Source organism: Microcebus murinus, chromosome 24 (genome assembly GCF_040939455.1).
Source record: "Microcebus murinus isolate Inina chromosome 24, M.murinus_Inina_mat1.0, whole genome shotgun sequence".
Lineage (NCBI taxonomy): Eukaryota > Metazoa > Chordata > Mammalia > Primates > Cheirogaleidae > Microcebus > Microcebus murinus.
Window position 1 is genome coordinate 26563428 of NC_134127.1, and position 288358 is coordinate 26851785.

The 288358-nt window shown below is 40.8% G+C and overlaps 3 protein-coding genes across 4 annotated transcripts; 2 read left to right on the forward strand and 1 right to left on the reverse strand.

The window, feature by feature from the left end:
* Positions 1 to 2054: 2054 nt before the first annotated feature.
* Positions 2055 to 2936, forward strand: LOC105881509 (coatomer subunit zeta-1). The gene has a single exon (XM_012783223.3). It carries the CDS (start codon positions 2108 to 2110, stop codon positions 2639 to 2641), a length of 534 nt encoding a protein of 177 aa, XP_012638677.1. The 5' UTR covers positions 2055 to 2107; the 3' UTR covers positions 2642 to 2936.
* A 17511-nt stretch (positions 2937 to 20447) lies between these two features.
* On the reverse strand, positions 20448 to 210465 carry MCPH1 (microcephalin 1). The gene is made up of 14 exons (XM_012783214.3): positions 210354 to 210465; positions 208762 to 208853; positions 203434 to 203552; positions 195752 to 195839; positions 191497 to 191611; positions 189166 to 189309; positions 186975 to 187067; positions 183217 to 184386; positions 172324 to 172433; positions 153068 to 153105; positions 150233 to 150395; positions 134111 to 134188; positions 33126 to 33363; positions 20448 to 21167 (listed from the first exon to the last, which is right to left on the reverse strand). The coding sequence occupies exons 1-14, from the start codon at positions 210391 to 210393 to the stop codon at positions 21112 to 21114; spliced, it is 2544 nt and encodes an 847-aa protein (XP_012638668.1). The 5' UTR covers positions 210394 to 210465; the 3' UTR covers positions 20448 to 21111.
* Positions 78578 to 133592, forward strand: ANGPT2 (angiopoietin 2). Of its 2 annotated transcripts, none has more exons than XM_012783220.3 (9): positions 78578 to 79326; positions 107114 to 107269; positions 109992 to 110113; positions 114330 to 114562; positions 116443 to 116573; positions 122505 to 122606; positions 123153 to 123319; positions 127533 to 127663; positions 131089 to 133592. In XM_012783220.3, the coding sequence occupies exons 1-9, from the start codon at positions 79039 to 79041 to the stop codon at positions 131247 to 131249; spliced, it is 1491 nt and encodes a 496-aa protein (XP_012638674.1). In that variant the 5' UTR covers positions 78578 to 79038; the 3' UTR covers positions 131250 to 133592. The 2 variants fall into 2 exon arrangements, with proteins under 2 accessions (XP_012638674.1, XP_012638675.1); XM_012783221.3 differs by having other exon boundaries at positions 116446 to 116573.
* Positions 210466 to 288358: the final 77893 nt, after the last annotated feature.

Sequence of the window (288358 nt, forward strand, 5' to 3'; positions counted from 1 at the left end):
GGTGAAGGGGTGTAAGAGAACTGTCTGTACAGTACATGCAGTATTTTCTATAAACCTAAAACTGCTTTAAAAAATCTAATGTTTAAAAATCACTAATATTTTAAAAACCATTTATAGCCATTCCATTGCCTTTTTTACATTAAAATATAAAACAGGGACATGAGTTTCACGAATATGACCTGTTTTTGTTGCTGTTCTTTCTTTGCCCAATTTCCCTGCCATTGGGAAGACTGGCTAATTCTACTTTCTTCCCAGTTAGAAACCACCACCAGCAGAGGCTGCTAGAACGCAGGCATTTGGGTATGCTCTGCTCCAGAGAGACGGGCGGGCAATTCTACATTGCGCTGGCTGGGCTCTGACGGCCACAGGAAAGCTTTGCAGGCAGGGGTTTTACAAAGAATGAATAATCTTTGTGTCTGTTTTCCAGGGTGTCTTATGAATATTCTTTAAGAAAGGAGACAGTCTGGACACCTGACAACTGAGGTGAATTCATCTTCTTCTTCTGGATGTTCATGTGTAAGGAAAGTAGAAAGAAATATATTTCTTTCAAATTGTAGCCACCAAAGTGCCCAATCTAAGTTCTGAAGAAAATTGGAATAAATGTCACTTAAATTACATAAGAAAGTTAAGGGAATGGTCGGGTTTGGTTTAATTTTGTTTTTTAGAAGAAAATTTCCAGAAACAAGAGAAAATGGATGAAAATATTATTAACAGCTTACTTTTAAAATGCATTTCTCAAAAAAGAAATCTATTTAAATTTAAATATCCATTTACATTAACAAATTTGTTAAATCATTTTGTTTTCCATTTTTTCAATATCTGAGGAATGTTTACAGTTGCTAAAAGGTTCATTAAAAGTGTTTTGTTAAACTTCCTCCATAAAATTCTGAATGCAATCTCCCTTTATTCCCAGAGGTTATCCAAGAAAGGAAGTGGAGAATGTTCTTTTAGAGAGCATGAAGTGGGAAAATGTTTAAAACTATTTATAGCAGCACTTAGCTGTGGAAATCCCAGACTTTACCATCTATTTATAGTTTTTCTTTGGGTTAAAAGGGTGAAACCAGAAATCTTGAAAATGCTACATGCTTTTATCCAGCAGTTAAAACTAATAAGCTGTCTCTCTGTGGTTATGATAACCAGAAACTTATAAGAGTAAATGTAGAAATGACAATAAATACATCTTGGCTAAGAAGAAAAACCTGTTTGTTTAAATTGAGAAGAGCAATGTTTTCTCTGATTAAGTGATTCCTATTTGAGTTTCTTATGTTTTCAAGTTTACCCACAAATTGGATTCTATCTGTAGCACATGGGATTTCTAATAAGTGGGAAGCATAGTGGCTTCATAAAAATTTGCACACAAGGTAGTGAATTTCCAATACTGGTTGATCATAAGAATAAAAAGAAGGCCAGATAAAATTATAGAGCTTCAAACAGCAGAGTTTAAACATTGCTCAGAGGAATATCAGTTTATAAAAGTTCTGCCAGACTGTAACATCAAACTCTTCCCTGGCCTTGAATATATGGCACAGAATTTGCAATCATGCAATGGAATATATAATCTATTGACACTTAGGAATTTGATTGTGTTACTTTCTTAATATGTATTCTCTAGAGGCAAAAAGAACAAACAGAATGTTATTGCTGCAGAATGTTCAGAGCTTAAGAGGGCTTGGGCTAGGGCAGTGGCCAATGAGGAAGAAGAGGAAGGGACATATCTGGGCTTTTTTTTTTTTTTTTTTTTTTGAGACAGAGTCTCACTCTGTTGCCCGGGCTAGAGTGCCGTGGTGTCAGCCTAGCTCACAGCAACCTCAAACTCCTGGGCTCAAGCAATCCTCCTGCTTCAGCCTCCCAAGTAGCTGGGACTACAGGCATGCACCACCATGCCTGGCTATATTTTCTATATATTTTTAGTCGGCCAATTAATTTCTTTCTATTTTTAATAGATGGGGTCTTGCTCTTGTTCAGGCTGGTTTTGAACTCCTGACCTTGAGGGATCCTCCCACCTCAGCCTCCTAGAGTGCTAGGATTACAGGCATGAGCCACCACACTCAGCTCTGGGCATCTTTTAAGAAGTAGACTCAGACGTCGGCACCAGCTGCGGGGCAAGATGGAGGCGCTGATTTTGGAACCCTCCCTGTATACTGTCAAAGCCATCCTGATTCTGGACAATGATGGAGATCGACTTTTTGCCAAGTACTATGATGACACCTACCCCAGTGTCAAGGAGCAAAAAGCATTTGAGAAGAACATTTTCAACAAGACCCATCGGACTGACAGTGAAATTGCTCTCTTGGAAGGCCTGACAGTGGTATACAAAAGCAGTATTGATCTCTATTTCTATGTGATTGGCAGCTCCTATGAAAATGAGCTGATGCTTATGGCTGTTCTGAACTGCCTCTTCGATTCACTGAGCCAGATGCTGAGGAAAAATGTAGAAAAGCGAGCTCTGCTGGAGAACATGGAAGGTCTCTTCTTGGCTGTGGATGAAATCGTAGATGGAGGAGTGATCTTAGAGAGCGATCCCCAGCAAGTGGTACACCGGGTGGCATTAAGGGGTGAAGATGTCCCCCTCACGGAGCAGACTGTGTCTCAGGTGCTGCAGTCAGCCAAAGAACAGATCAAGTGGTCACTCCTTCGGTGAAGACCTCACTGTTCCTGGCTCTTCACTTGCCTAAAAAAAAAATCCACGTCTGCTGTGAATTCTCATCCAGTCCCCCAACTGATACTCTCAGGGCCATCTTAGGGATCGTAGGGATCCTTAAATCTCCATCCTGTCTGTGGTGGTCTCCCCACCCCAAACCCTAAACCCCCCTACACATTTCCCATTCTTTCTCACTCTTTGCAGTGCTGGGAGTAAAGCCCCCAGCAGGCTTGGATACAGGGCAGGGGAAGCACCCCCTTCCTATCTAGGCTGTGTTATGCTCCCATGCTCTCCTACCCCCTTATTTTCTCCTCAGATCAAAGCAGGAGAAAGAATGTGCTGAGTGTTTTCCTACCTTTGCCTTTGCCCAGCCATCATCCCAAGAGCCCATATGTCCAGCAAAGGGGAGGAGGAGATAATTCTTTGTTATAGAATGAGTGGGGGTGGGGATGGGTAGGGATATTACAGCCCCATTTATGGGCCTCAGCATTTTCTTCTATTCCTTCTTACTGTCCTGTCTTCTACCTTGGAAAAGAGATTGGGAATAGCTCATAGGGAGGGGACAGAGAGGAAGAAACTGATTTAAATTTTATTGGATAGACTTTATAAAATTCATTCGTCTACCTTGATCCTGGCATATAGCTTCAAAATTGCTGTGGTGAGCGTCCATCTTGTGGTCAGCTACCTGCCTTAACTCTCTACCTAAATATCCATGGGGTATTTGCATGGTTTGTCTTCTGTGTGTCCCACAGCAAAGCCAGTCCCTGGGACTAAAACTCCATTCTAATCTTGGGAAGAAGGGTTTCTAGTCAGAACCGGAGAAAGTGGAATTTATGACTTAGCCTCTAGGCTCTCTTGGTCCCCTCAGCTCCCCCACATGGCTTTACTCCTTTGCCTTGGGTCTGCAATCTGCTGCTTAACCCTGTTCTCTCTCTGCCTCTACCTTATATCCAAGTAGTAGTTCTGAGCTGTTCCCCCTACGTTACTGAGAGTGGCACCTTTCTTCATAAAACCTTTGGGATTTGGATTTCCCCGGGAAGATGGAGAATGGAATACCCACTCTTGTGTCTAATTTTTCCCCTCCACCCAGAACTTCCTCCCCACACAAATGTCTTAACCTTCCTGAGATGTAAGCGTTCTGCCACATCCACTAACTGCCAGTTCTTCAACACTGAAGTGGGGCAGACAACTGGGCATACTTAAGGGGCATCTTCGTGTGAGAGATGTATGGAGCCAGGAGATAGCCACCTTCATATACTGCTCTGTGCAAAGAGGAATAAAACAGATTTCTTTTTCCAAAAAAAAAAAAAAAAAGAAGTAGACTCAGTTGGCCTTATTGGGGAGTTAACATGTTAAAAATGAAATTCTTCCAATCAAGGGAAAAATTTGCCTCAATTAACAATGGGAACTTTGGCTGTGTCTAAAAATTTAGGGATGATTAAGAATAGATAAATACAGTAGTGGGAAAACACAACAAAATCTTGTTGCTGCTTCAACAACTGGTTCTTGGCATACACTGCACACAAAATTGCACTGAACTACTAGACATTATTAACCATCATGAGTGCACATCTGTAAGTAGAACTTGCAAAACCCAACATGATTTTGTGCCAATCACGTTAGAGAGAAATATCAAAGCCTCTAAAATGCAATGGTAAATGCAAAACACACTGAAACCTTTTCAACTACAGTTCCCATTTTTTTTTTTTTTTTATTAAATTCGATTCTGCTGCCTGGGTGATATCATAGAAGAACACAATATAAACCTCCTAGTGAGCCTCACCCTTTAGGCTGGAGGATAAAATTTACCCAATGACTTGTTTTCCATCCACTTGTGCCAGTGGTTGCTTTTTTTTTTCACCTACCAAAGCACTCGCTGTGTACGCCACCCATTTGCCTCTTAAACTGCATGCTGACTTACGCCACCTCTGACGCCAGTCTTCTCTATTTGTTCCTGCGGCAGCCCCATTTGAAGCGCCCGTTTCCTGTGCTGTGTCTGCGTGCACCCTTGCGACCTCTCCTCAGCAACCTCGTCTTCTCTCGCAGACGAGTTTTCTGATTTCCCTGGAAGCCACGTGGGCTGCATTAACCAGAAGGAACCTGGGGTGGAAAGTCGGGGCCCTGAAGTTCTCACCCTATTTCTGCCATTACCAGTTCGAGTGATTCAGGACAATCACTTGACCTCTCTAAGTCTCTGTTTCCTCTGCTCTGAAATGAAAGATCAGGCCAGATCCTCTGCACGGCCCCTCTAGCTCCAGTGGCTTCTTCATCCCCTTTCCTTCCACTCCTGCTGTGGACTGGACCGAGCTCTGAGGACCACATCATCCTGCTTACAGTCCATCTCCCAAAGCTGTAGATAGTATCCGCAATTCTACTGCCCCAGCCCCACCAAAAACAAGTCTAAGAGTAGTTTTAAGGAAATCCACGCTGGTTAATGAAGAGATGGCTGCTCTCACTCAGAAGCTGTGAGCTCCCTTGAAGGAAACACCTGAGGCCTTTGCTGGGGCAGCAGCTAGCCCTGTGCACTTGGCCTTCGCACAGGTGAACCCACGTGGGGCTTCACACCCTCGGCTGAGATCAGGATCCAAAGCGCTTGGCCCAGAGGCTCAGGGTGTTCAAGTGTTGGCTAAATGAATGCAAGTTTACAGTTATTTTCAGTTTCTTCTGAAAGGTCGTTAGTTTTTCGTGTGTCACGAATAAGAGGCACCAGAATGAGGACTATGCCGAAAGTGTGTGCCGGGGGTGGGGTCCCACCGGATCTCTGGGACTGGGAGCCCAGGCACAGCATGTCTTTGGAGAAAAAGGGAAGCTCCTTAGGTGACTCTGACCCACAGTCAAGGTTGAGATCCACTGAATTGTAGTCGTGACAAGAAAGTAAGTGATCCAACCAGCCACCTCTGTCCTTGGCCTCACTATACTCACTCTCCCAACACATCTCCTTTTACACTGGATTGATCTTCCCACGTGCTGTGTGCCCTGGCAGCTGCTTTGGCAGAATCCTTGAAGGAATCGCTTGCTTACCGTACCTTAGATCAAAGTGATTTAACAGTACAACCAAAGCAATAATGAAGTTATCCTCCTGATTTTATATGGAAAAATTGATTGTGTGTGGTGCTTAAATCCTTGTGATAAAATTGTTTTGTGTGCTCAGATAATAAAGCTATTATTATTAATTTTTTATGGAATAAGCAATCTGATATATCTCCTCAACCGTCATTGGTAGTGATGGCCGAGTCCTGGCATGGAGCTGAGACTGAACTTTTAGCTCACATGGGGGAGGACTTGCATGGCACATGGCATCTAACATGACTGAAAACAGAAGCCGCCAATGGGAGGGACAGGGTAGGATACTGTGCATCTGGTGGCCTCGAAGAATTGACTGGGGAACGCACTTGGTCAGCACATGAGCATAGACAACGAGAGGAAGATGACCTCGACTAAACAGAATACATAATTATTCACTGCATTTTCCAAGAAAAATAGAGAGAAAGAGAAAGAATTCTTTGTTAAGGAATCACCAAATTTGAGTGTAAACTGGGAGAGAGAATGGGGATCAAAGATAATTGTTTCATGAGGTTCTGCCTGGGCAAGCTTAGATAGGAGTTCAGAGGAGCCTTGAGATACTGGGGAAACTGAGGCCTGAGCACAGCACACAGTTAGGAGTGGCAAATGAGTTTTGTGGGTTTTCAGGGTTTATTTGCAGATTACATATTTAATGTTGAACATTTGTGTTATTTAGTATTATGTAGTCATTAAACTTGTCTTAGTCATTAACGTGGCAGTAAGATTTTTGGGGGGGATTCAGTCATGCAGTGATCCATCCAACTGCCTCTTAGAGGTCTTCATTTGGACCTGGTGTAAATTCAAATTCATGATCTTTCCTTCTAAGCCTTTTTTTTTCTTCTAAGGCTTTTTTGATTAAGTACTGGATAGAATTTCATTGAGTTGTGAGTAAACTCTTCCAAGTAAAAATGTGGGAAGTAAAGTCAAGGCATCTATTTGAAGTTCCGGTGAATTCCATCTTGATAAATAAATGCCCCCTGTTTAATTAAATACACAGTTGCTAAGCAGCTCTTTGACAGGGAAGTTTCATAAAATAGATATGACTCTTGCACCAGACCAGCTCATAGACGAGGATAGATATTAATAAATAGTTGTACTTGTGTCTGTCACCTTAGATAAGGGTATATCTAAGTACAGTAGGGACAGGAATTAAGAGGGAATAATAAGGGTTAGCAGTAGAGAAGACGCCACTTGAATGGGTCTCAAAAATGTGTAAGAAATTTCTGGACAGAGGGAAAAGGGTGGGAAGGCCATTCTGGAAGCAGGAAACAGCGCTGATAAAGGTGTCTAGATACACGCACACGGCACTTACAGAAGCAGTAATTTATCCATCCATGTGGACCATGGGGCATGGCGTGAGACACAGACGACATGGTCACGATGCCAGAGATGGGGATGGGGATGAGTCAGTGAGAGGCTGGATATTTCATGCAAATGTGGTTTGAATTTAGTGAGCGCCGGAGAGAGCTGTCAGAAGATTTTAAGCAGGAGAGCGGTGGGTCAAATTTGTGTTTGGGAAGGTCTTTCTGATAGGAGTGTGGCGGATGGTGTGGTCAGGCAAGACTGGAGGCAAAACGACCTGTTAGGTTATTGCAAGACGCTGTTTAGAGAAGACGAGCCAGCGTTTGGGCTGGGGCTGTGACAGCAAAGACGGAATGGAAGGGAGAGATGCGTGAGTCTTTTTGAAGTGAGATCAATGGGACTTATTGATTGCTTGAGTTAGATAGACATAGGGAGTTTAGGCGGATAGAGGGAAAGTTTTACTTCCATAAAACAGAGAAGACAGAGTATGTCAGCTATTTATTTATCCTAGTGTACGAGCTCCTCTGGTGCAAGGATCGTATCTATTTTATGAAACCTCCCCGTCAAAGAGCTGCTTAGCAACTGTGTATTTAATTGAACTGGGAAACTCAAGGGGCTTTTATTTATCAAGATGGAATTCACCGGAACTTCAAATAGATGCCTTCGCTTTACTTCCCACATTTTTACTTGGAAGAGTTTACTCACAACTCAGTGAATTCCTATCAGGCACTTATCAAAAAAAGCAACAGGCTGTTTTCCACAGTTGTTATAAATTCAGCCCAATCTCTCAGGCTTTCCACAAACATAGCATGATATGGTAATTTTGAGGTTCTGGAATAGACTGTCTGGTGGGTACATTGTATTTACTAGGACAAGAAAACAAAGAAAAATTTTTGAAAGATTTTCAAAACAAAGGGTTTTGAACTCAACAAGGGTTTCTGGTAAACCATACGAACCAGGGAATTCAGAGAACTATGACATTCCTGTCTCTGAACATCATGGTTAGCTGGAGATTTATTAAATTTGAAAACAGTAAATAATGTGACATATTTCTTGGTTGGTTGTAGGGTTCCAACTGTGAACCTAAGTGAGATTCTAAACTCCATTTCCCTCACTAAAGCCCCACAGCTTAGTTTTATTGCATTAACATAATTCAATTTAGATGGAATATTTAATTCTTTGTATCATTTTATCTTTTCTCAAGTCTCTCCATGATTATTATTATTTTTTTTGCCTGTACTCATGACTTGGAGAATCTCATCCTTTTCATGAAAAGCATGCAGCCATTATACTTAATTTCTATATTATTATATCCCCGAGGGATAGCTTATCTTGTTTGGCAGAGGTAGCATTATATTATTAGTTCATTCTAAGTCATCTCCAAGTTGGCATTTGGGTTTGAGAACATTCACATGGTAACAACTCAATGTACTATATTGATTTAAACTCCCCCATCTTCCCTCAGAAGCTGTTACTAGTTACTGCGGCTTAATCGGTACCTGCTGGCAAGCCGTGTCAAGCGGGTTCTCTAAAAGGGAAACGGCGGGCCAGCCAAGATGCAGCAACTGCGCAGGGCTGGCGCATTCGAGATGTGCGATTGTGCCTTCTTGGGCCAACCCATGCTCCCTCCTCCAAGGAATTACTCTGCTGCAGAGATTTCCCCCACCGGGGTGCCCCAGAGCATATGTGGCTGCAATGCTAACCCCACGCGTGGATTTCAGGGGGACGAGGGGGATGGAAGGCAAAACACCAGAGCCCAAAGTAACGGATACCCAGAGAGCCTTTCCGTCCTGCAGGAGACAGTCCTCTTGCACATTCTGTCTCCTGGAAATGTGTTAATATTTGGAAAGAACACAGGTTTTGCAATCAGAGAGATGGAACCGGAATCCCCCCTCTGCCACGTAGAAGTGGGTGACCTTGGGCAAGTTACTTAACCCTTAACAGCAGACACTTCTTCCTTTGTGGCAGCGCTTCTGCTGGGTCAGTGAGATAATGAAGCAAAACCCCTATGCCGAAAGGGGCCAGTTAGTCTCTTTCATCTGTGTTACTAGTCTCTTAAAAAAGCAAGTGACTTTTTAACCTCACTATGAATTGCTTTACTCAGATCATTGAGGAAGATGGGCAAGAAATGCAAGTTCAATTTGGGACCAGAAATCTGGGTGTCACAGGCTGGTCTGGGCAGGTGGTCATGTCAGACAACAGAGAGCCTTACTGGACGCACAGGGAGGTGGGAGGAGGAGGCTGCCCACCAAGGGACAGGGAAGGTGGCAGGAGACCATGCTGGCTGTGCAGTTTTGAGCCCACACGGGTGGGTGGCCACCACACTGGCTCAGTCCCTTTCTCCTTCTCCTATGTCCCAGTCGTCTCAGTCCAGACCTTGCCTTTCTTCCAGGGAAGGGAGGGGAGGGAAGGAGGAGAAGTTAACCTCCCTCCACCCTGTATGTATCTCTTTCATATGATCTGTAATGGCCAAGGGTAAGAAAAAACATTTAATGAAAATATAACCTCTAAATTAGACACAGTGCAAGAGAGAATTTGTAAACTGGAAAATATACCCAAAGAAATATGGTGCTGCTTATTTGGTATGGTGGCTCTGGGAGCTCCAGGTGTGGGGGACGTTCCTGGATCACTGACAAATGTGGCTATAAGGCTGAGGATGCAGGACCTTAGACCCTGTCCCAACCCTGCCATTCTAGGATGAACAGAATTTCACTACTTTTCTGGGCCTCACTGGAGGTGGGGGACTCATTTTTTCCGCCTTTACCATCTACCTGGGTGCATCCTGGAAGACCGGGAGCTCTTTCCCAGGCACGGCTCAGTCACTGGGAGGGCTGAGTAGGGTTGCACGTCCAGAGCCGAGTTGGTTGGTGGTTCCTTGTGCCCCGTCGTCGCCCTGATGCTGGGGGCTCCGGAGGCTCTGGGCCACCGTCCCCCCACACTTCTCTTCCCAGGTGCATCACCAGTACCCCCCAGGGACCCTTCTGTCAGCCTGCAGACGCCTAGCTGTGGGAGAGGTTGTCCTGGCAGTCCCTGCTCCCGTGGAGGGGGTCATGCCTTTGCCAGCCACCTCCCCTGCCAGGTCACAGCTGCATGCATGGCTCGTTGGAGCCCTCGGCCCAGGTGCAATTCAAAGGCAACACGAGTCTCACTGGACCTCTTCGAGGGCATGGAGGGAACAGAAAGAGGTTCCAGACACCCATGTGCCAGGCTGAGAAACACTGCGACAATGTCCTGGCAGCTGCACAGCCCCAGCCTGTGCCTGTCCCGAGCTGACTGCAGCCTCATTATCCACGGCCCTGACCCTGGAGCACTTTCCTATTGGTTGGGCTGCAGAGGGCCTGATATGCCCCCACATCCACTTGCTCCACTCCCTCCCCTCCCCCAGCCACTGTGGCCTCCCTCCGTTTCTTAAGCCCTTCAAGTCTTAATCCTCCCAGCTGTGCCATCTCAGTGTCCCCAGTATAGGAGAGGCCTTGACATTGGAAGTGTTTGAGCTGAAACTGCATACTGCACCAAGAGTTTGAACCTACCCTGGCTCTACCATTAAATTCTAAGACTTGAAATGGACCTATGTTGGAGTTTCCTATTTTATTTTCCATTTTCTTCTCTTTCATGTTTTCTATTTTTCCTTCTATTATGCATTCCAAGAAATTTCTTTGGATATGTTTTTCCAGTTTACAAATTCTCTCTTGCACTGTGTCTAATTTGCAGGTTACATTTTCATTAAATGTTTTTTTCCTTACCCTTGGCCATTTACAAATTTTTGAAATATACTTTGTCTTTTTAAAATCTAGGTATTCTTCCTCCATCCCCTTCGCTCCCTTACAGTTGTCCAACTTATCTTTTGAAGGACATAGTCATCTGGTCTGTACAGTTTCTCACCATGTGGATTTTGGTGGTTGCATACTCCTTGCATAAATTCAGCATGTTTTTCTGTCCTCTGCATTTCCTGGAAATTAGTGTCTGGATCCACTGACTGGATCACACTCAGACTCAGTCATTTTGTCAAGAAACTATTAGGGAAAAAAAAGAAGAAACTATTAGAAACGTATGATGTCTGATTATCTTTTTGTGATCTTAGCAGTCACTGATATTGATGCTTAACATGTGGTTCCATTTATGGTGTTGCAAAGGGAAATCTTCTAGGTCTGTCATTTATTTTTCATTTATTAGTTGGAATACTTTTATAAAGATACGTTTTCCTTCATCTACCATTTGTTCACCTGGTGATAAGTTCATAAAGGAAAGGCAATATAGATACTCAGTTGCTTCCCTTTGGTTGGCAGTTTTCAAGGTCAGGTGTTCATTCCCTTTGATCCCTGATGTTTTCAATACACTAAGAACTCACGGATAAAGCATTTTTGAGGGGCTTTAATCCACTGCATTTATTGGTATTAAAGCTCAAAGTGTCTGACTTTGTTTAGTGGGAGCCTCTTCCAGTTGGACCCTGGGTCCTTTTGACATTACCGTAGTCGTCTTTGATGGCCTCCTTGCTGTTTGGTATGATAAGATATTCCAGACTCATCTCATACTTTTCTTTTGAAGGTGTGAAACCAGCCATTTATCCCAGAAGCCTTGATTTTTGTTTTTTAGTGAGAAATGGTATTTCAATACTACAATTTTGGCACTAAGGGATGTACAGTAGACAGAGCTATTTTATTTGTATAGTAAAATACCTCATGAATTCAGTTCAAATTAGAGTCTATGGAGCCAACCTCTTTTTGATGACATTAATATCTCCTTTCATCCATATGTGAGAACCTAATTCCCAAAGACACAGGATCTGATAGAACATCTCACAAAAACCCATTTGTTTTATGCCAAATTACACTCATACTATGCTTAGTTGTCATTGTGTTCCTTCTAGTTTAGTCTTTGCTTCTGAAATTCATTTTTAAAATTTCCAATTCTTTCCTGAATGCTGTTTCTTCATCAATGACTTTTTCTAATCTGATTTACATGTTCTTTCATGTCTTATATAATTTTATTACAGTCTGTTAGCTTGTTCTGAAATAGGTTTTGCTCTGTTTTGTGGCTATAGGGACAGAGAGAGGGTGATCACTTTCCTCCCCACCATAAAGGATTATGCCAACACCCCTATAACCAAAGATGCGTTAACGAGAGAAAAAGCATAAGAATTTTATTTGATCATGCTTTTATGTGACATGGTGGCTTTCAGAATGAAGACTGAAGCACACAGGGTGAACTATCCCATTTTATGCTCGGGTTTGACGGACAGGGATAGCCGTGCAGAGACGTGACTGGACAAAGCAGGTGTGAGTGGCAAGCACAGCAAGGCCTGTCTGCTCATGCTCTTCTTGGCTTCCTGTGCAGCTTTCCTTCCTCTCAGCTATAGGGTAGGACCCCCTATAATGAGGTAGAATGAGGGTTTTAACTTCCTTATGGCCAGCTATTACACAGAAAGGCGGGGAAGTTCTGAGTAATAGTGTTAGAATTTATGACTGGCTTTTGGTAAAAGGTGTTCTGGTTTTTATGATCCACCTTGAGGAAAAGGAATTCTAGTTTCTATGGCTTGCCCTGGGGGAGAATGGAGGGTTCAAGACAGAAGGGTGGAAGGTCAGGGAGAAACCTTGCTTCTAAGGCTTTCATGTTGGAATATTATTTTCAGAGCCTCAGCACGGCCATGGGCCATGTCTTTGTGTTATGCTTTTATTGTCTGTAGGGAGGTTATTCAGATCATTACTCCCTTTTTCTTATAATAACCTGGGATTTGGCCTTGATATTTTCTGTTACTTATTTTTATGTGAAATTAGCTTGCCTGAACTTTTAGGATGTGGCATGTTTCAGGAGGGCTCTTCCAACTTCTCAGAGCTCCCTCCTCTGCTGTTGTTGGTAATGGTTCAAATGCAAGGGCACTTCCTTTCTGAGTTTTCTTGCATCTTTCTCTCTAACCTGGAGTTAGAAAAACCCAGTCTGTCTTGCCACCCACTGGTTTTCGTGTGGCCTGGCCTGTGAACTAAGAGTGGTTTTTACATTTTTAAATAGTTCTAACAAAGAGGACAAAAATACCATTTGTAACACATGAAAGTTATATAAAATTCAAACCTCAGTGTTCATAAATAAGGTTTTATTGGCCCATTGTCAAGGTCATTCTTTTAGGTATCGTCTGTGGCTGCTTTTGCATCATAACTTCAGAGCTGGTAGTGACAAGAGACTGGCCTTCAAAGCCTGAAATGTGTCCTTTGCAGAAGAGATTTGCTGACCTGGTCATGCCCATCCTGATTGATGTGATTCCACTCCCAGGGCTTTCTCCTTGGGGTAGGGCCGGCCCCGGCCTCACCCAGTACTCAGATGGGTTGGTTTCAAGATTTCATGGTTGCCGATGGTTCCAGTGCTCTTCAGTCCTCCCCACCGCGGGCCTCTGTGCTCACATGCTGTTGGATTGGTCAAGACCCAGGCACCTTTCTCAAACTGGTCTGCTGCTCTTCCGAGTAGTGACTGTCAGCGATTTGGAGACCCTACCATTCTCAAGCCCGTGTTGCTGTCCGTAGTTCCTTTCTTCTCCCTCCTGTGCAGATGTTAGTACCACGTTGGCTGATGGCGACCTGTCCCTACCTGATCGTGTGGCAGAGCTCATGAGAAGACCCGGGGTTGGTTTGCTATCCTATTTTTATGTGAGGATTCAGAAAGAATTAAGCACTATTGAACTTTTAAGTTTAAAAACATTTCTATAAGGGCTAGTTGGTTCTTTCTAAACTCGATCTTATCATTTTGGAGATTTCTTGCTCCTTTCTCATGTTTTTATGTTCTCTTTATTTCTTTTAACATGCTGAGCACTTTATCATTGACACCTGATGATGCCAACATCTAAAGTCTTGGTCAGTCTGGTCCTATTGCTTATTTTTCCTAATGAGCGCCTGGATGATTTATTTGGAAGTGTGTGTGTGTGTGTGTGTGTGTGGGGGGGTGATGGTACCTGTGAGAACAGTCAGAAGTCCAGGGTGGGGACATTCTTCTGGGAAGGTGTGTGCTTGCCTCTTTCAGGTGCCTCAGGCTGTTGCTAGGCACAGTCTAGGCTTTTTGTCTTTGTGAAGAAGTTACCTTCCCTCTTTTTAACTAAACTTCTTCCTAGTAGTAGAACTGCTCCGAGTGCCAGCTTTATCAAAGTGGTCTCCATTCTAACTCCGCCGTCCCTGCACACCCCCCATACACACACATGTGCACAAACAGGTGTGCACATACACACACAGAGTTCTTGGTCACTAGGATCTTCCCTGGCTTCCATGTTGACCCATGTCTGTCATTTTATTTCCAGCCCTACAGTATTTCTCCAACTTTCTTACGGGTTTATCCATTATCCAAAGGTAAATTCTCTATATTTCATTCTGCGTATTTAGGTGTCTATTGTAATGTTCATTATTTGTTGGAAACACAAGTCACTGGTTTACCTTCTTGCACAACACAAATGGCTCCGTTTAGAAACTTAAACATTACTTTCTGGAATGTCTAACACGCCTAAAATATACTTACAAAATATAAAGTTTTGCACTTCATTTCCCCCCCTTTTCTGATGCTTGCCTGTAGCAACAAGAACCGTGCTTCTTCATGCTCTGTGCTGGCTCAAGCCCCGACACACTGTTTCCCTTAAGCTCAGGGAGTGGTTCCCATGGAGACATGGATCCACTGGGAGAGCTGACACCCTGAGCCTGAGCCCAGACCCACCCAGCTAAACTCTGCCTTCGTGCTCCCCTGTGTAGCTATGCCACCAACACGTCCTGTTAATTCCATTTCCAGTAGCTCTCCCATCCATCTCCTCCTTTCCATCTCCAGGAGCAGTTGGTCCAGACCTCAGCACTTCTCCCTGGAAAATGAGGAGCCTCTCTTACCTAGCTAACGCCACATCCGACCTGGGTCCCCTGCTCACCCCTCCTGCTGGAAGCTGCAGCGGTCCCGAAGCCCACAGGCCTCCCACACCTCTGGGACTGTGCCCGGCTGCTTCCTGGGTCTCTTTTCCACTCTGTGAACACTTGTGCTTCCTTAAAAACCTAACTCAGGTGTCAGTTTCTTCAGCATTCCCTAAGTCCTTCCCCTTTCTGTATAGAACAAATCGCCCTTTCTGAAAGCTGTCTCTTTACCTGGTCTGTAATGAACTTATCACACCACATCGCAATTTGTTTGCTCACCTTATGCCCTTCAAGACTGTCAGCTCTCTGAGGGCAGGTGCTCTGTCTGGGTTATTTCTGGCCCTTGCAGGTGGGTATGGTAATCGATGCAGAACAGGTGCTCAACAAGTGTCTCAGGAACCTCGGCTATTTCTGTTCCGTGAGAATGAATCCCAGGTGTTTGCTAGAAGCTGAGTGTTGGCAGAGAGAGAGCAGAGCCAGCCACAGGAATCCCAGGTGGGGAAGGCCAGGTGTCGACGGGGCCTTTGAGAAGACGAAGCCCCCAGACTCTTGCTTCTAACAAAAATATGGAAAGATTCCCACGTCTTAAAAACAGTATCCCTTTGCCTCTGGTGACAGGTTAACTTCGCTTGAGTCCATCAATGGCAAAGACCACAGGGATCGTTTTTCCAAATCTCTTTGCTCCTTTAGTGCAGAAAGCAAGCTCCTAACACCCCCAGCACAGAAAAGTTATGTGCTAAAGTCTAATTTGGGCTCCAAGGATATTATGAAGTGGCTCCTAAATCTAATAAATCTTTCAAAAGGGTAGGGTGAAAATTGCTCAAGAACAGCAGAATGCCAAACAGTTCATAATAACTGAATTCCTCTGCCAGCCTCTAGCTGCCGTGGTGATCTGCCTCCGCAATCTCTTCTGGGCTCTGTGGCAAGAGGCGGCGGCAGACTTTCCGTCACCCCTCCACTGATGTCAGCCTCCAGCCCTCTCTCTCCTACTGTGCCTGTCGGCCGTCCCCACACAGCGTCCCCAGTTCTGTTTCAGGAACAAACCTTGTGGCATTGTGAGTCACAGCCCTCCTGGCCACGCCATCGCAGCTACACACACACACACACACACACGCGCGCGCGCGCGCGCGGGGACAGAGTCCTTTTCTTCTCTCCGACCAGTTCCCGATAACTTAATGATGGGGTTTCACATCCCTGATTGAGTACAGTATCTGGCTGATAACTGGCTTCTGGTGCCAAGTGTTGCGGTCTGGCAGTCCTCCTCTCCTGCTCCCTTGCCTTGCTGCTGACATGGACAGAGGGACGGCCGGCAAGCCCTGGAGACGGATGGCTTTCCCCCTCATGAGTCCTCTCTCTTCAGCTTTGGCTAAGATCTCACTTGCTGGCTTGTGGACGGAGGATGCTAAATGAACTCTTTCAGCAAATCTCCTCTCTGGAATACTAAAGATGGAACAATTATGTGTTCCCAGAGATAAGCTGTAAGTCCAAACATTAAAAAAAATCGAAACCAGATTAATAAAGTGACAGCCATTGCCAGTATTGGACAGTTCTAGGTGGAGCTTAGTCCCCGGAAGTTCCCGAGGCTTTCGGAAAATGTAAGTGCCTAACCCGGGAACGCGTACCAAATAAAATAATGGCTTAGCCTGGAGAGTATTTGTGTGCTCTTGTTTGGTTTCAGGTCAATAATTTTAATTATTGTCTCAGTTAACAGTTCAGATATTGAAGGGGTAAAAGTAGATGTTGTCTTCCTGGCACAAAAGATACACTTCATAGTTTTAAATAAAGTAGTAGAAGAATTAAAGTCAAGAACAGGGAACATAACTCTTCAGTTACAACCAGTTTTCATGCCTAATATTGTTTTGGTCCCTTCTCTGTTTTTTAACCTTCATCAAACTTTCAGAAATTGGCTTATTTTATCAGTCTTTGAAAATAATTATCTTTGATTAATGGATTACTTTTTCTTATTTTTATTTTGCTAATTTCTATCAACTTTATTTTTTTCTGCTTGCCACTTTCTTTGACTTACTATGTAGTTCTTTCCCGAATTTTTTCATTCAATATTTAGCTAATGAAATTTGAGGTATTTTTTCCTTTATTAATATAAGCAATTGTGGCTATATATTTCCCTCAAAATATTGCTTTAGCTATATCCCAGAGGTTTTTTTTCAGTTCTACATATTTTTTTCATTTCCACTGTGATTTCTTTTGACATATCAATTATTTATAAGTATGTTTTCAACCTAAAAATATAGTTTTTGGACTTCATCATATCATTGATTTTCTAAGTTGTTTTTAGTTCAGAAAACATGACCTCCATGAAAGCAATCACCCTAAACGAGTTTCTTTTTTCTTAGTTTCCCTGGTTGGAGCTCTGGGCCGGACAGTCTGGCTTCTTTGGCAACCTGTGTAGTTTTTCCCTAGTCTCCTCCTTGTCTGGGTGTGTATCCTTCTAGAATTTTGGTTTTATTTAGTGGGTCTGAGCTCCAATCCCACTTACTTCTCTCAGGCCACAGCCTCATTTGCTGACCCCATTTGCCATTCAAAGCCAGGTCCCTGCTTCCCCAGGGCTCGCTCTCCTCTCCCTGGGTGGCAGTGCTGGGCCCCTAACCCAGGCTCAGTTCAGACTGGCTCCCTCCTGGCTCTGCACCCTGGGGATTTCCCTTTTATGTTAGGTGCTTGGCAATACATTTAAAAGAAGCTTGTGCCCAGTGTGGTAGCCTCCCAGCTCTTTGGGAGGCAAAGGCAAGAGGCTTGCTTGAGGCCAGGAGTTTGAAACCAGGCTGGGCAACATGTCAAGACCTCATGTCTACAAAAACTAAAAGTATTAGCCAGATGTGGTGGGGCATGCCTGTAGTCCCAGCTACTCGGGAGACTAAGGCAGGAGGATTGTTTGAGCCCTGGAGTTCGAGGCTGCAATGAGCTATGATTGCTCCACTGCACTCCAGCTTGGGCAACAGAGTGAGATTATCTTTCTAAAAAAATAACAATAAAAATAAATAAAAAGAAGCTTGTATATTTTCTTCAGTATTTGTAGGCATGTTGTAGCAGAAGGGTTTTTAGGTCATTACAGCTACTCTACCATTTCCCCAATATTTGGAAAGCAAAAACTTACCATTGTGTTTCTTTTTTTTCTTTACATTCTCTCTAAACAAAACCTATACTTCTTGATATGATTCCTTCTAACTAATTAGAGGAAATGTCACATAAGGAAGTAATGGCAAGACCAAAACTGAATGTTTGTGATTGTTATTTCACTCTGCAATTAAGTCACCCCTTGTTAATGTGAAACAAAATAAACTATTAATGGCTTTACACATAAACAGAGAAAGGAAAACGAACTTGCTGTTTATGTTCACCTGCAGTGATTAACTTGCCTTGATATATATATATATATATATATATATATATTACACAGTACTGAATGTATGCTCTATAAAATAGGGCTATTTCATGGTGTGGCAGAGTTTCACACATTTTGCTTTTGTTTTATGTGTTGAATCTCATTATCTTAATTATTTGCAATAAGTACCTTTGTTGTCCTTTTCTCCTCAAAAGACCAGCTGTAGAATGTTGATTTCACCCTCACGGGACTGGGTGTGATGGTACTCAGGAGCCGAGGTTGCTAGAGCTTCCCCAGGAAGGAGCAGGGCTGGAAGATCACAGACTCGGGGTGCGTGAGTCACCGGGGGTGGTGTGTAAACCAGTAGCTCCTTCCAGAGGTCCTGACTTCGTCCATCCTAGTTGGCTCAGGAATGGGCATGTATGGCTGGCACTGCTGGTGACTCTGAGCTGGGAGAGCCCCAGACTAAATAAAATCATTAATTCCAGTTCAGAAGTAAATGGAACGTCAATGCAAATCTCCCTCTGAGTTGCTCTAAGTCAGGCGTCCTCAAACTATGGCCTGCGGGCCACATGTGGGTATTTTTGCCCGTTTGTTTTTTTACTTCAAAATAAGATATGTGCAGTGTGCATAGGAATTTGTTCATAGTTTTTTTTTTAACTATAGTCTGGCCCTCCAATGGTCTGAGGGACAGTGAACTGGCCCCCTGTTTAAAAAGTTTGAGGACCCTTGTTCTAAGTCCTTGATACTCGAAGAGCATCGGCAGCAGTCTGGCCAGAGGCTTGTTCTCAGCCACCTCACCGTTCTGTGCTGAGTTTTAATTTCCCAATTGATTAATGTAAACCTGGGACAACAGGCATGTGCCCTGCTAGAATTGTATTTTTAATTTCATTTTGAATTGCTTATTGATAGCATATAGAAATTTAATACAACAATTCAGTTAGTTTTATATACTGATTTTTTGGTATCCTATAATCTTACTAAATTTATTATAAGTTCTAGTAGGTTTTTTTTTTGCATTTCTTATAATTGCTATAGATAGTATCACATAATGTGAGAATAAAGAGTTTTGTTTCTTCACTTCCAATCCGTATGCCTTTCATTTATTTTTCTTGCCTTCTCTGGGTAGAATCTTTAGTACAATGTTGAATAGAAGCAGTGAGAGCCATACACCTTTCAAAACTAAAAAGAAAAAAAAGTCAGAATTCTGAGACCTTTTAGCCCTACAAGTTTAGGGTAAGAGAATGCAGAAGAGACCTGCAGTAATCCAATTCATAGGATTGTTAGGAGGATACATGAGGCACCACATATAAAATGCTCAGTGTGCTGCCCGGCACAAAAGAGAATCTGGACTGGCCGCTGGCCAGCATCGGGGAGCAGGCCCGGGTGGGCAGAGGGTGAAGGGGGCACCAGTGGGAGACGGAGGTTCTCTGCGGCTTGTCCCCAGCACGAGTCAGCACAATTTTTGTTGGCTCCTTGGGAGTGTTAGGTGCTGTGGGAACCCTGCCAGAGAGCCCGAGCTGAGAGGCGGCCAAGCCCGGGATGCTCTCGGACAGCGGGAACCACACACACTGTGAGGAGAACGGATGTCAGAGTGTGAACCGTATCGGAGTTCAGCTGCTTCAGAGGACGAGTACCGGGAGCGGATGATCTGGGCGCAAATATTATCTCAAAACCAGCCAAAACCCTTTATTACACTCAGGTGCAAGACTACCGCCTTTCTCAAAGGTTTGTTCTAGAAGCTGATCCATTGCATTCGCGGAGGAATGTGAAGGTTATTTGAGGTAGAAACAACAGCTGAGATGAGCAACAGATAACACGGAGAGGGGCCAGGACCACGAGGAGGTCTTACTGGCACCTTAAGCCTCATTGGGAAGTAGCATATCTCTTTTTTAGAAGGTGATTCATCAATCAGCATTTCTACACATCCTTCCTGGCTGCCAAGTTCGTCTACGGGACATGAAGTGGCCAGTGGAGGCGGTGGTCTCTTGTCGGTGATGCTCTGCTCACCATAAACTCAGCTTGCAGAAGTAGGGCTGCTCAGATCATCACTGCAACACGCTCCACCCGTCTTCACTGATTAATTTGAGAGGAATCTCAGATACATAGAAGTAACTTTAATACCTGATGAATGTCCTTAATCTCTAGTATGTGACGTGTTCATAAAGATCTTAGGGTCTAAGCCAAGAAGCTTCGGGGGTTCTTTGATTGTTCTCAGTAATAAAAACAGTTTAAATGAATTTCCACTCTTTATTTGACAGTACAGTGCTTTAATAACAAAGGTTTGGTGACCTTTTAATTTATGAGCATTACTAAGATACAGGCCGGGCATGCACGGTGGCTTGCACCTGTAATCCTAGCATTTTGGGAGGCTGAGGTAGGAAGATTGCATGAGGCTAGGAGTTCTAGACCAGCCTGAGCAAGAGCGAGACCCCATCTCTACAAAAAATACAAAAATAAGCTGGGTGTGGTGGTGTGTGCCTGTAGTCCCAGCTACTCGGGAGGTTGAGGCAGGAGGATCGCTTGAGCTCAGGAGTTTAAGGTTGCTGTGAGCTAGGCTGACGACACTGAACTCTAAGCCAGGGTGGCAGAGTGAAACCCTGTCTCAAAACACAAAACAAAACAAAACAACAGAAAACTAAGATACAAAGATTGTCATTATATAGAAAAATCCCAGAAAGGACCAGCTAATGCTTCTCTGAAACATAAATTTAGTCTTCAGAAAGTCACACAAAGGAATTCTAAGATAAAAACCACAACACTCACAAGGCAAAGGTGATGATATCTACAGTCATCTTTAATAAGTCAGCTCCTTCCCTTCACAGTGCTGTTTTTCATTTGAAAGTCCAAAGGCAGCTTGGCGAGCTGCCTGCAGTCGCCACGGTCCGATGATGTCTCCGTCACTGCAGCAATAGGTAGTCTTCAAGGGAGCAGACCTTGTGCTGAGTGATGGAATCTGGGGAGAGAGGGGAAAGCAGTTTGGCATGCATAACAGCCAGCTGCACGGCAAAGCAACACACTTTTTATACATGCACGGAACCGTATTTAAAAACTCTTAAATGGTCATGAGCTGTGGTGTTCACAGGCCCGCCTGTCCACACAGTACACGTGGCTTCTGAAATTAAAATTAAATGACATTAAAAATTCATTTCCTCAGTCACACTGGCTGGAGGTCAAGTGCTCAGTAGCTCCACATCCCGTGAGACACAGGACACAGAGGTCGTTCCCATCGGGAAGAACATTCTTCTGGGCAGGGTGGGAAACCTGCCAGTCTACAGCATGGGAGACCTGAAGTCTAATCTCAGCTACTTCAAATCCTCTTGATACGAGGCAGAGCACAAATAAATGTATAAACCAGTTTTAATTATGACACTAACAACAATACTAGGCTGTGTTATTCTATCTACCTGGGATAGACATTTTATGTGGAGCACGAAGTTAATAAGCACACTTTCTAAAACTCAATTCTTCATAGTTCAATTGGAGAAGCTGGACAATGAGCTGTAAAATCCTGTCAGTTTGGAAGTTGATTATTTTACGAAAATTATGAGCTATAACCGGCTTTAGATAGAGCTGCAGGTGCAGCTGAATAAATCAGCACAGGTGTAACTACCAGCTGGCTGGAAACGATCCCTAGCTCTAAATACCGGAGAGTGTATTGCTCACAATTCTAGTCTCTAGGCCATGCGCGGTGGCTCACGCCTGTAATCCTAGCACTCTGGGAGGCCAAGGCGGGCGGATTGCTCGAGGTCAGGAGTTTGAAACCAACATGAGCAAGAGTGAGACCCCGTCTCTACTATAAATAGAAATAAATTAATTGGCCAACTAATATATAGAAAAAATTAGCCGGGCATGGTGGCACATGCCTGTAGTCCCAGCTACTCGGGAGGCTGAGGCAGCAGGATCCCTTGTGCCCAGGAGTTTGAGGTTGCTGTGAAGTAGGCTGACGCCACGCACTCACTCTAGCCTGGGCAACAAAGTGAGACTCTGTCTCAAAAAAAAAACAAAAAGAAACCCCCAAAACCCCACAATTCTAGTCTGGCTATTGGAATGAAAAAGGAATGAAACCCATTGTCAGCGCCAACTGGATTATAAAGTGGATTAAATTAATTAATTGCAATTATTGTCCAGTTATACAATTGTAATTATACAGTCACATAACTATACAATCATATGTGAAGGACCTTAAGGAGTCATACTGATGACAGATGGAAGATGGAAAGCTGTGCCGATTGTGTGGTACCAACAAGGAAAAATGCGTTTATTCTACAAATATTAAAAAAAATGAGAGAAAAATGATTACTCTTAGTTACAGTTCAAGATAGTGTCCCAGAATTTAATTGTTGGTTTCTACAAACAAATGTGCTTCCACCTGGGAGGTCTGAGCTGGTGAGGGATTCTTTGATGAATTTCAGGAGGGAGAAACACTAACATTTATTTTATATATATGTTAATATATATAATATATATACACACATAATTGTATAATTAATAATATCATATATAATTATAACAATTATTATTAGTACTAGGCATACTATTAATACTTAAATCTCTCCATGACAGTGATCCAGATATTACTATGATTTACATTTTAAATGTCTCTTATTTGTGATATGTTGTATGTATTTTCTCTGAGTCTGACATTTGCCTTTTCCTATGCAAACTTTTGCCATGGAAAAGTTTTAATTTTTTTATATATTCAAATAATATCAATATTTTGTTTTATTGCATCTAGATTTTGATCACAGGTAGGTAGAGAGCTTTTCCCTATACCCAGGTTATAAACTACTTCAAACATATTTTCTCCCAGGTTTTAAAAACCCTGCGAATTCAATTTTTACATCTAGGGTTCTGACCAGATGTCATTTTTGGAAGTCAGAAAAAAATTGCAAAAAGGATGATGCTCTTTCCTAATGAATCTAAACATTCAACAAAATCTAAAAATTTCTTCTTGGCTGGAAAACCTGCAGCCTCATGGCCCAATGTGGCCCTCCAGATCCCCACGTGTGGTTCCTCAAATGAACCCAAACTCCATAGGACAAATCCTTTTTTAAAATGATTTGTTCTATAAAATTTGGATTCAGTGAAAGGGCCTTGCTCAAGGAACCAGGAGGCCACATGGGGCCGCAAGGCCACAGGTTCCCCACCGGATAGGTCAATGCAAGAGAATAACCAGAAACATACTCACACATACATGGGAATTTAAGAGGTGACTCCAAGGAGGCATTATAAATCAGCAAAAAATAAATAAGTTACTTAGGAAATCACATGGTTCCCTCTTATTACACAATAAATAAAATGCACATGGATTAAACTCTAAACATTTTTAAAAAACACGAGATACAGCAGACTATTTTTAAAGCTCAGGGCATGGAAAAGACTTTTCTAAGAGAAAGTACTAAAATTTTGATGGCATGGAGGAAAAGAGGTATTTAATTTTATAAAAAATAGTAATTAAAAACTAAAACCTTGGTAATACTTAAGACACCACAAACAAGTTAAAGACAAGAGTCAGAGAGATTTTTTTTTCTTTTTTTTTTGAGACAGAGTCTTGCTTGGTCGCCCCCGGTAGAATGCAGTGGCGTCACCATGGCGGGTTCTGTGACCCAGTGTGTGGTCGGCACCCCAGGGTCAGAACAGAAGAGCATCTGAGCAACGGCCACAGCCCGGCAGCCACGTCTAGGGAGCCCCGCATAGCTCCGAGTTCAGAACGTAAGCATGCACAGGAAAATGATTTCTATCCAAGCTCGTTTGGCATCTGAAGATAGGCACGTCCCCAAATTCCAATGTCACCTCCTACAGACAATCCCCAAACACCCAGTAAAACGTGACCACGGGACAGATGTTAGGGTGATGCCAGTTCTAGCTGGTGGAAAGAGATTCGGATAACAAACTGAACTGCACTTGAGCGGCTCCATGAAATTTAATTTGAAAATAAAAGTTTTTGTTTTTTTTAAAGTTGCTATTTGACAAGTCTTTGGCACACATTCATGCACAAGCTGAAGTTTACTGGCCATGCCGCTGTGTGGTCTCAGGGTTAGGATATGGAATCAACAAGCTGCCAAGATTAACCTTTTACAGTATAGTGGGCCAGTCACTTTACTGAAGGAAAACTGCAGTTGCCAACAGCTGAGTGTGGCTAGCGGCACAGAGTTCAAGGACACCTGGATTCCCCTGGGAACTTTGTCTTCCTTTATCAAAATAAGTGAAGAATTTTAGGGCTGGGAGAAACACCTGTGGCCACTTAGCCAGATCTCCCCTCTGTGAAGGAATCCTCTACACTTCATATGACATGACGGTCACCCAGTCTCTGGGGCCTCATGACTTCAGGCAGCCCTTAGCGGTAGAGTCCAGCAGCTTCAAGTGCTCATGAAGTCCTTTCTACCTGTGTAAATTTCACCCACAGATCTCCTATCCTTTGCACAGTAGGCTCCTCTTCTGAAGACTGAATAAACCACAGTTCCTTCAGCACTTCTCCCTGAGTCCAGGTTTCTAGACACCTTACCCACCATTCTTCTGGATTCTTGGAATGCAGGTCTTCTATTCATCTCTCTCTCTCTCTCGCTCTCTCACTCTCACTCTCTCCCTTTTTAAAGAGACAGAGTCTTGCTCTGTTGCCCAGGCTGGAGTGCAGTGGGGTGATCTTAGCTCACTGCTGCCTCAAACTCCTGGGCTCAAGCAAATCTCCCGCCTTAGCCTCCCCAGTAGTTGGGACTACAGGTGTGCACCACCACACCCAGCTAGTTTTTAAATTTTTCTGTAGAGATGGGGTCTTGCTCTATTTTGAGGCTGGTCTTAAACTCTTGGCCTCAAGGGATCCTCCTGCCTCAGCCTCCCAAATTGCTGGGATTACAGGCTGAGCCATCGCACCCGGCCTCCTTCTGACTTTTAAATATCCTTACTGTATCTGCGGCTATAGCTCCAATTTCACCCTTAGCATTTCTCACTGGACCCTATCTCTTTCTTCTTCCTCAAGATTGCTAGGATTTTTACTATTTGTAACTTTTTCTGCCAAAGAACTCAGCTTTCATTGCTGCTGAGCCTGTTTTTTGCATTGCTTCACTTTTGTCAAATATTTGGCTGTGTCATTATTTTCTCTTTCCTCCTACATTTTTCAGGTTGACTCTGTTGCTATATATTCATTCCTCTTTAAGCACCAAAGTCTAAGAAAAATTTATGTAACAATAAAATGAGATGATTTTATCAAACTACTTTTTTCTCTTGCTGCAAATTGGGAAAAGTTTATTGTTATTTTGCCTCAAGGTGGGGCCCTCAGTCCCAGGCCCGCTCATGGCCGCACAGCTTGGGAACCACAACAGTTAGTTCCCTTTTTGTGGGAACCACAAAAGACACTCCCCTTGTTGAGCCTGGCATAAGCTCTTACTTCTCACAGAGGAGGAGTCTGGACTGACACTCAGGTGACTAGGTTGGACTTCTGGGTCTTTCAGTAGTAACTCACTGTGTGATTCTGGCCAGGAAATTTAGATGCCCTGGTTTCTCTGGTATAAAAGTGAATTTCCTTTTTTTTTTTTTTTTTTTTTTGAGACAGAGTCTTACTCTGTTGCCTGGGCTAGAGTACCGTGGCGTCAGCCTAGCTCACAGCAACCTCAAACTCCTGGGCTCAAGCCATCCTCCTGCCTCAGCCTCCCGAGTAGCTGGGACTACAGGCATGCACCACCATGCCCGGCTAATTTTTTTCTATATATTTTAGTTGGCCAATTAATTTCTTCTATTTTTAGTAGAGATGGGGTCTTGCTCTTGCTCAGGCTGGTTTCGAACTCCTGACCTTGAGCGATCTGCCTGCCTCGGCCTCCCAGAGTGCTGGGATTACAGGCATGAGCCACCACTTCTGGCCAAATGTGAATTTCTTCAGGTGACCTCAGATTTCATCTTGAGCTGTATGAGTTTGCTCCGACTGCCATAACAAAATGCCACAGGCTGGGCAGCTTAAACAACAAAAGAGTACTTCCTCTCAGTTCTGGTGGCTGGAAGTCCAAGATGAAGGTGTTGCAGTGCTGGTTTCTCTGAAGGCGTCTCTCCTTGCTGTGCAGATGGTCATCTTCTCACTGTGGCCTCACGCGGTCTTTTCTTTGTGCAGGCACATCTTTGGTGTTTCTTCTCATGACACCAGTCATATTGCATCAGGGCCCCACCCTTATGACCTCATTTTTACCTCAGCCACCTCTTTAAAGGTTCTATCTCCAAATGCAGTCACATTCTAAGGCAGGCGTCCTCAAACTATGGCCCGAGGGCCACATGCTGCCCACCTAGAACATTTATCCAGCCCGCTGGGTGTTTTTGCCGCCGCTGCCTGTCCTGCTTAGCAGCCAACTCGTCTTGGGCCTACAGTGCGCACTCTCCAACGGTCTGAGAGACAATGAACTGGCACCCTCTTTAAAAAGTCTGAGGACCCCTGTTCTAAGGACTGGTATGGCTTCAATGTATGAATTCTGGGGGACCCAATTCAGCCCTAACACGAGCTCTATCACTTTAGGTTCTATGGTGCTTAACATTCACCACCTAATATGCAACAACAAAAAGGAACTAGGGTTCAACATACTCCAAACGCACAAGAAAACCTCTCTTACAGGCGTAACCCCAAGCATTAACTAACTAGATCAATGAACAAAGGTAGCCTAAAACTAGTGACAAGTCCCATTAGGAGGTTGAGCTTTGAAGTTTCTTTGTGTCCATTAACCTTTCTGATACTTAGAGATGCAGGGGTTGTTAAACACTTAAGCCTTCACACCTAAACAAGAGAATGTTTGCAGAGGGCTCTGTGAGTTTGTATAGCAAAATAATCTGGAAAAAGTTAACCTGTCACAACCAAAGTGCTTAGCACTTTGACTTCCCAAACCAGTGACTGACTACATTTCTAATCGATATGAAATGTTGCCATGTTTACAATATTTCCTATTCTGAGCTGAATATACAGCTGACTGTTGTGGTCTAAGTTTTTTTTTTTTTCTTTAAAGTGAGGTTTGAGGAATGTGCCTTTGGCTGGTAAGGTACAGAGAAACTTCTATTTTAGGTTTGCTTGCCTGCCTGCTGTTAATATGCTTTTTAACTTTTACATCTCTGATAAAATTTACATCCAGTGAATTTAGTTCTGTTGGTATAAATTTAACAGAGGGGACCCAACAAGTTAGGAAATTTCAAAGATAACCATCTAGGACCATTAGTTGACCAACGAATGCAATTAAAGGGAAAGCTTAGAAATTCACTTTCGGAGCATGCTCTTCCCATCTTTTTCCCAAGCTAATGCTAAAATGCTGTCTTAGGCACTAACCGTTAATTTAAAAACATTACTACTGACGGACCTATTAGATGTCAAAATTATAAAATTCTACTAGTTTTCGTTCTCATTCACTTCTATCTTGGTAGATTGCATCTGTTTTCAGAATAACTCAGAGCAAAAATAATTCTTCATACTGTCTGAAGTCGTATCTTAAAATTCCACAGTCACTTTCTGAGTGGTTGCTGAGCTTGTGGGTCTGGACACCATGGTGAAGACAGACCGAGGCTGTCCTGTGTAGAGGGGTGCTGGCTGGGGCGGACCTGCCTCCCTCTCCCTCTCCCCTGCCGTGCTCCCCCGCAGCAGCAGATGGCCTCCCCTCTCTGCGACTCACCGACTGACGGGTTCCTCATCTATGCAATGGACAACCTCACAATCTATCTCGCCACGGAGTCCCCAGGCCTCCTGAGCGGCCACCCGTGAGAGTGGCAGTTTTCTGCTCAGCTGTCAGGGAAGCAACGAGAGATGGGTGCTGGCATGAGAAAGGCCCACGTGCTCCCAGGGATCTTGTTGCTGAGAACACCCACACGGGGAGGCACTCGAATCTAACACTCTTCATAAGTTATAGGGAGGAAGTCGTGCCAAGGCTACACTTTTTTTTCTTGGCAACACTGTTGAGAACATTACATTACGTTCCCACAACAGCATGAATGTGTATGTCTTATCGCTTGAACACGACCCAGACAATAAAAGGGCGTCTGAAATGTGCCTTATGAGAAAGGCCAAGCCAGCCTTAGTAATAACACCAAGTGGGGATGAAAGAGTGGACAGAACTGAGCAGGGCACAGACGTCGCAGCCCCGCCAGGACTGCGCTGGGGGCTCAGAGCTCCGCCTCGGGCTCCCCCTCTCACCCCAGCTGAGTTCCTTCAGGCCCCTCAGGATCTTCTTTTCTTTTTCTTTCTTTTTTTTTTTTTTGAGGCAGAGTCTCACTGTGTTGCCCACACTAGAGTGAGTGCCGTGGCATCAGCCTAGCTCACAGCAACCTCAAACTCCTGGGCTCAAGCAATCCTGCTGCCTCAGCCTCCCGAGTAGCAGGGACTACAGACAGGCATGCGCCACCATGCCCGGCTAATTTTTGTATATATATATTTTAGTTGGTCAGTTAATTTCTTTCTATTTATAGTAGAGACGGGGTCTCGCTCAGGCTGGTTTTGAACTCCTGATCTCGAGCAATCTGCTCGCCTTGGCCTCCCAGAGTGCTTGGAGTACAGCCGTGAGCCACTGAGCCCGGCCATTTCTTGACATGTAAAAATGGGAATTATATTTCATGGGAGTTTTGGAGGGAAATCCAATAATTAGAAAATGCTTTCAAATACAATAGGTACCATCAGTACCAGGTAAGAGCAACATTTTGCTTCCTAGTGCTGGGAATTTGATTTCTGTTTTCCTGTTTATTTCCATACATATTCCAGTGCCCGAAAGTGTGTTCTCTCTCAAAAATCCCCATTTCTCCATTCAGTTGAATGATTCATCAAGAATCTTGGCCCAAGTACAGTGCTGTTTCAGGGAAAGCAGACCTTAGGGAGTGAATTGGAAACACAGTCATGACTGTTCTAATCACCTTGTTATAAGGCAACACAGCACATATGAAATTCTCCACAGAGCGAACGAGGAGGGTGTGGCTTAACTTTTGTACGCTGAGTCCTATCTGGTGACTTCGCACATCCACTCCCTGTCCTATGCCAGCAACATGTGGCAGTTGGGGGCAGGCTGGGTGAATGCTGAGGGGTCACCTCAGAGCGAGGTTAGAAGAAATTCTCACAAATAGGATAACCATTAACAATTTTTTTACGTTCATAAACATTGGGTTGTCGTTTTTGAGATATAGACAGTGCAGGGATGAAAGGCTCATCTGATGAATTCTGGTGCTAAGATGTCGGGGGCCAAGAGAAAGATACTCGGTTTTGGTGTCCACCTCTTCTGGTCAAAACAAAACAAAACAAAACAAAACAGAAACTTCCCAGAGAGGTTTCTTGTTTCTTGTGGCTAAACAATCTCCTGCTTGTTTATCCCCATGACTTTATTACTATCTGAAAAACAAGACCATAAAATGTAGGAATAATATGAAGGTACAAAAAAATAAACAAACCTTGGAGCTTTCATTTTGGATGGTGAGTTACAAATCTGAAGTGAACACAATAAGCTACTTTTAACTATTTTTCCAAACTGCTCTTAAAATTCCCAGGGACCCTACTTTACACAACAGCTGATGTTTCGGTTGGAGCAAATTTAATTTATATATTTTGAGTATTGATTTTATAATTTATCACAAAATAACTTTCTTTTGAACTGGCACCTTAAAACACTTTGAAAGATTCCTAGTCTTAATCTTGCAACATTTTGAGAATAAAATATTCTCTAGGGAAGTGTTCATTATAATGCAAGTTAATGAGAGGAAAAAGGTTTTCAAAAGACACAATGTTGCCTTATATCAAAGGGTCAGGAAGGAGCATGACTGCTGGACACATCCACGGTACTGTCACTCAGAGTTCTTGATGAGTGTTGCCAGCACATGGCATTTTGCACTCTCTTGTGATATCTCCTTTGACCATGAAGTGAGGTGAGCAGGGTGGAGGTTATGCTCTGTTTTATGGATGAAGCAAGTGGGGTCCAGAGAGGATAGGCGATTTGCCTTCAGGACAGAGAAGCAGCTAGTGGCAAAACCTGGGTGAGACAGGAAATGCAATGCTCTGGGCCGTATGCTCTGTAGCTTTATGCATATATGTATAAGACATAAAAATTAAATCTCCTTTATTTGTAAACAGCCAAAGCTATTAGACTGTAATTCAATTCACAAAGAGAAAAATATAAACTAATAAATACTTGGAAAAGACAAGGTCTTACAATGAAGAGACTGGGCAGGGGAGGACACACAGTGCTCAGGGCTGGTGGCCCTTGAGTTAGGGAGACCGGTCTCTTGTGCAGGTGAGAACTGCGGCACACATAATACCCGGATGTTGCCAAGGGCACACACGGGTGGCATAATCAATGACAAATCAGAAACAGGACATGAGTTATGGGAGAGGAAAGAGAAAGAAGCTGGGGTCCATAGCCCAGCCCTGAAACTCAGAGAATCCTGAATGACCTTGCAAAAATTAGACATCGGGGTTAAGTGGGTAGACATTCGCCTCCTAAAATCCCACCCGCAGGAGTGCTGAGTGGCAAAACAACTGGAGGAACTAAGCAGGCAGCTGAATGGAGTGTAACTCGTGCACAAGAACTCGCACAGCAACAGGAAGCGGACGCCGGGGTGACCCAACCTGGAAACGATGCGAGTGCAGACCCAGACTTTGGGCCTCTGCACAGTGCAGAGTTTCCAGACTTTGAAAAGATTAGCTGTTGATACCGGCTGTTGATCTCAATCATGTGCACAGTTCCGTTAGCTGAACGGGACATTTTGTTAAAGCACAATTCTGGTTTGCAGTCAGTATGATTTGGATAATACACTTTTCTAAAAAAAAAAAAAAAAAAACAAAAAAGAAAATAAGAACCTCTGCTTCAAAACATAGGATGTTTTGAAGGTTATAGTCTTGGCATTTAGAAAAGAGTAAACCGCCTCTTGGCTTTTGGAATGTGGCTTATATTACAGTTTTTTTTTTTTTGGAGTTAGCTTCCAGGCAGAAGATAAATTACTCTGTACCATATAGTAAAAAATTACTTCTGATTACCATACTTTTAATATGTCAAAGGATGGCCACCAGTCATTTCAAAGATATTCATAAAATGTATGTGGTTCTATATTATATAAATGTTACTTGGACAAACATGGTATCTACTTATCTACTAAAGGATAATGTCTAACAAGGGGTGAAAAAAGCCAGAAGTTTGGGATTTAGAGACAAGTGAAAGCACAAAGAAGGGAGACTGAATAAGAAGCACAGAAAAAGAGGGAAGGAAAGAGGGAGCGAGAAAGAGAGAAGGAGAGAGAGAGAAACTGTTTCTGGAGAAGCTACGTAAGGATCTCGGCCAAAGGTACTGAAACCAGAGCGATTCACTGTTAAGGGCTGAATTGCGTCCCACCTAGATTCACCTATGGAAGCCTTAACCAACCCCCGTACCTCAGAATGTGACTGCATTTGAGGATAGGACCTTTAAAAATGCAACTCAGTTAAAATGATGTCATTATAGTAGGCCTTAATCCAATCTGGCTGGTTCCTTATAGAAGAGAAAATTCAGACACACAGATCCCAGGACGTGTGCGCACAGAGGAAAGACCACCTGAGGACACGGAGAAGGTGGCCGTCCACAAGCCAAGGACAGAAGCCTCGGGAGAAACCAACATGCCCGCACCCTGATCTTGGACTTCCAGCCTCCAGAACTGTGAGAAAGCAAACGTCTGTTGTTGAAGCTGCCCAGTCCGTGTATCTTGTCGTGGCGGGCCAGGCAGACTAGTGCCTTTATTAAAGCCCTCTGGAGGAGGCAGTGGAGACCACTCCACAGTGGGGCCTGAGCTCCTCCTGCCACATGCAGCCCCATCACGGGGAGAAAAGTTCCCACACAAGCGTGGCCGCCCCGCCCCGCTGCACCTGCTCCCTGCGATGGTGTCCTTGCTTCAGGAGCTTCCTTACCTGTCCTCCGGGCAGCTGCCACCAGTATCCCAGAGGTGGCATGACAGACCAAGCCTACCTGTAACCACACGTGGGCTGCAGCTTCCCCCAGTCAGGGCTGAGCTCCCACCACCTTTTCCCCTCCAGAATCCCACGTGGTCCCTGGCATGACTGCATGCTGAGTCAACGCCACACCTGTACCTTGTAGCGATATTGTGCTTACCTTTTTTTTTTAGAGTCAGAGTCTCACTCTGTTGCCTGGGCTAGAGTGAGTGCCTTGGCATCAGCCTAGCTCACAGCAACCTCAAACTCCTGGGCTCAAGCGATTCTCCTGCCTCAGCCTCCCGGGTAGCTTTGACTACAGGCATGCGCCACCATGCCCGGCTAATTTTTTCCATATATTTTTAGTTGGCCAATTAATTTCTTTCTATTTTTAGTAGAGACGGGGTCTCGCTCTTGCTCAGGTTGGTTTTGAACTCCTGATCTTGAGAGATCCTCCCACCTTGGCCTCCCAGAGTGCTAGGATTATAGGCGTGAGCCACCGTGCCTGGTCTGTGCTTGCTTTTTGAATAAGAGAAGTATCTCCTTTTATGTCTTTAACACCACTTTGAGCACATGAGCAAAAGGAGGTATCACAAGTGTGCCCAGGAGGGGGATGTGACAGGGACGGGGGCTTGGGCCAGAACAGCTGGCACTGTCCTGAGTCCCACTGCCCTGAGCAGAGTGGGAAGGCCATCGGAGAGACACGGTCTCGGGGTGACACACGCAGAGCACGTGCTCGGGGCTCATGGTTGGGGTAGCTTTGGGTAGACTGGGTTTTCACATGTGCTAGGGAAGTGGAACGGGTGAAGTCTAATCGGACTTTCAGTGTCCTTGTGGACTCTACTTCAGCTGACAAGAGCAGGAATGTATGGGGAAAATTCCACGACCCTGTCAAGCCGGACCTCAACCTGATAGTCCCCAAGCCCCATGGAAAGGAGTGTGAACATGACACCAAGTTCCCCTTTCTTGAAACCTGTCCATGTGGCTGGGGCCACAAAACAGTGGTTTCTGCACCTAGATTCCTACCTAAGATCCACTTTTCTGACAAATACTTGAGAGTTGCTTTCTTCTTTCCGCAGTGGGGCCCAATGAAGATGCTGGCCTGGCGGGCGGCCCCGCTGATCCGGCCTCCGCACAGGTGGACCAGCTCATGCAGCTTGGCCCTGGGTGGGCTGCTGGCCGGCGAGATGAACAGCATTGGCTGGTCGGCGAAGAGGGTTCCCTGGTACTGCCCTGCACACAAAAGGCGCTCACGTCGGCACACCTGTGGGGCAGACGGAAGGGAGAATCACAAATCGGAAGCATTTCCTACTTTATTTAGAGCAGGTTAACTGTGAAGCTCACTTCCTTTCTTGGGAAGAGAATAGACTGCATGTAAAGTTGCACGTTTTTGGGTAGATTTTGAATTCTGAGAACCCGGTGAAGATAATGATGTCAATGATGTAAAACTGACATTTTCTCAAGCAGTCATCAGGGAAACAAATTTATAGGCAAAAAAAAAAAAAATTGTGTAGGCATTTGAACCGTTACAAACTCTAAAACAAAATTTTGAACAGTAATCAACTGTTCAACCGAGTGAGGAGAACTGCACCTACATCCTGTAAATTCTGTTTCAGGAACGTGCATGGCATGTGCAAGTGAAAGCAAGATCCTAATGTTCTATAAATATGGTCACACTGGCAGAGCATCATTCAATCCAAGGTGCTCCAGGGCTCTTGGCAGCAAATGACTTTTACAGGACCTATTAATAAGAAATGCTGTAATCCAGCACCACGGTTTAGACCGGTGAATGAGGTGATATAAAAGTAGAGTTCCTACAGACATTCCCAAAACATATTATGCTAGACTGGGAGGAAAGAGTGTCTAGAGGTTGCTTTAATGAGCTAATATGGAAATAAATGGTCACAAAGAGTGTCACAGGCAGTGGAAAACATTCGAGAACCAGGATGTGAAAATTGTGGTCCTTCTTATTGATAAGGTATGGTCACCTGGTCACAAGGGAGAGTGGGAGGGCTGTTATTCTAAACACACATTTTACTAACTACAGATCGTTAAAGACGTCTTTGTATGCACAAATACCTTCGGAGAGATGATGAGGGTTATCTGTGTTGTTTGGAGAATTTTAACCTGCTTATTTCTCCTATCTCTGAAATCAAGGGCTCAGAGAAATTGGGGGTTTTGATAGAGGTATGTTGGAAAAGAGATGAAGGGGTCCTTCTCAGGGGACTGTAACCTGGGCTGGGGCGGAGGAGCCCTCTCAGTCAGGGCAGCAGATGGGGCTGACCTGGAGGTGGGAGGGCAGCAAAGAATACGTCCCCCCAGACAACATCCCTCATAAAATTGGAGAGTGAATTGTTCTTCTGCTAGGTTTTCATCTTACTGTTGTTTTTAATGAAAGAGGTTCCTACTATGAAAAAAATAACTCCAACATTAATGGAATCGACCCAATACACTTAAATACGGCCATGGAATTCTTCTTCTCTTCCTGTGCCTGGAATTTTATAACAAAGAGCTGGGCATTTAACAGCTTGACTTGTGTAAGTGGTGACAGGATCTTAATAATGCGAATGATGGGCTGGGCGCGGTGGCTCACGCCTGTAATCCTAGCACTCTGGGAGGCCGAGGCGGGCGGATTGCTCGAGGTCAGGAGTTCGAAACCAGCCTGAGCAAGAGCGAGACCCCGTCTCTACTATAAATAGAAAGAAATTAATTGGCCAACTAATATATATAGAAAAAATTAGCCGGGCATGGTGGCGCATGCCTGTAGTCCCAGCTACTTGGGAGGCTGAGGCAGCAGGATTGCTTGAGCCCAGGAGTCTGAGGTTGCTGTGAGCTAGGCTGACGCCATGGCACTCACTCTAGCCTGAGCAACAAAGCGAGACTCTGTCTCAAAAAAAAAAAAAAAAAAATAATGCGAATGATGATTCTACTTGGATGGTGGTGATGTTAGTATTTTCAGCAATACTCCCTGTGAGATGGGTGGTGGAATGGGTTACTAATTTAACTTTGCAGACAGAGACCCTGAGCTGACGCATGCCAAGAGATCTGCTTTAGCTCAATGATGGCTCAAGCTGCAAGAAACAACTCACGATCACTAGCATCCACTAGCTTGGTGAATCACTGGACCAAGGTGCACCAAAAGAGGAGATCAAGAAAGAGTATCTTTCCTGTGAAAGTAGGACAGAAACACGCATTTAAAAAATTAATTATAAAAGTAATTGATAATTGAAATAAGACAGAAGGGAGTGAAGTAAAAAGGGAATTTTCCTATGTTAGATGCTGCTGTCTGTTACTCAGATCCACTCCTGTCTTTTCTTCCTCAGTGGCAGAATGTGGACTCCGTCCAGGGGCACTCATCTCTGCATGGCCACGTGCTCAAGACAGTGGCCATCCCAGCCCAAGGGGAAGACTCAGGATTGGTCCAAGCTAATCACTGTGATCTCATTTCCTAAGCATGGGCTGGTCCCAATCCTGGCCACATGGATCTGAGATGTGGGGGAGTTTTTCTGACCATTATAAACTGATGCATAAGCAGAAACATCTCTCTTCTTTGCAGGACACAGCAAAGTCTACAAGCGATGCCTGGATGACTGAGGCCAGGGACAAGCTGAAATGGCCCTGCGGGAAGATGGGAAGTCTTGGCTCCTCAATAACATTTCTAAGTCACTGGATTGACCAAACCGGAATCATCCTTTCTTTGTCAGGTAAAAATCCTAAATTCCTTAAGCTACTTTTTTTTGTTGAGTACTTTGTTTCCAGAAGCCCAAAGTATCCAAGTGATAAAGTTCTCATGCCCCTTGCCGCTTACCAGAGGTAGGCCTCTATTAAGAGTTGCTGTGTATTTTTCAAAATTCTGTATAATGCACACACCACGCACACACACATACACATCGATATAGTTTTTCTTAACAGCAAAAAGATGAGATCAAGTCTATAACTTACTGTGTGGATAAGCAGCAAAATCAAACCTATTTTTAATCCAGTAGAAAAAAAAGTAAAACTTTCAAATGTTGAGAATGTGACTTCAGTACCTACTTTCTCTGATTCTTCATTCTTCTCTCTGCCACACGCATTTAGCGAATGCTCACTGTCTGCCAGGCACGTGCAAGGTGCCGGGGGAGTACTGGTGATTGAGACGGGGCCCTAAGCTCAGTTTAAAGCATGTAATAAATACAAAAGCCAATGAATTAAATGCTTCCTTCTCTTAATCTAATTACTCAGCTTGAAATCTGACGAGACAGAAGTATTGCAGAGATCTGATTCTTTGCTCAAAACAATTGAGACTGCATGTGCTCTGTCTTTCCAAACCTAAGTAAAATGGTTTCTGGGTAAGTTTAGTCAAGGTCTGGGCTACTTAAAATTAAAAATTAATTTGGGAATTTACCTATGAATACACTCCCTGATGTATATAAGGATGTGCATGTACAAGGTGCTCACTGCCATAGAAACTATGAGGATTGGCATGTTTTATATTTATATTATAGATATAAATAATATGATATAATTGTAAGTGGAATCTATGCCAGGCATGTGATTCTGCCTACTACTGATCTCAGTTAAGCTCACTCCAGTAAGGGAAGGTCTTAAGAATGGGACTCGGCCCTGGTGCTCCCCAGGGATAGAGCCCTTAATTTTTCATCTCAGCCCCCTGGAACTGTCACATCACAGATACTCGGTGGTTGATGAAATCATCTAAAAACACAATTATCAACACACAGCCTTACACCTGGAGACCACTCCATGGCTTTGAAGGCACAGATCATAAAATTGCTTTGCTACAATGTCAGGTGACATTGCCTTAAGAATTCTGACCTTGGCTGGTTCACTTTCTTATCCAGCAAAGCACCATTTTCTTCCTATTGGTACATTTTTAAAAGTTAGCCGAGAATTATAAGGCCACAAACAGCACCAGAGGTTAACAGAGAGTGCTGGGCGCACCACACCGTGTTCTCTTACCATGCCCCCATTGGGCCTGCGTGTTACTCAAGAGCGAGGTAAAAAGCCTCAAATGCCCAAAGTCTGAAGTCAACTTGCGGTTGATTATTTTCACTGCCTTCTCAGACCCCTCTGCGATATCAATTCATGGCAATTTGCTCTAAATGCTAATTTCATTTCAAACTTTTACATGCATACACACCTCCCCCCTGAAACGGGAGTGTGCAGTGTGTGCGGGACACGAAGACATTACAGGACAGCAGAGGGAACAGGTGTGAGTCAGGCTGGGTGGCCGTTGTGGTGTGTTATTTCTGTCGTTACCTCAGTAGGGACCTCGGAGATAACCAGCCTCATCCATATTGATCTAAGGGCTTCTAGCTGAAGACGTTTAAAAGATAATTAAACAAAATAAAATTCAAACTTTCATACAGATATAAAATGAACACTGAAGGTTGTTCACTTTAACCAGGCATGGTGGTGCACACCTGTAGTTTTAGCTACTCAGGAGGCCAAGGCAGGAGTATCGCTTGAGCCCAGGAATTGGAGGTTGCTGCAGTGAGCTATGATTGCACCACTGCACTCCAGCCTGGGCAACAGAGCAAGACCCTGTCTCTAAAAAAAAAAAAAAAAAAAAGTGTGTTCATTTCATTTAACTTAGATGTCATAACTGGTTCAAATGAGAATCTGGAGAACAAACACCATTTATAGATTAGAAATATTGAAATGAACTTGCAAATGGACACCAAAAATTGGCTTTTCCATGGGGAAGGGTGTATTCCTTCCACCAGACAGAACTCATTTTCTGCCCATTGACAAGAGTGTTTGCATCGCCAGCAGTTCTTTACAACTTAGGGTTGTAAAATAGCTCCAAGGCAATGAAAGCTGCAATCATACAACCTGGCAGGGTGTGCAGTCTAAAAAGTATAGTTTTTCAATGAGGCACAAATTTTTTCCTACAGCACCCAAGGTGTCTCTTTAAAAGGAATCATGAAAGAAAAGGGGATTTGGTGGAGTTTACTGACTGCTCCAGGGTTAAGTGGCCTGTAAGGTAAACAGCACAGGGCAGTAGTCAGGGTGACTTTGGGTGGAGTTCAGAAAAGTTCCACTTTTCTCTGCTAATGGTGACCTAAAGTGATCATTCATACCTACACATGTATACTTCTGTGTATATATAAGTCAGCAGACAGCCCGTGGAAGGCAGAAATCTATACCTGCCATGAGCTCTTCCTCTGAGCCCCCGGCTGCAGAGGATGAGAACCTCTGTGGACCATCTGCTAGGCAAGGCGGAAGAGACATTAGCTTTGCTTTAAAACACGTTGCCTGTGTTTGCTTTTGTGCCTTCACCAGAAAAGCTACTGATCGAACAGGTTTTAGCTCAGACTCTTTAAATCTATTTACCTAGAAGTTAGCCAAGGCAGACCACATTATTGACAAAGCTAAGCAGAACAGAATTCCCACCACCCCCCTCCTCCACCCTGCTTCTAGTTTCAAGGAATCTCAGCTGTTTATCCATGACCAAAAAGTAAAACCCCACGGAGGGCTGATGGCTCATTACTCTAGCCCCGGGGGTTGGATTTCAATTAATGCACCTGCTTTTCCCTCTAGGCAGAGCTCACCTTTCAAATCACTCCTTAGTGCCCTGACAGCTCTAAGACGCACTCTCTCATCTCAACAAGAACGAAATAAAGATGTGTCTCACAGGCATGCAGAATCGTAATTTTCAGTGATAGCATCTTTCACTGAGTAGTCTAGGAAACACTGGCCGGCCTTACAGTCAACGCATCTCAGAGTTAAAATAGGCAATACTTAAACCTTCCTAATTGTCAAAGAGCTAAGTAATGCAAGCTTCAAGTGCAGCGCAACGGTTTTCAGTATAGTCAAAGAGTGTGCAAACTTCAGCACAATCTAATTGGATCCTCCTCTAGGGTAAATATTTCTGAATCCACAATGTGGTTAATCTCATTTCCAAGTTTGAATTTTGTAATTTGAAAACTGTTAGTGAAACACTTTATGAAAGAACTAGACAGGGTTTTTTTTTTTTTTTTTTTTTAAATCAACAGCCCATGTTCTTAGTTTGGGGAAAATGGGCTGAAACATGCATAAAATAATCTCATGAGCGTGTGAAGACAGTTCTGTGCCTTCTGGCCCGGGAGATCCCTGGCCTGTGTGGGAAATGGGGAGACAACAGGCTCTAAATCCTTCCTCCTGCTGGAAGTGGCTCTGGGGCCCCCCATCTCTCAGCAGAATGATGCTGGCATTTTTCATCACGGGGAAGAAGAAAGCCTTAAGCCAGGAGCTAAAAAGGATGCAGACAGATGTTCTTTTCCCCCTTTCCCTGGGCTATTTTGCCATCGCTGAGCGGAAAAAGATGTGAGGAAGACCATGGCTTTGGCTCAGAGCTGAACTAGAAAGTCAGGAAAGAGCAAGCGCACGGTGAGAGCTGATCCCAAACCCAGTGAGGGGGGAAAAATAAGTGAGGTTTAAGGTATCAAAGGATATTCTAACCAGAAGCCAAGTACATGGTTCAAAAAGCTTCAGAAAAAGTTAAATGTCATGAATGAAGACACCTGACTGTACTTAGAGTTTCTTTGTTAGCTATTGCTGTGGCTAGCATCCCCCAAACTGTGCACCTGGCGTCCCCCCAGGGATTCTGATGTCAGAGCCCAAGGCAGCCCTTGTATACTCCCTTTATGGGTGTGTGTTTTGTCATTCTACACTGTGATGTGTCTGTTTGTTTTACTACTAACCTGTTTTAAGTCACTTATCAATAAGTAAACGTAACACACAAGAAAGATCAAGGTATACACAGCTCAGTTTAAGAAGCAGTTCAAGCCAGGTGCCGTGGCTTACGCCTATGATCCCAGCACTCTGGGAGGCCGGGGTGGGAGGATTGCTTGAGCTCAGGAGTTCTAGACCAGCCTGAGCAAGAGCAAGACCCTGTCTCTACTAAAAATAGAAAAATGAGCCAGGCGTGGTGGTGAGTGCCTGTCGTCCCAGCTACTTGGGAAGCTGAGGCAAGAGGATTGCCTGAGCCCAGGAGTGTGAGGTTACAGTGAGCTACGATAACACCATTGCACTCCAGCCTGCGTGACAGAGCAAGACCCTGTCTCAAAAAAAAAAGCAGTTCAAATGATACATTTTTAAAAGCTGCTCACATTTAGAATGAAATACTTTGGCATTAACAGGGATTTATACTGTTCCAACTTTTTCATCTGACTGATAAGCGCACTGAGGCCTAGAGAAGTTGGGGGCACAAGGCCACATGGTGAGTAAAAAGAAGTGCCTGGGACACAGGGATCCAGAGCTTCTCTGAAGAGTCCTGGCCCCGCATCCCCATGTACCTGGGGGTGTGGGGCAGCATGACCACGTGTACAAATCGTGGGTCTCCCTCCAGTCAAATCCTGTCTCTGCTCCTGGGCTCCCGGCCCCAGTTTGCTGGTGTGCAACGTGACCTAACACAGAGGCTGCCCGGCACAGCACGGGAGCGACTGACGACGAATTGAGCAGTCTCTGGGGTGCTTGCAGCAGCACTGGCGCCAGGTGTCTTCATCATGGTGACTTCATTGCTGACACCGCCCCTAAGACATCTTCCCATGTTGCTGCTGCACCAGGATGGCTGATTTCGTCCTCCGCCCTCCCCTCTGCCTGGCCCCTCTTCTCCACCTGCCACCAGACCCTGAGAACTCACGGGGCCCCTTTCCTCTGTGCTTAAGCCCATTCCCAGTCCCACCCATGCCCACTCCATCCCTCCCACCGAGGGGACCCACACGTTCTCCGTCTCTACCTTGGGGCCTTCCTGAGCTCTCGGTGGGCGTGGGCGGCGTATAGCCAGCTGCCCGCTCACCCTCCTCCGGGCTGCCGCCGGGCACTCCAGACTCAGCGTGGCTCAAGCTCAGCTCGTGCTCTCAGTCTCGGCCTGGCCCCACTGGATAACAGCTGACAGTCATTACAGCCTACGGTGAGCTGGCGCTTCCTATGAGTTAGTTCATTAAATCCTCGAGATAAGCCTACTACAGACAGATTGTTGTTATTTCCAGTTTACCGATGACTGCCTCCTGGAGCTGCCGTGGAGCGTCTTTCACCTCGCTACTCCTGCCATCACCCGGCACTGCTGGATTCATGAGGGCCAGGTATGGGGCTGCACCAGGTGCCGTGGAGGCGGCAGTGAAGAAGCCCCCTGGCAGCTCGCTTTCAAGGAAAATCCACTGTGCCTCTGGGGAGTTAACAATATGTACACTCACCTAAAGAATTCCTCTACCATGCCCAAGTGACAAGCTGATAAAGAGGAGAGTGGAGTCTAGATTGCAGACAACTGACCCCCCATCTCTACTGCGCTCTCAGGATTCGTGAAGAGGGGTCTTTGATCCCCATCCCAGCTCTTACGGAGGAGGAGGGAGCCCTGTGGCGGGCCACTCGACCCTGCACATCTGTGTCTATTTAGGAGAGCTGGAAGCACGGAGCAGTTAACAGTCTGACATGGAGACGAGACATGTCAGTGCAAGGAGACTCCGAAGACCAGTAAAAACGGTGCAAATGACTTAGAGAATCCTCATGGCTCTTGGCAGCAAAGGCCTTGGGCAAAAACATGTGTTGTCAAGCTTGGGAGTATGGTTTGTGTAACTGGCCTTGGTTTTAACACTACATGTTTTAGAATGTTTCAGAAATAAAAGTTGAGAGAGATGCCAAAGAACCAATCCAGAAAACAAAAAAACAAAAATAAAAAAAACCCAAAGCAAATGCAGCGAGGGCAGAAGAGGGCTGTGCTAAGGCAGCCCCTTACTGCCTGTCACTGTGCTGGTTTCCTTGGTGATGTGTGGGTGACACCGCTTTGGCGATGGGACTTCCAGCAGAAATAAAGTCCGAGATATTATCAGAGGGGATGGCAGGAAAGGCCTGGGAAGTGAGAAGGGGTTCACTCTGCTGGGACGTCTTCCTCAAATTCTCACTTTAAGTGAAATAAAGTGTGTAAGGGGAATCGCTCCCAGTTTAACTTTTCCAGCAGTTTCATACAAATGGGACTTTCTCTTCTCCATGACAAACCATAAGTTAAGCAAAGGCAGAATGCATTTTTCCCTTGCTTTTGCTGCTGAGTGCTATTCAACCAACATTGCAACTCAGTGTGTGCCAAACTTGGATTTTTTTTAAAGCGTCAACTGAGTTTTGTTTTTTTCCAAAGGCTACATAAGTGATGGGAACATAATCATCTTGGGAATCCACAAATAACTTTTTAAAAAGTCATAAATCTGGACTTCATGCCTCATAGTTTTCAACAACTGCAAGAAACATGTCAAAAGTTGCACAGGACAGGTTCTTTTTCTCTTCAGTGCCTCAAAGGCCGACCGCTCCAGGTACTTTCCACATGCTTTAGTGACAACAGAACCGTTCAACAACATTTGGTTCTGAGCCGTCTTTGATGGCTTTTAACTCCCATTTTTCAAAAATCATGATGACATACATAGGGAAATAACTCCTTGGTTTTATAGAGACTTTTATTTGATCCTTTAAAAATTGTCTGGTAGGTGGCAAGAAATTTGTAGACCTTGTAAAAATACTAGAGCAGGTCCACAGTGTAAATCAAAGTTGGAGGTTCTAAGCAAAATTTTGGAAAGGGCCCCACCCAACACTCCTACAGTGTTCTGGGGGTCTTCAATCTCCAGAGGACTAGCTCTTGTTCTATCAGCACCTTAGACTCATGGGGGAAGGTGCTAAAATATTGTTTTAGGGGCTTTACCCCTCACCAATTAAGTCAGAACACCTGGAGGGGACGAGCCTGGGTATTAGTGATTTTTAAAGCTCCCCGGGTGAATTTAATAGGCTGCCCAGGCTGAGAAGGAATGAGAAGTGTTCTCAAATGTGACTGCTAGTGTAATCACCTGGGGAGTTTTTAAAAAATACCAGTAACTTGGGCCCCAACTCCAAACATTCTGATTCAATTAAACAAGGTGTGGCCGCAGTAGCAGGAGCTACAGAAATCTCCCCTGGTGGTTTTAATGACAGTGAAGCCCTGAATTAGACTCAAAGATGCTCAGAACAGCAAGCAGGTTTGGCAGAGCAAGTTTGTGGTTGTGAGGACGGTTTACAGTTCTGACAACGTTGAACTTAGAAGACACCTGTGACTAAGCACTGACCAAATGCCCTACACTGACCCATCTACCAAAGAAGATGGGTCTTAAAAAGGCTGAAGAGCCAGAAAGGAATTATGAAAACAAATCAGTTCAGTTAATGCAATTTCAATTCTAAAACAAATTAGCCATGCCAGTAAATATGAGCTTCTTTTGTTTATGAATACAATTCTACAATTCTCACTGCATTACTCTTTTGGGACTGTTTTAGGCCACCATCTTCCTTTCCTCTCCTACTCATCTACAGGTGAGACTTGGCTCAGCTAGGCTGCCACCAGCTGGTGTGGTCTGGCAGATGAGGTGTAGCAGGTGTGGTCTGGCAGGTGAAGTGTGACAGGTGAGGTGTGGCAGGTGTGGTCTGGCAGATGAGGTGTAGCAGGTGAGGTGTGGCAGGTGTGGTCTGGCAGGTGAGGTATAGCAGGTGAGATCTGGCAAGTGAGGTGTGGCAGGTGTGGTCTGGCAGGTGAGGTGTAGCAGGCTGAGATCTGGCAGGTGAGGTATAGCAGGTGAGGTGTGGCAGGTGTGGTCTGGCAGGTGAGGTACAGCAGGTGAGATCTGCCAAGTGAGGTTGGCAGGTGAGGTGTGGCAGGTGTGGTCTGACAGGTGAGGTGTGAGATCTGGCAGGTGTGGTCTGGAGGGTCTGACTGTGCTGGGCCCCAGTTTGCTGCTCCACCCTGGCATGAGGTCAGCTTCTGCCTGTCCTTCCTGGCCTGCCCCCCGGTTCTTCTGCTGAGGCTGGAGTCTTGCTCTGGGCTCCAGCTCACCTTGCTGGAGGTGTGCGCTGCCCTCAGCCTTGCCAATCAGCACTTCCTGGGGCTGAGTGAGGCTGGTATTCAAACAGTTGGCCTGGCCTTCCCCACTCCACCGGGTCAACATGCTGCTTTCTTGCCAAGCATATCCTGGGCCTTGTAGGGAGGAAAGATTTCTTTCCTCACCCATTGCCAGGCTCATGGCCAAGGCACCTCCCTACAAGAAAAGACAGATTGACAAGAGAAAAACACACAAGTGTTTTTAATATAAGTTTCATGTGACACAGGAGCCTTCGTAAGGAACGGAAGACCAGAAGAAACAGGCAACGTATGTGTTTCTATGCTCGCCTGATGACGAGATGGATAGTGGTGGGGACGTATGCTGGACAAAAGGTGTGTGACCTAATGGTCGTGAACACAGCAGGGCCTGTTTGTTCAGACTCTTCTCTGTGCTCCTGTGTCTTCAGAGACAAGGACGTTCCTTTGCTCTGAGCAGAGACAGGGAATCTCCCAGATGACCTGCTTCAGGGGGGAAGGGAGAGGGGAAGGTGAGAGTGGCCTTCCTGTTTCTGCAGTTTTCTCGGATGCCATGGGGCTATATTTGAGGGTGGTGAGCCCTGAACCCATCAACCTCTTGGCTGGGCTGCTGATTCTTTTCAGCTGTGGCCGCCAGTCTTTCTCACAAGCATCTTCCTCCCTTCTAGAAGGCTCCATCCAGCGGGTGCTGCTGGGGTGGAGGGCGGGGCAGGAAGCAGCAGCACTTCCTCCTCTCTCTTCTGTCTGGTGACAGTCCCTGGCTTGGGCTGCAGGACCTAGGGAAGTTGCCTCCAACTAGGCCAGGGATCTTGTTTTAATAGAAAATGACCACACACCTAATGTAGGTCAGGTTTCTCAATGAAGTTTTTATTTAAGGCTGTATTTTGGTTCAAGATGTATAAAATGTGACTTGTGAATTTTTAAGTTTGAATTGGGACAAATTATATTTGATTTCTTAAAAGCTCCCCCCCCTTTTTTTTGTGAGTTGCTAGATGTTTTAGATATATTATTCTAAGTACAAGTAAATGGAAACAACGTTATCATTTCAAGGTTTTAAGCATTTGTTTTTCCTTCTACTTATAATTGGGCATAGCATATTCTTTAAAGTATGAGAAAAGCACTCTTTGGAATCTTGTGATACTTTTGGACTTAGCACTTTACTGTCTGCCTATAGGAGCCACTGACTTATCAAAAGTTTAAAAACTTGTTTACAATTTATTTTTTATTAAAACAAAACTTACCAATCTGGATTTATGTTTTTTAAAAAACAAATTACCTTAATTTTTTTTTTTTTTGCAAAAATAATGTCTTTAAATGCCTATATTTCCTAAAGCTTAAAAAAGCAAACTTGATCTCTCAACCTCCTTCCAATGAAGACACTGGCCAGAGGCCACCAACCCTCGCCCCTGCCTAGAGTCTAGCATACATAGTACGGCCACTCAAAGCATTGCATTATTATTTTATAAGGTAATAGAGGTTTATAGTGTTATATCCTAGTTTAAGGATAGATTGTTTATTTCCATTATTTATTTGCTGCTGAGTCTGGTCAGAAACACAACCCTCTGGTCCCCTCAGAGAGCTTTTGGGGAAAGGCAGGGGCTCCCTGCTTTACTGCTCTGGTTTCAACACTTACTCCTGGTGCACCAAGTTCTTTTGCAATAATTGTGAAATCTCAGGGCAGCAACATTTGGAGAGGTTCAAATGTCAACATTTGGAAAAAGGGACACGAAGTGCACCCCAGGTGAGTGACTATCCCAGACTCGGGGCTCGGAACAAGCAGGGCTGGGCACCAGGAGGCCTGAGTTCCTTCCGGGTCTCCGGACTCCACCTGGTGCAGGGCCATGGCACTGAGGCTTGCAGGGGTGACGTCAGGCTGACAAGGAGTAACTGATTCTTCATGAGGTGACATGAGGTACTGTCACTATGACAACTTCTCTAAACCTTAGTGCTTTCCCAATGAAGGGGCAGCACTGGACAATTTCCTAATTTTCTTTCCACTTGAACAGTTTTGATGCTGTGGTTCTTCCTGATCTCTATTTTTCTATTACTCCTTCGTACTTAGCAACTCGATTTCCCCCCAGCTAATTTCAAAAGGTTCTATTACACTTAACTTGATAATTCTAAGAAACTTTGTTCGTATTATAAAAGTATGGTGGAGAACTCAGACATGCACTCTCACATTCCATCGTATTTTAACCCACTCACACGTGGTTTGGGAGGTTTATTAGGGATGTTTTTTATCTTTTAACTCATCATTAGGGTAGTGGAGTCTAAAGCAGAGACCTGATCTGAGCGATCCAGTTTCTACTTCTCTTCCAAAAGCTCTTCTACTGGCTGAAACATGGCAGGCCAGTGGGTGACACACATCTGCTGGGTTCCCTGGGCTGAGACCAGGGCTGTCCAGAGGAGCAACACACACTGGAAAGCCACTCTGCTGCACTAGGACAGCATTGGGGGCTGAGACAGGGAAACTCTGAGATCAGGCACCAGCCCCATCCCCCAGCTTGCCAGCAGACAGCGCAGTGACCTTTCAGAGCCTGTTTCCTACTGGCCAGAGTGGGCGTGAAGATCAAAGGAGACAATGTCACATACAGGTAAAAGAAAAAAAAATCATGTCAGCTGGGGGTGGTGGCTCATGCCTGTAATCCCACTTCATTGGGAGGTCAATGCAGGAGGATCACTTGAGGCCAGGAGTTGAGAGCAGCCTGGGCAACAGAGCAAGATCCCGTCCCTACAAAAAATTTTAAAAATTAGCTGGGCGTGGTGGTGCACAACTTTAGTCCTAGCTTCTCAGGAGGCTGAGGCAGGAGGATTGCCTGCACCCAGGAGTTCAAGGCTGCAGTGAGTTATGATCATGCCACTGCACTCCAGCCTGGGTGACAGAGTAAGACCCTGACTCTAAAAATCAAAAATAAAAAAACATGTCAAAGTGAATAAAATGACGTAGTTGAATACTGACTTTTAATTTTGTAAATGTCCCTGATATTTTTGACACATTAGTTTTAAAACTGACATGCAAATCAAGCATTGTAAAAAGCACATTATTTTCATGGAAATCGGATCTTTTAGTAGACCTACTTTTCAATGTAACATAGAATTACAGCAAACAGAATGCTGGGTTGATCTGAAGTCAGCATATGCAAGTGACCAGCGATGGTTTCAGAGTTAGTTATTGACTAAGTCCCAGTTTGGATTTCTTCTTAAAACCTCATATAACCTACTTTATTTGAAACCAAACTTAGCCCTATAGATAAGTAGTGCCTATGTAATTTACCGAAGGTGGGGAAGCTACTTCCATCCCTAAATCCCCATTGCCTACCTCCTTCAACATTAGTTATAGCTTAAGATGCAGGTATTTCTGGGGGGAGGCAATGCATTAGTAAAATTCACATAAATGCATAAACACCCTCATTTCCTAGCGATGTGTACATGTTTAGCTTTTAATATCAACTTTACTGAGGTATAATTTACAAACAACGGAACGTACAAAGTCTGATGATTTTGATGAACTCAGGTAGTGACATCTCAACCAAAATATAGAATGTTTTCATCATCCCAAAAGGTTCACTCATGTCCCTTTGCATTTAATTATCACCCCATCCCTAGACAACCATCCATGAGAAAACTGAAGACAAAGTAGAGCTGGCTCTTTTGAAAACTATACAAATTAAAGGGACCGTGAAAATAAGCACGTTCCCATGGATAGGCCTTGAGACTGCACAGAAATGGATGTTTACTAAAGTGGAGTCAGACAGTAGGCATTTATCACTTTCTGATCTTCACCCTTTTTTCTTTTTTGTAACGTAGCAAGGATTCATTCTTGGGGATACTGAGAGAATACAGGCTGCAGACTAATGTATGGGGAGAAGAGCAGTAAGTGCAAGCAGTGATGCCAGGGGATTGATGCCCTGGGTTTATAGCACGCTGCCCCCCCCCCACGTGCACACATGTACACATACACGTACACACATGAGCACATGTACACATAAACACACATACAAACACACTTTAATTTTATTTCTTTCTTTTTCAAGCCCATACTTGCCAGGCTATATTTAGTCTATTGCACCTCTTAAAATAGTCAACATGGAATAAAACCTGAAAACAAAAAGCAGATCTGCTTCAGAGAGTGGGCAGAGGTCAGACCCAGGAGCAGAGTTAAAAAGAGTAAACTATGCAGAGTTGGGCCAAGAGGTGACTCAGAGGGAAGGAGATAAGATCTGCCCACAAATACCTAGAGGTGTAAACAACAAGGAAAGCACAAACCAAACCAGCCAACAACAAAGGCTGACCAGGAATTCACTGTGTATTAAGGAAAGGAAATGAATCGTGAGGCAGGAGCCTTCCCCACTCTGGGGCTCTCTGAGTGGGAGCACAGCCCTGCCGCCTCTGTGCCGCCGGCCCTCCCCTCTGCCTGCCTCCCCCTCCTCCTCCTACCCAGTCCTGGGTTCTCCCTCCCACCTTCAGAGCCACTAGTGTGGCTCTGGTGTTACCTGGACCACCTCTCATCAGGACGCCTAGTTCTACCTCTCTCTGCTTTTGCTTCATTGCCATGGAAGTGCATGCAAAACACATGGACATGTCCCTCTCTGGCTCCAAACCCTGCCAGATACAGTATACATCACCTTTGTTTTGGTCCTTGAGGCCTTCGACAACTGGGCCCCTAACTCCCTAACTCCCTTCCGTCCTTACCAACAGCCTCAGTCTCGAATCCTTCTGCTCAAGGACACTGGTCTTTCTAAACTCTGCCCACACGGCATTTTGTTCCTTGCTACCTCCTTCCAATCAGATCCAATTTTAGCTCAGGAATTTATGGAGAGTCTTCAGTTTATAATGCAGGGGATTAAAACATTTTTTAAAGTGTAGACTGTGCCTTCAGGAAGCTCATAACCCAGCAGAGGAGACATTCCTAAACAGTTAAACTGTGGTACATTAATTATCTTTTTTATACTATAATATTTAGAACACTGGTGAAATGAAAACATTACTATGAAATGTAAAGAGGGCGAAATTAATTTTTCTAGAAGGTCTGGGGAATGCTTCCCAGAAAAGCTTATTCCTTAGATAATTAGGAAAGAGGTGTGTGTATACTTGTAGTGTGTGTTGAGTGTGACTACGTGTGTTTGATATGTGTGTTGTGTGTCTGTGGTATGTATGTGCGGTATGTGTTGAGTGTATATATAAGTGTGTGTTGTGTTTGTGTGTATTGTGTGTATATGTGTGGCGTGCATGTATGTGTTGAGCACATGTACATGTATGGTGTGTTTGTGTGCTGAGTGTATGTGTATGTATGGTGTGTGCAGTGAGTGTTTTGTGTATATGTGTGCTTGTGTGGTGTGTGTGGTATGTATATGTTCTGTATATGGTGTGTACTGAGTGCATGTCTGGGGTGTGTGTGTTGGATGTATGTGTGTGGCGTGTGCTGAGTGTATGTGTGGTGTGTGTGTTCAATGTGATGCAGGACAGGCAGGGGACACCGTGCTCAGGATGGCGGGCCTGGCAGCAGGGAGATGGGCATGGAGGCAAGCGGTCCTGCGCAGGCAGCTGGCATTGGGCGGGAAGAGGAAGGAGGTGGAGGCAGCTGGGGGAAAAGGTGAGGAAAGCAAGTCTAGGGAGGGGTCTTGAATGCCTTGCCCAGGAATTTGAACTTGAACTTGCAGACAAGGGAAAATCACTAGAAATTTAGAAACAAAGTATAACCGGATGAGATCTGTTTTCCAAAGATACTTTACAAAGATAGGGGGAGCTGGGAGGGTGGAAGTGGCAAGAAGAAGCCTCTGCAAAGTGCAGCTGCCGGGTGCTCTGCAGCGCCCAGGCCTACAGACGGATGTCAGACAACGGTCTCCAGTCTGGTGGCTGCACACTTGGCTCTCATGCCCTGGGCTCCTGGGCCTCCCTCCTTCAGGGGTTACCTTCTGCTCTGTCTCTGCATGGTGCATTTATTACACAACTACAAACTATGTGTCACACTGTGCCAAGCACCGAGCTCTCCTTTCCCAGGTGAGATGTCTGTCTGGTGGTTTTGGGCAAAGTCTCATCAATGCACTCACACCTGGGAGGAGCCTGCAGCTGTCAAAGGAGCTGCAGGTGTCTGGAGGCACAGCTTCCACCTGCAGCCTGCAGCATTTCTTGAATTGTCTCTGTATCTCTTGCATTGCTTGCTTATCTAAACAATGTTAAAAAAAAAACAAAAACAAAAACAACCCTTACAGAGGTTCAATCCTTTCATTTCATAGTAATATCAATTTTGTTCAGCATAATTTAGTCAATGAATAATAATAATAAAAAAAACTAACTAAAAGAAAACTTCTACTGTGGAGCCATAAGGTTTATTTAGTCTCTGGCCAGTCTAGAAAGAGAAGACATGGGGAGGGCAGACTGCACTGTCCCAGCTCTAGGAGCCAGCTGCACCCTGTCCACAGAGCGAGCTGTCACAAATGCACCTAAAGTTCTTAAAAGACCAAAAGAGGCACCGCTCTTTTGGGTGGGAATACCAGCTACACCTGGAGCCTGCTGATCAGAGGGCTACAGATGGCCAGGCTAGCACCCCACGGCCAACTAGAGAAGGCCTGAGCATCCCTGGCAGGGACCCTAGAAACTCTGGGTGGGCCCCTCACTGAGTTCCACTGGAAGCAGCATACGAGCCAGTTTTCAAAACACTATGCTCTTGCCACCGTGGCTGCAATTTTTGCATATTTGACAGCAGCACCCTGGCCTGGTCTTTCAGAAGAGCACAGGAAATTCCAACCTAAAGTTTTCTGTGTCTGTACCAACTCCTCAGTGCGAGACATTTCTCTAACTTTTTAATACCATGACTATTATAGAGCTCCTTCGACCACTTAACAGCAAATTGAACATAAAAGGAGTAAAACCACACTACTTTCCATCTTTATTAATCTCCAATACAATCCCGTGGACTAACGGTCACCTTTGAATTAGTAATTGCACTGAGATAAATTATTGTTGTCCTTTGGCTTCCCTCAGTTTTTACACAGGTAATTACAGACACACGTATATTAATATAGGCACAAGGCGAGAGTTTCTGCACCTGCTCTATTTATTTAATCTTGATTGCTGGCTTTTTTCAATGTACACAATCACTGATTGAATCTCTATGTAATTTCCTACCCCCACTACTTTCAGAAAAACAAAATGAAGATAAAAAGTAAATCAGGGGAAAACTACCAGGCGACTATTTCCAACAACAGATGACTCAACTAGCACCTGAGAATTTGTTGTACTTGTGTGTACTAAGGTTCTGAACTTCCTGTTTCAATAAAATACCAAACAAGTTGTGTTTCCTTTATAAATAAGCTATTACATCAAGCCCTGTTCCTATAATTTCAGCTTTTTGTCTCCATTCCAACATTTTCTTTGGCAAATGTAGAAACATTCTAATTAAAGTGGAGAGGAAAACAAGCATCATTCATCACGACGAGAATAATGCACAAAAGAACATCCTCGTTTTTTTCATTCTTTCACTAAGTTATGCTCTACTTTAAACAGTTTGGGGACTGGCGTCATGCCGTCCCTGACTAATTCCTAGGTAATGGCTTAAAGTAAGCCTGAGTCACTTGAAGAAAAATTCCACAGGTATCAATAATTCCTGTCACAAGCTTAACATTCTCTTAAAAATATCCTTCCGGTCCCGAGAGGAAGGCATTCCTTTTAGGTAATCACGTAACAACATCAAGGTTTCTTTTTAAGATTCTGAGATTAGGAGGAGGCCAGTTCTATTCATGACCATGGAAACCTGAGTTGAAAGGAATATTCTCAATTCCCAGGCCTGCTTTACAGTTTCACTTTTATCAAGACTTTTAGAAGCCGCAAATTCGCTCTAAGAAGTGCCATCTAAATAGGTTTAACGCTTTTTAAAATACATGGCTTAACTAATCAGAAATCATCATGATCTTTTCACTGCTTTACCTGTCTCCCTGGTTAAGGAGGGGTTGTGTGTGTGTCTGTGTGTGCACGCATGCAACTTAGTACTGAGTACAGAGGACAGCAAAAGCTCCCTTTCTTTTAACTGAAAAGCAATGTATTTTGGAAAGTCACATTCTGCAGCGTGTCAAACTGGAAGCTGAGGCAACCAGACGCCATCAGTTCTCTGAAGTGCAGGCTTCCCAGACCTCTGCAGGGGGGGTCTCAGCTCTTTTCATCACCACCCCCTGGAGGGACAGCCCCTAGGCTGGTCCTTCTCTGAGTGAGAAGCCAGGCGGCACTGACAGTGCCCCCATGTCTGTTCTGCAGCCGCCTGCAGACCCAGGGCACACACAAGGGCAGGTGCTTGCTTGAGCAGGGGGTGTGTTGGGGAAACAATGATTGCCTTTTCAAAAAGTTTCTGAATGTTCAGGGAGAAAGGCTGCTACACACCTGTCAAGAAGGGTTTTTTGGGGCACACGTCTCCCAGCCTACTCCTTGCCTTGCGGAGCTGTCCTCTCAGCTGCTGGCATGGTGGGCCTGGCCACCTGCATGTCTCCCCCACCCATGGCACCCCTTTCTTCTCTCCCCCTGTGTGAGGCTGAGAACCGAGCTCGGCCCTCTTACAGGCTCTATCTCTGGTTTCAGGGGCTTCTGCTTCCCGACCTCTCCATTCCCTGCACGAATTCTGCTCCTGACTGTGGGATTCTGAAAGCTGCCCCGCATCCTGTCGTGTTGCTTGCTGCACCTGCTCTACAGAGCTCCTTGCCCAGCCTGGATCCATTTTCCCTGCTGCGAGTCCCTCTTAGTCACCCCGTTGAGCCTTTGCATCCCAGAACCATTCCCTCCTCTCCTCCCTCCTGCCCCATGGCCAGTTTCTGTGTCTGGGAATAGTCTCATCCCACTGTGAGGCACTCAAGTGTAATTAAGCACATGCAGATATGCTTACCTCATGTCAACTGGAAAAGGACAACAGCATCTGGAAACGTAGCCATTTATTCAGCAAACACTGACCCGCACTTACTCACTGGAAGGCTCTAGTCAAGTGCTGGGGCAGAAAGACCATCAAGCAGGGGTATGTCCTTGCCTTCAGGAGCCAGAAGATGTGAGCACCCACCGCACACCAGGAATGGACAGAGTAGGATAGAGACATGGACTCCTCCTCACTCCCTTCCCAGCCACGATGAGCGCTCAGTTAGCTCGGTTCTCTCATCCAGCAGAACTCTGGGCAGGGCTGGGTGAATGTTCTAGACCAGGAGTGAGCTGTTTTTCACCGTCTTTTATTTTTGCACCATCTCCGGGGTTTCCAGTGCACTTGGCACAAGCACATAAAGCCCATCTTATGAGGCAGGTTGGCCACCTGAGGCCAAAGTAACTGATCTGCATTAGAGTCTATGTTCCAGCCTTGTTGTTAAGGAATCTCCTTCCCGATGTCTGACGCCTTCCTGAGGCATAACAGGACAACGGGAGCAAGCTCTGTGTCTTGCCTGTTTCCTTTCTTTCATTACTGCCACAGGTGGGAGCTAGTCAGCTGAGACCCACAGCCCAAGAAAACCATCAGAATACCTTCCAATATCCTTTTCACGTAGATGAAAAATGTGTTACTTGCGGCTTGTTCTTTTCAGCGTGGATAAGCACAGGTAAAAGTGGGACTCCAGGAAGGTGTGCTCAATGCACGTGAAAACTGTTTTGAAGGATGCAGAAACATATTTTTTTTGTATAAATAAATAAATAAATAAAGAGGAACTTTTCCATGGGACCATTATTAATTTATTTCTTAAATTCTTCATCTTTCACAGACTCCTTTTCCTCCATCTCTTCACACTCACTCATGGCTCCAACGGGACAGTCTGGCGCAGTGCACCCTGACCTTGCTGCAGACCCCTCTTCCACGGCTGCATCTCATTTTCCTCCACAGCACGCGCCCTGCGCATTCTCCCCACTCATTCGTTCTTGCCCGTCTCCTCCCTAGCACGCAGTCTCCTGGTGGGCAGGGTCCTTGCCGCTTTGCGTGCCCGACTACCCTAAGTGCCTCTCATAGAGCGGGTGTTTGGTACAAGCTCTTGACTCCACGAATCCTTCTCCTTCACTGATGGGGGACACGGATCCGAAAGATAAAGCAACTTGTGTAAAGTCAGTAAGTTAGTTAGCAACAGACTCGATCTGAAGTCAGGAAGGTAGTTATCAGCAAAAGACTCGACCACAACTCCTGTTCTTGACAATTGTATTGTCTTAAGGATTTACAAAAGTTTCTTTTGTTAACATATAAGTCAAAAGTAGTCGAGAAAAACTTCAATCTTAAAGAAAGTTTAAAACCTCTGTATAGCCCTGGAGGAGAGGGAGCTAAAATAATCTCTCTTCTACCCTTTAAACCAGGTCCTTCTGGAGCCTGATTCTCTGACACCCAGAGAGGGGCTGTCACCATCGTAGACATGAGAGATGGCGGTGCCCAACATCCTCTTCCCCTGCAAGATAAGACAATACTGAGGTTCCTCTAGTGTCACTACTGTCTTCTACAGAAAAAAGGCCAGTCGGTGACCTACGGACGAGAGCAGGCTTTGAGTCCGGACTCCCCCAGCAACACGGATGGAGGAGATCTCGGTAGTGGCCTAGGACTTCCATGCAGGGCCCATGAGTGAGTCTTTTGGAAAGATTAACATGGTCCAAGGGAGTGGAAGCCCTTTGCGTCCTATCCCTGTGCTAGACTGCGAAGAAAACACTGGTAAAATTCCACAGCGGCGACTGCCATGGTCACAAGGTGCTCTGGGTCAAACACTCGTCCCACTCTGTGACCCGGCTCACGTGCACTGCTGAATGTTCTTAAAACAGAGAACTTTTTACCATAGATACTCTCCAGGATCCTGCACGAGGAACACGCCTGGTCAGGGCCGACATGGGCATGTGGGGAGAGTCTGCGGGAGGCCAGGGCCGCACCCCAGCTCCTCAGCACCCTCCTGCTCAAATGCAGCCTGGCCTGGACAGCCACCTGTCAAAGCACCGACGTTGAGAAAACGTGGGCCTGGGAAAACCCAGGGGGGACACGGAAGGAAGGAGATGGCAGGGAAGACATCTGCAGGTCATCACCTATCTTCCCTCCAGGCTTCTGTCTGCCTGAAAGTTGACTGCAGTGACCAGCTGGGGCCCTTGTGACTGAAGAGATGGCCACTTTTGCATAAGAAGGAAGAAAGGAACAGAGGTCTGCTTTCGAAGGGCTGTCTCCCTGGGAGAAGTCCTGTGCAAGAATCTCATAGCACCACCTCAGTGGAGACACATCGACAGCACCCCTCCAAAGCTGGATTCACAGAGGTGCCTGAAACCTCTTCATAACCTGAGCAGAGACATCCCTCCATAAAAAATAGTATCTGAACCACAGCCTTGAGACAGCAATTTGTCTGAGGCAAGAATACAGTTCTTTGTTTATTTTGGGGGGAAACAGAGGAAAACAAGGGCCTGGATTACTTTTAAAATAAACAAATATAGCCTAAATATTACAGTGAATTTCATTTTAAAAAAAGAGAAACTGACCCTTGCAGGAAAACCATTATATGTTTGAATTATAACCCAATGAAATTTATAGCAAGTCTTTATGCCCAATATAGGGGAGTCCAGTGTAAACTAGAAGCAGAAGCTGGGTTTTCTCAGCAGATGTCTTCTTAAATGGCTGGTGGGCTGGTGTGGGGTGGGGGGTGCGGTGCTGGGGAAAGAGCCCTGAGGTACGGCTCAGGCCAGCGTCCTGTTCTGCCACCAACAAAGACCTGAGTGAGACCAGCCGCTTCACCTCTTCCCTCTGCCGGGACTCAGTCTCCTTAGCTGCCAAGGGGAGGCAAGGGATATCTTCTAGGGGCACTGAGGTTGCTCACTGCTCAAGGACTCTGTTACTAAGCGGTTCCCTTTGAGACTGAGAAGGGGTCAAGGGTCACACTCCCATGTGATCTCTTCTGAAATGGCTTTCCCCCTACCGCTTCCCAGACGCTCACCACCTGCCAGGAGCTGTGCAATGTCTCACTTAATTCTCACGGCAACCCTGTCAGGTGGGAATTATCCCCATCGAACAGATGAAGAAATCAAGGCTTGGAAGAACCCTCCACTTTCTAGAAGTGCCAAAGTCTGCAATGTTGCCCACGGCATCTGACTCCAGAACCAGTGCTCTCAACCCCTACGGATGTGAGCTGTTTGAAAAATCGCATAAAAATTATGTGGTATGTTTATGTGTTAATAGGCAAATTCAGGACCACAGTTACTTTTAGGGAGGGAGGAAGAAGAGTGGAGTTGGGTAGGGAGAGATGTAAAGAGAGCTCTAACTTCAAATTAACAATATTCTGTAAAATTTGTAATATTTTCTTATCTCTCTCTCTCTTTCTTTCTTTTGAGACAGGGTCTTGCTGTGTCACCCAGGCTAGAGTGCAGTGGCACAATCATAGCTCACTGTAGCCTCAAACTCCTGGGCTCAAGCCATCTTCCTGCCTCAGCCTCCTGAGCAGCTGGGACTAGAGGTGCACACCACCACCACCACGTCCAGCTAATTTTTAAAACAATTTTTATAGAAACAGGGTCTTACTATGTTGCCTAGGCTGGTCTTGAACTCCTGGGCTCAAGCAGTCCTCCTGCCTCGGCCTCCCCAAAGTGATGGGATTATAGGTGTGACCCACCACACCTAGTCAAAATTTGTGATATTTATGATATTTTATTTATGAAAACAAATAAAAATGGAAACAACTATAATGAAATATGAAGATTTGACAAAGCTGACTGGTGGGTGCATCGCCATTACACTATTTTTAATTGTTCTGTATATACTTGCATAACATTCAGGTTTTTTAAAACCTAGAGGAAAGGAGAGAAAAATATCCATGTTCTTCTCACCATTCCCAATGTGGGGTGATTTCACTGGGAAAATTTCAGTGACTTATGTGTATACTGACTTCATGGAACAGCAGTGAGGAATCACGTTACCAGGGTTTATCACTCAACATTTACAATCTGCAAATACCACGTGAGATCAAGACCTTAATAAACAATAGCCCTGGAGTTCAGCTATGATGTAGCCAAAACCACAGTAAGTACAGTCACGGTAAAAGGTAGGCATGTAGCCAACGAGAACGATTTTAACAAGTTGTCACGCTGGGTGAAGTATCTCAGTGTGGGAGAAAGACTAGGGCCTTGGGGTGGGAAGGCCTGAGACCGGGGCTGGTCCCCACTGGCCTATGAGGAGGCCACATGGCCTCATGCAAACTCCATTCCCTCATCTCTGAGGCAGAGGTCACCATCATGCCCACCCCAGCATTACGGAAAGAGTAGAAAACGCTGATATATGGAAATAAACTCAAAAAGTCTAAACTGCTTTTCAAGGATTGTTTTTCTAAAGTTACTATTATTTTTTGTTTATTTTTATGTTTTTAATCTATTGTTTGTGACAATATCTTAACATAGATGGACACCCAACATCCCTGCGAGAAAAATTGGTTTTAGAGAGCCTGATTCCAGATCAGGCCCCTGGTCAATCTAAACCCAGGAACCCACAGATTCTTCTCTGGTGGCCAAGAGGCAACTTGACAGGAGTTTGGGAAGTGCCAACCTCTTTAGCTTCCCACCTAGGAACTGTCTCACTTTTTGTTCATGGCTTAGTTTTTGGCTACACTGGCTTGCGACACATTCCAGAACACATAAACAGAATGTTTTTCACTCTTCGTGCACAAAGTGATTATAGGCTGATGTGTATTTAAGACAGTGTTACTCCCCTGTACTCCTTCCTCAATTGCCATTCTGGCTTTATGTTCACTCTTATTTCTACATATAATTATTATGTAGTTCAATCTGCAATTTTTTCTACTTAGCATTATAACACTTTCCCATGCTATTGGAAACTCTCTGCAAAAATAATTTTCACCTCTGCATGATTTGCTCATTCTTCTAGTGAATGTGTGTCCATCACTCCCCCACTTTTTGCAATTACGAAGAACTTTCTGATGTATAGGGTTTAAAATGAAGGTAGCACTTGAAGTGCAATAGAGCGAGATAATTTCTGGGGATAATACATATCTTTTAGATATATTAAAGTAAAAAATAGTCTTTTACAAATTCAAACTTCTCTTGAATTATTTTCATCTCAATAAGCATAGATATAGAATTACCTAGCACACAGTGCTGTATCTTCACATCTCATCCATTTTATCACGAGGTATAAAAGCATTTAAATATTTAGTGGCAACAAATGCCACAGCAACTTCTGAAACCACTGAGGAAAACGGGGAAGGTTCTGACTGACAAGGTATTTATTTGTTCTTATTGCACAGCTTAGTAAAACATCACAAAGAGATGAAACATGGAAAAGCCCCGGCACACAGTAGGCGCTCAGCGAAGTTTAGCATCCTTTCCCTTCCCCACTAACCTGTCTTCCTGAAAACAAAAACTTTGTTGTCCAGGATTTCATCATTTCCAGATGCCGGCTCTTCAAATGACACCCAGAGCGACACACATTGATGTCACAAAGCCTGGAATTTCTGGTGGGAAATCGGCAGTAGATGAACTCATTGGATACAAAGATCCTGTTTTCATGTCAATGTCCTTAGTCATAAAATATGAGGAAAGGGAGGAAGTATAACATAAATATTCCTCACTTACTATCGTGGTCCCACTTTGTACCAAAAAAAGATTCCTGTAAATTCAGGTATCAGCTGTTCTTCAAGAAGAGGCAAAAAAAAAAAAAAAAAAAAAAAGAAAATCCTTAAGTGAAAAAGCCATCGTGAAGATCTGAGCTCTATAAAACAACTTTACCTATATGTTACTACATTTCTCTACTATCTGTCACTATGGAACAAGCCTACCTTCCCTGAGACTATGGGAGGAAGGTTTTCTAGCAAAATTCTTGCTGTCAATTTGTCATCTAGGAATTTTGATCATTTCATACTCTAATTTTCATACAGTGATTATTTAGGAAAAATCTATTTGTAAAAGCAAAGGAATGCTTTCAATGATCACCCTTCCATTCTTTCGATGCTGCAATTTCTGCCTTTCTACCCTACTGAGCACTTATTTTTTGATGGTCTATAAGTAACAGCTAGGTTATATATGGTGGGAAGTCCCAGCCAAGTGGCAGACACTGCAGCGCACCCCCTGCCCCTGCCCGAGGGCAGTGGTGAGATATGGACACATAGAGGAAAGGGGTACGTGAGGCGTGGCCACGAAGTACCGTGGACAGGCTGACAGTTTAGTAATTCAGAACCGATGCTGACGAGTGAGTGTGTGTGTTCCATGTCTATAGGGAGGACAGGTGAGCGCTGGAAGGGATGGACAGAGAAGGCGACCACCAGAGACGTGGCTCAGCGCATTCCTATATCCTTCTGAGCAGTCCAGTGCAGGTGCAAACAAACTTACCCCTCTGAGAAACCAGGTGGACCCAGCCTCCCAGGAAGCTCTCTCTCTCACAATTCTAGCCAGCCCCTGGGAGGGGGATGGGCTCATGCTTCCCACAAAGAGCTTATCAAATGATTCCTTCCAACCACAGATTCCTTCTCTGAAGAATGTTCTCAATTTTCTTTTTGTTGCCATCCTGTTTTATACTTTTTTTTTTTTTAACATTTTAAGAGAATGTATAGTTCTTGCTCCAGCAATGGTTACTTACTGAATAGACTGAGAGCTGCCTGGTCGGCTTGGCTCTCAAAATAGAGAGTCCAGCTGAGAGTGGCAGTTGGTCTCCTCTCCCTGAGAGGTACAGGTGGAGTGCGGCGTGGTTGCCGCGCCTTTCCAGGTGGGTGTCAGCCTGCCTGGAGCCCTACCCTGAGGATACGGTCAGCACCATACTCCACCACACCATGATCACTCCACACCCTCAGTCCTCCTGCATACCCTCACTTTGCAAAGCGACAATTCTTCAATTCTTTCACCTGTTTTCCCAAGACGGCCAGACTTTGAATAGCTTAAGACAAAATGGTTCAGAGATGTGTCCGACTGGAGTAAGCCTGCCCTCCATGACCTCTGTTTTGGAAGGGCTTTTTCAGGTGGGGCTGTCTCCTAGCACGTTCGTCTGAGGACACTAGCGTGCTTGGAGTGCTCAGACTTAGCACAAATTACATCACCAGGAGAGTCAAGGGGGAGAATTGACTCTGCCACATGCTTCTGGGTATTGCCAACTCACTGCCCTTTGGCTTAGTCTAGGTCTAGGCTCTCTGGACAGGGTCTCCATGTGGACTTGCCTTTTTTCTTATTACCAGAGCACTCTTGCAAGTAGTAACACATCTTATAAAGAAACACTGGGGTCGGGCACGGTGGCTCACGCCTGTAATCCCAGCACTCTGAGAGGCCGAGGCAGGATGATTGTTTGACGCCAGGAGTTTGAGACCAGCCTGGGCAACAGCGAGACCCTGTCTCTACAAAAAATAGAAAAATTAGCAGGCATGATGGCATGTGCATGCAGTCCCAGCTATACCCAGGAGGCTGAGGCAGGAGGATTGCTTGAGCCCAAGAGTTCAAGGCTGCAGTGAGCTATGATGATGCCACTGAACTCCAGCCTGGGTGACAGAGCAAGACCCTGTCTCAGGAGAAAAAAAAAGCAGTACTAGGCTGCAAACTTATTATTGGGAACTTCTGAGACCACAATAAATCATCCAGGCCCCAAGACTGCTATTCCTCTGAAAAATTACCAAGTGATGTACAGTTATATACAAATTTATGCCAAAAATCATAATCAGATTCATAACAGTTAAAAAACTGGAAACAATTCAAATGTCTAGCAAGCACCAGATGAGGATTTAATAGTGTTCTATGATATCATTGGTGCAGTGATTGATCACATAACCTCACACAGTTGCCAAAAGCCATCGAACCACACGCCAAGGATGAATTCTATTGAATGGAAATTATAACCCAATAAAGCTGGGGAACAAGAATCTCGAGCTGAAATAACACAAGACAAAACAAATTCTGAGCCAGAAGCATATCTTGTGATAGTAAAGTCTGAGGACATCCAGTTGGAATTCAACATGGCCAGGTTAGAAGTCAATCATAAGGGCTCTATATATGCCAGACTCCAGTGAGTCATTTTTCTTTTCCAAAAAACTTTTTTTTTCCATAAAAGAGGCATCATACAGACTTCTGGTCTATATAATTCAGACCACCAGAGATGTTCAAAGCACACTCACGCCAAACCAGTACACGTCATCCACAACACAATAAATGGCCATTTCCAACACCGAGAGACAGAAGTGCAGGTCCCTACTCTGGGTGAGTGACAAGTGTGGGGTGTCCGGGCTGCGGGCAGAGGAGTCCCCAGGCCACTGCCAGGCTCTGCTAGCAGGAGCGTTTCCCTCAGACAGGAATCATCACGGGGAACGCTAAGTCAGGACATCTGCATGGTGGGAGGATGAGACCAAAGCCAGTGACAGGATTCAGAAGGTGTGTCCAAATCCCTTATCCCTTTAGCCCATCCTGGACAGTACCGTCAGGTCAATCTTACTGAAACCTGCTCACAGGCTGTCAGAGCTCCTGTTGCTTGCAGAAACCAACAGCTCTCAGCCCAGCACTCAGTCTTCCATTCCTGGCTTTATCCATGTCCCCTGGTCCTTCCAGAAGTGTTCATGGTGTATTCTCTACACCAGGAGTGTTTCTCCCCATGTGCCTTTATTTTGTGTTCTCTTGGCCGGAAATACCCTCACACGTGCATTTCTAGGCCCCGTGACTGGCACCAAGCATGTGCTCAGTAACCCTTTGCTGAAAGAACAGTTGTGTCTTTCCATACAAACTTAGACGCTACAGGACTGTGTCAGTAGGCCCCTGTGACCGCGGAGGTTAGTTATTACACAAGGAAGCACATGAAGGTGGCAGGAGGACAGGGTGGGGCCTGGACCCACCCTTAAAGAAGGGGCAGGTAGCAGAGAGTATATTTTGTTTATGCAAAACTATCCCCTTAGAGTGGCCTGAGAAAGTTAGCTGGTCCCAGCTGTATTGCTGCCCAGCTGTCTTTTAAAGGAAAGACAGCTTTGTTTGCTGTGAGAACAACCTTTGCAGCTACATCTACGAGTGAACTTGGGTTGACATGAGGACGTGCAGTTGAAAAGTGCACACGGTTACTGAGCTGTGGGCCAGCTTCTGCGTTAGAGAAACTAAACTCCTGTGTTTAAAAACCTGCCCTGCAACCCCGTGGCGTGATTGGTCAGGAAGCACAGAGTGCAGGCCAGGTTGTTTAGCCAACGGACCTAACTTTATAAAGAGGAGGAAGGGTACTGTGTGTGGGAATCGGCAGCGATGACGGAGGTGAAAGCGATGCCTTGACGTCACAAATACGTTTTCATAAAAGAAAAAAATTATTTACTATTTGCTTACAAAAACTATTTACAGAGCTTCTTGTTTTTGAAATTCAGAAAGGCAAACCTTGGGAGGAGTACAGAAAGCTTCCAGAGCATACTGGTTGTGTGTCTTAAGAGCTGAAAGTGAAACTGAGGCAGCAGGGGTGGGCGGAGACACGGGCTCCAGACGCCATGGGCACCCGGACGAGCCTGTGCTCCCGGGAAGAGGCTCCCGGGCAGCTGTGAGGGCTGGGTGCACTTCCAGCTGTGGTGACACACGCAGTCTCCTTCCCTGGGGCGCCCACCCAAACCGTCCCATTGAAACAGGAAGCTCCTGGGACCACAGCTGTGGTGGCCGCAGCTCTCGCCCCACGTGGAACTCAGTGTCTCACCTGGCTGTGCATTAGTCAGACACCCCCAACCCACTCCCTGTGGAGCCCCGACTAGGAGAAGAACTTTCTTTGCATTATTGAATAAGTCCTTTGTTTGCCACAGAAAAATTCAGGAAACCGAGGCATTGTGGACGAGACTGAAAATATTAGAAAAACATAGTTTTGCCACCAACATGCAAATGGACTTGCTGGAGAATAGCTTATATTTATAAAACATGAGTCCTATTGTGCCCCCACACTGCTGATCCATTGAGTCATGCTGGTCAAAACCGCCAGTAAGACTCTGCAGGAAGTATCCTCTATTGTATTTGGGCCTTTAAAGGCTCTTGGGCACTTCAGAGATTGCTTCTGTTTTGTTATTTGTTAATCAAGTATGGGGTATGCATGTAACTAGGGGACATAGTTGGACCCAACCAGTTTATTAGAACTGTGTTAGCAAGTAAGGACTTCCCAAAATAGCTAAATCTTGTCAGAATATGACTGTATTTGGAAAACGCAAGCAGGACAGGACCATTGTATTATAAAGCCATTGCACAAAAAAAATCACTACAAACTGCTTTATATAGTGTTAAATTCTAGAAAAGGTTAAGTGAATTGTAGCCAACACTGAGAAATGCTTTATAAGGCAACCCTTTTTCATTTTTTTTCCTCCCTCAGTTATAATGGTCTAAAAGAGGGCTGGAATGAATTGTGCTCTGGTTACAAGTTTATCATAGATTTGGAGTGTATTGAATACACAACTAAAAGGATTGGGATAAGCAGAGATTAAAATAAAAAAGGATTATCCCAGTAAGAGTTCTTTTCACAATAATCTCCATCTGCTATGTCTCCTTTTAAATCAGTTGAAATATGTTTTGTGGGTGACTTTTGTTTGCATTAACTTCTGACTTTTTATGGTTCGCTAAACCCTAGATTGTGATATGAATATAAACATTTCACAAGGAAGAGGAATTCACATCTCGGACGGGTGGCTGCACCACATGAACTTGAGAGTCCTTCTCCCTCCGGAGCTTCTAATTCTGTAGTATTATTTTACGTATATATATTTTAGAGACAGGGTTGGCCAGGCTAGAGTGCAGTGGCACGATCATGGCTCACAGCAACCTCAAACTCCTGGGCTCAGGTGATTCTCCTCCTACAGACTCCTGAGAAGCTGGGACCACAGGCATGTACCACCACCACGCCAAGCTAATTTTCTTTTTTTTCAGAGATGGGGTCTCTCTAGGTTGCCCAGGCTGATCTTGAACTCCTGGGCTCAAGGGATCCTCCTGCCTTGGCCTCCCAAAGTGTGGGATTACAGGTGTGAGCCACTGCACCTGGCTATGGTATTATTTTTTTTTTTTTTTTTTTTTGAGACAGAGTCTCGCTTTCTTGCCTAGGCTAGAGTGAGTGCCATGGCGTCAGCCTAGCTCACAGCAACCTCAAACTCCTGGGCTCAAGCAATCCTACTGCCTCAGCCTCCCAAGTTGCTGGGACTACAGGCACGAGCCACCATGCCCGGCTAATTTATATATATATATATATATTAGTTGGCCAATTAATTTCTTTCTATTTTTTTTTATAGTAGAGACGGGGTCTCGCTCAGGCTGGTTTTGAACTCCTGACCTTGAGCAATCCGCCCGCCTCGGCCTCCCAGAGTGCTAGGATTACAAGCGTGAGCCACCGCGCCCGGCCGCTATGGTATTATTTTTAAAGTGTGTATTGATTTTGAAATCAATACGTGACTTTTAATTACAAATTCAATGTACCAATCTGAGGATTTCAATTACAGACAAGCCTGGGGTTTAGTGTTGAGAAGTGGTACGTTTGCTCAGACCCTGCACGAGCCTGTATTTGCCACTGAGAAGCTTTCAGGAGGCCCTGCTTAGCCGTAACTCTCCTCTCTGTGGATCACGGTACGTTCGAAATTGTAGATGGCTTCCCTGGGTTACTCTTGGTTGACAGGTGTCCAAGGTATACATCTTCCATGCTGATTTTTGTACTGCTGACTTACTACTGACTATTCTATTTTCTCCACATTGCTGGCATTTTGGTGGTAATGAAATAGTTTATTCTGAAAAAGGGGGAAAAATCAATTACATAGTTTGTGATCTAGATTATATTATAAAATGATCAAGTATTTTTCCCTTTTAAGTATGAAGACATAGAAATGTATTCTGAAAACAGGCAGAGAAAAGTTGAATATTAGTTATTATGTTCTGAAAACAAGCATATTTTTAAGGCCCAAATAAGCACATTATGGACAGGGGTTTCCCAAAGTTTTAGGCTTCAAGCCTTGTTTTCTCACTTTTCTTTTGCCAACTAAAATGTTGTTTAGAATTGATATTGGATAGCGAACATCTGCAGGTTCTGGCTGAATGTTTTCCTAGAAATACCAGTTTGGGAAAGAATTTCCACTCGTTTCCCTCTCCCATGAGCCATCACAGTGGTTCAGGCTCATTCTTCTCACAGATCATGGTCCAAATGTTTATCAGGACGGTCAAGTGTCTGGGAAACAGTGCCAGTATGGTATTTTTAGCTGTTGGTGAAAGGAGAGATCACTTCTGATCTACTCAGTAGGGGAGTGAGGCTCTCCCTAAACATGGCAGGGAAACCCCTCATTTCAAATTCAGAGATGCAGGAGGTATTCTGCTGTCTCATGGGAGAGTCTGCAGGCAAAGCAGACCTGTTTCCCATGACACTCAGTCTCAGAAGGGTTTGACTTTTCTTATAGCTACTTTGGAGGTAGGTGGAAGACACAGATTTTGGATTAATTAGGCTCTGGGTTGCTTAAATCGGTGGTGACATCAATGAGAATCACCTAAAGATCTTTCTAGACTATAAGGTCATTGAAGATGCCCTAATTTGCATCTCCTGTACAATCAGCAAAACATCTTTTACATTTGTCAAACTGAAATTAAGGAATCAACACAGAAAACCAGTAGGATCATAATATTACAGCATTGCACTTAGCCACCTGCTAAACCTGAGCACTGCAGTTTTGAGGCATGTTAAAAATTATCCTGCCTTTAATGAGCAAAGATTTATCACCATGGAAGACATTCAAATGCAAGCCCCTCAGCTTATGGCAGCTGTCCAAGAGCATTTCTAAATACGTTTTGAATAGGGGCAGCCAAGTAAGTGTACACAATCTCGAAAAATTATCTTAGAGGACAACACTTTCTTCTAATTATTTAAGTCCTAGTATATTTATTAGACAGTCATCTGAATCATCTACACATTTGGAATAGGTGAATGTGGTTGCCAGGGACAATCTATTCTGCATCAAGTGCTGTGCATTTGATAATTTACTTGTTTGGAGCTGCTGGGCTACACGTTCAGTGGCTTCGCCCAAACGCACCAGGCCCTGGAGCACATGTGGTGATCGGAAGACAGAAGCCCATTTAAAACATTCCAGCAACATCACAGTGTGGAGAACAGAAGCCCTGAGCAAGGAGGCCGTGGCACGGGCACTGCAGATATTCCAAGTAAGCAGCGTCCAGCTCCCAGGATTAATTCAGCTCATTAGGCCAGGGCTTAGGACAGCGTCACAGCACCCTGGCCATGGCTACTATTTAACATAAGGGGAACCCAAGACGGCTGGGGCTGAGGGAGTGTCTTGCGACCCCTCCAGAGCATGCATGATTCCAGGGGCAGGACTTTCAGGCTCCATGGCCAAGGAAGCCTTGTTGCAGCAGGCAGCTCAGATAAACAGTTTTGCAGAACAGGAGGGGCCTACACTGGCGTCCCTCAGATTTCATCATAGACGCCGTTGCGTTTGTGTGAGCAGGTGCAGCTGAGATGAATGCACAGCGGTCCTTCCACGACAGGAGGGGCAGTCCAACAAGGGATGACCCCAGACTTCAATGCATCTGCAGGTTAGTGAGGATACCAAGCCATCACCAACTAACCTCACAGCAATACCACAGCAGAGGACAAGCTCAGGGGGCCTGAGGTTGGCCCAGCCCCTGTGGGGGCTCCATCCTTCCCGCAGAGAGACAGGGAGTGGTGTTTGGGCGGGGCCTGCATGAAGGACAGTCTTACACAGGTTGAATGCAATTAAAGGAGCCTCAAGACTTTTAGGAAACAGTTTTTCTGCTGCAGCACGAAGTTTTGCACAGTTCGACAGTAAGCTAGCACATTTTAAGCTATCCTGGATTAAGTTTAAGCCCGTAATACAAAGCAAGACGACACAAGATCTGGAAAATGGGCTATGCATCTACTTGCCATCAAATTGGTACTGACTGACTAAAACTATGGTGCTCAAAAAACGGTAGTGTTCAACAGGGACTGGGGGGACACCCACATCTTAAGGAAGTGGCGAGTATTGTTGGGGTGAAGGGATTAACTCTATCCCTTTTTAGGGAGAGGCAAAGATATACATTGCAACCAAAATGTCTAAAAAAAAATCTGTTACTGGGAGGTGGGCAGGTGGAAGGGGGCGGAGGGGGAGGGTATGTACTCACAGGGAGGGTGCGGTGCGCACCACCTGGAGGCTGGACACGCTAGAAACTCTGGCATAGGGGCAAGATATGTAACCCTTACAATATTTGTACCTCCATAATAAGAGGTCATAAAAAACAAACAAACAAAAAAAAACCAAGAGCTGCCTGGACTATTTCCCCACCCCAAGGTTAAACAGGCAGCATAAGAAACACATGGCAGAAGTGTTTGGTGGAGGCTGCATGGTAGTAACATGTTTTAATTCCCTTTCTATTACTAACTATTTTTGGAGGCTGTATTAGTTTGCTCGGGCTGCTGTAACAAAGTAGCACAAACTGACTGGCTTAAGAGACAGAAATTTAGTCTGTCATAGTTTCGGAGGGCAGAAGTCTGAGATCAAGGTGTGGGGCAGGATTGGTTCCTTCCGGAAGTTGCAAGGGAGAATCTGTCTCAGGACTCTCCCCTGGCTTCTGGTGATCACAATCTCTGGCTTGTAGAAGCACCACCCTGATCTCTGCCTTCATTGTCACATGGCATTCTCCCCTCGTCTCTGTCTTCATATGGCATCTTCTTATAAAGACCCTAGTCACATTAGACGAGGGGCCCTCATTATTCCGTCTGACCTCATCTTAACTATTGACACCTGCAGCAACCCTCCTTCCAGACAAGAACATATTCCTAGGTACTGGGGATCAGGACTTCAACACAGGAATTTTGGGGGAACACAGTTCAACCCACAACAAAGGCCCTCAAAGAAATGACAAATCTATGAAAATTCGCCATGCTATAATTGCATCTTATAGATTTTGTTCTATTTTTAATCACTTGCAACATCTTATAGGCACTATGAAGTACCTTTTTACTGCCCAGAGTAGGTCTTCTTTATTTACCCTCATTGTCTGTCTCTTCTGGAGCTGAAGTCTAGATAACAGAACCTGCAGCAGTGAAACTGGCCAAGGGTCACTGATGACAGAGCCACTTTGCTGTTTTACTTTAAATAGAAAAACCCAGATCGCTAAGCTTTATTCAGTTTATAAAGCTGTTCTTATTCTTTTCTTATCCTGTTCAATATTAAAGATCATTTGAGGCTGGTATCGAGATTGATCATGAACATAGGTCTTCCTGCTTCCAGCCCAGATGGCTTTCTTGAGTTCTGACCCACATAATCATAGGAAGGCTCTACTTGGATGTTTCACAACTAATTTAAACTGAACCTGTACGGAGCTGCATCCATCACCTCCCTGGCTGGCTTTCCTCCCCGGAACCTTGAGTGTCACCATCTGTCTGTCCAGCTGCCAGGGCAGAAACTGGAGAATCAGTTATTCTTGACTCTTCCCTCCTGCTGCTTAATCCAATCTTATTTGTCCTGTTTGTCATTCACTGTTGCTTTTTGAATCTGCAGCTTGGTGCCTTTCATGATTTTGGGAAAATCTTCAGCGATTATGTCCTCCAATACTGCCTGCCCTCTTCCCTCTTTCTTCTCCCTCTGGAATTCCGGCTGGACTTTGGCCAGAATCCCGCCTTCCTCCCTGCAAGTCCTTGCCGTTCGAGCCTGGTCTCTGTGCTGCACCCGAGATGACTTCGTCTGACTTACCTTTCAGTGCAGCCAGTCACCTTTCAGGCGTGTCTAATCTTGTTAAACACGATCTTCGAACAGTAAATTTCAATTACTGTATTCTTTACATTTTCATCTCAAACCTGCAAGGTTTTCTCTTCTTTAGTTTTCTACCCCCTTTAAGTGTTTTCAAAATCTTATCTCTTTAAACATGGTAAGTGTTTTGGGGTAGAATGGTGCCCCCTAGAGAAGATATAAGACCTGGCCCCCAGGACCTCAGCGACCTTGTCACTAGGGTTGCTGCACGTGGAACCAGTTCAGATGAGGCCATGCTGGAGCAGGGCGGCTCTTAATCCAATATGACTGTGTCTTTTTAAGAAGACGGCCACGTGAAGACACGAGGACACACGCAGGAGATGCCACGTGGTGGTGAAGGGGAGACTGGAGTCCTGTGGCTGCTGGCTGAAGATCACCAAGAATTTGGAAGGGGGCGAGGAGGGCTCCCTACAGGTTGCAGAGGCCAGAGCCCTGCCAGCACCCTGATCTCAGACATTTAGCTTCCAGAATTGTGAGAAAATAAATTTCTCTTACCCTAAGGTACTTTGTTACGGTGGCCCTAGGAAACTAATACAGTAAGGATGGTTATTTTAATAAAATGTGGCTGATAGCTTCCATATTTGAAGTTTTTGCCAATCTGTTTTTCCTTATTCTTTCTGCTGATTTTTGCTAATGGCACTGTGTTTGCTTGTGTGCTTATTTATTTTTGTGAGTTGTTTGTCTTCCCTGGGAAGTTGTCCGTAAGAATTTTTTGAGGCCTACGAGGAAGGTGCCTTCTTTCAGAGAGGTTCTCATTTGCTTCCACCACAAACCTTTGAGGGTTGGGGGGATTGATATTATCAGTCTGGGACTATTTTAGAACAATTCACTGTGGTTTTTGTATGACCCCTAACTTGTGCTGTAAAACTAAAAACGGTGAGCTTGTAGTCACAATTCTCAGGGATGGGTTCCCCCTTTCTGGTTCTGCTTAATGTCACGGTGCATTTTCTTGTATTCTTCTGGAGGGGTGGGGGTGGGCAGGTTTAATCCTGCTTCACCTAGACACTGCAGATAGAGTCCTCCTGGAAGGCAGTCTCTCAGTGGCCTCTCCTGTCTGTGTGGGCCACTCAGGACTTGAAAAAAAAAAATAGGCTAAGGTTTGCTAGGTTTGGCAAATGACTCAGGGAAAAGCTATTTAATATTTCACTTCACTCTGCCTTCACTTAAATTTGGGCCTGATATTTGCTTTTTTTCTTGTCATTTCATTGATGCTTTAAAAATGATTCTTAAATTATTTTACCCAGCATTTTTAGTTGTTTTAAGTGGAAGAGTCAATTCCAATACTAAACCAACCCCATTACTGGAATCCCCATAGCCCATTAGTCTAGAAGGCCTACGACTGACTGTCCCTCTAAATATTCTCCAGCTCTGTGTTAATATCCCAGCCCAGGCCGACATAGCATCTGACCTGAATTACTGTAGAAGCTTCTGCTCTGGTCTCCCTGCCTCAAATCACATCTCCTCCACCCGTTCCTGTAACTGCAGCCTGTCTTGTCAGACTGTAAACTTGCTGCCAGCAGGACTGGGTCTCTAAATTCACTCCTTATGAAGGCAGACAGTACAGACCTGTACTTTTTCTGCCATCACAATAGTAATAAACTTATCACCAGAGGATACAGAGAAAGCTTGTATCCCTGTGTTTGCTAAATGAATGTTTAAAAATATTTTTTCACGGTGTGCATGTGTGTGTGCATCAATGTTTAATTTCTGTATATAGTTTAATGTTCTTTTTCATTAAAGCTGGAAAGCATTCCAGGTTATATTAGCTGTAGTTAACTTAGGTTTTAAATTACCTATCATTTCTATTAACAACTTTAAACAACATAGATAGTTTTGCCTGTCACTTGTTATGAGACCAGCAGAGGGAGACAGTGAGTATTACAAGTGGGTTTGATATTTGCATTCTCAAATGGGTATCATCTCTTGCAGATTTTTGTTTTATTAATAACTTTCATTGTAGCCATGTAAGATTTTTCGATATATAAATTTAAAAGGTAGTTGAAATGTGCATGAGGATTTTTGGGGAAAGTACTTATTTTTTTTTTCTGTAAATATTCTACTAGAATAGTTTTGCGTTCTCAAAAAACATTGTTGAATTTTTTTTTCTTGAGGGAAACAGATGTCAGGAACTTGGTACCTTAATACTGCTATAAATGTCCTCTTTTTACAGTCTTTGTACAATTTACTTCCTTTTATTTTTTCTTTTGTATCAGTCTTTCTTTGACTTTAGATCCTCTCCTTGAAATGGAACATATTGGGGAAGTACGGTTATTATTAATGGCATACCAAACAAATCACTTGAGATAGCAGTTAAGAGAAAAAGTGAAGAATATACATATTAGATTATTATGGAAGGTTTGAACCATCATCGGACAGCTAAGATTCACAAGGGGACAAGAATGAAATGGAGTATTTTTATACACTTAAAGCAAACATCACTTTCTTTTATGTATAACTATTTATTATAAATCTAATAAAATCCTTCAAAAACTACTTTTTGTACATATAACTCTGTAATCAAGCCTAATTTCCCACAGGAAGATTTTTTCATATTAAGTCAGCCAGATGGACAGGAATACCAAAAGAAGGTCATGTGCTTTTTTTTACTTTTTTGACATAAGCAATTTTATTTATGTTAACCTATAACCAAGAGAGATAATATATCTTAATGTAAATAGTATATACGACATTTTTATCTTTTTAAAAAAAGTTTCTCAATAATTAAGATAAAAATTTTTATAAATTTAGATTAAATGAAGACTAATCTAGTTGGCATTAAGCCACTTTCAAATAAATTCATTCTGTAAGAAATTTAGACAGTTCTTTATTAGAATGGTTCTGACAAAGACTGGGCACATTTTTCAGAGGCAACAGAGTCTGACTTTTCTACAATTATGTTGAAATGGATTTAGGAACATTTGATGTAAAATTATAACTAATCAACCCACCTCAATATCTAATGAAATATTGTGTTAGTTAAAGGAAAGATTTTATTTTACTTAACACAGGTCACGGGTAAAAGAGTAAACATTGACATCAATCCATTGAAAAAAATGTTTAGCATTTCTTTCTTTCTTTTTTTTTGAGACAGAGTCTCATTTTGTTGCCCAAGCTAGAGTGAGTGCCGTGGCTAGCTCACAGCAACCTCAAACTCCTGGGCTCAAGCAATCCTACTGCCTCAGCCTTCCAAGTAGCTGGGACTACAGGCATGAGCCACCATGCCCGGCTAATTTTTTTTTCTATATATATTAGTTGGCCAATTAATTTGTTTCTATTTATAGTAGAGACAGGGTCTCGCTCTTGATCAGGCTGGTTTCGAACTCCTGATCTCGAGCAATCCGCCCGCCTCAGCCTCCCAGAGTGCTAGGATTACAGGTGTGAGCCACCGCGCCCAGCCAGCATTTCTTTCTACAGGGAAGACAACAGGACACAGAATTACTGGCAGAAATATTATCAGACTGATGCATTCATCTATTGTTTTAGAAGTTTATCCATTGCCTTTTAAAAGTTGTGACTTTCATCTTTTTTTGGCATTTTTGTGATGGGAAGATAAAATATTCCATAAAAATATTAAAGAATGAAAACATTTAAAAATCAAACAGCATTTGGAGAAAACTTATATAACTGGAGAATTATATAAAGTAAAATATTCCAAAAAATTCAAAGAATTTATGGCGAAATCTTATCCAAGTTACTAGTAAATAAAAAGCTCTTCCTTTCAAATTCCTTAAAGTTACATATGATATACAACATGGCTTTAAAATATAAAAAGTTGTTTAGCAGATGTTACCCTGGTTCATGGCAGTGTAAACTGTAAAAGATACAGGAATCTTTTAAGTTTCCTTGAAAAAAAAGTCTGTCCTTTCTAAATGTCATTCAGACATAATTTTGTAGTAAACACTCAGATAATTAGAATGAATGAGTACTTGGAACTTGTCACCTAAATAAGAATGCCAAGCACCTGAGAAGTCACATGAACAATAAAAAGATTTTCTCATATTAATAACGCCGATCCTTCCCTCAGTATGAACCCACTAACAGTTTCTGTGGTTCTGTGTCAAACAGAAGTTACGCAGCTGCGAGGAGAAGATAATCGTCAGAGATAAGGCTATCTATCGTTGCATCGGTCCTCTAATTCTCTGCACTTACTCTATCTACTCGGGAATGAAAACACAACTCGTAATGCAGGGGAAGCGGCTGTTTCCCAGGAAAGGAAGTGGCCTGAAAACACATCTGGCAAAGAGCTTTTTCTCCTCCTTTGGCAGTCAGATACTTATTTTAACAAAATATACATTTCTTCACCTTTCACAAAGGTGAATGCTATGGAGCCAACGCCCAATTCCAAGCGGACGGCCTTTAATTTATACTCTAAATATACTGGCCCAGCTATTTTTTTGTCAAATGCTATATTTAATTGGAACTAGAACAGGAAATTGTGCTATACTAGGCATCTTACTTCATCTCAGAAACTTTCTATTCCAAAATGTGCACCACACCGTTCCAGCTATCTCCATGGGATGAAATTAAAGAAGCAAAAAAAAAAAAAAAAAAAAAAAAAAAGCAGAAAAGAATCGTTTGAACCCAAACAATGAAAATGTATATGTAAAGCTTAACTGATGCACTTAGACAATACGTTGGATTTCCGGGGAATCTGTCCTAAGCTATCACAGGATGTGACAATTTGACGTCGATTCTGCATTAAGGAATTGGTTTCTGCACTTGTAATAGGACGGTCCCGGTCCACAGATGCCACAGGTCTGTGATGCGATGCATGGCAGCTTCCACACAAGACCCAGTGGCCCCAGCTCAAGATGACCAAAGGCCACAGAGAGTCTTTGGCAGTAAAATGGATTCTGTCACTAGGGATGTGTGTTTGTACTGCACAGAGGGGACAGCCAGTACTAAGTGGCGATAAGGAGGTTGAGTTTTGCCATGTTAAAATTAAGGTAAAATTGTTGCTTTAAATTCTCCTTAAATCCACCACTTTTAATGTAAAAGAAAGACATACAGATGCACTTGGCTCAGGGAATTTCTGTCCTCTCACCTCGAGGAGCCTTGTTTTCCTTATCTGCTGCATCTACCTTACATGTTTATGCATGTGTGTTTATACTTTTCTTCCTTTTCTTCTATCTTTACAGTAACTTGAAGGGGCTTTCCTTTGGTACTTTTTTTCAAATTCCATGGCTGGGAATTATTTTTTACAGCATTCTAGATTCAGGGTTTAATATTAATTCAAACTGATGAGCAGCTTTGGAGCATGGTAACAGCTGACAAATAAAACGCTTTTGCAAAATGGCTCTGGACAGCAACTGTGGTTCTTCAACTCCAGTTCCACATATATCAAAATGGAGCAAAAACAGAGATCACCTGTGAGGCATCTAAACGAATCACTATTATAATGAGCCTTTCAGAAAGATGAATTTTTTGGCCTGTTGTGGCTGCTTATTTAGTTCTCATTAATTATTACATACGATTTGGGTGGAAAAAGTAGCAAAAATAACTTTTTCTCTAACAACAGTTGTATGTCCAGTGAACTTTCTAATGGTTTCCCTATATAATGACTGACTTTTATTAAGCCAATTTTAAGCTGGGCACAGGGAGAGAGGAGAGATGGCCAAGATGTCTCAAACTTCCCTCCCAACTCTAGCCAGGCGCCCAAGAGTCCCAAGTGTGCCCATCTGCAAATGGCTAAAATCGAAACACAGTGTCCCAGCTTCATTTTTTGCAGTATTAAGGCACTAAAACTTCCTCATCTACCAAAATGTCATTTTCCAAAAATTAAAGCCAGGCTGGCAGAATAAGCCCGCCCCAGTCACCGCCTCCGAAGCCTGCGGCGGCGATGGGATAAGGACAGCAGACTCCAGCAGGTGGGTGGTGGGCTGATGTGCAGGCGGGAGATTGGCTCAGGTGGGGCTGCCCAGGACCGAGTGAAAACAGCCCCAGCACAAACTACCCTATAAAGGCAGGGCACCAACGTGCCTCTAGGTACAACTTGACCACTTTCCGCATGTTTTTCAATTAGGCAGGGCATTTTCAAAACACGCAGTCACGGGTATTGTCGGCATGTTCTAGGCTGGGAAAGCAACGCCATCTCTGGCCCTGGCTCAGGTTGGTGGTCCCACATCCATCCCTTGACCTGGTTAAATACCGACTATTAAACTGGCCCACTGGAGAACAGCAGAGGTCCCGTGGGTCCGCTTGCAAATTCTGTTTGGCAACCCACAGCTGGGGGCTGCCCCACTTTGCGCTGACTTAAGGTCGGCATCCTTTTTTGGTTTCTGGCTTCTGTTACAGCCACACAGATTGCTCTGGAGGACCTGGGGCCTCTGTGAGGCTGTGGGGTCTGATTCCACCACCCAGATAGTAGCAGGTCTGTGCCACCATGGACCTGCTCTTCAGGGCTGGGTGGGCAGAGAGGTCACAGCCCTCAGGACACCCTTGGGTGCCAGGGCCTTTGGTGTAACAGGGCAGAATGAAGCAAAGGGGCCAGTCATGGAAATTCTTTGTAATATCGATCTCTTTCTTTAGGGGTGTCAGCAACTGGTCTTTTTAGTTTTACAGGGAATGAATGGGAGCCTCTGAAATGTTAGGTGACGACATACAATATGGGGGGAGAAAACAAACATTATTAGGAAAATAACACTGTGCACAGGTGTTCAGCAGAACTGTTAGGGGGGAAAAGTGGCTGGGAAAGCAGGGTGCTTTTGGGAAGCCTGCAACAGTATTTCTCATTTTATAGCCTCACCTGCTGTAAGCTATCCTGTCTGAAAGTCACTGAAGAAAACCCAAGATTTTCCTTGGAAATGAGCAGTTCGGGGACCCGCAGTCAAGCCCGAGAGTGGAGCAAGTTCTGAGCTGCCTTTGGCCTCTTCCCCCCAGGCCTGGGTGGGAGGGAGCAGGAAGGCCTGGCCCACGGCAACGCAGGCTCCAGGCTCCTTGGAGGGTCTCCAGCTGGCTCCCCCAGGCTGTGCTGGCCAGTGGCCTTGCGGACCCTGTCTGACCACACCAGTGTCTCTGCTACTCCTGCAATGCAGCCTGTGCCCTCCACTGGGGCCATTTTCCTAGTACTTCTTCCCCACGTTGCATTTCATATCTAGCTTCGAAGAGGCACTTTCTCTTTGGGCAATGTTCCTGCCCCTTTCCCTGGCATGTCTCATGCTTCCCCGTTCTGAACGGAGCCTCACTGAGGGCTGAGGCAGCGGGGAGCTCCCAGTTCATGCTGGCTGTGCATGGTGGATGACCCCTTGCTGGCCACTTCCTATACCCCTGGCAGACCCCCGTTCTAACTTGGAGGTCAGTAAACTGCCACCCACGCCTGGTTTCCAATGGTCTGTGAGCTAGGAATCGTTTCTATATTTTTAAATGGTTGGGGAAAAAAATCCGGAGAAGAATATTTCATGCCATGTGAGAATTACGAGGCATCTAAATGTCAATATCCATGAATAAAGCTTTACTGGAACCCAGCCACGCTCGTTCACGTATGTGATGTCTAACGGCTGCTTTTGCGCTACAACAGCAGAGTTGAGTGGCTGGGACAGGGCTGTAGAGCCCAAAGTATTTACTATCTAACCCTTTATAGAAAAAGCTTGCCGGCTCCAGGTCTAATGAGAGCTTCTCCTGACTCTCGGGTTCTAGTAGTTTCCATTTAGGGATCTACAAAGAGCTGCTCCTTCCATGTTCTGATCTTGAGGGGCCAGATGAGGACAGGGTCCATGCCACCTGCATGCCCGACCAGGGTCCCCCAGGAGCAACATCATCTTCCTTCTGTGTGCACTCACAGATCTTTCTCTTATTGCACCCTATTTGTTTATAGGTCTCTTTCCCTCCCTACACCATCAGCTTCTGTAGGTCAGAAACCCAGCGGTATCAATCTTTAACTCTAGTGCCCAGCAGAGTGTCTGACACAAAACTGGTAGACAAAAAGTACTCGTGGTATGTCCTATTCCTGTTCCTTCCTGTTAAACCATCCTATTTGTCTGGAGCACAGTATGCAACATCAGTACCTTATAATATGCTTTTTCAAACAGGAAATAAATTTTGAAGAAAAAATTTGCACCCTAGGCTACTGCTTCACATTCAGTCAGAGAACAGCACAGCTGCACTATGTGATGTCAGAAGAACTGATTTCTGTTTAATGGAAAGTGCCTATAAAGGGGGAATTAATATTCCTATATAACATTTAGGATTAAATATCATCTTAATCCCAAAATCCCTACAGAGAAAGGATGATCATTGTTCTACAAGTAGGGAAACTGAGGCTTAGAGAAGTTAAGCATGTGCTGGAGGTCACACAGAACCAGGGTTCTAACACAGGCCTAGTCTTCAAGACCTGTTATATGTAATACATGCTTTCCTCTACGCTTCACTGTCTGAATAGGCAGATTTTCTCCAATATGTTTCCTCAGTGGAAACCATGTACCAGGAACTTGGTGGAATCAAACTCTCTCTTATACTAACGTGACCCTTCTAGGGCATGCATTCCAGCTTTCCCATGCCAGAGAACCCTTTCTCAGAAGACGATCTGTGCTGCTTTATTCAAATATTCAATAGCAAGATCTAGGGATGGGTTTAATATTAATGACAATGTAGTGCCAAGTATAACTGATAGAAAATAAAAATATCTATGATTTCGATCGATGAGAAAGTCACAGATATAGACACTTTCGATTGTTCACTATTCGTAGATACAGGAAAGTCTGTATTTCAGTTACAGCTTAGTGAAAAAGATATATATATTTGTTCCATCCAAGCTCATGAGCCCCATGAATTCCGTCTATGGACTTCAGGTTAAGAGCCCCTGTTCTAGAGGTAATTTGGGAGTCAGTCCATTGACGGGATGAATTGTTTAAAAGGTCTAATTAGGTCTCCTGAAAAAAGATCCAAGGAAAACAAAATTAGATGTACTAATTCTACAGTTACCTATGAATTAAAATCATACTTCTTTAATTCTCTGCAAGTTGGTCTTGCATAATACAGACTGATACTTGGCTTTCAAGGGTTGACGTGGTCCATTAAGTTAGTGTACCAGATATTCTACCCTCACTGGGAATAATAAATCTTGTACACTGAGATAAACAGATCACAGCAAAGGCTGGAAGTTTTTTCCCTACATACGCTTGGGCTGGTGAGTTAACATATTGTTAATCTCTGAAGTATTAAGTTTTAGTTGTTAAAGGAAGTAACTTGTAGGACTTACAGAGCCATAGAATTGAAATAGAAATATCTTGGAAGTTAGTGCAACCCGTGAATTTTAAAGGTAAGGGACACTAGAGCTTAATTAAAAAGGAGAAGTGATTTGCCAACACTGCCTGGGACTAATGTAATTGATAATACATTACAAAATGATGCGATCTGAACAAATCCTGATGTTATAAAGTTTGTGTTCCCCTCTCAATATGCATTTAAATTCTGATTTCTCCATAGTAATTTAATGAATTATTAATCAGTCCAGTATATTGTGAGTTTATTTTGAATCCTGAAGTGGCTATTTTGTTTAAAATAAATGTCAGAGCTCAGAAACTGACCTTCCTAACGTGATTTAACAAAGTGAGATCTTCCTGCCAATCTCTTAAAACGAAAATTTTTTGTAACTTAGCTGATAGTTCAAAAATCAAGTAATACTGGTGAAACTAATTTTCCCCATGCAAAGGCATAGAGTTTGCAAGAGCCAAACTTCTTCCTCTTTATTTTCAATAACAAAAATAAACCAAAGTCCTGACATATTTGTAGTATTTTTATTCCTAAAGGAAAAAACAGGAACTTTCATTGTACTTTAAAATTAAAGTTATTACCTCAGATATTTTGCCAGCTTAGCACTGTGAAATCAGTTTCAGACAAAAGAGACCAACCGATCTCTCTAGGAAATACTTAATTAGGGTGGTGCCTAGGAAATGCCCAGGGGTGCTGTAACTGATCAGTTTTTTCCCAGAGGGTTTCTGCAATATACAGTCCTGGCTGGACAGCAGGCATTCTGCGCTGATTTTTCCTGTTGCCTGGCTAGTGACCCCCTACAGGAAGATAACGGGTTAGCCAGGAGGGCGGAGCAGCTCGCTGCACATGTCTGGCTGCTTATCAACTTATCATATAAGGAAAAGAAAGTGATTGATTCGTATACTGACACTGTAGAATCTGGGGGGAGAGAGAGAGAGAGAGACAAAGGAGCAAGAAGGCTGCTCTGTAAAGCGAATGCTGCCCTCCCCAGCGAGCAGGACTGCTCTTCCCACCACAATCTGACAGTTCACTGCATGCCGCGAGGGAAGGCAGCCTTGAAAACCAAGTTTGCCACTGGGGAAGGAGGAAAAAGAAGACTTTCGTCGATGGACCCGGCCATGGCAGCTTAGCCCTGCCTTTCAGACGGCAGCTCAGGACTCTGGACTCGAATGTGCCTTGAGGTTTGCTAAGCTGGTGGTTTATTACCCTGAAGAAAGAAAGAATGTGGCAGATTGTTTTCTTTACTTTGAGCTGTGATCTTGTCTTGGCCGCAGCCTACAATAACTTTCGAAAGAGCATGGATAGCATCGGGAAGAGGCAGTACCAGGTCCAGCACGGCTCCTGCAGCTACACGTTCCTCCTGCCGGAGACGGACAACTGCCGCTCTTCCTCCAGCTCCTATGTGTCCAATGCTGTGCAGAGGGACGCACCCCTGGATTACGATGACTCCGTGCAGCGGCTGCAAGTGCTGGAGAACATCATGGAAAACAACACGCAGTGGCTGATGAAGGTAGGAAAAAAACAGGCTGATTCTGGGCACAGCTGACGCTACTAAGATCAGCTCACAGCTTGGGTTTTAACAACCAAAAAAAAAAAAAAAAAAAAAGGGATTAGAGCTGGGGAGCTGCTTGCTGGTGCTCTGGAATGAATGATCATTTCTTTTATTTTATCCCAGGTGCAAAATAGTCCCAGGGTGAAAAGGGAAAAGGATCGTATGAAAAGAACACCAGAATCAATATAGAAAAATCTCTAAAATTAGAAATCTTTACTGACAAAGTAGAGGAAATGCACTGCTCTGTGAAACTGGTGTGCTGTTCTGTTTGTTTATGTCCTTTAAGCTCAGCAGCATCCATTCCCAGGGGCGCCCTAAGCTGGCCACAGGCAAGCGAGGGAGGCTGTGAACAGCCTGGGAGCCGGGAAGAACGTGACAACCCTGTTAGGACCTATGCACGACGGACAGAGTAAAGTGCTTTACCAATTTCCTGAATTTATTTACTGAAATAGATTGTGACTCTTGGTAAACGAGAGGAAATTAAATAAAGCAGACCTCATGTTTCTCAGAATCTCAGGGCTCTGCCCCGAGGGCTTGCCATCTGGAGACGGGCACGTTCCCCAAGTCCCTGCAGGGACTCGGCACTGTGGCCCCAGTGCTCTGTTCCAGCAGCTGGCTCTGAGCGTGTCCCCACGTGGGATGCCTGTGCTCAAGTTATGCCACGGCGGGGCGGTCTGACAATTTGTTCTCCCGGCTAAGGTGATTCCGCTGTTTCATAGACTTTTTATAGAGATGGTGACCAAAATAGGATATTGAAAGCTCTGTTTTTCTTTCAACAGTGATCATTTTAACATGTAAATATGGGAACTATTCGTACAAAACCCCAATGACTCTGGAATTTTCTTATATAGACTATGTATATATTCTAAAGGATGTTTAAACAAGATGCATAAATAGATTGATCAGTAAATATTGTGACAGGTGACATTGCATTCACAATGCTTGCACGGCAGAGAACGTGATTATTTAAAGCCATACAAAACCTTTTAAAAGTTAGTGAGCCTCATTTAACACTTCCCCCCCCCAAAAGTATAATTATTTTCTCAACCTTTCATTTCCCCGTTAGCTTTTTGTTAGAACACCTTATCTTAATCTCAGAATAGCTCTTGGCCCCTAATCTGTGTTTCTCATTAACTTCCCTACCTTCAGAGAGGAAGCGACTAAGCTATTGCTTGCGCTGGGCGCCTAAATGAATGAATGCTCCCAGCACCACCGTTCATTGTGACAAGGGGTGGGGGGAATCGCTTCAAATCAAAGAACAGAAAACAATAAAAACTTGCCAAAAAGATCTGTCAAATATAGATAATGTAATATGAGTCATTAGCAATGTCTTTATAAGCTCCTGGCTAAATTTCTAGTATGTGTCTCTCCTTTCCTGGGTCACTGTAGCGTGCTTTTGAAAATCTTCCGATAATTCATAGATGTGCAAATACTAACGCTAAGCTTTGAAAGTATGCGGCAACACAGGTTCAGATATGTGGAAGGCAGACTGTATCCCAAACATCTGCTTCACTCAGACTTCCTATTTCTTTGCAAATTGTCATGCTCGGGTTTAATAGCCTCCCCGTATCTACCCTGGCATGGGTAACAGCTAACAGAGTCGCAATGAGGGATGAAAGTCACATCGTAGTAAACATTCTATTCTGCCCCACCGGCAAGTCATCTCCTAAAATAAACACCCACCACACATAAAAGAATGTTTTGCCAAATGCAAGACTGCTAAATTGCATTTGCTTAATTAAGCCCACACTAGGTATACCTGAAATACCCCATAAGCGAAGCTCACATTTCTTTCTTAAACGGCCCCTTTCTCTTGGGTCTTTGAGATAGCATTTAAAGATGGAAAAGGACAAGGAATTCTACACGAGGTTGACCAAAATTTCTTTCTTCCAGGTTCAATTAGTAAATGTTTGAACAGTAGTAGAACAAGGGTATTTTCAAGAGTCCTTCTTTAGCTAAATTCTGTTTCACCAACAGTGACTTAATGTTTATCTTTTCTCGGGCTCAGCACCTGTTCTTCCAGGCCTATCTCAGCGACTGGTGCACCTGAGAAGTGCAATTTGCTCTCTCACCCCCTCGCTTAGGGGTTTCTGGCTTGGGAATGAAAGCAAAAAAGCAAATAGAAAACCCACTTAAAAAAAAAAAAAGAAAACCCACTTAAAGTGACTAAATGTAACCTTTCTGCTTGTTTTCCCTTCTGTGTTTTGGCACCTGTGATAATAAACACTGCTTTTGTATTAAATGAAGAAAATAATAGATAATGGAATCTTAGATAAGCCACATAATAAAAGATCAACATCACAGCTTAACACCTATTGATGGGTTAGCACAGAAAGAAGCAGCACAATTCTGTGTTTTTCATTGTTTGACATATTTTCTTTTGGGCTGTTTTTTTTTCCACCCCCATACTTCCTTTCTCTCCCTGATCAACTAAAAATGAAAGAGGGAAAAACAAAAAACAAAAAAACCCAAACCCAACCAAAACACCTCACCAAAAAAAACATTTAAACTTTAAAGAAATTTAAAAACTTGTCAAGAAGGAAAATAAGACCAAGCTTCTGGTTAATTTTTAGGGCAAATGAGTAGTAGTTCAACTTCTGAGTGGTTAGCATAGCCCAAGGAGCTTAGTCTAAGAAAGCTGTTTTGCACATCATTCAAAAGATCCTACTCTGCTGCTTTAATCTGCCAGGCAAAGGAAGTGTCAGACTTCTGAATGAATGCAGAGGAATATGAATGGAACAGGACTGGGGAAGGCTCACATGCTGTGTAGAGGCTAAACAAGGATGAGATAAATTAATAATAGCACACCAAACACACAGGACCTTCTCTTGCTAATCCTGCAACTGTTCTAAACCTCTGTCCTGGGGGATATTAAACAAATACACTTTATAAAAACTCACAAATAACAAAGCAAAGTGGATTGTATTTTGCTAGAAGACGAAATGGATTTTTTTCCGATAAGAGGAAATATGGAAAGGAAGTAAACAACTATTTCACGATGATGGATGCCTTATTTTTATAAGCAACTGTAAACCCTATAGAAACTTTTTAAAACAGAATGATTTGAAAAATAAAGCTAATGTCTATTAAACTGATGCAAACATTTCCTTTTTTTCAAAAATGACACAAGTACAGGCTGGAAACTGTAAACTTGAATTGCAATCCTTCCTTTAAAAGTGTTAATACATCCTTTTAATAAAGTGTGAGAGCTACCTACCACTCATTGATTTATGTATAGGAAACAATGTAGTTATGCTCGTAGAAACATAATTCTGGTCAGTGGGAAAAACTGATCACAAGTGGCTCACAGACAGCTCAGCTCACCAGCCCCACCCTGCCCTAGCCAGGGACTGTGCGTGCATGTGTGTGTGTGTGTGTGTGTGTGTATGTTTAATCACATGTGGCTGTAAAATGCTAGCTGGCTGTATATAAAAAAAACCAAACCAAAACAAAAAAACAACCCTCCAAGCCCCAGAGACTGATTCATTAAAGGAAAGAAAAAATCCCATCATATCCCTAGTCACTGGTCTCTTGTAGTACTGAGAGAAGAACCACTGCTGTACTCCAGTGACTGTATCTTGCATCATGAAATATGACTGTGTTTAATATTAGGAGCAAATTTTGTGTATCTAGATAAGCTGATTAACTTCTTGAGAATGCAGGAAAATAACTGCTATTATATTAATTACAGATTAATATTGTTATAGTAAGGGAAGAAGAAACAAAGTTTCACTAAGGTAGGGGAAGTGCAAAATATTTGTTTGAAAAGTGCGCCGGCCCATGATGCTTATTTTAATCCATAAAATAACTGAAATTTTGTATATTTGTACCTGAAAACTGTTCAATTCAACCTTACCACCGTGTGGATAACTTAAAAAAAAATCATGAAAGTAAGCTAGGGGCAACGTAAAAAAAAAAAAAAAAGTCAAATGATTAAAATGGCAGAAAATAGGAAATAGATTCTCCTCCCAATTTTCAGTCCTTTTCTCTAAGATTAGCACCTAGAGATTCATACTAGCCCTTTATTGAGACAAATTTAGTATGGAAACATGGCTCTCCTTCCTAAAACATGTACAGTGGTGGTGTACCATGATCAAAATCTTTCTTGGATCACAAATGACAAGTTGGAGAGAACATTTTATTTAGGGAAAAAGAGCAATATTTGAAAGACTGAGGTAGAGGAATTAAAGGGGTATGTGTGTGTCTGACCAGGAGAGACTGGAAACCCACCTGTATGGCATCAGTCAAGGTGAGGGAATGGGGCAGTGCAGGGAATGATTCTAATGACAGGGATGAAGGGAGGTTGTTTACATCCCTCCTTAGTGGCTTTGTGGATTTCCTGCATTGAGATCGAGAGGGTATACGCAATGAATGTATGGAATGTTTCAAGTCAGGTGGTTCAAAATTTGCAGGATATTTTTATTAGTGACAACGAGAACTCAGCAGGCAAACTATCCTTTCTCTCTCTATGTATAAATGTGGTATTTGCTCTATACAATGGAGCTTTTAAAACGGGCTTTGTTTGGCCAACCGATGAGGTCTACCCCAATAAGACTACCCCAATAAGAGCCCACTGAGGGAGCCGACGGCTGTTCTGTTTTCACGACATCCTACCTTGACTTGAAGGGATCTGCCGGTCCTCTGATAGAAAGAGAGCCACTCATAGGAACATCATAATAGGGGTAAGCACTGGATCACTCTAAAGCACTCGCCACACCTCACACCTCATTTGGCCTCAAGAGCATCTCTAGAACGCAGGTATGGCAGAAGCAATCCTGTCTGTTTTGTGAAATCCTTTATAAGCATGGGCCACAATAACACCAATGTGCTCTGCATTTCAGCAGCGGTCTCCTAGGGATCTCCTAGAGGGAAAACAAACACGGGAGAGCATGCGTATCCCCTCCTCTGACGCGCGCAGTTTACCACGGGGCTGGGAGGGCTGCAGAAAACTGTGACGGAAGTGTTGAGAGGAGCGTGAACAAACACGATCCGTGCTGAAGCACGGCGTCATTTCTCAGTTCCTTCATGTGAGAGCATGAACAGCATGCTGCCCCCCACTACCCCTCCTGGGGGGTTTCCAGTTCGGGGCAGGAGCCAGCAGAGTTTATTTATTTGCTCAAAATATATTTGTTGAGGGCTTCCACGTGCCCGGGATAAGTTAGAGGGGGAAGGAAATGCCCAAGAGTCTTGTCCTGGGGGGCAGAGGGAGGACATGCTTTGTTGGGGTGGGGCAGTGTTAAGCCCTTAGGTCCCTGCATGGAAACCCTGGTGTAAAAGGAAAATCAATGAACTGTTTCTAGATGGCCAGTTTTCCTGATTATCCAAGCAATGCATGGCTATTGTAGAAAATAAAGCATACAAAGAACGTACAAAAAATAAATACTATGTATAATTCTACTATTCCAAAATAACCATTTGTAATATTGAATGCACATATGTGCGTGTCTATACATGAATAATTATTTTTAAACATATTGTATATACTGTGATACTTACTATATGGTACTTATTTTAAATTACCTATCCAATAATTTATTTATTTATTTATTTATTTATTTATTTATTTATTTATTTATTTATTTATTTTTGAGACAGAGTCTCGCTTTCTTGCCTAGGCTAGAGTGAGTGCCGTGGCGTAAGCCTAGCTCACAGCAACCTCAAACTCCTGGGCTCAAGCAATCCTCCTGCCTCAGCCTCCCGAGTAGCTGGGACTACAGGCACAAGCCACCATGCCCGGCTGATTTATATATATTAGTTGGCCAATTAATTTCTTTCTATTTTTATGGTAGAGATGGGGTCTCGCTCAGGCTGGTTTTGAACTCCTGACCTTGAGCAATCCACCCGCCTCGGCCTCCCAGAGTGCTAGGATTACAGGCGTGAGCCACCGCGCCCGGCCCAATAATTTATTTTTATTAAAAATAAAGAAGTGAGTCTGAGAGGTTAAGTAACTGGTTGACACCTGGACTCAGTAATGGAAGCACTTCCCACCACCTGTGACTCCAGCCTTCCGACAAGGACAGGGTGCTCCAGGGCCTGCATCAGCACCTGGAACACCAGGTTGCTCCAGCAGGCTTGGCAGGTGCTGGCTCCTGTGTGCACAACTTTATTATCAAGTCCAGTCAGGTGTGAGTTATGCCAACCTTTCTGTGTGAGGATGGTGCCAAAAGCCACTAAGAAAACGAAAAAAGCAGCTGGGAATATCTTGGGTGGAAAGTAATGACATGAAATTCTATCTTGTAGATGAGAAGGGTAAAAACAAATCACGTGATAACCAAGAGGAACTATATGTGGGAATTCTTAACAAACCATACATCTAGTTATAGCCCTTTTTCTGGAAGTTGACAGAGAATGAAATCCTGAATTTCACAGTATACCACTTGAAAATTAGGCCAATAAAATTCAGCCTCGGAAAAGTACTGAGTGGCCTGCCCGCTATTAGAGTTTGAAGACTGCTTGAGTGTGCCATCCACCTAGCATGCTATAGACAAGATTGCCAAAAATGCCTGGGCACTGGCATTATGTTAATGTTTAAAATGAGAAGATGATGTAAAGCCAGATGATTTGATGTAAATAAAAACAGTAAAAAAAAATTCATGGATAATGTTTTAGAATAAAATTTTCAACAATTTACTGGAATTTAAGTGACTGTTTTACATGCGGTTTAAAAATAAGGGAAGGAACTCTGCTCTCTGCCATCTGGGCTGCAGGTCAGGCGTGCTAGCCGGCTGTCTTTGAATTAATATTTTAATTAGATATTTCCCCATGAAATCACCTTTCTTTTTTCTCCTACTCCTGGCTTGCACCAGTTGACAAAAGATGTGAAACCTATTAAAAATCTCCTGAGAAGTGGACCTAATCCTTTTACCAGCATCACTCCTTCTACCAGCTAAAACCATTATCTTTGCAATTCAACTAGAACCTAATTAAAACCTCAGTTGACCCTCCCCTTCCATAGGGCTGCTCTGGTGGTAATTACTTTGCTCAAAAATCAGCCTCAGTTCCCCCTTTGAACAATTTTTCACATGTCTGGGAATTACTTTTGAAATCTTTACATTATCCTGACAACTTAACACTATAAAGTCTTCATAGTCAAAATTTAATATTAAAAAATCAACCACATTTAAAAAATATACATTAAAAATATGTGTCATTTTTAATATATAATTTTATAATTTTTATGGACAATGGGTATTTTTTTAAGGGAAGAGATACTAAGATATAGAGGTCTTGGGAAATAGGTGATTTTATCATGTTGACGCAGTCTTATAGAGAATGCATTGCTTTCTGTGCGTTGAATAATTATAATCATTATTGACCTTTTGGGGAGAGAATATGAACAGTTGTAAAAGGAAGCGGGCAGCCAGCCTTTCCTTTCCTCACCTTTGTCATCATACTCTGTCCCATTGGGCATTTGTCAACACTTGCTTACATGTCAACACTCTTGTTGACTTGAGGTGGGCTATCCAGGTGGCTTAATCAGTGATTAGTTTGGTGATAAGACTAATGCTAGTTGACTACTTGATACCATCTATATATCCCTGTCTTAAGATAAGTGCTAGGTATTCCAGGACGTACACTAGCACCCTCATTACGATTGTTCCAGCAAATTCCAGGGATAGAGGTTAAACCTGAACTGTGGGTTTGCTGCTGTACGTCACTAACGATCAGTATCAACTGAACACGCTACACATGGAAGATTTCTGCTTTGGTTATCCACGCATATTTTGCATTCAACAGCAAAAGGGAAAAAAAAAATGCCAGAAACTGTCTTATTTGTGAACCCACAGCCAGGCGGCCATGCTCTCAGTATCACTGGCTGAGTCGTGTGCAATTTTGTGAGGACGGTTAGTCTGATGTTAGCTGTTCTGTTCAGAGATGTGCTAAAAGGGAACTGGGAAGGTGCCCATTCTTCTCTGCCTGAGGGGTCTCTGAGGCCCTCAAAACCACCAACTGAAGGAAAAAAGGAAGAGGTGAAAAAATTGAGACCATTTTGGGGATTTCGTTTCTAGTCCAAGGCAGCCTCAGGAATTTAGCCAAACTAGAGGAAAAGGGGGTGGTATTTGCGTGCTCTCCCAAAGTCTGAATAAAGGCATTCTACACCACACGAAGAGAGGTCTTGGACGTGATCAGATTCAAGCTCATCTAAATATTTTAAAAATGCACATTTACATATGAAGTTGATGCTATGATCATGTGACCAGCATGCCTTTGGAATTGTTTTCCAGGGTGTCAGCATCTGCACTTATAACTATTAATCTACCACTATGGGAAGGCCCAAGTGAGAGCTGGTTAGGGTTACTGGTGCAATCTGAAGCTGCAGAACAACAATTTTGTTGTTTTATTTGCTCCTTTTTGTATGTAGTAAATGACCTTAATAAAGACTATTTTTTTTAAGAGCAGTTTTAGGTTTATAGTAAAATTGAGAGGAAAGGACAGGGATTTCCCATATAGTCCCTGCCCTTACACACACACCACCGCCTTCCCCATTATCAACACCCTGTATCAGAGAGGTACATTTGTTATGACAGATGAACCTACATTGACATCATCATTCCCCCAAATCCATAGTTTACATTTGGGGTCACTCTTGGTGTTGTGCATTCTGTGGGTCTGGACAAATGTATAATGACTTGTACCCACTGTTACAGAATCACACAGAGTAGTTTCACTGCCCTACAAATCCGCTGTGCTCTGCCTGCATCCTCCCTTCCCCCTGACGCCTGGCAGCCCCTGATCCTTTCACTGTCTTCATAATTTTGCCTTTTCCAGAATGTCATATTGTTGTAATCATACAGTATGTAGCCTTTTCATATTGTCTTCTTTCACTTAGTAAATGACATTTTTTAAAGCAGGAATAACTGTACAGCCTTTGTTTAGTGACCCCTTGCATTATTTGACTAAGTTAATGGGTTAAAATCATCATTGCACATCTTCAGAAATGACATAGGCTGTCTGACCTACATCAGTGATCCTATATCTGATACAATTATTGTGCTTCAAATAAGAGGACAGATGCTAAAGTAAGATTCTAAAGTAAGAAATGTAAGATTCTACACAGTCACAGGGACTATGATTATAATTAATTTCAATAATACCAGAAACACACTTATCAAGATCAGTACTATAACTCAACTTAAAGATTATAATTCCACTGACTGTTATTGGGTTAAGTGACCTTACTTCTATACCTTCTGAATTATAGAAGGTATAGAAGTAAGGCCCATCTTAGCTCTGTAAGATAATAAATTCCCTTCCAACACCAAAAAGGACAATCGTAAGTGTGCGTGTAAAATGTGTTTGTTCTGTGTGTCACGTGAGCCTCTCTGTGGAACTTGTGCTCCAGAACCGTCCATCACAGGAGGTCAACTTCCAGCCCGCCCTGCCCGCACTCCTACCGCTCTCACAGGTGACATGCAGTGTCCTGCAGACTACATTAAAATGGTCACACCTTATCACAAAATGTATTTCCATTAGTTTAGGTTTCAGTGACTTGTAAGCAATGCTGCTCTTTGACGTGTTGTTTTTACATAGCAGAAGGCAGGAGCTAAATGAATGTCACAGGGTTAGCCCCAAACTACCTTCTGAGCAACCATGCTGGGGTTAAACCAGTCGAGCTGCATATCTTGGTGCAAAAGATTCAGAATTCCTAAGAGGTTCCATTTCCTCTGATTTTCTCTGGGTTCCTGACAATACTTTTTCTGCCATTAGATTTCTGGAATTAACAGATGAAATCAATTCTTAGATAATTATAAACATTAGTCTGAAGATAGCTGAGGTATTACTTTGAGTTTTATCAGACTATACTTTAGAATCTTCAGAAATTATTTCATACAGATATGGCTTAAAATTCTCTAAACTAACTGGTCTCTTTAATGGGAAATTCTGGTGCAAAAATGCTGCTAGAGAGAATATGTTATTATATTTTACTGAATAACATAAAACCATCAAATTCTGACCACAAGCTAATTATCTATGCTTAACATTTGGAGTGTGTGTATAAAATTCCTTACTATTTTTAAATATTAAGGAAGAGATTCTTAAATTTCCGGGGGAAAAAGAAGACTTATCCAACCTTAACATCATAAAGTGTTAATAACAGGAATTCCTGACTAGAGTCATTTTTAACTGAATCAGCGACATGTTCTGTAAAACGGTGATGGCTGGGCTAAAAAAGGTTACAAGTTAAAAAATCATGACTAATCAGAACATCATCTCTTCAAATAACAACTGGTTATTTTGTGATATACAATTAATTGTCCATATTTTCAAATACGGTATGGTTCCCTTCTGGGTAATAACAAACACAATAAACCCAGACATGCTTTTTCTTTAATCGGACAATCTATAATAGATGTAATTACATAATTCTATAACACATGACCAGCCTGTCCCAGGCTATGAAGGTTTCATAGCCACGCTGTAGGAGTAACTGATGGCATGTCATTCTTCCTTTCTGCTTCTTTACTCCCAAATGCTACTACCATCAAAACAGTCTCAGGTGAGAAAGGAAAAAAGGGGAAAAAAATATTTCATGAATAATCAGCTCTCCCTACTCAATTGAGACCATTTCTCTGACCACCTCACTGGCATTATCAGGTGCACACTTATGGCTGTACTGTCTCATTTAATTTCGCAATGGCCGTTTAAGGTAGATACCCTCTTCTTCCTTTATAGATGAGAAACTCCAGCTCAGAGAGCTGTTAGAAAGTACATAGCAAAACGACAATAAAGTTTCTTCCTTTCAGAGCTTCCTACAGTAAAACAGATTTTCAAAAGATTGAGACAAAAAAATCCATATCTCCTTTTGTGTGGATCAGGAGAGCTCACCAACACCTGCCACTCCACCCTGTTGGCACCTGTTCACCTCTGGCAACACCTGCCACTCCACTCTGCACACAATGCCATATAGGAAGCACCCCCATCACCCTGGGGGAGGACAAATATGGGCATTTTGGGAAGTGCTGAGAAGGCCAACTTTGGTAGATATGAGTGTTCCCATTTCACCCGAGAAAAGGTTAAGAAGTACTTGGGATGCTGAGTGACTTGGTGCTGGAGGCAGTAGCCTGCAGAGCCGGATTCAACCCATTTGTTGGCAGCAGTGCCACCCATCCCCTCAGCTGTGCTTTTTCACTTCCAGAGACAGACCCCAGGTGGAGAAGCAGAACGCAGAAGCCCAAACCTCCATCCACTGCAGCGTGGGTGAAGCGTCAGTGGTAGCTGCCACCCTTTGCCGTCATGAGACACCATGCATCCAGCAGCTGTGGCAGCAGTTACTGTGTTTCCCTGAAAATAAGACCTACCCATAAAATAAGCCCTAGCAGGATTTCTAAGCATTTGTGCAATATAAGTCCTACCCTGAAAATAAGACCTAGTGATGGGCGTATCTGCACAACCCATGCATTTCGTCGCGGAGCGGTAAAGAAGATGAGCAGCCCTTCTCATCTGCCCCATGAGAGCTCTGTTGCTTGACATGAGAGATTGGGGCCAATGGTTCTAAAGGAAATAGAGTCGCAAGAAATTCAGGATGAATTCGGGGTTTGGAGAGTGATGATGATGTTCCAGAAAAAGATGACTTAACTATATTTGAATAAATGTAGATTGTTGTACCGTACTTAAAAAAAAATACCACATCCCTTGAAAATAAGCCCTAGGGTGTGTTCTTGAGGAAAAATAAGTATAAGACCCTGTCTTATTTTCGGGGAAACATGGTATGTGTGGAGACAGGGCGCAGGCCTGGCCAGACCTTCAGGGTTGGGGAGGGATTCATGAATAAGCACACTAGTTGGTATAAAACCGAAATGCAACTCTTTTGAAGATGGCGTTCACTGGAGGAATAAAGGGCAGGCACAACAGGCGTGAAGAGCAGGAACTTGCTCCCCTGCACACACACCCCAGCTCCCCAAACACTCCCCTGGGAAAGGCCCACCCTGGCCTTTGCGTGGGCCCAGCTGCTGGCGTAGCTGTGCCTCCGACTCTGTGCTGTGAGGTCTGTTTTACAGAATCCGAGGTACAACTTACACAGGATAAAATCCACAGATTGTATGTGTACCATCTGACAAACGTTTATATCCGCACACCTCCATGTGATGACCACCCAGCTCGAGACAGAGAAGGCCTTGGCACCGTAGGCAGCTCCCCCAGGCTGACCCTGAGGCTGTCACCCCACAGAGGTTAATGTTGCTAAGTTTTGAACTTCATATAATTGAAGCAGTAAAGCACATATTCTTTTTTGGCCTGTTTTATTATTTCTGTGACTTATCCATGTTGTTGAGCATGTTATAATAAAATTTTCTCTCTCCCATTACTGCGTGGTGTCTGTACAACATGATTTACATATCCACGGCAGACTGACATTCGTGATCTTCTGTGAAGGTCATCACTTGAAAACATAATTGTACAAACCCATGTATAGTTTTTCTTGTATTGCTATCTTTGAAATCTATACAGTTGGATTGATTGAAAGTTGCCTTGCATGAGTTCCAAGACTAACCTACCTTCTAATGAAATCCGCTCTTCAGAAATATATTGAGGGGGCCCGGGCGCGGTGCCTCACACCTGTAATCCTAGCACTCTGGGAGGCTGAGGCGGGCGGATCGCTCAAGGTCAGGAGTTTGAAACTAGCCTGAGCAAGAGCGAGACCCTGTCTTTACTATGAATAGAAAAAAAGTAATTGCCCAACTAAAAATATATATAGAAAAAATTAGCCGGGCATGGTGGCGCATGCCTGTAGTCCCAGCTACTCGGAAGGCTGAGGCAGTAGGATTGCTTGAGCCCAGGAGTTTGAAGTTGCTGTGAGCTAGGCTGATGCCACAGCACTCTAGCCTATGCAACAGAGCAAGACTCTGTCTCAAAAAAAAAAAAAAAAATATACACACACACACACACACACACACACACACACACACACACACACATACACTGAGGGGATCGTCTTGGTGATTATTCCCGAGGTGTCCAGAACAAACTCTTGAGAAATAGATTGTTTCATTAACTTTAAGTACTGGTCAAACACGATTCCCCTCAGGTTACAAGCGGAGGCAGACAAGGAGATGCTGAAGCACAACAGATGGCTAAAGACAGACAGACTTTGTCAACATTCAGTGGGAAAGAAAGGGGACAGACAACAGCTTGCTTCTGTGAGCATCGGGACTTTTCTTTTTCCGAATCTTTCTATACGTAATATTAAGCTTCAACTTGTATGACTTACGGTCACTGTTATGAAAGCCCTCAGCCCCTCTCTCAGTGGCCTGACCTCCCTTCCTGAGCAGTTACTGGCACTGCTGAAGTGCACGGTAAGGGGGCCACGAGCAGCCCAGAGCCCCCTCCAGCTGGCCAAAGCAGAGGTGGGGGCCCCTGGGATGATGATGAAGATGAGGATTCAAATCCCAATTTCGAGTTGGCCACTGCCACTTCTAGGAGGTTTCCTAGGTGAGCGTGGACTTTCCCTGAAAAGCCTGCAAGCTGTGTGTATGTGGGGGGGCTAACGGCTGGGGTCAGGGACACGCACAAGAGTGCCCCAGGTCATCACACATTGCCTGGAAGTGGCTGGGGCGCGGCAAGGCATCAGGACACAGCCTCTGTGCATGTTCTGGCCTTGGCCTCCTGACGCCACTCCAGGAGAGGGCCAAATTCCAGTGGAACCAACGACTCATAATTTGACTCCCCAAGTGCAGCCAAAACACCAGTGTAGGTCCTTCTGCCAGGGGGGTTCAATAAAGACGCTAAACCGCAGAGTTTAGGCTGGCACTTGGACCACTTCAATTTGAAACTAAATTTCTTCAACTGAGGAAAGTGTTCAAGAATGCACTACCACTGATAAAACTACACTGGCTTGCAGGAGTCAAGACCAAATTAGAGAAGTAACCACAGTGAGTTCTGGTTTAAAAAAAACAACAAAAAACGGTGGTAAGATGACTCATATTTTGATTGAAACAAACAAACCAACCCAACAATAGGAAACCCTCTGCCACTGCTGCCTTCTTCCTGTGCTCAGCCCACGGATTCCCACTGGCATGTGAGCTGCTGTTCCCACTGCTGGGGCAGTCAGATGGGACTCTCAAGTGTCACTGGGCTCTGAGAAAGAGGTGCTGCCGGTCGGTCGTCTTGTCACTGACAAGGATGAAGCCAATGGGGCCAGCTATTCTGTGGTGGCCCAAAGTGGTGCTGCTGTCCCTCACCCATTGATAGAGAAATATCTCTTGAAATGAGTTTTTTCCTCTTTCAAGTTGTGAGTAAAAATTCAAGCATGCAGAAGAAAAAGTTAGTTCTTGAATGGCATGCTTTTTATAACTCTTGCAGTGGAGTTAAAGGGGATAGGAATTTTCCACGCGCTTCCATTGCAAAAGACGTGCAATGCAAGGCAAGCGGGTTAGGGAGAGGGGCAGACCTCCAGAACTGAAACTAATTATGGGAAAACGATCCAAGTCCCTTGTACTTTCACCACAAGCATTTGGAGAATCACACTGGACATTTGCTTCCCAAATTGCTGTGGTGTTCAAGTACATTTGGCTTTTCTGTATAACAATGTTATAAAACTAGTTCATCTTAGAACAAGTGAGGATGGCAAGTGTGCAAACCATAAATTACAAGCAGAAACGGGCCACAAAACTTTTGTAAAACTGGCACCATCCTGCCCTGCCACTACACCTCCAAAAATGCACTCGCCTGGAGGCAACCAGGACATCCCACGGGACACACGCATGTGGCCCTCAGAATGTTTCTCCTGAGGTCTGCTGAGCTTATAAAAGCTGTCTGCCTAACAGGAGACACAGTGCCAGCCAACTGGCTTGCAAGGAACATGGCTGTTTTTCTTAATGGTTTTAGAAGTTAGGAAAACGTTGAGGGGTATGTCTTACTGAAGGTCTTATACAATTTGTTCTTTTTAATAATTTTCCAATAAGCATATCAAATCAGACATTAAAATTAAAGACAATATTTGGATGAGGGAAGGGGAGTGGGAATGGGGATGAGGGAAGATTGAGTTTACGTCCTTCCAAATGCAAGGTTGTGGGCAAGATGTTCTCAAACTTTCTCAGCTCACTGCACCCTTAGTGTCTCATTAATTATTTTTTCACAGCACCTCCAGGCCAACAGAAACACTTGACGGTTAACACATACTAAATAGTTAGGCTCAAACAACTTACGTATTTATGTCCTGACAATTTTAGCAGCCAATTTGAAACACAAATACATATAAATTGGGAGAAATAAGTGATACTTTATTTTTTTCTTAAGTAACCCCAGTGACTTGTGAATGGACTATAGCTGCCAGGTAGGCACTACCCAGCTTCTCAAACTTTGGATCGGATTGGACACTGCCACCCCCACATGCTTCAAGCTCCATGCTGATTTTCCTGTAGTACTTGCTTTTTACAACAGTAACTACCAAAAACCCAGTCTTGCACAGGGGCCCAATCTAATAGTGTTGAAACTGCGAGCTACTTCAAGCTCTGATTCCAGTTCCTGACAGATTCTGAGTGTTCTTGGGTTTGCCTTGAATAACCAAACTATTTCCCATTGCTCCTATGAGTTTGCTGTAGGGACCCAGGGTGCCTCAGTACACAGTTTGGGAACCATGCTAGTTTGTTCCATTCAATTTTCACACTAACAAAGCACAGTAGGCATTTATGTACCCATTTTACCAATGAGAAATGTGAAGTTTAAAAGTGTTGAGCCAGTAACTCCTAAGGAGCCAGTTGGGATCCACACCAGGTGCATTTGATTCCCAAACCTTAATGATGACTCAGTAACACCTTCAAAAATCACAAATACAACTTCTTTCCCAACTTAATTCAACACAAATAAAGCTATTTTATTCAGGTTTTTATACTGTGCCTCAAAAGTAAGAAACACTTGCATTGGAGTAATTCCAAGCAGAATTACATTTAATCAGTTCGTTTATTTCACTTGTTTTCAGAACAATTCTGTATTTATTCCAATGGGCAAGATGTAGAGCAATTATCCATAGCAGAAATCATTTTCTTCCTACACTGAAGCCACTGGACTCCAACAAGAGGCAATATATGACTCAGACATTTATTTATTTATTATTTATTTTTAGACTAATGGGAACTGCATAAATTCTTTCTTGGTCTTCCAAGAGCAAATGCCTTTTAAGCTCAATCTGGGAAGAATCTGTTTTGGAATGTTAAATTACCAGTTTACCTAACTGAATACTTTTAACCCTCTTTCAGGCAGCTGGAATGGTTTAATCCACAGTTCTCTGTAGATAGTCACTTTAAAATTACTTTTCCAAAGTCCATTTCTTTAGGCATTATTTAGCTACTTCCAGATGAAAGCTGCAGAGATAAAGTCACCCATAGTAATTAGGGTCATAGTGTCATAGCCGAATTTGTCAAGCATTTCAATTTTAGATATTTTCTCATTTAAAAAATCTTTTTATTAAGATATAAAACACAGGAAATGTATGAAGTGTACTAACCTTAAATTTATAGCTTGACAAACTTTTAAAATACGAATTCACTCATTTAACTGGCACCGAGATCAAGACATATAAAACATTTTCAGCACCCTTGAAGCTCCCTCAGGGCCCGTGTTGGTTAATAACCTCTCTGGCAGCCCCCAAACTCCTCCCACCTGAAAATCATTACTCTGACTTCTACCACCATCATAAATTTGATCTATTCTTAAACTTCATGTACGAGAGATCACACAATAAGTACTCCTGCATGGCTTCTTCAGCTCAATGTGAAGTCTGTGACTGCATTTAATTTGAACAGCAATCTATTATGTCATTTTATAAAGCTGAATTGCTGGGTGTTAGCACATCACCTCAGTCTCCAAAGAGCAACATTTACAAATCAAAATAATGATTCTATTGTGAGAAAAGGACTAGCGAAAAGTACGTTATTTAGCAGGTTCGATTTGGAATCACAGTCCAATTCCTCCCGATTTGGGCAGTTCAACAGATGTTATAGAATACGGCAAGTTAGTATATAAGAAAGATTCTTTCCAACAAAGTGTAACTCTAAATGCCATCTGTATGCCTTTATTTAAGTGAATTCCTTCTCAGGATGCAATCTGATGCAAAAATTACTTTAGGATAAGTAACTAATCTTACACAGATAAATAAAGTGTGTTTTAAATGCCACTGGACATGTTCATTTTACGGCCAAATGCTGCGTGTCTGTTCCTACTCAAACTTCAGAGAGAAAGTGATCCTTCCCTCTTTGATATATGAATGACACACCCCTGAGACAGAAATTTGATAAACTCCCTCTGAAAATGAGTTAGAAACAACACCATCCCTAGAATTGGTATTCTGTAAAAAGAAGTCTGATATAACATATATTTTGTAGTAAACACTCTGTCATTTTGGGTCAGGAGGCCTTGAAAGACATAATTATTTTAGAAGATCAGTGATTTGCCCAGAGTCATAATCACCATTGGCCGTTCCCAGTCTCTTTTCAGTGGAGTCGAACGACAGTCATCACAGAACACAGCACATGTGGTTTTCAGAACATTTTTGCTGGCCAGAGAGCCATAGACAGAAGTAGAACATGCTTACGGGCTTTTTTCTGTGGCCTTCCGAAATGAACGTTGGTCCCAGCTTAACTATCAAAATTTCCAATGGTGAACACTCTCAAATTTCAGATCAAGAAATGAAATAAGAGTTATACATAGAAAACAAAAAATCATACTATTTTATGTCTTGCCACATAATTTGGGTATTGAATATTGCTTTGCCTTTGCTTCTTATTTAAAAAAATTCTACTGCTGATCTGACTTAAAATAAATTTTGTTAAAATGCTTAAAAATATATTACAACTTTAAAGATTAATGTGCACCACATAGCCTTGTTAAACTAAAAATTCGTGATTCTAATGTGAGTTAAAAAAAATTGGTCACTTTTAGCTTCTGCAAAGCACAGGCAGATGTGCAATTCCTTAAAGTATGTGCACAGAAGGGGACTGAAATTATGTAAATAAATATGGAAATGTGAAAAAGCTTGTAGCTTTAAATGCTTAGGAGAATGGGAACTGAACCGGAGGTCAAAGGACAGAAAATCTAATTGAATAGAAGGGGTAAATTTTCCCTCCTAAATAGTTGAGAAAAGCATGAAGTTTAGTGGTTATAAAAATCATTAGATTAAAAAAGCTATACCTACAGCTTTATGCAAATGCAAATCAAAACGAAAAGATTATGTTTCTTGCCTAATAATCTCCCAGCCTTATCCCACCCACAGCAACTCTCACCGAGGGCTTGGCGCAGAGCGTGATGCTTGCAAAACTCGCATGCTCCCACCACCCATGGCGCTGGTCGCGGGAATCTCAAATCACTGGAGAATATGCAGGCCTATGTTTGTGTGCATTCACTCCAACCCTGGGTAATGTAGAGAGAAGGGTGCTCAGGGAGGAGAATACGGACAGTTCAGAGCAGAGCCACACTGAGAAAGGAACTGTTCAAACACATTCGTTGATGGCAGGTCAGGTAGTACACCTTCTTATACAAAACATGGAGTGCGTTCCCACTGAGTTTTGTGTGAATTAAGCCTGTGTATTTTTGAGCATCTTCCAATATTATCTCAAAAATTCTATCCACTGGAATTCTTTCCACTTTTTGGGTGCTAGCGGAAAGAGGAGAAGGGGCAGCAGCAAGTCTCAGCTCCGGGCGGGAGGTCTGTCCCCAGGCAGCAGGACCCAGCAGGCAGGCACGCCCAGTTGAGATTTCTCAAGCATTCCCATCCAGGCTCCCAAGGCCAATCCCCTCCCTGTTTAAACAGAAACAACATAAGCTTCCTGCTGTCCCTATAAAGGACAGCAAAAACTAGCTTGCCTTGAAAGTACCTTCTAGAAAAAAAAAAAAACATTTAAATTTCTTTAGCCTTTTCCCTTTTTTAGCCATCTATAATAGTCATTGTGACTGGCTATATTCAGTTTTGTTAATTGGAAAAAAAATAACCTGCTTCAAAGAGGATCACACTACCTTGTCCACAGAGGTCCATCCAGGATTTTAGCAAACGCTTAATACCGAAAGAGACAGCAGAAATAGGACAGAGAAAAGGTCCAGCCTTTGGGACCTGAATACTTCATCACAGAAGTGAAAAGTAAAAATGTTAACAACACTCAGGTAGCACATTTTTTAAAGGTAAGTATAGGCACATCAGTGTAGTGGTCAGTTTACTAGGGGAAGCATTTGGAGACCAGGTTCTAATTTATACTCTGCTAGCAGCTAACAGGGTCTAGCGTCCTCATTTATACAATGACAGTTCAACAATATCACTGGTTTATAAAGCCTCTCTCAACCTCCACCAAAGCTTCTAATATCTATTATTCCATAGGGAAGTGAAAAAGATACACACACACTCCCCTCACAAGCATAGCTATATGTATGCATACGTATCTGTAGATATACATGTTTCAAAGATTGCACCTGGCATAGAAAGACACTAAGATATTTGCTCACTTTATTTTTTTCCTTTCAGTGTACATTAAATTTGGAAGGGTAAGAACACTTTAGTTTCACTAAAAAAAAGAAACACCTAGTATACTGTAGCCCAAATTCATCAATCTCATTCTGAGAGCTGAATTTCAACTGCTTCTATTTGTAACCATTGATCATTCAGTGCATTTAAAAAGAGAGTAGTTTTATATTTTCTTTCAATCACTTTAGGAAACACTACTCATATCTTCTATGGCAGTGGTCCCCAACCCTTTTGGCACCAGGGACCGGTTTCATGGAAGATGATTTTTCCATGGACCAGGGGTGAGGTAGATGCAGCAGTTTCCTAACAGGGGCTGGGGACCACAGTTCTAAGCTGAGAACTTAAACAAAATATCCCAAGAAATAGACAAATGGCAGAAGTCTGCAGAGTATCTTACACGCAATCAGGTATTTGCTGAGATTAAAGTGAATTTCTTCTCGATGGCTTTGGCTGTGACAGCCTTGCCGGGTTCATGTTCTATCTTCCTCTCAGGGTGCTTTCAGCCTCGGTTTCCTGTCTGCAGCCTTGCTCTTTCCCCAGTCTAGTAGAAATGCTATCTTCTTTAGAACACTGCTTTTGTCACCCTCTCCTCTCCAACTACCTGCTGCAGCGAACTGCTGACTGCAGCCAGAGACACAAGCCCCATTCCACGCGGGTGCCAACATCACTCCTCTCAGCCTGCCCACCACGTCCCACACTCTAGGGTCCATGGGACTTGGGGTGGGTTGTGGAAGCTCTCTGGGCCCCGCTTTTCTCCTTCACAGAAGGGGCCCCATAGGCCTCCCGGTATGCTAGAGAAACCCACTGCTGCTACCTGGAATCCTCCAGGCTGCGGCCCCTCCTCCTGCCATCCCAGGCACCCGCCCTACCTTGGGCCTCCCACAGACCGCAGCTCCTTGCCCGGGGAGCCCTCGACTCCAAGAGGCCTGGGATCCCCATGGGAACCTCCTCAGCACGCCCGTAAGCACAACCCCAAAACATGGAGAGTTAATGCCCACTGAGGGATGGGAGTTCTCTTTCTTGCTCCAGGTGGACGGTTCTGAGACGCAGGGTCCTGCTGGGGCCTCTCGCCAGCCACCATTTTGAGGCTGACCCGAGGCCACACGTGTGAACTGGCCTCCCTCGCCTGTCCCCGGCTGCTGCTCTGGGACCACTTCCTAAATAAACTTCCTGCATGCCTGCCTTTGTCTCTGGCTCTGCTTTTGGGGAAACCCAGGCTAAGGCAGTGTGAGAATCCAGTGAGATGATACACACACACACGCAGTGAAATTGTAACCGGCTTTACCTATTTTTGTTGTACTTAAACACATAAATGACCTTATAGTGTCTACTGCATTTTATTTGCTCCTTGACTTACAGGCAGACATCTGCAAGTGTCAGCATCTGCAAGGTGCTGTGAGCCTGACAGACAGGTGGGTACATAGATATGCACCCGATGGGCCCTCTAAGAGACACTCATGTGTACAATGTGACGCCTTTTGCCATATGAAAATGCCCAAGCAAATTTATATGAGGTTACTATGCCAGTCTTCTTAAACCTACGCATATTTAAAATCGGCTGCCGTTGATGAGCAATAGCCACTTTTTCAGTAGAAAATGACTGAAATGTTTGGAGGGGAAAAACATATTTCCTTCTTAGATTTTAGATTAATGGTATGAGGAGCACACAAAATAGATGTGAGTGTATGTGAAAGACACCTCCCCACAACCAAATCATGAAAGGAATATGTAGTTAGACTCCCAAATAAGAACAAGCTAGACAGGATGTGAGGGGCACAGATGCACTGATAGACTCAAATTATTGTTGGTTGTATCTGTCATGGGAGGAGAGGGGCAGACTAGTAACTTCAGAATGTACTGGCTGAGCCTGCAGCCCTACGCCCCCTACCTCTTTGAGTTTGCAGCAGTCAGCAAGTGAACCCTTAGTCTCTCTACAGCAGGGAGAGGAGGAAAGGACTTGGTTATCTGAACACAGTATCAGAAAGTTGCTCAAAGCAACAGAAAACAAGTAAAAAGGGTAGACCAGAACAAATTAGTCATGGGAAGTGCCTGAAAGGCCCTATGTGAGTGGGGCCCACGTGGTTAGGGTGGATGAAGGCAGGTTTGCTCATGACGAGCAGTCACTGGAACCACCTGGGGAACCGCTGCCAGAGGCCCATTCTACAGGGCCATAAGTGGAATGTGGAAGGAAAGGCCAGCACCGTCAGAAGAATCAATGGAAGGCAGGGAGCTTTTCTAGGTTCTGTAAATTCAAGGCTGGCATCAATACAAAGAGAAAACAGGGAAAAACTTACTCCCAGCTCACAGGGCATTTGAACACCACCTCTCACTTGTGGCTGACGCACCTACCCCGGCTCCTGTGAGTGGGTTGAGAGGACACAGGTGTAAGACACAAGACACACCTCTCCTGTTCCTTTCCCCTGTAATCTCGGCCTCTGTCCCCAAATATGGCTGAATGCTCAACTGCTTAGGCAGCAAATATCCAGATTAAAAGAAAAAAAAAAAAACCCAAAACCAAAAAAGCCCCAACTCTATAAGGTGGGGGAGGAAAGCCCAGTTTTGCCACTTTTCTTGCCTGGAAACCTCAAATGATATTTCAGAGTTTCCTCATGACAGGGAACCAAGAACATTAGGTCAAAAGCCTTCCAAACAGAATATCCCTGGATTTAATAATCTTGCATTCAAGTTTTCAAAACTCATTACAAGAGCAAATGTTTTTGCCTGTTGTTACTAGGGTGTATATGTAGAATGGTTGCAGAATTTCAGTATCCCAAGCAAACAGGAAATTTCACTTATACTATCAGGAGATTTAAAAAGAAAGAAATACAAAACATTTTCAGTATCAGAATGAAATTCAAAATGAGTCAGTGTCTTTGATGAGAGTGCAGTGGGGGAGGGGTGATGCCGGGAAGGGGAGAGGACTCCAGGAGGGAAGCCTAGGGTGGGAGTAGGAGGCTGCCCAGGCAGCAGGCTACAGCTGCGGGCAGCACACCCAGGAGTGAGGCCAGAGATCCTGGGGCGTTGGTCAGAAACGGTGCCTGCTGCCAAGTGAAGGAATCTGGACTCTGTCTTCACGCAAAGGTGCAGGGACGCAGGGGAGATGCATAGCGATTAGATTTGAATTTGGCTTCCCGCCTCTGAAAGTAGGGTAGTGGAAGGGCAGCTGGGGGCTACGTGACCCTCCAAAAGACAGAGGATGGTGGAGGCTGAGTGGGAAGAAGGGAATAACTGAGGTGGCGAAAACATCCTGTGTGTGTGGGAGAGACAGTTGCGATATCTGGTTTCTAGACTGAAATGCCATAAAGCAAAATGTTTCCAGGGAAACCTCAAATTATTGGTTCATTTATTAGGAAAATTAGGTCACTCAGATTGGCAAAAACTGATTAGTGAAGAGGGATGAGGACACTGAACTCTACTTATTAATAATAAATAGAAATTATCGCTCAACCCACATCTACGGTTGGTGAGAGATCAACATCAGAACCTGCAAGTTGGGGATAGTTTTCTTGTACCACCTACATCTCCCTTTACGGAGCCAGTTTCAAGATCACTTTTCTTTTGGTGTAAAGAACAATGATGACAATCTTGGTGAGAAGGAAGATGGCCAGAGAGACATTTTAAGGTGGAATCAGTCTGCAACAGTTGCCTCACAAATGGACTTATTTTTTTTCCTGTCAAATTTGATCATTTAAAATGTTGGGAGAGTAAAAAAAAGATGTCAGAACATATTCTGCATTAAAAATATATAAATGTCACGTTAAAATATTTTATTCTGTTTGCTTGAGTTTCGACATGTTGCCAAGTCTTAAAGGCTGTGTTTGGGGTGCAAACTATTTTTAGCTAATCAAATAACACTGAGGAACCACCCATGCGACTGTGATGACAGCTATGGCCCTCAAATGTTAAGTTAGGGTAATTCGCCTGAGTACTGAGAAAAGCGGAACAGCTCACAGCCCCACACTTTGCAGAATGCGTGAGCCACTAAGAAGCGGATGTGGGGGGCGCTTGCCGTCCTTTCACACGTGCGGAGGGGACCTTTTCGGAGGCCCTTGGGCCCACACGTCCCCATCACGGCGTAAATGTTCCCAGACAAGGCTGTGTCAAACGCCCCTGCACATGGGAATCACTTTCACATGCCACACATGTGAAGCTGGAAGGAACCATGTCCCCTCCCGAGGGAGTTTCGAGTGTCTGCGAGCTGCTGTGATGAGAACAGCGAAATGCAGACGACAAGGATGGGAAACATTTGTCGGAAGGGAGCAAAGTGTGACGCTGCCCGTGGACGACAGCTTATTTACCTCATTTTTTTTTTTCTTGTACCAAGACATCCTTAAGCTGGAATGGAATTTCAACGGGCAAATTTCTATATTTCTGGGTCTCAGTCACAGACAGTAAAAATCAGAGGGATGCTAAACAGAAAGACATCCCAGGGCAATAAACTAGAAAAGACCTAATCCATGGAGGTCTTCCTTTCAGGCTTCCTTTATCTGTGAGGATCAGCCCGATGGGCGTCTCTCCTAGGTCTGGTCTCATGCACCTGGATAGGCAGAGACTTAGGGAAAGGCTGTGTTAAATGGGAGATCCTGACTTGGAAATGTTCATTTTTACGCTATGTCATGAACGTCGTCCATAGTTCTTTCTGTCTCTAAAGGTTACTACTATTCCTTGGAGGAAAAACCATGTTAGTTTGCCAGGATGCGCCCAGAAGATGAAATTGGCATTGGTTGTCTTTGATTATGGGCTTTCCTGTTGGTAACAATGGCCCTTCCCTGAGTGGTAAGGTGGTCTGTTTTGTAAGGCACTGTGGAACTTGCAATTGGACACTCAGGCCAATGCTGAGATATATCACTTTGGGCTGTTGAAAGGCAGGAAACGTGTGAAGTGGCCTCTGGGCTAAACTATTGTTTTGCTGAGGGCATCCCAATCCTCAGCAGGGCCTCTGCACATGATGATGCCAGGCACCTGGAGTCCAAGCAAGAGCATCACCCAGCATCTGAAGCATCACAAGTAGCCTGAGGAACACTAACTATCGCTGTGGTCATTACTGTTGCTATTGTTTCTGGGGCTAAATACACAGTATCCTTCCTTGTTTTTAAAGATTACCCAACGGTCCTGCCACTCATTTATCTTAAAACCTTAATTTAATTTCAATACTTCAAGTGTAAGAACACACATCTTTTTAAGTCAACACAAAACATCTACTACTTGATATTTCTCTTTCTGCTCCATTTTTCTCCCAGACACTTCAGTTAGTTGGCAGTTGGGTGAGTATCATACAGAATTTTCCTTTATTTATATAACATGTGAAGACACTACACACGCATATACTATATACATAACATCTGTATACAAATACAAACATCACATGTATACACATATCTGTAATTTGCTTCCATGTAAGATTAACACACACACACACACACACTCTCTCTCTCTCTCTCTCTGTCTCTCTCTCTCACCCAGCCATGTCATCTTGAAATACTAAAAAGTGGTAATTTAAATAGTATTTTGCATTCTATTGTTTTCAAGCTTAGAAAAAGATATGAGAATAGAGTTAAGAAATGTTATTTTTAGAAATTAGGCCTTTGTGTCTTTTAAAGTTCTTAAGTTTAATTTTAAGTTGAAACTTGACTTATATTTTCAAATTATAAACAATCCTCTCCTGTCTCTTGATGGATGGAACATTTGACCCGGGTGCTCTACATGCAGGGGTGGGGGCCTTAGGGGAGCCATTTTCCCTCTCGAGTTATGTGATGTAGAGTGACAGAAGACAGGATAATTTCTATTCTGCCCTTAAGTACTGAAATCAATAAGGAGATTAAGACTTTTTATTTATACCACTTCGTAAATTATTATTTCTGAGTATGGATTTAAGCTAAACTCCAGCTTGAGTGTATCTTCACAGTTCCAAACTTCCCAGAATAAATCTTTTCAAATATTATCTTTGCTGGGTGTTAAGAGTCACAAAGACAACCCATCTGGATGACATACGGCTTTCACGTCAACCTCAAAGATTCTATTACTCCCATGGTGATGAGGGGTGAGGGGAGAATTGCAAATTGCTATCTACAAATTCTTTTAAATAGTTTATTGAAATCATAGGGGTTTCGATTTTTAAAAGGGTGAAGCAAGGAAGAAGAATGAATTAAGGAAGGACCACAGACACTAAAAGGCCTGATCTTGCTCTGATGAAGGGTTAGCAAGGGTTTTGGGGACTTCAGATTTTATGAAACCCTACTAGAGATGGCCCTTGAACTGCCAAGTAATAGCATTTGATTTTTTTTTTTATAGCGGTCTACTCTATTTTGATCAATATGGAAAAGTAAAGGCTTCAACTACATGATTTTACGAATGTTCAGAGCTCTAGCACAGCCATCCCTAGCTATCTGTGGGAGAGTGGTTCCAAGATCTCTGAGGACACAAAAACCTATGAAGGTCAAGTTCCTTTTGTAGAAGGGGACAGTATTCGCATATAACCTATGCAGTCCTCCTGTATACTTTAAAGCATCTCTAGATTACTTTTAATACCTGGTACAATATAAATGCTGTGTACATAGTTGTTACACTGTATTGTTTTAAAAACCTGCATTATTTGTTGTATTGTTATATTCTATTTCTAAATTTTTTTTAATATTTTGATAATTCAGTTAAATCCTCAGATATGGAACCTGGGGATGCAGGTTGTCTTTGTCATGCTTCCTGCTGACATATGTGCCTAGTAACTAAGGGAGGACAGTCACCAGAGAGTGACCCCTGGCACCAAGACAAGGCACTCAGAGGGAGTATAGTACTGATGACACACAAGCAATGGAAATAGCCTAACCCCCAAATCATAAGATACCAATTGTGAGACACATTCTGTCAAGTACATCAGCAAGGAAGCCCTGGAACTCAAAGAGGGAACTCCACCCCTCCCATTCTACTTTCCCGCACTTAAAGATAGCAATTACAGAATTATTTAGCGGTTAACATTTTGGGAGAAATCATTTCTGATGACTGACTCTATGGGTGCTTTTTCTGCAGAGAATTTCAAGTTTTAAAGAAAGGCACTAGACACAGTTTTATAATCAACTTTCAACTTAATAAAAAATTTTGTTACACTATGTAGGAAAGGAATAAAAATATAGTTTATGTTCTTATGAGCTTACAGTTTGGACCAATGAATGGAATACTGGTTACCATTATATCACTATTTAGAAAAAAAGGAAGAAAGAAAATTAAAAGTTAAGCACCTGGAGTTATGCACACACAATGACTTTAAAGGCATAGCTTAATTTGTTCATAAACACTTTCCTGACCAATCAGAAACACTTTTTTTTTTATGTAGGAAAACTGGGGTCCCAAAGGTAAGTAACTTTAGACCTACAGCCTAAGGCTGTAGGGGGCTGGCTTCCCTGACTCCAAGCCCAAGTGGTTCCCACGTACCAGGCTATCCTGCATTTATACTCAATTCTGTAGTTTTACTGCCATGGATATCTATACTCATGGCAGTGGAATTAGCTTCTTCACTCTCTTGTGTTTAATCTAATGCTAAAATTAGTTGGCATGTCCATCTTCCTTAGTAACTGACAGAAAGAAGAACCAATCTGATGGCACATTTAAGTGGTAAGTGGACCAGTATGGGATTAAAGTTGGCCTGACATATGAAATGATGAAATTGTGAAAAACGCATACAGGTTAGGAAAAGTTCAATATTGAGGGTGAATGAACTCTATAAGAAGGAAGCGCGGGAGGTCATCACGGAGTGTGGGACTGTGAGGTAGTTCTGCCAGGTTGTGGTTAAAATCAAAAGATGCTCCTTTTCTCATACTCTGTCTTAGAGTGTCACCTGAAGTCTGTACTGTGAGAAACTGAGAGCCTAGAATGTGGTAGAAATGGTGATGCTTCTCAGTACCAAATTTCCATGTCTTGTATGATGCAGACAGAGGTGCAGCTTGGCAGAACAGACTCAACAACACAGTAGTGCACTCGTGTACCGTCTGCTGTCCTCCTCCTGACTCCAAGCTGTGGCCTGGCCATCCCCTGGCCTACCATGACCTGGACTTCTGGAGGACACAGGGACAACAAGCAGTTTGTCTCACTCTTGCATGTGATGTAACTAAGTTGCTAGATTTTTATAGTAAAAATGAAACCACACTATATTTTACTGCTAGTGATTAAAAAACCAGCAAGATTTCAAAATGACAACAAGGTACAGGTCTTTAAATAGACTTTTTTTTTAAGGATAGGGAAAAGATGACAAACATTTGAGAAGAAGGTTTCTGAGCGCTTGACTAATGACTGACACTTGTTCCTCCCTAGCTTGAGAACTACATCCAGGACAGCATGAAAAAGGAAATGGTGGAGATGCAGCAGAACGCGGTCCAGAACCAGACGGCTGTGATGATAGAAATAGGAACGAACCTGCTGAATCAAACGGCAGAGCAGACACGGAAACTAACTGATGTGGAAGCCCAAGTAAGTAACAAAACGTAAAATGCAAAACGCACAAGGGTCCCGTCAGATAAAAGACTAGCACTCACTCATGCCATGAGGTTATGCCATGAAATAATGGAATAAAACCCAACAAACAAAAGCCCAGGTACAGGAGAAAAATGGTGAATTTATAAGAAGTTATGGCTAGCTATGAATTTTAAATCAGTGAATATGTTTTTATTTTTAAGATTGAGGTTAAATTACAATTATTCTACTAAGGACATCCAAGTAATTTTCGTGCTATGCACACCTGACTACTACAAAGTCAATGCTACTGTGCCTCAGTGGTATTTTCTGGACTCTAGGTAGATAGCACTTTTCATTGCTAAGCCCTGAACTCTTTGTGCATTTGACAAATGAAAAGCACTTAGGCAGAGAACTAGAAACTGTGTCCTTAAATCTAATGCCTGAGCTAAAGCAAAAGCTAAATCTCAAAGAGCTATTAAAAAGGTCTGTGGAATGAGTTTATGAGAAAGAAACAGGTGGAACAGTGGAAGGCAGCATGCTGCAGTACAGATGGTGCGTGACCGCAAGCAAGAGCTCCAACGTGGTTCCAGTTCCGCCATGAACCGGATGGATGAACAGGAGTGAGGAACTTACATTTTCTGGGCCTTAGTGGTTTGAACTACGAAAATAATGGGCTCAGCCAGACGACTGATTGTTAAGTTCTCTTTCAGCTTTAAAATTCTAGCAGAACAGTTTAGAAAAATATAAATGAGTATTTCATACAATGGATCATAAGTTACTAAAAATTTAATCCCAGGAAGTAAAAGCAGTTATTAGTTGTGTGAAATAGGTTGAAATTCAACTATGAAAATTTCTTTTTTTTTTGAGACAGAGTCTCACTCTGTTGCCCTGACTAGAGTGCTGTGGCATCAGCCTAGCTCACAGCAACCTCAAACTCTTGGGCTCAAGCAATCCTTTTGCCTCAGCCTCCCAAGTAGTTGGGACTAGAGGCATGTGCCACCATGCCTGGCTAATTTTTTCTATATATTTTTAGTTGTCCAATTAATTTCTTCTTATTTTTAGTAGAGATGTGGTCTTGCTCTTGCTCAGGCTGGTTTTGAACTCCTGACCTTGAACGATCCTCCCGCCTCAGCCTCCCAGAGTGCTAGGATTACATGCATGAGCTACCACGCCCAGCTGAAAATTTCTAATTAGAATCAAGGTTCTTCTAGCCTTCCAGAATGACAGGCTATCAAACTGGGCAATGATAGATGGTTGGAGGTCTGAGATCTCAAAGAGACAGTGGATAATATAACAGTCACCCATGTAAGGAGGCCCTGAGGCTTGTCTAGCTGTTTGACATTCCAAAACGTGACATTAAAAAATGCTACGATTACTTCTGGGTCAATCACGACCTGCCCACCATCTTTCCCTGCCTCTCCCCCAAGTTGTACTCATTTAATAATCCTTATGAATTGAACAGGAGGCCCAATTTTCCAGTTCCTTTCAGAAATAACCAACATAGAATGTTTGAGCTGGGCGTGGTGGCACATGCATGTCATCCCAGCTACTTGGGAAGCTGAGGAAGGAGGATGGCTGGAGCCCAGGAATTTGAGGCTGCAGTGAGCTATGATGATGCCACGGCACTCTAGCCTGGACAACAGAGTGAGACCCTGTCTCAAAAAACAAAACAAACAACACAACAAAAACATGGAATGGTTGGACCCAAACAAGATGTAGGCCAAATCAAATCTATATTCCAGATGTTAATATTAAAACCTGAATCCTTATGTTGGCCAAGGACTGGACTCAAATAGCTTTGACTGAGGATGAGACCATCCCTGAAACCCACACTGTGGGGCCAGACCAAAGCTTTTGCAGCAAATGACATAAAGATATCCAGCAAACAATGCTTCCTCCAAGGTCCCTGGTTCCTTGGCAACAATTCTGACTTGCATTTACATGTGATATCACATCCTGAATAACCATGACACAGAGGATGTGAGTAATCGATTCTTCCTGCTAAAGGGCAGCCAAACACTAAAGAATTGTCTTTAAAGTTGCTCGCATACAATGAGAAAGGTGATGCTGCACATGTTATAGTGTGTCAGAAAGGCCCACAAAGCAGAGCTGGGTTTCCACTTTATATTGACATTTTATTGTTTCCTGATTGGTGGAAACGATTTTTAAAATACGAAAAAGAAAAATGGCAAAGAAAAAAATAAAAGGCTAAAACAAGTGGATATAGACTAGAAAATGCCAGACCAAAAACCAGCTATATTTTTACCTAATGGAAGCATGTGACTTATAATCCCTTTGTCTACTGAAAAACAAATAAATATGAGAACAGTATTTTGTTTTGAGATGAGGGAAAGTATTTTCTTTCACTTATCAACAATTTTTGATCTATGAAATATGACTGTTTTATATTCCCACTTGTCTCACTGCGTAAAAAGAAATGAAAAAATATGGCAGAACTAGAAAAATAACATTCTATTATTTGACACAAACACCATTGTCCAGAACTATTAACCACTTTCCAAAATAAAGAGGTGGTGGGAAAAAAAATGTTTAACATACTCGGATGTAATCCAAGACATTCAAGCGTTTTCTGAAAATGAAAAATATGCCAAAATAAGATATTTGATAATGTTTTCATTATGTTTTCCTATAATATGGTTACTTTAATTAAAAGGAAACTTATAAAATTAAACTAATTAAAATGATCAATAGGAATTTCATTTTGCTACAATTTTAGGTATTAAATCAGACAACGAGACTTGAACTTCAGCTTCTAGAACATTCCCTTTCTACAAACAAATTGGAAAAACAGATTTTGGATCAGACCAGTGAAATAAACAAATTGCAAGATAAGAACAGGTAATAACGGCACAAAAATATTTGTAATAAGGAAATATTCTATACTTTCTGATATGAAAGCTTGTCTACAATGATGAAATCTCAAAATGATGGATTTCTTCATGTCCACCTCAAGGATCAGAAACCTGAGGAGGGAGGGGTAGGGGGAGGGTACAGAGAATATTCCTGAGCTGACGTGGACCTTCTAATACAGTCCTTGATTTTGTTTATCATTCCCTGGCTCCTTAAGGATTCTCTTGCAGAAGTCTCCAAACTCTGCCTCAATATTAGGCATGTTAATTTATAAAAAAAAATGATAGTGTTGTGGAGAAAAAGTAACACGAGCCTCATCATTTTAACACTAACTTGACCAAGTTTCTTTGCCTTTGGGGACTTAGCTTCTTCCAATGCAAAATGACCTACAGTAGGGGAAGCTACACTAATGTGTAAGCTAACGCATGTTTCATGATGCAATACTTCCTCTTAAAACACACGATAAGGTAAAAGCAAAAGTTAATATTACACAGGATTGCATTAATATTTAAATAAAATATAGAAACCCCCAAGATAATAAATAGAAAGAAATTTTTAGGTGATAAGTGAGGTTTATTTTCACGGGTTTATTCCAGTTGGGGGACATACGAGGATAATTTTATGTACGTACCTACTGTGCTTATTTCCTTGTTTGTAATCAAGACATGTATATGTGACATGGAGTATGCTCATAACGACATATTCTTGCTATTTCACAATTTAAATAGTTCTTTATTCCTAACCAAAAAATGATGATAAACTTACTGTCTTATAATCATTCTTTACTGTTAATCAAGAACTAAGCTGAAATAATTATTTTCTGTTCTTTGGGTATCAAGTTTAACTAATTATTGATTTAGGGTTTTGAAAAGCAATTAGATTTTTTAATCCAAATATTTTTCTTTCATATTTAAAAATTCTCTTCTGCAAAATAGTAAAGAAAGGTTTGAGAGCAATAATTGAGATATAACAATCTCACTACTTTCATTTAGTTAAAATGGTCTTAATAATGTTCTCTTCAGCACACTGCATTGCAGTAATTCTGGATGTACGTAGGAGGTGGCAATTACTTTTATTTGGTTTGCCATAACAATAATGTTCTTAAGAAACCTAGGATGTGTCCAGTTTGTGAAAAATACCCTAGTACTGAATACTGTTTCCCCTATTAGGTTTTAAATTTCATATGCCATAATGCTAAAATTATCAGTTAAATATGTCAATTATATCACTCACATGTCATCTTTGTTAATACTTATCAAATCATACTGCCTTTCACCGAAAAAAGTATGACTCTTATTGCTTAGTTTGGACACATTGCTTAGGAAAAACAAACTTTGCAATACTAAGCCAGCTATTCAGTGAGCTACTTTGAAATACTGCCAACAACTTGCACTACTTTTTTCGAACCATTTCATGGAAATGTCTTTGTATGTCAAAACTTCACAATGTATAGAACAGTGATTCCAATCATACTGTAACTTGCTGTGCTTTCTGGTCATTCTTGCTTAAAAGATCCTCCACATTTTTTTTTTCAATTTAAATCCTTCACATTCCCCCCTTCCCCCATTAACTGACATGGACTGATAATGTAATTTTCCCATAATTCAAATCTAGTTTTAAATAATATTAAATTTAAATTTCACAACATTTTTTCCATAAAAGTATGTGTGTCAAACAAAACTAAGGAAACTAAAATACTATTGTCACATACTGATTTACAATGACTAGAGGGCTAGAATAAATTTAGGAGCTGTAATTGAATTTCCACTAATGATTACTAATACCGATTGTTATTGTTTATGCACAAGAACTGTAATGAGTAGTCAGTTCCTTCACTGGTTAATGCTGTATGCAGGGTTAAAGATTCAGAAAATTTTACTGTCAAAAAAAGACAAAATCGATTTACAGTGTATTTGAACTAGAAGGAGCTGTGGTCGTTTTGCTAGTGGTGGCAAAATAATTCTGAAACACAAAGATGCCATCACTAATATACTTCATTTTTAAAGGAGATAATTGACTTATTGATGACTTTACTTTAAAAAGGCAATAAGAGGTCATCTTCCTTTAAAACAAAACATAGCAATGGGCAAATTCATTCCCACTAAGCTTTATATTGGGGGAAATGTCAGAGATAGGATTTGACATCTGGTTGACTGTTTCACTATTTTTAAAAGTACCTGCATCTTGAATGCTCTATTTCCTGGCCTGTACCAACAGGGTGAAGATCTTGAAGGGCCTTTGCTGCTGCCTTGCCTGCAGTTATCAGAGAAAACCTTGTATGTACTGAACAATATATTAATAGTTACTGAACAGAGAAAGGAAGACTTACCATCAAGGGTCACACTATCCAATTTTCCTCTTACATCTTTTTTTCCCCCTACAGCCTCTTATATCTTATTAAAAAAAATAAAAACAAAAACAAGCCAGGCACAGTGGCTCATGCCTGTAATCCCAACATTTTGGGACGCTGAGGTGGGAGGATCTTTTGAAGCCAGGAGTTTGAGACTAGCCTGAGCAACATAGCAAGACCCTACCTATACCCCTCCTCCAAAAAAACCTAAGAAATTAGCCAGCCGTGGTAACAGATACCTGTAGTCCCAGCCACTCAGGAGGCTGAGGCAGGAAGATTGCTTGAGGCTGAGTTTGAGGCTGCAGTCAGCTGTGATTGTACCATTGCACTTTAGACTGGGTGACAGAGCAAGACTCTGTCTCCAAAGAAAAAACAAAACAAACAAAACAACTGCCAAGTACCTTTACTGTGTATGTCTTTGAATCTGTTCCTGGGAAACAGTTAATACTCTTAAACATTTGGTATTTACATAGATTCTACACATTTGGAATTGTTTTCTCTAGTTTAATGGACAGGAATTTTCCAGTTTAATGGACAGTAAATTTCCAGTTTAAAACTGATGTGCTCTTAATTTAACATATGCATAGTAACATATTCTTATAAATTGAAATTAGAAAGACAAACTATATAACCATTAATAAAATCTTTTGGGACTTATATAACTTTATCGGCTCTCTAATTTTTTTAAAAGTTGTTTTTTATGGGGCTAGCTCACATTTGAACTGTTAAGTGTTAAGTATATGAGATAGTGCTGGTTAAATTTCTTAGAGAAGAAAGATCTGGGTTTGAATTCTGTCTCTGCCACCTGTTATATGTGACATTAGGCATATGATTTATTGTCTTAGTATCTATTGTCAAAAGTTTCAATTTACTCATTGGAAATGGGGATAATAATGTTGATATTGATATTAATAATAACTATCAGCCTGGCATGGTAGCTCATCCCCAAATTCCCAGCACCTTGGGAGGCTGAGGCAGGAGGATCGCTTGAGGCCTGGAGTTTAAGAACAGTCTGAGTACATAGAGAGACCTCCATCTCTATAAAAAAACAAAAAAACAAACAAAAAACCCCCCTATCATTTACTGAGTTACTGTGTGTCAGGAACCAGTGTAAGCAATGTAAAGTTTACATTTTAACTCATTGATTTGTCAGTCCAACTCCATGAAATAAGTAATATCACCATTTATAGACGAGGAAATTGGTGCACGAGTGATTAAGAAAATTGCTCCAAGTCACAGGGCGAGCCAGCCAGGATTTGAACCTGGGCAGATACTTACCTCCCTCACAGAGGAGTATTTCCCATATAGCAGTAAATGCTATTATCATTAGGATTAATCTTAAAATATAAGTTGTTTAGGAAAAGCTAACATCCCATCCAGAGGTCCAGCCCAATTTACTCTCCCTTCACAAAAAAATTACTTCATAAGCACTACAGCTTGAAATACTATCCCTTTTCTTCTAAACTCCTACAGCATCTGATGCTTGTAACACTTGTGTTCTTCCTACCGTGGCTCAGAAGAGGCTATCTTTTCCAGTGCGTATGTACATGTGTGTGCATATAAGTATATGCACACATACATAGATATATACTTCTATGTATGTGTACATATACCCAAATATCCATATATATAATCTGCTCAGCAAGTTTGAGACATTCTTTGGGGCTATGGCAACATCTTATTACTTTATAACTTTTATAACATCTTAACAGTGCCTTGGAGAAGTAGAAATTCAAATATAAAAGATTTTGTTAGAATTATGAAAATGATTAGATGTTTATAAAGCACTTGGCTTTGAAGGTAATCAGATAATTAGAATATCCTTCACTAACTAACAATTATTTTCCTTACAAGTTTCCTAGAAAAGAAAGTGCTGGATATGGAAGACAAACACATAGTTCAACTACAGTCCATAAAGGAAGAGAAAGATCAGCTGCAGGTGTTAGTATCCAAGCAAAATTCCATAATTGAAGAACTAGAAAAACAATTAGTGACTGCCACAGTGAATAATTCAGTTCTTCAAAAGCAGCAGCACAATCTGATGGAGACAGTTCATAATTTATTGACTATGATATCAACATCAAACTGTAAGTAAAGTTTACATATCATTTTTTCTTCAGTTTTAATAACCTTTAGTCAGTGAAACTCCCAAAATTCTAAAACATTCTCATCTTTTAGAAAAGGCACTATTTTTCATATATTCCATATGAAAGCTCTGCAGGGTCTTGATATAGAACCAGTTAAAAAGGAGAAGGAAGAGAGGGGTGAGGGGAAATACATATTATACTAGTTAATTATTGTGAGGGAAGATACGCCAAACATACTTTTGATTCATGGCAGTAAAGAGCCTCTTTTGAGTTAGTCCCATCATTAGCTGGATGGATGGGGCTGGGCATGTTACCAAACCACAGTAGATGTTAGATTCTTTAGTTTTTAAATGGGAAAAACAATACTGGACTCCCGGGATTGTTGTCAGATAATACTTCCAGTGCTGGCATAAACTGGCATGTAAGAGATGCTACCTCCCTTCTCCTGCCAGGTCCATATTGTTTTACCTTTCAGGTTCTCTGAGATATTAGAGGGAAGAAGGGCTGCGCCTTTGGTCATTAAAGACATGATATATCATCTCTGCGGCATTTTTTTTAGCTTTTTTGCTTAAACAAATTGGGCCTAGTTCGTACTATGGTTTATTTAAGAAAGTCCTTTCAACTTGCACTCTCTTGACACCGACAGCTTCGCACATGAATCATGGAGGCGTATTCTCCACTTCCATAAGACATACGTTCCCACATTTTCCCTGGGTCATGCTGATATCCTAGCTTTAACAGAAACATTTAAAAAAAAAAAGGCTCCTCCTTAAACAAGTAAACAAAGGACAGAAACAGCAGTACAGTCTGACGAGAGGAGGCGGCTGGCCCTGTGGGGCCAGTGCAGTGTGTGTTTTCCAGCTGGAGTTTCACTCTCTTGTATTCTAGAAAAATCATACTTTCATTGCATTCACAGAAAAAGGGAGAGGCAATCATCTGACGCTGTCTGGTGGGACCAAGACAGTGCGAGGTGCCAGCTCTGATGAGGCAAAGTAGAGAGAACTGTGTAGCCCAGACTCTGGCAGGAAGAAAACGAGCATCTGCAACAGAGCTGGTTGCCTCCCCGTGAACCTCCGACGGCCTGTGCCACCCACCCACCATCCAGCCATGGAGGCCTGGGCTTCACAAGGGCCCAGGAATAGAATACATGTAGTTTCAAGAATATAAATGTACACACACACACCACACATGCAATCTCTCTCTTTTTAATGTGGCAAAAAAGGAATGGAAAGTCCAAATATTGAGAGCAGGATAAAAATGTGAAGGAATTCTTCCATAGCCCTAGAATTTTTAGACTTAGAAGAAGAATTCCAAAGACTCAGATGAATTGACATTATGCTCCTCTTTAACGCAAACTGTTATGGTATAGTTGCTAAAAATCCAAAGAAAACTAAATGTCTCTACCCAATACTCTGAAGAAAATTAAGACTTGGCTTCAGCTATGTGAAAGAAAGCAAAACAAAAACAAAAAGAAAAGAAAGAAAGAAAAAAGAGTGAGGGATGCAGTGGAGCCACTGCAGAGGTGACGCTGGTTTGGGTACATTCTTTTTTTGTTCTCCTATAATAACTTTATCCTATTTTACTCAAGATGGAAGATTTTTAAAAAGCAATAATTTATTATAGCTGATTGTGAACTACTTGCATTCCATGTAGTTGATGATAAAAAACAAGGAACTTTGGATTATTTGTAACAATCTCTGAGAATTAATAGGTATACAGGCTGAAGGAATAACTACTTTGGAAAGGCCAAAAAACTGGCATACCCTTTAGCTTATCATAAAAATTCAAATATAATAAAACTCACCAAATGATTGGGTCTTGAAATAACAAATTTTTGTCTTTCCATGAACTCCATTTAAATCTGTGCTATTTTTCAAAAGCAGCTAAGAACCCCTTTGCTGCCAAAGAAGAGCAAATCATTTTAAGAGACTGTGCTGAAGTATTCAAATCAGGACTTACCACGAATGGCATTTACACGCTAACTTTTCCTAATTCTACAGAAGAGACAAAGGTAAGATTAGTCTCCCATTGTTAACTCTGGCTCTAAACAGGTCATTTTAGGCGGTGACAAATGACCAAGGAGAATTCCTACACCAAGATCCTCCTGGCCTCACTCCATGCAGAGCAAGAGACCCTGAGAAGCCACCTCACGCACAGTGCTGGCCACAGGCTCTAAGTTCAAACGTGGCGCATAGATTATTGACATTGCTTATTAATTAGAGAGAAATATCTCTTATCTTCCACAAAAATATATTCTCCTTGCATTTTGCTTGAAAAATGCACACTGTCAGTTGTTTTCCTTGAAGAGCCAGACTCATTTCATTAATTTTAAACAAAATATCTTCTAAAAACAGAAGTTTGAATAAACATAGTTTGTCTTTTGATCATTCTTTCAAGCAATAGTTGTATTCAATGAACAACAAAAAGGCTGATTCAGCTCACAACTAAAACAATCACACAGAAGTAATTTCTTTCAGATACCCATGGTACTTTGATATGCAGAAGTGATTTATACATATTTCCCATTTCATCATTAAAATGGGAATAATAAAAAGACATGTACTCTGCAGTAGAGGTTTAATAACTAATAATTTTTACTGCTTGTCAAAGACATCTTTAAATAATATTGGCTTTTTTTTAAATTGTGTGTGTGACTAAAGAATATAGTGACTTGAACAGTTTTGTACTTGTTTCATGCAAGGATGCTAGCAGTTATACCCACAACATGGTGTTAAAAGAACAATATCAGCTTCATGTTCTGAAAATAGTTCCAACCCTGTGGACTTGCTGACATGGTCTTAGGGGCAGGAGGACTCTGTAGTCCACACTTTAAGAACCTCTGGGGCAGGCTGCTCAAATCTCATCCAATGCAGTCTGAAAGACTTAGAACACATCAACAAAGAGAACAGGCATTTTCTTCTTAAATATGGGGAGATTACTTGAATGTGCTGTTCAATTTCTATGTGTAACATGAATGAACAACCAGCACGTGGCATCAGGAGAAGAAACTACGTAGCTTAATTCAATAACTGTTAGTTATGCCGAATTATCAGTGAGCATGTCTCCTAAAGTTGCTTTGGGAGACACTGAACTTGAGAAAAAAAAAAAAAAGAAAGAAATCACTTTCCCAGGGAATATTTCAATGTGGCTTCTCTTAGAGATTTGATAGGGTAGAATGATATTCCATGAGAATCAGTATGAAGTGTTATATACATGTTGTATGATTTTATATATTAAATGTCTATAAATATGTTTGCAGCTAAATGCAAAAGCAGCTACATATTGAAACAACACAAACTATAGAAAATACACTGGATACTGTATCAAAGCAGATATTTTAGAGGTTCCTGGAAGTATTGACTCTTTGAACTCAGTATTATCCTAAGTATTTAACATGGTATCAAAGAAAAACTCTTTTGTTTTCCCTCCTCCACTCTGAAAGAACAAAGAAAAATACTTAAAAAATACAAGTATTAGGGTTTTAGAGACCTGGAATTTGAAACAGTAACATATACCTTGATTATGAATTTAAAAGATAAATATTGTATTGCTCAAGATAATACTTTCCAAAGAAACCTTCCTAATTCACTCACGCTGCGTTAAATCAACCTTGAAAATCAGTTAATGTCCCTAGTGCCTTGGAAGCCATGCATGGGGGAGGAATACACCACAAAGCAAAACAGCCTGTTGTAGATGAAAAAGAAATTAACAGGCTCTAGACCAATCCTTTTGTTTTTTTTTTCTTTTTTTATTTTAGCGTATTATGGGGGTACAAGTGTTAAGGTTACATATATTGCCTGTGCCCCCTCCCCCCTCGAGTAAGAGCTTCAAGCATGTCCATCCCCTAAATGTTGCACATCTTACTTGTTGTGGTTGTATACCCCCACCCCCTCCTCCCCCCTCCCACCTTCCCAACACCCGATAAATGTTACTCCTATATGTCCACTTAGGTGTTGATCCCTTAATACCAATTTGCTGGTGAGTACATGTGGTTAGACCAATCCTTTTAATTCCCTATGCGATCTGGTTTTTATGACAGTTCTTTGCATGCCATTGTCTGTCACTACATGTTGTCATGGTCTTGTGATAATCTGGTGATAATGGGGACCAGAGTGCCATGTGTGAAAGTTGGATGCTACGGAGGGCAGCTGGTCAGCTGCAGCCGCTCAGCTGCTAAGTAAACGTTTCTCTGCCTTAGTGTGGGGTTCTCACCTGGGTGTACTATTCCACCCCTAAGGATTGCCTGAAATGTTCTGCAAAAAGGCACAAATATATAGTACTCTGGGATTATATATGAGTCTTGGGTCATGTCTAGAAACATTAGGATTTATACTCCCTTTAAACGCTGCAGTAAAAGTAACTCATTTACACAGCAGGGAACAATAATATTTTAAAAACCACAATTTCTTCATTTCTAAAATAAATGGCCTAGATTATTACCTCTAAATTCCCTTCCAGACTTGATTCCATAATTCACAATCTGATCTAGAAGAGATAGTCAGACAGACTTGGGTTTAAATTCTGGCCCTGCCAATCTGTGGCTCTGAGCAAGTCATGTTAACTTTCTGAGCTCTCAGTTTCCTAATCTGTAGCATGATGGAAGTGCCCTCAGCCTTGGAGGTTATGACAACAGAGGTACGGCACCCAGGACAGGACTTGGGATAGTAAATGGGAGCTGCCATCATTTTGACTGTCTCCAGAGACTACCAGACGACTTCTCTGCATGGCAGGGTACCCAGTTTTGCCCTGGCTCATCTCATTCAAGAAAAGAATGTTCAATAGATCTTTGGGCTGATTTTTTTTTCCCCAAAAGACCTAAATACTTCATTTTTTAAAAATTCATTAGGTTTTTGTACAAGAGAGATACTGCAAGATGATATTTATTAGACACACGAGAGTATGCTTTTGCTAGTTAGAGACATAATAATTTCTTTCCCTAATTTTCACAGGACACCTAACTCCTAATGTTTATTTCTGTGTTTGCTCTTTAGTCAGTCACTTAACCATGGCCTCGGAGTCGAAGTGTAGCATTTAATTCAAGCATTATTTGCTGAAAAAGATCAAGCTTTACAGCAAGATATCATGTTTCTGAACCATGCAACGGTGTGCTAATGAAATGTTATTAACTGCCCTCAGGTTTGTTGAAACTGGAGTACTGAGGTTTTAGGCAGTATCTGAGGACTTCGGCTTCTCTGATCTTGATATAATCTATTAAATTTCAGCATTTTTATTCAATATCTTCTGGCTATGTGGATAACTCTATTTGATCACTGTCTTTCTCTGAAAATTTCATGGCCCAACTAACCACAATACCCCAGTTTTTATAAATCCTATTTAAAAAAATCTGGATGAAGTATTAAGAAAATGTTCTAACAACCTTATCATCATCACTAATACAAAGAGAATAGTGATATGGCACAAATCATTTGCACACTGGCAGTGACTCTTAGACATTTGAGAGTCTCACCTCTGACTTCTGTAACAAGATAAACTTGTTCTCTGAGTAAGAGACAGCACACATTTAAATATCAGTAACTTCATAAAAGTGATTTTGAAATTGAAGTATCAAATACTCTTGAAACAAGGATAGGCTCACTCAGAACTAGACCAGTCCCTTCAATACATCAGTATGCCACTTAGGATACCGGAGAACTAACTTCTGTATATGCACATGCATCCTCAAACCAATGTAGCTTACTCAGCTGGTTTGCTAACTGGCTTTTTAAAAAGACATTGACAGAAGTGAGCAGCAATGACCATGTTGTTGACCACAGGCAAACACGAGGCAGTATTATTCATGAACTGATTTCAACTTGGAACTGTGTGGAGGGACTTTTGGCCTACCGACAAAAGGGTCGAGTTTCTCTGCTTTTGGCAGCATGATGCAGTGGAAAAAAATATCCCACAGTTAGGAATTAAAGAGACCTTATTCGAATCCTATATACCACTTAATAGCTGAATGATCAAATTAATCTAACCTTCCTAAATATTTTCCCCTTTCAAAAAATGCAGAACTGTGATATTACAGCAGAGTTGCTGTAGAGATTGCAGATAATATATGCAAAGTATCTGGCATAGTGCTTGGAAGAAAATGGTGGGTAGCAATGCTAATGATGATACTAACATAGATGCTGAGTGATAATATTAAGGGGTGCCCTCAGTAGATCAGTTTTCTGATCTGTTTTCTAGGTGTGATCAGTTTTCTGTGTGTGATTAATTTAAAATTAATAGGGGAAATAGTTTTCTTAATAGATGCAATTTTCTTTAATGGCACATATCTTTCTAAACATGAGGCCCACTGAAGAAGGTAACACAAGCCACATGACCTTCCTGGAGAGATGGGAACAGTGGAGCAGCCAGCTGCTCCGGGGACAGTTCCTCTAGCAAGGAGATATCAGGCAGCTGCTTAATTCCTTGGGTCCCTGTTTCCTAATGTATAACATGAAAGAATAGGACTAGGTGCTCTCCTGGCTCTCTTTTAGCTCTCATGCTTAGGATTCTAACTTGTAAAGATGGAACAGTTGGCATTTAAACTGGTCTTGTCAAGACTGTCTCCATTACACTCAAAAAGACCACGGAGAACAACAAAGGAGGAATATTTATAACTGGTTTTGAACTTTAACTTTAATATTTCCTACCTTGTATGCTGTAGGGAAATTATCTTCCTTTCTGGAAAACTCTTTCGTTCTACTATAATCTCATTATTTAAAACTATTTATGTAATCTTATTTTCAAGGGTTTTTAATTTCATAATAAATCTCCAGCTGAGTTGAAATTGAGCATGCATGCTCTTAGCCCAAGAAAGAATTCTGTGTTCTGGACAAAGTTGAAACCCACTGAGCCTGTTTAAGTGCAGAAATAAAAAGAGTTGGGAAGAGAAATGCCACGGGCGGTGAGCAAAGTGCAGAGGAGCTTGGAGGCCTGACCTGTGGGGCAGAGCTGCCAGGCCAAGCTTGGGGTATGTACCTCGCAGGGTACGCTGGAGCCTCAAGGCCCTTGCACTCAGGGACGAACTGAGAAACCTGATTTTTATCGCACATGCAACGTGACAGCTCCGCAGCATGAGAAGGCAACAGGGGTCTTGAAACTCTGCAATGAAGGAGTATCTGCTCTACACAGCTCTCTGGAGAGCTGACAGGGCTGGCAATTAGTGAAGGGTTTTCAAGGCTGTGAACACGAGTTGATGGTTTTCTATAGGTTGGAGAGGTGGGGTTTGACACTTGTCTGCCAAGATGTCCCATTCACAAGGAACCTCTAAAAAACAGTGATCTCGCCTGGGCGTGGTGGCTCACGCTTGTAATCCTAGCACTCTTGGAGGCAGAGGCGGGTGGATTGCTCGAGGTTAGGAGTTCGAAACCAGCCTGAGCAGGAGCGAGACCCCGTCTATACTATAAATAGAAACAAATTAATTGGACAACTAATATATATATATATATATATATATATATATATATATATATATATATAGAAAAAAATGAGCCAGGCATGGTGGCACATGTCTGTAGTCCCAGCTACTCAGGAGGCTGAGGCAGCAGGATTGCTTGAGCCCAGGAGTTTCAGGTTGCTGTGAGCTAGGCTGACGCCACGGTACTCACTCTAGCCTGGGCAACAAGGTGAGACTCTGACTCAAAAACAAAAACAAAACAGTGATCTCTAGGTCAGCTCTGGGTGTAGGGTCTTTAGTCTAGAACAGAGATGACAAGTCATACTTTTATCAACACTTCATATGATATTACTGCTTATTTTCATCATCATTTTCAAATCCACCATTTTCAATGTATTTAAAACCATCTGTTTCTTAGAAGAACACAGAGATTTACGCTTTGTCTTACCCCAGAGAGCCCTATTGGCATGAGTCCTACGCCAGGTGTCCGCATTCGTCTTGTTTCTGTTACTTACAATGACGGACTCCCTTACCCACCTTCCGCATTCCTCTTGGTAGGCTTACTGTGACATGGAGACCGGCGGTGGCGGATGGACAGTTATTCAGCGACGTGAAGATGGCAGTGTTGATTTTCAGAGGACTTGGAAAGAATATAAAGTGGTATGGATATTCTTTAAACCATGTGAAAAGACGTCACTTCCGTCGTGAAAACTAACTTTCAGGATCTGCAGAACCTTAGCCACAAATCCAAAACTAACCAGTAACATTTGACTTGGTTTTTTACTAAAGGGTTCTTCAAACCGGTGTTTTAGTCTCCACGTTAAAGAATAGTTGGTGTCATGTAAACTATACCTCACAATAAAAGGCATGAGAATGCTCAGCCTATTTTTAAAGGCTGGCTCAGCATTTTTTGTAAGCCAGCTGTTTCACACTTTTATAAATTTAGCTGTCCATACTTATATTTCTACAGGTCATTCCCCAAATAGTTCTAATTATTCTAACGCTAATTTTCTTCAAGGAAAACTTAGTTTCTTAAAAGTGACCTTTTTAAGGTCTATTTTCCTATATGAAAGACCTTGAATTTTCACAGTATCAGATGTAATTTCTGCTATCTAATAGTTATTCTATGTTAAATTGATGGACTACTGATTTGAAATATGTAGACGAAATAAATGAAATAACTGAATTTTACAACTTGGATTCCAGGGATTTGGTAACCCTTCAGGAGAATACTGGCTGGGAAATGAGTTTGTTTCACAGCTGACCAATCAGCAACGCTATGTGCTTAAAATACACCTTAAAGACTGGGAAGGGAATGAGGCTTACTCACTGTATGAACATTTCTATCTCTCAAGTGAAGAGCTCAATTATAGGTAAGTGAATTATTGTAATTGAAACAAATTAAAGGATTTCCTGGATGATTTTTCCAGAAAGTGAGAACCACATTGGTTTAGGCAAGATCTAAACTACTCTTAGACTGTCTTGAATGGAAAAACATCTTCTTAGAGTTATTATTGTCTTTATGTAAGTTTCTCTGGTTTTAACATTCTAACTTTGGTTTCAACAATATAAAGGAAAATTCATGAGGACAGAATGTTTGTTGTCTGTTGTGTTTGCTGTGTACCTTGAAAGCCTAGCAGATAATGGGCATTCATAACTATTTGGAGAATAAATTAATGTTAAATGTCCCTGTTATAAAGTGTCATGTGAATAGTATAATAGATGGGTACTTGTGACTATACTGTTTTCTTCCAAAAGGTTTTAAAAATTAATCTTTCTGAAGTTTAAACTTATTCAATTGTGTTCAGTTCCAAAGTCAGGAGTAGTTGCCAAGTTTTTAAATGGCAGGATTAGGTGGGATGGTTCGTCAACTCTCTCCGACAGTAAGTACATCTGATTCACGGTAGTCTCTTAGTATCTGCCTTGTCTCTACCCATTCCATGGCAATAATCTTGAATAACAGCATGGGCAACCTTGACCAGAAATTTACTTTCTGGCTGTAAAATGCCATCAGAATAGAGACAGAACAGCAAAGGCACTGGATAATCTACAGAGTGAGACAAGCATGGTAAAGCCACATGCAGTTATGCTAGTACGCAGCGCACACGGAGGTGCTCCAGAATGCATGTGCCATGGTGAGGAGAGAGAGAAGTGAGACCGTGTGCTGGGCTGCACCAAAGGAATTGGCCTGAAAATGGATAAGTCACACTGCTCTGGGAGTCTAACGAGCACAGACTGGTGATGTCTGGTGATCCCAGAGCACACATTATGAAATACCTACTCTGAGGTCAGACATTAGCAAAGGAAGTTCAATAGGAACATTGCGGAAAACGGTCATCAGCTGGCCTGGAGTCCCATCTGAGCTAATGCCCAACTCTGGCCCTCCGTTCAACAGAAATCCCAAGGCCTCAACAGTTTGCAAAGTAAACACGATTTTAAAGTCCCTGAGCAGGGTCCCCAGGGGAGGGTCACAATGGGCGGCACGGAGAAGGAGCTGAGAGTCAAGCTGCCTGATCAACCCTTGGAAAACCACACCATGCCCGGTATTCTCCTGCTTTACGGTGGATCAAAATTCAGGAGCATGTTCGGAAAACAGATAAATGTTGATGTGACTTTTAGAAAGTCAGTGAAGCATATTCCATCAGCTCTCATTCTAGAAAGAGCGGGGCCCCTTGGAGAGGCAACAACTGAGATGAATGAAAAGATAGGTGTCTGGGCCACGCAGCGGTTCCAACTTGACTCCAAAGAGATCAAAACTTCAATGAATTCTGAGACATAAGTGGTTGGTCATTGTTTTACTTCCAAATTAAATATTTTTTCAACTGGCAATGGTTAGGGATCCACAACAGAGGAATTAAAAAGAAAATAGAAACACAAAAATTAAGGATTAGACTGTTTGTATAAGAAGATTTTACAAAATGGGTCATTACCCTTGTATGCTGACATTATAAAAATATTCTAAACTGAGATGGTTCTTAACTGATATTTCCTTTAGAAATGCAATCAATTTTTGGATATGCCATTTTAAAAACACACACTGGTTTAAAGCTTAGTTTAATTTACTTGGCAATACAAAATAAATATTATATTAAATGTTATTATCCTAATAAAACATGATGCTAATGTGATAGAACCGTGAGGGGACTAAGCACTTTGGGATGCCAACTGTATGCAGCGGCAAAGGCTTTTCTCTCAAGAAATGTTCCCCGAATGTTGTCAAACTGAGAAGTACATGTTATAAGAAGTAGATAAATACATCAATAGAATTTGATTCTTTCTCATACACACTCTAGCAGTTTTTAAAATAAACACTGAGATGTAATTGTTAAAATGTTGGCATTACCTCTTTACTCCACAGTTATGCAAAATCGATTTGTACCAATGTAAAGTAATTCCAAGAACATGGCTATGCTTAATAACCAAGTTTTAAAGTAACCACTTTAAACCAGTGGGCCACAGAAGGATCTAAGATCATACAACCTTTACAACAGAGACTCGTACCAAATACTATTCTCCCTTATTCTGCTTTGACAACTGCTCTGGTACAAGGAGGCAGGAGAGTGACCAGGAGGACAGGCAGGCTCGGTGGCTCATCTCAACCCCATCTAGGGCCGATGAGGAGAAGCTAAGAAGGAGGAGAGTATTTCAGGATCCCAAACGACAATGAAACTTACCGCATTAACATTTTGCAGCAGGTATTTAGAGACTGAGCTAGGGCCAGTCTCACTTCTGAAGCATTTAAGAAAACACTAAGCTTCAGAAGTCCTAATGATGAAATTTCCAGGACTACTACGTTAAAACATTTTTTTAAATGTAAGTCATGAACACAAAAGTAACCTAGCACCCACCCTTAGGGAACTCCCCTTTCACATGGCCTCACCCCCATCACTTTATGACTTCTTCCTCAATGAGCAAACACCGCGATGGTGTGTGCCAGGGTGGAAACACAGCACAGGAGTCTCTCCACAGCGAAATAAGGTCTGACCTTGGACAATTCCACATCTCTGCACCTCGATGGCTTTCTATGTGACAACAGGGATGCTGCCTGTTTCTGGGGGTGTTATGAGCACCGGATGCACACGCCTGTGTAAGTGCCTGGCCCAGCCCGGTCGGCAGACAGAACCGAGTAAACCTTTCCTCTCTGCACTCTCCAAGGTAGTAGTTGGCAAACGTCAGCAGGTTTTTCAAAGAGGAGCTTCATTTGGGGATTAAAGTACAATTCTCCTGCTGCCACTGCAGGATTTTGCTTTGTAGGAGCCTCCCCTGGGTCTTCGCGTGCCTGTATCTCCATCAGGATGTGGGGACTCAATGCTCCCGACACTCCGTGAGCCAACACGGTGCCAGGGCACACCCGTTACGTGGATGCCTGTTCTGATCTGTCCTGAACTGGCTACCAAGGGGCTTTTTTGCATCGGTGACTCTTCAGCAAAGTTATGAGAAATAGAAAGCCAAAACAAAACATATTTTCTTATCTCCTCCCCTGTATTCTCCTCGCTGGCACGCAAATCACTCATGTAAGCATATTTTTTCCCAACACAGATGGCCCCCAACTTACTATGGCTCAACTTAGGATTCTTCCACTTTGTGATGGTGCAAAAGTGATATGTATTCAATAAAAGGCATGCTTTGAATTTTAAATTTTGATCTTTTCCCAGGCCAGCCACATATTGTATGATACTTTCTCAAGATGTTGGGCAGCGCCAGCAGGCTGAAGCTCGCAGTCAGCCACTTGACCACAGGGGCAACAACAGATACCCTACAGTGCATGGTGTGGTCCAGTGGTTCTGCACAGCTGTGGGCTGACGAGTGTTCTCAGCAGGTTTAAGATAGGTTGCACTTCTTTATGAAGTTTGGTAGGTCAGGCATATTCAGTGCATTTTCAACTTACAATATTTTCAACTGACAGTGGTTTTATCAGGATGTAACCACATTGTAAATCAAGGAGCATGTTTACTCAAAACATATGGGCTATTGGCTATTATTTAGTGTTGAACTTAGTATGATGTTTGTTCCTTTCTCAATGTCTAACAGGCTTATAACACTACCTATATAGATACCAGGCAAAGTAGTCATAAGGATTTATTTTCTATACCATTTTGTAGACTTCTACTCCAGGCTCAATGATCATTCCTTATCGTCTGCTGCCTTTTCCATCATCCCCTCCCTACCCTGTAGTGAAAATGATGATGTTTGAGCTTGTCCAGTCAACTCAGGACTCTCGTTTCAAAATGGATGATGCCTGCAGACCTGGGAAGCCGTCCCCTCATGTTGCATTTCCCTCTCTTCTGTTTATCTGAAAGCAGCAGGAAAATAAATTACAGGGCCCTATGGTCTCTGCTGATGCTTGTGCAAGTGATATGTGTTGAAGGTTTCATGAAAACATCCTTCTTTTCTAAAGGATTTGATGATAAGTTGGTTCCTGTTTATATCAGTGCAAAATATTTTGTTCAGAGTATGCATTCATACACTAACCAGGACAGAACACGCTTCTGTAGAATGGAATTCTTCATTACAAAAAATTTTCCACTATGGTAACCCAACAACCCAAGCCAATTACATTTTTTTTTTTCCTTTGCATGCTTACAGGATTCACCTTAAAGGACTTACAGGGACAGCCGGCAAAATAAGCAGCATAAGCCAACCAGGAAATGATTTTAGCACAAAGGATGCCGACAATGACAAATGTATTTGCAAATGTTCACAAATGCTAACAGGAGGTAGGGATGACTTTCTGTCTTCCTATTTGTATTGGCAAGGGATAGTTTCATAGGGTGAAATGCTGGTAATCTGGACTTCAAACTGTGATTGGTAACAATGTCCAAAACTTCATAAATAGGTATACTAGCTGGATATAGGTCAATTTGTTTTTTGCCTTTGCAGACTGTTAAGTTTTCAGTGAGGATATGATCTGGAGCTAGAACTGTCAGCAGGCCAACTGTCTCTCCTCACGACCTACCACTGGCAAGGACGGGACATCTGATATTCAGCAAGCTCTCAAGTTTATGTCTGATCAGAATTAGATGTCAGAGAGATGGTTTAATTCCTTTTGCTTTACTAAAAAAGTTAAAAGTTCAAAATGACAACCAAAATAATGACCTAGATTCATTACTATAGAAATATTTCCAATTAATAATTTAATGCTCACACAGGACATTTTTAGTTGTCTTTTTTTTTAAAGGATCCCATTAATATATAGCAAACACTTATAAACACAAAGAAACTAACTAACCAGCCTGCTTTTTTAGCACATCAAATTAAAATGAGTGGCTGTCTACTTTAAGGCCTTTCATGTTTTCTACCTTTAGTATCAGCTTGCTTTAAGAATGATAATGAAAACCATATGCAAGACTGTTGTAGCGGTCACTTAAAATGGCTAGACTGGTATTCAGAAACATGTAAGAGTTCAGTCATAGGAACCAACTGCTGGAAAACTTATTCTTCTAATTTTTAAAAGATTAGAAATTGGCTAGTGGGAACCAGTTAGTAGTGACTGAGATAAGAAAAAGTCTGAAAATGCTGTCAAGTTAGTTCTTGAAAACACCGATAAGTTTGAGGCAGCAACAAAAACTCTGCCAATAGCACAAACTGAATGAAAAGGTAAACAAGAAAATTGGCAAGAAGGTTTAATTTGTAGAGAATATAAACTGTATAAAATTAGTGTATTATTCATCCAGGAAGACCAAAGGTAAGACTATGGTCAATACATTTTATAAACACAAGTTACTGCATAAAACAAGGAGACGATCCAAGTTATAGTGTGTTTACACTGTGAGAACCATCATTTACAGTTAAAAGGAGGACTTATTCATGAAAATAAAGTAAAATTCAGTGATTTTCATGTTTTTAAGTTTCATGCCTTTAATACCAAAGGAATTAGGTCCCATTTAAAACATAAATCTTCTGATTCCCGAGATAGCATAATTACAATTTGGTAACACAGGTCTTCCTTTTTAGCCATAATGATGTCATCAAGTGAGAGCAACTATATTGGCTATAAAAAGCTGCTGTCTCCCTCATTCTACCACAATAACCCTTTTCAAAGCTGGAAAAGGGGAAGGCGCTGGTGGAGAGACCACATACGCCTAACGCTGTTTCCCGTCTGCCAGCCCCACACGCGGCGCGCAGCTCTCTCTGTGAAACGGTGGTGGTTTTCAGACCACCGTGTGTGGTGAGCTACTCAAGAGAGCAGGAGAACTGCTTTAATAACCAAGGAAACAATATATTTATTTGCTCAAATCAAGATTGAGGGGCTGCGAATGGAACTGGAAAAGAGACTGGGGAGGAGAAAAGCAGCCAAGAGAGAAAGTAGTGTGGTCTTGAATGTGAGGAGGTCAGACTCCAGCCAGCGTCTGGACAGGGAATGAACCTGCCCAGGGAGCAGCTAGATTGTGCACAGACAGCAAATTCTATAGTTAAGGACAGCAAGCTCCAGAAGGAAATGACCTATGAATCTCTAATTATTTCAGAATATCTGAAGAGTTCTGATGACCCACACAAATGTATCAAACCTACATTGATCTGAATCAACTAAAGTCATCAGCTGTTACCACCAGTAAAGAATTTAGGCATCTGGAGGAAATAAATAACTGGTGCTCATAAACCAACATGTAAATATCACATATGCATATTCTTTTGCATTAGAATTTTTATTTAAGAAATAAGCATTACAAGTAAGGCTAAAGCAGCCCTACCAATGCCATTCCCTATCTACTACTTATATAGGCTGGAGTCAAGGTTCATTCACTTTATTTAAAAATTTAATATAAGTGGTATCATACTGCATGAGTCCTTTTAACACAATGTTTTTGAGATTTATTCAGACTTATACATGTAAATCAATGTTACAGTAGTCTCTCTTTATCTGGGGGGGATACATTCCAAGACCCCCAGTGAATGCCTGAAATTCCTAATAATATTGAATCTTATATAGACTATGTTTTTTCCTATACATACTTGTGATAAAGTTCAATTTATAAATTAGGCACAGTATGGGATTAACAATAACTAAGAATAAAATTGAATAGTTATAACAATATACTGTTCACAATTTCACAGACAGAAGATTCATTCTTATGTAGATCTTAGCACCCTCAGCATAATTTTTTTTTTTTACTTATTAAGTCTAGAACTTTCACCTTTTCACTTTAAGGAAGCACTTTGCAGCTTTTCTTTGGCATACCAAAATCAGCATCACTTCTCTTGTGCTGTGGGGCCATCATCAAGTCAAATTAGGGTGACCGAACACAAACACTGCAACAGCCAACTGGATAACCAAGAAGCTGCCACGTAACTCAGGGCAGGGGGCACAGACAGTGAGGATACACCAGACAAAGGAATGATTCACGTCCTGGGCAGGATGGAGTACATGGTGGGAGATTTCATCACGCTACTCAGAATGGAATGCCATTTTGTGATTGTTTATTTCTGGAATTTTCCATGTAATATTTTTGGACTATGGCTGGCTGCAGGTATCTGAAACTACAGATAAGGGAGGACTACTGTATTCCTTTCTCTCAAAAACTGTGGCACCTGGCACGCTCCTGTTCTTTGGCCAGGCCAGGGATCCAGGTGTAGATGAGGTCCACTCCTGTACCCCACTGTGCTGGGCACCCCTCCTGCCTCTAGCTTACTGAGCACATCACTCTAGCTCTAAATTCTCCTTTTGTCTCTGGAACTTAGAGATTCCTTTATTATCTAGCTCCACTGAGTACCTAACATTTTGAGTATTATTTCAACCAAAAAACCTTTTTATAGTAGAGGGAAGGGAGCCTGCGTGAGTCCAGCCCACCATGCTACTGGACTGAAAAGTAATCCCGGCCCGAAGAGAGTCCTGGACAGTTACTCAGATGCTTACCCTCCATGCTGTAAGTACGTAAGTGCTGTGTGCTCACCAAACCAGGACTGTGGAGGATCCCTGCCTACGGATACGGGGCCTTTCCACGAAGCACAAGAGAAAAGGAGTAAGAAAGCTTGTAAGAGCATTTGCCATAATGGGACCGTGAATTCACTGGTGTAAACAGGCATGTGCCTATTTTAAATGCATGGAATGTGGATTACCAGCTAGGCTGAGTATTTCTCTCACCTTCATGGTGAGAGAGTTGGCATTACCTAGCTCCTAATTCCTTCTGTTTCACTTTTACAGGCTGGTGGTTTGATGCGTGTGGCCCCTCCAACCTGAACGGAATGTACTACCCGCAAAGGCAGAACACAAATAAGTTCAACGGTATTAAGTGGTACTACTGGAAAGGGTCAGGCTACTCGCTCAAGGCCACAACCATGATGATCCGCCCAGCGGATTTCTGATGCCTGTGTGCACCTGAGGAAGACGGTATTGCACTGTGTTCAGAGACTTAATCCTGAAGCACTGAACGTCACTGGCGGCACGCTGTTCCTCCTCCACCACGGAGGGCGTGCTCTTGTGTGCTGATGTGATCCACGTGCTCCAGATCAGAGCCTGTAAGCCCCATTGCATAAACCTGCATCGCACAATGGACCGAAGCGAAACCCCAAACACACCTGGTGCTGCGATCTGGTCAAACACCTACGCGAGGATGAATCCAAGCCTGAGAATCAGACTGACAACTTACAGACGCTGCTGTCACAACCAAGAATGTTATGTGCGAGTTTATCAGTAAATAACTGGAAAACAGAACACTTATGTTATATAGCACAGATAATCTTGGAACTGCATTCCTCTAAGCACTGTTTATAGATTGTGTAAATATCCATATGTCCTGAATTCAGCATCACTATCAGTTAAAAAAAAAAGAAATTCTCTAAGCCATGATATATTTTATATAGTCAGGGATTTTCTGAGATGTGGTTATTAGCAGTTTAATGTTTGGAAAAGCAGTTAGTGCATTTTTACTCCTCTTAGGGGCTTTAAATTTTCTTTTTAAAAATAGAATATTTACATATATGTTGACAGCTTAGTTTTAAGTTAATGCTCAAATACATAGTTCAAGTTTATATGGTGGAAACTTCTAGGATCTCGAAAATTATCTATAGAAATATGTGCCATTTTAGTTTATGTAAAGATTATACTATTTTTCTGCTCAGCTGTTAAATATGAAGGTATTTTTAGTAATTAAATATAACTTATTAGGTGAGATGACTGTTTAACTTTTCTGATAATATTTACAATTTTGTAATTTGGTTCTGAAATAACTGTGCTCCATGACAAGGAAGTTTGATTTTTAATATCAAATTTAATAATGAAGAAAATTATACATTTAATTCCATGACAAAGAGACTTTATATTCTCACTATTCTAAAATAGGAGTCTATTTTCTCTTCTAGTAAGATATATTTTTAGAGAACTAGGTTACAATTTAATTTGTGGTGAGAAAAACCTTTGATTTAAGACATATACAGAGCTATACTTCTCAAGATTCACCCTTACATTTATTTAAGGAAAAAAATATTTTGCACTAGTAAGTTTTTTAATGTCCATCAGCAAACTGAAAAGGAAAAGCACCAGCCTTTTAGAGTGCAAAAACATAATCTGATGTTCATAGTATGTTCAAATGTTTACAGAAAACTTTGAGAACATGGCTTTAGGATCAGGATTGCAAATCCTTAAACTCCTAGAGTTTTAACTCCTTTTGAAGTTTTCATAGTACAATTAATATCAATGAAAATTTGTGTAATGATTTATAATTTAGAAGCAATTTCTCATGTGTTCCTTTTTGAGCCATCTGCTAGGAAGTTTAGAGTCAAATCTGCAATCAGCTTTTACTACATGTCTCTCTTCACCTTCTACCATTGTTTTTCTTTACTTTTTAAGTCTAATTTATTATACCCCTGCATTGCCCCCCACACCCCAACTTAGTTTTAGAACACTTACATGTTGCTACATGTTTTCAGTCAATTATGGATTCTGGAGAAGTTGAGGCACTCTGTTTTATTTCTACCATGGTGCACTTTTCCAACAACTTATTTAACTGAGTAAAGAACTTCCCTGTCTTGGAACTATTTCTATTTTACATTTAAGATGGCTTTATATATTTAAGAGAGGTAACATGGCTTTGTATCAACTTAAAAAACATCTGAGAATAAGAAAATTTCACAGCATCAAATGGCAATGAGTTTCCATGGTATCTCAATGACTACAATGACAGATACTAAGGTAAGAAAATGATAATATATAAAAATTTGGCAACAACACACGTAATTTATATCAATTCCTCATGTAGACAGGTAAAATGAATTTCAAAAGCAAACATCATCATGTTATTCAAAGTTATATATAATCTCTTATGACAGACAATTCGGGAATTTGTGTTTTTACTTTCTACTTCAATTCCTTACACAGTAATTCTAACAGTCTTACTGAGCAGAACTATTTCTCTCCTTAAAAAAACATTTATAAAGTTGAAAGGAAATCAAAACAGTAATCTTAAAAATGAAAACAAAAACAATCCAACAACCTAGATAACTACAGTGGTAAGAGAGCAGAGTTCAACTTCTTGTTATGTTATAGTCATAAGGCCTACTCAAACAATTAAATAACAAGAAGACTCGTTGCAGATAAAAACCACCATTTATCTTTCATATATTAATCCATTGAAAGAATAAACTGTCACAAACCAGTTAACATTTCTGAAAATAAAAGCCAACTTCTGCACAATCTTGCTTTTAACTAAACCTTAAATTACTCAATTATTTCTCAATCTTTAAAAAGTTAGAATCCAGACATTTTCCATTCAGCATTTTGAAATACTTAAAAGTTAGTAAAGTTGAAGTGAAGTTTAGGAAAAACATCAAACTATAAAGATCACATCACAATGCTAGCAAGCCACAATTTTTATACCTATCAATTCTATCTCTATTAACAATATAAGCATTAAGCAACATATATGATGCTACTGTCCCAAGAAGCTATAGTGATTTTTCATTTTTGTTTTTCCCAATTCTTAGGTCTTTCATAATAAAAATTTCTTGGGACTCCATTCCTTGCTACATTTTGCAGAATGTTCTCATGTTCTTACATTTGTTCTCACAAATAGATAAAGGTATTAAGTCCTATGAATGTCTTTTTAGTTATGAGCATATTTGCTCTTGACTTGATAAAAACTTGAGTTTATCCCTATGCTTATTAATAATTTCTTGATAATACTAAATACTAAATTTCATTTATCATCATAAAACAGCATCTGACTTACAGGAGCTGCAGGGAAGTAGGTAGAAAGTTCAAATGGCTCCTCAGATATCCAGTGACCCGATTCCAAAGACCACAGCACCTACAAATGATACAACAAGCAGAATGTTTATTATAGATTTATTAGGTTTAGTGGGCAACAAATCAAGAGTCACTTCAAAGACACAACAAAAACAAAGCAAAATAAACAAAAACTCCAGCAGTGACTGACAGACTCCATAGATCTGAAACAGATGTATTCTCAAATACAAAGTGCCTTCAGAATCTTCATGTTGCATAAATGCTATGAATATTAATAAACATTTGGTTAAGAAAAAGTCTCATGATGACTAGAAATCTGGGTCACTATCCCAGTAAGGCCAAATATTTAAACATTACCTTCACTTGATAGTTGATTATAAGAAAAAATAAAAATATTAAAAAATAAACATCATCTTGTTTTTAAACATATGAAATACTATATTTTTTATTTCTAAGTTTCTAATTTATGGAATCATTTATAAGCAGTCCTTCACAAATATTCCAGAGTTTTGTTAATTTAAAAAATAAATTAGGAGAAGACAGATCACATACCTAAATTCAAAAGCAATCCTTTTGGCTTATGACTTTGTTTCTGGCATTGTCTAATATTTTTAGGAGGCATAACACATTTGAAAATCTTTCCCAGACTTTAGAAGAGTAAAATATCTCATAAATAAGTTTTCATCATCATCACCATTATTTATTATTTGAATCCACACATTTTTAAATAATCAAAACAATGTTTTCCTTTTTAATTCAACAATGTCTGAGATTCTGTGGTCATCTCTACTCCATAATCAAACTCCCTGAAAATCTGTATGTTTCTATGCATTGGCAGAATTTTTCAGCTAAAATAACCAAACTGAATCATATAACTTACATTTATTTTTTATCTGCAATTTCATTTTTATATTCAGTGAATCCATTCTTTTTTTCTAGATTTGCTACCTAAAGCTTAAGCTCTTTTTGCTAAATGACCATGAAGGAGGCCTACATCTTCCCTGTTAGTGGTTTTTAAGGTTCTGCACATCAGTCTTAAATATTTCCTTTGTTATGTGTTAAAGCTAGTACTCATCCAACATGAGACAGTAATATTTTTTCTAAGAAAAATGAGCATGATAGTGTAATAAATAAAGACAAGAACAGCATATAGAATAGGAATAGCAATTTGCAGCACTGGCCTGGTTCTTACTTTAAACACATGCATTTACTTATTCAATGACTGTTTCTCTCTACTCATTGTGCATTCACAACCCATGAGCAATGTATTGAGAGCCCACCATGAACACGAATGCAAGCTGGGTCTTGGAACCACAGCCTCAAACCTAGAGAAGTCCACCCTCTGGTGGGAGGCATGAATGATGCTGTCTTTCTAACAGTGCTAGGGGAAGCCGCAGGAGGACACAAACTCACTCCACCTGGGAGAATCAGGAAAAGGTCCCCAGATGAGCTGACATTTCAAGCTCGGTCTTAAATGATCAGTGAAGTTCTTCAGGCAAAGAGACAGACGTTGGGAAGGGGAGAGGATTTGTTTTTGTTTGTTTTGTTTTTTCCTTTTCTGGCTAGAGTAGAGGGTGCTTTGGAAGAAGTAGTATGAAAACAGGGTTGGTTGGGTCCAGATGGTGAGATATAGGAACACACACCTTGTTTCTATCTCAGTGGGGTGGGTGGCATTGGCACGTTGCTAGAGTGTTGAGCATGAGAGTCAGAAGACAAGCCAGGCAAGATGGGAGAAGCAGCTCTGAGGATGCTGGGCCCAGGACAGTCAAGTGGGAATAAAGTGTCATTTGGGGAAATCTGCTTCCATTAGAGAGAGAGAAAATAGCAAGTTGTGTTTGTGGGAACCCTGCTCAGTATAACTAATCTTCAATTAGATCTTCATGTATAGGATCATTCTGTAACTGAAGTCTCTTTGTTTTCCCCTAGTTTTTTATTGCCTAAACAACATCACTGCCCCCCCCAAAGACTTATCTTAATAAGTTCAATAAAAGAAGGTATTAGGAAATAGGTAACTCCACACCGCAATTATGTTTCTATCTGGCTCTTTATGGGTAGTTGAAAACATTTAGGTGAAATATTTACTTTTATCAGCCTCTGCATGATATTATTTACAGAGATATACTATCAATATGTGATTCCCTACAAACTCAGATAATTAGCCCAGGAGATAAAATGCGAAGAGTTTCAAAACCTGGTTCATTTTAGACATGAGGCCACATAAAAGAATAGTACAGTGAGAAACAGAGTGCACCAGTGAGAGAAGACAAGGAACCAGTCTTACAAATGTGTGTGGCATTTGAGTTCAAATATAATCCACATTAAAATGTGAACTGAATTAAAACAACCTCACGGAGAAAATTTATGTTCTCTGAATTTGTCCCTTTCTAAATGTTAAGAAAATAAAACCTTGTAGTTTTGGTAAGTGAATTAACAAATTTATTTTACACAGGCATCCTAGGAATTAATATTGTGCAGAGATAGCAGAAAAATACTAATTTAATTGTACTAAAATCATCTAATCAGGAATGTAGTGTAAACATTTTGTTTTAGTACTTTCATTAGCTAAACTTATCTTTATCTTAGTAGCATGTTCAAAATAGGGAAAATCTGTTTTGAAAGATCACAGGTAGGTAGCAAGTGCACTTAAAGATTGGCCCAACGTATTTCTCATAAGAAGGACAGAATTATTTCAGCATCTACTGCAACAGAGAGTCAGCATCGTGTATGTAACACATACACAATGAAGATGGTATCTGTGGCATGTTAAAATTATCATTCATAAAATCCAAACCTTGTTGATGGATTTAAAGAGGAACCATTTTCTAGCTTTATTATTAGATTAATAGCTACTGAAAAAGACAACTTTTCATAATGTAGGATTGACTATGTGGTTAATTTCATACCAAGCAAAATACAAACAGTCTTTCCTCATTTTATATACATCTAGTCATTCAACTCGGACAAGGTGAGGCTGGTGTAGCTACGGTGAACCCAAATCAGAAAATGGTACTGTTCTTAAAAGCAGGTGAAGAATGACATCAAACACAATAAAGAAAATGAGGTCAACTTAGGGTTAAACAGCAAAATGAGTTTACATTTATTTCCACTGTCTCTCAATACTCAACTAAAACGATGGAATCAAAAGGCAGGGGAAAAGAGTCCATAGTAGATAACATATGACGCTCTCTTGGAAGCTGCAAAGCAGATGGATAAATAAGAACCGACTTGAAAAGGCTGAAAGTACAGTGTATAGAGAAGGAAGTCGATGGGAAACATCCCATTCCCTCCCAGAAAACTCCCAAACTCCCAGAAAGCCTGAGAAATTGGTAGTACTAGATACCACTGAAAATGGGCATATAGAATGGGTGAAAAAGACCAAATCTTCAACTCCTGGCCCCACCCTCCTCTAGAATAAATGTAAAATCAGAACAGTTTATCTGAGAGCCGTGGTAAGAAGCTGTAGTTAGCGCCCACTCCATTCCAGACTATGACTAAAACACACAGCCAGGCCAGCACCGTTGTCTCTGGAGACACTTGTCGGCACAGGAAAAAAACAAACATGCAAGCACTAACGGTCAGCCCTCCCTCAAGCAAATATCTCATCCACATCAGATCTTCTGCACTCGGCTCAGGCCGTGCCCACTGGCTTTGCAGTGGCTTCTCACGAAATATGTTTTTATACCCATTTGAGAAGAGTCTCCGGCATGAACACACAGACCAAACCAAATGACGAGGGAATCCCTGGGCTTGTGGGAGCCCCTGGAAAACAGCTGTCTGTGGACCTGGGAGAACTCATTTTAGGGCCAGCAGAACAACCAGGGGTTCACAGGTGGTGTCTCCAAGAGAATTCAATGGAATGGAAGGATTCTCTCATCTGCAGACAGATTTGAGAGAAGAATTATAATCCTTTTGGGTATTTTTGCAGTGAATCAGTAATAAGTACATAGAAAACTAAGTGATCAAAATAATTGTCAGTCATTAACTAAAAAAAACAAAAAATCACCAGAAATGCAAGAGCCATGGTACATTAAGTGGCTCAACAGACAGTGCTCACTTAGTACCCAAATACGTGTGCTTATATACGCGTGTGCATGTACAAAATGTCAAATAACGGTGATGGGCTGATGGGGGAGAAGTGTGAACAGTAGTGAAAGACAGCTACAGCCACACTTTACTCTGTCATGGAACGAAGACTACAGATAATACCTAAGAGTGAAAAACCGAAGTGTCAGGAAAAGCATTTTATTAAGAAATATATAGGTAAATATCAGAAGCAACGGCTAAAGTAACTGAGAACAGTTGCTGGGAAACACAGTCGGGGAGTGCTGTTCTTTAGCACAGGAATAAGCCTCAAAAGTTATACTTGATTTTTTAAAAATGTTTTAAACGTCATTTTGGATATTTTTAGATGGACAAAGCAGTTGCAAAAATAGTTCAGAGCGTTCTCAGTTACGCTTCACCGAGATTCCTATAACGTGTGAGTCTCTAACTTTGTCCGTCTCTTTCAAAAGTGAAATTAGGATTTGTCGATTTGAAATTAGTTGGATTTGGAATCAGATGCTTGTCTATATCTACCATGACATCTTTCTGGGCTTGTGAACTGGGACTGAGTTGAATCTATAGATCAAAATAGGGAGAACTAACAACTTTAAAAATATTGTATTGAATTTTCCAATTCATACATGTAATATTACTCTCCTTTTATTTAGGTCATCTTTGATTCATTTAAATGGGTTTTTTGTTGTTGTTTTGTCTTTTAAGTTTTCAGCATAAAGATCCTGCAAATATTTTGTCAGATTTAAACTTAAATATTTCAATGGGGCATGCTAAAAGGCATATTGAAAAATTATAATTCCAGTTGCTCACTGCTAGCACAGAGAAATACAACTGCATTTTACATAATGGCCTTGGATTCTGTAACCTTGCTTAACTCAACTTGCTAGTTGTAAGAGCTTTTTTTGTAGATTTGTTGATGTTTTCTATGTAGACAATCATGTCTGTGAATAGAGACAGTTTTATTTCTTCCTTTCCAATTTGTATGAATATTTTATTTCTTTTCTTATTGCACTAGATAGGACTTCCAGTACAATGCAGGAAAGGAACAGTGAGAACATTAAAGTTCTTGAACTACTTTGGGAGATAATAATTTGGCAATAATTTGGTTTGTTATAGTAACAGGATATCAAAAAAACCCAAAGTGTTCTTGTCTTCAAATTAATGTATCTAAGAAAAGCACAAGTGTTTTTCTTTAAAGACCTTATATTTTTAGATCAGTTTTAGGTTCACAGCAACATTAAGTAGCAGGTATAGAAATTTCCCATAGACCTACTGCCCCTACACATGCATAGCCCTCCCCTTATCAACACCCCCCACCAGAGTAGTATGTTTGTTACAACTGGTGAACCTGCACTGACACATTAGTATCATCCAAAGTCCATAGTTTACAGTTTTTTATAAGTAAGAAAAAGCATATACTATTATATAGTATTGGTGCTAGCTAGTGGTCATGGTGCTTTCCATAGCTGTTTCAACTTCCTATTTCTCAAGGAATACTTAGAAAATTCTGAGCAATCAAAATGATTACAGCTCAAGATCAGCAAATGTCACTATGTCAACAAAGACCAACAAAATTAATTTTCTTCATTCATTCATCTAACTTCTTAATTTTTCTGAACTAAGCAATTTTCTTCAGCTAAGAAAAAAATTAATTTATTTACAAAGTATTTCATAAGCAAAAACACTTAGCAAGGTACCCTTAATTTTTGACTTCTCAAAAAAAAAAAAAAATTCGAAGAGGGAAAACAGGCTGGGCACAGTGGCTCACGGCTATAATCCCAGTGCTTTGGGAGTCTGAGGCAGGAGCATCGCTTGAGACCAGGAGTTCAAGGACATAGTGACTATGACTGGGTGACAGAGTGAGACCCTGTCTCCAGATGAATCAGCCAACATGGGAGCCTGCAGCAGGTGAGGCAGGTTGGGACCCAAATCTACTAATCCTGGAATCTGCATTTTAATAAGATTCCTCTGGCCAATGCACATGTTATTAAGGATTAATAAGAATTGCTCTAGGTGTCTCATAAAGAAAGTGGAAGAAAGCTAAAAATTTAACACAACTTATTTAACCAAGACAGAGAAGATAAGTAATAAAGTGCTAAAACTAAGAAGAACTCTTTTACCCTTTTAAAAGATACTAATTGATAGAGACTAAGTACCAGGTGGTGAGAGGAAAATCAAGATGTACATTCATACGTGCCTGATTATTCTTACAAGGAAGAATAATCAGAGCTCAGCTCTACCAAATACAGGTATTTAAGTTAGATTTATTCTGCTTGTATGTTTGCCCAATCTTTTCCGGTTTCCAGAAGTGAAGATGGATTATTCTTAGAAGTTAAGACTTAACTGCTCAGGGAGATCCACTTTTTAAATATTGCTCAGCAATGACCAGGGTGATCCTGCATTTCACCACTGTACTTAAATGTGAAGCCCAGACATCTTTATAAATAACACAAGCATGTACTTTTCTTATCAAAATGAAAACAAAGCAATAAATATAACAAATTCCGCTGTAACTAAAATAAATACAGAAACATCACTTCGTTGTATGAAAACAAAACAGAAATTATTATTACCAACACAGACAATAAACCAAATATTATGCCTACTAAGAGTAATCACTGTTTTTTTTTCTTTTTTCCATGAATTTGAATCATAAAGATTTTTTTTCTTAAATGAACATCGGGTCATCTTATTATATATTAATAAACTTTAACAAGAAACACATTAAATACATGGATAATTTGTAATTCAGAAGGAGGCATAATGTTTTTATATGACATTTTTAATCCATCAGGAGCAAGAAGAAATTCTGAGGTTTTTAAAAGAAATTACAAGTCATCCACCTACTCTTTTATTCATTCAACAAACAAGCACTGAGTTCCATGTCCAATCCTATGTCCTGGGGCCACCTAAGCAAAGACAGGTGTGACCTCTGCCCCCAAAGGGCAGGCAACTGCTAAGTAACCAGAGTCCACTAAAGAGGTTCTGCTTCCATCTTTGAAATATTCTCCCTTGTGCCAAGGAGAGTATGGCTATCTCTAAGCTAAATACTGTTTATAATGTAACAATTGAAATAAATGTTCTACTATGACAAAGTGTACATAAAATATTAGAAATACATGAGAATAAAAAAAACCTGTAACAATAAGTATTTGTGTACTATTCTTTCTTGTTTTGTTGTTATCCACCAAAACCAAAGTCCAAAAGAACTGCGTAACGTTCAGTGGAGACACATCTGTCTGCCCACTTAAGGATGCTGCCCATGTCGGGTACACAATGTGGCAGATCACAGGCAGCCTGCACAGGAAGGGTAAGACCATGACAAGGACTAAAGTGATTCACTCTGCTGTAGCCTCAACTAGAGCCAACAACCAGTGGTCACACAATGGCATTCACATGCCAAGGCTAAAGTGTGTAGGTCTGTACTACCCAAAATCATTGATGCTTGACAAATTATTAGATTATACAGAACTTTAATATTCAAGCAGAGAAACCTTCTCTTAAAGGAACAAAAATTTATTAAAAAGAACTAAGAAACAGACCTACTGTGAACCTACAGCAATCTGTTATTTCAGTTGACACAATCGCTTTGAGCTATTAATATATATTTCTCAGTCTCTGGTAAAGGAAAACCTAAAGCTTTTCTGTAAAATGAATTTTATGGGAAATGTATTGTGTCTATCACACAGAAAAATCATCAGGTAACAAAATGTACAATGTTGCCAATTAGTCTGGAAAAAGTCCAACAGTTTTCTAAAATCTAGCATTACTTACAACAGCTCTCTTCAAATGTTAACTTGTCACTAAAGCCTAATTCACAGAGGGTATTTATGGAGAGGTTAACAGGATTCAAGTATGATGTTCTTTGGCAATCTCTTTTAACTCAGGGATAGAGTTTAGAAACCTTGAAAGAATACATAGTTAACAATGTCCCCAAAGTCACTGATGGATATCTAACTGATATCTAAATGATGAATAGCTAAAGACAATTTTTAGCTCAAATCAAATCATGGTTGAATTTTCTGATGAGTACCAAAGTTAAGACATTCTGTGCTATTATTTAAAGCAAGACCTGCTTGATTGAGACGTCAGCAAGAGAAGCGAGAATTCAGGGACCTGACAGAAAGCTGTGAAGGTTAGGCAAAGACACACCTTTAGGTGCAGCTAAAATGAATTTTGACCCGGGTTACAATTCAGCACAGACTAAGTGGAGGTCCTACAGTTCTCAATCTGGAGGCAATGAAGGGACAACTGAGATCTGAATAAGTTACAACCTGACGTTACTACTCAGTTGCCTCGAGTTAAAAGAAAACTGAAAAACAGTGGGACCCCTGAAGGCCATGGTTTTAGAAAGGACAGGCAGAAACTGGTACCCACAGGACGTGTTGATTCTCAGCTGTATCCACTCACACTATTTGCCAAATGCAGCAACTTTTGTTTTAATATGTGTAACCTTAATCTGGGTTTTTGGGTTTTTTTTTCCTGCTCACTAGCCAACAGATTCGGGGGCTTCCCACGACCACTCCCAATTCATCATAATACGACCCAGTCATCGGGCACCAGGAACGCTGTGTTTCATGGCTACATCAGAAGGCGAGAGCTACACCTGACACTGCCCCATCAGCTGCCAACCACCGTTTCCGCTCTGGTGGCAGCAACGCATCAGCCTCACACTTGCTGCTTCCGGGGCTTCACGTCCCGCTAACTGTTCAACCCTCTTAGTCTTTTGATTAAGCGCGCTTTTATAAAGGTCTCTGCCAACATTCATCTGGTCAAATACAACAGCCACTTCTCTGTCTCCCCCCTAATTCACCTTCCGCCAGCGTTCAGCAGAGCGGAGCATCCCTCCTTCCCGAAGCAGTTCCTCTCCTGACCGCACGCCACGTTCTCCTGCTGTTTCACCCATGTCACCCTCTGACCCTTTGTGGTTCCCCCTGCACGCTCCTCTTCCTTCTCCCCACTTCTAAATGTTGGCACAGCCCAGAGACTAGGCCTAAACTCACTTCTTTCCTCATTCTACACCCACTTCCTATGTACCATGGCAGTATTAAATATTTATAGCCCTAACCTTTCCCCTAAACACATACAAATACCTAATTTGATCTGTGATATCTCTACTGGAATGTCTAATAGGAATCTCAAATTCAATATGCCTAAATCAGAATTTTTTATTGTACTCCAAACCCTACACACATTTTTCTCTCCCAGAATTCCTTATCTCAGTAAATGGCACCACTATCTACCCTCAGTTGCTCCAGTAAAAAATTTAGATGGGAGACATTCTGACTTCTCTGTTCCCACAGACCTCACATTATCAAATCCTACTGAATCTTCCTAATTAGGACGCCAACCTGTTCTCACCTCCTCGCCTGTGGAACACTGTTGTAGTCATGACCACAATAGTCTCGCCTCTACGACCCTAGCACCTCCTGCTGGTCGCTCTGCTCTGCTTGTGCCCCCCTGCAATCCATTCTTTACAGAAAGGCGAGGGGGACAAATGCAGCCACTCCATAGTTAAAATACTCCAGGGGGTGGCTCCCACATTCCTGGTTATGACCTGCGTGCCACGCTGGGTCCCCGATGCCTTCTCCAAACGCCACCTGTCCTTCTCCTCACTCTGAGACCCTCAGGTATTTCTTTTCCTTGCAAAGTTGCAGTGTTAGGACCTGTGCACTTGCTTTTCTGTGCCAGGTGTATTAAGTAGATTCTGCCTAGCACCTTTCCACAATTGAAAAATATTAATATAAATACATGAAAATAATGATTGAACTTCATTCCCAACAAAGTCCATGGTTGTATTCCAGGGTGACTTCACAGTCTTCTCACTCTTAAAAAATCACCTTGACACCTTCAAACTCCACCATTTGTTGTTCCTGGGTGACACTTGGAGTCCTGCCCACACACTCATTCAAACGTCCCCCTGGAGGGAAACTCCAAAGCCCTCAGTTTTCCGGGTAAATCACTCATATCTGTCCTCAATCACGAGATTATGTTACTGGGAAAGCCAGCACCTCCAATAAGGGAAAGTGCACCCCGGGGTCTTGCCAGGATGAACAAAAGGGTGAAGGGGGAGGGGAGGACCCAAGCAGAGCCACCAGCTTTCCAGGGCCTCCTGGCTACTCTCGGCAGCCTGCCTGAGCTTCCCCAGAGCAGGAGCCTGGGCCTTGTGCAGTGACCACCTCAAGTGAAAGAAGCTCTACAGGTTATATGTCTGTCCAAAACCAGAATCCATTATTCTAACAATCAAAATTTATAAATTAGGAGTACTTTGAGATACTGTTCACAGTCACTGCCTTGGGACAACGCCTGGACAGACACTGTTTCAAAGATCCACATTCAATTGGACGAGCCATTTGCCTTGCATCTCCAACACTAAATGTAATGTTTATTACCAAATAGCACCCTTCTCTACCGCAAACCTGTTCTGTGAGGATCCAGCAAGACAGTGGAGGTGAAAACGCCCTGTAAAGTATCCAGTCCTTTACCACAGTTCAATCTGGGGCAGGATAAATGAAGCCTGTAAAAGTTCGGAGAACCTAGCCTGAGGTTGGAGTCAGCTTGGAAACACCAGCACTCGCTCGTGGTCGTCACCAGCACTCGCTCGTGGTCGTGGCTGACAAATGTCTCCAGGAGAGAACCGAAGGAAATTACGCTCCAAAAATCTGGTGGCAATAGCACACACCAAGTACGATCTGCCTAGAATTCATTCTCAGAATGAGTTAAGAGGCTAATCTGCCAATTTAAGGCAAAAAAAAAAAAGACTAGTTTTCAAGATGATCCCTTTTGAATAGTTATCAGAAGTCAGGGTGATGATTCCAGTTCTGGTTCTATCATACCACAGGCTATAGTTTTAGGAGAGTGACTTAGTTTTCTGTGAAAAAGAGTGAGAGGCCTGGACTGCATGAACGAGGCATCTTATTTTAATTCTCACAATTGATTGAGACCGTGCTCATTGCCAATAATTTATGTCTTACCTCACTCACTGCTTACTGAACTCAATGAGAGAAAACCCAAATTGGGTCACATTATGTCAAGAAAATCAACTCATTCTGACATCATTTCTGATTAATGAAATACCAGATTATTTGTTAATAGTTAACAGCCTGACATCTGGCTGTAAAACCGATTAGCTGTAAGCCCTACATCTGCATTTACAGCTGAGTTGGCTTTAAAACCCTGTTATCAAGCCTTATTCATAAGTTGTTCAGAATCAACATTTTTTTTTCAACCTGAATATAGGCTGAATTATTCCCTGATACTCCATGTCTTTGAGAGGGGGACAGAGGGATATGGGATGGTAGCTGGAAAAGGAAGACTGGGTCACAGAACATTCCGCTTGTCCTAGCAACCACACAAGGGCTGAAAGGCGGAGCAGAACTGTAGATAAGTCACAGCGGGTATAAGAAATGCCACATGAGTGAGAGTGATAAACAGCCACTCTAGAGATTCAAATAGCGCTGTGCTTGAACAACACATGACAAAACAACTCAAATCTATTGGGACACTTTGGTCAAATCAATTTCTTAATTTTTCTGTTGTGTTACTTCCTGTCTCCCATGAATAGGAAATTGAGTGACTCTTGACATGATTTTCTATTTCTAAGTCTGTGCCAGGCAATTCAGTCATGAAGCAGGAAGAACACAAATTATTCTCTTTCCTGAAAACGGTAGAGTTAATGCTGGAAGGATGAACTGATGTAAACAGGTAGAAACTGCCAACAAACTTCTCACAAACACACAAAAAAGATTTTAAGTAAAAATTCAAACTGAATTGTGTTATAAAAATCACCACTATTTTTCCGATAGGAATATCTGGGCCATATAGAATCATCTAATTTTGAAGGACTGCTACAACTCTCCTTTATAAGAAATTTCCAGAGAATACCACACAAACTCTGATATAAAAACATTCTCAGTAATGTTTTTCTTGGAGGGAAGTTTATACTGCTAGCCAAAGGGAATATTTTAAGAATCCCCCAATTGCATTGGAGACAGGGTTAGAAGGAGGACCAGAGAGAGAGAGAGAGAGACTCTGATTCCTTTTATACAAGTCAATATGATCCTTCAAGAATATACTATGCACACTTTAAACCTTGACCCTAAAAGAAATTACAACCTGGGAAGTTTGTATCTAAAGTTATATGTAAGTTGCAGTGGAACATTTTAAATTGGGTATTAAGCTTTAGAAATTATGTGGAGTGGCTTTATTAATGGTGGTGGCAACTATCCTCTTTCAAATAAATTTGTTATGTTTGTAGTATCAATTAATTTTGTTAAAAAAATAAAGTAGGGAGGCCATGCAAGAAGTAGCAGTTATCTTTGTCTAATTGAAAGACAAATAGAGAAAGAGATTCAGCTTGTTTCTAAACTCTTTTTTGAGAGTGCAAGTCAGCAGCAACCTGTTACCATCAATGCATACACCACGCCAGCTGGAAGGAACATCTGACAACCGTCACAATTATGTTCATAACTACACGAACAGATATTTTGCTTTAAGCCATAGTATATCCAGGCCTTTTTAGTTTCCCAGGAGTTGGTATTTTTCACAAGTAGTGAAGTGTTTGGGTGTCACTGGTAAGGCAAGGACAAGTATAAGCATGTATTTGTGATGTTTTGTCATGAAAGATGGGGGAAAAGTAGCATAGAAAGCAGAGAGCAATCCGGGGAAAGTCATTTTTAAAATTGTTTTCATTTTTTGAAGATGGAAGAGATGAGACTGAGCTTAAACGCTGACGGAAAGTACCTAGAACAGAGGCAGAAGCTAAAGATACAGGAGAACTATAAATGTGTTCAGCATGCAGAAGGGAATCTGGTTCTGAAACCACGGCGCTAAACTAGCAGACCGTGCATGCACAAACATCTTCACCTGGAAAGCCACATTAAGTAATACTTTTTAATTTAAATTTGCAAACAGTAAAAGTCACTTGTGTGTGCACGTGTGTGAACAGTCTTCTGTGTTTCAACACATGCATAAATTCTTGTAAGTACCACCTCTAACAGAACACAGAGCAGCTGCATGCCCCAAAGATGTCTTGAGTGCTGCCACTTTGCCGTCAGATCCTACGCCCACCTTAACTCCTGGCAACCACTCATCTCTTCTCATTCCCCACTGTTTTGCCTTTTCCATAAAAACATATAAATGGTATCACGTAGCATATGACCTTCTGAGACGAGCCTGCTCAACCTGGCACAATGCACGAGAGTCATCCAGGTTGTTGCCTGTATCATCATTCCTTCTTATCACTGAGTCATTTCTGCTGCATGGTTGGACCAGCCTGTTTGTCCACTCACCCGCTGATGGACATCTGTGCTGTTTCCAGGTTTGAGTGATTGTAAATAAAGCTGCTACAAATATTCCTGTACAGATTGTTATGTGAACATAAGCTCTCATTTCTCTAGGGCAAACATCTGGGAGTGGGACTGCTGAGTGAGATGATAGGTGAATGTTTAACTTTGTGTGAAATTGCCAAACTGTTCTCCAGGGTGGCTGTATCACTTCCCACTCCCGCCAGCAGCCTTTAAGAGTTCCAGCTGTCCTGTCTCCTTGGTACAGTATCATTGATGCTTTTCATTGTAGCTATTCTATTAATAATAAATATTAGTGGTATCTCACTGTGTTTTTAAACTGCATTTCTTTAATGGCTGTTGAGCATCTTTTCATGTGCTTATTTACCACGTGTATATCTTTAGTAAAAGTCTATTCAAATATATACATATTTTTTGCCAACTTTTTGGGGGTTCTTGTTTTCTTCTTGTTGAACTTTGAGAGTTCTTTACATATTCTGGACATAGCCCTCTGCCAGATATGAGATTTGCAAATTGTTTTTTCTGGTCTCTTTATAATGTCCTTGACAAACTAAAAGTTTTCAATTTTGATGAAGTCTAATTTGTTAACTTTTCCCTTTATATTTAGGTCATTAAATATGACATGTCTGATTTCAAATCAAAAGGATAGTTTATTATATCTCAAACAAGAAGAAGTACAATTAATCAAAGTATGAGCTTGAACTATTGACACAGTTTTGCCATCTTAATAGTAGATTGTGCCAGCAGCAAAGAAGCCTGGAGAGCAAGTGGCGGTCTATCCAGCTTCTTTGCCTTGATGATTTGTTTCAAGTCCAATATTGTTGGAATAATAACGTCAAACCTTGCTGCTAATGCATGTGTAGGCTGAGATGGCTTGAGATGGATTCATTTTCACTATAGCTTTCAGCTCATAATTTTCCACTTTGGTTTTAGGTTGCCCATGTGGCTCAAGTTCAAGATTAAATCACCAGAACAGAACTTCTCAAACTAGCGCTGTACTGTGCGTTCATTAGCCACATCCTTCCCAAACACTTCGTTGATATTTCAAGCTGTCTACATGGCACTGGTTCTACAATGGAACTCATATTTGAAAATAACATGAATTTTTGACTTTCTTATGAAACCTGAGGGAAGGAAGGGCTGACTGATGAAGAAATGTTTTGAATTGGAGAGAAAGAAAACAGGGAACTCATTCATGGAAGCTGGAGTTATGCATTATATAGTAGTTCACCCTTATCCAAGGGGGGTAAATTCCAAGATTCCCAGTTAATTCCTGAAATTGTAGATAGTACTGAACCCTATATATAGTATGCACAAATTTCTTTTTCCTTCTTCACAACTTCACATATGGAAGAGTCATTCTTACCATAAATCCTAGATGCCTCAGCATACCATTTTTCTCTCCTTAAGTCGAGAACTTTCACTTAAAGGAAGCACTTTACAGCTTCTCTTTGGCATATCAGAATTGCCTGCATCACTATTCTTGAATTTGGGGGCCATGATGAGGTAAAATGAAGGTGACTTGAATACAAGGGCTGTAATACCATGACAGCCAATGGGACGGCCGAGAGGACTACTGAGTGACTCTTGGAGGAAGCGTTCACAGTGCAGACACACTGGGTCAAGGGAGGAGCCACGTCCTGGGCAGGATGGACAGGACCGGAGATTTCACCATACTACTCAGGCATGCAATTTAAAACATATACATTGTTTCTGGAATTTTCCATTTAATATTTTCAGACTATGGTAACTGAAACTGCAGAAAGCAAAACTGAGGATAAGGGGGGGATTACTGTATGTCACACGAATAAACATAAAGCAGTACTAGTATATAATCAGGTGAAGTAATCCCCAATTGCCACCAATGCAAGTAGTACTTATGTTTGGAATGTCAACTGTTTCCAGTTTACAGCTTTAAGTAGCAATCTCTTAAATCTCTTGTAACAGGGAGCTGCAGTGTTAAGTTTATAACATGGAAAAAAGACCACAGCCATTCTTAAAAATACACCTGCAGTTTCTGCATATTATAATTCTACTGGCTTAAATTAACACAGTATTAATATAATATGTTCTTGGGGGAGGAGGTGGGAGGATGGATACTTAACAGATGAAAAATGGTAACTCAAGTAACAAACGATGCTACTGCCATCAGAAAGCAATGCTTCTGAGTGACCTTTGCTTGATGATCAAAGTAAAAATAGAACCAATAATGGATTTCAATTTTTGTGAATAATGAACACGGTGATATATTTTTTTAAATTACCTTTAATGCACAGAAATAAGGGCAAAGAATGTTACAGCTAGATATGTGTAAGATAAAACATATCCAAATGGGATTAAATGTTTCATCCTAAGTAAATCCATCTGTGAAAACAAGCCCTGAATTCTTTTGGCTTTTCAAACCACCACTCTCATAGGTCACGTTACTTCTTGGTCAAACACAGAGCGAAGCCCATTTGACTGTGAGAACACGCACTTTGCGTTTTTTGTTCCACATCTTTCCAATCTTATTCCTGCATTATCTTGAAGGCTGCTCGTTTCCTGCACTCCACCTGCCCCATCTCCTTTTCCCCTGGGACTGGCTGAAGGGTGCCAGCAAAGGGGGGCAAGCTCCAGGAAAGAGTGGCCCTCCCTGCTTGCAGGAGAATGTGCAGATACACAAGGGTGCATGCTGGCAGGAGCCCCAGTGTCATCACTTCTGGGCGACCAGATCTATCACAGCGTCTTTAGAACGGAGAGCTTACCCATTCATAAGAGAGAACCCAGCAGCCGCGTGTGATTCCCAGCAGCACATTCAGGGTGCGGATGGGCTCCCCGCAGAGCACGTGCGTGGTCGTCTCACAGACTTCCGGAGCGAGTGAGAAGCCTTCAAATTTATTCACAACCTGGATGACGACATTCTGCTTTCTATCAGATAGAGGGAAAAAAAATAAACCAAATGAATATATGTGCTGCGTATGAACATCCAGGTGATGATGTTAAATAATCATAATAAAAAAACTGGAAAGCTAAAATTTTAAATTTTATTTTGGTTATGGTGCTCATGTCTTAAGATTAATGACTTGAAATCTGGATAAATTAAAAAAAAAAAAAACTTGAGATCTCAACTTGGACTATTTTAAGGGCTGAGAAAGCAGGCCCTGAGGCTACAAATGGTCTGCCCCAGTGTGGGGCCCCTTAGGGACAGAGCCAGCATCAGAAACCAGACCTTATTTGAACCAATTTGTACATGGTCAAGACCAAGATTCTCACTTACTTTATTTTGAAAATACACCATTTATTGAGTGCCAAACACATAGTTTTCCTACGAAGAGGGGAAAAAAGATCCTTTTTATTAAATCATCAGATCCAATCTGGGGCTTTGACAGAGGCCCTCATGTTCCACAAAGCTCATCACCACTTCTCTCCTGCTTTACCCTTTCTTTAATGCTTAGAGTATCCTTTTGTCAGAAAGAAATTCCTTCCATCTAACTTCCTTACCAAATAACTTTCAGTTCTTCTTCTCTTCCTTTTACAATTCCTTCACATAATGCCTTTAGCTCTGACATTGCTTATCTCTCTGTCTCCCGGGAAGTTTTAAAAATCCCCAATGAAATACCAAGGGTATGAAAGCGTTTCTAAGCCACACTGTGATGTACATGGTGAGTTAAATAGACACCTCTCCTCTCTAAAAATTTGTATTAATATTACCAAGAGAAAGAGGCTTTTGTCTATGCTTATATAGACTGTCTCTAACCCTCTTCCTTTCAAAGGATGGTGTTTCTTAGTTTTATCTCTAGTAATCTTTAGGTATGTCCATCTCAGTACCTTAATTTCTTTACCTGTAAAATGAAAGGGCTGAATCATATCACACTTTGAAAGGGCTGAATCATATCACACTTTAAAATTCTTAGAGATCACTAGGATAGAGAAGATATATACATGTGAGTCAGGATCTGGGCCCCCTCGACACTCCAACCAGTGGTTCTGCGCTTACTTAGGTCATGAAAAATAGTAAATTTGGAAAAAATAGAGGCAAAAGAAAACAAAAACAAAAGTAAAAAGTAAAAGCCTCTAAACTGGATGTTCTCTGGAACTCTTCATTTCTGAATATCTAATTTTCTCCATTCCAAGTCTGGCAGTTGCCAGCCATTTGTTGGATGTGTCAATAAGTAACAAGTGTCTCCTCAAGGCATGGTTAATCTGTATGGAGTCAGAATGTCCTGGTCCTGCTCTTAACCCACACAAGAAGTCTATGTGCGGAACAAAGAGTAAGAATGGATGTGACCTAAATTAAAATTTTATTTTTACACCTTGAATGAGAAAATAACTAGTTATTAATTTTTTTATTTAAAAAAATACAGACTTTTAAAAATATTACACTCATATTCAATGTTCATTTCTGTATTAGACTATTTAGAACGTTCAATATATTTTATAATATATATATATATATATATATTTTTTTTTTTTGAGACAGAGTCTCACTTTGTTGCCCAGGCTAGAGTGAGTGCCGTGGCGTCAGCCTGGCTCACAGCAACCTCAATCTCCGGGGCTCAGCGATCCTCCTGCCTCAGCCTCCCGAGTAGCTGGGACTACAGGCATGCGCCACCATGCCCGGCTAATTTTTTGTATATATATATTTTTAGTTGGTCAATTAATTTATTTCTATTTATAGTAGAGACGGGGTCTCGCTCAGGCTGGTTTCAAACTCCTGACCTTGAGCAATCCGCCCGCCTCGGCCTCCCAAAGTGCTAGGATTACAGGCGTGAGCCACCACGCCCGGCCATTTTATAATATATTTATACAAACTTTCAGTGAGCTCCTTTTTTGCTATCTAATGTATGGTGTTTGAATTATCCATCCTTTTATTTTCAGCCCATGAGCAGGAAAAGGACCCTAAATGTCTACTCTTTATGTAGCATATTTCTCATTGAAATGTTCCAGTGTTTTGATGAATGTCTGAAAACCTTATAAAACCTCTGATTGATATAAAAATCATGGTTTTCCCCTTTAACAGGAATTAAAAAATCTGCTACAAAGAATATAGCACTATATTTTTGTTGGATGTTCTTATTGTGTTCAATGTTTAAGGAAGATGATAAGAGCATGCCAGCAAGCTATTAACCCTTCCACAAAACGTGCAGATAGCTGCTTTAGTACGGCTGTAGGAAGCTTTCCATTACAGTGTTTCTTTAAGACCTTTAAGGGGAAGTTTTTGGTCAGCATTGCTCCATTTACTGAACATTCATGGGGGTGGGGTGGTTAAACAAAGCCATCAGGTTTTAAGCAGGCAAAAAGAATAGCAAAAAAGAGCACAAACCCTCTTAATGCTGTAGAAACAACCCCCCAAAAGTTTTCAGTACTAAACTGTTCACATTTCTTTTCTTTTCTTTTTCTCCCAGGTTTTCCACATTGGTACACATTTAACCACATTCTTTAGTTTCAATGATTTTCTAACTAAGATTTTAATTATATAAAGTAAAAGTGATCCACAACAGATCTGTAAACTGCCTTAAAGTACAGAGAATTGGAGTATATGGGAGAAAAGTTTAAAATTTTACATTGAATAGAAAGTTATCAAAACAATGGGTACTTACTCAGATGACATGCTTGTCATGACTAATGTTCTTGTTGGCTAGAGATTTCAAAAGAGAAGGAACAAAAAACAGTCAAAAATATAAAAAATATTTTTCCCACACAAATAAACTTTAATAAGTTTTTTTGAAAAGTTACATCATTTAAAAATAAACATTTAAGCATATATCAAAGAAAAAAAACTTTATATTCTTGGAAAAAATAGCCCATGAGATAGAACCTCAGATACTATCCCAAAACCAATCCAAAATAATCCAGGCATGAGGTAGAAGAGCAAAAACAAATATTTAATATTTCCCTCTAATAAGTCGGTCCTACCAGTTAGCTAGCAGACCTCTGCATGTGTCAATGTCTTTACACGGAGTTCAAGGGAAGGAGGAGTAGAAAGAGCATGTTTGCAGGCTTAACAACCACTTTTCCTAAGGCTTCTAGGCCACCACATTCTTGTTTCAGAAAAAGTGCACAAATGTCTGTGCTTCTGTTGCACGGGCCAACAAATCGCTTACACACAGAGGCATAGGTAATGGAACTTATTTATTGTGTTGGCATCTGCAATTAACTGTAATTGTAAATTTTTTTAAAAGATTTTAAATATTTTTATTTCATAAGAAATATACATGGACTGTAAAAAATTTAAATGCCATGGAAATATAGAATTAGAAATATGAATTCCCTGTAATTCCACCAGCCAATAGAAATTACTATTATTTAACAACTTGATAATATATTCAGCCAAATGTTCATTCTATAGCAGAGTGTGTATGTGTATATTATACATATAAGCAGAAATGAGTTCACATTATTCCTCTACTTTTGTAATTCGTATGAGATATTAATACTTCAAATGCAACCAACTGTGTAGTATAACCACTGCATACTCATTTATGTCTTAAATGGTCAATGTGAAGTAAATGCAAAGAAGGAAGAAAAGCCATTCAAAGGTGTCCGGAGCCACAACTCCTGATGGCTAAAAATGGCTGCCACAGCCTCACATAGCCAGCCTGAGATAGATGCCTGGTCATGATGGGGGGGGGGAAACAAAGCGCATACTTTCTGTTTCTCCAGAATGACGGAGCACCCAGACCCTCTATTGTCTTCTTATATAGCCATATATGGGTATTCTTTGTCCCTCAAAAAGACCCGCCGAGCTACTTCCTCCTTCTTCTTGCATATAAGTCTGCACTCTGCTCCTAATAAACGAGACTTGATCAGACTCCTGTCTTGTCTCCATTTCTTGTGTCTTATGCCTTTCCCAGGTCCCACTCCTTCCTCCGAGGACCCTTCTAATGATTGGTCCTGTGGGTCGAGACACAAAGGACCACAGATTGACTAGAATGATAGAATTAAAGGGGCCTCTGTGCTATGTAAGTACATTCAAGGAAGGTGGAGAAGGAAGAAAGAAGAGGTAATATGAATCCAAAAGATACTCAAAAGAGTGACTGATAAGGTAACAACAGATGGCTGCTTTCCTATCTTTTTGGTTGTCTCAGCAGAATATTCTACTGTTAGCTCTTTCCTTTTTCTGATACCACAAATGAAACAACTACTTGGCTTAAGTCTGGAGACAAGGCCTTTACGTGGGAGTCTCTAGTCATTGAGATACTGGTTGAAATCTCATCTTGCTCTTCAATGTCATTCTTGAATGAAAATACACAGACCAGCCCCAAATGGCTCTGCAGAACCATCCAAAAGCAGCCTGTAGGGTTCCACTGTGGGAAGCACCCATCTCTAGGACCATGGGGTGCAGGGGAAAGGAAAAGGAAATGGTCTTGAGTACTCTTTGACTTCTATGGCAAAAGGCTTCCTCTCCATGACTTCGCGCCATGAGAGATGCCCCTGTGCCCTTTGACCTCACCTCTGACTCCTTCCCTCACCCACACTGCTGCAGCCACACTTTTCCTTGAATGTGACACGCATTTGCTGTTTGTTCTTCCTGGAATGTTCCTTCCCCAGATTCCTACAGGGCTCTCTCATCTCCTTCAGGCCTTTACTCAAAAGTCACCTTCTCAGGGAGCCTGTCTAGTAACCACCTGGCTAGGACTGAAACCCCACACCGCCCACCCTTCCCTCGCCACTTCCTTTCAACATTCGTCATGCCACGTTCATCTTGTTTGCTGTCATTACTGCCCATCTCTCACAATTGCAGGGTAAGCTCTCTGAGAGCAGGGGCTTTTGTTTGCTTTAATGCTTTATCCCTGACACCTGGAACAATGCCTGGCAGACAATAAGCACTCAAAAATATTTCATTAAATATTTTTAATGAATGGATCATTACAAAGTGGGAAATAAGTGCTGATATCTACCCATCTATCTCTATACACAGTCATGCTCTGCATGATGATGTTTAAGTCAATGACGGACCACTGATAGCACAGTCCTCACAGCACTAGTCTGTACCATCTATAGGTTTGTAGCAGGCTATACCATTTAGGCTGCTGTCCACACTCTCTACGAAGTTTCTACAAAGGTGAAATTGCCTAATGATGCATTTCTCAGAATGTAAAGCCATAGTTAAGTGATGCATGACTGTATATCATATGTGAACATACATATGGTCACCCCTGTATGTGTCGTGGGTGACTATTTCCAGGACCCCCAAAGGCACTGCAGTCCAAGGATGTTCAAGTTCCTTATATAAAATGGTGTAGTATTTGCATATAACCTACCTACATCCTCCTGTATACTTTAAATCATCTTTAGATTATACCTATATGCAATATAGATATTATTGTATAATAATACCTAATACAATGTAGGTGATATATAAGTAGCTATTACACTGTATCGTTTAGAGAATAATGACAAGAAAAAAAAATCTGTATAAATTCAGTACAGGTGCAACCATCCTTATTTTTTCCTGAATATTTTTCGTCCGCAGTTGATTGAATTCATAGATGCAGAACCCATGGATGTGGAGGGCCAACTGTACTTCATATATGTATATACACATAGACAGTTTATATGTCCTCACATAATCTACTAATCTATTCTATTAATGTCTCATCTATTAATATCATTCAGGAAAAGAGAACCCTGGACAAGACCCCTATCGGTGTCAGGAAAGGAAGGTTTGGATAGATTCAAGTCAACCGTAGACTTGTACATCCCATCCCAGGCTGAAGGAGAGGAATTTTTTTCAAGGAAACTCAAAACCCTAAATGGATGTCAAAATGGAAAGAAAAAATACACAGAAGGCAAGAAAATCCAAACAAAAAAGAATACTGTGCTTTTCTGTCCCCGTAACTTGCAGACGTTGTCAAGAAATCTAGAAGACTAAAGGTTCATTTACATGGTCTAGCCTCAGAACCTCAAAGAGGCAAGTCCTCCCCAGAGTATGATGTTAACCAGGGCCAAGACAGATGCATGTGTTAGGGCTGTAAGACAAATGCACCCAGGACTGAAATAGTGATCAAATGAATAGAGCAATCTATAATAACAGTAAGCATATCTGCTTATCTGATCTCTTAAGTTAGGAATTTGAAAATACAGCCAGTATGATTCTCTTGATTAATCAAGGAGACTCCTGAGAAGATGCCTTGTATTGATGCCTCCAACATACTTGGAAATAAATTAAAAAAATAAGAGGATTGATGGAGAATTGGAAAACTTTGTCCTGACAAAGTAAATAGAGTAAAAAAGTTAACACTTGTAAATCAAGGCGGGAGGGAAAAACTTTGAAATACTTGGCATTGTTTACCACACATACACATCTGAGCTAGTTGAGATTATTTTGATCACAAGGGAGGGAAACTGCAGGGGAAAATTGTGAAAAGACTTAAATGGAACAAGAGATTACTGGGTGACTTCAGTGGGAAACTGTGCAAGGCTGCAGACACACCCTTCAAGGTTATCTGATTCTGTGGGCTTTATGCCTTTCATTGTCTTTGAGCCTTTTACAACTCTGTCAAGTAGAGTAAACTGACAGTAATGCAAAGAATTCTCGTCCACAGACATGCAAAATCTGCCCAGTGGAGGTTCAACTGACTTCCCTCCCACTCCAGAAGAGGCCAGTTTTGCACTTCTGAATCAAAGGCATTTCAGCACACCCAGAGGTTTTTCGATGTGTTTGCTCATTCCATACTCCTTTCTGCAGGACATAACAGCTTTCTGGTTCCCTCATTAATTAATGAATTAAGTAACACTCATTTTATATTAGTAAGAGTCATGATTGCAACATTCTAAGAAAATGATCCTTTAATCAGTTGGTGGGTATATGAGTGTTCGGTGTACAATTCTTCCACTTTTTCTCTATGCTTGAAAATTTTTATAATAAAAATTTTAAAATATAGATGTGCATTTTATCTAATTGGCAATAATCTTAGTTCATTTTCTGCTGCCATAACAGAATGCCATAGGCTGAGTAATTTATAATGAACAGAAGTTTACTTGGCTCACAGTTCTGGAGGCTGGGAAGGCCACAAGCATGGCACCCACATCCGGTCAGGGTCACCCCATGGTGGAAAGGCAGAAGGCATTACATGGTGAGCAAGCATATGAGACAGAGAGAGGAAATTGAGCCAAACTCATCCTTTTTATCAGGAACTAACTACCACAATAATGGCATTAATCATGCATGAGGCAGACCCCTCATGACCTAATCATCCCTTAAAAGTCCCACTTCTTAATACTTACAATGGCAATTAAGTTTCCAACACATGAACTTTTGAGGGACACATTCAAATCACAGCAGCAAGACAGATGAAAACTAAGCAAAGACAACTCAAAGGACCAAGTTGTTGCATATCCTTTAAAGCACTTTAAGTGCAGCTGGCATTTAGCATGTTCCGTTGAGTTGAAAAAAATTTCTATGTATGAAAGTCAATGTATTTTTCATCCTCTTAGAATGCTATTATTATTGGGAAATCCACAAAATACAACAATCAGTTATATAAAACAATATATAAAGTATGAGAAATACAACCAGCTGCTGGTAGACCCAGAACAAGATTGTAATTCAGGAAATCTCTCCGTGGCTCACGTGTTAGTTGTTTTGTACTTGACAGACCACTTTGCCTTTCCTTGTCTCACGTATCTCTCCTAAGAGATGGGATGCTGAATCACTCCCAGAGAGTTGCACGATTAACAATTCTACTGGTCAGTCACCCATGACAGTTTCCAGCTCCAAACCCCCTAGCCTGAGTGTTCCTCAAAGTGGTCAATCCAGATATCGTCTTATACAGCCTCCTCCTGGTGACCACTTCTCTGTGGGGCAGCCTTGGCTGGCCCTGCTGACCCCTACTCCCTGTATGGAGCGTGCTGATTGGGATACCACCTCTCAGTCATGTGTGACCTCCTGGAACTCATGCCTGCTTGCTCTAAACCCACCAATTAAAACCTGCTTGGATAATGCCCTCGACCCCAATAAAGATGTTGGCCCATGGGTCCCTTCCTCCTCACTCTCTCTACCTGACTCCTCATCCCTACCTGTCATGATCCAAGGATGGAGGACTGCCCTCCCAACTCAAGGCACCCTCCCTCCTCAGGATCTATAAGTAATAAGTCTTCAAACTGATCTCTTATTGTGGTGGCGTATTAAATTTGCACCTTCCATCTGAAGAATCAGGGGGCTACCCCAAGTGGCTGGGTTCTCCAGGATGCCTGGGAGAACACAAGGATAGGCTGCCAGCACCACAGTGATAGTCAGGCAGGCATATGCTGGACACAGGTCAGACGAGAGCCACAGGGCGTCTGCCAGTATGTGCAAGTTTCCCATGTGAGGAACTGGGTTGGACAACTAGGCATTAGGTCATCCACCCCATAAAAGAAGTGTCCTGTGAAAGGCACATTGTAAGCACCCACACCCAGTTTCCCTGGTCTCCCATTAGGGCAGGGTTGCTAGCACAGATGGTACTGAAACCCTAGTTTAGCTGGGGACTTTCAAAACACCCATTAGCTTCCATCCCGTGATAACCATCATGAGCTGGTGTAATCAAATGAGATTATAACTTAAAGAAGTTCTATTCTGATTGGCTTAGAAATAAATAAGCACCTATAAATTGAATATTTCTAAAATTCTCAGAAATTAAGGAAGCTGAATTCTTAACAATACTTTCAACAGTACTAAAAAAATAGTATTCTTATTGAAACTCAAATGTTTTAAGAATTCAAATTCACATATTTAGGTAAATCTTTGGCAAATAAGACTAGCTGAATATTTTTGGTTTAATAAAAATAGCTATGTGTTCTATGAATTATTAGCATTAAGTATAATAAAAGTATACATTTCTATTCTATTTGTACATGTTCTTCCAAAAGTTATACAGATTTACAGATAGAATAAATGAACATTACTCCTACTTGATGTTTAAGACTATGAAAAATGTAAATTTGTCCTTACCCAAATTGAATCACTACTTTGACAAACCTTATTTCAACAATAATTGCTTTATATTATAAAATTTGCACATAATTTCTAAGATTTTTAGGTAATTTGAGTTAATTAAGGGATATTCGCTAGATACCTGTATCATTGCTAAGTAGGTCAAAATATAGAAACACTGATTACTAAGTATAATTTTAAGTTTCTATGATTTTATTTCTTATTTTTATATGCTATGGAGAGACTGTATCTTTAGCCCTGTAATAAAATATACATAAATGCCATTGCGTGACAAGCAGTGTACATTTATCCACCCTCAGTTCTCTCTCTGAACCAGAAGTTAGTTTCCTGGGTTAAAAGGTATAATTAATATGTGATTTATGCTATACGAAAGAGAAATAACTTTCAGAGAAACACAACTGTCTATGTACTTCTGTTTTTCTAGGACAGGAGTAGTTCTTCTATCTGAAAGCTGTGGGCCTTTGGGTTTTGTGCTCTTCAAGCGTATTGAGGACCCTAAAAAGATTTCTTGATGGGTTATACTTATTGATATAGATTTGTTTGGAGATAGCAATGACAAACACATTGCATGTTAACATCTTAGTAATATTGTGAAATTAGTTCTGACCTCATAGACTCCCTTAGTGCAGTCTTAAAGTGTCAATTTGTTCCAAAGTACGAAAAAGCATAACAAAAGACAAAATGGGGAATGCATTTTATATTTATTGGTCCTGTTTCTGTGGTTTACTGCCTTCACTTAAAATATGAAAAGTTATTTTTTTGTGTGTAATTTGCTTAGCCACCAAAGATTCTGTATTTTACCAGAATAACCTTCTATGGTTTATATTGACTTCATTATGCCCTTGAGTATTTTAGAAATCAAGTCACTTAGGAAAAAGCTATGGTTCTTTTTTTTTTCTCTTTACTTTAAACACAGGATCTTGCTCTGTTGCCCAAGCTGGAGTACAGCAGCATGATTGTAGTGATCCTCCTGCCTCAGCATCCCAAGTAGCTAGGACTACAGATACACACGACCATGCTCAGCTAATTAAAAAAAAAAAAATTGTGGAGCTGGGGTCTCACTATGTTGCTCAGGCTGGACTTGAACTACTGGGCTCAAGTAATCCTCCTCCCTCAATCTCCCAAGAAGCTGGAACTATAGGCCTAAGCCACCGCGCCCCGGTAGGAAAGAGATAGGTTTATTACAATCATGTTACCTCTATGTTTACTTTTTTTTTTTTTTTTTTTTTTTGAGACAGAGTCTCGCTTTTGTTGCCCAGGCTAGAGTGAGTGCCGTGGCGTCAGCCTAGCTCACAGCAACCTCAAACTCCTGGGCTCAAGCAATCCTCCTGCCTCAGCCTCCTGAGTAGCTGGGACTACAGGCACGCGCCACCATGCCCGGCTAATTTTATATATATATATTAGTTGGCCAATTAATTTCTTTCTATTTTTATAGTAGAGACAGGGTCTCGCTCAGGCTGGTTTTGAACTCCTAACCTTGAGCAATCCGCCTGCCTCGGCCTCCCAGAGTGCTAGGATTACAAGCGTGAGCCACCACGCCCGGCCTCTCTATGTTTACTTTTAAAATAATTTACAGTCACTTTTATTAAATAGGTAGTGAAATATTGTTTTGAAGTAACTTATGATCCTATTGTAATCAGGTATTCAAAATATCCTGTAACTTTGATGTTTTGCCTAATCCCAAATTGAATCCTAAATGATATCTTTTGTACCTAAAACTGTCTGAGATTGCCCAGACATACCTAGAAAATAACAAAGATTTGTTCTAGTTTAAATCTGTGTTATTAATACACAGATGTCTAGGTCTAACTCCAGACTACCTAAATCTATTTGTGTGATATTCTTGGTCTACTCTAATTATATGCTTGGTATATTCAAGGTATATTATATCTTGGAACTATGTCATCATATTTGAAGATTATTTTTTTCTGTAAAGATTATGTTCTTTCATTTTTATAAATTAGATGTAATGGCCAATCTTCTTTGAAAATAGGGTTAATCATTATATTTATAAATGTTCTGTCTACAACGTTTTTGGATTAACGCTGTTTTGCATACCATAACTAACCTTACCTGTCAGTTCCCATTATTCTTATAATGAACTCTCATTAGATTTTTAGTTTTGAAAATTATCAGCAATATGTTAATCAAAGCCATTTACAATATTTTGCCACTCACAGATTTTTCTTTTATGCTGATGCATCCCTGATAAGTACTAATTAGCTACAGGCTAGGGTGACTTATCTTCAACAAAGAAAGGCTGTTGTAGAGCGCTATGTACAAGTACTAAGTCAAATACTTTTGGGTACAGGATTCTTATGGCATCATTTAAACACCATTGAGACCCTACTAGGGGACTGAATCAGGATTTCCATAACTCTTTCTACTCAAGAAGCAGATGGATTCATGAGACTGCTAACCCAAGATCAAGTAGAACAATAATAATTACTAGGCCTACATGAACTATTGAGGGAGAACTATGGCTTTTGTTTAGAATATTGTTGATACTTTAATGTTTTATGTTCTGGATAGCATAAGGAAGCTCTTTCTCTTCTTATGCTATCTATATGTCATAATAATTTGGTAGTCTGCTTTTGTAAACAGAAAAGAAACACTGGGAAATGATATCGTATTCTCCCTATCTGACCCCTCCGGAATTGTGAAACTGTTATTAAGTATTCTTATTTTCAGGGCAATATAATTATTTGCATAGATTTCTTGTTTCCATGACTTAATTGAAAACACTGGCTGTGCAACCCTGGCCTTGCAATGGAATGTCATATTGGAGAAGGATGCTCATTTTATCAGACATGACTGTATACTTACAGAACTAAGGTTGACTTTATGGAGCCAATGCTTACAGAACACATTCTGATGTGTTCTCTGGAATCACTTTGGTATCAGTTGACAGAGGAAAGAGGACTTTTCCTAATTCTTAATCGGATGATAGAAATGATACCACTTAGTTTACAAACACCTGATAGGAAAACCAATTTTCTCCTTTAGTTTGCGACAACACAAGATAAGAACCCTCTTAACATTTTCTACTATAGCTTATAATGGTGCGTTGACAAAGCAACCACAAAGTGAAGTACAATCTGTGATTCTTCCAGCATGGTCACTGGTAGGGCATGATTTGGAAAGCCTGGGAAGTTTACATGTATCCCTTGGTTACTCATGTGTTCACCTGTATTCAGCAAACATGAGAAGAAAGAAAAGCATAAAACATGTATCTTAACATTTTAGTTAAAAGTATGAGGATTTCAGAAATGAAAAAAGTTATTAATACAACAAAATTGTATTACATAGATAGCCCTAGGAAAAGCTGAAAGCTTCATCTTATTATTTGCAATTATTAATATAAAATTTTATTTTCTCACCTTTATTCTAATCACATTTTCTCACATATTTAAGTATTTCAAGGTATCTGTTATAGAATGCCTATTACACTTTTATAGAAAGGAGTAACAACATTTTTAAAGAAAGAATAACAACACTTTTATGTCTTTAATATTGTTATTCAATAAGAAAAAAGCACGCAGGACTCTGTTCCTTAACAGGAAAAGTAGTTGTTCAGACAGTTACCAGCATCGAATGGCGTTCAGAGCAAATGTCAACAAGGTGCTCACATGAGATAATCCACTGACCAGTGAGAGAAGATTAACAAATATGAAACACAGTAAGCAGAAGCATTTTCTGGAAGTTCTAAAGGAGTGAGTAGGGAGAGAGAGAATGTGAATATTTGGGAAACAGTCTAGTTGATTTTGTTTTAGAAAGATCAAAGGTAGTTCAAATTAAACAAATGTACTTGTTTTATTAGTGATGAAAAAGAAACATTTGAAAAATAAAACACTTTGAAATTTTTTGGGTTTAGGTACCAGTTCTTAGGTAAACAGTGAAACTACTTTTCTTTAAGAAGTCAAATAAGAAAATAATCCACATATTTGCAAAGATGATTGGCCTTGTTCACTATTGATATAGTCCCACCTAATTATATGGGCACCATCAGAATCATATATTTACATGAATTTTGACTATAGAGAAAACAAAAAAAGCAGATCTGACAAAAGATAAATTCTGGAAAAATGTCTTCAAATCACTTCCTGAGTATAATCTACTATCTAGATCTCTGGCAGCTACATTTAGTGTCTTCTGAAAGATACAATCTGTGGACCCAAGAGACCCTAGTCCTTTTAAACAAGTAGCTTACTACATACATTCTTCATATTGTTGCTATCCCCCATTTTTAATTTGATAAATTCCATGTGCTAAAGCTGAGTTCACTGCAGAACTCAGGGGCTAAAATCTTTAACTTTCCTACATTAACAGTTTAATAATTTAATGGTCCTTTCTTACATCTTTTTTCCCCTATGTGAACTGTTTATTAGGAGAATTCCAGGGATTCTTACCACCCAGGTTGCTTTTTCTAACAACTGTAATACCTTTCCTAAACATTCTCAAATAATACAATAATAGTGATCACTACAGCATCAGTATCATGAGTATTTTGAATACTCATTATCTTGAATAAAGATCTTTAAACTTTTATAGTAAAAAAATAAACAAAGTGTACTTCCAAGTAATTCATCATCAGCATCCAAATTGTTGAAATAATACATATATATCACCTCACTATTAGGATGTCTTATCTAGCAAACTTAATACCTAACACTAAAGCTCCCACTGGGTCTATGCACACACCTACCTCCTGGGAGTGAGATTAGAAGCAAAGACGGGGATCAGAGAAGACACATATGCCAGACTGAGTTCTCACACAATCCTTTCTCCACTCAACACAGTAGGGGCTGCGGTGGGGAACATGAACAGGAGCCCAGCAAGCCTGGGTGGTGCTGGAGGAGGAGGAAGGATGCTTGCAGAACAGAGCATGTGGGAGGACAGTGCAAAGGGCTCTCACTGGTTAGACCTGGGACCATCTGGACACCCCCCCTTCCACAAACTAAGGAAAGTAATGCATTCTAACCTGCCAAACAAAATAAGAATCTGTGTGTCTGTGTGGGGCAGGGGCAGGGGCAGGGGCAGGAGAAAAGCGGCTGCAGAGCACCGAGCTTGGTGGAGGCAATGGGCGGTGGCTAGCTCATATCTGCAGAGCAGAGACTTCTGGGCTTTGAATCCTTTGGTGTGGCCTTAAAAACTTGCTCAAGTGCTTATGCTCAGAAACTCCTTTCACTATCTACTCTAAGTATTAATATAACTCCACACTCACCAAAACAAACGAGGTGAACCTGGGGGAAAATATGCAAATTCCTGGGATTTCCGGGCTAGTGCTACTGTTTGAGAAATGGGCACATCTCTCTGTGTTTCCACTCCTCAAGGATTACACCACAATTCCAATCCTTTGAACTCTTTGATTCCTAGTTTCCTATCTGTTGTCCCTCTTCCTTGTCAAAACTTTACCCAAGGAAGTAGAACGACTCAGTAAAAAATACTAAAAACAAAATAAGAAAAAAAGGCACAACCCTATTAATGCTGAGATAAGATTTTAGTGCCCTTTTTAATGATCAGAATCAGATTATAAATAAATCGCAAATATATTTAAAAATGAAAAGCAGACAATATTTCTGCAGAAAAATAAAACAGTATGACTTTAAAAAAGTTTTCAAAATGAAAATCACTAATAACAAAGACCAGAATCAGAAGTGCTTCACAACAAGTTGCTCCAATTTGAAAGTCATTGTATAGTATATTATTTTCTTACAAAGGCTCACCATTGATATATGAACTCGTATCCAAAAGCCACAAAAGTATATGCCAAAAGTCTATTTGAAATGCCTCATATTTTATTGTTTTAACAAACTCTATTTTAATGCCTCATTGATTTTGAATTGCAGTTTGTATCTGTCACTCTTCCATTTAACCCCTTGCCTTCTGAATAATCCTGTTTTTATTCCTTTTTTTTTTTAAATCTAAATTGTCCTGGATTAATATCAAATAATTTACATTCCTAAATATTCTTTGAAAAGCAGTAACTTAAAAAGAGTAAAGAGTTAAAAAGACTCAATAAAGGCAAAGCAATAAATATCTTATGTTTGGGGAGGAAATAACTGCTTCTCTAGAGAAGAGATGGAAAACCTGCTTGGGAATAACACCCAAGTGAGATTTAGCCTTCAGGACAACTATTCACATATATAGCTATGCATTTCTGTATGTACACATTACATCATCTCTGAGGAGCACAACAGATGAAGCAACTTGTCCCTTACTAAAAGCATCTCCCTGATGTCAGTGGAACAAGCCGTGAGCACTGCAAGGCGCCCGCCCTCCTCCCTCCTCCCTTCCGGTCTCTGGTTTGCGCTCTTGGCTTCACCCTCAGGCAGTTCCAGGAGAGGCATCCAGCCACAACAAAGCTCCCAGGAACCAGGGAGCTTTCTTCCCAGGGCTATCTCCAGTGGGAGAACACTTTTTCAAGAAACCTCCCAGTAAGACTTCCTTTCACATCTTATTGGACAGAGGTGAGTCATAGTCCCAAACTAATTACTGGTAAGAGGAACAGAATGACCATGAGCTAGACCAGTCGTCTGAGTACAGGATGGGCTCTCGGGAGGGTGGGGCAGCGCAGTGGTGGGTGGCACTTACTTACCCATGAACAGCTCCCCAGTGAAGCAGCTGCCCACTAAAGGGGAGGTATTCATACCAGGGAAGCATTGGGTTGGGTGACTTTCACTTATCTATAATTCTTTTACTTCCAAGGAATCTATTTTTTTTTAAACATAAGGATTCAAGTTTGCTACTTTAGCAAGTTATTGTTTTGTTTGAGTTTCTGCATATCTCAACCAGATTAATTTGATATTTCTAAACCAATTTAACATAGTTTACTGTCATTTACCTAACGTCCGTCCCCCAGATGGTATATTCACTAAGCCAGATCTTACAAATTAGCAGCTAGAATGATTTAAATTGGGCTTGCACATCTCTCTTTTGCCCAGTGCATAGAATGTCTACCAACAGATCTCAGATTTCTTCAAACAGCTTCTCTCTCTGTGCCTCTGGCTCTCTCCCAATGGAGAGAGTACTCTGACCTTGGCCTCTCTCTACCTTGATGTGGCCCAAGGTGACCACTGAGGGCACAAGAGGACCCACCCTGACTGGTCTTCATTTCCACCAAAACACATTTGGCCATTACTGAACTAAGCATTTTATAATGCATGCAAAAATCAGTCATTCTGTATTGAACATAGAAAACACATTAACAAAAGAGTTCTTTGAAGATTCTATTTAATATTTTCTATGGAAATATTTTGTTTCCCTCATACATAACAAGAAAAAAAAATAACATGCTAAGGGGAGCTGAAAGCAACTGTCAGGCCATCCAGAGGTGGCTGGCTTTTAAATGGCTTCATGAAGCAACACCTGCTGGTGGACTCTGCACCTGTGACAATGAGCACATCCCCACCACTGCCAACTTTAGGTACACTTTGCCAAAAGTGACTTATCAAAGCAGTGACAGATCACAGCCATGTTGGAAATCAAGGGCACCTTCAATCTCATAAGCTCATCTGTCAAGTGATCAGTACCCCAAGGATCTACCCATGAGACAGGCCCTATCTTTCTGTGTACAGAAGGGCTGTAAAATGGGACATTATGTACCTGGATATTTATAAAGGGTGTCATCCTCCAGGAATTGTGGCAATTCCCCTAAACGTGTAATAACAACATACTTATGCTTAATTTTCAAGAAAAAAAATAAATAGCACCTGTCATTTGGATGAATCACTGTAATTTCAACTTGAAAGTAAGTTTGAAATCAAAACCATGAGACTATATACTTCTAGCCAACTACACTATCTAACTGCAAACAGCCAAAGTCCTGGAATTACTGCAAGTTGTAAAGCCACATTCATAAAATATTAGAGTGTCTGTTACAGCAGTGAAGTACTCATCCTAGGACCTTTTTCTTACACGAGAGGAGAGGAAAGAGCAGGAAGATGAGCTTTCTATTTTAACCAAATAGTGACTCAAATGGCCTGTTCTCCTTATTCAAGAAGGCTTCTATACCCTAGCAGCTCTTCTCACCTGCCCTTAGATGGACTATCCACACTGCCTCTGTGCTAGAGCTTTCTCACCCTCTCATCACCCAACATTGCTTCTACTCCCACCACTGAGATCCTTCTATATTCTTGCCACTGCAAGGCTCCTTCTTTGAAGAAGCCAGACAACTTCAAATCCTCTCAACTCCTGAGATAGGAAGATAAATAAAAAATAACCAGGCATATTGGATATCAAACATATGACTAAAAACAATAGAAAATAAAAACAGAAACTAGGGGGAGTCAGAAAATGGAGTTACCAGGTATATATTTCAAAATAAATATGCTCACTATGTTGAAAGAAATAAAAGACAAGATTAATAAATATTTTGGCAGAGAAATGAAAAATTGCCTTTACACTCTAAAATTGCATTTTAAGAAATCTGTATTATTCTTTTTTCTAACCTGTAAAGTGATAAACTATGATCATTCATCTCTCTAAAAATTCAAACACAATTACAAGGACTGAATAAATAATAAATGAAATGTTAAACCTCAACACACAGGGTTAGCATCAGAATAGACTTATAAAAGTAAAAGGTGAAATGGGAAAGAAGTCAACAGAAAATATCCAGAATGAAATACAGAGCTATGAGAGGAAAGAGATATGGCAACATCACCAGGTACGGACTATGGGAGCAAAGGCTGACATGTGGGATTGTGTTCCCAGCAGTGGAGGCGTGAGAAAACAGGCAGAAGAAATAACAACTGAGAATTTTCCAGAACAGATGAAAGACAGGAAGGCCTGTGACTCTCGAGTAGGCTAACAACAAAGACAACACTCTGGTATGACAATCACAATGAAACTGCAGAAAGCCAGAGATGAGAACAATCTATGCTTAGAATCTTCTGGTGCCAACGTCAGCATCTCTCTTCTTGCAGGTTCCAGCATCCACCCCCAGGGTCACGCCATCTACTGAGACTCTGCTACTTCACCCACAGGCTTCACACTTCCCGACCTTTTTGATCTTCATACCTTCGGCCCTGCACCTTCATATTGCACAGAATTCGGGATTAACAGCTCTCATCAGGCCTACTCTGCAGGGCTGCCCAGAAGGGACATCACCTATCCATGTTACTTCCAGTTTAAGATCATTAGGGCCATGGGACTCATCTGAATTCCACACCATTTTCATAACCACAGAAATGGCACGTAAGCTAGCTCTCTTGTGAGAACATAAAAATGTCAGTCCTACCCTATCTTCCAGACCTCAGTGTTCTGCATCTCAGTACAGACACGCTTCAGTAATTAGCTGTTGCAAGATATGTCTTATAAACTTACTTTTTTCACCTTTAAAATTCAATTAAAAGACTTTTTGGAGAAATAGTAACATTTTTTGTGTATAATAGAATCTAATCCCTTAACACATACTTATACATAAAAATATGACTATGTTAAAAAGTTTCTAATTTTGTTTTAACATTATCTTAAGATTATCTTAAATCTAATAAGAAAAATAAGTAGGTAAAACAGTTTCAGTGGGGAAAAATGGAATGATTGAGATACCAGCACAACCTTCAAGACTAACATTATAATTTAAAGTTATAGGTCAGAAACTTTTATTTAATTTACCAATTTATCTTTCTATAATCCCACTGTAGACTTGTAAAACCAGGAGACTAAACTTAGTGTTTTAGCTGATGCATTCCAACATACGACAGCAACAAAAACAACTATCTCCACTGCACATTAAAAGATCTCAAACTATTGGGAACCTGTATCTTTATATTCTAAAACTGAATTTTAAGAAATTTGTATCATTCTTCCTTCTAATCTGTAAGATGATAAACCATGATCATTCATCTCTCTATATTACTGTCTAAATTTGCACTTCTATTAATAAAACACTCAATCTGCAAGCAAAGAAATCAAGACTTTAAGCCTTTGTCTTTAATGAGTCTAAAAAAACAATGAAACAAGTTCATATGGGAAGTGTTTAGAAACAAACAAAACTTCTTCCAAGATAATCTGTTTATTTAAACTACACTAAAATCCTGAAGGGTGGTTTCCAAACTTTGCTTCACGTGAGGATCATCTCAGGAGTTTGAAAAAATCCTAATGGCCAGGGTGCACCCTCTATTAACGACCCCAGAATGTCTGGGAGTGTCAGCCAGCAGCCATGTATTTCATAGACCCCGAGGTGATTCCAATGTGCAGCCCAGTTCAGAAGCACCACCCTAAGGCACGACGAGTTCTTGATTCCTTAGAGAAAAGGTTGTGTGGTGAACTGCAGTAACAAATGGATTAGGAACACTATCAAGTCAAAGAAAGGAAACCTGCATCTCATTCTTTCTGCTATTAGCAAGATATGATACCTGAGATGAATCCTTTCCCCTCTCTGAGTGTTAGTTTCCTCCCTGTCAAAGAGAAGAACTGTACTGGAACCATGGCTTTCATGGTTGGCTGGCAGCTCCCCGGTGGCCTAGGGGGTGCTGGCCTAGAGGGTCTTAAGTGGGACCAAGAATCTGCATATTTAAAAATTGTTTCAGGTGATTCTTCATGTAAAACCAGAAATGATGGATTCCTTTTAGCACTAATAGTCTACTATTCTAAATTACGAGGGCAGAAAGTCTACTAATGCATATAAGGTATTTTCAAAACAAGAGTTAAAAAAAAATTTGAGCAATTAAACTTATTAAAATATTTTTGCTCCTGAGCAATGTCAGGGAAAGGCAGATTGTAGGTCTGTATATATTATTTTACATTTTGTTCTCCTCTTTGACCACTTACTTTTTTATTGTTGTGCATGACAATAATGCCATCTTTACACTATGTAGCACTCACCACTGGATCTGTAGAATAATGTCAGAAAGTCAGCCAGGTATGAATCCCCCATGTCAGGGGCCACTGAAGGTGAGAATGGACCATATTCCCACCCAGGATGCGGATCTCTCACCCAGTGCTCGTTCACAGACCCAGCCAGCAGGTCAAGGGTCATCACCAGGAAAAAGGCATCGAGGTCGTGTGTCTGAAGGTCAAACCTCATACTTTTTGATCAGACAGGATGGAGCGTTTTTATGGTGAGTTAACAAGTAACTCAATGATAAACATTTACTAAGCACTTTTTTTTTCTAAATGCCAGGCATAGTATCAAGGACTGGAACAACAGCTACATGCCAGGCACAACCGTTTCCCTGAGAACTGTCTATGGGAGGCAGAAAGTGTGCGGACAGGGCACACAAGGTGGGAGCTGTAAAGCCGGGCGGTGGACAAGCAGTTGTGGACCTGTCGGCAGGGGCAGCGTGCGGACGGCAGGGGATGCTGAATAAACTCCGGCTGAATGAATACCAAAAAGGCTTTTTTCTTTATTTCTTTCTAAAGGAAACAGGTCAACTGGTCACGTAGCAATTAGGGAGAAGACTAGGAAACAGGAAAGCAAAATGTAAACTTGGTCACGGGGTCATGAGCTTTCTACGAAGGGCACGATCCCCGGGAGGCAACTGGCTGGGCAGGTCCAAAGGCCGCAACACTCGGGGATGCTCAGTGCAATCCTAAGACCGATGCCAGATGCCTGGGTGTCCCTTATATACAAATACATTAGGGGAACTTGATGATTTCTATCTCCACAAATCTGTTGCTCTACCCAAAATATGGTTCCTTTCCTTTTTTCTACTCCATTTTTTTTTTTCTAAGACAAACCAGAAAGCACGAGTAAAGACATCTAAGTTTCTCTAAGTTACAGCAGACTTTCCAGGAAACCTCTGCAATTTTAAATGTCTTTTAACCAATGCCAATATAAGGAACAAAGCAGCTATATCCACGGGTAGAGAGGGTAGCCGTGCATCTGTTTAAGCCTGAGTGTCCAGAGCCGATGCCCCAGTGCAAACACTTCTTGCTGTAATCACCATCATTTTCACTTCCTGTTATCAGTGCAGTTTGAATCCAGGATTCATCGTATGAAACTTCTTTGGCCTCATAAAATGAGGCATGAGATAATACTGAGTGGCTAAATTCAAATTTAAGCAATGAAAGCAGATGTTGAATGATCAAAAAATTTTAAATCCTCCTGACATGATTCACATGAGCCTAGCCTGGGATAAGAGAACTTTTTCTTTTTGGAGAAAGAGCTAGGTTTTTTTTTTTTTTTTTTTTGAGACAGAGTCTCACTTTGTTGTCCAGGCTAGAGTGAGTGCCGTGGCATCAGCCTAGCTCACAGCAACCTCAATCTCCTGGGCTTGAGTGATCCTTCTGCCTCAGCCTCCCGAGTAGCTGGGACTACAGGCATGCGCCACCATGCCCGGCTAATTTTTTTATATATATATCAGTTGGCCAATTAATTTCTTTCTATTTATAGTAGAGACGGGGTCTCGCTCTTGCTCAGGCTGGTTTTGAACTCCTGACCTTGAGCAATCCGCCCGCCTCGGCCTCCCAAGAGCTAGGATTACAGGCGTGAGCCACAGCGCCCGGCCAAGAGCTAGGTTTTTAAAGCTGAAATTACAAAGGAATGGATGTCCCTGCCTGTTGGTGTATAAACTTTTCACTCTGCAGGCTTGAGGTCAAACTTTGATTAATTTGCAAATGAAAGATGTTTGGGTTCTTCACCTCCTGTCTAGTAAATATTTATTCAGATTACAAAACAGCAACAAATGCTGGCACAACCAACATTCTCTGTTAGAGCGAAGCTGCGGGCATTTTTACAAGAAATGCATTGGCAAAGTGATAGGAGAAAGCTTGGGTCTATTAATAGTAGCTCTTTGTCCTGAATGCAACCAATGCTCTCAGTTTGATATTCAGAGTTTTTCCAACATACAACCTTAATCAATTTTTTAAATAAGACACAAGTTGGATAGACTAGTTTATGTTTCATTAACCCAGAGTGGAACATTATGATGTAGCAGCATTTAAAAGTTTAAAATATTTTCACACACTGACCTTTTTGCCTTTCCCATTTTTCTTTGATTCCTCATGAGGTCTGATGAGGCCCTTCAAGCCTTCACATGAGCCATGTAAAACATCATGCCTTGCTGGGCCACTGTTAACATCTAAAACCCAAGTAGAAGATTAGTTAGAACTTGACATGGTCTGAATACTGACACAACTTAAGCAAAACAAAAATCAAAAATTACATTTATTTACACATAAGGATAACAGGAAACTATAGGCCCTTTAAATAAACACTGCATACTTCTGGCTTTTTGAGAAATATTTAGAACTTTCAGTTTATTACACTCCAATATCCCAAGCAATTCACTTCACTCAATGGTCAGAAACAATTTAGCCTGTCAGGTTAGAATATGCTATAGCATCACATTTGCTTACTTGATAATGTAAGAAAATGTATGCTTATTCCTTCGGCACTGTTCAAACTTAATTCTTAGATTTTAAAATAATGGTCAAACCCCAGATCCTCCAAGAAGTCAGTTCTATATTACCAACAGTAAGTAATTTCAGCTTTGGGGGCTATTTGATTTTTTTCTGGAAGAGTCTTCAGTAGTACAAAGCATCTATTTCAATCTATAAGTGACAGATGATTCTAGTCCCCCAAATTTCCACCACAGACCCATATCTCACCATGAAGGCACACAGACCAAAAGGAAGATACTCCAGTGAAATGCAGTTTCATTAGCTGCTGAGCTGTGTAGACCTAAGTAACCCACAGTGAAGTGTAAAATGTTTACTTTGAGCTGACTCACCTCCTGCTATTGCATTACATGCTGTTCCTTATTCTTAGTCTTTCCTCCCAAAACAGCCTGCCTACTTCATGACTTAGATGGGGTTTTGAAGGAAGACCTAGCACAGACCATAACATGGTTGCAATGGTATACAATGCACACCTTGACACAGAGGGCAGCCAGGTGGTGGTTAGCCCAACTGCACATCCCATTCATTCATTCACTTATCAACAAATACCTAATGACCATGGGCCACCCACTGGAGATGCACAATGTACAAGATATTGTCCTACTCTTAGGGAACTCACAAGCCAATAGGCAATACAGACACAGATCAATAAATGTAGGCAAAAGTAATGTTAGTGCCCTCAGAAATTGAAAATCATATAACATGAGAAAGACTGCTTTGCAGATAGGATGATAAAACCAGATATAACTAAGATATAACTATGATAAAACCAGATATAACTAAGTTTGGTCAGCCTGATTTGAAAATTTTCACTCTTCAAAAACAGGGTTCTATCAAAATGAAAAAAAAAAAGCACAACAACAATGGTTAAATGTCTTCTTGAATTTAAACTAGTTATTTGCAGCCTGGGCCCTAGAAACATTTTAAGGTCAGGTTCTGAACCACAAATCAACACTCTTTGCCATAAAGCCTAATACTGAATCCCTTTGGAGACTCAAACCAATCACATACTGATCCCCCCATGTCCTCAGCAATCTCTTATAGTTGACTTGTACTCACTTCTCTCCTGGTACTACTTCAGCCCAGATGACTAACACAGTGATGACCTCAACTAGCAAAATACAGACAGGTGGATCAGATGTATTCACAAGGCATGTAAAAGGGTATCATGCAGTTGATATTTTGTCCTAAGATTTAGCTAAGTGTCTCACTTTTGCTCACTTTTTTTTTGAAACAAGATCTCCCTCTGTTGCCCAGGCTAGAGTGCAGTGGTGTCATCATAGCTCACTGTAGCCTCAGACTCCTGGGCTCAAACGAGCCTCCTGTCTCAGCCTCCCAAGTAGCTAGGACTACAGGTGTGAGTCACCACATTCAGCTAATTTTTTCTATTTTTTTTTATGGTAGAGAGAGGTCTTGCTCTTGCTCAGTCTAGTCTCGAACTCCTGGCCTCAAGCAATCCTCCTGCTTTGGCCTCCTGAGTACTAGGATTACAGATGTGAGCCATGTCGCCCAGCCTCACTTTGTTTACTGTCCAGGTAAATTTATCTAACTATCTGTCTATCTATCTACCTATTATCTATGTATTACTTTCTACTACTTTCAACCATCTTTTTTTGAAAATGCTGAGAACTTCTAGGATAGGATATGGATGCAACCTGTTTTTCATAGTTAAGATCTACAAGTAATTATAACATTAGAATATTAATCATATCCACTATGCATTTATTTTCCTTTTTAAACACAAATATTTACTTAAAGTGAGAGTATATCAAAACAAGAAAAGCAGTGGACTGAAGTTGTAATTTGGGCTGCAATGTTATTGTTATTGAATCATGAACAAATCTGCAATTTCCTAGTGTATCCAAAAAAAGGTTTTACAATGGCTACCTGCCTCAGTTTATGCCGAGAAATGAAACAGGCAATAAAGCATTTTCTAAACAAAAAGCACTAGGAAATGCGTCACAACATTTTAAAAGTGAGACTAACATTGCTAATGACACATTTTTCACAATTTCCCAAATAATACAGTCACAAAATGATCCAAGTAAATAATTTATTTGGTTATTTAAAGCATTTCACAAACCCTGCCACAGTAATTCACCAATGTTTTCTTTAAAGAAAGTAAGCCAAAAGCAGTGAAGTGTTAAGTACCTTGGAAAGCAATTGTGAAAAGAGCAGTGAGATTCCATTTCTGTCCAGATCAATAGAGTAACTACTCCCCTCTTCCTCTCCTGGCTCTCCTGACTCTTCCTGCTTGCTCCAGATGTGCAGCTTCTTTGTGGGTTGTCATCAGCTCTCTTCTAACCCACTAAGGTGACTTTACCACTTCCCATAGTCACCATTACTGAAGAGTCCTAATTCTATGCACCTTGTCCAGAACTCCCTGCTGAGGTATGGCTGGATATATCAAACTCTCTAATGGACATCTATTTTGAATGTCTCAGAGAAATCTCAACTAACATGCCAACGCACCCCAGAGTTTGATGAATGCCTGTCTTCCTTCAGCTTGGGTTACCATAACAAAATACCACAAACTAGGTGGCCTGAATAACAGCAATTTATTTTCTCAGTTCTGGAGGCTGGAAGTTCAAGATCCAGGTGCCAGTCTGCTTGGGTTTGGTGAGGGCTCTCTTCCTGGCTTGCAGACGGCCATCTTCTCGCTGTGTCTTCCCGTGGCAGAAAGACAGAGGAAGCAAGCTCTCTGGTGTCTCTTTTTATAATGGCACTAATCCCATTGTGAAGGCCCTCATGACCTCATCTAAACCTAATTATCTCCCAAAGGCTCCCCCTACCGCCAATCCAAATACCATCCCAGTGGGGGTTAAGGCTTCAACACATACAGCGGGAGGGACACAATTCAGTCCACAGCATCTCCCTACCTGAGCCACAGATCCTAGACTCCTCTCTCTCCCCACTCTTCATTCTACCCTCATTATACACGATTCATTGACTTACTTTTCAGAAAATGATGAAATACAGAAACAAACCTCACTGCTCCAGAATTTTTATTAAGTTATATTACCTGAAATTTCACTGTTTAGAAATTTGTTTGGGTTAATACTACCAAAATACAAAGAAGAAAGTTAGTACAAATACATCAAAGAAAGTTAGTAAATGGGCACTCATTCACCTCAGTGTGAAATGAATTAGGTAAATCACAACCTTCACCTACTCAGAGACAAAGATTGATCCTGAAGGAAGAGAATTTTGAATGTGATCACTCTTGCCAGGCCAAGGCAGCATATGGGTGTGTGTCACTTAACACATTGACTGCCATGTGAGTTGTATTTAACTTAGTCTAATTGTGAGCCCAGGGCCTCATGAAGCCTACATAACTCTTTACCTACTGACAACTTCATTGTCTCTTTACCTACTGACAACTTAATTCTAAAAATGTGGATTAAATGAAGTCAATAAATTTCATTTTTGTATTTCTGTTTACCTTTAAATTACACTTGAGACTGATAAGTCGAGAAAAACGTTTTACCCTTAATGAACTATTTTTCAAGTTTTCACATTACTTTTTACATTGTTGATTTTCAAGTTTTTACATTACTTTTTTATTGATGATATAACAAATTTTTCATTAAATTAGAAAGGAGTCTTTTGTTTTAGAAGTTTTTATTCTATTTTCATAATAAAATCCCTAAGAGAATTTTTTTTTTCCCCAGTGTGGCAGTCAACGTGTCAAATACTAGGAAAGGAAGAGAGATGAAGAAGTGGGTGTTGAAAAAAACCATAAGAGAATCTTGGCTGCATCAAAGTTTTGCCTAGAGCCAAGGCTTAAGAAATAAACTTTTATTTCTAACATACATCTTCCTGCACATCCTACTTTCCTACTTCCAAGACACAAAATTAGGACTAATAATGGTAGTACTAATAAAACATTTAAACAGTATTCATAAAAGGCACTCTGCAAAAGTCAAAATTAAAAAGGCTTCTGAAGGCTCATTTAATAATCCATAATTTTTTTGCTATAAGTTTGATGGGGTTAGAAAAATCCATACTTTTAACATATAAAAAAGCATAAACAACATTTTACCATTATCCCAATGGTAAATTTCTTCTGAATCCCCCAAATCTGAATAACGAATTATTTAAGAACAATATAGAATGTAAAATCTTAAGATTGTGGAAAGAACCTTAAAAGATTCCTAGAAAAAACTCCTTTCCAAATAAACCTTTGGGATATACAAGTTACTCACAGATTCTGTACCAGGCAAAACCCAGCTAACAAAAACCTGTACTCATATTCATCTGTTAGAATATCAAGTTCACTTTGTTAACTATGAAAAAAAAATAAAAACAAAATCATGATCTTCAGTAGATAGCTGAAATTCTTTCCTTTATAATCATTGTAGAGAATTAAAATATAGACGTTATATATGTAAGTTAGTTTTAATGCTACATACCTTTCCCATTGGGAGTAATCAGTTTTTGAATTTCCTAATACTTGTATACAGACTGTCTTGACTGTACCTTCTCTAACTTGTCTAAGCTCTTTTAGGAGACAGGGCTTCATATTAATCTTACTCTCACTGTGTCTGTTTGAATACCTGGAACATAGTAGATGCAGAATAAACATCTGATTAATGAAAAACGAGTAAGTAAATGAATGAATGAATTAATCGATCAGTTAAAAAATCAACAGCCTTCCTTCCTTGTGGTCAGCCTTCCTGTTAAGGCTGACTAACCCACATCGAGCTGTTCCGACTGCTTAGTCTTATTACTTAGTGAGTGGGCTTGCAAACTATGAGGAAGAGGATTGAGAGAAACACTCCTAACACACTTGTGGATTATGTGAACTGTCAAAAGTATAATAATTACTTCTCAATTTAAAATATTTAAGGAATACATGTACACCTATTTATTTGCTACAATAAGTCAAATTTCCTCTTGAATAAAAAATACTCAGAATATACAAAATATAGTATATAAGAACTCCCAAATGCTTGTGATTAGATGGGTTTAGTTCTGATAAAGCACATACATTTTCAATTAACTCAGTTTTAAAAGTGGTACACTTCCTGATTTCAATGAGATGTACCCAAAACATAAGATTGTCAAACTTTCTCTTATTACTGCAAAAGAAATATGAATTTATAATTATCTGCTTTAGGATGAATTATGATGAAATGTACATATATCGTTCACAATTACTATAGTATTTTTTGCCTATAATTCTCCATCAATTAAAGCTATAATCCAAACACACTCCATCTTGAACCATATGAACCAATTAATCCTCTAGGCAAATATTACTAGTTTACCATGTTATGTTTTCCTTCAGAGCCAGGGTCCAACCTTATAATCCTTCCCAACCTAGAGCTGCAGGCAGTGACCACCAACCAGCTGAAGTCAGCACGGGCTTTACTTGCAATTTCTATCACAGAAATTAATGCACTAAGACAAAATAATACTGTGTTACACTGGCTGGAATATAGTTTAAAATACTTCAGCATAAACTGTCTGATATGAGGTATATTAGTTCATCTGCCTCAAAACACATCCAGGAGTGGTTAGCTAGTGTGCTAACAGAATCACCACACTTCAGAGACAATTCCTGTAAATCCCCACAGCCTGTCATTAGAGGCTTTGCTAACTGCCAAATGAAAGGCAGAAATGAGCTATAATTGGTGATGCTGTCGGCTTGTTAATCAGCATAATGGATGTCAGAAATAGTTTCTTGTTGGTTAAATGAAGGGATTCAAGAAAATTGGATGGGTTGAAATATTACAGGGGCACTCCCTACCCACACATGAGTAGGACATAACAATCTAGCAGGAGTTGTAGCTCGTATCTCTGGGGATGGTATCCAAGGCTTGATCCCTAAATGGCCCCATGATAAACCACACGGTCAGAGGATATCTGGTGGTCTGATTTTGAATAAGTTTACAGAAACATACTCTAATAAACCTTTCAGATAAGGTATGGACAGTGCGCTCAAGGACAGAGAACTGGGATGTCAGCATATTGGTCAGTTTTGTGGATTGATTCCTGTCTGCCAATAAATGTTTAATAAATGTTTGTCTGAGACTAAGATAAGGCAGATAGAGCTGGTAGAAAAGTAGTTAAGCACCATCAACCTCTAACAATTGGTGGCTGTTATCTATGAAAAAGAACCTAGTAGTTGGACATAATCAAATTGCTCAGATAAGCTCACAACACACATGTACAAGATGCTGACATGTAAAAGCCCATCATGCACAGCAAAGAAGAAAATTTGCATTAAACAAACAGGCAAGAGTGGAGTATGGGCATGGGAAGAACTTTTCTGCTTGTGCTGGTGGACATGTGGCACCTGTGGAACCACTCTGTCCCCATTCATTAGTGAGAAGCAACTAGGAGCCAAGCTGTACACTAGGATGACGACCAATTTGGCCTCATCTACTGGGCAATTCAAACCAACTTCTGTTGGTTGAAGAGCTATGATTAATAGTGTCAGAAAGCGGGTGGGATATCATTTGCACAAATAAGTAATGTTAAGCTGCTTTATATAATTCCTGTCCTGTGCTGCCAAAAGTTAAAACAGGACATGAGATCTCCATTCCAATGCAAATTTGCGTGGACATTTTCCCTGAGCTCAAATGGCAGTTCCAGCAGGATTTTTCAGACTGCATTCAAGAACAAAAAGAATTTCCTATTTCAAAATCCATTTAACTGTATAATTAAGGAGCTTCCCCTTAACCTTCAGTTAGAAGTGATTAATTTGCAATGTAAGGACATACTAAAAGGCACTTACCAAGAGAAGAACCAAACAGAATTCCATAAATGCCTTTTAAGCATGAATATGCTCAATGAAAGTCATCTGCATGTGGATTGGGAATATGTCTCTTTGTAAAAAGGCATTTAAAGGTGACATACATAAAATCTTATTACACATCAGCCTTAATAAAGATTTGCAATCAATGTTGGTGATGGGAATACTCAATTTGAACCCCAAGTAAAGGAAATGTTATTCTTACTGTCCTCAGAAAAAAATTCTGTTCTTTTCATTAGTGGATCTGCATACTAAAAAAACTGTATTGAATTTTACTTTGAGTGTTGTTAATAAACATTTTGTGAAAATGTCTTTTATGCATGTAATTTTCTATGTAGATACTGACATACCTTGATTTGGCCTCTCAGCCTAGAAAACCTAAAATATTTACTATCTGACCGATTATAAAAAGATTTCACTGACCCCTGATATAGACTGTATTAAAAAATATAGATCTATTAATAACAATATGGAAATATACGTGACATATTAAGTTTTAAAAAGCAAATTTTAAGATGATAGGATAATATATGTATTCCAAAAAAAATTCCCCTTAAAATATCTATTTGCATTTGTATGTACACACACACGTCTGGAAAGAAACATTAAACAGTTGACAGCGATTGCTTAGAGCAGGCAGTCCAACACAGTTTGTTCGCCATAAAGGGCTTACATTTAAAACATAAATCCATTTGGTTATTCCCTTGTTCAAAACCCCAGTGACTTCTCATCACACTTAAAACAACTCCCCATCTTGTCAGGGCAGCTGGCTCTTGCTACCTTACTGCCTTCCCTCAGCTCAGTGAGAGTTGTTGCACTGGCCTACTTAGTGTTCCTGAAGGCATTTTTCTACAGTGCGACATTTATATCCACTGCTACCTCCGGTTGGAATGTGACTTCAGCAGACAGTCACAGGCTCCCCTCTACATCTCCCAGGCCTATGACCTGATGCCACCTCCTCAAGGAAGCCTTCATTGGATGCCTCATCTATCTGATGCACTATTATTTTTCTTTTTATCACTAATTGCTCAAAAGCTGACAGTGTTATACAGTCATTTCCATTCATTTCCTCCTCTTGGAGGTACACACACTGCTTCAATCTCTGCTATCGCCCCACCTGCCCAACAGGTGCATGACTAACTTCCATTAGTTATTAAGTGAACTAATAAAGGGAGGTATGTGAGGAGCTTGAGATGGGAAGGTTTTATTCTTTTTTACCAATCTTTGTTATAATGGAAATGTATTTGTGTATTGTTTATAAAATTGGAGAAAATGTAAAAATGAAAAAAATTAAATGATTTTAAAATTATAAAAAACAAAATTAAGTTTTTCACTCAGTTCCTGTTCTATTCATGTTTATTACTGAATCTCTCCATAATTTGTTCTTGAAAGCTTTATTACACTCTATCTTAGATAATGACAGCAAAAAGTAAACTGAAAACACAAATTGAAAAAAGACATTTATTTCAACATGAAAGATTTGGAGAGGTATAATTTGATGTACAGAAGTCTTTACTACTCCATAAGTTCAGCAAGAATGGAATGTGCATATGTGACATGTAAACTAAAGGCTTTATAGTGTCATCTAAGGTAGATTCCAAGACACACTTGGTTTACCTGAGTCTCAGTGAGTTGACAGTGGATAGTTTAAAATGTCAGTAAGTCTCAATTTTATTATTATAAAAGACTGGGGTTAGATTTAGGCTAGACAACACGTAAATCTTTCTGTCCTAGAATCCAATGATTTTTTGTCTTTGGATAACGATGTGAAATAAGGCAGATGACTCTAGAAGAAGCATAGAGAATCCTTCCATTTGAGTCAAAGTGAGTTACACCAGGGCCCTGTCTGTACACCACTGTGTGATGGCCTGAAACACAAGACGGCCAAAAATCTCTAAATCAAGTTCCAGTGGGGCAACCAGGGCCTGCTCCTCATCCGCTTCTATTGACTTCAGACCCAATGGGGTGTGGACATTGGGGTCTAAGTTCTAGAACAGGAAATAAACCTGCTTCCAAGGACTACTGACAATTCCTGACAACACTGAAATTTTACACTGTGCCACACTGATTGAAACCAGCTTTTTTCCACTTAATTTATATTTGCATGTCATTAAGTATTGTTCCAAAGCTTAAAAAATACACAGGATAAGAACTGAGAAGAATGAGAATTAAGAGGATATTCTTAACCACCAAAACAATTATATACATCTACTGTTTCTATTAATTTTGGGGTCAACATCATTTTAAAATGAATATTTTGAAAATACATACTAAGTCTAATGGAATATAAAATATAGTTTCTTATCAAATTTAGTATGTTCAGAAAGCTAAGATATAAATAGGATAAAAATATATAAAATTATTTTAATTCTTTTTGTGAGATCATTTTTAGGGAGTTTGTACTCAAAGAAAAGATATGTGATATATCTGTGATTATTTCAACCCTCACTATGACTTCTCCATCTTGAAAAAGTTGGTTAAAACCAAATGAAAAGTAGAGAAATGATGAAGAGTAAATTTGGTCTTATTCAAATTTTAACCAAATCTTTAGGTAAAGATGTTCAAAGTTTGAGATTTCTTCACTTTTGACTGCTGGAACCTATTTGTGCTTAGAATGATAAAAGTGCAGGATGTTTTTTGTTGCTACTTTTGCCACAACTACAATTATATGCATTATTATGCTGTTCATTACATAATTTATTATTATGGTTACTATTAAACTATGGATAAGAATAAAATTGTTTAAATAATATACTTTTAAACAAAATAAATAGAAGGCAAACAAGGCTTATTACAAATGAACTTCTTACCTAAGCAAAAATGTTTCAAAAAAATTTATAGTTAACACTGCCCAAAGTTTCTTTAAAAATAAATATTGATAAAACGTATTTCTAAATGTACTTTTTTATATTTCCTCTTTCTTGAAAGAAGTAATGGCTCATGCTACCTTAATTTTCTTCCTAAAATAAACAGCCTCATTATTAAAAACCTAGATTTTTAAAAAACCCTCTATTAGTATGCCTCTTTACACAATATTCATGTTTTAGTGAGAGACTATACAATATATAGTGAGAGGCTATAATGGAACAAGGACAAAGGATTCACTCTAAGTCAATTATTCATACTAAGTATTACTTATTCTTTGAACCTGTAAGAGGGAAAAACTTAGAGAAATGTATTCATAACAACAGATTTGATCATAACTTCTAAATAATTCATCACTGGAAAATATCAAACATACAATCTTTATTTTTTTTTTTTTTGAGACAGAGTCTCGCTTTGTTGCCCAGGCTAGAGTGAGTGCAGTGGCGTCAGCCTAGCTCACAGCAACCTCAAACTCCTGGCTCAAGCAATCCTCCTGCCTCAGCCTCCCAAGTAGCTGGGACTACAGGCATTCGCCACCATGCCCAGCTAATTTTTTGTATATATATTAGCTGGCCAATTAATTTCTTTCTATTTATAGTGGAGACGGGTCTCGCTCTTGCTCAGGTTGGTTTCGAACTCCTGACCTCGAGCAATCCGCCCGCCTCGGCCTCCCAGAGAGCTAGGATTACAGGCGTGAGCCACCGCGCCCGGCCAAACATACAATCTTTAAATGAAAAAGGGGAAATAATTTAAACTATAAAAAAGTGATGAATTTGAAATATGGATGCACTATTACATATTTGTTTAACAAAGATACTTAGAAAAGGAGATTCACATACTTTCACTATATCCTCTGGATAAGTTTTCCTTTTCTTCTGTAGATTTTTCCACATTAAAGTCATCTACAAAATTTAGCCTATAATCACTTTGTGCTTCGCCTTCAGAGGAGTTCAGCATTTTGGAAGTGGTACCTTCTTTCTGTGTACCTTTTATACCAACCATTTCTTTCGTTTCTTTACTGCCTCCTTTCAAAGGAGTAAAATCTCCATGAGGTCCTTCTGGATGAGCAAGGTCATCAATGGTGCAGGAAAAGCTGTTTACATCTGGGCATGTCTCCTCTCCCTGCAGAGGCCCAGCCTGTCTATAACACTCTGGAGTTTCTGCAGTGGCAAAAGTTCCCTCAGATGTCATAAAATTCAAAGTTGTGCAGACTTCACCATTTCCAGTTTTCTGTAGACTGGAGCTGGGTTTTGTTATTAAATTGGAAATGCTGACTGATCTGAGTTTTTTACCAAGACAAGAAAAATCAGACATTTCTAATATGCTTGTTCTCTCCCTTTTGGAAAGACTTCTGCAGCTGAAATGAGCAGGGCTGGATGATGGCTGAGATTGAGGAAGATTCTCTGAATTCCTTTCCTTAAGATTATCAGGTGAAAAATAATCATCATATGAGGACTCTCCGCAATCCAGAGTTTCAGCAGCAGATCTGGTCATGAACTGCAGGCTGTTTTCTAACTTAAACAGCTGCAGCCTTGGCATGATAGATCTCCGGCTGCATCTCTTTTTTAGGTTTTCTTTTGGAGGTGAATGTAAGTCCTCTGGTGTCCTTTTTCTCTTCACTGTGGAACCCTTCGATACTGAATGCACCAAAAGGAGGCCTTTCTTTGAAGATAATGTAGGAGACAAACGGTATTTCTCATACAACCACTCTTTAGATAGACCTTCAGCCTGTTTTTTGTCAGGGGTGACTATTTCACCTATAGTATCTCTTCGCCAATTTCTTTCTTGCTTTGAAAGATTACTCATGAATTTCTGAGGACTTAAACGGCTGAGGTAACTGGAAGATGCTGATGAATGAATACTATCTGCTTTCAAAACAGGTGAAGAAACACACATATCACTTTTAATTTCATTAATGGATCCTCCTAATTTCCTTTCTTGATTTCCACATCCTGAATTTCCACAAAGATCATCAAAAGATGAGTGTGAATCACCAGCAAAGGATTCATCTGAAAATTATTAATAAAGAATCAACTTTTAAAAATAGTTTAAATTATTATAAATGTCATTTCCAGTGACCAATAAAATAATATGTTTTAAGCATAGCTATTAGTTAAGAAGAGTATTGACTGGATTTTCATTCTTCTTCTTTCTACTTAAGGATATTTTTTTTTTTTTTTTTTTTTGAGACAGAGTCTCGCTTGTTGCCCAGGCTATAGTGAGTGCCGTGGCGTCAGCTTAGCTCACAGCAACCTCAAACTCCTGGGCTCAAGTAATCCTTCTGCCTCAGCCTCCCGAGTAGCTGGGACTACAGGCATGTGCCACCATGCCCGGCTAATTTTTGTATATATATATATTAGTTGGCCAATTAATTTCTTTCTATTTATAGTAGAGACGGGGTCTCGCTCTTGCTCAGGCTGGTTTCGAACTCCTGACCTCGAGCAATCCGCCCACCTCGGCCTCCCAGAGTGCTAGGATTACAGGCTTGAGCCACCGCGCCCGGCCAACTTAAGGATATTTTTAAGGCCAGTATTTTTAACTAAGGAACCTGGGCTTAAGTGAGATAAAGATCGAGGTGGAAAAAAACGTTAACAAACCTCTAGACATTTCATGCAAATTTCCAGATGCAGGTGCATTTTTTTCCAGGAATAGCATCCACAGTTTGTCACTAAATTCTTTAGGAGGGCAATAACGCTAAAACTTAAGAATTACTGCTGCAAGACAATTTCTACTCTTTCATGGAACATTTCCCCAATTATTATAAGCCATCTCTACCTTCTCTATCTTCTAGTGAAGTCGTCAAATAATACTTATGTTCAAAAGTGAACCATCTGGCAGATCTTAATTTTTGACTTCCCATATAGCTTATACATTTCTTCAGAGTAATACTAAGCTACTATCTATCTCCTGAAAATTCTATACTCTCCCGCACTTCTGGGCCTTGCCTTTCCTCCACACTTTACTCTGGGTAAATACCACTCACCCTTCAAAGCCCAACTGGGTTGTCAATATCCCTGTGACCTTCCCACTACCCTTGCCAAGTCTAGTTGGCCATGTCTTCCTCTGCTACACAGCATTCCACATCACACTGCACTATGGTGTGTGTGTATCTGCCCCTCTCACTACCCACTAGAGAACAGACTCGACTCTCTGCTCATTTAGGAACATGAAGTCTCCAGCCCAGTGCTGGCTCCCCCAAGAAAGGCTCAGTGCCTGCTGGCAGAGGACGTCTATTCTACAGCAATCACACATCTGGAGATAACCTAAGTGTTATAACTTTGTGAATGGAATCACTAAAGCTCTACTTTTAAAAAGGAAGAATACAGTAATCATCAGAGCCCTTTCCTTGCTGCTGTGCTCCAGGAAGGAGGGAAGGCCAGTGGGCAGGGTGGTGCTGTGTCTACGCCAAGTCAGACAGCCTTGTACGTCCTTAAGGCAGCAGTTGGAAATATAGGTCACATTTAATTTTAGCAGCTGAATACATTTATAACATGTTTCAAAAAGCTGATAAGCAGTGTGACACGTCATTAAGAGTATAAATTCTAAAGTCAGACTGCCTAAGTTAGAAGCCTGGATTTGCCACTCATAAAAAGCTCATGACCTTGCACAAGCTGTTTGACCTGTGTCCTGGTTTTCTTAGTGGCAAAATGAAGATGGTGATGGCACTTATTTCATAGGGCTAATAGAATTAAGTGAGATACAGTTAATAAGACACTTAAAGCAGTGCCTAAAACATAGCAAAAGTGAAGTCAGTGTTAGTTATTATTAATACTTGTTTCCAACTTATAAGAACTGTATCAGTATAAATAAAAAGACGGAGATTATTTAGGATAAATGGGTAAATAATTCCAACACACACAGATGAGACTGCAAGAATAAACCACGCATTGAAAGGAAACTTTAAACTCCTAATACCTTGATACTATTTTGTGCTTTGTCACCATTGTGGCTTTCATAATAGCATGTTCCATAGCATTTCAAGCACTTTTGAACACAGTTCTTTTAGGGTTCACCACTATTTACTTGGGCCCAATGGTGGGCTGAGAAAATTATAAGAAATTTGATACAACCAAAGTAAAGATAGGTCCATGAAAAATTATCATCCCAACTCAAACAAGGGTTCCCAGAATAATAAAATATATATGTATAACACATAACCAATTTCATTAATTCTTATCAATGCTTTCTGCTTCTAATTAGAAATCCTGTTAATTTCCTGAATTTATTGATGATCTTTATATACTTCATTGATCCCGCTTAATAACATGTTCCATATGTTTATTATACATTGTGTGAAACAATTTTTCCTTAGTTCTGACTGCTCTCAGTTCTATATAGTTTAAACTGCATACACATAATAGCACAAAGTTTAAAAAAAACGAGCAATTGATTCTGTAGCAAGAAAGCAAACACCTACGAGAAAACCCACAGGAACCAAAAAGTTAAAACGCATGCCTTAATTTAGGGGGAAATTTATGAGTTCTAGCTTTAAATAATTATTCTACTCAATAGAAATGGCTACATGAAATTCTAAATAAGAAAATCATACTATTCTCAAAGCTTAAATATATCACAGAAAAGAAAATAATAATTTTACCTGAACACAAAGTATAACGTGAAATGTTCAAAGATGCTTCTTCACATAGAGAGTTACCTGGATTATCATAAGACTGTGTGATCATTTGGGAAGCTGAAAACAGAATTAAAACATTTCGTTAGATATAACTTCAATATTTTTTAGTAGATGAAGCCAACAGTAAGTCCACCTATTAATCATAGGGGATTCTATTAAATCACAGAATCACAAAAGTCAGAAGGGATCTTAAAAGTCAACTTCCTGAACCTAATCAGAAACTTAACAAAATTAAATGAACATTTTTGGTCAGTCTTCCTGTTTGACAATCTTGGCTTTTTCTTTAAGGATGACTGTAACAGTTACTTTTGTAACTAAAGCAGTGGTTCTCACCTAGGGGTGATTTGGGCTCCCAGCATACAGGTGACAATGTCTGGAGACATTTCTGGATGTCACAATTGGGGGAAGGAAGGAGGTGTATTACAGGCATACAGTGGGGAAAGGCAGGGACAGTGCCCACAACAAAGAATTATCCAGCCCAAAATGTCAATAGTGCTGAGGTTGAGAAACTACAGTTTCATAGGAAACATCTAGAATGTCAATGATTTAACAAATAAGGTCAAAAACATTACCTTCAAAGGCTGTGCATACAACAGACAAGAAACAAAAGAAATGCCTGAGTCTCATATCCAAACATATTTTTTAAAGAGACTCAAAAGGATACTTTTCTGAGAAGATCTATGCAAATAATTGTAAAAAGAAAATAAACCTTACTTATCTTGGTTTGTTCTGTAGTAAAAAAGCCAATGCCTATGAGAAAACCCATAGGAACCAAAAAGGAAGTTTAACCTATGCCTTAATCTTATTATAATACCTAATTTCAGGGGGAAATTTATGAGTTCTAGTTATGAGTGAGAAAATTTTAAGAAATTTGATAAATCGAAAGTAAAGATATAACCACGAAAAATTATTACTCCAACTCAAACAAGGGGTTCCTACATTTAAAAAATAGGCATGTCTGTTTATGAGTTGTAGTTATTTTATCACAAAGTTTTCAGGTGTTGAGTTTAAAATTGTGCTGTACACAATGAAGTGACAGAATTAACACTGCAAAGTAATGAAAAAAACAGTTTAAAGCAAATTAGTTTATATATGTAACTATAAGTTGAAACAATTTGGATGTCCATTTAGGACACAGCTAGTTATCTATCTCAACATCTATTCTCAGCTTCCTTTAGAACAGGATTCTGATTTTACTAGCACAGGAATGCACTCTAGTGAAGACAATATACTTCAGTCTAGCTTGCAACCAGGAGTGGCTGTACTACCAAGTCCCAGCCAATGGATTAGGCAGGATACTGGATGGGACACATGGTAAAGCTGTTAAATGGAACAGGCTTGGCTGAGGGGCACACACATTTTGGAAGAAAAGCCAGGCACCCAGAAAGGCAAAAGAGAAAGATGGAAACCCAGGTTCCTAAAGACACTATGGAATGCCACCGAGCTCTGCCTGCCTACTTCTGGACTTGACATGAGAGAAAAAGGTAATTCTATCTAAGTGAAGTCATTGGTTTGTGTGTTGCTTTGTGTGCTGCAGCCAAAATGAAGCTTAACTGCTATAGGTGCCCATTTTATAGCACATACAAATATAAATCCAAGACAGAGTAAATATATAACCTTAAAAAAAGCTCTTACAAATCAGAAATAAAAATTTGGTGGGATACAAGATGAATTTTTACTATTAGCTAAGTTTTTAAATATTTTATTAAAATGTACTCAATTACTTAAGTAATTAAAATGTTAGAGATGAAAGAAATAAGAAAAATATAAATTGATTTATTACATGCAAATGCCTTTCAATGCCATCAGGACTTGTCAAAAAAAAAAAAATAAAGCAAATTCCTCTGAGAGAGATATGATTAATTAAACTTTTAAAAATAAAAAAGAAACTCCAAAGATAGAAATGACAAAGAGCTGCAGCAAACAGGATTATAAGCCTGGAGAACACTATCCACACAATATAAACTTTAAATATCTTAATGATGTATAATATTTTTTTGAACAAAATATTAACAAAGTCTGCCCTGAAATAAGTCAAAATTTGTTAAAATCAGGAAACATTAAATAAAATATGTAGGTAAAGAAAAAAAATCTTTCCACCACAATTTATTCACCTATTCGCACAGTTTTCATGTTACGAAATGTAATCACTTACAGGTAGGGGAAAGATTTTCCCTTTTCTCCTTCATCTCTTGTAGTCTCTTCTCCATTACACTGTGGTGACTACTGTTAACTTGGCTTGTGGGACTATATGTCAAAGAACCATCAGATTCAAATAAGAGAATAGGTACATCATAATCTGAAAATAAACAAAAATTCAACTTTAAGCTAAAAAAAATGCCTTCAAACTTCAACAACATGATTCCTTTCAAGGGACACCCACCTTCTACCCCCCCCCCCCCAGTTTTCTCTACCCTTTCAACATCATCACGCACTCCTACTAATATTCTATGCCCACCAAATCCTCCATCAGCGAAGCAGTCACTACAGCTGCTGGATAATGTTTGCTGAGCTATGACCACTCGCCAGGAGTTGTGCTGAGCACACTAAGTACATTATTTCATATAACCATCTCCCAACTAAAACCACACATTAGGTACCAGTATCCCCATTTAAAGACAAAGTAACTGAGGCACAGAAGTGAAATAACTTTCTCAGAATCATACAACTAGTAAGTTGTAAAGCCGGATGTAATTTGGTTCCTAAATGTGATTTTTACTCCAGATTTCGGAAACCACCCCCATTAGCCACTGTTTCCACCCTCAACACACTCACAGCCCACAGATGAACTTGACCACATGAAGAGGGGTCATGGTGGTCCCTGAACCATGAAAGTATGGGCTGGTTTTGTTTAAGTGCAGAGTTGTGTGTTTTTCTGGCACATACCTTGCCTATGCTCAAAAAGGACTTCAGGATTTTGATGCTCACCCCCAATAAGAAAATATCAAGATTCATTCAGTATCTTTTGCAATTCTTAAGTCTAAACAACCCTTACTGTTGTTCTGACAAGATACAGCTATATACTAGTTGGATCATTAATACCGTATATGTGTAGTTTTAAAAAGGCAATTTCTATTAAGATACATATTTGGTCTAAAAAGAGAAAATTTTATATCTATCATCACCATTTTGTCAAATTCTTTTCAAATATACTATCACTGACACATGAAAGAAGGCCAAAGTGGCAAAAGTACCAAGAATTACAAGAGAATGTGCAATATTGATTTGAGGCTCAAGGAAGAACCCAGATTACACAGGTTCTAGTAGATAGGACATGTTAAACACAGGATTTTATCCCAAATGCTTCTCTGTAGGATGACACCAAGGAATCTTAAACCAGGGTGGGGGTTTCCTTCTGACTTGAGATTTACATCATTCTGACTGAAGTATGGAGATGAGGTGTAAGGGGACAGGGAGTGGAGAGCCAGGGTCGGGTGCTGTTGCAATGTACAGGAGGGATGGTGCAGGCTGGAATAAGAGTGCAGAAGGATAAAACAGAAGGACGCAAGCAATTATTCCAGAAACAGGGTCACAGTCTTGATGGGTTTTAGTGCTAGAGTAGGAGATGTCAAGGATAAAAGCATGTTTCTGGCTTGAGTAGCGAGGAAGACCAGACAGTTGGTGTGCGTTTGTGAAGGAAAGACAAGTACACACCAACAGAGGCAGCAGGAGGGTTGAGCACAAAAACAAATGACAAAGGCCATGGTTTTGGAAAATTATGTAGCAGCACTGCGCAGACTAAATGCTCTAAATTCTGTTGCATTATCATTACGGATTTAAAATAAAGTTTGATAATTCTATTTGAATAATTTCGAAATACAGAGTAGAGAATATGTGAGAATAATATAGACTAAATCAAAGGAAAAGAAAAGCTAAAGGAATTAATGCTTCCCATTTCTGAACTATGCCTTATCTAGTCACTACAATTACTTATCTGTAGCAATGGTGTGTTAGGATCCGTATGATATACTGAATTTAGAAGACAGTGAAAAAGGCAAAGGAGAAATACCAAAAACATACAAAGTACTTTAAAAGTTTCATGATACTCTGAAGTATTTTTCTAAATCACTGAAAGAATATATCATCTGAGATTTGCCTATTCTGCCTGGGTAACAAAACAAAAAGACCAAGTGTTATGTAAAAATACAAAGTTATATATGAGAAGAAGGAAACAGCAATTTATTTCAATGAGGCCTATTAGTCAAAGCTTGCTTTTCTTCTATCATCATTCCTAAAAGTAAAAAGTTCCATAAATTTGATGAACAATTAAGACTGTACACGGTTGATTAGCTCAACTATATGCCTCTATTATGGCCCCTGGTAAAGTTTCCTGTAGGCTAATTACATTTTGTTTTCTCCTTCCTAGTCTAGAACTACTGAAATCTTCATTAGCTATTTCACCCCCTGAATGCCACTGGTTGTCACACAAGTTAAATGAGCTGTATGAACACAGACGCAAAGAACTGTACTGTATTTCTTGGTTCACCTAGAGTTGTTTTTTGCCTTTGTAGCTCTTCAGCCATTTTCTCAAATCTCTTCTGAAATCTTTTATCATTTTCTGGTGTCTTCAAAATAAAATCTTTTGGTTGCATACATTTACGCTGTGCAAAAAGGATACAAAAATTAATAATACTGTATTACAATTGCTTAAGATCAGAAAAAAAGTGCTTTCATGGACATTTTTTATACCATTTATAATATCAGTAATAAAAAGTTCTTAAAAAGGTGTTTCTTGTACAATGCAAACTGGAAATACTTCTTTCTTTTTGTACAATTATAAAAAAATGGACAGAATTTTAAAAATTGAATAAAAGGCTCTATATTACATAGCTATATTTTCTAAGTCATTTTTATGATCCCAGCATTCTTAGTTTCCAGGAAAGTTCTTTACAAAACTAATCTCTTTCCATTTTTTGCAATTCTCACATTGTCTTCCCCCTAAAATCACAACATGGTAATAAAACACAAAAATAATTACTATCTTATAATTATCAAAGAAAAGAACCATTACCTAATTTTGCTTTGTCGTCTGTAGATCATAGGAACTCCATTCAGCCAGTAAAACCCAAAAACTATAACTACACACACAAATACACGAAACCCCAGGCTGAGTTCCCCAAGAAAGTCTTGGGGTAACTCTCTAGTTTTACCATCATCAGACAGAGAGGGCAATGTCTCCTTTAAAGCATGTCTCACATTCCCTCATTACCTACTTTCTCCTCTTCAGAACTACCCAATTGTTTCCCACCTTTAGCTCAGCATGACCACAAATACAAAAACCAACCTTTTCATCAATTTTACCTACTACTACTTCTATGCCTGTACTCTTTCTTAAAGGACCCCAGAAAAATTTAAGTCTCTATCTAGGTCTCTTTTGTTTTGTAGGTTGAAGCTACCAGCGCAAATTTGCTTATCTGGATACCTGGCCTAATTTCTTTTGTTCCAGTCTTAAAAGAATAAACTTCTATGAGCCATTCAATGCTAATGCCTACACTTATGTTCTTGCTCAGTTAGTTATTCACTCATTCATTAACAAAAATGTTATTATGTGTCAGGCATTGGTCTTGCAACCTAGAAGGATCCTTGCCATTATAGAGCTTATACTCTGGCAAGGAAGGAATGACAGAAAATAAATAAGTAAATTATATCATATGTGTGTTGGAAGGCTAACACAGGCTTGGAACTCGCCTATACTGTTTTCCCTGATGTACTTGCACAACATGAGAAGTACTAATTAACAGTGTTGCTTTGTAACCACAGGTCCAAGAAGTTTGGGGGAAGTTAGTACCATACCAGCTCATCAAAGTTCTTTATTATTAGTAAGACTAGGATTTGCCTGGAAGGCTCTGCCAGTGGGGCTGGGTCACATGGGCACAGGGCCAGCAGAAGACAAGAGGCTCCCCATGTGTTCCCTGGTTCTACGGGGCTCTGTAGATCTGGACGCATTGTTATTCTGGGGTCCTGTGAATCTTCTTTAGCAAGTGAACCCTGGTTGACTGCCCCCATTACTGCAGTGTCAGAGAGAATAAGTGTTACAGCTAATAAGGGACTTGTACACACAGCTGGCACAGGCAGAAAGAGACTGTTAGTGCAAAAAGGGAGCCAGGGCTGGTCTCATGGGGAAGGTCTCATCGAGACAGCGCTGTAAGGAGGTTGGAAAAAGCCAGCCATGGGGATGGATTTGGGGGAAGCATGTTCCAGACTGAGGGAACAGCTAACACAAGGCTCTAAAATAGACATGTTTAGTATGTTTGCGGAGCAGCAAGCCAGCCAGGCTGGTGACAGCACGGTGAGGTGGAGTGAGGTGGAGAACCTCCTCAAGGACCCAAAATAAAGCCTCAAGCCATGTTTACTTTGCAATTGCCTTTGGAAAAGAGGAGGAAAGGGAAGGTTTTTTAGATATGAGTAAAACTTAAAGTGGTGAAGGATATGAGCAGTCACTATTTATGGCTTTAGATTAGGAAAAATTAAAAAGATTAATAATATTCAGCAGTGGTCAGAGTGCCAAGAAATAGCTATTCTTGTACACTGTTGGTGGAACTGTTAAATTAAAATGTATATGAATTCTGACCCAGTAATTTCCTTTCTAGATATCCAACTTAAAGAAATAAACTCCAATGTGCTGCTATGCTGCATAAGTAATACACTTAGCAAAAACTGACAATTATCTAAAAGTGCATGAATACAGGAAAGGCACATTCACACTGTATGATACAACACAGAAAAATGAGCAGAGTTACAGCTACTGACATGAAATGATCAAAACCATACTGTTAAAGTAGGGAAGAAAAAGCAACCCACCAAACAATATACATAAGGTAGCGGAGCCCCATTCGTACATGTGCACAAAGCACATACGTGTGTGCACCATGCACCAAAGACACTCCATCCAGTAGTATATTCATCAAATTGAAAAGAGAGATGTCTCTTATCTGTCTTTACTAAATGCTTCACAATGAAAATACATATGGATTATGGATTGTTTTTATAATGAACACTTTATTTTCACATGTCACAGAGTCAAGAGACTCTGTTGAACGCTCTTTTTCTCCTACAATCAGATGGGGGTTAGGATGGAGATTGAAGGAGGCTTATTCATTCTTGCACTGGCAAACTCTAGCTTGTCAGAGATGAAATGTAATTGAGATACATCATTTACTACTTTCAGAAAATGTGCACAAGTCCACAGCTATTTCTCCTTTTACTCTACAGGAAATGTACGGTTCTCATCTAATCTAATTTGAAAAAGTTGTCAAATCCTCCAACAGAGATTCTTATGTGAAAACAAAGTGGCTTTGATGTTTCATAGTAAACCACCCTCAAATGAAGAAATCACAATTATTGTTTGGAGACTTTCTAAGTGGACATATAGGAATAACATTTATTGGTTGTCAGGCAGGTTCAGGAGGGGGAAGGAGGGGATGGGTTTATACAAACATAATGAGCGAGATGTGCAACGTTTGGGGGATGGCCACGCTTGAAGTTCTGACTCAAGGGGGGAGGGGGGGCACGAGCAATATACGTAACCTTAACATTTGTACCCCCATAATATACCGAAATAAAAAAAAAAGAAATCACAATAAAAATTCTCAAATAAATAGAAAACCAAAAAGGTTGTAGTTTAAGTGTGAATCAGATCTCAAATGAAAGCAGTGTCATTCACTCTACAGTTGGCCCTCCATATCTGAGAGTTCTGGACCTGCAGATTCAACTAAACGTGACTGATAATACTCAAAGAAGGCTGGGCATGGTAGCTTAAGCCTGTAATCTTAGCACTCTGGGAGGCCGAGGCGGGAGGATCACTCAAGGTCAGGAGTTCAAAACCAGCCTGATCAAGAGCGAGACCCCGTCTCTACTAAACATAGAAAGAAATTAATAGGCCAACTAAAAAAAATATATAGAAAAAATTAGCCGGGCATGGTGGCGCATGCCTGTAGTCCCAGCTACTCAGGAGGCTGAGGCAGAAAGATCGCGTGAGCCCAGGAATTTGAGGTTGCTGTGAGCTAGGCTGACACCATGGCACTCTAGCCTGGGAAATAGAGTTAAACTCTGTCTCAAAAAAAGAAAAGAAAGGAAAATACTCAAAGAATAAAAAACAAAAAACCCAACCAACCAAACCAAAATAAGCCCCACAAATTAAACAATACAGTATAACAACTATTTACACAGCATTTGTACTGATTAAGTACAAGTAATCTAGGATGATTTAAAGCATACAAGAGGATATATGTAGGGTACATGCAAACACCACCTACTGCATAGGAGGGGCCTGAGCATCCATGGATTGTAGTATCCACAGGGTGGTCCTGGGACCATTCCCGTGCAGATCCTGAGGAACAACTCTATTCACTAAGTAAATTTTTTATAATAAATGAATTTGCACACTTGGATGTATCTGCTTCAGACTTTTGAGATTCTCTAGCTAACAGAATGAAGGCATTTTACTACAGACGTAACAAACTGAATTCTGATGTAATCACCAATCCACCTGATTGTCTGATGGTCTCTCAAAGATTTTTAGTTTTCCCATGGCCAGCCGGTCTCTTCCATTTCTTATAAATTACATGAAAGCATTCATAAGTTAAAATTATCTCTATTAATTTGCTAAAAAATGCTATGTGAAAAAAACAATACCATTAACAGCACATTTAAGACAACTTTTGGATATATTTCTAAAAATTAAAAAATAAGAATGAATAAATTCATAATTGCCAGTGTCTATGTTGAAATCATTTACTTACTTTTTTTTTAATTAGACTTGGTAAGTGTTCTTGAGAATTAGCTGCAGGGAATAATGATTCATCAACATGTACTCCAGCTGTCCTGCATCTGTACAATTAAAGCAGTCCAGTGAGTATTTCCATGACATAGTCACACAGCATTAAATCTGCACATGTATCAGCTATTTAGGAAATTCATACGTAAGTCATTTTAACAGACACTTCTTTTAAAGTAAGTACAAATAATACCAAATACAAAAGTCATCATAAATTAAATTTTCGGTCTCCATATGGCATTTTTTTATGCAACAATTTTTGACGTATAGCATAGCACATTTCAAAATTATTGGTGCCTGGCACTCACAAAGGTATAAGCAGATGCTATTAAATGTATAATTTAAGAGTAAAAAGGCCATTAAATGGAGAATTTAGAGCTAAAAGTGGCCTAAAGAAATTGAGGCCAGACAGCCTATCTCTCCTCCAAACTTGGGTTGTCCTTTTTGTGTGTTTCTGTCAAGAAACCACCATCAGCCCAGAAAGCTCAGTGTGTATCCCAGCTCTGCATAGCTGTGCCTCCTCCTTCTATCCATCTGAGGCTACCTTTGCCATTTCTGCCTTCAACATACTGCTCACTCTTCGTATCTTTGGATTCCCTCCACCAAACTATCAAGTATCCTTTACAGTTAGCAGTCTGGGGAAAGGCTTGATTCAATCCAGTAAAATGTGGGCCCGACACAGGTGACACAGTTGTAGATGTGTTCTGTCCCACTGGAGAATAAGCTTCCCAACCATTTGTGCATCACTCTGATGCATGCTCTCACACACTCAGTAAAATATTGACACTGCTAAATTAAAACCCACACTTATTGGCCGGGCGCTGTGGCTCACGCCTGTAATCCTAGCTCTTGGGAGGCCGAGGCGGGCGGATTGCTCAAGGTCAGGAGTTCAAAACCAGCCTGAGCAAGAGCGAGACCCCGTCTCTACTATAAATAGAAAGAAATTAATTGGCCAACTGATATATATATAAAAAATTAGCCGGGCATGGTGGCACATGCCTGTAGTCCCAGCTACCCGGGAGGCTGAGGCAGAAGGATCACTCGAGCCCAGGAGTTTGAGGTTGCTGTGAGCTAGGCTGACGCCACGGCACTCACTCTAGCCTGGGCAACAAAGCGAGACTCTGTCTCAAAAAAAAAAAAAAAAAAAAAACCCACACTTACCAGGCACCAAATCAAAATCTAGTGAATAGGCGGAAAAAGTTTCCAATTAGATTTTGATTTTTCTTCAGAAATGTAAAATGATAACATTATCCCCCCACCTAGTGGTCAAGAAGAAAAGTGTTTCAAGAGATGTCTTTTATCACAGAGCCAACCTTTTGACCTTCATTTTCCAATTGCTGCTACTTCAGGGCCAATGGAAACCAAAGCAGCATCTTTCTCCTTGAGAAGCCCCTGCTCTGATAAACCTTCTCCCCAGGTAGCCGAATGACTCCAGCACTTCCTACCACAAGCCTGCTAGGTCCACTAGGGACCACAGATTCCTTTTCTACCCCTTGACTTCACCTGTAGCAATCCTGCAGCTTTTCCTACTCTTCTGCCAAATTGCTCAGTGTTACTACCTTGTTCCCTAAACCCAGTCAACAAGACAATTCAGCAAAACTGCATTAATTTCCTATGCAGATGGTATTGTGCTAGCCACTAAGGGGAAATAAAAAAGGTGAACGACATCTTTTTGGAGGTCCCAGCATGCAAACACACAAACTTAGTACATATCTGCCTGTGGCACAAAGAAGAACACAGTACGGGACTCAGAGAAGTCCAGATAAGGAAGCTCTGTGAGTGCAGAGAGAGCAACGAATCCAAACCAGGGTGTGAGCCTGGAGTACCTGTTGTGGAACCACCACCTGGCACAGGTAGGTTTAGGCACTGCAGGAGGAAATAGGGCCCAGAGCTGGAGTAATCTGCCCAGGACCAGGCGGCTGCACACCACAGCCCTACTGTGCTCTTGTGTGTCTAGCTCAGAGCCTGCATCTTTTCAGTACACCGTGCTACTTTCTTGGAAAGCTATCAGAGAAGAGAGAAGATCTGAACCAGGCCTTCAGGAAAGGAAAGAATTTTAATGCCTATATGCGAGAGAAGGGCACTGCAGGGAAACATAACAGCAAATAACAAAAGAAGAGGACACCAAAGAAGTGATTCATTTACTGCTACTAAATCATTCTGAAGCTCACCAGCCTGTGCTTTTTTCCTTATGTACACATTAGAAGCCAACACAGGCCCAGCCTACCTTTCCCAGGAGGGACCACATTATTATATTCAGCCCTGTTCACTGATCTTCAGACTACAAGATGCTGGGGAGATGCAAAACCTCTCCAACGGGTCACCAGACTGGTTTTAAGTCAATACATTTCCTGGCAGCAAGTACTATAAAGTACTCCTCTCCAAAACTGAGCTAAGAACTGCAGGTCCCGCTAGGCCCTTGCTTCCCTCTACCCTCCCACTCGCTGACCCCCACAGGATTCCTACCCAACCAGCCTGGCTCTGCTGCAGGGCCTCTGGACTTGCTGTGGAAAGGCTGACAAGAGGACCAGCCCATGGTAGGAATAATGTATATTATTGGTTTGGTGATCCTCCTTTAACAATGTGTCAGATTCTAATGAATTTGCCTTGCTCTATCATAATTATTTCTGTCAAGATAAGGGGAAGGAGGACATGCATGTGGTGGCCCAGGGCTAGGTGGTCAGGCCTGGTTATGGGGCAGCAGAGCCCAAGCAGGGGGAGGGGTGAGGCACAGTATAGGGTGTCGGAGCCCAGGGAGGGTGAGACCCAATAATGTGCCAAACAGCTCACAGAACTCAGTAAAGTGCTTTACTTACCATCAATGGTTTACTACTAATATAAAGGACACAACTCAGAACAGTCAAATGGAAGAGATGCACAGGCAAGGTATGAGGGAGGGTTCACAGAGCCTTCATGCACACTCCCAGCACCCTGATGTATACAACAGCCTAGAAGCTCTTGAAAACCCACTGCTCAGGGGTTTTTATGGAGGCTGCATTGCAGAGGCATGACTGATTAAATCACTGGCCACTGGTGATTGGCTTAATCTCCAGAGTCTCTCCCCTTCCTGGGGGTTAGTAGGCGATGCTCAAAGTTGCAGCCCTCTGATCATGTCTAGGGCTGGCCACCAGCTTCCACTCTGAAGTTACACAGAATGTTCAATCTAAAATGGCCTCATCAGGACAAAAAACACTATTACCCAGGAAATTCCAAGGGACTTAGGAGCTGTGTGCCAGGAACCAAAAATATAATACATGCATATATATATATACACACATACATGAAAAGTGTGATGAGGAATAGTTATTGACATAGTTTGAAATAACTTCCATGCAAGTGTATGAATTGCAAATTTGCTCTACGGTAGAAGCCAGGCAGAGGCTATCGTGACCAAGGGATCAAAGTGCACCTCACGAGGACAGCAGCCCGAGATCATGCACCGGCTGAGAGGGTGTAGTAAGAAGAACCCACCATCACTTCCAGGACATTCCTGCAGAAGAGGCAGAACCCCATAACCTCAGGGGGACATGTCAGACTGGCCCAGACTAAGGGATGTTATCCACCACTGACTGGTGATTTTCAACAGTATCAAAGTCACAGATGCCAAAGAAAGACAGAGGAATGGTGCCGGAGTGAGAAAGACTGCATTATTGGAACTGCTGGTGAGACAGGGATGAAGTCTGAGGATTCTTTGGCAGGGAAGTATCTATAGTAGGTCCCTCATGTTGACAGCTGTGTTGTGGTTATGAAGGCAAATGTCCTTGTTTGCAGGAAACAATGCAGAGGGTGATGGGCTTCGGTTAGTAGCCTACTTTACAATAAACTTTCTTCATAAACTAAAATCTCTTTCTTAAAGAGAACTTAGAAGTAAGAGTCAAGCTGACCTTTATTTCTTCTTTTCTTCAAGATAAAAAAATTCTCCTGTCCACAGGAAATGTCAGAATTTTATCAGTGGCCTGTCTGCTCTTACAACGACATGGGATTCTAGTGACACCTAGTGACCTCAAGTAGTTAATGCCCACATTTTCAATGGAAGGTATGAGCAATGGCCCTGGACAGGCAGTTAACAAAGGAAGAACAGACACTTGATATATAAAATAAAGGTCAGTTTGACTCTTACCTCTTCTGTTGAAGAAAGTTCAAACTCACTAAAAATCAGAGAAATGTAAATGAAAACTATTATTTTTCACCTACAAGTTAGGAAAGATTAAAAAGACTAATAACTCATGATTATGAGTAAAGGTATTGGAAAATAGGTGCTCTTTTATACTGCTAGGAAGAATGGAAACTGGGACACTCTTTCTATTAAATAGAAGGTGATCTGGCCAAACCCATCATAAATTTAAATGTGCAATTTCTTTTAACTCAAAAGTCCACTTCTGGAACTTAAACTTGTGGAAAGATTTATCATCTGGAAAAAAGTAATGTATAGAGAAGCTCACTGTCATACTATTTCTGATTGAGAAAAAAAGAAATAAAATCTTCATGTTCATCAACAGAAGACTGGTATATCTTTATGGGGTATAATGTGATATCTTGATACCATGCAGAATGATTGTATCAAGCTAATTAACACATCCGTCACTTCACATACTTATTTTTTGTAATAAGAACATTTAAAATCTATTTTCTTTTTAGCAATTTTGAAATATACAATACATTATTATTAGGTATACATCTTTTATATACTTAGTAGAAAGTCTGAAACTGTATATTTCAAATTCCCAACTTAGGGGAAGGAAGGCAAGACAAGAGGTAGATTAGGTGGGGATTTTTCACTTTAAAAACACATACAAGTTTAATATAAATACATTTAATTAAAAGAAAGTTTGTTTTCAAGATAGCAAAAGGAGATCTAAAAATCAGTAATTAAGTACATGTAATAATTAAAATCTGACTGTATTACAACAAACAATATGATAAGAAAAGAATCTGTATTAAAAATGCCAAGAGATTATGTTTACTTTGAGGGGACTTAAAAGTTTGCCTCTGGATAACAAAGTTACATGTACTCTGGAGTCTACACGATCCCCAGAGGCTGGATGGCCCAGAAGCAAAGAAGGGGATGAAGAACAGGAGAGAGGACTCTGTGATGACTCCCAGAATCAGGATTAGTTGAGAGCCCCTATTTAAGTACAGAAATGACTAATAGTCAGTTTTGCACATTGGTTTGTGCTTCTCTATTTACTTCAAGCTCTCAGTAAAGGTCTACTATGTTTTCTGTACCCTTCCCTCCACATTTCCAAACAACCTTTTAAATGTAGCTCAAGTCATGTCCTCCATGAAATTTTCTCTGATATCTCCATGCCATTTAAGTAAATTTTTCTTTGATCATTAATTGGTTAGAACAAATATTTATTGAGTAACTACTATGAGCTAAAAATGTGTTAGATACTTACTGGAAACACAACCATGAACAAGACAGACATACAGCTGCTCTCACAGAGCCTACATTATAATGGAAAGACCAAAATGTCTGATTAAACAGATAAAGCAGACAAATAAGCAAGATAAGCATTTCCTGTTTTAATAGCAAAAACAGGAAATAAGTTGAGATAGAGAATAACAAAGAGGGCTCTAACCTGTGGATTGAGGGACAGAGAAAGCACTTCTACGAAGGTGACCTTGAAATATGACACGTATGAAGAAGCTGAGTACAAAACTGGGTTAAGAATCAGTGAAAGGGCATCGAGTTCTTAACATGTGCCAAAGGCAAAACTAAAGGCAGGAAAGGGCTTGGCCCATCTGAGGTCCTAGAAGACCAGAGTGTTTGGAAGATGCAAACAAGGGCAGGAGAACAGCTGAGGGAGGAAGAAGAGATGATCATGCAGTGCTCTGGACCAGGGTAAACTTTTTGTGTAAAAGGGCCGGATGATGCACATCTCAGGCTTTGTGGGCCATATGGTCTCTGCCACAACTATCCAATTCCACAGCTGTAGATAAAAGCAGCCACTGACAATACACCATCAGATGAACATGGCTGTGTTCCAATAAAACTTTATTTGTGCATACTAACATTTCAATTTTATATAATTTAAATAAGTCTTGAAATACTCTTCTTTTGATTTGTTTGGGGGGGATAACCTTTTAAAATTGTAAAAACCATTTTTAGCTCATGGGCCACTAATAAAAACCAATAAGGTGGCAGGCTGGATTTGGCCTGGGGGCCATACTTTGCTATTCCATGCTTTAGACCACTTAATTCTAAGCCATTTTACCTCAGTAAGAAGGATACAACTGATTTATGTGTTAGAGGAGTTACATTTGCTAATGTACAGGAAACAAAATAAAAAGGAGGTAGGCAGGAGGCTGCAACAGTTACTGAAACAAGACATAGCTGTCTGGATCATGGGAGTAACAGCAGAGACAGACTGATCACAGATCTAAGAATCGATAAGCCATTCTAGTGGACTCCATAAGAAGATGAAGAAGAGGGAAGAATGATAGCTGCCTGATTATGAATCTTTCCCCACACCCTCCTCCCCAAAACAGAAAATAATGTTCACAGCACCATTATTCACAATAGCCAAAAGGTAGAAATAACCCATATGTCCATCAATTGATGAATGCATAAACAAATTCTGTGGTACAGGTTAAGAGTCCCTTATCCAAAATGCTTGGAAGTGCTTTAGATTTTGGATTTTTCAGATTTGGGGATATTTGCATATACATAATGAGATATCTTGTGGATGAGACCCACATCTAAACATAAAATTCATTTATGTTTCATATACACCTAATGCACATAGCCTGATATATATATTTTTAATAATTTTGTGCATGAAACAAATTTATGTTAAGTACTCAATGTGTAGAATTTTCTGTTTCTGGTGTCATATTGGCACTCAAAAAGTTTCAGATTTTGGAGCATTTTAGATTTCAGATTTTTGGATTAGGGATGCTCAACCTGTATATCCGTACAATGGAATATCATTCAGCCATGCAACAGAATGAGGTACTGATATATGCTACAACATGAATGAACTTTCAAAACATGCTAAGTGGAAAGAAGCCTAACAGAAATGGCCACATATTACAGAATTCCCTTTTTGTGAAATGTCTAGAAAAGACAAATCCATAGAGATTTTATCTACTTTTTAGTAGACTCATGGTTGGCAGGGGCTGGGGGCAGGAGGGATCAAGATGTGACTACTAATGGGTACAGAGCTTCTTTTTGAGGTGATGAAAATTTTCTTGAATTAGTGATGATGGCCGCACAACTCTGAATAGAGTATGCTACAAACCATTGAATTGTACACAAAAAGGGTAAGTTTTGTGATATGTGAATTTTATCTCAATTTAAAAACAAAGAAATGCTAAACAGAATTATTCATAATTGAAAAGAAAAAATACCAAAGGAAACTCAACTCTCTCTCTCTCTGCTTTATCACATTACTTATTGTTTCCTGAATACACCAAGCGAACCCCTGCTTCAGGTCCTTCCTGCTCATTTTCCCTCTAGGCAGAGTTAGGTATTATATTATACCCATTTTCAACTGCAGAAACTGAGGCTAGAAGATATTAAATTACTTGCCGAAGTAAGAGGCAAGGATGGAAAGCAAACTTTATCTGCTCTGTGATATGCATAATGTATCTCCATACTTTACCAATACTAGATATTTAAGGGAAAAAGAAAGAAAGACTTACTTTTCAACCCAGAGCACTGAAACAAGCTTTACCCTTCTCTGCTGAGCTTTGTTCCAGGTGCTCTGGTATCCGTCTTTGAACACAACATGAGTTACTTGTTTGTTAAAGGTTTTTGAAACCTGCAGACAAAAATGCAGAAAACAAAATGTACATTAGTCTTCACTCACAATTTCTTAAGCACAATTGATGAAAAAGGATACTTTATTCAATATTTGTCAAAATAAAAATGTCCCAAACTCCTACCCCAGCAATTCTATGTCCTGTAATTTGCCACAGAGAAATACTCTAAGGAATGCATAACACTGCTTAAAAACACATCTGTTCCAGTTAGAATGGTGAATCACACACTGATTTGGAAGCCTCAAAATAAAAGAAGGGGGTTTGATAAAAGCCCTACACCTTGGGTAGAGAACCAAAGAGCTGCATTTAGGCAAGTTATAATGACCCTCATAGGTCGAGTCTATTTCTAAATAATTTCAAATCCTGAAATTTGATTAAAATAATCCTGGATTATGAGTACTACAAATATTCTTTTTAAAGCAAATCTTAATCTTTTTTCCATAAAGATAATACAATTCTATGTCTCAAAGTATTTATAAATAATTTTAAATATATGATGCTCAAATTCAAAAAAAGTGAACAAATAAAAAACAGGCATAGAAGAAGATGGAACAAGAGGAACAAAAACCAGTGGATAAAACAAAAAATAAAAGCAGACCTAGATATTGCAATCTACCAGATGAAGACTTCTTGTGGAATGCAGCTAACACCCTGCTTAGGGAGAATGTGTGATCTAGAATGTATAAATACACAGTAAGAAGGTTGAAAATCCATGTATTCATCTCAAAAAGCTGGAAAAGTACAACAAATTAAAACCAAAGGAGTTAGATAATACTAAAGATGAAGCTAGAATTAATAAAGTGAAAAAGGAGCCGGGCGCGGTGGCTCACACCTGTAATCCTAGCACTCTGGGAGGCTGAGGCGGGCGGATTGCTCGAGGTCAGGAGTTCGAAACCAGCCTGAGCAAGAGCAAGACCCCGTCTCTACTATAAATAGAAAGAAATTAATTGGCCAACTAATATATATATAAAATTAGCCGGGCATGGTGGCACATGCCTGTAGTCCCAGCTACTCGGGAGGCTGAGGCAGGAGGATTGCTTGAGCCCAGGAGTTTGAGGTTGCTGTGAGCTAGGCTGACGCCACGGCACTCACTCTAGCCTGGGCAACAAGCGAGACTCTGTCTCAAAAAAAAAAAAATAAATAAAAAATAAAGTGAAAAAGGAATATAAAAAATAAGGACCAGAATGCCAAAAGTTGGTTCACTAGAAAGACTAACTAATAAAACCCAGTTAAAAACAAGGGGAAGAAAAAAAGAGAAAAGGCATGAATAATGAATGTCAGGAATGAAGGATCATCACTACAGATTCTGATGACATTAAAAAGATTCAGACATGATATTATAATAGCTTTGAAGTAATATATTTGAAAATTTAGATGAAACAGATAAACTTCTTTAAGGAAATCCCCAAATTTCTAAAACCACTCATAATAAATAGGAAATATGCATAATCCTACAATTACCAAATAAATTAAAACTAATTTTAAAAAGAAATTTAATGATACCAATCTTACACAAACTCATAGGATTAGAAAAGAGAGAAACACTACTCTTCAACTTGTTTTATGAAGCAAGTAGATTATTAGCACTAAAACTATACACATAATGGCATTACATGAAAGGAAAATTACAAGCCAATCTCACCCTGGAGACATCTACAGAAAAAATAAACAAAATATTAGCAAATTACATCAACCAATATATGAAAAAGATAATACATCACCACTACTTAAGTGTATTCCAGGACTGCAAGGTTGGTTAACATTTAAAAAAAATTGATCACTATTTTTCACATTAACAAACTGAAAGAGAAAAATCATATGATCATCTCGATGCATGTAGAAAACACATTTGATGAAATTAAAGTTTATTCATACAAAACCATATTAGGTTACATGCTAAAAGCTTTCCATTGAGAAGAGGAACCAGAAATCTGATATCTCCATTTTACTTAACACTAGACCTTGCCATAACAGTACATCAAGAAAAACTGTCCTTATTTACATATGATTCAATTGTGTATATATTTTTAAATCTCCCCAAAACTACAGAATTTATAAATGAGTTTTATAAGTTTTCAGGTGAACATGCAAAACATTAACTGTATTCTATGTAATAGCAACAGTTAGAAAAAAAATTAAAGATGCTATTTATATAATAACATAAAAATCATCAGAGAAAATTATAAAACATTATTAAAAGAAGTTAAAGAAACCTAAATCAGTAAAAGCACATATAGTTTTCATGGACTGGAAGATTTAATATCATAAAAACATCAGTTTTCTCCATACTGATCTATTTTATCAATACAATCCCAATCAAAATCTCAAAAAAGCTTTATGGTGTAAATTGACAAACTGATCCTAAATGAATTTGGAAAGGCAAAAGGCTAAGAACAGTCAAGACACCTTGAAGAACAAAATGTAAGACTTAACGAAGATTTATTATAAAGTGTTAATTAAGACAGGGTGGTTTTGTCGTGAGAACAGAAGAACAGACCAATGAACAGAGATGGAGCCATCAAACAGACCAGAAATACGTGGATGCCTGATTTATGACAAAGGCAGTACTACAAACCTTGAGTAAAGGACAGCCTTTTCAATAAATGGTGTTAAAACAAAACTTCACAAGGAAAACAATGAAACAACTATTTTACAGCATACACAAAAATCAATTCCTCATGTACTATGAATCTACATGTGAAAGGCAAAAAGATAAAGCTTCCAGAAGATAACATGGGAGAAAATCTTCATACCTTGGTACTGGAACAGATTTTTTTAAACAAGACATACAAAAAGGTTCATCATAAAGGAAAAATAAACAAATTGAACTACATTAAAATTATCAAAAGATACCATTAAGAAGATGAAAGCCAAGCCACAGAGTGACAGAAATACTGCAATTCATATGGCTGACAAAGGAGACAATTCTAAAATATAGAGAATATTTACAAATCAAGAAGGAAAACATAAAACCAATAGAAATATGAGCTGGAGGTTTTTATAGGGATTTCAAAATAACTATATGACAAAGTACAGAAAAATGCAAATTCAAATCACAATCAGATAAAAACATACCAGAATGGCTAAAAGATTAATAAAAAACAAGTATATATAACAATCAGAAATTTTATACTTTAGTATAAACTAATCCAACCACTTTAGAAGACTGTTAAGAAATCATTGTTAATTTTCTTAGATGTTATAATGGTATTTTTGTTACACAGGAAAATGTCTGTTTTTAGATGATGCATATGAGTATTCAGGGGCAAATAAAGATGCCTGTAACTTACTTTCAAATAGTTCACATATAAAATAGAATGTATATAGAAGAAGCAATAAAGAATGTCAAGATGTTAACAACTGTTGAATCTATGATCACTGTAGTATTCTTTCAACTTTCTGTATGAAAATTTTTGAAATATGAGTTGAAAAACAAAAAGATCCAAGAGATCTAAGATCTTAATATGACCCTCAAAAACCATTTTGTCAACTCACATGTCTAATGGCTTTTTTCTAAGCCACAATAATTTGTCTTCATCCCAGGTAAATTTTAGGCATCATAAAATGGAAACTCTCTCATGTTTCTACATTCCAGCCTTATCAAAATGGGTGTGTCTCCTATTGATACTCTCTGTTCCTTTCCACTCCAGTCAGTTCTTAGGCTTTGATCTCTCACTCAGAGCAGGGACTAGGAGACCAAACAAAGTACCCAACTTTTGCTTGGGTGGGAGTGCCTCTTTAATTTATGCCCTTAACGCCGCTCTCTAATCCCAGCCCTACCTTCAATTCTCTTCTCACCCATTTTAACTTATCCCTTTTCACTAAGTCTTTCAGCCAGCCTCTCCCACATGCCAAAAAAAAACAAACAAATACAGTAATGCCTCCTTATCCATGGGGGTAAGGTCCAAGATCCCCGGTGGATGCCTGAAACCGTGGATAGTACCAAACATCAAACATACTATTTTTTCCTATACATACAAAACTATGATAAAGTTTAATTTATAAATCAGGCATAGTTAAGAGGTTAGCAACAATAACTAATAAGAAAATACAATTATAACAATATACTGTAATAAAATTATGCAAAACTAGCATGAATTTTTTTTCTTTTTCACAATTTCACGGATAGAAGATTCATTCTCTTAGCAATCTCAGCATGCAGTTTTTTTTCTTTACCTTATTGAGAACTGCCACCTTTTCACTTACAGCACTTTGTGACAGTAAATCTGATAATCTAGATCAGTGGTCCCCAAACTTTTTGGCACCAGGGACCAGTTTCATGGAAGACAGTTTTTCCATGGTTGTGGGGGTAGACGGAGCTCAGGCAGTGATGCAGGTGATGGGAGGAGCAGCTGTAAATACAGATGAAGCTTTGCTGGCCCACCACTTACCACTCACCTACTGCTGCAGGCCTCCATACAAAGACAATTTTTCCACAGCAGATTTGGTGGGGAGGCAGCAGAGCTTTGCGGCCCTGCCCCTAACAGGCTGCAGACTGGGGGTTGGGGATCACAGATCTAGATGGCTCCTAAGAAACCACAAATAAGGAGGGACTATCTCCATTTCCTCATATCTCAATGATTCCTGGACTAATTTGGATCTCCTTTACCCATCTCACTGAAAACTATGCTAAGTTCAACCAATGACCTTATGGTTGTGAAATCTAAAGTACACTTGCCAAGCTTATCTTTCTTGAAGACTCTGCAGTGTTTCAAAATTCCATCTTTGAAATACTTCCCTCCTCTGAGTTGCACATTTGCTTTCCTCATTCTCCTGGCATCGTTCTCTCTCTCTCTCTCTCTCTTTCTCTCTGTCCTTAGGTCTCTGCTCCCATCGCCTGTATATGTGGATATACAACAGGTATTTTTAATATGGTGAATTTATAACCTTTCCCTTAGAAACCTGTTCCTTTTTCTGTATTCCTCACTTTGATTACCAGCCCCATGTACCCAAGTAACCAATGTTAGAATCCAGATTTTCATCCTATATTCCTCCTCCTCACTCAGTACTTATATGCCCAACTGCTCTGTTAAGTCCTACTGTTCTCAATTCTTCATAATTTGGCTCTTTTCTTTCTTCTCCCGCCACTTACCCATTGCTTTGTCCTTCATATTCTAAGTAATAACTCCCCAAATAAGAAAATGTAAACATATCTTTTTACCAATAAGAAGATTGTGATACGTAACAATGGTAAAATGAATTTCTTACCTTTGCTCCCATAGCCACAAGTTGGTTTATAAATGTCTTTGAATAATTTTCTGTTCCATTGGATGACCACACTTCAACATAGGCCACTACATCTGATAACAAGATATCAACATGAAATACACATTTGTACTTCTAGCATCCACTGTCCAATACACTTTTATTTATATTGAAAATTAAAATGAAAATTTCTTCTACTAAAAGTCTATTCAAAATAGCATCAGTACAATTTATGGTTCTTAAAATTTTAAGCAAAGAACTTTGTTCATACATGTCAGTATACATTCCTAACACCTCATGCTCTTTCTAAATTTCCAAACCAGGCTTAATTTTTCTAGTGCATAAGTCTGCTTTCGATCAAGGGACAGTAAATATTTAGGCTTTGCAGGCTGTACACTACCTGTCACAACTACTCAACTTCATGGTCACAGCACAAAAGTAGCCATAGGCAATATCATAATGAGCCAACCTGTGTTTCAATAAAACTTTATTTCTAGACAAGGAACTCTGAAGCTGACAGAATTTTCATTCGTCACTCTTCTTCTTTTTAACCACTTAAAAACGTAAAAAACATTCTTAGCTTGCAGGCCCCACAGAAACAGAGCAACAGGCCAGATTTGGCCTGGGGGAGGGTATGTATTGTTTGTGGACCTCTGTTCTAGTGGGTTATCTTCTCCTCAAAACCTGACGTTTTAAAAGAATTTTCCAGATGTGCCGTTGGTAAATAATTGTGGGGAAAGCTTACGGGAAAGCCACGTTAATTTAACAAAACACTAACGTTAGAAAACCAGGCACGCATTCTGATTACAGAAGCTCAGCTGTGAGGCTGCACCCTACTCCAGGCCCCTCAGTGCAGAACCCTTTTCCCCAACGCCAAGCTCTACAAGGCCATGCCATCCTCCTCAGCTCTCCCGGATGCAGTGACAGGCCTCGGCGCCATCTCTCTCACACAGGTGAGGACGGCAGCTCAGGCGCTAAAATCCTGCCTGCACTGACAGGGGGAGAAGTACCCGAACCCCCATGCCTCAGTTTCCCCTCCCGTAAATCGGGGTGACAGAGTCGCCGGGCCGTTAGAGATAAGACAATACCACGCAAGCGTCAGCAATTCCTCACGAAAAGGCCGTTCCCGATATTGCAACGATAGGCACAGACACACAGGAGAGGGGCAGGCCCCGCCGCGGCCGCACGCGCCCACCCTCGCGCGGCCATTAGAAGCCGTGCGGACCTGAAGGACGGCTGAGGGCCCAACCATCCTGTTTGGTCCCGTGTTTTCTCCGAGAGTCCTCGACGTGTCGGACCCCCAGCCTCACCGCGTCCAGGCGGGGGGTGGGAGGCTGGACTAGACGCGGGGACGACACCAGACCCCGACTTCCGGGAGGGCGGGCTGCCCAGCGAGCCCCGCGGCTCCGCTCCTCACGGGTGAGGCGGCCTGAGGCGCGGGGGCGGCAGGATGGGGAGCAGTGAGGAGGGGTCGGCGGCGGGCTGCTCCCACCAGCTGCTCCGAGTGCGCACGGCACCAGCGGTGCCGCCCTCAAACCCACCCCCTGCCGGCGCAGGGCGACTCTGAGCGCCCGGGGAGCAGGAAGTCCCCTCACCTTTCAGGACGGAGTCCCCACAGGCTCCGGGGACCGCCATAACGGGCGGCGGGGTCCAGACCCGGCGGGAACGCGCGCAGCCCGCAGAGCCTGACGGAGAGGCGGGCACTGGGCATGCGCGGAGCGAGCGCGCGCTGCCCGGCTCCGGGCTCCGAGGGAATCCGATGGTCCGCGCTTTCCAGTCAGCCGCCGGGCGGAGCAGGGAGCCCGGGCCGCGCCGGGCGGGAGGAGGCGGAGAAGGAAGAGGGCTCTCCTGTCCTCCTGGGAGTTGGTGGACGGATGTCCCACAAAAATCTGAGGTAACCGTCTGTGTCCATCAGGTGACTCAAGCTTACCAGAGCCTCACCTGGGCTCACCTCAGAGCAGAAGGTCGGGGGAGGGGCCCCCTCAGAGAAATTGCCTCAGAATGTCGGCGCTGGGGAGTCACCCCGCGGCTCCTGGCAGGTGACGCGTCGGCCCGCGCACCTGTGGTAGGTGCGGGGCTACCGCCGCGGGCGACCCCCGGGCCTGCCTGCTCGGCGCGCGGGGACGCAGGGCCAGGCCAGCGCCCTGGTGGCCCCGACCTCCGACCCCGGGGGGACCGAGACCTCAGACCCACGAGAGGGACCCCAGACGGCCCACCCTCAGGGGATGCGCCCCCGGCGGTCCCCGGGCTGGGCAGCCCACAGACGCCGAGCCCAGTAGAGCTGGCCGGAGCGGCGCCGCCCGCCCGCTTGTTGATACAAGTTGATAAAAGATATCACCTGTTGATAAAAGTTCCCTCACTGATCTCCCTGCAACGCAGGCCAGTTAAAAGGACCCTGTTTATTGAAAAAATGAACCAAATGTGTAAAAACTTTCTGTGAGTTCAGTACCATCTTTGTGTTCCACCGTGGAGAACAAACTCCTCTCCCGAAGTTAACGAACGAACAACAACACAGTCCTAAAAGTTGGGTTCTGGTTTGGAAGCTTGTATCAGCCACCAAGAAGGTAGGAGCTATTGATGAGTTCCTAAAGTCTCCAGGCTTCTGTTTCTGAAACAGCGAAGTGTCTCTGTCCGACCATGCCAGTTCTCAGGGGAATGTGTCTTTCTGTTTTTTAACAGCTTTGTCGAGATGTAATTCACACATCATACAATTTACCCGTTTCAAACGTACACTCCAAAATAAAAGAAAATGTGCAATCCAGTGTTTTTTTAAATATATTCATAGAGCTGTGCAACTGTCACTATCATCAATTTTAGAGCATTTTCATCATTCAATAAAGACATCCCACAACCATTAGTAGTCATTCCCCATTTCTCTCCCCACCCCTCTCTTATCCTCCCTCCTACCACCCCTTGCCCCAGGGAATCACTTGTCTAGTTCCTGTTTCTATATGCTTGCCTGTCCTGGGCAATTATTTATTTATTTGTTGCTACTATCTAACAATGATTGCGTAGGCTTTGATCTTCATCCCGCTATCCCCTCTCCTCCCTAATCCCACAAACCTCTGGTAACCACCACTGCATTGTTGACTTCTGTGAGATCAGGTTTTTCAGATTCCGCATATGGGTGAGATCACACAGTATTTGTCTTTCTGTGCCTGGCTTATTTCACTTAAAGTTCTCTAGGTTCATCCCTGTTACCATAAATGACAGAATTTCATTCTTTTCTATGGCTGAGTAGTATTCCATTGTGTGTGTGTGTGTGTGTGTGTGTGTGTGTGTGTATACCACATTTTCCTTATCCACTCATCTATGGATGGGCACTTAGGTTGATTCCATGCCTTGGCTATTGTGAATAATGGTGAGATAAACTTGGGAGTGCAGATGTCTTTTTGACATAATTGATTTCAGGTCCTTTGCATATATACCCAGAAATGGGGCTGCTGGATCACATAATAGTTCTATTTTTAATATTTTGAGGAACCTTGATACTGTTTTCCATGGTGGCTGTACTAATTTACATATCAACAGTGTGTAAGGGTTTCCATTTCTCCAGGTCCTCACCAGCACTTATCTTTTGTATTTTTGATAGTTATTGTAACAGGTGTGAGGTGGTATCTCATTGTGGTTTTGATATACATTTTCCTAATGATTAGTGATATTGAACATTTTTTCCTATACCCATTGGCCATTTGTATGTCTTCTTTTAAGAAGGGTCCTTTTACCCTTTTTTAAAAATAGGATTATTTACTTTTTTTGCTATGAGTGAGTTCCTTATATACTTTGAATATTAACCTCTTGTTAGGTGTATAGTTTTCAAATATTTTCACCCATTCTGAGAAATGCCTCTTCACTGTGCTTATTTTTTCTTTTGTTGTGCAGTATGCTTTTTAGTTTGATGTAACACTGGTTGTCTAAATTTCTTCTTGTTTTCTATGCTTTTGAGGTCATATCCAAAAAAATTCTTGCCCATACCCATGTCCTGAAGCATTTCCCCCTATATCCCTATATTTTCTTCTAGTAGTTACATAGTGTTGGTTTTTATGTTTAAGTCTTTAAACCATTTTTAGTTGATTTTTGTATATGATGAAAGACAAAGGTCTAATTTCTTTCTTCTGGATATAGATATCCAGTTTGCCCAACATCATTTATTGAAAAGACTGTCCTTTCCCCAGTGCCTGCTCTTGGTAACTTTGCCAAATATCAATTGGCTGTAAATGCATAAATTTATTTCTGAGCTCTATCTTATGTTCCATTGGTCTTTCTGTCTGTTTTTATGCCAGTACCATGCTATTTGGGTCACTATAGATTTGTAGTAAATTTTGAAGTCAGGTAATGTGATGCCTCTAGCTTTGTTCTTTTTTTTTTATTTTTTTTATTTTTATTTTATAGTAGAGACGGGGTCTCACTCTTGCTCAGGCTGGTTTTGAACTCCTGACCTTGAGCAATCCACCCGCCTCGGCCTCCCAAGAGCTAGGATTACAGGCGTGAGCCACAGCGCCCGGCCTTCTAGCTTTGTTCTTTTTGCTCAAGACCGTTTTGACTGTTTGGGGTCTTTTGTGGTTCCAAATGAATTTAAGTGTTATTTTTTCTATTTCTGTAAAGGATGTCATTGGTATTTTGATAGGGATTGTGCTGACTGTAGATTGCTTTGGGTAGTATAGACATTTCACCAATAATATTTTTCCAACCCATGAACACAGAACATCTTTTCATTTATTTCTTTCTTCAATTTGTTTCATCATTGTTTTATATTATACTTTCATTGTAGAGATCTTTCACCTCCTTGGTTAAATTTATCTCTAGGAATTATTTTTTTTTAGCTCTTATAAATGTAATTGTTTTCTTTCTTTTTTCAGGTAGTTCACTATTAGCATATAGAAACACTTCTGATTTTTGTATGTTGATTTTCTATTCTACAATTTTAACTTATTAGTTCTAACAGTTTTTTTTGTGTCTTCATGGTTTTCTGTATATAATATCATGTCATCTGCAAAGAGGGACAATTTAATTTCCTCCTTTCCAATTTGGATATCTTTTTTTTTTTTTCTTGTCTACGTGCCCTGGCTAAAATTTCTGTGCAGTGTTGAATAAAAGTGGTGAGAATGGGCATCCTTATCTTGTTCCAGTACTTACAGAAAAAGCTTTCTACTTTTTCCCATTCAGTATGATGTTAGCTGTGAGTTTGTCATATACGGCTTTTATTACATTGAGGTACATTCTTTCCATACCTAGTTTATTTAGAGTTTTTATCATGAAGGGGTGTTGGATTTTGCCTGCATCTACATTCTGTTAACGTAATAGCTCACATTTAGTGACTTGCATATGTTGAATCATTCTTGCATCCCTAAAATGAATCTCACTTGATCATGATGAGTGATCTTAATGTGCTGTTGAATTTAGTTTGCTAGTATTTTGTTGAGGATTTTTGCACCTATGTTTACCATAAGTATTGGCCTGTAGTTTTCTTTTTGTTGTTGTTGTGTTCTTGTTAAGTTTTTGTATTAGGATAATGCTGGCCTCATACAATGAGTTTGAAAGAATCCCCTTCCTCTTGAATGTTTTGGAATAGTTTGAGAAGAATTGGTATCAGTTCTTTAAATGTTCGATAGAATTCAGCAGTGAAGGCTGAGCTTTTCTTTGATGGTAGACATTTTATTACTAATTCAATCTCCTCATTCATTATTGGTCTGTTCAGATGTTCTGTTTTTTTTTTTTTTTTAAATCAATCTTGGTAGGTTGTAAATATCCAGGAATTTATCCATTTCTTCTAGATCTCTTAGCATATAACTTTTCACAATGGTCTCTTATGATCCTCTGTATTTCTGTGGTATCTATCAGTTGTAATGTCTCCTTTTTCATCATTGGTTTTATTTATTCAAGTCTTCTCTCCTTTTTTCTTAATATAGCTAAGGTTTGTCAATTTTGTTTATCTTTTCAAAAGAATAGTTTTATTTTGTTGATCTTTTATATGTTTAAGTCTCTTTCATTAATTTCTGCTCCAATCTTTATTATTTCTTTCCTTCTACTAATTTTGGAGTTAGTTCTTATTTTCTAGTTTTTTGAGGTATAATTTTAGGTTGTTTATTTGTTTGAGATCTTTCTTTTTTGATGTAGGCATTTATTGCTATAAACTTCCAACTTAGAACTGCTATTACTTTATCCCATAGGTTTTGGTATGTTGTGTTTCCATTTTCATTTGTCTCAAGAAATTTTTAAATTCCCTTTAATTTCCTCATTGGGCCATTGATTGTTCAAGAGCATGTTGTTTAATTTCCATTTTTGTAGGGTTTCTGAAGTTCCTCCTGTTATTGATTTCCAGTTTTATACCATTATGGCCAGAAAAAATGCTTGGTATGATTTCAGTCTTCTTAAACTTTTTAAGACTTGTTTTGTGGCCTAACACATGATCTCTCCTGGAGAATATTTCATGAGCAATTGAGAAGAAATGTGTATTCTGTAGCCTTTGAATGGACTTTTCTGTAAATGTCTGTTAGATCCATTTGGTCTAGAGTGCAGTTTAAATTTTAAGTTTCTTTGTTGATTTTCTGTCTAGATGACCTATCCATTGCTGAAAGTAGGATGCTGAAATCCTCTACTACTATTGTATTTCAGTCCCTTTCCCTTTAGATTTTTTAATATTTGCTTTATATTTTAGGTGCTGCAATGTTGGGTGCATATATATTAGTTTTATGTCTTTGTGCTGAATTTATCCCTTTATCATAATATAATGACCTTCTTTGTTCTTTTTATAGTTTTTAACTTAAAGTCTGTTTTATCAGATATAAGTTTATATCAGATATAAGTTTATAGCTACTCCTGCTCTGTTTTGGTTTGTTTTTGTGTGGAATATCATTTCCCTTCCCTTTACTTTCAATCTATGTGAGTCCTTACAGGCGAAAGTGAGTCTTTTGTGGGCAACCTATCATTGTATCTTTTTTTAAAAAAATCCTATCTAGCTATTCTATGTATTTTAATTGAAGGTTTAACCCATTTACATTCAAGGTGATTATTGATAGGTAAAGATTTAATACTGCCATTTTGTTACTTGTTTTCAAGTTATTTTGTAGATCTTCCTTTTTTCCTTTCTTACTGTCTTCCTTTCTGGTTAAATGGATTTCTGTAGTAATATGTTTTGATCCCTTACTTTTATTTTTAATGTATCTCCTAAAGGTTTTTACTTTGTGATTACTATATGACTTACAAAAAAATTAGAACAGGTCATTTTAAACTGATAACTTTGATCATTAAAAAAGAAAAAAAAAAACAAAGCCCAAGTTTATACATTAACTCTTCTCCCCCCTCACATTTTTAATTGTGATGTCACAATTTACAACTTTTTATATTGCATATCCCATAACCAGTTGTTGTAGTTGTTACTTTTAATAGTTTTGTCTTTTAATCTTCATACTAAAGACATAATTGGTTTATATACCATGATTACAATATTAGTGTTTTGTGAATTTGACCATATCTTTCTTTTGTAAGTGAGTTGTATACCTTCTGATGTTTTCATGTTACTTGTTAGCATCCTTTTGTTTCAGTTTGAACAATTCCTTTTAGCATTTCTTGTAAGACAGGTCTGGTGGTGATGAACTCCCTCTGCTTTTGTCTATCTGGGAAAGTCTTTATCTTTCTTTCATTTCTGAAGGCTATCTTTGCTGAGTACAATTTTCTTGGCTGCCAGTTATTTTCCTACAGCATTTTGAATACACGGTCCTGCTCCATCCTGGCCTGTAAGGTTTTGGCTGGAAGTCTGCAGACAGGATATTGGAATCCCCTTATATGTTATTGGCTTCTTTTCTCTTGCTACTTTCAGGATTCTCTCCTTGTCTTTGACCTTTGACAGTTTGATTATGTCTTAAGGTAGTCATATTTGAATTGAATTGAATTGGTACCCTTTGATCTTCCTGTACCGGGATATTTATATCTTTCTCCAGGTTTGGGAAGTTTTCTGCTATTATTTTTTTAAATAAACTTTCTACTCCTTTGCCTTTCTCTACTCTTTTAATACCAATTACCTGAACCTTTGCTCTTTTGATGTTGTTCCATATATTCCACAAGCTTTCTTTGTTCCTTTTCATGGTTTTTTCTTTTTTCTCTTCTGACTGTATTTTTCTTTCTTTCTTTTCCTTTTTAGAGACAGAGTCTCACTCTGTCTCCCAGGCTGGAGTGCAGTGGTACAATCACAGCTCACTGCAGCCTTGAACTCGGGCTTAAACTGTCCTCCTGCTTCAAACTCCTAGGCTCAGCCTCCTGAGTAGCTAAAACTACAGGCATTTGCCACCACACCCAGCTAATTCATTTCTATTTACAAAAGTATAACCTACTAAATTGTTATGAGTTTTAGATAGCTTAAGAGAAAAGAGTTCCTTATATGCAGAAAATAGAACATTAAATAACCAGTAATGTTCCAATCAAAGGCCATAAAAATTATTTTTTATTACTCTCCTCAGTCCTATGTAATTAATTTTGGTTTTGCTTAATCTTGGATTAGCAGTTTCATGAATCCATCAGCTTTTCAACTAGAGTCCTGGAGATCCTTACTCAGTGCAGTGGTATGATTTTAAAGTTATTTAAGCAAATGTCATCAGAAGTCTGTCCCCCAGAGAACCTGTTATAGGCCTTTCCATGGGTCTCAGAGACACAATCCTTTTTGCTGAAGATGATGCATTCTGGCTAGTAGCTAACTGCAAGAGCTTTTAGAAAAGCATCAGACTAAAATAAAAACTCTCTGTGAATGACAAAAGGCTTAAAATCTCCATAGTAAAGATGTGATGAGAGTTCATTATAACACAATTCTCAAGGAAATTCACTTGTTTCTGTGCCATACAACATTTAAAATAATAACTGGAATTGTGAATGATAACGTCATACCAGGACATATCATGGATAATGAGGACATTGACAAATTTCTAGGAACTTCATACAATTTCTGAAACAATAACATTTTACCCATGCAAATATTAAGGTTAAGTATCTTTTTTTATTTGACAGTGCTTCCCATGCAATTTAACATATCAGATAAACCCAATTAGTTTGACAGCTCTCTTTTTACAAGGTGAAAGAACAAATATTTCGAGATTTTCTAGGGGCCCTGTGGGAAATCTCAAAGTCAGTTCAAAGTAAAGAAGACTTCATTTAGAATTTGATTTTGGGAAGTTGTCAAAAATGTCAAAATCTTTGAACACTTAATTAAATAGGATCACAGTGACCTGTGAATCAATACTTAGTTATACATTTAACAAAAGGGACAATAAAAGATTTTTAAAACAAACATAAGAGATTCCATGATTGTTAAAAAATAGCTTTTTTAAATAAATGAGAAGATATAGTTCTCTTAAATAATCAAAGGCATTATAAAGAACCAGAAATTATTTTGATAAGACACAGACTATTTCCTAGGTGATGCTAGAGAAAAATTATTCTGATGCTTGTTAAAATGGGGAGGAAGATGTTATTGAAGACTTTTGTGATAAGGGAGAGAGATTGGGCTCAACTCTGGATACAGTGAAGATAGCTGGGGATTTATGGATATTGAGCAGAGTGAGGGGGTCAGGGGATGGAAATTACTAAAAGAATACATCAAGGTTCAGGAGATTCTTGCAGAACCAACTGCTATGATCTGAATGTTGGTGTCCCTCCAAAATTCTTATGTTAAAACTTAACCTCCAACACAATAGTACTGAGAGGTGTGGCTTTTGGGAGGTGATTAAGTAAGAGGGCTCTATCCTAATGAATGGATTCATGCTCTTATAAAAGAGGTTAAAGGTATTTTCCTTGACCCTTCTGCCAGGTGGGAACACAGTGTTTACCCCTTCTCCCATGTGAGGATATGTAGAAGGTGCCATCTATGTGGAACAGGCCCTCACCAGATACAGAATCTGCTAGTGCCTTGATCTGGGACTTCCTAGCCTCCAGACTGTAAGCAATAAATTTCTGTTGTTTATAAATTTCATAATATAAGATATTTTGTTATAGATGCCTGAATGGGTTTATATAGAAATTGTTACCAAAAAGTGGGGTGCTGCTGTAAAAAAATACCTAAAAATGTGTAAGTGGTTTTGGAAGTGGGAAATGGGTAGACACTGGAAGAGTTTGGAGAGCAGGGTAGAAAAAGCCTGTATTGCCACAAATGGACTATAAAGGGTGATTCTAGTGAAGGCCCAGAAGAGGAGAGCTCTGGAAAAGCCTGAGTCTTCTAAGAGCTTAAGTGGTCATGATCAGAATTTGTGATGTTGGTAGAAATGTAAACAGTTAAGGCAATTATGGTGATTTCTCAAACAGAAATGAGGGGTAGCATGTTGGAAAGTAGAAGAAAGGCCATTCTTTTTATAAAATGGCAAAGAATTTGCCAACTTGTGTTTTGTGTCCTAATGTTTTTTGGAAAGGAGGAACTTAGGAGCAATGAAATGGGGTATTTAGCAGAAGAAATCTTTAAGCAAAGCATTGAGGGTGTGGCATGGCTTCTCTTGACTGCCTATAGTAAAATGCAATAAGAGAAACAAAGTAAGTACAGAGTTTATAATAAAAATGGAGGAAGAACTTAAAGATTTGGAAAATTCTGAGCCTGATCATAAAGAATGACAAAGCATGTGTGGTAGAGAATACCAAGGGTGTGGCCAAGCAACCCTCAGATAAGGAGATTACTATGGATGGGCAGAAGCCTGGTGCTAGTTATCAAGAGAGTAGAAACATCTCAATTCCAGGAGAGCTGGTGACAATTAGTAGGGATATAATGTATCTTGTATCTTGGGTCTCTAGATTGACAGTTGGCTGCCTGTAGACACAGACCTGACAATCTATGTCCCCAGCAGGTGAAAAACTAGACAGAGAATGATTTCCCTGATTTCAAAAACCAAATTCGCAGGGCACAAAATTAGGCTAACAGGAGAGAACTTCATCTGGTTTCATAGATGAACAAGTGTGTAGGGTCTATGCCTAAGTTCAACCCTGATTCTCCTTCTTATGACAAACAGCACTTTTAAATAGCACAACATGAAAGAATAATACCAAAGATAGACAATAGATATCTGTAACAAGAGTCATAGCATCCAAAGAACTAGTACCAAAAGTTTTCTCCTATAAATCTAAATTTTAGAAAATCCCTTTTAAAAAACCTAAGGAAAGGCTCTTACTGTCTTTGTTCTATGAGACCTGAACAGAGATCAGGGAGTTTGATTGGTAAAAAAAGGTTTACCTTTGCTGGCTTGGAAGAGGCCCTGGGATCTCAGCTACAGTCTCTGAAGTGATCAGGGAGTCCCAACCACCCCATCCTTGTTGCTAAAGCTGTTGGGAAAAAAACATTTTCAATTTGGATCCTGTACTTGGGGGCCTACAAATTAAATTATAATATATTAACAGAGGAAAAGACAAGGTTTATTTATGTATACATGTTCTTACAGGAGGGAGTAGTCAGTGATGAGCAGCTCACTGACTAGCCAGAGATAAAAGGTTCATATTCCAAACATGGTGTTACCAAAACTGCAAGTGGGTTTTGGCCTAGGTCGTGTTTCTCTCTGCATAGAAAGCCAATTACTGAGACAATGAGGACTGCTGAAGAAGAAAGGAATATTTTAATACTAATGACATCAGCTGGGAGAACAGGAGGGGCAGCCTCAAATTCATCTCCCCAGCTAATGGGGAGTAGGGGCTTTTTATAATATAAGAGGTTAAGGAACGTGACCACACACATCCCACTCGAAATAACAACAGTAAAGAATAAAATTAATAAGAAATGTGCAAAACTTATATGAGAAAAACTTTAAAACACTCCTGAAAGACATCAAAGTACATTTGAACACACACACAAAAAAGACATCCCTTGTTATTAGATAGGGTACTTAACATCATAATGATGTTTGTTCTTTCTGACTTAATTTAATGTAATACTAATAAAAAATACTGACAAGTCTTTTGATGGAGCTAAACAATTTGATGCTAAAGCTCACATGGAAAAACACAGCTAAAGAGATACAGCAACTGAATACAATATATGATTCTGGGTTAAATCATAGTCCAAGACAAAAATTAGAAAATGTTTGCTATGAGGAATATTAATGAGACCATTATGAACATTTGAAAAAGTTTTATAGATTAGATAATAGTGTTGTATAAAGATTAATTCCCTGATTTTGATTATTGTACTATAGTTATTTGTGAGAATGTCTTATTTTAAGGTAATACAGGTGTAAGTATTTAGAGGTCAATGGTATCATGTCTGCATCTTCCTCTCAAATTTGTTATACAAATATGTATACACACATTTGTATGTGTAGAGTGATAATGAAGAAGCAAATGTGGTAAAATGTTAACGTTTGGGAATCTGGGTGAATGGTTATGGGAATTCATTGTACTATTTTTGTGTTTTTTCTATAAGCCTGAAATTTGTTCAAAATAAGAAGGAAAAAAAATATGGCAGGAAAATAGCTGCTGGAGTAGATCAATATTGGCCCTGATGGTCCTTAGCTCTCAGGGTAGAAGCAAAAAACTAGTGACTGTTGAGTAAGACCTCACAGTACCCAGCGCAGTTGTGACTGGCTACCCTACTTTTGCTTACGCACATGGCAATGGCAAATAAGGAGTCCAACAACATGCATGCAAGAAATCAAATCAATCCTGAATACATCTGTCTAGAGTGATCAGGATTGCTATAATGAAACGTCATAAACTGGGTGGCTTATAAACAATAGTAATTTATTGCTCACAGTTCAGGCTGGGAAGTCCAAGATCAATTTGCCAGCTAATTTGGTGTCTGGTGAAGGCCAACTCTCTGCTTTATAGATGGTGCCTTTTTGCTGTGTCCTCAAGTGGTGGAAGGGGCCAGCTAGCTCCCTCAGGCCTCTTTTATAAGGGCACTAATCCTATTCATGAGGGCTTATCACCTAATCACCCCCAAAAGCCCTGCCTCCTAATATCATCGCATTATTAGGGTTTTAACATATGAATTTCGGTGGGGACATACATATTCAAGCCATAGCAGCATCTTACCCCATCAATAGGAAATCAGTTCTTGTTATTCCATTTAAAAGTCATTTCTGTTAAGGGTAGGATAAATTTAGTATAGAAATTCTAATGCCTAGGAAAATACTGGTATAAAATACAGTATTTTTTTAAAAATAGTATTCCCCATATAAACTTTGGAAAGATGTGTACTCTGTCCAAAACATAGTCTCAAGTGTAAACGTTTTTTGATTTAGTGCTGTTTTAAGGGCAGGTTTAGAGCACTAACAAAAAGCCTTGTTAAAAAATAATTTTCTTTTAAAGGCTTGACTAAGCAACAGCATATTGGAGAAGACCTGTCCCTGACACAAGAAAATACTAGATTTAAGTGATGCAATACAACTTACTTGTTTCAGTTTAGAGAAATAAGGCTAACAACTCAGAAGCATGAACCACTTAAATTAATAGTATCAGGTCTAGAACTCAGGCCCCTTGTCCTCAGGCCTGATTTGTTAATTTCTTCCATAGATATGTATCAAGCATCTCCTATGTCCCAGGAGCTGTGCTGGGCTCTGAGAATATGTTAACAAACCTCCTCTCATTTGACTCACTCCCTCTTCCTACTAGAACTATCCATCATCAGAGCCTAAGGACTATAAATCTCATTATTAAGAATAAAGTGAATTAAAATTAATGAGCACAAGGAAGCCTGACTTTTATACTAATATACTCTAGTTTTTTTTGTCATTGCATTTCTATTCAAGATTTTTGATACAATAATTCCATCTAAAAAAAGGATCTAGTAAAGCCTAAAATAGGGCATCTCTGCTGTTTCAATTTTACTTTCCACAGAAGGATAAAAGATGAAAGCCATTTTTCTCTACCAATACTCACCTGCAATAAAAGGGATATACACTAGAAAGCCTTTTTAAACACACTCAGGCCAAAGGAAAAGCTGAAAATATTGACTTTTGTGAGGCCCACACTCCAGCTCAGTGGGTGGTGGGCTTTTCAGAGATTTCTTCCTAACAACCTGACAACATTTGGACAGGAATCAGGACATGAACATCTCTGAGAAGTCCTGGCAAACAACTCAGATAAAAGGCCCGGTGCTTCAGAAGGAAAGTCCTGGCACCCTAGAGTCTGAAGTTGCCTGTAGAATCTTCCATTCTCAACAGCACAACATAAACATTTAGGGCAGCTGTAGATATGGGTTTCCTAGGAGTTCATGAATTTCAAAGGTGAAGCACAGATCATTCAAGTACACTTTCCTTCATGGTGTTTTTATAAAACCAATAAAAATAAAAAAGAGTGGAGAAACTTGACTAGAATACATTAAATCTAATAGAAAACTTTATTTTCTCTATTGATATTAAAGGCTAATATGGCTTTTTTCTTTGAATAAGAATAGCAAAATACCCTTCTCTTAAAATTAAAATAAAAAGGATTTTATATGTTCTAAAATGAGAATATTATTTTATATAGGACAACAAATATGCTTGTACTTACAAATATAAAAATATTTTAAAAACTGTGACTACTTGATCTGAGTGAATGACTAGAAGAAGATGAAATGGCAGAGGGCATGGCAAACTGAAGAACTGAAATGATTTGCAAGAAAAATAAGGAATTCTTTTAGTTGTGTGCCTTGGCGATGTTTTTCAGCAATAAAGATGGAACATGATGGCTAACTGAAGGAACTGAGGTAGTAGAGTTCTTATGCTAAGGCACTCAAATATGAGTTCAGATAAGAAAAGGATTTCTTGGGACTTGGCTAGTCATTTCACGTAAGTGCCAAGAAATACGTAGCCCATTCTCTTTATTCCTACCAGGATCTATATAAAACTTAATCAGAAAACCTGAAACTATTAATATTATCCTTTTGTTGTGTTGAACAGATGAAAAATTAAGACAGATTGTCAGGGAATTGATTCTATCCTAAGTGCTAGTTTTTAAAAGGTTATTTTAAAACATTTTACTTGAATAATTATAATTAAAAATATGTAAGATAGCGTCTTCCCTCTCTTGTTATTCTTACCGCACTTGGTATGTGCCTCTTCATTTATTCCATGGATGTTTGTTTACCACCTCCCACGATCCAGGCACAGTGTGTAGGAAGATCTATAGACACAGCAGTGAACCCAATAGATAAGATCCCTTCCTCGTAAGAGGGAGAAGAATACACTATTATGAAGCAGGTTGTTCAAAAGAATTTTCTGTGGCCTAAAGCAATTGTCCTTCAACACTCTTATTGTGATTCAAAACTAAATTGCCTCAGATCCTTTCTGGAGGCAAAGAGATAAACATAGAAAGTGCCTATTGTGGGAAAATGCTCACAATATACTGTTAAACAGAAAAAAAGTAGGGCACTAAATTATAGATAGTATGACTATAAATGTGCTAAAAATTTATTGTTCAGGGCCCATGTTCGAACCAGAACACATTGGTACAGCTATGTTGGTTGCTAAAATACTGGATTACTCCTGGATCACTTGAAAATGACCACACTACCATTGGCTGCCTCTCTCCTGGTCCCCACCTGGCTTCCAGCAGGTGAAGGGTTAACTCTAGGCCCACCAGGAGCCCTGGGACTGGGCTCTAGATCTCAGCTGATGTCCGTTCTGATTGGTTGCTGCCTGTGCCATACTGTTTTTTTTTTTTTAATTATTCTGTCTCTGTATGCAGAAAAATAATTTTTCCCTAATACAAACACTGACTGCAATTACTCTTGCTTCCTAAGACAGATTTAAAATTTTTGCTCCAGATCAAAAATGCTTCTGTTTATTCACCCCTTCACTCATTCACACTCTCTCTCTCTCACTTTCTCTTTTCCTCCCTCTTCCCCCTAATCCCTCATAAAAGAAAAGCTGGAGGAAGAATGCTCCAGGAAGAGCAATAGCATGTGCAAAGGCCCTGCAGCTAACACAGGGCCTGCAGTGTTAGAAACTACCGAAAGGCCATGTAGGGAGAGGGGTGTAGGTTGAGGGTAAAGAGTGGGCAGGGACAGGTCCCATAGCTTCCTGTGGGGCAGGGGAATAGTCTGGACTCTATTCTAAGGACAGTGGGAAACCAGTGGAAGGTGTTAATCTGAGTGGTCAGGTTAAACTCAGGGCAACAGCTGCTGGATTGGATGTGGTAGCTTTCTTACAAGGGGTGACCATGCCTCTGATCCCTGGTTTGTGTCAATTACCTGGCTGATACATTCTTTTCCATGTCCATTGTGAGGAGGATTAGGAGCTGTTCAGATTCACATGTGAACAATATGTACTCACATTCACAGGACTATGTTTTCTTTATTTGTATAAATCTATAGGGAACAAGTGTGATTTTGTTATACGCATAGATTGCATAGTGGCCAAGTCCCGGCTTTTAGTGGATTCATAAGCCAGATAACACACATCATACTCATTAAGTAATTTCTCATCATCCACCCCCTCTTGCTTGTTTCACCCTTCTCCTCTCTCATCTGCCAGATCTGTTCGTTCTCTTCCCTTAAGTAAGTCTTGTCCTTCTTTGTACACATCCACCAAATTCTCTTTCCTTACCCATTCTCCCCAATCTGACCAAAGATATCCGTAACTGAGCTAGCAAAGACAGAATCTTCTTAGAAGATTAGAATAAAAGCAGAGAGATTATAAATACTCTCGGGTTATTATTTTTTGTTACCTATATTTTTCATTTAAAAGAATTTTAATTGTAAATAACACAAAGCATAAAATTTACCATCATAACCATTTTAAATGTAAGTTCAGTAGTGTTAACTATATTCATGTTGTTGTGCAACAGATCTCCAGAAAGTTTTCATCTTGCCATTCTGAAATTCTGTACTCATTAAACAACTCCCCATATTCCTCTCCCCAGCCCCTGGGAACCACCATTCTACTTTCTGTCTCTAGGAATTTGACTTCTCTAGGTACCTCAGATAAGCATAATCATGCAGTATTTGTTCTTTGTGACTGGCTTATTGCACTTACCATAATGTCCTCAGTGGTCATTCATTTTGTAGCATGTGTCAGAATCTCCTTCCTTTTTAAGGCTGAATAATATTCCATTGTATGTGTAAACCACGTTTTGTTTGTCCATTTACCCCTCGATGGACATTTGGGTTGCTTCCACCTCTTGGCTATTGTGAATAATGCCATTATAAACATGGATGTGCACATTTCTTCAAAATCCTGCATTCAGTTCTTTTGGACATATATCCAGAAGTGGGATTGCTGGATCATGTGGTAATTTGTCACCTAATAATTTAAAAATATTTCTTAAAAGTATTAATATATGTTCTCTACACATCTCAAGAGTTGATAAAGAAAAGATCACCTGGGTAAAACACAGAGACCTGGACATTATTGTTACAAGTAACTACAAAAACCAATATTATATTTGATGCTATTCTGGGCCCACTTTCTCCTTAACAATTTAGTAGTAAAAAGAAGATACAACAGGTCAGGCAGGTAAGAGTAGTATAAGTATGATTTCTCAGAGAGCAGTGCTAATTTTCACAGCCCTGAAGAACTAAAGACGACCAAACAAAAAGTGGGTAGAAAATTGAAAGATTTGAAAAAAGAAAAATTGTAAGAAAACAAAAACACTACCTTGAAATTTTGGAGGAAGGTGCTATTTATGTTCCCATTTAAATTCTTAGATGACTTTTTCATGTCAAATCTGGATTAAAAAGTAATATAAAGATGTTTTTAAAAATTGCCAGAGGTAGAGCTCTTCCCGGAAGGCCTTGCTGCAGTGTTGGTGGGATTGGCAACTGTCTTCTTGTCTCTTGTGAAGCAGAAGTATGGAACTGTTCACCAGTGTCTTTACATTTTTTATTATCTTTTTATGACAGTTTCCCATTGCATATTCTTTTAATTTCCATTTCATTTGGTAATGTGTTTCATTTATATTTTCTAGAGGAGAAATTACTTAAGATGACTCATACTCCAATATCAACCTTTTAAAAAATTCTAATTGAAGAATCAGGGCAGCAAAAATTGTATTGGTGTTAATAAGCTGTATATTCAAAAATTGTTTGCTAACTATAAAACTAAATGAAGAAAGAATCAGAAGTGAGCCTTTGAAAGTTCATGCTAATCAGCTCCTGAGACGGAGTTGCCGGCCAACTCCATGGGACTGTCTGGGACTTTGCCTTCTGTCATTTGGTGCCCACCTCTAGTGGGATATTAGATTGAAGACGGAAAATGCATGAGTTGAACACTGATCAAAGTAATTTTATTAGCACTCTTGACACTCCTATCAGTCGTGTTGAATTGAAAACCATCCAGAAGTGAGAGTCGAGGTCCCTGCAATTTGAAATCAGACAATGAGGTGGGATCCCAGAGCTACTTGTCATGATGGAACTCTTCTCTCAGCTTGCAAAGTCACACAGCTCCAAGTAGATAGAGATATAGCGATTGCAAGATCAGCAGGACTCAGCAGCATGGTTGATGTGGGATTAAGGGTTACATTCAGTAAAGATGCCAGTCCAGTCTTTAATATCCAACTGGCTGTTGACAAACTGTCTCTCCACGTCAGTTTTTTGTATTAAGATATATTGAAAACTGGTAGCAGTTGAGCATTTTACATCCTAGTCTTGTGGTACAGAAGGAGAAATATGTACACCTAGGTCACAGACTAAAAGAAAATAGTAATGGGCAGGGGTTATGGACTGATTTATGTCTCCTCCCCAAATTCATATGTTGAAGATCTAATCCTCAAGGTGACTATATTTAAAATGACACCTTTAAGGATGTAATTAAGGTTAAATGAGGTCATATAGGTGGTCCCTAATCCAATTTAACTAATATTCTATAAGAAGAGGAAGAGACACCAGAGATATATTTCTCTCCAAAAGCCACAGAATAAAAGCTGTGTGAGGACACAGCTGTCTGCAGGCCAGGAAGAAGGTCCCTACCAGGAACCAAGTCTGCTGGCACCTTGATTTTAGACTTCTAGCCTCAATAACTGTAAGAAAATAAATTTCTGTTGTTTAAGTAACCCAGTCTATGTTATTTTGTTATGGCAGCCTGAACAGACTAATATAGCAGGTTATCTAATCAATACTATTTTCTTTAATAATATCCAAAAAATATTTAAAGCGGGTGGTTCTTTAAATACTTGGGACCCATCCAACAAAAAATTATTGTGATATTTCCAATAAATGTCCAGTAGCACAGATACAACTGTCTTTGGTAATGATGGGTTTACATTTACAACAACATGATAAGGAAACTAATGGCCCCAAACCTCCTGGTGACAGTATGTTCATTTTTGCACCTTCATGTGGAAATGTGTGGCAAAGGGTCCTGATCAACTCTCAGTGTCAGAGAGAGGGATGGCTTTGTGGGCGTGAGTCAAGTCAGATGTTTACCTTTTATTCCACCTGCTTAAAATTATTTTAACAATGAGCATACATTCATGTATTACTCTTGGATTTTAAAACATGAAACAAAAATACTAAGGGGAAAAATAGATCACATTGGCAGCTGCATTGGAGAATAGCAATAATGTATGTACGTGAAGAAAATGTTTTGAAGGCTATAGAAGTAAGCTTGACCAGGAATGAATGGTTTATCCCCACTCTCCCTCCCCACCTAGTCTTACTGCTGCAGCCAGAGTGGTCTTGTAAGAACACAAATAAGATCATGTCCCTCCTCTGCGTAAAGTCCTTCAGTGACTTTGCCATCCTTAGGGAATATGCAAAATCTTTACTGCAGCCTGTAAGGCGCTGTGTGATTTTTCTCTCATGTATTTTCCTGCCTCCTCTCTTGGTGCTTCCTCATGTCATTATCCGCTCAGTGATTGCTTCTGTTGCTCACTGCCAGATCCCAAGCCTGGTAAGTGCTTGTGCATAGTAGAGGTTCAATTTGTCGAATGAATGAATGATGAGTAAAGAAAAGGTAAGACAAAGCAGCTTAGAACAAAGCTCTGGAGGGCTCCAGCATTTCCCAATGAGGTTGAGGAGGTGCAGCAGGCAAAGGTGTCTGAGAAGGAGTGGCCAAGAGGTAGGAGGCAAAGCAGAATAGTGTTGGTGATGAGAAAGGCAAGAGAAGGAGCTATTTCACAGAGAGGGAATGGTCAACAATTTCAGATGTTGAAGGGTCAACTAAGATAAAGATAAAAAGTGTCCATCAGTGACACTCAGTGACAAGGATACCATTGGGGACTTTATTAAAAGCACTTTTAGGGGAATGAAAAGTGTAGACAGAAAATTTCAGGGTTAAATCCTCTTATTTTGGCAGTGTGGTAAGTGAGAATGCGCATAGGCTTGAGGATCTAGCTTCAGACCGTAGCCTGAAGGTCTAAGCAACACACTTCATCTGGGTGTCTGAAGGTCTAAGCAATCTCACTCATCTATAATGTGGGAGTAGTAATGATGCCCACTTGCTGAGTTTTTGGGATAATTAGAAATCATCAGTGCCACATGTGAAGGAGATCCTCAATAAATGGTAACAGTGATTATAATTTAGTTCAGCTTCTGTATTTAAATTTACTATTCTGTGAAAATAGACTTAGCTAAATCATAGATGCTGAGACATTTTAGAAAAAGTTTATCAGCTACTTTATAATCAAGTTACTGTCAACTCACTTGCTTTTCAGTTAGCTTAGGAGTCAGCTAATATTTGGATAGGTATTGCCTGGAGTCTTTGCCAAGGGACTCCGTGTATCTTGGGGCATGCCTTCAACACTCAGCCAGGCAGCTTACAATTCTGCTTTATCCTTAATTCCTTATGTAAGGAAAGGATGTGCAATTTACCTTTTTGCTTTGTTTCCCAGTTTTGAATACTTTTCCTTAGTGCTAAGGAATTTCCAGAATACAATCCAGTGGGAAATATGGAGAAAAACTAATTATAGTCCAGTGCAGCAAGTGAACAGAGCAGTATAGTAGTACCCTGCTGGCATAAGACATGTCCATGAATATCAGTTGTCATTATACCCATTATACAGTCAAGAGATATTTTGAACAAATAGAATTCTAGATGAAACCCATTATATTGTTGCTGCTATTCATTGCAGAAACAATATAGGAAAATAATAAGACTATAAAATTATGGCTAAGAATCCAAAAGAATCAGGAAACTTAAAACCAAAATAAACCCAGTATTGTTGGAAAGTAGTATAACTTCACATATAGTTGATTAATATCTCATGCAGGATTGGTTGTCTGTCACATTTTACAAATTACCCAGAAATGTCACTAGTGCCAGAAAATATACCAGAAAATGTCTATTTCAACAATTAATGTAAAAATATTTTCTTCGTAAAGTCTACCCAGTTAAGAATTTCTAAAAATTTATTAAGGAATAGGTTATAAGACAATAAATCTAGTGATAGGGTTTGCATAGTATGCAATTTGTAAAATAAATTAATAAGAACAAATGATTTATGCACTAGGGTTCACACTCTGTGATGTAATTCTATAAAAGAAACAATTCTTTTATCATTAAAACACATCTATCTTTAGACAAAATGTGTCTGATCTTGCCAACATAATACAAAATTTATAAAAAGTTTTGAAAAGTTATTGTGAAGTTTTACAGGAAATACTGGAGACGTACTACCACTACTTATAAAGAATTTTGAGGTTTTGACATTTTTGAGATCCTTTGTAAGACTTGTGTCACGAACAGAAACGAAAGCTCGACTATGTAATTTTCTTCGCAATAAAACCAGAGTGGGGCCAAGAACCGATTGTTTAATCCCAGAAGGTTGATTGAAAGACTCACGGAGAAGGAAAAAGGGAGCCGGCAATTCTGGTTTTCACCACTAGATGGCGCCGCTCTGCTTGGAGATGTGCAGACCCGCACAGCGCTGCAAGCATTCTCCGGGAACAGCCACAGAACGTGCACCTTTTACTTGCCAAGCGTGTGCTAACAATCTGTCGCTTGCCGACAGCGTGCATGTTACTGTATTAGGGGATCATTGTGCAAAAGTGTCTCACAAGCACATATTTCAACCTCTCCAACGTAGTCAGTTATTCTGTACATAGATGCTCCCGAGATATAGATATTAGGATATACACAAGAACTAGTAAAATTAATCTAGGTGGAATAAGAAAACATCGACTCAGGCAATATTGCTTTTAAAATATTACACACATAATCTAGGTTCGGTTTAGGAGAGTTAATAATCAAAATGACAACAAAATTACTTATAATCTTTCAACATAGCTTTTATTAACATAACAGCAAGGCTAGCTAACCTTGATGACATTGGAAATGTAGAATACCAAAAGGGACATCAGCATTGTATGTTTTTAACCCCGTTAGACCTTCATATTATTCTGTGGCAGTAGTAGTCTTCCTAATTTTTTATCCTTATCTTTGTCTTAAATACTGGATTTTGTCAATACTATGATGCCCATGTGTTTCACATTTTAGGTCTCTGAAATTGGGATATATTCTACTATCGATGCTGTCTTACCACCTCTGAGAGCCAGGTGGCAGTCGTGGTGCAGACTGTTACTGTGTGAGCATGGGAGGACAATGGCAACAATGTGTGCTGGAAAAAATAGGAGACCAAGCACTCCTTGTTCTTGTTTTTTTTTTCTTAAACTCTAGAAATCAAATGGTTCTGGAAGAAGGGTGAGATAGGTGGTGAAGCAGGTGTATTTACCAGTATTTCTGAGGCAGGATCAAAAGTAGACCAGAACTTCATAATTGTCAAGCAGGCTTAAAAACCCAGCAATGATAGCTTTTAGTTGAATTAATGGATTCTTTTAAGAAAAGCTTCATCACCAACACTTTAAATGCTGCAAAAGATGACTTTTGGGTAAAAAATTGCATAAATTTATATCTCTGAGACAAAATGAGTTTCAGAAGAGTTAGGCTCAAATATGAAAAAGTTTAGGAAAACCTTAATGATATATTTTCCTTATATTTCCCTTTTTGTATATATAAAATTAATATATAAAACAAATCTTTGTTTAACTAAGTATAAATGAGTTATTTCAAGATTTACATATGAATATTTTAAGTGATAATTGTGTCACAGTTTATGTGGCAGGAATATTTTCTTTCTCAAACCAGTGGTGCATCTTATGATGAATGGCATTTTAGATTTGATGGAATACAGGTAGCAAATGTAAACTGCGTATTCTTATACTGACAGAAGAGCAGGCTAGTGGTTAAATTTCACCAATTTAGTGTCACAAGACTCAGAACTGACACTATTTGTGTCCCACACATTATTTAATCTCTCTAATGTACAGTTTTCTTACGTGTAAACAGAGGGTAATGATCTATATCCTTAGGAAATAATACACATAACTGACTTAGCACTGTTTCAGGCATGTGGTATACAACCAATAAGTATTAACAATTCGCTGATCATTGGATATCACAGTAAGTGGATATCATGAAAAGTCATAATTTATTCTAAAAAATTTGTGAACTCTACACTATGATATATCCATTGTTGTCATATGTAAAAATCTTGTTTCTCTTTCCCAAATCTTCATGTAAGAAGATGAATCTTCTATCAACTCTCTCACCCTAGCTGATTTCATCTACTCCCACAGCCTCAAATACCATCCTTAGCTGACACCCTCGAGTTTATGTCTCAGTGCAGAACTTCTTCCTGAGTTCTATGTTATATATCAAACTGCTTACTCAGAATCTATGTTTAACTATCTCTTATGTACCTTAAACTTAATGTGGCTCATAAAAATTTGATTTATTTTCATTTTCCTTCCCAAATCCAATTCCACCTGAACAGCCCCTTTTCAACAAATGACAGCACTATACAAACACCCGGTCCCCACTTTTTTCAATATTCAATTGGCAGTATATCTTGATGGCTCTACCTTCTAAATATATACTGACTCTGAATGCTTCTCAATGTCTCCACTGCCAAAACACCAGCAGCCTGTCTCACCTGCCTGCACTAACAACTCCCAGGTGGTCTCCCTGCCTTCATCATGCCTCCTTAGCTTGTTTTGCACCCAACAGAGCAGCCAGAAGTGGTCTTGCCAAAGCCTAAATTAGCCTAGCTTGAAAACTTCCAGTGGCTTCTCATTAATTTCAGAATAAAGTTCAAAGGTTTCATTATGGCTTGTGAGATTGGCCAATATCCAGCATTGCTTCTGTTTGTTTGTGGTTTTTTTCCCTATTGACCATATTTTCTTAACCTTTTTTCTACATCTTAAACATGCCATACTGAGTTCTACCTCAGGACCTTTGTACTTCCAGTTTCTTTGCTTACTCCTTGTTACCATTCTGGTCATTTCAACTGGGTCACTTTTTCATCGGAGGTGATGGCCCTATTTTAGTCATTCTTCTATTGTATTACTTTGTTTTATCTTTTTTAAAGAATTTGTCGGTGCTTGAAATTTTTACCCATCTCTTTTTTTCTCTAGCTCTCCATCTGTCTATTGTGTATTTTCTGTCTCCTGCTACTGGAATATATACTCCTTAAGGGCATAGGTCTCTACTATCCTTGATGTTCTATCCTTAGCCACTAGAATAATGTGGGGATGCTGTGGGCACTCAAATCTTTATTTACAGCTGAGCATGGCTGTCTGTATGTTCTGTATAGCATGGCAGTTTAGGAAAAGGAAAAAGGCGCTTCATTTGGAATTAAAACATCTGGTTTGAATCTTAACTCTTCTTACAAATTACAAAAGATTGTAAATATGAAAAACAAACAAGTAAAAAATATAATGTGATCCAGGATAGATAATATTTTTCTTGCTGGATTCCTTTTTGTTAATAAGAAAATACCAAACCACACATGTATGAGCAATGAATTTTTCAATAAAAGGGCCAAGATAATGCAATGGAAAGAGGATAGTCTTAAAAGCAAAAGGTGCTAGAACTATTGGATACCCATTTTGAAAAATGAACCCCAATTCTTACACCCTACACAAAAAATGGACCCAAAATAGATCTGAAACCTGAATATAAACACTAAAACTATAAAACATTTAGAAGAAGAACATAGAAGAAAATCTTGGTGATCTTAGGGAAGGCAAAGATTTCTAAGACAGGACATGAAAAGTATGAACTATAAAAACATTGATAAATTGGACTTCTTCAACATTTAAAACTTCTGGTTTTCAAAAGACACCATTAAGAAAATGAAAATGCAAGCCACAGGCTGAGAGAGACTTCACAATACATATGTTAGACAAAGGACTTGTATAAAAATATTTAAGTAACTTAAATTCTTTAACAAAAAGGCAACCCAACAAGGAGAACTGGGTAAAAGATTTAATTAGAAGATAAGTGAATGGCCAATGAAAAGATGCTTAGTATCATTAGTCATCAGGAAAATGCAAATTAGGACTACAGTGTGATACCATTTTCCACTTGTAATAATGGCTGTATTAAAAACTAACAATTCAAAATGTTGATGAGGATGTAGAGCAATTAGAACTCTTACTCATTTCTAGGAGGAGGAACATATAGTGGCACAACTACTTTGGAAAACAGTTTATTATAAAGTTAAACACACATACCGTACAACCAGAAATTTCACTCCTAGGTGTTTACCCAAGAGATATTTAAACTTGAGTTCACATAAAGACTTGTTTGTGAATGTTTTTTATGTGTTAATTTATAAATGCCTCAAACTAGAAACAACCTAGATGCCCATCAACAGGTGAAGGTGGTATAAATAAACCATAGTCATCCATACAATGGATTACTACTCAGAAATCAGAAGAAATGAACTACTGAGAGCTGCGATAGCACAGATGAACCTTGACAACATTATATTGAGTGAAAGAAATGATATATAAATATGTACGTACTATATGGTGTCATCTATATAAAAGTCTAGGACAGGTAACAATAATTTATAGTGACAGAAAGCCTATCAGTGGCTGCCTGGGGTTGGGATGGGGGAAGGAGGGAACTTTATGGGTTGATGGAGCTATTCTATATCTTGGTAATGTTGGTGGTTACACAGTTGTATGTAGTTGTCAAAACACATCAAACTGGACACTTAAAATGGGTGCATTTTTGTATATAAATTATACCTCAATATAGATCAGGGGTCCTCAAACTTTTTAAACAGGGGGCCGGTTTACTGTCCCTCAGACCATTGAGGGCCATTGAAGAGTGAGGCGCACATTCCACACATGTGCACTGTGGGCCTGGGATGAGTCAACTGCTAAGCAGGACAGGCAGTGGCGGCAAAAACACCTTGTGGGCTGGATAAATGTCCTCAGTGGGCCACATGTGGCCCGTGGGCCGTAGTTTGAGGATGCCTGATATAGATGATTTACAAAGTAAAAAATAGTGCTCATCATCCAGAGTTGCTATGAGAACATCTGTAAGAATCTGGCTTTTTAAAATGTGTGAAAAATGTAGCTGAATCTAAATCTAACTGAGCCAATACTTTCTCTCCTTTTGGAGAGAGCAGTCACCTTAATTGACTTTCTCTTTTACGAGATATCAGGAGGTGGCCTTGGGTTCTGGGAGATGAAAGTTCACTGGGCAAAGAGCCAATTTGCTCATTTTTCTGAGTGAGGATCCAGGGACTCAGCTTGGCTTTTTGAGCCCGGGAAAGACGTATGATATTTGGGGGCTCACTGAAGTCTCACTACAAAGGGCCCCTTTCTCACCCACTATTTTCCCTTTTGATGTAATAGAATCATAGATTGTTGAGTGGGAAGAAACCTTGGAAATTATCTAGTTCAACCTTCAATTGCTTCACCATTGCCATAATCCCTGACTTGTTTTCTTACTTTTGCCTCCCTAGGATCTAAGGAACTCTTGCTCCCTTTCTTTTTCAGGCTGCCAGGAGGCTGGCAAGGGCTTACTTACTGGTATTTCCCTTTTCTGATGCATGCTTTCCTCCACTGCTTTCACTTTTGTGTCTAAATTTCACCTCCCCAAAGTCAAAGGTTAAAATTCATTATGCAAAGTCAAGCGAAACTCATCCTGAAGAGACTGATGTAAATCAGGCTTGTTTATCTCCATTTACATAAACACATACATTAGGAGATGTGTGAAGTGTTGATCTCTCTGCAGTGGCCTTGATCATATACCTGGACTAATTTGCTTCCCAGAAGTTTCTTTTATTTATTTATTTTCCTTTTAACTTATTTTTAAAATTTTAACTTTTTTTTTTTTTCCAAACAAGTCAGTTGTCTGACAAAATTTTAACTTTTTTATTTTTTAAATTTTATTTATTTTTTTACTTGATACATAATAGATGCATCTATTTTGAGGGTTCATGTGATAATTTAATACATTCCGATAATTTGTAAAGATCAAATCAGTGTAATGGAAGTACTCATCACCTTAAATATTCATCTTTTCTTTATGCTAGAAACATTTGAATTATTCTCTTCTAGCTATTTTGAAATGTACAATAGATTATTGTAAACTATAGTCACCCTACTGATCTATCAAACACTAGGTCTTTTGTCTTAAAACAAACTGTATATTTGTACACATTAATCAATGTCTTTTTAACCCCCTCCCCTAACACCAAAGTTTCTTTTAACTTAGTGACTCTTGGAAAGTGGCAAACACGTGATGCCTTCATTCACGGTGGGGAGCTGAGCCTCGGTGGACGGTGGGGTGACTCTGGGTCATGTTCTTCTCTGTTGTCTACTGCTAACATGATTGTGTTGGTCTTGGCCAATTTGCTCAACTTTTCCAAGTCTTCAAATCCTTCAAATGGGTGTAATATTATCTGTCTACAAGAATTTTTTTTTCCTTTTTTGAGACTTAGAGAACATAGAAGCAGTTTGGCCCATAGTAGACACTCAACAAAGGATGGTTTCTTCATCTCTCCTGCGTCTCCCCTAGACTCACTTGACTTCTCCAGGAAGTCAGACCCTGGTATAAGAGTTGTACAAAGCATAAAAGGTCTTGAGTATGCCAGGAAAGGGCTGTTGTATTTATTTGTGAAATCTCTAATTTAGCTTGACTGAACCTTGGCCCAGCCATAATAGCTTTCTTCCAGCCTTTGTATCAGAAGTTTTCATGTAAAGAAGGGACATTGCAAAGTATTTCTCTCGTTCCCTCTCTCTCTCTCTCAAAGTTGTGGATGAAGGAGAATTCTATTTTTTTCTCTTAGACTCAACATGGTGAGTCTGCCTAGCTTATGTCTACTTACTTGTCACCTTTGTGTAGCTAGAAAGATTCATGATGGTTGTATCAGTTCACTTTAAATGATTGAATTTCCAGCCTTTGCAAAGAGAACTAAACTTATTTGTAATTTTATTTAAATTATAAATATATGTAGACCAAGCTATCTCACATGTAGAGCGATTACCTTTTTCTAACTAGGAGTCCCATTTTTTCAATATTTTGTGTATAATGTGGTAGGTAACTTCCTTCTTTTGCAAGGAAGGAAAAGCACGCAGACCCTGTGGTGGGCAATCATGAGTGGCATTCCGTGGCAAGAACATCTCAGTTTCCCGTGTGTTTTTTGTTAAACTTAAAATGGGGATAACAGTACACTGATGTTTATAGCAGCATTAGTCACAGTAACCAAGAGATAAAAGCAGCCTAACTGTCCATTGTGGGATGAATGGATACACAAATTGTGATCTAGACACACAATGGCATATTATTCAGCCTTAAAAAGGAGGAAATTCTGACAGATGCTACAACGTGGTTGAACCCTGAGGCCATTGTGTTCAATGAAATGAGCTAGTCGGGAAAGGACAAATGCTGTCCTTGTCCCTTGTCAAGATGGGGAGAGGCACTCCAGGTGCTGCATTTTTATCTGTAAAAAATGAGTATAATAATAGCTACTATTAGGATAGCTGAAAAAATTAAGTGAGATATTGAATCAAAGGACATAGCAGTTGCTCAAGAAATGTCAAATTCAGAGACAAAGAAAGTGGAATTGGATTGGCAGGGGCTGGTGGAAGGAAGGGTCGGGACTTAGTGTTTTTTCTTTTCTTTATTATTTCGGCATAATATGGGGGTACAGGTTTTAAGGTTTCAATAAATGCCCTTTCCCACCCTCCCCCTACAAGTCTGAGTTTCCAGCATAACCATCCCCCAAATGGTGCACTTCTCACTCATTTTGTATGTATATACCCGCCCCCCTCCCCCCTCCCACCTGCCCAATACCCTATTACTGTAGTACCTATGTGTCCACTTAGGTGCTACTCAGTTAATACCAGTTCGCTGGAGAATATATCTGGTGCTTGTATTTCCATTCTTGGGATTCTTCACTTAGTAGTATGGGTTCCAGCTCTAAACAGGAAAATATAAGATGTGCTATATCACCATTGTTTCTTAGAGCTGAATAGTACTCCATGGTATACATATACCACGTTTTATTAATACATTCTTGGATTGATGGCACTTGGGCTGTTTCCACAGCCTTGCAATTATGAATTGTGCTGCTATAAACATTCGAGTGCAGGTGTCTTTTTTGTAGAGTGTCATTGGATCATTTGGGTAGATGCCCAGCAATGGGATTGCTGGATCAAATGGTAGATTCACTTGTATCACTTTAAGGTATCTCCATATTGCTTTCCACAGAGGTTGAACTAGTTTGCAGTCCCACCAGCAGTGTAGGAGTGTTCCTCTCTCTCCGCAACCACGCCAGCATTTATTGTTTGGAGATTTTTTGATAAAGGCCATTCTCACTGGGGTTAAGTGATATCTCATTGTGGTTTTGATTTGCATTTCCCTGATGATTAGAGATGTTGAGCATTTTTTCATATGTTTCTTGGCCATTCTTCTGTCTTCTTTAGAAAAGTTTCTGTTCAAGTCCTTTGCCCACTTTTTAATGGGGTTATTTGATTTTTTTCTTGCTGATTTTCGTGAGTTCTAAGTAGATTCTAGTTATCAGTCCCTTATTGGATGCATAGGATGCAAAAATTTTCTCCCATTCTGTAGGTTGTCTGTTTACTTTCATGACTATTTCTTTGGCTGTGCAGAAGCTTTGTAGTTTGATCATGTCCCATTTATTTATTTCTGTTGCTGCTGTGATTGCCTTTGGGGACTTCTTCGTAAACTCTTTGCCCAGGCCGATGTCTAGGAGAGTGTTTCCAACTTTTTCCTCTAGAGTTCTACTAGTTTCATACCTTAGGTTTAAGTCTGTTATCCAGCATGAGTTGGTTTTTCTGAGAGGTGAAAGGTGTGGGTCCTGTTTTAGCCTTCTACAGGTGGCTATCCAGTTTTCCCAGCACCATTTATTGAAAAGGGATTCTTTTCCCCAGCGTATGTTTTTGTCTGCTTTGTCAAAGATTAGATGGCTATATGAGGATGGTTTTATATCAGGATTCTCAGATCTGTTCCACTGGTCAATATTCCTATTTTTGTGCCAATACCATATTGATTTAATTACTACAGCTTTGTAGTATAGTTTGATATCTGGCATATTAATGCCTCCCATTTTGTTTTTGTTGCCTAGAATTGCTTTTGATATTCAGGGTCTTCTTTGTTTCCATACAAAGCATAAAATTATTTTTTCTATATCTGTGAAGAATGCTGATGGGATTTTAATAGATATTGCATTGAGGCTGTAGATCAGTTTGTGTAGTATAGACATTTTAATGATGTTGAGTCTGCCGATCCACGAGCATGGTACAGATTTCCATCTGTTTACATCCTCTGCTATTTCCTTCCTCAGTGTTTCATAGTTCTCCCTGTAGAGGTCTTTTACCTCCTTGGTTAAGTATACTCATAGGTACTTAATTTCTTTGTTGCTATTGTGAAGGGTATTGAGTCTTTGATTTGGTTCTCAATTAGATTGTTGTTGGTGTATATGAATGCCTCTGATTTCTGTGTATTGATTTTGTATCCTGAGACTTTACTAAATTCATTGATCAGTTCCAGGAGTTTCTTGGTTGAATCTTTGGGGTTTTCTAGATATAATATTATATCATCAGCAAACAGTGAAAGTTTGATCTCTTCTGCCCCTATTTGGATACCTTTAATTCCATTTTCCTGTCTGATTGCTGTAGCCAGGACTTCCAACGCTATGTTGAATAGAAGTGGAGATAGTGGGCAGCCTTGCCTGGTTCCAGTTCTAAGTGGGAATGATTTCAATTTTTTCCCCATTCAGTATGATGTTGGCTATGGGTCTGTCATACATGGCTTGTATCATTTTTAGGTATGTCCTTTCTATGCCTATTTTCTTAAGTGTTCGTATCATGAAAGGGTGTTGAATTTTGTCAAAAGCTTTTTCTCCATCTATTGAAAGAATCATGTGGTCTTTGTTTTTGCTTCTGTTTATGTGGTGAATTGCATTTATAGATTTAAGTATGTTGAACCATCCCTGCATCCCTGGGATGAAGCCCACTTGGTCGTGATGGATTATTTTTTTGATAAGCGTCTGGATTTGGTTACCTAAGATCCTGTTGAAAATTTTTGCATTTATATTCATTAGGGATATTGGTCTGTAGTTTTCTTTTTTTGTTGCATCCTTTCCTGGTTTTGGTATCAGAGTAATATTCACTTCATAAAAGGTGTCGGGGAGGTTTCCATTCTTCTCGATGTTGTGGAATAGTTTCTGCAAAATAGGTACTAGTTCTTCTTTGTAAGTGTGGTAAAATTCGGGTGTGAAACCATCTGGACCAGGACTTTTTTTTTTAGGGAGATTTTTAATTGCTGTTTCTATTTCAGCTGTTGAGATTGGTCTGTTCAGGGAATCTATTCCTAGTTGAGCCTAGGGAGGCTGTGTGTTTCTAGAAATTTGTCCATTTCCTCCACATTTTCTAATTTGTGTGAATAAAGATTTTTGTAGTACTCATAAATTATATCTTGTAACTCTTTGGGATCAGTTGTGATATCTCCTTTTTTGTTCCTGATGGAGCTTATTAGAGATTTCTCTTTTCTGCTTTTCGTTAGCTTAGCCAGTGGCATGTCCATTTTGTTTATTTTTTCAAAGAACCAACTTTTTGTTTTGTTAATCTCCTGAATAGCTTCCCTGTTTTCAATTTTGTTTAGTTCTGATTTGATCTTGTAGATTTCACTTCTTCTGCTGGGTTTGGGGCTGGTCTGTTCTTCTTTTTCCAGCTCTTTGAGTCATTTCATTAGATTTTCTATTTGTGATCTTTTTGTCTTTTGGTTATAGGCATTTATGGAGATAAACTTTCCTCTCAGAACTGCTTTAGGTGTGTCCCAGAGGATTTGATAACTTGTCTCTCCATTGTCATTTTCTTCATAGAATTTTTTTATTTCCATCTTGATTTCTTCATTTATGAAGTAATTATTTAGGAGGAGGTTGTTTAATTTCCACATTTTTGTGAAAAATTTGAGTTTCTGTTACAGTTGATTTCTACTTTTATTCCACTGTGATCTGAGAAGATACATGGTATGATATCTATTTTTTAAAATTTCTTGAAGTTTACTTTGTATCCTAGGATATGGTCAATCTTAGAGAATGTCCCATGTGCTGATGAGAAGAACGCATATTCAGTGGATTTTGGGTAGAATGTTCTGTAAATGTCAGTCAGACCCAATTGTTCTAGAGTTTTGTTTAAGTCCATTATTTCTTTATTAATTTTCTGTTTGGAGGATCTGTCTTGTGCCGTCAGTGGGGTGTTGAAATCTCTGGTGATTATGGAGTTGCTATTAATCCATTTGCTTAACTCCAGTAAGGTTTGCTTTATGAATCTGGGTGCACCTAAATTAGGTGCATATATATTTAAAATTGTTATCTCTTCTTGTTGAACTCTGTCCTTCACCATTATATAATGACCCTCTTTGTCTTTCACTATTTTTGTTGCTTTAAAAACTAAATCGTCTGAAATTAGAACTGCCATGCCAGCTTTCTTTTGGCTTCCATTTGCTTGGAATACTGATCTCCACCCTTTTACTTTTAGTCTATATGCATCCTTCAGGTTAGATGTGTTTCCTGAAGACAGCATATACTTGGCCTGTATTTTCTTATCCATTCAGCCAGCCTATGTCTCTTGAGTTGAGAGTTTAAGCCATTCACATTTATTGAGAGAACTGATAGGTAAGGTAGATTACTGTTCATTCTGTTGGGTTGGATGTTGTTGCTTTGATTTCTCTCTTGAGCCATTGTAATATCTGGCCTTTAATCTTTGGGTTTTGGTTGTTTTTATATTCATGAGTTTTTATTATGGTGTTCCATGTGTAACACTGTTTTGAGTACTTCTTGTAGGGCTGGTCTTGTCTTGGTGAATTCTCTGAGACTTTGCTTGTCTGAGAATGTCTTTATTTCTCCTTCATTTACGAAGCTTAGTTTTGCAGGGAATAAGATTCTAGGCTGGGCACTGTTTTATTTCAGAAGAGTGAGAATGGGGCACCAGTCTCTCCTTGCTTGTAAAGTCTCATCAGAGAAGTCTGGTGTTATTCGAATTGGCTTTCCCTTGTATGTTACTTGCTTCTTTTGTCTTACAGCTCTTAGAAGGGCCTCTTTATTTGATATTTTGGTCAGTCTGATGACTGCATGTCGTGACGTCTTCCTGTTTGCATTGAATCTCCCAGGGGTCCTCTGAGCTTCTCGAACTTGTATATTGAGATTTTGAGCAAGGCCTGGGAAATTTTCCTCTATTATATCTTCAAATAGCTTGTCCAACCTGTGATTGTTGTCTTCTTCCCCTTCTGGTAACCCTATGACCCTCACATTAGTTTTCTTCACATAATCCCACATCTCTTATAGGCTTTGCTCTTTTCTCTTGTTTCTCTGCTCTATCTCTGTGAGTATTTTATTTAGTTGGAGGGTGTTATATCTTCAATCTCTGAGATTCTTTCTTCTGTTTGATCTACCCTGTTCTTGAGACTCTCGACTGTATTTTGTAGTTCCCTGAATTGATTCTTAATTTCCTGGAGTTTGGTTATACTTTTCTTCATTGTGTCTATTTCTTTAGTGAACCTTTTTCCAGATCCTGGAGGCTTTTGGTGGTTCCTTTGTGTTGGTTATGGAGTTGTTCTTGCAGGTTCATGAGTGTTCATATGATCCACATACGAAATTCCTCTTCTGTCATTTTGGTTGCCTGATTTTGGTTGGTGCCCGTTTCTAGGGTGCTGGGGCTGCTCTTTGGGGGTGTGTTTTCCATTTGGTTCTTCATATTTCCTGAGTTCCTTCGCTGATTTCTTCCTATGTCGAATAGTTGTTTGTTTTTTTTTTTAGGTTTTTGTTTTGTTATTCACATGGCTGTTTAGTTTCTGAACCAGTAGGTGGTGTCTGTGGGTCAGATTCGACCACTCCCTGTATCAGTAGGTGTCGTGAAAAGGGTGTGCAGGATGCTCTCCCTGTCCGTAGGTGGCGCTTGCTTTGAGGAACAGGCTACGCTGTTGTTTTTATGTCCTGTTATCATCTCTTGTTCCTGTAGAGAGACACTCTAGTGCCTCAGGTGGTGGGTGGAGCCCTGGGACTTCCAGGTGTGTCCTTTTCTCCCCCTCAGTGAGGGCTGGTCTAGGAGAGAGTCTGGGCGGAGCTGGGTTGGGTAAGCCTGCCCTCAGACACCACCAATGTCATTAGCAGGGGTCAAAGTTCTGTTCTCTGCTTCCAGGCAAAGCTGACAGGGAGGGACTTGAATGGCCCTGCTCAGCCAGAAAGTCTGTGTGTGGGGATGGGGCTGTCTGAGACCCACAGTCTGCAGCGGGCCTGGCTTCTTTCCACCATCCCCAACTCCGCGGCTACTCGTCGGCCTCTGCCAGCAGGCCAGACCACATGCCACCAGGCCTCCCCTGTCTGTGCTGCCGGCGAGGAGGTTCCCTGCGCAGGAACGCCACCTTGGCTGGGCGCAGGGCCTCCCTTTTGGGGGAGGGTTGCCCTCTAGGATGCTGATCTTCCCCTGAAGGCACACACACCTCAGTAGGCTGTTCACAAATATCCCTTCTGTGCCCCAGGCAATGCGAGGCATGGGTGCACGGGATCTGGTCTGCAGGTCTGACCTCTGGGTCCCAGAGTTCAAACTACATCCCCACCATAGAGGTCAGTGCCAGTTCCAATTCACCCACAGTGAGCCCACACTGGGTTTATGTCTCTCAACCTCAGAGTCTGCCCCATTCTCCTGGATCACAGTGCCAGCAGCACCTGGGAGGGCTGGCGGGTAGGGAGCTCACAGTCTGAGTTCCCCTTAGTCAGCTGTAGGGCCCCAAACGGGAAGGTCCCGTTCCCTGTAGGTGCCTCCGGCTAGTGGCTATATTGTCTCTGTAGGCAGCCGCGAGTAGGATCGGGGGAGGAAAGAGGAGGCAATATGGCGTCTGCCACGCGGCTCGGGTCTGTGCACACGGAGGTGCCCTGAGGGAGTTGGGAGCCTGGTGCCACGTCTGCTACTGGCTTACCCGCTCACTGGCAGCGGCCGTCTCTAGGCTGGTGCCGCAGGTCTCTCCACCCGCTGGGGAGCCCACCTGCAGTACCAGATGCAGGGGAGGGGAAACAGCCAATCCACCTACACTTCCCGCTGGTCTCCGGATTGCTCTGGGTGTCTCAGCTTCCAGTTTTCCTCCATGACTTCCTCCTGTGGAGTCTCCCGTGGTCTCAGGTACTCCTCCTTCCTACCCTCATCTGATGTAGGCTCGTCTTCTTGCTTCTTTCTTCTAATTTCTGCTAGAATCTGTCTTTTCTGCAGAGACACTCTGTCTGGCGGTGTTTCTCATCCACCATCTTCTCAGGACCGGGACTTAGTGTTTAATGGAGACAAAGTTTCAGTTTGGGAAGATGGAAAAGTTCTGGAGAGGGATGGTGGTGAAGGCTGCAAAACAATGTGAATGTACTTAATGCCACGAAACTGTACGTTTGAAAATAGTTGAAATGGTAAATTTTGTTTTGCATGTGTTTTACCACAATAAAAAAAAGTAAAAAACAAAAAGGAATGATAATATTTAGTGCTAGGATAGCTGAAAGGATTAAATGAGACATTGATTCAGAGGGCAGTTGCTCAAGAAGTGTTAATTGCCTCACCCTTTCCCAGGGATAAAACCTGACAATCCCACTTCTCCAGAGGGAGGATACTTTGTCTCCTAGAGTTTAAGGTTTGAACCTTCACTGTATAACCTGTTGTGGGACGTGAATCCTCTTCTAATAAGCCCCTTGTGATCTTTGGTGGGGGTGGACAGATATACATACTTGGTACTAGTCGAGAGCATCCTAAGAATGTGTGTGTGGGCTCAGCTCCTTTATGTGTGGAAGTGGTGCAGGAGACCAGAGCATGCTTTTCATGGAAGAAATAGAACTTCTGGAGAAGGGTGTGGGTTGGGCAGGGAGGAGGTTTCTACAAACTGTATCAGAATAAAGGAGAGCGAACAAAGGCATGCGGCTTCCAGGTCCTGTTTTATCCGCCTTCATCCTCTCCCTTAGCACGGTGCCTGACAGATAGCAGATGCCTCATGCATACTTGCCAATAGACAAATGCAACAATGTGAACGTGTGAAGATGAGCATGCAAATGGCATGTTGAAGGGACAGAAAGTCCATAGGTTGGCTTGTCTCCATACGAGGCTTTATGTGGATCAGGTAGTGAGTGATATTAGAAAAGGCAACAAACAATTTGAAAAGGTATTGGAATTTAATCTGAAAGCAGAACAGAAGTCATTATAGATTTTTTTGTTAATTTGCTACATTTAGTGAAAAGGTGGGAACATTTCATTTTTAGGTTTTCTACTTACAGCTTCAAGATGCCAAGTTAGACCTATTGCTCTTGTAGAGACTTCAAGACGTCCTGATAGTGGTCTGCGTGTGTCTCCCTTTGCTGGCATCTGTCTATCCTCAGTGGCGTGTTGTTGTGGTCCATTGTGTCTGTTGGGCTGTAGTCCATGTACGCAGCTAATTATCACTCCCACTTTGAACTCGTGGATATTTCTCAGTTGTATGGAAAGGCAGGAAAAAGGTTTGAGTGTTTCTTGAGCAATAGGTAGATTCTCAAGGTTTGTGCATTAACTAACAACCCATGATAACAAAGATGGTATAATTCAGAAGCTTATGGAAAGGGAACCAGACTGTATAGTTATCAATGGTTATGTGGAAGAGTTGAAATCTAAAGACACTGAAGAATAAAGAGTAAATCAAAGTTTTCTGTTTAGCTTCTGATTTTTAATTTTTTTCATTTATGAGAATGTTTTGTTATTTTATTGTGTATTTGTGAGGGTTTAGCATTGACCTCTACTTGAAAAGCAGTTTTTCAATAATACAAATGCATTTGCTTTAATTTTATGCCACCACTATTATCTGATATATTTAAAAAGACATTGACCGTCAAAGTAGACCTTGGTAATAACTGCTTTTCTGTTTTCACTGCACACAGGCAAACAAGTGCATTTTCTACCTAGCTGATGCTGCATTGATTCTTGTACATAGGCAGTCATTGAAACATTAAACTTTGTAGGTTAAAAGTAGATTAAAAATGTAAAGATGAATGCATAATATAAAGGAGACAATTTCTAAGGTTGTATTCAAAATGAAACATCACTGGTGGGAAATGATTATTTTGGCAGAGGTAGTACTTAAAATAACACTTGGATTTGCAAATTGAAGAACATCAACAGCATAATTCATAAATGTGCTCATTTCCTCCTTGCTGGTTATTAGCCAGGAATATAGTACAGCATATGGCTTATTATTCTGGTAGTTGGAGAGAGCAAAATTAAATCCGGAGATGAATGACTGTTTTCTTCTCCAATTCCCAGCCTGTCCACCTTTCCAGGAACTGGATAGTTGTCATGGCATATGGTTCTGCTGTGAGAGTGAGGCCAAGAGAGGGGTAGGGGGAAGAAACCCACGGGATCAGCTTCATGACAGACGAGACATAAGCTTGACCCCACCTTCAGCCCTGGCCAAGTGGATCCCCAGGGGGCAAGCTGGCCTTGGATTGACATGTGGTTTCTGGAAGATGGAGTAGAAGTACTTTTCTGTATTCTTCCTGCTAAGTCAATGAAAAACCCTGGACATAATATATATAAAACAAGCAGAAGAAGCCTCTGGAAGGTGGAAGAAAGCAGATAGCTAGTGACCTCAGGGCCTGAGGAGCATCGTGGTGGCAGGGTGGTATCAGTCATGGCCCAGAGGGGGCAGCAGAACCTCCCCCCTCCCTCCAGCAATAATGAGGGGTCCCTCCTGCTTTGGGGTATCAACAGAGACTGAATAGGGAATCCAGCCTTCTGCCTCTGCCTGACAGTAATATGGTGGCCTCTCCCTTCACTTGGCACAGGGTTTTACATTTGCTCCTTGTGGTGGCTTTCAGTTATGTTAGGGCTGTTGAGCCAGATGTCCCTATGTTCTGTTCTAAGCAAAACTGACCTCCCTGCTTTCTTCAGATTAGTTTTGATCTTGTGATGACAAGTTGTGAGCTTCTATACTAAACTGTGGTTTCCGTAAGAGCTGGGATGGACTCTAATTCATCTTTCAATTAGAGTCTAAATAATCCATAGTGCTTCGTATAGTGTCTGGGCCATAGATACTTGTTAAATATTGGTTGAATTCTTTATGGGGCTATGAGTATATAAGTGCCGCCCAAATGTTGGGAGGATCTGACTTTATACTGATTAACTAGACATGTCTTACAGAGACACACATAGACAAATGTGAAGTTGTAATTGCTCTGTCACCAGAATTGAAAGCTGCCACAGGCTGATGTGACTGAGATGCCACAGAGAAGCTCTCATAGGCCCAGACACTCCATTTTCCTTGGGAACCCACAGAGTCAGGAGAATGACTCATGGTGGTCAAGCTAGCAAGAAGGTGCTGGGTAAATTGGAATGTTTGCTAATTAACCATGAACACAGAAGTTCTGAGGGGGCTGGCATATTCCCTGCTGGAGAAGACACGTGGGCACTGACATGAAAGCTGAAGTTTGGTTGGTGCTCAAGGAACCTGAGCAGCTGATGATGCCCCTGGCTGGCACCCCCCAGGCAATGATGACTTGAGAACTCCACTTTTGCTACAGAGAATTACCTTCTAAGGAAGCCAGGATCTGCCACTGAGAACGTCCTTTTCTACAGACAGCATTGGAGACATTTGAATTCTTAGTTTTCTGTTGAAAGGTTATGGTATCTGGAGTCAGACTTCGACTCAAATTTCATCACTGTGCTCATGGACAAATTTCCTGGCCTCTTTGCACTTGTGTTTTCTCACCTGTGAAGTAGAACTCTTCCCAAATTGTTGTGGAAATTCAATGAAAAAAGATACATGAACCCATCTAGCAGGATGGATAATACCCAAATAAGTCTAATGCTTCACCTCCTAATACTACACTATTCTTCAAACTAAGTACAATGAACTATAAACGTTCTTAAATAATAAGCAACATCTTCCGGTGACCACATGTGATCACTTAGGGCAGGTAATTCCTTCTATGGATGATTGGGCTTATTTATTACAAACTCTTCCTTTTAATTTTATTAGTGAAAATGGTGTTTAACCTCAAGTTCACATTTTAAAGCACCTTGCTGTTGACCATATAATCTGCCTGAAGATATAGATATTTGAAATAAATAGTAATAATAATGTGTTCAATATTGACCTACCTTTATTTTAATTAATGCATTAAAAACACTAATGTGCACAAAAGCCCTGTTTGGAAGATAATGTATCTCCTAATAAGCATAAAAGCCCTTTCTTTTTTTTAGCATGTTCATATCACTATTATTAAAATGCTGGATTTTGTGTGAGGACAGCCAATTCTTGGTCTCATTTTATCTCCACAGCTTGTCCCTTATCCAACTTCTGATTGCCAAGGCCTGGAGTGCAGATAGATGACTTTGTAAGGTATAAGTAACCACCCTTAGGGGGAAAAAGATAGCTGATAAATCCAGTGGATAAAGCAGCTGGATGACCACAACCTATTAGTCAGCTTGTATCCAAGAGTAAGGGCAAGTAGACAAGCTTCTCAGTATTTGGTATGACAGGGGTTAAGGTTTCTTACTCAACTTATATCCTGGAAAGAACACGGACTTTGGACTTACACCTCGGATCTTTTTTCAGATGAGAGAACTAAGACTGGAGAGACTAAACAAGTGGCCCAGGGGCTCATTACTAGTAAACGCTAGAATCAGCAGTGGAACTCAGGTCTCTCTGGCTCTGAAAACTGCACTCTTAAAAACTGTACTATCCTATCTCATATGCAAAACTGATAAAGAGAAGATCAACTTTGAAGGGGTTTAAAATAATGAGATGATACATGTAACATTTCCAGAGCAGTGCCCAAGAGAATAAGTTCAATAAAGGTAATGTTTGTTGTGTTATTCAGAAAAATCATGAAGGGTTGCATGTAATATCTAACAAAATAATGATTGCTGTTTATTAAGCACAATACACACCAGACTTTTAGTTAAGTGAATATATGCAGTATAACATTTATTGCTCATAGAAACTCTATTATGTAGATATTTTTTATTATCTTCCTTTTTAAATTAAAAAAAATTGTGGCTTAAAGAGATCAAGTGTCTTGTACAAAGTCACAGTACATAGTAGTGAGAATCAGAGCCAAGGCTGCTGATTCCAAAGCCCAGTTTTTTTTTTGCTTGTTTGTTAGTTTTTTATTTTTAACCACTTTGCTATGTGGATTTCCTATAGAAAAAAAGCTTCTGGCCCCCCAGATGAACCTGAATTTTGGAGGAGGTATCTGTAAATTTCTGTCAGAGGGCCCCAGTTTAGGTGAACATCCTTGGTAATGGCAGACAAGGAATAAAAACAATTTCACAGATCAGAAAGCTGAGCAGGAAAGGAAATATTTAAAACCAGGAAATGGTGAATTAATTCATCTGGGGGAAAAATAACTTCAAACATACATTTGATGAAAAACAAAAGCTTGAAAGCAGCCCAGTGAATCTTGATAGAAAGATTGATTTTTAGCTTCCTCCTGTTCTGTTCATTACACCTGGATAATCACTACCATTTAATCTCCGAATGGTAAAATTTTCTAAATCAGGTGGAACCTGAACCTCCATTTTGTAAACTCTGAATTAATTCTGTAAGACATTTTAGTGCCACACAAAGTTATTGAAGTCGTATCTAATTCTATTTGGTCTTTCCATCAACCATAGCATTTTTCTTGCTCCTAGAGACAAATGCCATTATAAAATATTCAGAATTCTATAATGTTTCATTGGGAGTTCTACTTGAGGGCTACTGCCTCTCAGGGACCTATGCGGTGCCCTGATGCATCCTCCTGCACCCCACCAGGCCCTTCTGGGGTGGTCCCCTCAGCCTGAAATATCCCCAGTCTTCCACCTCTGCTCAGTCACATGCCCATTGTTCAGAATGGAGCCCCAGGTCACTTCTGCAGAGAAGCTGTCTCCAAACAACCCTCGATTGAAAGTTCTTCTGTTCCCTGCTCTCCAGGCAAAGCCTGTGACATAGTTGAATAATGTATGTATAACACAATGACGTTTGATGCCTATTTTCCCTGCCATAAGGGCAAGGACAACATCTGCCCACCTCTCTGATGTATCCTCAGAGCTAAGCCAGCTTTATTTAGATTCAACCATATGGAATTGCTGATATTTAACTGTTTTTAGCCCACAAAACCAATTTCATATCGTTTAAATAAATACCTAACATATAATGAGTGCTTTATGCATATTTTATGAATGTCGGAATATCTGCTGCAGCCCTTTTTAGAATTGCAGTGCATCTGCCACCAGCCCTATCTCCTGTTTCTTAAAGAAGGTGGCGGGGTATGGTGGGGTGGTGGTTAGACTATACAGGACGATAGTCTTCCTCCTAAAGCTGCCTTCCAAAGTCATTTTCCAGTTTCTGGAATTAAGCAAGTAAGGAGTAGTAGATAACTATGGCAAGTCCCATGGCAATCAGTCAAATTGACCTGATGCTGAAGCCAGAGCAGGAGCTTCATTAAAGCACAGAAAGATTAAGTGACTGTGGGTTAAGCTTTTAACTGCTATGTACCAGCTGGAATAGTAAATAACTGATCACATGTCTTTTTTTCCTTCAATATTTTGGAAAGAAAAAGAAATTGCTAAATATTGATCCCTCTCACCAATTTCGCTGATCAATAGAAACTTGAGCAGTATCCAGAGTTGACTTCTTTGCTGTAGCCAGTCTCAAGAAACACCACTCAACAAAACAAACTCCACAGTAAAGCCTCAAACCAAGAAAACATAACGCCAAATTAGAGATTATTGAAGGTACAATGAAGTTACAGGCACATAAGAAATGGAGACCTAATTGTGATTTCAAGGGGGTCTGAGATTTCAGTAGATTCTGGGTATTGCAAAGCTGGGGGATGGCAAAAAATGGGAAGAAACTTAATTACCAAAGTTTCCTGACATTCCAAAAGCAAACTTGTCAGAGTCAAGCAAATAAAACCCAGAAAATTTTATTGATTAAAAAAATTATCAAATTGGGAAATATTTTTAGAGAAATAAGTCCTCAAGTTTAGGTAACCATGCCACATGATGGAGGGTAGACACATTTAAAAAAATATATTTGTCAATTATACTTAAATAAAGCTGTAAAAAAGAAATAACTAAGGCAAAAAAGAAAGAAAGCCAGAAAGAAGTTTTGTTGAGCTTCTGTGTCATGGCAGCCTGAAATCTTTCATATCTTGACATTTTATATATGAGTTGAGAGCATCTTATTATTTGTCTTTTAAATATAGATGTTGGGTTTATAGTTCCATTCAGGAAAACAGTCAACATAAACACACTCACCTTTCTGTTTCTCATCTATGTAAAATGCTCCAAATAAATAATATAGTAACCATTTATTTGTTTGTTTATTATTGCCCAATATTTTTCCCTCTTCCTAACCACACTCACATTCCCTTTTGGGGAATTATTCACAGGGAACAGTAAGTGTGGATGCTTTTTTCCCACTGTGGAATCTGAAGATCTTTTCCCTTCTGCTGGGTCTTTTCCCTTCTGCCATGAACAGCTGGACAGGGGCAAGTGACTGGCCTTGGCTGGTTGGATTGCCTCCCAGAACTCTGAGGCCGGTGAGAGTGGCTTGAGGCTTCAGGAAGCCTCTGCCACAGACTCGTCCCAGTCTTGATGTGCCGCTGCATCTGCTTTTGCTGCAGTGTGGTTGCTGTGATTTCAGTGTCTCACTTTCCTTGGTGGGGTGCCCGTTTTTTTAGCCTTTTATAGGTTTTATGAACCCCCAACATGCTTATAATAAATGTCATTTTCTTAAATTAGTCTGAGGCAGTTTCAGTTATTTATAACCATGAAGTCCTAGCTGAGACACTGCCTTAAGCAACTCCGATGCAAGGTGGGAGGAAGGAGGTACTGGCGTGGCACTCATGGTGTGACAGACAAAAGGTTATTACTGAAGGAAGGACTTCGAGCTAGTCTTCACTAAGACTAGGTTTAAGGTCCATACCCGCCAGTAACTAACTGTGTCCTTAGCTAGGTCTTACAATGTTTCTGAACTTCATTTTAGAAGTTGTATTAAAATGGCCATAATGATACTTCCTTTGTCTCAAGTTGTTAGAGAAACTAAATGGATTCATGTGCATGAAAGAGTACCCTAAGCTCTAAAGTGCTGAATCAAAGCTAGCTGTCATAGAGTTGGAGGGATGACTGCCTCCCTCAACAGCAGCACAGGGCTCTGCGGAGACACTGACAGCATTCAATTATTCATTTATTCAACCAACAGATATTCATCCAGTGTCTCCTATGTGCCAGTAACTATTCTAGGCAATTGTGAGACAAAGGTAAAAGAGACAGAGCCTTGTCTTCCAAAAGGTCAAAGCCTGATAGAGGAGACAATTACAATTCACTGTGGCTAATATAAAACTGAAGTTTGGCAGCAGTAGCTTCAGCAGTGGCATGAAAGGAGGATTCATTTATTTGGCTTAAGGAGGTCAAGGAGCCCCCATGCTTGCTCTTGGAAGACGACTAGATTTCCATCAGATGGACAGGAGAGAAGGGTGGAGGGCATAGATGGCATGCTGCATTTGGGGTATCTGGCAACTTGACGTGGCTGAAGTGTGGAGGTACTAGAAGGAATAAGGGTTCCCAGGACTCTCTGATGCTCCAGATGACAGAGGGGGCCAGGTCTTCATGGAAGAAGGAAGGAACGGATCTGGAATAAGTATGTGAATGGGTGCGTTCTCTCATGGCTCTGCCCGCTTCTGCTTTCACTCTTCCTTACTCTATGGCCATGGATGTGTCTAGGCACTGTGAACAACTCCACGGTAGGGCAGATGTCCCTTCCCTAATTAATTCCAACAGCCCATCCACTGGAAAAGGATTAGGCTCACTCACAGAGGCTGCTCTTATCACTGTCTAGAAGGAAGAGAGACTTTTACACATAATTTTGCTTTTAGCAAGGATTGTTTTCATGCTGAGAATTCAATAAAACCAAATTCTACTGTAACAGCCTAAGCAAATCAACAAACAAGCCTGGGATTAGAAGTGATAGGGAAACACACTGTAGAGAAGGCAGGGGAATCTAGGGAAAGGAAAAATAAAAACATACAACGGTGTAGAACTATTGACTCCCCTTCTTCATTTTTCTATTTGCTTTTCCTTCTGTTCTTGTCACTTACTTTCTTTGAGCTATTTCTATTTTCCCATCCCCCCCCCATGGGTCTCAATTTATTAGGAAAGAAAAGTCCCAGGCAGAGGGGTCCTTACTCCCTTCTCCTGGATTGAAGATTTTGACTTGTGTGGGAGAATACTGGGCTTCCCCAAAGAGACCCCCACCTAATTTGTAAGGAGCTGGCCCTGACTTAAGTCATAGTCCAGATGAGAGGTTCTCAAACTTGTTAGGTTCATAGTCTCAGTAATTTTTTCATGGTTTCCTGAGGCTCAATATATCTAACACTTCTGCTTATTAAGTAGAGATGTTATAATAAATTAATAAATATTTGGCCTGCCAATTTAGTGGTCATTTGATAAAAATACATAAATTGAAAAATAATATATTTTATTCTTAAATAATCACAATTACCAATGGAATGTGAGAGCCTCTTGGACCCACCACGGCACTTCTCAAACGTTGGAATCAGATGAGGTGCCACAGCCCTTACTTGGTGTTCCATCTTTATTTTTGTGTGTGCTTGCTTTTTATCAGAGTAAATATCAAAACCCACTTTGGCAAAGATATAATGTCACCAGGCTTGCTGTGTGTTTTCATACAAGGGTCAGTGAGTTACAGCCCATGGACCAAATCAAGCTTACCAACTTGTTTTTGTATGGCCTGGGGGCTAAGAATGATTTTTATGTTTCACATGGCTGAAAAAAAATTTAAAAGAAGAGTGATATTTTGTGATCCATGAAAAGGGTATGAACTTCAAATTCCAGTGTCCATACATAAAGTTCTGTTGGAACATAGCCATGCTCATTCATTTCCATGCTGGTTTGTGGTTGCTTCTGGGCTACGATAGCAAAGGTATGCAGGCATGGCAGACCGTATGGGGTCCTCCTTGCTTCACATTGCTGCTCAGCTAATTATAAATCACAGTGAACTCAGTTATAACTTGACAGTATTTCAAATGCTGTATGTATCACCATGCCATGACATTTTATTTATTTGTTTTATTACCCAAAGCATATCCATTATGTCAAAACAAAACAAGACAAAAATAAAAAATAAAAAAAGGAAAGAAAAAGTGGACTTTGAATTTCACACTTTTAAGGCACTACAAAGCGTTAATTATTTTGTTATTGAATTAGATGACAAAGGATTGTGTTTATCATTGGATGACACTATAGTTGTGAATCGTCATAACCAGACTAAGCACTCATCACAATGTTCCTAACTCACAGAAAAGCAATGGTTTAAAAAATTATAAAATTTCAAATAGAATATGTTTTCAGAGCAGAATTTCTTCACAAAAATAAATAACGAAAATGATGTTGCAAGCAAAGTAAGTTTCCATGTGATTCATTTGTTTTTTTCTTTTTCTTTTTCTTTTTTTTTTTTGAGACAGAGTCTGGCTTTGTTGCCCAGACTAGAGTGAGTGCTGTGGCATAAGCCTAGCTCACAGCTACCTCAAACTCCTGAACTCAAGTCATTCTACTGCCTCAGCCTCCCGAGTAGCTGGGACTACAGGCCTGCGCCACCATGTCCGGCTCATTTTTTCTATATATATTAGTTGGCCAATTAATTTCTTTCTATTTATAGTAGAGATGGGGTCTCATTCTTGCTCAGGCTGGTTTTGAACTCCCGACCTTGAGCGATCGACCCGCCTCAGCCTCCCAGATTGCTGGAATTACAGGTGTGAGCCACCACGCACGGCCTATGTGACTCATTTGTTGATCAAGCACAGAAAGCTGTTTACCAATAGTGTGTTAACTACATTGTGTTTGTTTTGGCAGCCAAAGGAATGTGTTCAGGGAAAATAACCTTGTGTAAGACTATCAGCTTTTCAGCAAGAATAGTTGCTGAAAGAGTTGAATTTGGGAGCAGTAGCATTATCAAAAAACAAAGCAAATTATTTTGAGTAGTTTCTATTGGTTCTTGATGAGTTGACAGATGTTATGAATACTGCTTAGTTGTGTAAGGAGTCAATACTGAGTTAAAGTGATAAAAGATCAACCTCTACAAAAATTGTCTACTTAGAATACTACTGATGAGAATATGCTCAAAGAAATTGAGAAAACACTAAGTACAACCTGAAGTAGAATCTGATAAGATGTGTTACAACTAATGTTGGTAAAATACATGTGAAGCAGAACAAATGTTAGTTGGACAAATTTCCAAAACTCATGGAAATGCAAAGTATTTAAAGCCAATGATTATTGACTTTATAATTAGCAAGTACTATGCAGAAAATATTTTAATAGATAATATGTTATTGAACCAATAGTTACAATGTTAAATTTCATTTGCTCTTGTAGACTTAATCATTGTCAATTCTGTAAAATGTTGTCAGAAATAAAGGCTGAATGACCTGACTTGTTTTAAGCCATAGCAATATGATGGCTGAATAGAGGTAAAGTTTTAGGGTCAAGAGCAAAATTTTTTTGAATGAGAAGAACTACCTTCAACCACTATTATGGAACACTACATGGCTTTGGAAATTAGTTTGTGTTGCAGACTTGATAACATTTTTAAATGAATTAAATCTAAAATTACAAGACAAAACAGTGTTTTTGTGTGAAACTTGCATTGCTGTAAAGTCATTTTGACAAGTACTAATGTTATTTGGATCACAAATAATGTCAAGCTGCTTTATATACTTATGGTGATGTCAAAAGTTAAAGCAAGAAGTAAGACCTCTATTTCCATACAATTTTACAGTGGATATAATTTCTAAGCTCAAATTATAGTTCCAGTAGCATTTTTTGGACCTTGATGAAAGACCAAAGGAAATTTACATACTTCAAAAATCTATTTAAATGTGGAATTGAGGAGCTTTCACCTGGCTTTCAACTGGAAGTGACCCATCTGCAATGTGGTGATATACTAAGACTATGAAGAGAAGAATCTAATAGAATTCTAAAACATCTCTTTCAGATGATGAATATCCTCAATTAAAATCATATGTTCATGGATTTATATCAGTATCTGGCATTTCCTATTTGTGTAAAAAGACATTTTTCAAAGATGAAATACATCAACTCTTATTACTGATAAACACTAACAGAGGAACATTTCCAATTGATTTTGGTGATAGGAAACACTAATCCCAATTAAGTGAAGCATTACCCACTCCTCAAAAAAGAATTTTATTCTCCTTAATAGTAAACCTATATTTGGAAAAAAGTATTCAATTATTATTATATTTTGAATTTCATCCATAAAAATTAGAATATTGTTTTATTTCTTGTATGATACCTAAAAAATATGCTCAATTTTACCACTTGGCCTGCAAAGTCCCAAATATTTACTACTTGGTTCTTTACAGAAGTTGCCAACTCCTGTTTTAATATATCTAGGATGTGAAAAAATGGGCCAGATATATTTGGCTTATTATTCTTGCAATGGAAAACTACATTATCAGGTTAATTGCTTGACCATGAGTTAGTCACTTATCACTAAAACATTAACAAACATTCATATCAGAGCAGGCCAACCAGGTTAGGAAAATGTGTGTTCTGAATCAAAGTCAGGCAAAGGGTCAGCAAACAGGAAGCCTGTAGGAAGGACAGAACAATAACTTGACATTGGAGGTCAGGGACCCCAGTACCAGAAGCCAGGCCACAGTGAATCAGATCCCAGCATGTTTTGAGTTTGGGATTGAGCCAGCACTTTGCTTATTGAGCTGATACTTGGCATCATGAAAGGAGTGGACAGGGCATGAAAGTCTGGGGCTCAGAGTTGGGAGATAGGATCAATGGCTTGTGTAGGAAAAATAAGTGCAAATGAAGGGGTAGTAGAAGGGAGAATGGGCTGTGAGTAGAGCACCTGACCCTAGGGAAGAATAAGATGGAGAAAATTTATGCATCCATTATAGTCAAATCAAACTCAGAGAGATGGCCTAACAAGAGTCATGCAGTCTAATTATACATGTAATTTAGTTCAACAACCAGAAAACAAGTTTCTCTCTTTGTTCTGTAAAAAAATTGGAAACAAATTTTAGAAAACCAGTGCCTTTCTACCATATCTCACTTGATGTCATTCACTTCCTAATCTAGCAAGTGTGTTTCGAGCATATTTGCTTGTCTCAACCAGGCTCTGTGTCCTGCATCAGAGTCTTTTGATGCCAGAGTCTGCCATGGAAATCAGATCCTGGGATGAGGGAAAGAGCTTCCTATTGGACAGGACTCTTTGTGAACTGAGAACTGTGACAGTGGGTAGGAGCAAAGAGGTGCCATCAAAAAGTCAGGATAGACAGAGATCAGAGAGACAACATTGGGATCAGATGGGATGCAAACTGCCAAGAAGCAAGGGTGGAAATGGTTAAATGTGTCCATGGCTAGGAGGTCCAGGGAAAATAAGGAGATATGACAGTTGAAGACATCTCATTAGGGTTAGACTCAAATCATAGTAACTCAGGACACTTCATTATTAAGCTCTTGAATTATAAAAAAGAAGCAAAAAACACACCCACAAACATTTATCTCTCATATTGAAAGAGAAAGAATGGACCATTGGTAGCTCCTGGCTTTCTTGGTAAGAAAATAGAAGTACATATACTTCCTCAAACTTGTCTAGCTCCTATTTATTGCTTTCCAGAGGGAACTTGGCAATATGTAACCAAAGCATTAAAAAAGTGCATGTCACCCCACAAATTATCTTTGAGTCTTAAAGGAAAAATGGTACATTTGTAATTGAAAAAATCTGGCCGACAACACCTCAACCAAACGCTCAAACTCACCACCAACCACAGTGGAACACACTGACATCATGCGTCTCTTGATGTGATGCTTCAAGGACACAACATCAACCTATTCAATACTGCCACCCAAAACAGGTTTAACCTGAATCTAATCATGAGCCAACAATCAAATCTAAATCAGGGGCCCTTCTGCAAAGCAATATGGTTCACAGTGATACATCTCTAAAAATATATGTATATGTAATTATACACATTCATAAACATTGAAAATACTGAAAGGACATACATTAAAATATTAATGACATTTTTGCTGTGGCTAGGATTAAAAGTAACTTTTAGAGGGAGTGTTATTTTGTGTTTATTATTATTTTTTAACATTGAATATATTTTACTAAGATTTCTCAATTTTATGAAAAAGAAATCCGAGGTCACTACTTGAGTTGAAGAGACCACAGGGATCTGGCAGCTTGATGCAATTTGTGATCTTTAATTGGCTTGTGGATAGAAAAAATATAAAGGATATTTTTGAAATAGTTGAGAAAATTGGAACATGACAAGCACGTTAGATAATAGTGTGGCGTCAATCTTAATTTTCCCGAGTTTGGTTATTTATGGTGATTATAGAGGATAACCTTGTTTTTAAGAAAAAGATGTTAAAGTATATACAAGTGTAATGTCATGGGGGTTGCTAGAGGGAAGAAGTGAGAAAATAAGAGAGAAATAAAAGTAAGTGTGGAGAATACCCTTCATCTGGAATCACCAATTGTCAGCATTATGCTATTTTTACAACTTTTCTATAGATTTGTCATATTTTTTAAATAAAATTTTGAAAAGAAAGGTGCAATGATTTATATAATAATTCTACTTCTATGAATTTATCTTAAGGAAATAATTATAAAGTTGCATAAAGATGTATGTGTAAACACATTTATCTTAGCTTTACTTATAAAAGTGAAAAGCTAGATATAATCTGTTTAAGTAAGTTATGGTGCTGCATTTCTAAATATATGGTCAAGAATATTATGCATTCATTAAAATTATTTTAAAGGGTACTGTTATTTGACATGAGAAAATAATTATAATATATTGCTAAGTAAAGAAAAATTGCAAAAACGTGGATTATACTCTTACATCTCTAAAAATGTATGTATATGTAATTATACATTCATAAACATTTAAAATATTGAAAGGACATACACTGAAATATTAATGATGTTTTCTCTGAGACTAGAATTACAAGTAACTTTTGGGGGAATGTTTTTTTGTGTTTATTATTATTCTTAACATTGAACATATTTTACTATTTAATTTAGGAGAAAAAAAGCCCTTTAAATATGATTAAAATCTTCCCTCAATATTATTTATAACATCTCTCAATTGTTGATGTTTGGTTTTTCTTTGCTATTTGGAAATGTCATTATTTTATGTCAAACCTCCATAGATTTTTTCAAGCATTATACAGTTTACTTATTTATTTCCACCATGGCCATGAACCTCTTGCTGGAGCCCTTTGCTTGATAATTTAGACCCAGAAAAGGACATGTTGATATGCTGTGGTTTATTAGGCCGACATTCAGAGAAACAGAAATATAAAGTGGTACTTAATACTTGGCTACACAACCCTCATCTAACTGGGAGTTAGTGCCAAGAAGGGAAGATCTGACATATCCAAGTGAAATAATTTAAATAACAAGACAGGCTCAATTTACTAAAAAGAATGTTGCCCAGAACATAGGAGATTCCTGACGTTTGAGAAGGTTCCAGAAACCTTTCCGAATTCCCAAATTCATAAATACCATAATGGCAATAACTGCCCACAAGTGCTCATGTAGTGAGTAGATCACAATGCCTTTCTTCCTTCAGGGATGGTAGAAGGAAATGAAAATGAAAATGAAAATCTGGAATGAAAATCTAGAAAAATATTCCTCTTTTTGGACCATACATGATATTAGTGATGCCAAACCAAAGAAGCTTTCTTTCTTAAACCAAAGAAGGAAATATTATACTAAGAACTCATTTTCAACCGCATTTCGCCATCTATGAAAAGAAATGTTTATATCCAGGAAAATAGGCTCCATGTCCCACCTCACCCCACTTGGAACAGGAGAGCTAACAAAGGAAGATGCTGACCTTTCCGGGTTACTGTTACACATCTTGCAACAAGCCAGCTAACATTATAAATGAGATTCCATACCTGTGGCTTAAGGGAGAAAAGATTTTGCATATATATTTCTTTTGAAAGGAAAGCCAAGTTCATATGTCAAACACCTAATTTTTAGGCTAATGTCTCCTCTATTCATGAAAGCTTGAAAATGTTACTTGGTTAAAAGTACGCCCCCTAACATGATTACTCTTCAGAAGGTACGAACTGCTGGCCAAGTTTATTATGACCAGAGCTGATTTTCTTGACTACCCGGGTATGCCACAATGTGGCTTTTGAATCTTCTCCATTGTGCCTGAATGGGAGCAAGATCAAATTTAATTATAAATCACAGTGCTTACTGGATACTCTATTCGAGATAGCTGTCTCCCAAGAGTAAACCTACGAAGTGTCTGTGTTGGCTGCATGCAAAATTTTAAGCAGGGGTTTTCTTTTTTTTAAAGACTAAACAATAAGATTTTGTTTTGTGATCTGATCTGTTTCTCGTAATAGCCCTTTTACATTTATTAATATAAAAGTGATGTTTGGTCTTAGTTGTATCATATTGTTTAATGTTTTGCTTTCTGTTTTTATGTTTTAAAGATATTATTAAGACAGTTTGTCTTACCATATGGTAAAAGGCAGTTGGGGACAGAGTGATAAACAGGTGAAGCACAGAGGATTTGGGGGGCAGTGAAATTGCTCTGAATGATACTGTAATGGTGGATACATATCATTATACATTAGTCCAAACCCACAGAATGTGCAACAGCAAGAGTGAGCCCTAGTGTAAACTATGGGCTTCGGGTGATAATGACATGTCAATATAGGCTCACTGATTGTAATAAATGAACCTATCTGGTGCAAGATGTTGATGGTGGGAGAGACTGTGAGTATGCAGAGGATATATAGGGATTCTCTGCACTTTCCATTCAATTTTGTTGTGAACCTAACACTGCTCTAAAAATAAACTCTATTGAAAATATATTATTAACAATATCAAATAATTGCTTTGTTTCTTTGCTTAATTCTTTTGATAATTAGTAAAGTTGGTATTTTTATTCAAAGGTTACTTTTATACCATCATATAATTACTTTGGAACCCTATTTCCTTAAAGAATATCTATTAGTTTTCTTCTAAGAGCAATCATAAAATTAGCTTGTTTCCTTTTTCTCCCTAATCCCACTCCTCAACCACCTATTTTGCATTTATTAATAATATTATTCATAGTGTTGTATGCTTATACTTTTAATTACTTTATTAGCTCTAAGCTATATTTAATTCCAGCTATTTTGGATTACACATTAACAAACTTACTCTAATTTCCATTTGTTCTCTCTTTCCTGCCTCGTTTCTACTAATTGAATCTTTTCCACATTGTCAGGAATATAACATATATATTACAGTCTCCTACTTCAATCTTTATATTTGTTCATGTCTTAGTTCTATATTTAAACATCACATCCATGTTTTTTCTTTTATTTCCCTAACTTGGTTGGCTGAGATTCATCCTTTATTAATTTCCTCAGGAAGACTCACGGGAACAATGTTCCCTGAGTTCTTGTATGTTTATTACTGTTTGGGTTTTTATTTTTGAAAGGCAAATCCTGGTGGCCACAGAGACAAACATGACTCATGTGTATGGTCCCTGCCTCCTGGTTTACCTGAACCACTCAGGAACCCAGGAGAGCTGCCAAACCCTCACTCTGCCCAGGCTCCACCTCCCACTGTTGCAAACAAGTGATGCAGTTGCTGTCTTTTGTTTTGCTCTCGCCTTGAGGCAGTGCATTTTTGCTGATTTTTTTTGAGATTAACCTTGGCTACGCCTTCTTTTCTTCAATTCTTTGAGAGGCTTTTGTCCCAAATCAGTGTCTTTTGGCTGCTTCTGTATGTAATTTGCAGTCTATGGGTTCTATCTGTCTTCTAGTTTCACTGAAAAAATGGATTTTGCAAAATGGTTTTGGTTCTCCTTATTGCTTTTTTTTGTGGTTTCCAGGAGGAGAAGGGGAGCATGCTGACTCACAAAGCCTTGTTTGCACTGATGTTTCAGAAGCTTTTAAGCGCTATGTGGCTTTCTTTTTGTTGAACTTTTGGATATTCTTCTGATTTTAGTGCTTTATGGTCAACGAATATGGTCAGTATGATTTTATTAACGGAAAAAAAAAAGCCAAACTCTGTACAATAATTTTAAAGAGGTTTACTTTGAGCCAAATTTGAGGACCATGACCTGGAGCCACATCCAAGAAGCCTTGAGCAAGTGAATTTGCTGTGGTTGGGTTACAGTTTTGTTTTATACATTTCAGGTAAAGTCATAAATCAATGCGTGGGAGGCATACATTGGTTTGGTCCAAAAAGGTGGGATCCATTTTGTCAGCCGGTGGAAGGATGAGCCTTAAAATTTTATTTTAGTTCACAATATTGATTCGAAAATATTGGCTGAGAATTACTGAGCAACTTCATGTGTGGTCAATTTCTGTAAATGTTCCATGCATACTGTACTTGAAAAGAAAATGCATTTATTACTGCTGGTGCAGGGTTCTATATATGCTCATTAGATTAGGCTTATTGTTTTGTTTATATTTTTGGAATACTTTTAGTTATTTTTTTTGCTTGTTTTATCATTTGCTAAGAAAGATATATTAAACTCTTCACTGCAACTGTAGATTTGACCATTTTTCCTTGGAATTACTTCAAAAAATATTTAAAAAATGTTTTTAGTGTAAGTTCTGAGGCCATATTATCAAGGTTACATGAGTTCATAAAAATTGTGATAATATTCCTGGTGAATTGATTCTTTGCTCCTTATATGACTCTCTGTAACCCTATTTTTAATTTTATTTTTGCATTAAAGATATTTCTTCTGCTTAGTGCTTTCTTCATGTATGTCTATAAATGTAAGGTAAATAGGATCTTCAGCTCTTCTCAGGACAAGGGTTCCCTGTTTTGGTGCTGTTTCGAGCAATTGCTCCACCTGGGAAGAAGGGTAAGGATAGGCACTCCATTGTGGTGTTGCCACACCCTTACTCCTATCCTGAGCAACTGCTACACCTGAGGAAGGAGAAAATGCTTTATCAATCCAGGAATTACCCAGTCCAGGCACAATAAGATTTAGAAAATGACCTAGAGTAATCTAGCAGTAATTAATATGACATTAGCTTTTAATCTGCATTGTGGTTCACCCCTCCCCCCCACCAGGTGGGCTTTCTTAAAAGGAGCTCATGTATGCAGGTGGCATTTTGAGGACACCTGTTGATCATTTGATAACATCGTACGCCTCCCAAGAGCCCTCCTCCAGACTAGGCTAATACAGGGAAACAATCCGAGAAGGAAGCAAAGGAGTGGGTCAGTCAGTGAGTTGGTCTGTCTCTCTCCGCTTGCAGAGACAGATCCATAATGAGCTGTTCTTGTGAAACTGTTCCCTGGCTGAGAATCTTCCTGCATATTGACCTGGCTGGTGATTTTTCCAAGAAAGGAGTAGAGGACTTGACACTTTGGTGTGTCTAGTCATTCTTTGGCCACGAGCACACAAGAACCGAGGGCAGACTGCCACCCTGACACCTTTGGTGCCGAAATCCAGGATTCTGACATAGCTACATGTATATCTGTAGCTATTGTGAACACTTCTCTGAGAAGGAATTTGGAGGAAAGAGACTTTATTCCAGTGAACAGTGCAGCAATGGCAGGGCTTGATTTTTATAGGAAAAATTCCCTCCCAGGTTCCCAATCAGGTCAAACCTGCTGAGTTCTGATTGGTTGGCTCAGCTGATCCCTGATTGGTCAAGGAAGGTAAGCTCTGATTGGTTGGTTCAGGTTCAGGCTCTGAAAGTCCCAAAGTTAAACAGAGCTGTGGGTTTATGGGGAACTCTGAGCACTTGTGTGACCTCCAGCCAGCTAATGGCTGCTTAGCTCTATTCAAATTTACTCCCGGTTAGTCACTGGGGACCCATCTTAAAGGATTAGCTCTTTCAGATTCTTTTGCCTATTTATCTACCTGTCAGCTTCTTTTTTTCTTAATTACAATTGTGAGTTTCTGTCATAGAACATGTAAGGATAGTCTTATTACTACAATAAATATGTTTGAATTTATTTATACTTTTTATTTATATATTCTTTTATTTTACTTCTTATATTTATTTTTCTTTTTTATTGGCTGGGTTAAGTTTACTTTATTCACCTCTTTTCTCTCTACCAAATTATTAATAAAATTTACTTATTCAGACTGGAAGCTGAGACTGCTGGAGCAGCCCAGAGACCAGAGTGAAGGGAGGGTGGATGTGCCGTTTCCCCTTCCCTGCATCTGGGACTGCTGGTGGGCTCCCTAGCGGGTGGAGAGACCTGCGGACACCAGCCCAGATACGGCTGCTGCCAGCGAGCGGTGAGCCTGTAGCGGACATGGCACAGGCTCCCAAATCCCTCGGGGCACCTCCGTGTGCACAGACCCCAGCTGCGCGGCAGGCGCCATATTGCCTCCTCCTCCGCTCCGCCGACCCTACCCGTGGCTGCCTAAAAAGAGAATATAGCCACCAGCCAGAGGCACCTCCAGGGAATGGGACCTTCCCTTTTGGGACCCTACAGCTGACTAAGGGGAACTCAGGCTGTGTGCTTCCTACCCGCCAGCCCTCCGAGGTGCTTCTGGCACGGTGATCCCAGGAGAATGGGGCACACCCTGAGGCTAAGAGACATAGACCCAGCTTGGGCTCACTGTGGGTGAATTGGGAACAGCACTCCACTCCCTGGTGAGGATATAGTTTGAACTCTGGGACCCAGAGGTCAGACTTGCAGACCAGATCTCGTGCACTGAAGTCTCGAATTGCGTGGGGCACAGAAGGGATATTTGTGAACAGCCTACTGAGGTGTGTATGCCTTCAGGGGCAGATCAGCATCCTAGAGGGCAACCCTCCTCCCAAAGGAGGCCTTATGCCCAGCCCAGGTGGTGTTCCTGTGCAGGGAACCTCCCCGCCAGCATCACAGTCCAGGGAGGCCTGGTGGCGTGTGGTCTGGCCTGCTGGCAGAGGCCCAGGAGTAGCTGTGGAGTTGGGTGGAAAGAAGTGAGGCCTGCTCCAGACTGCACCTCTCAGAGAGCCCCATCCCCACATGCAGACTCTCTGGCTGAGCAGGGCCATTCCAGCCCCACCCTGACAGCTTTTCCTGGAAGCAGAGAACAGAACTTTGACCCCTGCTAACGGCATTGGTGGTGCCTGAGGGCAGGCTTACCCAACCCAGCTCTGCCCAGACTCTCTCCTAGACCAGTCCTCACTGAGGGGGAGAAAAGGACACACCTGGAAGTCCCAGGGCCCCACCCACCACCTGAGGCACTAGAGTGCCTCCCTAAAGGAACAAGAGCTGATAACAGGACACAAAAACAACAGTGTAGCCTGTTCCTCCAAGCAAGCGCCAACTACTGACAGGGAGGACATCCTGCACATCATTTTCACGGCACCTACTGACTCATTATATAGGAAGTGGTCAAATCTCACCCACAGACACTACCTACCGGCTCAGAAACTAAACAAGGCGTATCAATACCCAAACTAAAACCTAAAGGACAGAAACAGCAACAGATCGACATAGGAAGAAATCAGCGAAGGAACTCAGGAAATGTGGAGAACCAAACGGAAAACACACCCCCAAAGAGGAGCACCAGCCCCCTAGAAAGGGACACCAACCAAAGTCAGGCAACCAAAATGACAGAAGAGGAATTTTGTATGTGGATCATAAGAAAACTCACCGACCAGCAAGAACAACTCAATAACCAACACAAAGAAACCACTAAAAGCCTCAAGGACCTAGAACAAAAGTTCACTAAAGAAATAGACACAATGAAGAAAAGTATAACCAAACTCCTGGAAATGAAGAATAAATTCAGGGAATTACAAAATACAGTCAAAAGTCTCAAGAACAGGGTAGATCAAACAGAAGAAAGAATCTCAGAGTTTGAAGATAACACCTTCCAAAGAAATAAAACAGTCACAGAGATAGAGCAGAGAAACAAGAGAAAAGAGCAAAGCCTATAAGAGATGTGGGATTATGTGAAGAAACCTAATGTGAGGGTCATAGGGTTACCAGAGGGGAAGAAGACAATACTCAAGGGTTGGACAAGCTATTTGAAGATATAATAGAGGAAAATTTCTCAGGCCTTGCTCAAAATCTCAATATACAAGTTCAAGAAGCTCAGAGGACCCTTGGGGGATTCAATGCAAACAGGAAGACGTCACGACATGCAGTCATCAGACTGACCAAAATATCAACTAAAGAGGCCCTTCTAAGAGCTGTAAGACGAAAGTAGCAAGTAATATACAAGGGTAAGCCAATTCGCATAACACCAGAGTTCTCTAATGAGACTTTACAAGCAAGGAGAGACTGGTGCCCCATTCTCACTCTTCTGAAACAAAACAATGCCCAGCCTAGAATCTTATTCCTTGCAAAACTAAGCTTCATATATGAAGGAGAAATAAAGACATTCTCAGACAAGCGAAGTCTCAGAGAATTCACCAAGACAAGACCAGCCCTACAAGAAGTACTCAAAACAGTGTTACACACGGAACACCATAATAAAAACCCACGAATATAAAAACAACCAAAACCAAAAGATTAAAGGCCAGATAATATAATGGCTCAAGAGAGAAATCAAAGCAACAACATCCAACCCAACAGAATGAACAATAATCTACCTTACCTATCAGTTCTCTCAATAAATGTGAATGGCTTAAACTCCCCACTCAAGAGACATAGGCTGGCTGAATGGATAAGAAAATACAGGCCAAGTATATGCTGTCTTCAGGAAACACATCTAACCTGAAGGATGCGTATAGACTAAAAGTAAAAGGGTAGAGATCAGTATTCCAAGCAAATGGATTTAAAAGAAGGCTGGCATGGCAGTTCTAATTTCAGATGACTTAGTTTTTAAGCCAACAAAAGTAGTGGTTATTATATAATGGTGAAGGGCACACTTCAACAAGAAGAGATAACAATCTAAAATATATATGCACCCAACATAGGTGCACCCAGATTCATAAAGCAAAACTTAGTGGGGCTAAGCAAAGGATTAATAGCAACTCCATAATCACCGGAGATTTCAACACCCCAGTGACGGCACAAGACATATCCTTCAAGCAGAAAATTAATAAAGAAATAATGGACTTAAACAAAACTCTGGAACAATCGGGTCTGACTGACATTTACAGGACATTCTACCCAAAATCCACTGAATATACGTTTTTCTCATCAGCTCATGGGGCATTCCTAAGATTGACCATATCCTAGGACACAAAGTAAATTTCAAGAAATTTAAAAAAATAGAAATCATACCATGTATCTTCTCAGATCACAGTGGAATAAAAGTAGAAATCAACCCTAGCAGAAACTCACATTTCTACACAAAAATGTGGAAATTAACCTCCTACTAAATGATTACTTCAAAAATGAAGAAATCAAGATGGAAATAAAAAAATTCTATGAAGAAAATGACAATGGAGAGACAAGTTATCAACTCCTCTGGGACACAGCTAAAGCAGTTCTGAGAGGAAAGTTTATCTCCATAAATGCCTATAACCAAAAGACAAAAAGATCACAAATAGAAAATCTAACGAAACGACTCAAAGAGCTGGAAAAAGAAGAACAGACCAACCCCAAACCCAGCAGAAGAAGTGAAATCAACAAGATGAAATCAGAACTAAATGAAATTGAAAACAGGGAAGCTATTAAGGAGATTAACAAAACAAAAAGTTGGTTCTTTGAAAATATAAACAAAATGGACATGCCACTGGCTAAGCTAACGAAAAGCAGAAAAGAGAAATCTCTAATAAGCTCCATCAGGAACAAAAAAGGAGATATCACAACTGATCCCAAAGAGATACAAGATATAATTTATGAGTACTACAAAAATCTTTATTCACACAAATTAGAAAATGTGGAGGAAATGGACAAATTTCTAGAAACACACAGCCTCCCTAGGCTCAACTAGGAATAGATTCCCTGAACAGACCAATCTCAACAGCTGAAATAGAAACAGCAATTAAAAATCTCCCTAAAAAAAAAGTCCTGGTCCAGATGGTTTCACACCCGAATTTTACCACACTTACAAAGAAGAACTAGTACCTATTTTGCAGAAACTATTCCACAACATCGAGAAGAATGGAAACCTCCCCGACACCTTTTATGAAGTGAATATTACTCTGATACCAAAACCAGGAAAGGATGCAACAAAAAAAGAAAACTACAGACCAATATCCCTAATGAATATAAATGCAAAAATTTTCAACAAAATCTTAGCTAACCGAATCCAGATGCTTATCAAAAAAATAATCCATCACGACCAAGTGGGCTTCATCCCAGGGATGCAGGGATGGTTCAACGTAAATCTATAAATGCAATTCACCACATAAACAGAAGCAAAAACAAAGACCATATGATTCTTTCAATAGATGCAGAAAAAGCTTTTGACAAAATTCAACACCCTTTCATCATACGAACACTTAAGAAAGTAGGCATAGAAGGGACATACCTAAAAATGATATAAACCATATATGACAGACCCATAGCCAACATCATACTGAATGGGGAAAAATTGAAATCATTCACACTGAGAACTGGAACCAGGCAAGGCTGCCCACTATCTCCACTTCTATTCAACATAGCGTTGGAAGTCCTGGCTACAGCAATCAGACAGGAAAATGGAATTAAAGGTATCCAAATAGGGGCAGAAGAGATCAAACTTTCACTGTTTGCTGATGATATGATATTATATCTAGAAAACCCCAAAGATTCAACCAAGAAACTCCTGGAACTGATCAATGAATTTAGTAAAGTCTCAGGATACAAAATCAATACACAGAAATCAGAGGCATTCATATACACCAACAACAATCTAATTGAGAACCAAATTAAAGACTCAATACCCTTCACAATAGCAACAAAGAAATTAAAGTACCTAGGAATATACTTAACCAAGGAGGTAAAAGACATCTACAGGGAAAACTATGAAACACTGAGGAAGGAAATAGCAGAGGATGTAAACAGATGGAAATCTGTACCATGCTCGTGGATCGGCAGACTCAACATCATTAAAATGTCTATACTACCCAAACTGATCTACAGATTCAATGCAATACCTATTATAATCCCATCAGGATTCTTCCCAGATATAGAAAAAATAATTTTATGCTTTGTATGGAACCAAAGAAGACCCCAAATATCAAAAGCAATTCTAGGCAACAAAAACAAAATGGGAGGCATTAATATGCCAGATATCAAACTATACTACAAAGCTGTAGTAATTAAATCAATATAGTATTGGCACAAAAATAGGAATATTGACCAGTGGAACAGATCTGAGAATCCTGATATAAAACCATCCTCATATAGCTATCTAATCTTTGACAAAGCAGACAAAAACATATGCTGGGGAAAAGAATCCCTTTTCAATAAATGGTGCTGGGAAAACTGGATAGTCACCTGTAGAAGGCTAAAGCAGGACCCACACCTTTCACCTCTCACAGAAATCAACTCATGCTGGATAACTGATTTAAACCTAAGGTATGAAACTATTAGAATTCTAGAGGAAAATGTTAGAAACACTCCTCTAGACATCGGCCTGGGCAAAGAGTTTATGAAGAAGTCTCCAAAGGCAATCACAGCAGCAACAAAAATAAATAAATGGGACATGAGGAAACTACAAAGCTTCTGCACAGCCAAAGAAATAGTCATGAAAGTAAACAGACAACCTACAGAATGGGAGAAAATTTTTGCATCCTATGCATCCAATAAGGGACTGATAACTAGAATCTACTTAGAACTCACGAAAATCAGCCAGAAAAAATCAAATAACCCTATTAAAAAGTGGGCAAAGGACTTGAACAGAAACTTTTCTAAAGAAGACAGAAGAATGGCCAACAACCATATGAAAAAATGCTCAACATCTCTAATCATCAGGGAAATGCAAATCAAAACCACAATGAGATATCACTTAACTCCAGTGAGAATGGCCTTTATCAAAATGTCTCCGAACAATAAATGCTGGCGTGGATGCGAAGAGAGAGGAACACTCCTACAGTGCTGGTGGGACTGCAAACTAGTTCAACCTCTGTGGAAAGCAATATGGAGATACCTTAAAGTGATACAAGTGAATCTACCATTTGATCCAGCAATCCCATTACTGGGCATCTACCCAAAAGATCCAATGACACTCTACAAAAAAGACACCTGCACTCGAATGTTTATAGCCTCACAATTCATAATTGCAAGGCTGTGGAAACAGCCCAAGTGCCCATCAATCCAAGAATGGATTAATAAAATGTGGTATATGTTTACCATGGAGTACTATTCAGCTCTAAGAAACAACGGTGATATAGCACATCTTATATTTTCCTATTTAGAGCTGGAGGCCATACTATTAAGTGACGTTTCCCAAGAATGGAAAAAGAAGCACCACATATACTCACCAGCAAACTGGTATTAACTGAGTAGCACCTAAGTGGACACATAAGTACTACAGTAATAAAGTATTGGGCAGGTGGGAAGGGGGAGGGGAGTGGGTATATACATATATAATGAGTGAGATGTGTACCATCTGGGGGATGGTCATGCCTGAGACTCAGACTTTGTGTGGGGGGAATGGGCATTTATTGAAACCTTAAAATCTGTACCCCCATAATATGCCAAAATAAAAAAATTACTTATTCTAGGTCTATGCTTTTAGTGATTGTCTTTATATATTTTTAAATTTGCACAGTGTATTAAATAATGTCTAAAGTTATTCAATATCTCTATCATTCTGAACAATACAGTATTAAGACAAGAATATTTAGCTCTAATTAATAAATTCCTTTCTTACATGGTCTTTTCCTCAGTATTTTAGATCCAACATGTCTTAATTTCTCCAAATATGTTGTTATTGTTGTTTTTACTTAGTCAGTGTTTGTTTAAATTTACTCACATGCTCACCCATTCTTAACTCACCCTTACTTTTTTTACTCTTTCCTTTTATTTCAGTATTCTTCTTTTAGGAGTTCATTCAGCAAGGATCTGTGAGTTGTAGATTATCTTTGTTTCTGTCTGAAATGTTTTTATTTTCCCTTCACCCCATCATGAGAGTAGTGGAGTATAGACTTTTAGGCAGAGAGTTATTCACTTTAAGCATTTTATTGATTGGTCATCTTTGGGAATTTGAATGTTAATCTTTATTCTTTGTAAATATTTGGTACTTTTTCCCAGTTTCTTTTAGACATATTTGGGCGTGTTGAACTATAATTTCATAGTGAAGTGACTCACTGACTATTTATTTTTACTTATTGGATAGCATATTAACTATCTACTGTTGTGTAACAAATTACCCCAAAATTTAGTGGCTTAAAACAACAGACACATTTATTATCTCATTGTTTGTGTGGATCAGGAATCCAAGCATGACAAGGAGAGCTCCCACGGAGAGCCAGGGCACTTTCACCTTTCCCGAATATCATTGTGTTCATCAACTCAGAAGCTCCACTGAGCCTTGAGTCCAAACATTTTATTGCGGTTTCATTGAGTGAGTGTATCATTGGCCACCTGATTGAACTCAGTCTCCAGCCTCTCTTTCCAGGCTTCCAGCAGCTGAAAGTCCCAACCCTCTAATCAAGTGTTTGATCTTCCTGGTGGCCATGGCCAGCCCCCATCAGGAAGGGGACCCACCATGAATCTCCTCCTTAGCATAACAAAGACATTCCTATTTTTTCAGGCAATTCTCTATAGCTCAGGGTCATTTAAGCTCTGTGCCAGAAACTGGGGACAATACCAGCTGTTTGGAGTACTCTTTTTGAGTTCCCATTTTGGATTTCCTCATATGCCCTCTCTTTATGACACAAGAGAGGCCAGAGCTTATTCCTATTTGGAGGAGGCACCAACCTTCTCTACCTTCTCTAGGTGGCCAACTAGAAAACAAAGGGAAATTCAGAGGAAAGAAGCCTACAAGAGGCCATTTATTTTTATTTATCCCTCCTTTAGTTCAGGCAAAAACATTTTTGACTCTGCTCATGGGATGGGAAGCCAGAAGGCCTGGGACCAATGGGAGGAAAAGAGAGTGTTCATCTGCCTGGACTTGTTCTTGTGGGTACACCCATTGGGACCCAGCACGGGGCTGCAAGTGTGGTGCTCAGCTAGGTGAGATTTAGGGGTTCAGGACGCTGGCACACACCATGAGGACTCACACACAGTTGGAGGCGCTTATTTATTTGGGCTTTCCTCATGTTCTCCCTTCCTAGCAGCTTCATTTCTGCACAGATTGGTCTATTTTTTCCCATTTCCATCGTATATAATTTTCCTGTCCCAGTTCTTGCCTTTGTGAGATTGTATCTCTCCTTAGTGCTTCTTTCTGAAATCTTTGAAAGTTCCAAATAAAAGTGCACGTATTTATGTGGAGTGAATAATGCATGAATCTATTCCTTTCAGTGCATGAAATTGTGCTCCTTATAATGTCACCCATTAATCTATATGGCAAAAACAGTTGGAGAAGGTCGATATGGTTAAAGATAATTAGCAATTGATTAGCACCTGAGAAGCAAAATAAAAAGACACATTTCCCTCGCAATGGCTTGGGTTGATAAAAACGAGAACTCTTATTGGAGGCAAGTCATAGTGTTCAGGACTGTGATAGAGAAAAATCTTTGCGCTAATATGGGCATGAATCAAAGTAAACATTTATTTGGAAAAAGAGACAGGAGCAATTCCCTAGTTTTCATTATAATGTCTTTTGTTAAAGAAAACCTATCACCAGAAATCTAAAATCTTTATAAACATTTAGGGGCAAAAATTTGAAATGCCGATCTTGCAACACCAATTAAGCCTACTGTTTCCTCCTATGTATTCAATATTTTAAAGGTGACTATTTCTCTTCCTGACCTTTTTCAAGCGCATTCATAAAAACCCAACTCTGATGGAAATAGGTATGTGCAACTGAATGATGGTAGATAGGGCTACTGGGGGCTGAGATGTAGAGACCGCCCTCCCCAAGGCTGCAGGAGCTTGCACACAGTGACTGTATGTCATTCATATTAGTTTTTCCAGGGCCTTACAAATGTCTGACATTAAAGATGCCCAGTAAGTCCTCACTGAAAAGAAAAATATGTAGAGATTGTCAGTATATGTAAATGGCTTAGTCTTAGATGCATTTTCTTTTTGCGTGCTTTGCCTTCCACTACTCTCAATCTATTATTCTTTCTGCTCTATTCCTTTCCTCTTGTGCTGGGAGTTTTGGAGGGACTTAAGATAGTTCCTCTTGCAAACAGGGTGAAAAAAGGAGGGATATTGATTATAACATTTTTCAGTCTAAAATTCCTTTAGCCCTGGAGAGGAAATCAGAGGTGCTTATCACACATTGTGAAGCATAGACCACCAACATCCTTCCTTATTTTTGATCATAACAAAAATTTTATCAGAAGCACTTTAGGTGTTTTGACATTTCTATGAAGGCACACTATTACTTATAATACCAGTTGGGGCAGGAGAGAGACTTTATGTAAAAAAAATAGACATTTATAAAATAGAGGCAAAGGATAATACTGCATCCTACCCACAGAATTGGCACCTCAAGGGAGCTGTGTCTAGAACTAAAACCTTAGAAGTTAGCAATCATAAAACAAGCCTTTCCAACAGAGGTGAAGTGAAATATGCAGGCAAAGAGGAAAAGATTTGAATTTCAGGGTTTTTTCTTCTCCCAAACTTCTTCCAATTATCTACCAAGACCTGACAGTAATTTCTTAAGGTGGAATAAATGCTCTTAAGTGAGCAAACATTTACTAAAGATTTTCTTTGTGGATTCTCTTATTCTACTAATTACAGAGTGTTTTATGATAACTTTTTAGGAACCTACACGCCATTCCCCTGTTTTCCTTCTGTAAAGTCCAGTGGCATCACTGTGATATGAAAACTGCCCACATTTCTAAAAGTCGGGACCATCTTTGCCTTCTTGATTTTTCCCATGGGGGAGGCCTTGAGGACTGGGGTAAAAAACCATGGTTCTTATTCTTATTGTATAAATAGGTTTCATTTTGCTGTAACCGTAATGGGACATCTGCTGGAACAGGAAAAATACAATTTTACCAAATCATGCCTAAATGTTCCTTAGTGGAACTCCCTATCAACCTTTTGGTCCTTCTGTTTACACTGCAGAGTGTTGAGGTTAATAAAATAGGACTTTTTCTCCAAGAAAAAAAACGGCCAACAATGGTGATGATAAAGTTATTAATAATGAACTTACATTGTGTGATTCCATCGTTGTGTATGTGCTTCACACAAATCATTATACTCTGTCTTCACAACAAGCTTCTGACAGAAGGGGATCACTGCTCTTTTTCTCATGAAGTGATGAGGCTTAGAGAGTTTACCTTGCCCGGGTTCTGCAGTGAGTGATGAGTGGGCCCAAGACTCACCCTCAGGCACTCTGACTCTAATAGCCTTCCTAATACGTTTGTAACGAGGGACCTTGCCAGAACCTCTGACTAAGAAGTTAAGGAAAAAAATCTTTATTACCATAATCATGTAATAACCAGGCCAAGGGTTGTCAATGAGCATTTTCCTCTGCTTGATTGGGTCATTGCTCACTAGCCTATTTTTGAATAGATAACACCAGCAACAACTTGGGATGTTGCTTTGTAAAGGATGCTGGAATCTCAGTGGTGGGCTGATGGAATTAGGTACAGATGGAGCTCAGGGAATCAATGTGGTTATGACATGACTCCAAGTCAGTGGGCCAAACCTATATTCAAAGGCCGTGGGGTCTGTGCTTACCTTGGGCTTGTGTCCACGTCCAAGGGGATCTGAAGAGGTGGGTTTGGTGTAACAGCACAACTGGGAAGGCATTGGCCAACGATGGTATGTGAAATGAGGAAGAGTTCCCTGTTATGGTTGTCTGAGTTCTGTCAGGCTTGCAGGAGTATTGTGATTGATTTTATATATCAACTTGACTGGGATAGACGATGCCCAGATAGCTGATAAAACACAATTTCTGGGTGTGTCTGTAAGGACGTTTCTGGAAGAGATTAGCATTTGCTGTAGTAGTTTCAGTAGACTGAGTGAAGAAGACCCATCCTCACCTGTGTGGGTGAGTGTCATCAATCTGTTGAGGGCTGGGGTAGAACAAAAAGGTGGAAGAAGGGCACATTGGCTCCTGCTGCCTCTACTGGGACATCCATCCTCTTCCCCTCTTGGATATCTGTGCTCCTGGTTCTTGAGCCTTTGGACTCAAGGACTTGCATCAGGGGCTCTCCTGGTTCTCAGGCTTTTGGGCTTGGACCAAAATGACATCTGTGTCTCCAGCTTGCAGATGGCAGATGGTGGGACTTCTCAGTCTCCATTATCATGCGAGTCAATCTCTAATACTAAATCTCTTTTCATATATGTGTATATATGCTATGGATTCTGTTTCTCTGCCGAATCCTGACTAATACAAGTACCTTAGCAACATTTTTTTTTTTTTTTAAATTTGTGACCCATGAAAGGAGAGGGCTCTAGGTACATTGTGGGTGTTCTAAATATATCAAGCCACTGTTACTATGTGGAAGGGACTGGGGGATCTCAGTTCATAACAGGGCTCCTATCCCAGCTTGCTGTAAATAAGAAACTACTCACAAAGAGAGAAACTACTACATCAGAGCTAAGCAAGCATGATGGGAAAGAGAGAAGATCTCAGTTCTGGGGGCATGTCAGTGCTCAGAGAGTTCTCCGGCTGGCCTGCCACTTGCCCACATCACTAAGGCTAATTCTAGACTCACTCACTGTGAGAGTGGGTCCCCTTACACATGCCAGCTTTGCTCCGAATGGCCTAAACAGGAGAGGCTCAGTCTGTACACTGAAGTCATCATTTCCTACAGCTCAATGACAGCCCCAAGAGAAACCCAGGAGGTGTTGACTTGTGACTTCGGGACAAACTCATTCTGAGTTATCAGTAAGCAAACTCCCCTAGAGCCAGCCTCCACTGGCTTTCCTTTTGAAATAAGACAAATCTAAATGTGGTAAACTGATCATGCCATTCTTGGGAAGCAGTTAAAACCCTATTAGAAAAAAAATTATTTGTTATTGTAAGGTTTTTCGGCGGTGGCGAAAAGAAAAGAGACACAGAAAGAGAAAGAGTAGGGGGGCCAAACCACGTGGCTTTATTATACACTCGTGGACGAGGTTCTGGGGTCCAAAGAGAGGGGGGCCCCAGAAGTCGCGCTCGTTTGAAGGGGCTGAGGCCTTTTATATCCTTTGGGCCTGGGTAGAAACTTTTGGCGGGAAGAGCTGGGGATTTTCCATTGTGACCTTGGGTGGTCATTGAGGAAAGGAAGGGCTGGAGGTATCTGTGAAATCCAGGAGCCAAAACATTCTTATCTGGGTGTGGATCCTCTCAGCGGGGCCTGGCAGTTTTGTCCTTGGCAGGTCTGACCTCAAGAGCCTTTTGTTTTTTGAACTAGGGAAGGGAGGGGGCCCGCCACCAGCCTTACATTCCGGCCTTTTGGTTATGATGGGCGCCGCTCTTTCTGACTACTTCCTGCTAGAAGGGGGCGTAGTTAGGGGCTATAGGCCGGGGTCGGCTGGTGGAGGGGCAGTTGGTAGTAGGGAGTATGGATGAAGAAGTAGCTGGTTTACTGCCACTCGTGACAGCTCTTGTAGGCGGCGCTGGAGGAACTGTAAAAGACAGGGAGCAAAGAGGAAAATTAGGCAGATGATGACAATGGGTCTTATTAGTGGTAATAGATAGGTAGCCAAAGGGGACTGCATCCAGCCAAAGATGGATACATCCTGGCGGTGGCGGTCGTGCAGGTCTTCACTTAGATTGGTGAGCTTGTCTATGTTCTGCTCCACAAGGCCTGATTCGTTGATATAGTAGCAGCATTCTTCTCGAAGGAAAAGGCAGGTTCCTCCTTTTTCGGCCGTCAGCAGATCTAATGCTCTTCGATTTTGGAGAGTGACCTGAGCCAGTGATGTTAGTTGTCTTTGTAGTGAGGCCAGCGAGGAAGAAGTGGTTTCTAGGGCGATTTGTAGGCGACCTGCAAAGTCTTGGGCAGAAATGACACTGTGACCCAAGGCACCTCCCGTGAGCCCTGAGGCCGCAATGGAAGAGGCCAAGCTGAGACCTACCATGACAGGTAGAAAGATGGCTCGTCTTGGTCTGGGCCCTGGGAGAAGCCATCCAAACTCAGACTCACCGTATAGCGTTAATTGAGGGACCACCATGACAGGGAAACAAGGACCCGGGGTGGACGTATTGACGCAGCGGGTGAGTGTTCCGTTGCACCAGAAGAACTGTCCCGGAGCAGAGAGGGTGGTCGTGGTCACAGTATGGTTGGTGAGGCAGCGTCCATGAAGTTGTAGGTGGGGGTCAGTGTGGGAGGTGAGAAAGCACACGCGATCTGCATAGGGCTGGCCTGTAGGCTCAGGTTCCCAAAGGGGAACTCCAGTGAGCGGAGTGGAGCATGAGGGAGCTGATGAGGGAGTTGTTTGGGGGTTAGAATAGTTCAGAGGGACAGCAGCCAGCAGGGGTCGCTGAAGGGAGGCACAGAGGAAACAGTGGGAAATATTAGGGATTATTTCAGAGGAATCTAGGAAGGTCAGGGTGTGCTGTATGATATCTAACCAAGAGGTGAGAGTGGGGTTATGGGGACGAGAAGGAACAAGTTGTCCAGCCAGAGTCTGTTCTGCCTGGAGAATGTTGGTAGATATCTGGAAGTGAGTGTTTGAGTCTTGGAGTGTATATTCTCTGCTGATGTGAATGGTTCCAGTAGGAGTGCATCCTCCCCAGCATTCTCCTGCTGCTCCCCATTCGGTAGTATATAGGCCGCCTGATTCTCCTGTCACCCATCGGTCGTCCCATGGGTCTTTAATGGTGAGCTGATATTGGCCATCATTATGGTCCCATACAGATGGCTTAGTGTGATCTTCCCCACCCCACCATCGGGTGACGCCTGGAATGTGGACCCTGCATTGCCAGTAAGGGCAGCCGTGGTAGCTGGAACCCCACCATCGACAAGAGTCCATGGTTTGGTCAAACAGGAAGCATAACCCATATCCCTCGAATTTTAGTTGGAGTGGGATGGTTATAGGGGTCTGGCAGCCCGCAGGGGAACAGTCGGCCTGTCCCGCCAGGCGGGTTATTAGAGTGCCCCCTTGGTGATAGGTTTCCCTTACTTTGAAGCGCCAGACATATATTGGCTCAGTGAGCATTAGGGATGGAAGACTTAGGAATAAGAGGGCCCAAAGTAGTACCTGTTTCATCCTTTGCCGTCGGTTGATAGGTGCACCCGGAGGGGAACTTCTAACTGTTTAACCAGGAACCACAAACAGTGGGCCCGTCCAGTGTTTAGGAGAACCTTTTGGCAGGCTTGGCAATGGTAATCAGAAGAGGACAGTCCAGGGCGTGGAGGATCACCAGAAATCTGGAGAGTCAGAAGCGGCAGCGGTTCGTCGACCAGGGTCACCGCCTATATGATGGATGCTGTTAAGCCTGTGGTTTAGTAAGGGTGATTTTAAGTTTAGTGGGACCGGTCTGCTGGCAGGAATATAATGTTAATGGAGGCTGTGGGGGGGCCCGCTTGATTCTAGACAAGTGATGCCAGGAGCCGGAGGGGTCGTTCAGCAACTTTACAGCTGTAGGAGTTGTTAAGATGACTGTGTGGGGCCCTGTCCAGCAAGGCTTAAGAGGCTTAGGATGAAGGGTTTTAAGAAGCACAGAGTCCCCTGGCTGGACATTGGTACAAGGGGCATCGGAGGTGGCTCCTGGCACCTGAGGCAGATACTTATCTGCGTGGGCCCGCAGGAGCTGTCTAAGGAGAGAAAGGTAAGGGAGGTAAGACACAAGTGGGGGAGGCTGGGTAGGAAGATGGTGATTAATGAGGAAAGGGCGGCCGTACATGAGCTCAAATGGGCTAAGAAAGGTAGGGCTGCGGGGGGCTGCTCGAATGCGGGTGAGAGCCATGGGAAGAAGGTCAGGCCAAGACTGGTGGATTTCGCAAGAAAGCTTGGTTAAATGGTCTTTAATTAGTCTATTTGCCCGCTCGACTTTTCCTGACGACTGTGGCCTGTAAGGAATGTGAAGTTTCCATTTTATATCAAGTGTCTCACAGACGTGGTAAACAATTTTGGAAATGAAGGCAGGACCATTGTCAGACTGGATAGAGGAAGGGAGGCCAAAACGAGGAATAATTTCTGTGATGAGAGTGGAGGCTACAACCCCAGCAGTCTCGTTGGCAGTGGGAAAGGCTTCAACCCAACCTGTGAAGGTATCTACTAGCGTTAGAAGATATTTGAAGCGTTTATGGGGTGGCATATGCGTAAAATCGACCTGCCAGTCTTGCCCAGGGAGATGACCACGCATCTGGTGGGTGGTCATAGGGGGTTTGAGGCCTCCTTGGGGATTGACAGGAGCACAGATGCCACAGGCTGAACAGACAGTTTTGATGAGGGAGTTTAGTGAAGGGTGTGAGAATAGAGGCTGTAAGAAATGAGTAAGGCTTTTAGCACCGATATGGAGAGAGGAGTGTACCTGGCTCACAAGTTCTAAAGCTTGTGCTTTTGGGAGAGCTAACTTGCCGTCCAGTATGATCCATCCATCAGTAGTAGTTGAGCCCCCTTGTGTGAGGAGTCTCCCCCATTCTTCTGAGGTGTAGCGGGGTTGGAGAGAGGGAATAGAAAGAAAGAGGAGAGGAGCCGGGCTAGAATGTTGTGGAGAACTGAGGCTGCGGGCAATGGCATCGGCATAGTTGTTTCCCTTAGTGACAGGGGACCTGTCTGCCAGGTGTCCCTTGCAATGTATGATAGCCAATCGGGTGGGCAGCTGAAGGGCCTCGAGGAGATGAGAAATCAGAGTGGCATTGACAACAGGGGAGCCCTTGGTGGAGAGGAAGCCTCGTTCTCTCCATATGGCAGCATGGCAGTGGGCTATCATAAAGGCGTATTTGGAATCAGTATAGATATTGACAGTTTTGTCTTTGGCTAGATGTAAGGCTCGAGTGAGGGCAATCAGTTCTGCCTTCTGGGAAGTGGTGCCCTCGGGGAGGCGGGACGCCTCTATAACCTGAGAGGCTGAGACAACAGCATAGGCTGCCCGGCGCTTGCCATCATGTCCCATAGTCGAGCTGCCATCAACAAACAGTGTTAAGTCTGCATCTGAGAGGGGTTGGTCTGAGAGGTCGGGCCTAGAGGTGGTGGCGGCATCGACCATCTCAGGGCAGGAGTGAGAGGAGAGGGTTAAGGACGGGATGGGCAGCAAAGTAGCAGGGTTTAAAGTAGGAGACTGTGTTAGGGTAATATTGGGATTTTCTATAAATAGGAGATGGAATTCCTGTAATCTAGAGGGAGTAAGGAGCGCCAATGAGCGGTGAGTTAGGAGATCTTGAAGGCGATGGGTAGAAAAGACATGAAGGTCCTGTCCTAGGGAAAGCTTCAGTGCTTCCCTGGTGAGAGAGGCTGCTGCACCCAGTGCCCTAAGGCAAGGCGGCCAGCCACGGACTGTGGTATCTAGGTGTTTGGATAAATAAGCCACTGGAGTACAGGTGGGCGGGCTCCAGGAACCTAGTGGCTGGGCAAGGACACCAAGGGCCAGGCCCTAGCGCTCGTCTGTGTAGAGGTGAAAGGGTTTTTCAGGATGAGGGAGTCTTAGAGGTGGTGCCTGGAGTAGAGTGTCACGAAGCTTTAGAAATGCGTGGCCGACAGCTCGGGGGTTTAATAAAGGGCCAGCGGGGGCATCACGGGCTGCCTCATAGAGGGGTTTAGCAAGGAGGGAGAAGTTAGGGATCCAGTGTCGGAAGAAACCAACAAATCCAAGGAAAGACAGAATCTGCTCAGCGGTCGTGGGTGGTTGGAGATCTCGAAGAGCCTGTTGGCGGTCAACAGTGAGATCCCGGGATGTGGGGGTGAGACGAAGCCCAAGATATGTGACCGTGGGCTTGGACAGCTGGACTTTGGAGGGGGACACTCGATAGCCCTTGGAAGCAAGGAAGTTAAGTAGAGAGGCAGTGTGAGTCTTAGAGTGCCGTAAAGAGGGGCTACAGAGCAGTAGATCATCGACGTATTAGAGAACAGTGCTAGGCTCTAAGGGACATTGGAGTAGGTCCTGGGCCAGTGCCTGACCAAATAGATGGGGGCTGTCCCGAAACCCCTGGGGCAGGACGGTCCAAGTGAGTTGTCTAGATGTGTTTGTGTCAGGATCTTCCCACGTAAAGGCAAAGAGATTGTAACTGGCTGGGTCTAAGGGGATAGTAAAGAAGGCGTCTTTGAGGTCCAGAACAGAAAAGTGGGTAGTGGAGGGCGGAATATGAGAAAGTAAAGTGTAGGGATTAGGCACCACAGGGTGTATGGGGATAACGGCCTCGTTAATGAGCCTCAGGTCTTGGACCAGCCGGTAGGACCCGTTTGGCTTCTTTACCGGGAGAATGGGTGTGTTATAGAGAGAATTCGTTGGGATTAAAAGTTTTTCACACAGAAGACGTTCTATAATGGGTTTTAGACCTCTGCGGTGGGTCGGCGAAATAGGGAACTGGGGGCGGGAAGGGAAGGATGAAGGGTCTTTGAGTCGAATGAGGACAGGGGTGTGGTGTGTAGCCACTACGGGGGTGGAGGTGTCCCAAACCCGAGAGTCTACAAGTTCCGGTGGGAGAGGGCACATCTTGGGAGAGGTGGAAGGCAGGGGTGAGGAATCTGAAGAGAGGGATAGAAGGAGAAGGGCGGATGTCCCTGAGGAAAAGTGGAGTGTGGTGCCTAATTTGGCTAATAAGTCTCTTCCTAAAAGTGGAACGGGACAGGAGGGCATGATAAGGAAGGAATGGGTGATAGGACGGTCATCTATAAGACATGTCAGAGGACCAGTAGTAGGAGGCCGTGAAGGTTTGCCGTCAATACCCATAACCGACACCTGGGAAGGATAAGTAGGGCCTGAAAAAGAAGGCAGGACAGAGTAGGTAGCCCCCGTGTCAACCAGAAAGGACACTGTCTTACCCGCTACCTTGACTGTTACCCTGGGCTCGGCGAGGGTGATCGGGGTCGCAGAGCCGGGGCGTCGTCAGTCTTCTGCAGCCAAGCCCAAAACCGTCAACGGCAGGTCTGGGGGTGGAAGGACTGACCCTCTAGACCTTTGTCCCAAGGGGCAATCACTCTTCCAGTGTCCCTCTTGACCACAGGCCGGACAAGGCTTATTGGGCTGACGTGGCTGCGGGCACCGGTTGGCCCAGTGGCCTTCCTTACCGCACTTGAAGCAGGTGCCCGGCGGAGCACGGCTGGTTGCTTTAGACGAAATCAATGGCTTTTCGGGCCCTGCCGGCTGCAGGGCTGCAACCAAGGCTTGGGCTTGCAGGTGAGCCTTTTGGTAGACACAGGCTTCCCTTTGGGCCTCTGCCTGTTCATCTCGGGAATTAAAGATTTTAAATGCCATATTCACCAGGTCTCGGATGGGGGTCTGAGGGCCTTCTTCTGCCTTTTTAAGTTTGCGTCTAATGTCAGAGGAGGACTGGGTGATAAAGTGAGTTGCAAGGACGGTGGCCCCTGCTGGGGAAGTGGGGTCTAAGCGGGTATATTGGATGAGAGCATCCGTAAGGCGGCTGAGGAAGGCCGCGGGATTTTCATCTGGCTTCTGAGTGATTTCTCTAAGCTTATCATAATTAACAGCCCTATGGGCAGCGGCCTGGAGGCCAGCAAGAATGCATTGCAGCATGCGATCTCGGCGGGTTCTACCATCTTGTCCGGCAGGGGTGTCTGGCTGGTATTCCCACCCTGGCTCACTGCGTGGGACAGCCTCGGCCCCGACCGTTAGATGGACCTGATCGGCATGTTCCTGAGCTGCCGCCCAGACATGTTCCTTTTCATCAGTAGTAAGAGTAGAAGCCAGAATAACAAAAATGTCATGCCAGGTCAAATCATACGCTTGTGTAAGATAGCGGAACTCTTTGGTGTAGGCCGTGGGGTCGTTGGAAAAGGAGCCTAAACGCTTTTCAATCTGAGAGAGATCAGAAAGGGAGAAGGGAACATGGATGCGCACGACCCCTTCGGCACCAGCTACCTCTCTCAGGGGACAGAGAAGGGTTTGGCCTGAGGGTCCTGCGTGGGAGCGAGTGTGGTGACTAACAGGGGACGTTGGCAGAGAGCCAGTGTGAGCGGAATCGGAGGATGGTGGGGCACTATGAGGAGGAGGAGGAGAAGGACCTAGATAGGGTGGAGGCCGAGCAGGGGGAGAGGTAAGGGAGTCAGGTGGGTCAGAGAAGGCGGAAGAGGTTTCTAACGGGTCTTTCAACTGAGAAGTGGGAGAGGCGAAGGATGGTGGAGGACTCAGCGCAAGGAGGATTTGTGACGGGTCACAGGTCTGACAGAGGGAAGGATGGGAGCGCAGATGGAAGAAAGCCTGGACATAAGGGATCTCCCACCATTTGCCATTTTGGTGACAAAAGTTATCGAGATCTTGTAAAATTTTGAAATTGAAAGTCCCATTTTTAGGCCATTGTGACCCATTGTCTAATTTATACATCGGCCAGGCAGTGTTACAATAGAAAATGAGTCGCTTGGGCCGAATATCAGACTTGAGGCCCAGGGCTGCAAGATTGGCTAAAAGACAGCCCAGAGGCGTGTTAGATTTGATTTTGGAGGGTTGACTGCCCATGGTGTCCTAGTCCAATGAGGTAAGAATGAGATCGGGAGCCGGCGTCCCAGGTCACTTATCAGGCCTTGGAGAGAAGGCTCTGAGCCTTGGAAAGGGCCAACTGAGTGAATTAGGCGTCCCTGAGGCACTCCGGTCCTTGTAAATCCTTATAGATGGAAGGACTGACTGAGGGGGCTCGAGCGTCCCCGAGACACTCAGGTCCTTATAAATCCTTACGGATGGAAGGACTGACTGAGGGGGCTCGGGCGTCCCCGAGACACTCAGGTCCTTATAAATCCTTACGGATGGAAGGACTGACTGAAGGGGCTCGGGCGTCCGAGACACTCAGGTCCTTATAAATCCTTACGGATGGAAGGACTGACTGAGGGGGCTCGGGCGTCCCCGAGACACTCAGGTCCTTATGAATCCTTGCGGATGGAAGGACTGACTGAGGGGGCTCGGGCGTCCCCGAGACACTCAGGTCCTTATGAATCCTTGCGGATGGAAGGACTGACTGAGGGGGCTCGGGCGTCCCCGAGACACTCAGGTCCTTATAAATCCTTACGGATGGAAGGACTGACTGAGGGGGCTCGGGCGTCCGAGACACTCAGGTCCTTATAAATCCTTATGGATGGAAGGACTGACTGAGGGGGCTCGGGCGTCCACGAGACACTCAGGTCCTTATGGTGGAGGATCTCTGACTTGGGCTATGGACAGAGACCCTGGAATGGACTCATTGGGCTAGGAACACAAGGTCAGAGGGACTTACCCAGGCCAATTGGTCGACTGGCGTCCGGTGGAGGTCCCGGTCCGAGGTCTGGATGACACGAGAGGGGACGGCGCGACCACGGCCCTGAGGCAGGCCTGCGCAGCCAAGACTCCCCTCCCGGGTTTCGGCACCAAATGTAAGGTTTTTCGGCGGTGGCGAAAAGAAAAGAGACACAGAAAGAGAAAGAGTAGGGGGGCCAAACCACGTGGCTTTATTATACACTCGTGGACGAGGTTCTGGGGTCCAAAGAGAGGGGGGCCCCAGAAGTCGCGCTCATTTGAAGGGGCTGAGGCCTTTTATATCCTTTGGGCCTGGGTAGAAACTTTTGGCGGGAAGAGCTGGGGATTTTCCATTGTGACCTTGGGTGGTCATTGAGGAAAGGAAGGGCTGGAGGTATCTGTGAAATCCAGGAGCCAAAACATTCTTATCTGGGTGTGGATCCTCTCAGCGGGGGCCTGGCAGTTTTGTCCTTGGCAGGTCTGACCTCAAGAGCCTTTTCTTTTTTGAACTAGGGAAGGGAGGGGGCCCGCCACCAGCCTTACAGTTATGTCTTACACAAAAGGGATATTTTTTCCTAAGAGCTTTTTGTATTCTGCTCAGTTTTCCTTTTGAATTCTCTATGTTGTCTTAGACTTAGAAGTTAACAGTGAGTTTCTGTCTCTCTCGTGAATTCTAAAATGCACACTGAGTAACTTCTAGTAGATTACACAGTCAAAATGAACTAAACAAAATTCATTAGAAAATATTAGAAAATGCTAGTTTTAAGTAATACATAGTTATATATATATATTTTTTGTTTGTTTGTTTGCTTGTTTTTTAGGTTAAGTGGCTCTTCCCTGGGAAAGAAAGATATGTGATTTTAGAGCTACATTCAGATATATTAGGGGAGTGCACAGACTGACCTCACCTGTGGTAAACCCCATATTTGTGATGTTGATTCTGGAATAAGGAGCCAGGGATTGGAGGATGGTAAAGGAATAGAGAAATAGCTGAAGTGTGAGGTGCTGGCCATAACTGAAAGGTCAGTGACAGAGAGACCAGGCATGTGACTTACTCACCTGGGTCACCCAGGTGCCTGGCACAATGCTTAGCCTATAACATGTGTTTGTTACAACTGTATTAAGAGAGTAAGCAAATTAAGGATTGTGGGGTCAAAATCTCAGGGTGTTTCTTGTGGTCTAGCTGCTCCTTCACAAATGCCTGGGATTGACCAGATCTTTCATAGTTGGCCCTGGGTGGTATGTTCTGCTAGCAACTCTTCCAGGTGGTTAAGGTTCTTCTTTAGCAGGAAATTTCGCTGCAGGGTTGCAGGGATTTTCTGATGTTTTGAAGCCAAAGTTGTTCTGGGCATCTATTATTATATTATCACACATTGCTCCAGATCCTAATGACTTAAAATAACCATTCTATCATATCTGGGAATTTTGTGGGCCAGAAATGTGGGCCTGGGACAGCTCAGTGATTCTTGAGCAGCAAGTGGCAGTGGCTGAGGTTCCTGCTACCTGTGGTGGAAGGGCAGGTCTGGAGGACCCCATGTGGCTTTCTTCACATGTCGGGGGTCTTGGCAAGGGTGGCACAGTGGACGGGATGTGGTCCCTCCAGCATCATGGGCCAGAGTAAGAAGGAAGAGGAAGCTGTCAGTTTTTTAAGCCTGGGCACAGACATTAGCAAAGTTTTATTTCTGCTGTACCATTCTGGTCAGTCATAGAGTTCACCTGGATTTTAGGGCAGAGAACATCAATCCCACCTTTTGATGGAAGGAGTGTTAAACAATTTGTGGCTATCTTTATTTGATCACAAAAAAATGTCAAAAATGTCTCACAATAGTTAAAAGGTGGAAACAACCCAAGTATCCATCGGTAGATGAATCCATAAACAAAACGTGATCTATCATACAACAGAACATTTTATGGCATTTATTCTGCCTTAAAAAGGGTTGGAATTGTGACATGTGCTAACAACGTGGATAAACCTCAAGGACATTATGCTAAGTGGAATAAGCCAGTCACAAAAAGACAAATACGGTATAATTCCATTTGTATGAAGTTTCTAGAACAGTCAAATTCTTAAATAGAAAGTAAAATGGTAGTTTCCAGGGGGTGGGAGGAGGGGGAATGAGGAGTTAGTGTTTAATGGGGATAGAGTTTCAGTTTTGCTGTCCTGGCCTGTTTGCAGGACGGAGGATGAACAACACAGAACATAAAACACAAATGCACAGAATACAAAGAAAAACACAGACACACGTACAAATGGTTGACTCGAGTAATAATACACCAGGTCTGTTTTATTTTTATACTCTAAAAGATTAAAGTTAGTTCCTTGTAGTAACTCCCCTGACTCAGAATCTCAAGGTGGTTGCTCTAGGTACTAGGCATAGATAAAGGACAGAGATTAGCAAGGATGGGCAAGGTGAGCCACAGGGGGCATTTCTCATCCCCAGCTTCTCTTAGGGTGACCCCCTAAGATCTTCGGCTGACCCCCGGCGACTGTGCATGGCTTAGGTTGCCCCTCCCTTGAGGGGTCTTACCTGTCATTGACTAACCAGCCATCTTATGGGGTGTACGCAGCAATCACAGGAAAAATATGTTTATTGTGTGGCCTCCAGATCCCCAATGCCGTGGGGTGGGGCTGCTCTTGCTAGTTGTGGCTCAGGTCCTTTGTTATGCCTCTAAGCAACACCTTTGTTTTTCACAGGGAGCCTGTCCAGAGCAGATTACTTTCAAACGTTCTGGGCAGAACAGGTACATTACTCACTAACTTTTATTCTTAAACTAGGAAAATATATGTCAGTCCCCTACATTTGCAAGATGAAAAATGTATTGGAGACAGGTGGCAGAGATGGTTGCACAATGTTAGTGTACCTAGTCACTGGACTGTGTACCTAGACACTTAGACATGGATAAAATGGTAAATTTTATGTTATGCATATTTCATCACAAAATACAGTGAAATACATTGTATTTAAAGATGTGGCAGGTCTCTGAATTTTGAATGGCTTTTTGCGTCTCATTGATGTCTGATTTTCCTGGAGGTCTGAACCTTCATAAAGTCTTCCTTAGGGGCCTTGAGTTTTTCCTCATCCTCCTCTGAGGTTTTGGTGTCTAACCTGATCTCCTTGTAGGGTAGGATGAACTAGACTTGCTGAAATAGTAGAAGAACAAGTATTTTCACTCTTGGCACCAGTCGGAAAAAAATGATTAGATGATTTTTGAGTGTCATTTAAAAATTAAGTCCACTGATGACTGTCTTATCCTCAGGAAAATTTATTCCTAAATTATTAATGCTATTTTGTTGCCTTATTAAAATAAACAAAACAGAGTAAAATAGAGTTACTGAGAAGTACCTTAACTCACCTGTCAGCATCAATCAGCAGAGTCTACAGATGATGCCTGGACAACCTGGCCTACTGTTTGTATGCAAATTAATTCAATTCTGCTTCACACTGTAACTGCTCCATGACAGAATGACAGGCCCTGTGGGCTTAAGAAAGCAACAGTAGTAAACTAACTTCAATTTAGAAGGACTTTCTGTTGTCTTTTTTTCCCTAGTAACATATTATTTACTGCCCTGTATTCTTCAATAATGCTTCTATGGATAACTTTGTAAAAAAGTTTCAGTATAACATATATTTAGAAAGATGTACAGATTTTAAATATAGAGTTCATTGTATTTTCATAAAGTATTTATACCCATGAACCTCATGATTAGATGAAGATTATGAACACTTCCAGAACCCCAGAAGCCCCTGAGCCTTTGTAGTCTGTATCCATCCTCCCTCAAAGGTAGAGTTGCTCTTGAAATTTAATACCATAGATACATTTTCCCTGTTTTTTAACTTTTTTTTAAATAAATGGAAGTGTGCAGTGGTTACTCTTTTTGTGTTGGCTTCTTTCACTCAAATTTGTGTTTGTGAGATTCATTCATGTGCTGCTTATGGTTGTATATCATTTTATACTATGAACATAAGAGTATACCTCAATTTATTTTTCCATTCTGCCCTCAGGCATTTGGGTTATTTCCAGTTTTTTTGTTAATATGAAAATTGCTACTCTCAGCATTCTTATAAAAATCTTTTGACACTGATGTGCCTGCCTCTCTGTTGGATTTGTATGGAGAAATTGAATTCCTGTGTCATAGGGTATACAAATGGACTGCTTT

Excerpts from the sequence above, each read along its gene's own strand:
- LOC105881509 (XM_012783223.3), top strand. The coding sequence starts at position 2,108 with ATGGAGGCGCTGATTTTGGAACCCTCCCTGTATACTGTCAAAGCCATC.
- ANGPT2 (XM_012783220.3), top strand. The coding sequence starts at position 79,039 with ATGTGGCAGATTGTTTTCTTTACTTTGAGCTGTGATCTTGTCTTGGCC. Across the intron at positions 123,320-127,532 it reads AGTGAAGAGCTCAATTATAG|GATTCACCTTAAAGGACTTA; the intron begins GTAAGTGAATTA and ends GCATGCTTACAG. Across the intron at positions 127,664-131,088 it reads TTCACAAATGCTAACAGGAG|GCTGGTGGTTTGATGCGTGT; the intron begins GTAGGGATGACT and ends TCACTTTTACAG.
- MCPH1 (XM_012783214.3), bottom strand. The coding sequence starts at position 210,393 with ATGGCGGTCCCCGGAGCCTGTGGGGACTCCGTCCTGAAAG. Across the intron at positions 208,854-210,353 it reads TGGGGACTCCGTCCTGAAAG|ATGTAGTGGCCTATGTTGAA; the intron begins GTGAGGGGACTT and ends TCTTGTTATCAG. Across the intron at positions 33,364-134,110 it reads CCTACTTCCCTGCAGCTCCT|GTGTGCCGACGTGAGCGCCT; the intron begins GTAAGTCAGATG and ends TCTGCCCCACAG.